The 273470-nt window shown below is 46.3% G+C and overlaps 1 protein-coding gene and 1 non-coding gene across 2 annotated transcripts; one reads left to right on the top strand and one right to left on the bottom strand.

Annotated features, from left to right (window-relative positions):
* Positions 1–52419: 52419 nt before the first annotated feature.
* LOC145407513 (electron transfer flavoprotein beta subunit lysine methyltransferase-like) lies at positions 52420–160852 on the bottom strand. Its single transcript, XM_080278437.1, has 8 exons — positions 160747–160852; positions 157794–157898; positions 152658–152869; positions 134547–134722; positions 123803–123933; positions 111143–111323; positions 64691–64843; positions 52420–52480 (listed from the first exon to the last, which is right to left on the bottom strand). The coding sequence occupies exons 1-8, from the start codon at positions 160850–160852 to the stop codon at positions 52462–52464; spliced, it is 1083 nt and encodes a 360-aa protein (XP_080134563.1). The 3' UTR covers positions 52420–52461.
* LOC145407620 (5S ribosomal RNA) lies at positions 59634–59752 on the top strand. The gene has a single exon (XR_013898770.1). It is a non-coding gene; the product is annotated as a 5S ribosomal RNA (ribosomal RNA).
* Positions 160853–273470: the final 112618 nt, after the last annotated feature.

Below are 273470 nucleotides of genomic sequence, written 5' to 3'. Positions count from 1 at the left end.
AATACCCCCGCTAATTCCAATACACCAGTCCTGTATGAGAGCCCTAGCATGTATTCAATATGGCCGGTGGGTGTTAGCGCCGAGGTGGTGACATGTAGAGGTGTATGATATGTAGGAGGACTATTGGGCCTTGGAAGCAGGCTGTGAAGCCTATGCCCAGATCGAGCACTTAAAAAAAAAATACTCAGGTTTATTTCATTCTTGCTATACTGATCATACTCTAACCTGGCCTAAATTTATCATCCCTCCACCTTGAATGCTGAGTTGTAACAACAGATTAATGGCAGAATAGGATGCTAGTCAAGAAGAAGAGCTATGAGGAGTATGGACAGTGGCATTTTTTCCCCTTCCAATAAGGTACAATTGCAGACAAAAATACTGATCCACTCTATAACGAGAAACTGTGAACGATGGCCTTTGGAACACAGTAAGGTGATCTTCGAAGCCCAGTATATTTTTCAGAATATCACGTATGAGTTTTAAAATTATTAGACTAAAAAGTGGAAAGATATTTTTGTCCGCGACTGTACGTGAAATAAGCTGCACCAGGACGAAAATCTACGCCAGGTTAACGTGAAAGGAGTATAGCAACACATGCTTTATTGAGGAAAACACTACCAAAGGAAGGAAATTACATTGCTGACATTAAAATACGATGGCTGTTTTTCAATCTATTTCTCGCTGCCAACAAGCTATTTTATTTAACCCTGGAAAGGAGAGAGAGAGAGAGAGAGAGAGAGAGAGAGAGAGAGAGAGAGAGAGAGAGAGAGAGAGAGAGGAGAATTTTGGGCAAGAGGGAATTTTGGGCAAGAAGGAATTTTAGGCAAGAGGGAATTTTAGGCAAGGGGTAATTTTGGGCAAGGGGTAATTTTGGTCAAGAGTGAATTTTAGGCAAAAAGGAATTTTGGGCAAGAGGGAATTTTAGGCAAGAGGGAATTTTGGGCAAGAGGGAATTTTAGGAAAGGGGGAGTTTTAGGCAAGAGTGAATTTTGGGCAAGAGTGAATTTTGGGCAAGGGGGAATTTTAGGCAAGGGGGAATTTTGGGCAAGAGGGAATTTTGGGCAAGAGGGAATTTTAGGCAAGAGAGAAATTTAGGCAAGGGGGAATTTTGGGCAAGGGGGAATTTTAGGCAAGGGGGAATTTTAGGCAAGGGGGAATTTTAGGCAAGGGGGAATTTTGGGGAAGGGGGAATTTTAGGCAAGGGGGAATTTTAGGCAAGGGGGAATTTTGGGCAAGAGGGAATTTTGGGCAAAATGGAATTTTGGGCAAGGAGGAATTTTAGGCAAGAGGGAATTTTGTGCAAGGGGGAATATTGGTCAAGGGGGAATATTGGTCAAGGGGGAATTTTAGGCAAGAGGGAATTTTGGGCAACTGAGAACAAGAATATCGACACTGACAAAATATCGTAGTCTCAACAAAAATCACAATTCTGTCAGTCTATCTATAACCAGACGCCTTAATCCTGTAAGGGGTGGCCACAAACAAATCGCCTCCATGTCGCCCTGTCCTCTGTCATTTCCCTGCTCTCCCCCTACCTTACACATCCCCTCTCTCATATACCTCTATACTCTATCCCTCCATTTCATCCTCGGTCCCCCCCCTCCCTCTCCCCCAACCATCTCGTCCTTGGTATCCCTCTCCCTCTCCCCCTCCATCTTATCTTCGGTATCCCCCTCCCTCTCCCCCTCCATCTCATCCTCGGTCTCCCCCTCCCTCTCCCCCTTCCACCTCACCTCCACCGCATTTAAAGCACAGAATAAACTCTCATGACAACAACATAAGACATAACATCAAATACTGAACAACATTAAGATTAAATTTGGCGTGTATAAGGAAAGTAAGTTGTGACAGAAAGCGTTAGGAGAATACACTGGTGTGGTTTGGCCATGTGGAGAGGATGGAGAACGAGAGACTAACTAGGAGTGCATGTGAGGTAGAGGGGGGAGAGGGAGGGGTAGACCGAGAATGAGCTGAAGGGATGGAAAGGTATATGAGAGAGGGGGGGACTATGTTGGGGGAAGGCAGCGAAATAGTAGGGGACAGGGCGACGTGGAGGCGATCTGTTTGTGGCCACCCCTTTCGGGATTACGACGTCTGGCTGTATATAGACGAAATCCAAAACCGTCCATCTTTTCACAGTGTTTGAGAAATTGGATATATTTTTCCTTACGGCTAAATTGGACAGCATAGTAGGCCTATTGTTCTTCAAGTAACGGGGTCCGTATTCTCGTAGGGTAAGGAGGCTCCCTAACACCTCTTCCTCAGCGATTTATTTTCCAGACTAAACATTAATCTCTCTCTCTCTCTCTCTCTCTCTCTCTCTCTCTCTCTTGTTATATCATTTTAATGTCGACACATATTGCATGAATAACATACAAGAATATAGTAATGGAGCAGAATCAGAAATAAATCAGTAAGGAAGAGGTGTTAATAATGCATGAATAACACACAAGAATATAGCAACGAAGCAGAATCAGAATAAATCGGTAAGGAAGAGTTGTTAGTAATGCTTGAATAACACAAACATAGAAACGAACAGAATCAGAAATAAATCGGTAACGAAGAGATGTTAGTCATGCATGAATAACACACAAGAATACAGTAATGGAGCAGAATCTGAAATAAATCGGTAAGGAAGAGGTGTAAGTAATGCCCGAATAACACAAATATAGTAACGGAGAAGAATCAGAAATAAATCGGTAAGGAACAGGTATTAGTAATGCATGAATAACACAAACAAATATAGTAACAGAGCAGGATCAGAAATAAATCGGTAAGGAAGAGGTGTTAATAAACGCTTCCTAACCGCAGCAGAATACCTTCCTTTACATACCATCAAAGCAATTTTCACACGACAGTTCTGTTTTCAAAGCGGTTTATGCTGGTACTACAAAAATTACCAGTGTCGATATTTCCAGCTTCCTCGTGGCGTAAAACTCACGCGGTCATTTCCGGGGATAAGATGTAGCCTTATTTAACCCGTCCACTGGCAGATATTTCCCTCAGCTGCATAAAATCACCCCGTAGCAGCATGACGTCACCCGGGATCCTTCAATCCATGGTGGTAGGTGGTGGCGATCGTCATCCACTCACTTGATGTAGCGCTGCTTACTTCTTTATTCTCCTTAATCATTTTTTTTTTTTTTTGTCTGCTCTCTTGTCTTTCTGTTTCTTCCATCCTTCCTGTCAAATTTTTATTACTTTCCACTTCATGCGGCTCTCCACTGAGTGACCAGCTTAAAGTTTTCCTGTAACCCAGGAACCATTTGCAACGCTGGGTGGTAACCATATAACCAAATAACGTGGTGCTGTGGAGCATAGTGTGGTGCTCCTGTTAACTGGGCGCAGACAAAATGCGGCGTCCATCCAGGAACCAAACCTCTGCTCTTCCCAGTACCTCGATGTGGTGAGGCGTTGTCAACCTCATGAGAACATGGATTCACTGCACAGGACGGCCCTGCAGGAGTGATTCCTTGCCAGCGGGCGATGGGTCTGCTCGGCCACACAGACCAGGGTTACACAAAAACAGGGTGGTCCCTAAACAACAGTGTGGTCCACATAACCAAACTCGCCCAATACAGATGCATAGGACCGTAGGCTTGTCGGGTAAGAAGGTTCCTAAGCACTTCTTCCTTAGCGATTTATTTTGGATCTGGCTGGTATTGGTTAATATCCTTTTGTACGTTATTTATGCAGAGTATGACAGTAAGAAGTATTAAGCACAATAAATCGCTAAAGAAGGGGTGTTAAGGAGCCTGCTAATACAGACAGACTGATAATCTACGTTAAGCTATTGTTTAAGGGCAACGCTGCTTTGATACACTCTTTTTACTTTAACTTGGTCTAGATTTTCGTGTTTTCGCGGCTTTCACGCGGCTCCCTTATTATGTTTGTATTTTTTTCTTGGAGGGAACAACCTTGAGGATTTCTGGCCTTTGGTTCCTTTTTCCTTGTTTTAAAAAAAAAAACAATAGCAAAAAGACAATGATACAACACTCCATCCTTTCCATGTCACTTCTTCCTGACTGGCATAATATTCTAGTGCTAATCCATTGTTAAAACTCTCCTTTCAAGATGGAGATGGCATTTTTAGGTCAAGGCAGAGTATATATATATATATATATATATATATATATATATATATAAAAGAGGTGTAGCATAAATTATATACGGTTAATCTGAGAAAGTTAATTTAGTATAGATGACTATCTTCATCTACCTGGATCACTCGCAAAACTCAAATACTAAGTTGTGGGCCTGGAAACTTACTGAGCCCTGGTTGCAAGGATAGGAATGAATCTCCTTGGTTACTAGTCAAATTTATCCTGCAATCTGACTACACTTGGTCATAAACTTATCTGAAAAGGTTAGCGGTCTTTGCCAGGTAAGAGTAAACGTGCTATAGCATGGGTCAAGTAGTATTACATAGGGTCAAGTATATAGCGCGCCACTAGAAACTCGATCTCAGTCTGCTGGTGTGGGCATCGTTGTGGCAGCTGGTCAGAAATGTATAAATGAAGCAAGTTAGGCAATGCTATCTCTGACTAAACGGTCCCCACAACCTCACTCACATACTCTTCTAGTCAGTCTCTCATTATCCACCCTCTCCACCCCATCCTTCATCTCCTTCTCAGTCTCCTCTTCCTCTCCACCTCACTCACATACACTCTTCTAGTCAGTCTCTCATTCTCCATACTTCCCACCCTATCTCTCCACTTCATCCTTGGTCTTCACCTCACTCACATGCACTCTTCTAGTCAGTCTCTCAATTCTCCATCCCCCCTACACGGCCACCGTATCTCACAGTATTTCTCCTAACACTTTCAACAACATTCACATCAGTCCTTCAACGCAAAATATACTCGTTTCAAAAGAAGGGAAATTAAGTCATTGTTCTGTTTTCACTCTAACTTGGCCTACGCTTGCCATCTCTCCATCTTGGATGCTAAGCTGAAGAGATAAGCACTAGAATATGATGCTAGTCACGAAGAAGTGCCTTGGAGAGACTAGAGAACTGTACTATCGTCTTTTTGTGCCACTGAGCTACGTGAAATAAGTGGACGAAAATTTGGACCAGGTTAAGGTGAAAAGGGTATAGCATCACAGGACATTTACCTAACAGATCCATAACGATTTTGGCTCAGCTGATGGCCAGGTGTAGTCAGAATGGAGGACAGATTTAACTAGTAACCAATGAGACTCGTGCCTGTTTCATAACCAAGGCTCATAGAACTTCACACAAACTTAGTATTCAAGGTATAGGAGTGGCCTAGTTCCCTCGGATGAAAAAAAAAGAGGGCCACAGCCAACCTTATCTGTTGTTGGTAAGGTCATCTTGTTTATTTCCACACCATCCCTACGCAGCTGTAACGGGTTGTGTACAGTAAGCGTTTCCTGTCTCATCCTTTCTCACCAGGCACCCTTATTTCTTTCTTCTTGTTTTTGATCTTGTTGTTGTTGTTGTTGTTGTTGTTGTTGTTCTTCTTCTTCTTCTTCTTCTTCTTCTGCTGCTGCTGCTGCTGCTGCTGCTGCTGCTCCTCCTCCTCCTCTTCCATACGTTTTTCCTTTTCTTTTTCAACTCCATGTTTTTTTTCTTTTTCTTCTTCCCCTCCTTCTCATATTTTCCTTCTCTTCTCCTCCTCCTCCATGCTTTTTTCCCTTTCTTCTTCCCCTCCTCCTCCTCCTCCTCCATGTTTTTTCCTTTTTTCTCCTTCTCCACGCTTTTTTTTCTGTCTGTCTTCCTCCTCGTTCTTGTTCTTAGTCTTCTTCTTATATTGATCTTGTTTTTGTCTAGTAAGTGCTTATCTCCTTAACCCCATCATCATGACGCTCACAGTTGGAATAAAAAGTTAGCTAAACATTTCCCTTCTCCTACTTGTCACTTTCCTCCACTCCCTAATATAGTTGGGTCAAGAGTTTGTTAAATACTGAACCTCTTCCGCTTGTCATTTTCCTCTACTGGTCAATATTCCTAAGCTGAGAGAGGCTTGTTATGTTTACCTGCCTATTATTTCACCTCTTTTACTTGTCATTTTCTTCAACTGCCAAATATTCCTGAGATGAGAGAGGCTTGGTATGTTTCCCTGCCTTACATTTCACCTCTTTCACCTCTTCTACTTGTCACTTTCCTCTGCTGTCAAATATGAGAGGGGCTTGGTATGATTCAGTGCCAAATATTTCACATTCTCTACTTGTCATCTTCCTCTACTGGCCAATATTCCTAAGCTGATAGAAATTTTGGTATGTTTCTCGGCCTAATATTTCACATCTTTTAGGTGTCACTTTCCTCTAGTGATTAATATTAGTTAGGTGTAGGTGTTTCTCAGCCTAATATTACACAACTTCTACTTGTAATTTTCCTCTGCTGTCTAATATTCCTAAGCTGAGAGAGGCTTGGTATGTTTCTCTGCCCATATATGATTCTCTTTGATATGATGCGTCAAAGAGGGAAGTGATGGATGTGCCTTAAGTGTGCAGTAGACGCAGTGGAATAGTAAGCTATCTTTTTTTCCCTGACTGTAACAGCAGGCGTAAATGTTAGCTGACAATTCCCTGCCAGCATTGTGAACTGCTCTCTCTCTCTCTCTCTCTCTCTCTCTCTCCTGCCTTCCATATTTCTCATTTCTTCCCGGACGTTATGGTATCCTTCCTTTTCACATTCTTTCGTTCGATGCTCTCTCTCTCTCTCTCTCTCTCTCTCTCTCTCTCTCTCTCTCCAGGCACAAATCACCAAATCGCCCCCATATCACCCTTTCCACTCCATCAGTCATCCCTCTCTCCAACTCACACCCCCTCTCTTATTTACCTTTCCATCTCATCCTCTCACCCACTCCTCCTCTTCTCTCACACGCACTCTCCTAGTCAGTCTCTCAGTCCCCATTCTTACGGGGGTATTTACTGCAGTAGACAGATTTCATTACACACGGTATCCATATATAAAGCTACTCTTCCATTCTTCAAAGCGATTTCTTGTGTTTTGTGGGGACGGCCCAGTTAACGTTATCAATGTCTATCCTGCCTCATTTATTCCTATCCTCACTGCCACAACCATGCCCACACCAGCAGACAGTGTTACCAGTGTCTAGTCTGTACTCATTTCCTACTCCCATTGCCACACCCACGCCCACACCAGCAGACACCGTTATCAATGTCTAGCCTGCTTCATTTCCTACTTCCACACCCACGCCCACACCACCAGACAGCGCTATCAATGTCTATCCTCTATTCATTTCCTGCTCCCACTGCCACATCCACGCCCACACCAGCAGACAGCCTTATCAGTGTCTATCCTGCATCATTTATTCATTTTCTACTCACACTGCCACACCCACGCCCACACTAGCAGACAGCGTTGTCAATGTCTATCCTGTATTCATTTCCTACTCACACTGCCACACCCACGCCCACACCAGCAGACAGCGCTATCAATGTTTATCGTGCATCATTAATTCATTTCCTACTCCCACTGCCACATCCATGCCCACTCCAGCAGACAGCGCTATCAATGTGTATCCTGCATCAATAACTCATTTCCTACTCGTCCTGCCACGCCCACACCAGCGGACTGAGCCACCCCCGCAACGCCTAAGAGACAAACCAGGTGAGTTTCTAGTGCCGCGGTATTTACGAACCACCTTGTATTTCTATCAAATAATATCATCACCATTCATGACACACTGCGATAAGCCTCTGATATTAAAACTACGCAATTAAGTACAACTGATAACGTTATGACAATATAAGAACTTGATTTATTTGGGGGAAATTCTCATGCGGTTGGGACGCTAAATTTCGACTACTAACCAAGGAGACTTATACTTGCTTCATAACAAAGGCTAGTCGAATATCCTGCAGTCGTGGAATCTCTCTCTCTCTCTCTCTCTGACAAAGACCTGTGTGGCCTACTTCTTTGACTAGTAACCAAGGAGACTTATACCTACGTCATAACACTAGCTCGGATCTTACAACCACAAAATTTACTATAGTCAGTTTATTTTCATTTGTCAAAGACCCGTGTATGCAGGCTGGGGGATAAATTTGACTAGTAACCAAGGAGACTTTACGTACTACACTGGGGCCTTGTTGAATACCTTACAACCACCACACTATAGTCCAGTTCTCTACACCTGGCAAAAACAATAACCTTTTTAGCTCAGTTGATGGCCAGGTGTACTCACATTGGCTGATAACTTTGACTAGTAACCAAGGAGACGACTTAGTATTCAGAGCAGACCAGTTCAGATTAAAAAAAAAAAAAACATCAATTAAAACACGGCAGGGAGGACCGACACGTTCATGTATAGTCAAAGGGATCGATGCAACTAGTAACCAAGGAGACTCAATCCTGATCGAATCTCACGCAACCACGACACAGTGAAGATGTGGCAGTCGGTCAGTTTGAAGCGCACACACACACACACACACACACACACACACACACACGCACAACCTGGCCCAGATTTTCGTTCTTTTGCAGCTTATTTCACGTAGCTCAGTGGCAGAATAAGGTAATACTGTGCCTCTGCAGTATTTTCATAGCACTTCTTCGTGACTAGCATCTTAATCTACGGCTCTACGATCTTTTCATAGCACTTCCTCGTGACTAGCATCTTTATATATGGCTCTACAATCTTTTCATAGCACTTCTTCGTGACCAGCATCTTGATCTACGGCTCTTCGATCTTTTCATAGCACTTCCTCGTGACTAGCATCTTCATCTATGGCTCTACAATCTCTTCATAGAACTTATTTGTGACCAGCATCTTAAACTATGGTTCTACAATCTTTTCATAGCACTTCTTCGTGACTAGCATCTATGGCTCTACAGTCTTTCCAAAGCCCTTCTTCGTGACTAGCATCTTATCATATGGCTCTAAAATCTTTTCATAGCACCTTCTTCGTGACTAGCATCTTAATCTACGGCTCTAAGATCTTTTCATAGCACTTCCTCGTGACTAGCATCTTCATCTATGGCTCTACAATCTTTTCATAGCACTTCCTCGTGACTAGCATCTATGGCTCTACAATCTTTTCATAGCACTTCTTCGTGACCAGCATCTTCATCTATGGCTCTACAATCTTTTCATAGCACTTCTTCGTGACCAGCATCTTCATCTATGGCTCTACAATCTTTTCATAGCACTTCTTCGTGACTTGCATCTTAAACTATGGTTCTACAACCTTTTCATAGCACTTCCTGGTGACTAGCATCTTAAACTATGGTTCTACAATCTAATAGCACTTCTTCGTGACTAGCATCTATGGTTCTACAGTCTTTCCAAAGCACTTTTTCGTGACTAGCACCAATGGCTCTACAATCTTTTCACAGCACTTCTTCGTGGCTAGCATATTAATCTAGTGTTAATTTGCTCTTACAAGTCAGTATTCAAGATGGAGAGAGAGCAATTACAGGCCAAGCTGGAGTAAAAGGGCAATACTGTGGCTCTATAATCTTTGTACAGCACTTCTTCGTGACTAGCATCTATAGAAGGCCAAACACATTCTTTTCATCTATGGTTCTACAAAATGACTATCATATTTTTTTTCTACATGTTTACTCTCATAGTTTAAAGAATATGGTGGAATGAATTGGGAATATTAGCTGTAGTAGTAGTAGTTGTTGTTGTTGCTCTTGTTATTGTAGTAGTAGTAGTAGTAGTAGTACTAGCAGTAGTAGTAGTAGTAGTAGCAGTAGCAATAGTAGTAGTTGTAGTAGTAGTAGCAGTAGTAGTGGTGGTGGTGGTAGTAGTAATTAATAATAATAATAATAATAATAATAATCTATCTATCTATCTATTGCCAGACGCCTCAATCCCGTTTGGGGTGGCCACAAACAAATCGCCTCCAAGTCGCCCTGTCCCCCGCCATTTCACTGCCCTACTCCCAGCTCACACACCCCTCTCTCACATACCTCTCCACCCCATCCCTCCATCTCATCCTCGGCCTCTCCCTCCCTCTTCCCCCCTCCACCTCAGTCACATACACTCTCTTCGTCAGTCTTTCACCCTCCATCCTCTCCACATAATAATAATAATAACAGTGAATGAATGAAATTTGGGGTTAAACACGAATTTCGGGTAGGGCTCAAGCTGCTGGTGTGGGCGTGGGTGTGGCAGGGGAAGAAGGAAATGAGTGAATGATCCAGAATTGACACTGATAACGCTAGAGCCGTCCCCGCAACACCCAAGAGGCTTAGCACCTTTCCCTCAGCGATTTATTCTGCCTATTATACACTTTCCCACGTGATTCATTCTCACGTGGATTCGTTTCTGTAGCATACGAGAATTCCTAGCACCCGTCCCTTAGCGATTTATTTTGCACTTTTCATTTTTCTCACGTGATTCATTCTCACGTGGTGTCATTTCTGGGCCATAGGAAGCTTCGTAACACCTCTGCCTTGGCGATTTATTTTGCCCATTACACCTTTCCCACGTGATTCATTCTCACATGGGCTCATTTCTGTGGCATAAGAGAATCCTAACACCTGTCCCTTAGCGATTTATTTTGCCTAACTTAACATTAACTCACATGCTGTTTATATATATTTTTAACACCCACACTGCATAAATAACGTACATGGGGATATCGAGCGTCACTGCATAATAAATAAATGTAAAGATAAGTGATGGACAAGGAGACATGCTTTCACCAACGATATTTAATGTATTTCTAAAGAACTTCCTGTGGCAGGTAGGTAGGTAGGTATGTGTGTGTGTGTGTGTGTGTGTGTGTGTGTGTGTGTGTGTGTGTGTGTGTGTGTGTGTGTGTGTGTGTGTGTGTGTGTGTATGTATGTATATATGTATATATGTAAGTATGTATGTAGGTAGGTAGTTAGGTAGGTGGGCTGAGGGAGGGAGGGAGTGAGGGAGGGAGGGAGGTATGTAGGCAGGTAGGCAGCAAGGGGGTAGGTAGGTAGGGAGGGAGGGAGGTATGTAGGCAGGCAGGTAGGCAAGCGGGGAGGAGGTAAGTAGGGAGGGAGGTCGGTTGGTAGCTAGGCAGGTAAACAGGCAGACAGACAACGATATAGAGATACAGACAGAGACAGACAGACAAATGCAGCCAGATAGATGAAGCTTCCATAGGCACAGCGCTTGCCGGCTGGATCCGTTTATGTCTGATGTTAGATACTGCCACCCTGTAAGTGTCTATAAAATGTCATAAAGATCCGATGACAACTAACGGAGACGAATTTGTGAAAATCTGCCCCATGTTAAAGATAGGGTTCCAACCCCTCACCCAGCCCAGGGCCTCGGACCGATTTTGATGAAAAACAGTAGGATTCCAGGGTTTATGGATATCTACCTTCTTGAGTTTTTTTTTTTTTCAGAACTATTGGCGCAAAACTGTGACCTGTAGAGTGAAGACAAACAAACAAACAAACACAAACATATGGAACTGACTAACAAGCTTGCAGAACTGAATGATTCCGGTAAACAATAAAAAGGCTGATAGGCAAATATATATATATATATATATATATATATATATATATATATATATATATATATATATATATATATATATATATATATATATATATATATATATATATATATATATATATATATATATATATATATATATATATATATAGGTAGGTAGATGGGTAGGTAGGCAGGCAGACAAAGGTAAAGAGAAATACAGACAGATATAGACAGCCAGATTGATAAAAAGAAAAAAAAAAAAGGATAGGCGGTTAAATACATAGGAAAGAAGGTATGTAATTAAGCAAGTAGGTAGGGAGAGACAGACAGACGTACGGAGACCGGTATGGATAAAGACAGATACAGACAGCCACACAGATGAACAGGTTGACAGCAAGATAAATATATGGACACAGATATATTGGGAGGTGGGTAGCAAGGTACAGTAGGTAAGCTGGAAAGCAAACAGACAGACAGACAGACAGACAGACAGATAGATAGATAGCCAGAAAGATAGATACAAAGATAAAGAGGTACACTGATACAGAAACATAAGTCAATACACACACACACACACACACACAGAGAAAGAGAGAGAGAGAGAGAGAGAGAGAGAGAGAGAGAGAGAGAGAGAGAGAGAGAGAGAGAGAGAGAGAGAGAAACACCACCCCCACACCTCACTACAAAATGAAATGTTTTATTTTTTTGTCTTTTATCTTATTGTGCGACTGTCCTACCTAGTTGTGCTAATAAAAAAAAAATGTTTATTACATATCTAAATTTGACTAACATAATACTACTGATGATGATGATGATGATGATGATGATGATGATGATGATGATGATAACAATAATAACTAGAACACGGTAAAATTAATTGTCCGAAGACAATTATTTTGAAAAAAAAAAAAAAAAATTCCCCCAGCCATTACCTACTACAAGCCGAACTATAAAGGGACCCTGAGGTCATGGTCACTGAGCTTGTGTGTCACCTTAGGTCACCACAGTCTACAAGTCCACCAAGTTTGGCGGCTCTAGCTTTAATTCTTCATGAGAAATTAGGTGACATTCAAAATATCCAAATGAGTCCCATTTTTAACTCATGCGATCTCAGAGAATAATAATTCCGCCCTTCCAGAATACGTCCGCGTGAAGGCTCTTTTGTAGTAAGTTTCAGCTTCCTAGTTTAGGCAGTTCTTGAGATAGTGAGGCTGACTCACTTTCCTGTGTTTTGGATAATATCCGGAAATTCGGCTGACGGACTGCCACCAACTGTGGCCACATGAATCAGATAGCAGACTAAGTTGGCCAAGTCTGAAGGCTCTAGGCCAAACAGCCTTTGAAATATCGCAATTTTACTATCAGTAATAATAATAATAATAATAATAATAATAATAATAATAATAACAATATTGACAAAAACAAGATAACTTTCCACAGCGATGTGGGAATTTTTAATAATAAAACTGACAAAAAACGAGAAAACTTCCCATAGCGATGGGGGAAGTTTTAATAATAATAATAATAATAATAATAATAATAATAATAATAATAAATAGCTGCGAGAACAGGAATGACAATGATAATTATCAAAATATTGAATGCTGACGATGATAACGATGATGATGATGATATGGAGGAGGAGTGATGTTAGTTTACTTCTCTCTCTCATCGAAGAAAGCGTCCATACTCGCATTCACTACAGTCCCAAACACAAGGGCTGTCTCAGGCGCCTATGACTCACTCTCAGCCTTTAAACCGTGCAGCATTAATTGAAACACAATGCTAACGCTGCCCCGACCATGAGAGGATTAATCATGACGGTAACACTCTCAGTTTCCTATACTGTAAGGCCCGTTTTCCCTTAACACCTTTTCCTAAGCGATTTATTTGGTTTCTTACACCTTACTGTCCTAGTTCGTGTTACATATAAATACTTCAAACATCACCATACTCGCAAAAACGCACATTAGGAAATTACCCAGCTGTGGCCAAATATAAATCGCTAAGGAAAAGGTGCGAAGAGCCTCCTTACCCGATGAGAACACGGGACTTAGGAAGGGAAAAAATCTTTTGGTAATAGGTAGAATAAACTAGAGTTGTTCCGATCATGAGACAATGAAACAGAAGACAGTGGTAGTGGACAGTGGTATAGTGAAGGAGGGTAGATAGATACAAGGAAGACGGTGATAGTGGTAGTAGACAGTGGTATGGTGAAGGACGGTAGATAGATATATAGATAGATACAAAGCACAGCCGGTGAGACACAAGACTATAGTAAGGTACTGATTTGGTTATTAATTTTTTTCGAACTCTGTGGCAGTCAATGGGGCTCGAACCCACTCCACAGCGACCAAGCCATCGTGTCTGCGGATACTACGAGACTGAGGGGGTCATTCTAGGTGGAACAGGAAGCTTCGTTGCACCTTTTCCCTAGCGAATTATTCTGCACATAGCACCTCATTATTTTGTAGGCAGCTATTTGCATCATTTTAATATCCACACAGTTTAAATCAGTGGCATAGTAAACGGGCATTGAGGTTTACTGTGCAGAATAAATCGTGAAGGAAAATATATTATGAAATCTCCAAATCCACTCAAGTCTGACCCGTATTCTCCTCGGGTAAGGACGCTCCCAAGTACATCATCCTTAGTGATTTATTTTTTAATTTGACTGGCTAATATCGTTTTGTACATTATTTTTGCAGGGTATGGCGATGTCTGAAAGATTTATATAACACAGAATAAGACAGTAATGTGTAATAAGCAAAATAAATCGCTAAGGAAATGGTGTTAGCTTCCTTACCCGGCGAGAATACAAGCCTTTGTTTTACAATTACCCAGTGACGTCACTTCCCCGTCACATACACTGGCCTGCCCCGGTCATGTAATCTGCCCCTGACTCAACATACGTACATTGTGCCGCTGACTCAACATACGGTACATTGTGCCGCTGACTCAACATACATTGTGCCTCTGACTCAACATACATTGTGCCCCTGACTCAACATTCATTCTGCCGCTGACTCAACATACATTGTGCCTCTGACTCAACATATATTGTGCCCCTGACTCAACATTAATTCTGCCGCTGACTCAACATACATTCTGCCGCTGACTTAACATACATGCCGCCGCTGACTCAACCTACATTCTGCCGCTGACTCAACTTACATTCTGCCCCTGACTCAACCTACATTCTGCCGCTGACTCAACCTACATTCTGCCGCTGACTCAACATACATTCCGCCACTGACTCAATATGCATTCTGTCGGTGACTCAACATACATTCTGCCGGACTCAACATACATTCTGCCTCTGACTCAACATACATTCCGCCACTGACTCAACATACATTCTGCCGCTGACTCAACATACATTCTGCCTCTGACTCAACATACATTCTGCCGCTGACTCAACATACATTCTGCCGCTGACTCAACATACATTCTGCCGCTGACTCAACATACATTCCGCCACTGACTCAACATACATTCTGCCGCTGACTCAACATACATTCTGCCGCTGACTCAACATACATTCTGCCGGTGAGTCATTCTTGATACCTTTCCTCGTGACTCGTGTGGCCAAAACAACAAAACACTCTCATCATCACTGCATATCACAAGAGGAAAAAAAATGCTGGTGACATAATTTGACTAACTTTCCTTGTGACGTGTTGTTCAAGAGATGGATTTGTATCTATCTACCTGTTTATATATGTCTATATACCTATCTACACCGAGAGAGAGAGTGAGTGCGTGTGTGTGTGTGTGTGTGTGTGTGTGTGTGTGTGTGTGTGTGTGTGTGTGTGTGTGTGTGTGTGTGTGTGTGTGTGTGTGTGTGTGCGCGTGCGTGCGTCCAACACTAACCACGAGACTTCACCCACACACATGCCACTCTCTCACTTCCCAAAATACGGCCATCACTTTACAATGAAATTTCCCCCTTATCCCCAAACACCCTTTCCCACGCGATTCATTCTCACGTGGAGCGGTCACGAGGCACTGAGATGGCGGGAGGTATTCTCGTTTGTTAAGCAAGCTCCCTAACACCTTTTCCTAAGCTAATTATTCTGACTATTACACCTTACTAGCCTATTGTGTGTTATATAGATCCTTCCACTATCGCCATACTTAAATAATATACAAAAGGAAACTCCCTAACACCTTTTCCTAAACTACTTATTTTGACTATTACACCTTACTGGCCTATTCTGTGTTATATAAATCCTTCCAATATCGCCATAATGAAATAATATACAAAAGGAAGCTCCCTAACATCTTTTCCTAAGCTATTTATTTTGCTTATCATACCTTACTGTCCTATTCTGTTACGTAAATCCTTTCAACATCGCCATACTCAACATATATGAATTACAAACGGATATTAAAGAGCCATTATCAGAAATAAATCACTTAGCAAGAGGTGTTAGGGCGTGCTGGCGTCACACTGGGCATCTGTGTCTCCTCTCTTAGTCGTGCTTGTAATCTGAAACCACAATATATATTTTTTTTTTTTATAACATGAACTTTACATACCTTCGTAGTTTTCTCAGTGACTATACTCATTTTACTCTAACTTGGCTCATATTTGCCTTCTCGCCATCTTCAATGCCTAGTTTTAAAAAATTATCTATATAGCGAGACGCTTTAATCCCGTAAAGGGTGGCCACAAACAAATCGCCTCCAAGTCGCCCTGTCCCCTGCCATTTCGCTGCCTTCCCCAAACTTACATCTCCTTCTCATATACCTCTCCACTCCATCTCATCCTCGGTCTCCTCCTCCCTCTCTCCCCCCCTCCACCTAACTTATATACACTCTCCTAGTTAGGCTCTCCATTATAAAGTGCAACGGGGAGAAAGTACAGCCATAGTATTGTCCTATTCTGCCACTGAGCTACGTGAAATAAGCTGGACGAAAATCTAGGCCAAGTTAGAGTGAAAGGAGTATAATACCGTAATCTAGTGGTAATTTATTGTTGCATCTAGGAAATTCACCTCTCCTTGAATGCTGATTTCTAACGGTATATAAACACTAGAATATGGCGATGGTCACAAGGAATTGGTATGGAGGGAATGTTATCTAGGCCAAGTTAGAGTAAAAAGAGTATAGTGCCGTATTCGTGATAATATATTGCCGCATCTCGGAAATCCCTCTCTCCTTGAATTTCTAACACTATAAACACTAGCATATGGCGATGGTCACGAAGAACTGATATGGAAGGGATGAAGAGCCATGACCAGGGCTAGTCTTCTCGTATGCTAAGGAGGCTCCCTGGCATCTCTCCATGAGCGATTTATTTTCGGAACTAATCATTCACATCCTCGTGTCTGCTTATCTTTTCAAAGGCTACATAGATTGGATGAGTAAGAGTGAAGTTGCAGACTCTAACATTTTTTTTTTTTCCCTACTTATACCCCCCTGGGGATAGGGGGGGTTTTCAAGAATACTCCCCCAGTGTCCCTGCTTGTCGTATGAGGCGACTAAAAGGGTTGGCGGAGGGTTAGTGCCCCTTCCCGGAAAACAGCTAACTAAATAGACCAACAAGAAGCCTCGGACAAGGACTGACCAAAAGATGATGACCAAGGACCGGACAAAGGACATGGTTCGGATCGCGACGTGGAATGTAAGCGGTGCGAATGATGAGGTGAGAGAGAGATTGTCCAGGTGCTTGAGGGTGCAAAAGTGGATGCATGTGGAGTAACTGAAACTAAATGGAGAGGAGAGAGTGTGAGAGAATGGGAGTATGGATGGGGTATATGTGCAGGAGTAGGTGAGAATGAGAGGGCAAAAGAAGTGTGTATTGTTGTGAGTAAAAGATGGGAGAAGAACTGTAAGAACATAAGAGAGAATGGATCAGTTGGTTCAAGGACTGTGTGGGTAAGACTGAAAGTTGGAATACAAATATGGGCGATTGTGTGTGAGTATGCGCCAACGCAAGATCGTGCAAGCAGAGTGAGAGAAGAGTTCTGGACAAATGTGGAAGTGTGCATGGAATAGTTTGGAAGGAATGAGAGAGTGTTTTTGATTGGTGATATGAATGGTAAAGTAGGGAACGTGAAGGTGGATGGAATAGTTGGTGAGTTGGGTGTGCTTGCTGTGACAGATGAGAATGGCAGTGCGTTAGTGAACATTTATGCTGGGAGGTGGTTGGTGATAGCCAATACCCTCGTCAGGCACAAAATGATCCACAGGTATACCTGGCGAGTGATGAGAATGGTGGGTGGTGGGCTGAATGAAAGGAAAGCAATGACTGATTATGTGTGTGTGGATGAAAGGATGCAAAGATGTGTAATGGATGCAAGAGCTTATAGAGGTTGGGGGAGCGGACTTTCTGACCACTACTTGGTGGTGGCCAGAATCAAGATCCAAGTAAGATGGAGAAATAGAAAGGAAGGACGGGAGGAAGGAGTAGTTGCAAGGGGAGTGGAAAGGTTACAAGAGGATGAGAAAAAGGCAGAATATAAGAGAGAAGTGGAGGAACGATTGGGTAAATATGAATTAGAGCAGATGGGGGACGTGGAAGGTGTGTGCAAGATATTCACAGAAGAAATATGTGCAGCATGTGATGTGGTGTGTGGGGTGAAGAGAAGACGGAAGGGGGTGCAAGGAACAGCATGATGGAATGAAAAGGTGGGACAGGCTGTGGCACAAAAGAAGCATACAATGAATGGATGAGAAATAGGAAAGTGGAAGAAGCTGAGAGGTGGAAGAGAGAGTTATATGTAGAAAGGAAGAGAGAGGTGAAAAGATTAGTGAGAGAGTAAGATGAGAGTGGATGAGGAATTTGGAAGGAATTTGAGTGTAAAGTGGAGGGACTGTAAGAAAATGTTCTGGAAAGAGGTGAAGAGAGTAAGACAGGGTAGCAGTGAAGTTAGTAGGGGAGTGAGAGATAAAAATGGCAGATTACTAGTGAAAAAGGAAGAATAAGTGAGCAGATGGCGAGAACACTTTAAGGAATTGTTGAACATAGAGAATGGTAGTAATGCGAGTATAAGTGGCTGAGGAATGGCTGGGAGGAGAGAGGTGAGAAGACAGGAAGAAATCAGTAGGATACAAGTTGTGAAAGAAATGAAGAAAGTCAAATTGGGGAAAGCCCAGGAATTGATGCAGTGTGTGGTGAAATGCTGAAGCATGGTGGAGAGATAGTAGTAGAATGGATGTGGATGATGTGCAGATTGGCCTGGGAGGAAGGTAGAGTCCTGGGGATTGGAAGTCAGGCATAATTATTCCCTTGTACAGTACAAAGGAAAAGGGGAAAAAGAAGTGTGTGGCAATCATAGGGGTATTTGTCTTCTTAGTGTAATAGGAAAAGTGTATGGTAGGATACTTATTGACAGAGTTAGGGAAATAACAGAGGAATTAGTTGGAGAAGAACAGAGAGGCTTTAGGAAGAGAAGAGGTTGTGCAGATCATTCATTCTTAGATCTTTAGTGGAAAAGTTTCTAGAGAAGGGAAAGAAGATGTATGCGGGTCTCATGGATTTGGAGAAAGCATATGACAGGATGGATGGACAAGGATTGTGGAAAGTATTAAGAATATATGGAGTAGATGGGAAGTTGCTGAATCCTGTGAAGAGTATGTATGATGGTGCTAAGGCTGCAGTGCGTGTGGATGGTGAACTGAGTGAATTTTTCTCTTTGAAGGTTGGGTTGAAACGGATGTGTCACATCTCCATGGCTGTTCAATCTGTACATAGATGGGGTAATAAAAGAGATACAAGGTAGGGCAGTGGATGTTGGAGTGGCCCTAGTGAGAGAGGGTAGTGTTTGGAAACTCCATGTACTGTTGTTTGCAGATGATACTGTGTTGTTAAGTGAAGACGAAGGGGAGCTGCAAGGCTTAGTGGATGAGTTTGGGAGAGCGTGTAAGAAACAGAATATAAAGGTGAATGTAGGGAAGAGTAAAGTGATGGTCCTTGAGAGAGGCGAAGTCAGTGAATGTGCAGTGAGGTTGGATGGTGGAGAAATGGAAAATGTGAGTACGTTTAAGTATTTGGGGAGTGTGATGAGTAGGGATGGAAGTTTGGGTGATGTGCTTGAAAAGGTACAACATGGAAGAAAGGTTGCTGGTTCTTTGAAAGCAGTGATAAGGAACAGGGAAGTGAGCATGGAAGTGAAAAAGTTACTACCTGACAGAATTGTGATACCAACTCCAATGTATGGAAGTGAAGCTTGGACGTTGTTGGAAGGACACAAGTCAAGAGTGAGAGCAGTTGAAATGAGTTATTTAAGAGGAGCCTGTGGAGTCATATGGAGAGACAGGCTGACAAATGAGGATATAAAGAGGCGTTGTGGTGTGGATGTGGATGCGATAGGAAGCATTAGGAGGAACACACTGAGGTGGTACGGCCATGTGGAGAGGATGGAGGGTGACAGACTGACGAAGAGAGTGTATGTGAGTGAGGTGGAGGGGGGGAGAGGGAGGGGGAGGCCGAGGATGAGATGGAGGGATGGAGTGGAGAGGTATATGAGAGAGTGGGGTGAGTTGGGAGCAGGGCAGTGAAATTGCGGGGGACAGGGCGACGTGGAGGCGATTTGTTTGTGGCCATCTCGTACGGGATTAAGGCGTCTGGCAGTAGATAGATAGATCTTCCTATTCTCGACATAGATTAGAAAAGTAACAGAGGGTGAAGTTGCAGACAAACCCAGATTTTTCAGACAGTCGTTATTTATTGTTGTCTGGCGTCTCTACCTCCTTCCTGAATGCGCAATAAAACGTGACATGCAGGCTAACACAGTGAGGATGAAGATGTGAACAAGCGCTAATCTCCCATTCACTTTAAAAGCACTGAGTATACACCATAAACGGATGCTTCAACGGGCTTCAATGTTCAGGGTGGTCTGTAAATAGTGTTCCACTTGAAACTCACCTGGAGGTCTCTTACGTGTTGCAAGGACGGCTCAGTCTGCTGGTGTGGGCGTAGGTGTGGCAGTGGACGTAGGAAATGATTAAATGATGCAGGAAAGACTCTGAAAACGACTCAGCCTGATGTTGTGGGCGTATGAAATGATTAAATGATGCAGGAAAGACTCTGAAAACGACTCAGCCTGATGTTGTCAGCGTGGGTGCAGGGGATCGGGAAATGATTAAATGATAAGGATAGACACTGATAACGGCTCAGTCTGTTCGTGTAGGCGTGGGTGACTGGCAGTAGACGTAGGAAATGAATAAATTATAAAATATAGATATTGATAATGGCTTAGCCTGATGGTGTGGCCGTGGGTGCGGGAGGGGGAGTAGGAAATGATACAGGATAGATATTCAAAACATTTGTGATATCTTTTCTGTGGTGATGCCTCAGTCTGCTGGTTTGGGCCTGGGTGTAGCAGTGGGAACAGGAAATGAAATGATCTATCTTTCTATCTATCTATCTATTGCCAGACGCCTCAATCCCGTTTGGGGTGGCCACAAACAAATCGCCTCCAAGTCGCCCTGTCCCCCGCCATTTCACTGCCCTGCTCCCAACTCACACCCCCCTCTCTCATATACCTCTCCACCCCATCCCTCCATCTCATCCTCGGCCTCCCCCTCCCTCTTCCCCCCTCCACCTCACTCACATACACTCTCTTCGTCAGTCTTTCACCCTCCATCCTCTCCACATGGCCAAACCACCTCAGTGTGTTTCTCATAACGCTTCCTATCACATCCACATCCACACCACAACACTCCTTTATATCCTCATTCGTCAGCCTGTCTCTCCATGTGACTCCACAGGATCCTCTTAAATAACTAATTTCCACTGCTCTCACTCTTGACTTGTGTCCTTCCAACAACGTCCAAGCTTCACTTCCATACGTTACAGTTGGTATCACAATACTGTCATGTAGTAACTTTTTCACTTCCATGCTCACTTCCCTGTTTCTTATCACTGCTTTCAAAGAACCAGCAACCTTCCCTGCTGTACCCTTTCAAGCACGTCACCCTCCGAACCTCCATCCTTACTCATCACACTACCCAAGTACTTAAACGTACTCACATTTTCCAATTCCTCACCATCCAACCTCGCTGTACATTCACTGACTTCACCTCTCTCAAAGACCATCACTTTACTCTTCCCTACATTCACCTTTAGATTCCGTTTCTTACACACTCTCCCAAACTCATCCACCAAGCCTTGCAGCTCTCCTTCGTCTTCACTCAACAACACAGTATCATCTGCAAACAGTACAGGGAGTTTCCAAACACTATCTTCTCTCACCAGGGCCACTCCAACACCCACTACCCTACCTTGTACCTCTTTTATTACCCCATCCATGTACATATTGAACAACCATGGAGACATGACACATCCCTATTTCAACCCAACTTTCAAAGAGAAAAATTCACTTAGCTCACCATCCACACGCACTGCAGCCTTCGCACCATCGTACATACTCTTCACAGCATTCAACAACGTCCTATCTACTCCATATATTCTTAACACTTTCCACAATCCATGTCTATCCACCCTGTCATATGCTTTCTCCAAATCCATGAAAGCCACATACAACTTCTTTCCCTTCTCTAGAAACTTTTCCACTAAAGATCTAAGAATAAATATCTGATCTACACAAACTCTTCCCTTCCTAAAGCCTCCCTGTTCTCCAACTAATTTCTCTGTTCTTTCTCTAACTTTGTCAATAAGTATCCCACCATACACTTTTCCTATTATACTAAGAAGACAAATGCCCCTGTGATTACCACACACTTCTTTTTCCCCTTTTCCTTTGTACAAGGGAATAATTATACCTGACTTCCAATCCTCCGGGACTCTACCTTCCTCCCAGGCCAATCTGCACATCTTCCACATCCATTCTACTACTATCTCTCCCCCATGCTTCAGCATTTCACCACACACTCCATCAATTCCTGGGGCTTTCCCCGATTTAACTTTCTTCATTGCTTCTACAACTTCTATCCTACTGATTTCTTCCTGTCTTCTCACCTCCCTCCTTCTCCCAGCCATTCCCCAGCCACTTATACTCGCATTACTTCCATCCTCTATGTTCAACAATTCCTTAAAGTGTTCTCTCCATCTGCTCACTTTTTCTCCTTTCTCCACTAGTAATCTACCATTTTTATCTTTTACTCCCCTGCTAACTTCACTTCCACCCCGTCTTACTCTTTTCACCTCTTTCCAGAACATTTACTTACAGTCCCTCCACTTTACACTCAAATTCCTTCCAAATTCCTCATCTACTCTCTTCTTACTCTCTCTTACTAATCTTTTCACCTCTCTCTTTCTTTCTACATATAACTCTCTCTTCCGCCTCTCAACTTCTTCCACGCCCCTATTTCTCATCCATTCATTGTATGCTTTCTTCTTTTGTGCCACAGCCTGTCTCACCTCTTCAGTCCACCACGCTGTTCCTTGCACCCCCCTCCGTCTTCTCTTCCTTCCACACACCACATCACATGCTACACATATTTCTTCTGTAAATATCCGACACACACCTTCCACGTCTCCCATCTGCTCCAATTCATATCTGCCCAATCGTTCCTCCATTCCCTCTTATACTCTACCTTTTTCTCATCCTCTTGTAACCTTTCCACTCTCCTTGCAACTACTCCTTCCTCTCGTCTTTCCCTTCTTCTATTCCTCCATCTTACTTGAATCCTAATTCTGGCCATCACAAAGTAGTGGTCAGAAAGTCCACTCCCCCAACCTCTATAAGCTCTTGCATCTATTACACATCTTCGCATCCTTTCATCCACACACACATAATCAATCATTGCCTTCCTTTCACTCAGTTCACCACCCACCCTTCTCATCACTCGCCATGTATACCTGTGGATCATTTTATGCCTGAAGAGGGTATTGGCTATCACCAACCCCCTCCCAGCACAAATGTCCACTAACGCACTCCCATTCTCATCTATCTCAGCAGGCACACCCCACTCACCAACTATTCCATCCACCTTCACATTCCCAACTTTACCATTCACATCACCGATCAAAAAGACTCTCTCATTCCTTCCAAACTTTTCCATGCACACTTCTACATTTGTCCAGAACTCTTCTCTCACTCTTCTAGCACGATCTTGCGTTGGCGCATAGACACACACAATCGCCCACATTTGTATTCCAACTTTCAACTTTACCCACACCATCCTTGACCCAACTGATTCATACTGTCTTATGCTCTTCTTCCATCTTTTACTCACAACTATACATACTCCTTCCTTTGCCCTCTCATTCTCATCTACTCCTGCACATATACCCCATCCATACTCCCATTCTCTCACACTTTCTCCTCTCCATTTTGTTTCAGTTATTCCACATACATACACTTTCGCACCCTCAAGCACATGGACAATCTCTCTCTCTTTCATCTCATCATTCGCTCCTCTTACATTCCATGTACCCATTACCAAGTCTTTTGTCCGGTCCTGGGTCGTCATTGTTTGGTCAGTCCTTGTCCGAGGCTTCTTGTTTGTTTTTTTAGTTAGTTGTTTTCCGGGGAAGGGCACTAACCCTCCGCCAACCCTTTTAGTCGCCTTGTACGACAAGCAGGGATACTGGGGGAGTATTCTTGAAAAAAAGCCCTACCCCCAGGTGGGTGGTATCTCGTGCATGTGGGCATGGGAGTGGCAGCGGGAGTAGGGAATGACTAAATGATACAGGATAGACACTGATGACGGCTCAGTCTGCTGCATTGGGCGTGGGTATTGCAGTGGAAGCGGGAAATGGAGAAATTGATGCAGGATAGACTCTGATAACGCTGACCCGTCCCCACAACACACGACAAGTTGCCCGGCTGGGTGGACGAGCAGCGTTATATATGGACTAACCTGTATTTATTCACCAAGTTTATACTGATGTTACAAAGGTATATCACACAAGAGCATAGCAAGGTGTTATACGCAGAATAAATCGCTAAGGAAAATGTGCTTTGAGGCAGAAATATCACACACGAGAATGGCAAGGTGTAGTGAGCTGAACAAATCACTAAGGAAAATGTGCATAGATTCCTTAGCTTGGCCCAAATTTCCGTCTTTTTGCAGCTACTTTCACACAGCTGTGGCAGAATGAGAGAATACTACGGTTCTCCATCCTTCGCAAGGCACTTCTTCGTGACTAGCATCATATTCCACTGTTAATAATTTGCTATACCTCAGTGCCATAAAGACAATAGTATATAGTACTACGACTCTGCGTTTTTACCATGGCACTTCTTCATGACTAGTATCATATTCTAGTGTTAATAATTTGTTACAAATCAGTGAGGATCTATCCCATGTCCACCTTCGGTAGGCGTAAAATTGCCATCTCCACCCTCAGTACTAATTTTGGAGCAAGAAACTAACAGTACAACATGATGCTAGTTACGAAGAAGTGCTATGAAAAGGACACAGGGTCGTACTATTACCTAATTCTTCAAAGGGATGAAAATCTCCGCATATACTCTGTCTTGGCCTACAATTTTCACTTGTTCTGAATGCTGATTTTTAACAACAGATTAACACTGGAATATGATGCTAGTCACGAACAGGTGCTAAGGAAAAGATATGTGGAGCCGTAGTATTGTCTTTTCCTGCCACTGCACTACAAGATATAAGATGCAAAACAAAGAACATCTGGGTCAAGTTAAAATGAATGTACTATAGGTCCCAGCACAATATGGATACCTATCTATCTATATCTAACTATCCATCCATTCATCTATCTATCTACTGTATGTCTATCCATCCATCCATTCATCTATCTATCTATCTATCTGTCTGTGTGTATGCGTGTCTGTGTAGAACTAAATGGAATTACATGTCTCTTACATTAATGTTACTTAGTATCTTCGGGTTTATTACCCGTCCCCGTCCCGCAGGGACTCGGGGACGGGTACTGTTTTTACTCGGTTTGTCTGTTTGTCTGTCGGTCGGTCTGCCTGTCTGTTAACAACTTTACGCGAAAACTACTGGTGCAGTTTTGACTAAAATTAAAGAGATGATGGGCTATGACCTTCTGATCACCTGATTAAATTTTGGGCCAAATTGGGCCAAGACCCAGGCTGTAGGCCCCAAAAATGTAAAAAAAAAAAAAGGGGGGGGGGAGGGCGGGATGGGGAAAAATAGTTTTTTCGCCATAACTCCTAGCAAATTCGTCATATCGACATGAAACTAAAACCTATGGGTGCATCTTTCAAATCTGCATCCCATAACATGTTCATTATATCAGGGGGGTTATCCCCCAATTAGCAGCAAGGGGGTCAATGTCAGGTAGGTCGGGCATAAAATTTCAAATGGACATAATATCGTCAATTTTCACCCGAACTTCAAATTTCAAATATGATATGTGACATCTCTGACTAGATATCCTGTTTTGTTTATACGTTAGTACTAAAATAACTGACGGGGACGGGTTGCTGTGCCTTGGCACCGCTTCTTGTGTTGCATATTGTATGTCTGTCTTTCATGCAGTTGCACCCCCGTCCCCCCTCTCACACACACGTCATGCATTAATTTTCATGCTTCGTTCTGTTGTATGCTCCCCCACCCCTCTTCCCTCCCAAGTTATGGTCATGGTTTCGCTCAGCTGTTTCCCCCCCCCCTTCTCTCTAATATCGTGTAGTATCCATTATTTTGTTCTGTTGTATCCCCCTTCTCTCTTTATCTCTAATATTATGTTGTATCCAGTACTTCTCTGTCTGTCTCTCGGCGGAAAATTCCGGAAATCCATACATACTAGTAATCCTCTCCACAATGCAAATGCCACAGAATTCCTTGAACAGAGTGACGCCTTTCCTGCTCTGGAGAAAGATGCCTTCATGTGGTGGCATCGAAACTGGGTGGTGGCGCTGCCCGGTTATACAAATATCCCTCAACTCCCTCCCCCTCCCCCCAAAAGAGGTGGTGGACTGCAAGAGAAGGGAAACTCCAGCCTGTAGTCCACCAAGTACACATTATGATGAGCCTGGGGTTCCAACTACTACTACTACTACTGCTACCACTACTACTACCAGAACAAGAACAAATACAATATCAACAACAATTCCTACAACTACTACTACTCCTACTGCTGCTACTACTACAACCTTATTTAATCAACTCAGGTGAGAATTTCCGAACTGGAGGCGATAGATAAGAGTACAAGATGAATCTTTTTAACATGAAAAAATCGTCTGGAGATAGCAAGAAAGCTATTAAAATGAGATAGGTGAATATTTGAGAAGAAATGAGTGTTACTTGCCCATGTTCCGATTCGTCTTCTTATATGTAACAGGAGGACGTGTATTTGCATGTATTTGTGACCCATTAAAAAATCACAGAACAAACAGGCCAAAGGGTACGTTCGAATCAAACTCGCCCAGTCTGAAGCCGAACAGAACATGGGATGGTTGCTTTGATGTCGGTTGGTTCTGCATTCGTCTTTTGGCAGCTACGAGCTCCTTTTAATAATGCTTTCAAGGCTATGAAATAATTTTAATGGAGAGCCTAACATGAAAAACCTCAGCGTGTTTCGAGTTACCACGCCCAGGTAATTGCACGATAATATGCAGGTGAATTATTGCACAAACTTGTATAAACTCGTGATGCAGTGGCAACATGAGCTGGTAAGAAGACCAAGATAAACATACTCAGAGAAAAAAAATACTGTAATCTCTCTCTCTCAAGCTAATGGACCCCCCCCCCTCCAGAACGTTACCCAACCGGAAAAAACACCGTTCGATGCATTTCCTTTCCCAGAAACTATAGTATAAAAACAGGCTCCTTCAATAACAGGAAAGCTTTGTAAATCTTAGTTAAGACCTGTTCCCTACGTGTCAACAAATGGGTTGGCGGAGAGTTAGTGCCCCTCCCCGTAAAACCACTAACTCAAAGACAAACGGCCACCCCATACGGGATTATATATAGCGTCTGGCTATAGACAGATATATGGATCTTTTGGCTAAGTTGAGTTTGTACTGTATGTTTCAGATGAGCCTGGGGCCACAACAACAACATTATAGCAGCAGTAGTAGAGGTGGTGGTGGTAGTAGTAGTGGTGGTGGTGGTGGTGGTTGTAGTGGTAGTAGTTGTAGTGGCAGTAGTAGTTGTAGTAGGAGTAGTAAATAATAATAATAATGAAAAATAATAATGTAAATAATAATGTAAATAGTAATTAGTAATAATTAAAAAAATAATAATAATGTAATAATAATAATAATAATAATAATAATAATAATAATAAATATTCCTAGTGGCATGGAAGGCTTGGTAACATCCCTTCCTGGGCGATTCATTCTGTACATTACACTTACATTTTCTTGCATGTAATTTCTATCTTTTCTAATAGCAACACAGTCTGCATCAGTAACCTACATGAGGATACTGAGGTATAATATGCAGAATAAATCAACAAAGCAGAGGTATTACGAAATCTCCAAAGCCACTAGGAATAAGATACGACCTGTCACACCTCCATCATTCTCTCTCTCAAACTATACACAATCTTGAATTTTTACTACTATACTACCCTTTCCACCCAATTTGGCTTTAAATTGTTCTCTCTCTCCATCTTGACTGCTATAGCAACTGATTATCATTAGAATATGATGCAAGTCACAAAGAAGTGCTTGGGAAAGGATGTAGGGCCATACTGTTGTTTTCTTTTGCAAATTGAATTACATGAAGTAAGCTGCCAAAGGTCAAAAACTAGAATATGATGCAAGCCACGAAGAAGTGCTATGGAAAGGATGTCAAGCCACAGTACTGTTTTCTTTTGCCACTGAACTGCGTGAAACAAGCTGTTTAAAATACACACCTCCGCCGCCTCCGGACCGACCACCCCGCCACCCCCCACCCTACCGCCGAGCCGCAGCCTCACCACTACCCCAGGAGGACACCATGGCAGGCCGGGTCATGGGGAGACTGACCCAGAGCGAGAAGGGCGCCGGGGCTCCGCTGTCTAAGTCCCTCTTCCGCCCAACCGGCCCGACAGCAACCACGAAGGAGGAAGACACGACCCTGGGGGCGGGGCAGCCTTCGCCAGGTTCGGGGTGGGACTGCTCCAGATTCAGTCCCAAACAACACCGTGGTACCGGCCACTGTACGTGTCGGGGAGGGAGCGGCCACTGTACGTCCCTCAGTTGTTTCCCCCTGTAGCGCCGCCACAACGGCCACTGTACGTGTGGGGAAAGGAGCGGCCACTGTATGCCCCTTCAGCTACAGCCACATCTGGAGACGGCCTCGGAGCGTTAGCTATTGAGCGCACTCTGACTGACAAAGGAAGGAGAAGTGGAGCCGCGATAACGGCCACTGTACGTGTCGAGGAGGAAGCAGCCACTGTACGCCCCTCATCCACTTCCCCTTCCTCCTACGGGAGTAACACCGCGGTAACGGCCACTGTATGTGCCGAGGAAGGAGCGGCCACTGTACGCCCTTCAGTTACTTCCCGCTGGGCAGGCAGAGCCATGGTAACGGCCACTGTACGTGCCGGGGAGGGAGCAGCCACTGAACACCCCTCATCTGCCTCTTCCTCCTTTGGGAGCAGCACCGCCACAATGGCCACTGTAAGTGTGGGGGAAGAAGTGGCCACTGTATACCCTTCAGCTGCTGCCCTTAGGAACTGTGGAACCGCCACAATGGCCACTGTACGTGCGGGGGAAGGAGCAGCCACTGTACGTCCTTCATCTGCGATTCCTGGGGTTCTCCCAGAGGAGAAGGTCCCTTGCGCGGCTGGCTCTCCACCTCTTGCCTGCGTGAGACGCCCTTTTCTCTCTCCCTCCAGGTGCGGTTCCCCGGAGGTGCTGCCGTTCCAAGAGTGGTGGCGTGGTCCTGTCCTGGTACTGCAGCCTACCCCTGGACGATCCCGGCCCCTGACGGACGCCCGACAGAGGAGGCGAAGCAGTCTATTCCTGAGGACGCCCCGCCCTGTAGGCAACCGCAGCACCCGGGCTCCCCGGTCCGGCCAGCAGGCCCCGGAGCAGGGCCGCCTGGGACCCACTCCCCCACGGCCCTCTGCCCGGAGTAAGAGGCAGCAGGCCCATCTCCTAAAGTTGTTTGGCCCCAGCCCCGAAGGCCACCTATCAGGTTGAGGCCCCCAGACAGGAGGGCCTCCCTGCACCCCACCGACGAGGGCCCCAGCACGAGGGCCACCTATCAGGTCGAGGCCCCCAAACAGGAGAGCCTCCCTGCACCCCCCTGATGAAGAAGACCCAGGCAACGATGCCCCTGCGGGTGGTTCACTGCCTCTTGCATGAGGGCTCCCCAGTAAGGCCCCCTCCCATGCCCGGGCGCCACCTCTGTTTAGCCCAGGAACCAAGGGCGTAGTAGTGACCTCAACACCTCTCTTATGTCTTAACCACAGAGACGGGAGTGAACAGTGACAGTGAAACAGTGAAGACAATAATAATATGACACACAGTTATATGAATGTCCAGGCAGAAAATAAGAATTAATAAGCACGGGCATAAAGATGATCAGAAACATTGGGTCTATACTAGTGGTGCGGCGAGAATAGACAGAAACCAGTGAAACTGTCGCTGCGGCTGAGTGACAATCCCGAGTGTCGCAACTCGCACCCTGAAAAGTTTATAGTAACATTCACCATCCTGACCCTATGTCCTTTCCATCCCTAGTGCATCCGGTCTAAAATATTAAATGACAATTATGCCCAAACTGTAATACTGGTGTTGTGTATTACTGACTCACAATTTGTGTATGTCTGAATATCACCATGCTCTGCCCTTGATGTATGTGTGTATGTTTGTATCATGAAGTCAACTCTGTTACCCTGTCTAAACCATATCCAGTGTCTCTCTGTTCCTATATTGTAAGGTGTATTGAACTAAGACAATAGATGTGTTAAGGTGTACTGCCGAGTTTTTATGCCCTGTTCCTTTGTGGGTGCTTTACTTACGGTCCGGAAAGAGGACCCCGCTCAGTCGTGGGCGTTTTTAGGATGAGAGGTCGGACTAAAAACACCCCGCATAACACTGGTGGCAAGTGGTGGTTCTGGATCCGAATAAAGCATGAGGGAACTAAAATAGGGAAACTTGCACGATGGCAGCCAAACCTCACATCCAATTGCCAAGGTTCAACCTTAAGCAATAAGACATTGACGTCTACTTGGATATGGTAAAACGTCTCTTAGATATTGGGTTTGACACTGACAGAGAGAAAATAGCAGTCACACTACCCAACCTGGGCAAAATAATTGCCACTGTCGCTACAAAAATCGTCCCAAAAATCATCCCTGAATTGACATGGGACCAATTTTCACACATCGTGAAACAGGCTGTCACGCCTTCCCTGGGCAGAGTTGTTGCCCTCTTACAACTCGACGCCCTCACCTACGACGGTAACCTAGACGACACTTTCGTCCAGGCACGGTGCCTCGTCACCGCTGCCTATCTCGAAGCAACCACAGCCACTCGGGATCAACATACCTTCAACACCCTGCTGAGAATCCTCCCAAGAACAGTTAAGGAGCACTTCATAGATCCCTCAGGCAACATGAATCGTGACTTACAACTCGTCCGATGCCTCCTCGCCGCCCGCCCCATGCCACAGCCTATCCACGCTGTGAGCAAGTTCCCTACAACTAAGGCCCCAACACCCAAGACAAGGACGCCCCCCACAAAACCTACTACGGAGCCATCGAGCACTGTTCCCAGAGCCCACCCCCAGAAAAAATGCCCTAACCCCAGGGACAATTTCAATCTGATTTCAATCAACCCCTGGGAATTTACAGCCTGTAGTTGCACCTGCCTCCTGCACGACATCAAAGAGCAGCTCAAGGCTAATCAACGCAGGTCCCTCACACAAGGGAGCCGAAAGGTATCCTCCCTGGAGGACGACGTCCCACAAGACGACGCTCCACCCCATAATATACCCGGAGCCAGGCGATGAGGAGCCCAGCGAAGAAGACAACACTCAGCAGATGGATTTTTAGGTCCGCCCCCCCACCTCCCCATGGTGGCAGGGGCCACTTCACACAAGTACAGACCCACAGCCTACGACAAAATACGCCTGAACGGGGTCAAGGCAAGGCTACTGGTGGACACGGGAGCTGCCAGGTCATCCCTGTACTCACACTTTTACTCCCGCCACAGTTCCGCCTTTGGCCCCCTGCCTATCCATGGAGAAACACAGGCCCTGCAGACTAAAACCCACCAACAAGCTTCCACTAGACATCCCTTCATCATCTTCGACTCCACCTGCCATGCATACGACAGGTACCTGGGGCTGGACCTCCTACAAAAGCTACACACCACCATCGATTGTTACCAGCGCCGCTTCCACTTCTGTCCATCCCCCAACATCCCCCAAGACAAAAAAAAAAAACTAACTAACCATTCACGCAACACATACACACCACCACGACCTGACAGTCGTCCACCCCAACCCATCTGCACATGCAACCCAACTTCCCTATCACCCAACACCTCGTTTCCTGACCCACACCCCTCATACTCCCCCCCACCTATACCACTTTCCCCTCCAGCCTTCCCCGCCATTATCGCCTCCGCTATCACCATTCCACCCCACCACAAGGCTTGGTTAGAACTAAACAGACCCTCCGGTACCTCCGTCCTCTTCTCCCCAGCCCTACCAACCGCATCCCTGTTGTCATGTTTAGTGACCCCAACTTTCCTCCCTCCCCATACCCGAGCTATCTGTATCGCGAACTCTCGCCGCCACACCACTTACCCTACCACGAGGGTTGATCGTAGGCGACATGGAAGAAGCCGAGCCCTGTGAAACACCACCCTCCAACCATCCCACTCTACCTACTCTACCTTCACACCTATCCACCTCCCAAACTAACAGCCTCCGACAGTTACTCCTGGACTTTCAAGACCTTTTCTCATCTGGCCCAGCAGACATCGGCCACACTACCTACCTCAACCACGAAATCCTCACAACTGGACCACCCATCCGCCAACCATCACGCCGCAAAAACCCCAAACAACGCGCAGAGGAAGACCGGCAGGTCCAGAACATGCTCAATGCCTGAGTTATTTCCAACTCCACCAGCCCGTGGTCCTCCCTCATCGTGCTGATTAGAAAAAAAGACGGCACCATGCGGTTCTGTGTGGATTACTGCAAACTCAACGATGTCACCCCAAGGACGCCACACCTCTACCAAGAATCAACGATTCCCTCGACACTTTACATGGCTCATCATGGTTTTCCACCCTAGACCTACAATCAGGCTACTGGCAAGTCCCCGTTCATCCAGAAGACAAACAAAAGACATATTTCCCAACCCCAAACGGCAAACTCTATGAGTTTAATGTCCTCCCCTTCCGACTCTGCAATGCCCCAGCTACATTCTTCCGTCTCATGGAATCCGTCCTAAGCGGTCTGACCTGGGAAATCTGCCTGGCGTATCTCGACGACGTCATAGTATTCAGCTGTACCTGGGCCGACCACCTCCACCGCCTCAAACAAGTCTTCTTACGCATACGCCAAGCTGGACTTAAACTCAAACCCTCCAAATGCGTCCTAGCTGAGCGATCCGTCTCCTTCTTAGGACATGTGATTGGAGCCGAGGGCATCGCACCTGATCCCGACAAACTCCGCCCCATAGCCGACCTCCCTCTACCCAAGGATGTCCACGAAACTTGTGCCTTCCTAGGCCTAACCTCATACCACCGGCGTTTTGTCAGAGGCTTCGCCGATATCGCCAAACCACTACACGACCTAACAAAGAAGGGCGAACCGTTTGTGTGGACAGAAGCAAGAAAAGCAGCATTCAACAACCTCAAATCAAAGCTCATCTCGACCCCCATTGTAGCCTTCCCAGACTACAACCTCCCTTTCTGTCTTTACACCGACGTCTCCCTTATTGCCACAGGGGCTGTTCTTGCTCAGGTGCAGGATGGGCGTGAACACATCATTGCCTGCGCCAGCCGCATCCTCAATCAAGCTGAACGGAATTACGCTGCCACCAAGCGCGAGTGCCTCGGAATCATCTGGGCACTAGACTATTTCCGTTCATACATCTCTGGCACCCATGTAGTCATCATCAAAGATCACCAATCACTCCAGTGGCTATGCCAATCCAACACCAACAACGCCCAACTCATTCGATGGTGAGAGGCTTTAGACGAATTCGATTTCGAGATATCCTATTGGCCCGGAAAATTACACACCAATGCTGACGCCCTTTCCCGCCTTCCCATCAATGCTATCCGCCCCAAACCTGACCTAATTCAAATGTGGCGGGATAAACAATGCCCCACCTGGATCCTGCCCCACACCTTCGCCAAACTACACCAACAAGGCGATCACCTATTCAACCCAGACGGCCACATCATCCTCGACCCTGCCACCGTACACAATGCCATGTTACACCTTCGCGCTGACAACGGCATCCACCTCGGCACAAAGAAGCTTTTTCAAGTTTTCAGTGACATATATTGAACATCAAACCCCTCCACCTTTGCCAAAAACATCATTCAAGCATGCTGCGCCTGTGCCTTAGGCAAGGACATCACACGCACACCTGGCCCATCAGGGAAACTGGCTGCACAAAAACCATGGCATTTACTCTCGGTTGATGTTGTCGGCCCTCTCACACCTAAAGGGGGATACAAATACATCATCACCTTCGTTGATGTTTCTTCAAAATTCATCATCGCCTGCCTCGCCAAAGACCACAACGCCGTCACATTTGCCGATGCCTCAGCCCGCCACGTTTTCTCCTACTTTGGAATCCTCCAAGCCCTTCATTCAGATAACGCCCCAGAATTTACGGGCAAGATCTGGGAGGAACTCGCAACAATATTTGTTTATCATATTTCCCACTCATCTCCATACTGGCCACAGGGAAATAGTGTCTGCGAGAGAAGTCATAGATCCCTCCTAAACCAGGTAAGAACCAGGATTGTGCAAACGGGGCAACGATGATTGGCCGGCCCACGTCGAAATTGTGCAGTGGGGTCTAAACACATGCCCCAGAGATGACGGCATAACCCCCCATGAGCGAGTTTTCGGGGAAGCCCCACTCCTCCTACCCTCCGCCAACACCTCCAACTCCCCACCCTACCCTCCACCACCAACCCCCTACACCACCTAAAAAGGCATCTCCACCACCTCCAAGCACAACAAGACCTACAACCCGACACAATCCCCTCCAACCCCTACAAGCCAGGAGATTCCATCATCGTGGCACGTCTGCCAACTCTCACTAAAACCTCCCCACGATTTGACGGTCCCTTCACCATCATCAAAGTCCCTAACCCCTATCAGGTCACTATTGATCACCAGGGACAAACACGCACATACCGCAACAGGCATGTGCGTCCCTTCCAACCCTCCAACAATGACCCCACACTCACCCACGCGCCACACACCTCCCGCCGCGTACCTCCCACCTCAGCATCTTCTGAGAATTACCCCGCCCCTATTCCTACGCTTACTCCTTTTCACCCCCCACCTCCACCTCGCCCACAGTCACACCACCAACCCCCATGCCCACCCTTGACCCACCGCCGCCTCTCTTGGATATTTTTTTTTTTTTTTTTTTTAATGCGAGGAAGAAGGAACTAAAGGCCATGAGCCTGCAGTAACAGTTCCCTCCAAGAGAAAAACACAATACAATAGAGAGCCAAATTCAAGATTCGATCATTTTGAGATGCCTGGACACACTGTGTTTGAAAGACTAGAGATCATAGGCAGCAGGAAATATAGACAGAGGGAGACAGTTCCAGAGTTGACCTGTTGCATAAATGAAAGACTGGGAGTAACGGTTAACTCTTGCATTAGAGAGTTGGACAGAAAAGGGATGAGAGTTTGCTGCCAGACGGGTGCTACGCGCCCGTCGTAAAGGTGGAGGAATGCAAGCAGACACTTCAGAGGAGCAGTGACCATTAAAGTAGCGATAGAAAAGTGATAAAGATGCAACAGTGCGGCGAAGAGACAGAGGTTGAAGGGAGTCAGTAAGAGGAGGAGATTTAATGAGACAAAAAGCCTTTGACTCCACCCTTTTGAGAAGAGCTGTATGTGGGGAGCCTCCCCACACATGAGAGTTGTACTCCACACAGGGGCAGATAAAACCCCTGTATAGAGTCAACAATTGTGCAGGGGTAAAGAAAGAGCGGAGTCGGCTTAGCACACCCAATCTCTTGGAAGCAGATTTTACAAGAGATGTAATATGATCTTTCCAAGAGAAGTCCCGAGTAAATGAAACCCCAAGCATGTTCAAGGATGATGCAGGATTAAGCTGAATATTATTAAACATTAGTGGGTATACCTGTGGAAGATTTTGTCGGGTTGATAGGTGTAAGACCTGAGTCTTAGATGCATTAAAAACAACCATATTATTTTTACCCCAGTCAGAGATACGAGCCAAGTCAGACATTAGGTGTGCCATGGCCTCATCCCTCATTTGTTGAAGTAACTGTTGAGATGGGCGTTGCGAGAACCGAATGGAAAGGTGAAGGGTGGAGTCATCAGCGTATGAGTGGATAGGGTTAGATGTACAGCTCAGAAGATCATTGATGAATAAAAGGAAGAGAGTTGGTGATAGGACAGAGCCCTGAGGAACACTACTGTTGATAGATCTAGGAGAAGAACGATGGCCATCTACAACAACGGCTATAGAACGACCAGAAAGGAAGCTAGTGATGAAGGCACAGATAGAAGGATAGAAACTGTAGGAGGGCAGTTTGGAAATTAAAGATTTATGCCAGACTCGATCGAAAGCCTTTGAGATGTCAAGTGCAATGGCAAAGCTTTTGCCAAAGTCCCGAAAGGAGGATGACCAGGAGTCTGAAAGGTAGGTGAGAAGATCGCCAGTGGAACGTCCCTGACGGAACCCGTACTGACGATCGGAAAGAAGGTTGTGATAGGAAAGATGCCTTAAAATTTTTCTATTGAGAATTGACTCGAAAACTTTTGAAATACAGGACGTTAAAGCAATTGGACGATAGTTGGAGGGTTGGGAGTGGTCACCCTTCTTTGGGACTGGCTGAATGAGAGCAAACTTCCAGCAAGAAGGAAAGGTACAAGTTGACAGACAAAGGCGAAAGAGTTTGCCTAGGCAGGGTGTATGCACAGAAGCACAGCTCTTGAGAACAACAGGAGGGACCCCATCAGGCCCATATGCCACCACTGACCATCCATAACTCTCCCACGCTCACCCCACCGTCTCCTCCACACCACTCTCAATCACCACCCGCGGCGCCCACCACCCAACCCAAATCCCATCAGCAGACACAAACCACACCCAACACTGCCGCACCACCACAACCAACCACTCACCCCTCCCACACCCCTCCACGCACCACCCCGCCCACCGCATCACCCACCAGCCCACCACGTGCACCCACTCCACCTGTCGCATGCACCACCCACACACCCACTCCTTACCCCCCCTTACCCACCGATCATTCTCACTACACACGACACACCACATCACCACCCACGACCGCCCCCAACCATAGTAAAACTCCAACACCATCACGTGGCCAACCACCTTCACCACCAACGCCCACCCTCACCACAACTACCACCAGATCAGGATGCCTCTCCTGCCCACCATCTAGATACACCCCCACACCACCCTCTACTCCCCATACTGCCCCCATTCCCCAACACATACCACCCATACCCCCAACACCACCCCCATCACCCTCCCCCTCTATTAAGCAAGGTGGAAAGTTCCCAATTCCCAATTCCCCAAAGGACAACCCTCCTCCCACCAAATCTTCCCCCATAAAAAGCCCAAGATCTCCTCCCTCGCCAGCATACAGCCGCTGCCCCTGCACCAAGCACCACCACCAGAGATGAGGATTTAGCGAGTACTATGGCGCCCCCACGACCGCCCTGCCGTCAGAATACAGGTACAGGCAACCCACCAGCTCCTCCGTCTCCTACGCCACACCACACAACCTTCATTGCTCTGACTCGCCCTCAACCCTCACCAGAAGCCAAACCCCACCACCTACTACTGGACCATCCTCCTCCAACACATCAATCCGGCCCACCAGACGTCCACCACCAGCACATACCACCTCCAGTCACGGGGCCGTGACTTCTCGACGACCGCGGAAGGTGGTAAAATACACACCTCCACCGCTGCCGGACCGACCACACCGCCACCCCCCACCCTACCGCTGAACCGCAGCCTTACCACAACCCCAGGACACCATGACAGGCCAGATCATGGGGAGACTGACCCAGGGCAAGAAGGTCACCAGGGCTCCCCTGTCCTAAGTCCCTCTTCCGCCCAACTGGCCCAGCAGCCAAGCAGGAGGAAGACACGACCCTGGGGGTGGAGCAGACTTCACCAGGTTCGGGGTGGGACTGCTCCAGATTCAGTCCTAAACAACACCGCGGTACCGGCCACTGTACGTGCCAGGGAGGGAGCGGCCACTGTACGTCCCTCAGTTGTTTCCCCATGTAGCGCCGCCACAACGGCCACTGTACGTGTGGGGAAAGGAGCGGCCACTGTATGCCCTTCAGCTACAGCCACATCTGGAGACGGCCTCAGGGCGTTAGCTATTGAGCGCGCTCCGACTGGCAATGGAAGGAGAAGTGGAGCCGCGATAACGGCCACTGTACGTGTTGGGGATGGAGCGGCCACTGTATGCCCCTCATCCACTTCCCCCTCCTCCTACAGAAGTAACACTGCGGTAATGGCCACTGTACGTGCTGGGGAAGAAGCGGCTACTGTACTCCTTCAGTTACTTCCCGCTGGGCAGGCAGGGCCGCAGTAATGGCCACTGTACTTGCTGCGGAGGGAGCAGCCACTGTACGCCCCTCATCTGCCTCTTCCTCCTTTGGGAGCAGCGACGCCACAACGGCCACAGTATGTGTGGGGGAAGAAGCGGCCACTGTACGCCCTTCATCCGCGATTTCTGGGGTTCTCCCGGAGGAGAAGGTCCCTTGCGCGGCCGGCTCTCCACCTCTCGGCTGCGTGGGATGCCCTTTTCTCTCTCCCTCCAGGTGTGGTTCCCTGGAGGTGCTGCCGTTCCAAGAGTGGTGGCGTGGTCCTGTCCCGGCCCTGTAGCCTACCCCTGGACGATCCCGGCCCCTGACGGACACCCGACAGAGGAGGTGCCGCAGTCTACTCCGACGGCGCCCCGCCCTATAGGTGACTGCAGCACCCGGGCTCCCCAGTCCAGCCAGCAGGTCCCAGAGCAGGGCCGCCTGGGACCCACTCCCCCATGGCCCTCTGCCCAGAGTAAGAGGCGGCAGGCCCATCTCTTGGAGTTGTTTGGCCCCAGCCCCGAGGGCCACCTATCATGTCGAGGCCCCCAGACCGGAGGGCCTCCCTGCACCCCACCGAAAAGGTCCCAGCACGAGGGCCATCTATCAGGTCCAGGCCCCCAAATGGGAGAGCCTCCCTGCACCCCCCTGATGAAGAAGACCCGGGCAACGATGCCCCTGCGGGTGGTTCACTGCCTCCTGCAGGAGGGTTCCCCAGTAGGGCCCCCTCCCATGCCCGGGCACCACCTCTGTTTAGCCTAGGAACCAAGGGCGTAGTAGTGAACTCAACACCTCTCTTATGTCTTGACCACAGAGACGGGAGTGAACAGTGACAGTGAAACAATGAAGACAATAATAATATAAGTGACACACAGTTATATGAATGTCCAGGCAGAAAATAAGGATTAATAAGCAAGGGCATAAAAACGATCAGAAACATTGCGTCTATACTAGTGGTGCGGCGAGAATAGACAGAAACCAGTGAAACTGTTGCTGCGGCTAAGTGACAATCCCGAGTGTCGTGACTTGCACCCTGACAAGTTTACAGTAACATTCACCATCCTGACCCTTTGTCCTTTCCACCCCTAGTGCATCCGGTCTAGAATATTAAATGACAATTATGCCCAAACTGTAATACTGGTGTTGTGTATTAGTGACTCACAATCTGTGTATGTCTGAATATCACCATGCTCTGCCCTTGATGTATGTGTGTACATTTGTATTGGGAAGTCAACTCTGTTACCCTGTCTAAACCATATCCAGTGTCTCTCTGTTCCTATATTGTAATGTGTATTGAACTAAGACAATAGATGTGTTAAGATGTACTGCCGAGTTTTTATGCCCTGTTCCTTTGTGGGTGCTTTACTTCCGGTCCGGAAAGAGGACCCCACTCAGTCGTGGGCATTTTTAGGACGAGAGGTCGGACTAAAAACACCCCGCATAACACCGTTAAAGGTCAAGTAAACACTAGAACATGATGCATGTCATGAAGTGCTATGGAATGGATGTATTATGCAAAAAGACAAAAATCTAGGCCAAGTTATTAAGACAGGATATGACTACCTTCAGACGACTTCTTTCAGCTTGGGAGTGGCTTTTCGAACTGGCAGGGTTATACTGTATTTAGCCTTACTAATTTTCTGTATGAAAGATTTGACTATCTCCCTCTCTATTGTGACTGTCAGCACACACACACACACACACACACACAACATGTGTATGTGTACTTATAACAAAAGTTCGAATAATTTCATGAAAACACCAAAAGAAAAATAAGAATGGGGCAAAATTCTTTAGTAACCAAAGGATTATCACAAAAGATTCCCTCAGCTGCTTCTTTCTCTTCACTGAAAGAAGGTAAATGATCAGTGCATTTTTGCTCTAATTTTTCAGAACTGAACAATAGCCAAAGACAGTCCCCAGAATGTGAGATTACATTGTGAAAGATGAATAGAGAATATAATTTTTGGTATCAAGAGAAGGGATATATTATACAGTATACAATTTTTTAAATATGGGAAGAAAGTACAATATATAATAACTATACTTAATACCTTCACCACCAGTGGTCTTACCTAATTCCAATAATACTTATTAGTATTACCCTGACTACTGTATTAAAAAAAAAAAATCATGAAGTTAGCTATCTAGCTACATACCTAAGTCCTGAAGGGGGGTGGCAATGAACAAATCACCAAAAGTTCAACAGGTGGCCTTATGCCACACTCAATCCAGTGGACTGAAGAACATTTACACAACCAGAGTTTGACCTGTGATTCCTAGCCTACACATACCTGCCTTTTATTACAATACTGTATATAAACTGTTAACTGCTGGCCATATCTAGTAAATACAGTACCCTCGCGTCCAACGCATGTTTGCCCAGCATGATTCGCGTCCAGCAGGGAGAGCAAAAAGTTAGTACGATTTAATATGATTTAATTACTGTAACACCGGTGCGTTAGCATAACACGGATGGAGCTCTGAGAAGTGGGCGAAATTCACAGAGTTCGCCTCTAGCACGATTACCCCCGGTCCAACATGGTCATACTGGACGTTCCCGTGACACTGACAGGCAAGCAAAACTTCCGATCAAGTAGCCTCCCCCACCCGCTATCGTGACGTGATCGTGATGTCGCCCAGATAAAAACGCTTCTGCTCTCACGTGATGTTTTGTTTAAATTTCTCCCGCCACAGCGCCATTCAGTCGCATAATCTGCATTGGATGGAGCTTTTTTCTTGCTGCATTTTCTGCCCTTGCTACTGCATTTTACCCTGCTCATGATGCCTAGAAAGCCTCCTAAGAACCCCAAGAAGCACAGCACCTCCCTCAGGCCACCAAGTTAGATATCATTGGGAGGGAGAGAGGGGAGAGGAATTTCAAAGGATTTATGAGGGAGGTTGAGGAGGAGCAGCAGCCACTACCCGCTAGTGACGCCAGCAGCCATCCTCCGGGGACCCAGTAGGACTACCTACAGCCCTGGATACCACCTTCCATTCCCAGCAAACCCACCAACACTATCCTAAAAGGTTAGTTATCATTCATAGTACAGTACCATTTATTATAATTACAGTAGTACCAACTTATGTATAGGTATATGGTAGGTATTTAGGGTGACTTTTCCTAGGGTTGCTGACATAATTCATTTTTCCCCATAAGCTCTGTTGTTTGTCCAACACGTTTTTGGTCCAACACAGGACCCATGCCTGACAATATTACCATGTTGGACGCGAGGGTACTGTACTCAGTGTTCAGGTACAGCACTTAATATGATGTCTAAGGACAGCTTTAATTAAAACAAATGGTCAGTAAAAAGATATCGATAAACAAATACTGCACAAAGTCAGGATGAGGTTATTCAAAGGAGTTGTTTCCATACTTTGTAAATGACAGTCAGTGAAGTTCTGAAAATTTTCATGTAATGAGAAACTCCACTTTCAGATAAGGGAGAGAGAGAGAGAGAGAGAGAGAGAGAGAGAATCAAACCACAAACTGATGTATTTGCAACAAACAAATACAAGTCAATACAAGGGCTCCCACACCATACTGTACGTATTTACATGCACTGTTGTACTGCATGATATGATTTCAGTAAGCTGGTCTATTTACTCTGATCATTAAAACCAATACTCAGACCTCAGATACTCGGTCATACAAGGTGACACATACCGTCCTTTGGCAGCTAAAACGTTCGTTATGTAACATGCGTTAATGAGGGTCCATCACCAATGCTTTCATACAGATATGGTGATTGATTGTAAAATGTGATAACTGGACACTTAATGTGAAGGCCAATATTTTGATCTTTTACATGTTATATTTCAACAATATGGGGGGCAACTTTCAACACAGCTTATTCAAAATCATAAACAAATTCAGCTCTCCAACCTTCATTCTCAGAAAATGACATGCTACCTTAAGATGTATTTAACTCATGGCCAGAACTGATCTAGAGATGTTTTGTTAAATAAGCCGAGAAGCTTGGTTCAGAATTCAGGTTACTTAAAAACGTAGACTTTAGGTAGAGACACACATACATCTGATAGTTACCATGAAAAAAATAATTACAAAGGCTAACCTATAATGTATGAAGATTTCCAGAGTTTACTTGACTTATGACTAAAGTGAAAAGCACAAACATTAAAAGCAAGTCTGAGAATATCACATCACCTAAGGGGTTCAGAGTGGCACTGTTGGTAGTCTGAAGGGCAGCACAGGGGAAGTAGAAAAGACTCTGAGCAGAAGGCGGATGGATGTCTTTTGCCTACAGGAGGTCAGGTCCAGAGGAGGGTCAGCCAGGATGGTTGCAGGAAAGGACTGTAAGTATTAGCTATGTTGGCAAGGAAGTGTGGATGGACAACGTGGTGTGGGAGTGCTGGGTGAGGAGAATGGGTGGATTGTGTAATGTATGTCTATCTATCTATCTATCTATTGCAAGACACCTCAATCCCGTTTGGGGTGGCCACAAACAAATCGCCTCCACGTCACCCTGTCCCCCGCCATTTCACTGCGCTGCTCCCGACTCACACCCCCCTCTCTCATATACATCTTCACCCCATCCCTCCATCTCATCCTCGGCCTCCCCCTCCCTCTTCACCCCCTCCACCTCACTCATATACACTCTCTTCGTCAGTCTTTCACCCTCCATCCTCTCCACATGGCCAAACAACCTCAGTGTGTTCCTCATAACGCTTCCAATCACATCCACATCCACACCACAACGCTCCTTTATATCCTCATTCGTTAGCCTGTCTCTCCATGTGACTCTACAGGCTCCTCTTAAATAACTCATTTCCACTGCTCTCACTCTTGACTTGTGTCCTTCCAACAACGTCCAAGCTTCACTTCCATACGTTAGAGTTGCTATCACAATACTGTCATGTAGTAACTTTTTCACTTCCATGCTCACTTCCCTGTTTCTTATCACTACTTTCAAGGAACCAGCAACGTCTCTTCCCAGCTGTACCCTTTCAAGCACGTCACCCTCCAAACCTCCATCCTTACTCATCACACTACCCAAGTACTTAAACGTACTCACATTTTCCAATTCCTCGCCATCCAACCTCGCTGTACATTCACTGACTTCACCTCTCTCAAAGACCATCACTTTACTCTTCCCTACATTCACCTTTAGATTCCATTTCTTACACACTCTCCCAAACCCATCCACCAAGCCTTGCAGCTCCCCTTCGTCTTCACTCAACAACACAGTATCATCTGCAAACAACAGTACAGGGAGTTTCCAAACACTATCCTCTCTCACCAGGGCCACTCCAACATCCACTACCCTACCTTGTACCTCTTTTATTACCCCATCCATGTACAGACTGAACAACCATGGAGACATAACACATCCCTGTTTCAACCCAACCTTCTAAGAGAAAAATTCACTCAGTTCACCATCCACACGCACTGCAGCCTTCGCACCATCATACATACTCTTCGCAGCATTCAACAACTTCCCATCTACTCCATATATTCTTAATACTTTCCACAATCCTTGTCTATCCACCCTGTCATATGCTTTCTCCAAATCCATGAAAGCCGCATACAACTTCTTTCCCTTCTCTAGAAACTTTTCCACTAAAGATCTAAGACTGAACATCTGATCTACACAACCTCTTCCTTTCCTAAAGCCTCCCTGTTCTTCTCCAACTAATTCCTCTGTTCTTTCCCTAACTCTGTCAATAAGTATCCTACCATACACTTTTCCTATTATACTAAGAAGACAAATGCCCCTATGATAACCACACACTTCTTTTTCCCCTTTTCCTTTGTACAAGGGAATAATTATACCTTCCTCCCAGGCCAATCTGCACATCTTCCACATCCATTCTACTACTATCTCTCCCCCATGTTTCAGCATTTCATCACACACTCCATCGATTCCTGGGGCTTTCCCCAATTTAACTTTCTTCATTGCTTCCACAACTTCTATCCTACTGATTTCTTCCTGCCTTCTCACCTCCCTCCTTCTCCCAGCCATTCCCCAGCCACTTATACTCGCATTACTTCCATCCTCTATGTTCAACAATTCCTTAAAGTGTTCTCTCCATCTGCTCACTTTTTCTCCCTTCTCCACTAGTAATCTACCATTTTTATCTTTCACTCCCCTGCTAACCTCACTTCCACCCTGTCTTGCTCTCTCCACCACTTTCCAGAACATTTTCTTAAAGTCCCTCCACTTTACACTTAAATTCCTTCGAAATTCCTCATCCACTCTCTTCTTACTCTCTCTTACTAATCTTTTCACCTCTCTCTTTCTTTCTATATATAACTCTTACTTCCGCCTCTCACCTTCTTTCACGCCCCTATTTCTCATCCAATCATTGTATACTTTCTTCTTTTATGCCACAGCCTGTCTCACCTCTTCATTCCACCACGCTGTTCCTTGCATCCCCCTCCGTCTTCTCTTCCTCCTACACATCACATCACATGCTGCACATATTTCTTCTGTAAATATCCTGCACACACCTTCGACGTCCCCCATCTGCTCCAATTCATATTTGCCCAATCGTTCCTCCACTTCTCTCTTATACTCTGTCTTTTTCTCATCCTCTTGTAACCTTTCCACTCTCCTTGCAACTACTCCTTCCTCTCGTCTTTCCCTTCTATTTCTCCATCTTACTTGGATCCTAATTCTGGCCACCATGAAGCAGTGGTCAGAAAATCCACTCCCCCAACCTCTGTAAGCTCTTGCATCCATTACACATCTTCGCATCCTTTCATCCACACACACATAATCAATCATTGCCTTCCTTTCATTCAGTTCACCACCCACCCTTCTCATCACTCGCCATGTATACCTGTGGATATTTTTATGCCTGAGGAGGGTATTGGCTATCACCAACCCCCTCCCAGCACAAATGTCCACTAACGCACTGCCATTCACATCTATCTCAGCAGGCACACCCCACTAACCAACTATTCCATCCACCTTCACATTCCCTACTTTACCATTCATATCACCGATCAAAAAGACTCTCTCGTTCCTTCCAAACTTTTCCATGCACACTTCCACATTTGTCCAGAACTCTTCTCTCACTCAGCTAGCACGCTCTTGCGTTGGCGCTTACACACACACAATCGCCCACATTTGTATTCCAACTTTCAACCTTACCCACACAATCCTTGACCCAAGTGATCCATACTGTCTTATGCTCTTCTTCCATCTTTTAATCACAGCTATATATACTCCCTCTTTTGCCCTCTCATTCTCACCGACTCCTGCACATATACCCCATCCATACTCCCATCTGGACAATCTCTTTCTCTTTCACCTCATCATTCCCACCTCTTACATTCCATGTTGTCATGAATGTAATGAGAGTAAATGAAAGGATTATAGCTGTGAAAATATTGTTGGTAAGCACACAATTTCAGTTTCATCAGTATATTGTCCATGGGGTGGCTTGGATGATGAAGAAAAAGACAGATTCTGGGATGACATGACATGTGTGGTTGGTGGTATGGGGGATGATGGGGTTGTAGTTTTAGGTGGGGATTTAAAAGGTTATTTGGATGAAGCAGCTCAAGGGTATGAAGTGATGAAAAGGAATGTGCATATGGTACAAGGAATGTGGAATGGGAGAGGATACTTGAATCTGGGGGGGCAATGAACATGACTGCATGCAACATGCATTCTAGGAAAGAAAAATATGATGATTACATATGAGTGGGTAACAGTAGCCTGAATGACTATTTCCTGGCTGGAAGGGTTGACAGGATGTTGGTGAAGGATGTTAAAGTTAAAAGAGTGAAGTGTGTGCGCAGCAACACAAATTACTGATACATGACATGGAGCTGAAGGAGTGGGTGAAGAAGAGGACCTACTCAAGGAAGTTGAAAAAACAAGCCGTAAGGGATGCCTTCTACAGTGAGATGGGTAGAATGACGGCTGAACAGGGAGCTGTTGACAAAAGTGTTAATGAGCAATACAAAGCTCTCAAGAACAGTCTCTTGAGAGTTACTGATTCGGTGTGTGGATGGAGAAGAGGCCCTCCAAGATACAAGATAACTCGGTGGAACGGGGGATGTTCATCATCCTCACTCGATATAGGGCTGCTCTTGGATGCCTGCCCTTTCCTCTCTTCCTTACTTCTTTCCATCCCTCCTCTTCTGTCATTCTTTCCTTCATTCTTTCCTCTTCTTTCTGTCTATGAGTGACTCTACACTGAGTGACAGGCCAAATGGTTTCCTGTGCACCAGGAAACAATTTACTACACTGGGTGGTAACCATGTACTGTAACCAAATTCTGGAACCTGGTGGTTTAGTGGGCAATTAAGGTGCTCCAATTGGACTGAGCCTGTGCAGGTTTATATCCAAGGGGTGGCTGGGGTTTACTGCTCATGCAATGCCACTCAGGGATGAGTGAGGCTGGTCACTCATATTAAATGTCAGGACCAACTTGCCTGGCCCCAGGCTCCTACGCTCCTCATGGGGCAACACTGGGTTAGGTGATGGATGGATGGATGATGATGAGGGTGTAGATGCCTGTTAAGGAGAAAAGAATTTTCCAGGAATGGAAAAAGGGTGGAAACAAAGAGGAATACTTGGTTGCCAGGCATAGGGCTAGAAAGGTATGAAAGGCAAAATCTGAGTCTCACAGATTTTCACTGGCTAACTTCAACAGTGCTGAAAGGAGGAATGTGGTATTTAAGGTGGCAAATCAGACAGACAGGGTATTCAGGTACAGAACACCACAGGTGAGCAGTGTGATGAATGATGAAGGAAAGATATTGGCAGACAGTGAGGATATTAAAGATGCCTGGAGGAAACATTATAATTGGTTGCTGAATGAGGAGTTTGACTGGAACAGGGAAGGTCTGGAGTCAATGAATTTAGTGTTTGGCCACTGGCCTTTGATTGATATCATTAATGTGAGCAGGGTAATAAGAAGGACTGTAGCTGGGGAAGGTGGCAGGTGTGTCTGGGTTGACTGCTGAAAGGCTGAAGGTCTCAGGAGATATAGGAGTGGGTTTAGTTACCAATTTCATAAATTCAATTATATATTAGTGTGTTGTCCCACACTGACAGATGAAGAAGTGAAGAAGCATTGTGGTGTGGATGTGGATGTGATAGGATGCGTCAAGAGAAATACACTGAGGTGGTTTGGCCATGTGGAGAGAATGGAGAGTGACAGACTGACGAGGAGAGTGTATGTGAGTGAGGTGGAGGGGGGGAGAGGGAGGGGGAGGCCAAGGATGAGATGGAAGGATGGAGTGAAGAGGTATATGAGAGGGGGGTGGGAACTGGGAGCAGGGCAATGAAATGATGAGGGACAGGACGACATGGAGGCCATGTGTTTGTGGCCACCCTTTGTGGCACTGAGGTGTCTGGCAATAGATAGATAGATAGATAGCTAGTGTTGTCCCAAATGATTACTGTAGCTGGAGAATGTAATTGTAAATGTGCATGAGGGGAAAGGTGATGTCCTGGAAATAATTATGAAATTATAGAGGCATAAAATTTGTGGACCAGACAATGAAGGTAGAGAAGAAAGTCATACAAGGTATGAATAAGGAAAAAGAGAATATTGATGAGATGAAGTTTGTGTTTATGAAAGGCAAAGGGACCATTGATGCCATATTCAAGGTTCAACTGTTTCAGGAAAAATATGTAGGAGAGAAACGGTAATCCTACTTTGTGTTTAATGATTTGGAGAAGACCTCTGACAAAGTTTCTTGGGAGATAATGAAGTGGGCAACAAGAATGCTTGGGACTGAGGAGTGGCTGGTTAGAGTGGTTATGGTCATGTATATGGGTATTTGCACCCAGGTGAGAGTGAAAGGAGATTTGAGTGATGAGTTTTCCATGAATGCTGGCGTGCATCAGGGGTCAGTCTTGAACCCCTTATTGTTTGCTATGATGCTTGAAGCTTTCACTTGACTTAAGATTTGGACTCCCATGGAAGATGTATAGTGATCACTTGGTGTTGACTGCAGAGAAGGAAAGGGAGGTGAAGGAAAGATTTAGGAAGTGGAAGGACAACGGGACCCAATGGTTTGAGTGTAAATGCAGATAAAACAAAAGCGGTGATACATAGAGCTGGTGGCGGTATTGTACTGTCAAAGCACAGGGAGTGTGGACATGTGTGGTTTGCTACAAGGGCGTGGGAAGTAACTGTGCATTATGTGTGATAAGTCGGTGCATAAGAGATGTTGTGGTATTAGAGGCAGGCTGCAAAATAATGCTGATTTCATGTGTGCCGTGTGTTTGGGAGGACATGTAGAGATAGTTAGGTGCGAAAAGACTGATTTTGCTAGATTGATTTTGAGTATGTAAAAGATTTTTAAAAATTTGGGGAACATGTTATATGCTGGAGGTGGGTCTAGGGTAAGAAGAGGTTGAAGGAAGTTCAGGGAGCTGTTACCTCTCCTAACAATGAGAGGGCTCCCCTTCCATGCTGCAAGATCTTTGTACGTGGCATGTTAGAAGTGTAATGCTACACGGTAGTCGACTTGGGCAGTAAAGGAAGGGGATATTCACAGAGTCCAACATACAGAAATGACAGTGATCTGATGGATGTGAATTCGAGGCCTAGGGGGTCTAGGATTGTGACTGAAGAGTTGAGAGGAAGGATGGGACCTGAGCATACTGGTGTTGTGATGATGAGGGATATATTGAGATGGTCTGGGTATGCTGACAGGACAGAGGATGACAGCTGTGTGCAGAAGGTGAGAAGTGTGAATGTCTGGGGTTAGGCTGAAAGAGGCAGACCAAAAAAGACCTGGGACAAGGTCACAGACTGTGACCTCAGGGCTAAGGGACTGAATAGGGAGGCTGCCAGAGATATGAGCAGTGTGGAGAGCTGCCATTAGATGACCAAGGATGACACATGCAAGCATGATGGAGCCTTTAAAAGTGACACGATACAAAAGATCAGGTTTGTAGTAGTAGTAATAGCAGTAACAGTTGTAACCCCAAGTCTACCTGAAAGTGAACCCAGTGGACTGGAGGCTGAAGTTGTCCCCCTCCTGCAGTTCACCATACACCTTTTGGAGAGCAGGGAGGGAGCTGAGGGGTGTTTACATCACCAGGGAGAGGTGACGCCTGGCTATGTCAGTGCCCCTGCATGAAGATACCTGTTTCCCGCAACTCTCTTCCATTAGATACCCATACTACCTTTGCTCATTCATTATACAGTATTCTGGTGTTTAGCTTCTAGATCATTCACTGTGAATCTCAGAAATATATGGAAGCTTGTAATATATTTTCTCTCCATCACCACAATACTCAAAGTCACTGAGGGAAAAAACAAAGAAAGAAAGAAGAAAAATATCTACATGTAAAGTGACCCATCTCAACAACCCACAATGACATCTGCGCTTCACAAATCCTACATTTAAGTTATGGTTTGTGGCAATGAAAGTCATTCACTTTCAGTGCCACAATAATTAAAAAGTTCAAAAGAGACTGGACTTATGAAGAGATTTTACCCGACATGCTTACGGCTCTCACAACACCAACTTCAAGCCAAAGTTCGTGATCAAACACTGTTAACACTCAACTGTCAACAGTTCCCCACACCATTCATAACAAAAATGATATTCCCTTTGTTAGCATCAATGGAAAGAGTGTAATTTACAAAACAATTTGGAAATAAGTGTATGAAGTGCTACCGGTATCCATAGGTTTATTTGGTGACACAAGAATCAAATAAGATGCAGACAATCTCAGTTCTGTTCTGATTATAGGGTAATTTTTCCATTCTAATTCTGATACCCATAGTAACAGGATTCTGCCTTCTGAATAACAGTATTAGTTTATGGTTGACTATCATCATCATCATCCAAACCTCCTTTACCACCCTAGGGCAGGAAAGGGAGTAGCACGTCCAGACAGCTTAAGTTTTCCCAGTCCAATGGGCCATGCCTCCATTCACTCATTATTCAAACCCCCGGAATCCTGGCTCTATGTGATACACCAAGAACATTAATCACATTCTGTAGCTTCACACAAACGTATCCGATAGAGTCAATCTATTAAAAAAAAAAAAAAAAAAAAAAAAAATCCTGATACTAAAGGTCCTAAAGAGCAGAAATCCTGGTGAGATCATTTCTTTCATTAAATACATGGGATAGCCAATGAATAAATGAGGCAGCATGATGGCCAACCGATTATGTCACGGGAAGACAAGGCAACACAGAACCTTATACAGCTACGAGCAAAAGTTTGCCAACAGTCCTCCACCGATACTGCTTCCTGACTTTCACATTTCTCACTCCTCCCCAAACAACTGAGTATTCTTGTTTCTCATACTCTTTTGTTGTTTGCTTCATAATCTATCTATCTATCTATAGCCCGACGCCCTAATCCCGCAAAGGGTGGCCGCAGACAAAACGCCTCCAAGTCACTCTGTCACCCACCATTTGACTACCCTCCCCCAAACTCACCCCCCCCTCCCTCATATACCTCTCAACTCCATCCCTCCACCTCATCCTCGGTCTACCCCTCCCTCTCCCTCCCTCTACCTCACCTACATACACCCTCTTAGTCAGTCTTTCATTCTCCATGCTCTCCACATGTCCAAACCACCTCAGTGTATTTCTCCTAATCTTTTCAACCACATCCACATCTACCCCACAACGTTCCTTCACTTCTTCATTCGTCAACCTGTCCCTCCACGTCACTCCACATGCTCCTCTCAAGTAACTCATTTCCACTGCTCTCACTCTTGGCTTGTTCCCCTCTTGCAAGGTCCACGCCTCGCTTCCATACGTCAGGGTAGGGATCACAATACCATCATGCAGTGACTTCTTAACTTCCATACTCACCTCCCTATTTCTCATCATTGCTTTCAGTGTACCAACAACCTTTCTTCCCTGCTATACCCTTTCACGTACTTCATCCCCCAAAGTTCCATCCTTACTCATCACACTACCCAAGTACTTGAATGCACTCACATTCTCCATATCCTCACCATCCAACCTCACTGCACACTCTGTGACTTCATTCCTCTCAAACACCATAACTTTACTTTTGTTTACATTAACTTTCAGCTTCCTCCTCCTACACACTGTCCCAAATTCATTCACCAAACCTTGCAACTCCCATTCATCTTCACTCAACAATACTGTATCATCAGCAAACAGCAACACCGGAAGCTTCCAAATCTCACCCTCATTCATTAGGGCCAGCCCCACATCCACTGCCCTACCTTGCATCTCCTTTACAACCCCATCCATATATATATATTAAACAGCCATGGAGACATCACACACCCCTGTTTCAGTCCCACACTGAGGTCAAAGAACTCACTCAGCTCACCATCCACTCGCACCGTAGCCCTATCTCCCTCGTACATACTCTTCACAGCACTCAACAACTTCCCCTCCACTCCATATATTCTTAATACCTTCCACATACCTTGCCTATCTATTCTGTCATAAGCTTTCTCCAAGTCCATGAAGGCAGCATACACTTTCCTTCCCTTCTCTAGATACTTCTCCACTAAACATCTTAGAACAAATATCTGATCTACACACCCTTTTCCCTTCCTAAATCCCCCTTGTTCTTCTCCAACTAGCTCCTCTGTCATATGCCTAACCCTATCAATGAGTATTCTACCATATATTTTACCAGTCACACTAAGAAGGCAAATACCCCTATGGTTACCACATACTTCTCTCTCTCCTTTTCCTTTGTACAGAGGAACAATTATACCTGATTTCCAGTCCTCTGGAACCCTTCCCTCTTCCCAAGCCAATCTACATAACTTCCATATCCACTCCACAATAATCTCACCCCCATACCTAAGCATTTCACCACACAATCCATCAATTCCTGGGGCCTTTCCCAGCTTAATCTTCTTCATCGCTTCCACTACTTCCGACCTACTGATCTGTTCCTCCCTCCTCTCATCTCTTCTTCTCCCAGCCATTCCCCAACCATTTATACTCACACTGCTCTCACTCTCTACATTCAACAAATCCTCAAAGTGCTCCTTCCATCTCCTCAATTTCTCTCTCTTCTCCATCAACAATCTATTATTCCTATCTTTCACTCCCCTACTATTTCCCCTTTCACACTGCCTTACTTTCTTTACCTCCTTCCAAAACAATTTCTTACTCTCCCTCCATTTCACACTCAGATTCCTCCCAAACTCTTCATCCACTTTCTTCTTACTCTCCTTCATAATGCTTTCACATAAAAATAATTCATGTAACACCTTTCACTGACACAACAAGTGGAGAGCTGCCAGTGAACTTTTGGTCATGGCTCTACTTGAGCCGGTAAATCTGCTACACTGGCATGGAAGAGACTAATGTGTCATGTCTTTGTCTTGCAATGAAAGGACACAAGGTAATGATGATACATAACTGATGCACAATATGGTCCTTACCTCTACACAGAATTCCACAATGAACTTCACTCTATCTCACTGCTGGGCTGGCATGTATATTTTGTGATCTTATGAGAAGTGCAGATACCTACCAGGGGTCCAAAGAAATGAATAATACACATATTACTTATAGGAATGAAAATAAAGAGTTATATAAACCAGAATCATCATCATCATCACCATCCCAACTCTTAACCTCACTTAAAACATGGACTATAATAGGAACCAGAGCAGTGGGGGGGGGGGGAAACAACAACAGTGAAATGATTCTGCTTTTTTGGAATCCACTTCACGAGCATAACCATCTGCATTTATACATTTCACTGTACTGCATTTTTCTTTATCAATGCACTTCATATATACCTGTCAGACAGGAATCATTTCGTTGACTACTGTACTAGGTTAAAAATAGGATAATAATAATAATAATAATAATAATAATAATAATAATAATAATAATAATCTGGCCTTTTGTTTCTCAAAAGCGCTAGTTCTTCCTATTGGGAATTCACTAGCGCTCGACACACATACATTATTTTTACAATTACAAGAATTGTGACATTTCTTGTATATAATACAATCTACATCATATATACATGAAAGTGGCAATAATTAAACCCTATAATCATCCGTCATAGTACCTCTCTCCAGGTCGTAGCATTTTGAAAAAAGAAAGGCTTTCAGCTGTCTCTTAAAGGATTCAACAGTAGAGAGTTGTCTTATGGACAATGGCAATCTGTTATATAATCTAGGGGCTCTATATGCAAAAGAACGATCAGAGAAAGATGACTGGTGAATGGCTCCTGGCTCACATCAAGACGCAAGGAATCATCTTCACTGCGTAACATCACACCCGGGCGTGTCGATGGGAGTTTTAACAATTCAGCAAGATACTTCGGTTCACCAAACTTAAGAACCCTGAATGTAATAAGACACAGTTTAAATTCAGTTCTAGCCTTTACTGGTAACCAATGCAACTCAATCAGAAACGGGGTAGTTGAGGTTCTCAGGGGGAGACCAAAGATAAGCCGTGCCGCCCTGTTCAACACAGACTGAACTTTTGTTAGTATATTATTTGGAAGACCAACCCACAGTGAATTACAATAATCAACACGAGACAAGACCACTGCATGGACCAATGTTAAGAGGCACTGTCTATTCAGGAATCTTCTCACACAGTACAGATTTCTGATATGCAAGTTACACCCTCTTACAACCTGATTAATGTGTTCTTTGTAATTTAACTTAGAATTAAAATAAACACCCAAATTTCGAACAGAACTGACTGGATGCAGCTGTGACATGCCAATGTTCAAAGCCAGGGCATTGTCAGTGTCATCACCCCTTCTGTTTCCTCTGATGATGATGATCTCAGTTTTACCATCATTCAGCTTAAGTTTCCTCTTAGCCATCCAAATCTTAATATCAGACATTAGAGATTCAAACTTTATCTTAGTATCGTTGATATCTGACATCTTAACATAGAGCTGGGTGTCATCAGCATAAAAATGATAGGACACATCATGAGCATCATGTAGAGACGATAAACTACTTGTGTAGATAGTAAATAGAATTGGACCCAAAACTGATCCTTGAGGGACTCCAAATAGAAGAGAAGCAGAATCAGAGCTAGCGTAATCAACAACTACTCTCTGAGATCTGTCCGACAGATACGACTTAAGGAGCAAAAGGGCACTATCACGAACGCCATAAAAATACAGATCATCCAACAATAGTTTATGATCTACTGTATCAAAAGCTGCAGACAGATCCAAAAGAACTAGGAGAGAGGACATCCCACTACAAGTGTTTGCCACCAAATCGCTCTGAATCCTTGTTAGTGCAGTTTCAGTCGAATGGTATTTTCTGTATGCTGATTGAACAACAGGAACAACTCTGTTGTGTTCCAATAGTGGTAAGAGTTGGTCGAGTATGGCCCGCTCAATAATCTTGGATAAAAAAGACAGGTTAGAGACAAGGCGATAATTTGTCAAGCTCTCGACATCAAGGCCAGGTTTCTTAATTAGGGGCCTAAGCAAAGCACGTTTCTCAGACTGCACAAAATTACTTTCTAAGAAGCATCTATTTATTATGTTGCAGATAAAGTCTGCAGCATGCTCATACACATCAGGCAGTTGTGACATGTTACATGGATCGAGTGAGCAGAATGTTTTATTAAGTTCTCTGATGTAACATTTGACTTTGTTTACATCCAGTGGATGAAATGCTGAAAGCAAATGATACCAAGCTTCTGCATCCATTCTGACACCTTATCAATTCCTTAGCTTCATCCATCTCACACCTCACTATCTCACACACTAATTTCTCATACAATATCTATCAAGCATCTTCTTTGCCTAACATGCCTCCTCTCATCTTCAAACACAATCAGATAAACCATCACCATACTATCTGGTGCTAAAGCAGGGCATTTCCATTTAGTGGCACCAGCACAGATGGGCAGCTTGACTGCCAGGATATAAAAACATCCTTTAACTCCCTACACCCTGAAGGGAATATAGCGGACTACAGGAGAAGGGCAACTTGAACCTGCAATCTACCAGGTTTATTTTCAGGTAGGCCTAGGGCAACAACTTTATCAACACATTCTCTCTATATGACCATATGAGGTAAACTTCCTTTCTTCTGTCTTATTAATAGATTCCCTGATTCAACATCTTCCACAGATTGCTACAGTAAATGTATCTTAACATACCTATTCCATGCTACCCATACACACACTACTTAAGTCATATTTCCACAACTCTTTAATTTTTCAAATTTAATGCCATATCAAGCTTCACACAGCACAGTAAAGAGTGAAATAACACCTTCATGCACCCTTGTTGTAGCCTATAACTCAGTCTCCTGTTTTGTATCAGGGCCTAAAACGACTAACCATCTTTCTTCACTGAGTCACTCTGCCCTCCACTTCCTCTATATATTTACCTCTCATCTGTTACAACACAAAGGTACAGCCATTGGCAAAAGTTCACTGACAGTTCTCTGCTGGCACTGTGTCATGTCTTCCATATTTCTCACTTCTCCCCAAACGACAGACAGCATACTTCCTTTTCATACTCCATTTTGTTGTGTACTTCATACTCCTATCGTTTATTGTTTCATTTTTGAAGGCTCCAACATGCTTGCATGCATTGGCTTTGGTGGCCTAATGGTGGCTCTCCATGCTGCTCAATCTCTGGCAGCTTCCCTATTCAGTCCCTTATTCCTGAGGTCACACTCAATGACCTCGTTCCAAGTCTTTTTCAGTCTACCTCACGCAATTCTACCCCTAAAATTAACACTTCTCACTTCCTGCACCCAAGTATCATCCCCCATCCTCTCCACATGCCCAAACCATCTCAATCTACCTCTCCTCATCACAATACCAATACACTCCAGTCCCATCCTACCCCTTTACTCTTCCATCATAAACATAGCCCCCCCCAGGCCTCACTCTCAGGGGGACACTGCACATCCACCCAATCAGTGCCATTTCTGTGGGTTTGAGCCTGCAAATATCCCCTTCCTTTACTACCCATGTCTCATTACCATACAGCATTACACTTCTAACACACGCCGCATACAAAGATCCCATAGCATGGAGGGAGAACCCTCTCAATGTCAGGAGAGGCAATAGCTCCCTGAACTTCTTCCAACCACTCCTCACTCTAGTCATAGAGCTAGCTCCAGCCCCACCTCCAGCACATAACATGTCTCCCAAATAACAGAACTCTTCCACACAACCAAGAGACTTGCCAGCAAGTTCAATCCTTTCATGCCTCACAATCTCCACCTGCTCTCCCAGCAAAACACACACATAAAATCAGCATTATCCCACAGTCTACCTCTAATACCACTACATCTCTTATGCACCCACTATCACAGACACTGCACATGATGGAATTACTTCCCACGCCCTTGTGGCAAATCGCACATGGCCACTCTCCCTCTTCACTGACAGTACTGCCACCAGCCCTAGATACCATCACTTTTGTTTTATCTGCATTTACTCTTATGCCCTTGTGCCCCATACCATCTCTCCACTTCCTAAATCTTTCCTCCACCTCCCTTTCATTCTCTGCAATCAACACCAAATCATCAGCATACAACATCACCCGAGGGAGTCCATTTCCGATGTCACATGAGAGGGCTTCAAGTACCGTGATAAACAACTGGTTCAAAACTGACCCCTGATGCACACCAATATTCATGGAAAACTTATCACTCAAATCTCCATTCACTCTTACCTGCATGCAAGCACCCACATACATGGCCAGCCACTCCTCAATCCAATGCTTTCTCATTGCCCACTTCACCACTTTTCTAGGGACTCTGTCAAAGGCCTTTCCAAATCAACAACCAAAGTACAGTTCCCTTTTCTTTCCTATATATTTTTCCTGAAGCTATTGAATAATGAATATGGCATCAGTGGTCCCTTTGCCTGGCATAAACCCAAACTACATCTCATCAATATTCACTCTTTCTCTAAACATACCTTCTAGAACTCTCTCCAGTAACTTCATTATCATGTCTAAAAGTTTTATGCCTCTATGGTTTCCCCTTTCCAGGGCATCACCCTTCCCCTTGTATACATTTACTATTACATTCTTCAGCAAATCATCTGGGACAAAACACTCATATATAATCATATTTATCACGTCAGCAAATAACCTCACTCCTATGTCTTCTGAGGTTTTCAACATTTCAGCAGTCAATCCAGACACACCTGCTGCCTTCCCCACCTGCATCCAGCCTATTGCACTCCTCACAGTAGCAGCATCAATCAAAGGCCAAGGGCCAAACACTGGATCTGCAGGCTCCAAACCTGCCCTGTCCCAGTCAAATTCCTCATTCAACAACTGGCTGTGATGCTCTCTCCATGCATCTTTAATATCTCCACTGTTCACCACTACCCTTCCTTCATCAGTCTTCACACACTGCACACCTATGATATTTGTATTCCCCCTCTTCATCTGATTTGCCACCTTAAGTATCAAATTCTTGCTTTCCACACAATTTAGGTTATCAAGTAAAAGTCTCTGTGACTCAAGACTGCCCTGTAAATCTCTTTTCTAGCCCTGCACTTGGCAGCCAAGTATTCCTCTCTGTTACCACCTTTCTTCCATTCCCAGAAAAGTCTTCTTTTCTCCTTAATTGCAGCTTCTACACCCTCATCCCACCACCAAGTTACTTTATGTCTTGGTGGGCCTCTTGTCCACCCACATACTTAATCAGTAACTCTGAAGAGGTTGCTTCTGAGGGCTCTGTACTGTTCATTAAAACTTCTGTCAATGTCTCCCTGCTCAGCCACCACTCTCCTCATCTCCCTATAGAAGGGATCCCTTACTGCTTGGTTTTTCAGCTTCCACATCTTCCTCCTAGGTGCATAGGTCTTCTTTTTTTTCATGACCCACTCCTGAAGCACCATGTCACACATCAATAACTTGCGTTGCTGTACACACTCGTCACTCCCTATAACTTCAACATCCCTCACTAACTTCCTTTCAGCCCTCCTGACCAGAAAATAGTCTATTTAACCACATTTCCCCCTGACTCGTATGTAATCAACCTACTCTCTTTTTTCCTAAAATGTATGCTGCACAAAATCATGTTCACTGCCTCCCCAGACTTGAGTGTCCTTTCCCCTTCCTCATTTCTTGTACCATCCGTGAATCCCCCAGGTATTTTCTTCATATCCTTCAGCTGCTTCACCTATGACGATTTAAGTCTCCTCCCAAAACTACAATCACATCATCCCCCATACCACTTACTACACATATTAAGTCACATAAAAAATAGTTCTTGTTATAATTTCCATTGCAACAGCTGGTAGAAATGTGTTGGTGAACTTTTATTCATGGTTATCCATACTCTCTTCAAAAAATTCAAACCCTTTTTTCATTTACCACCACATCACACTGATAGCTCCTCGCTCAAAAAACATAATTGTTCTCTTATCAATACAGGTGGTCCCTGACTTATGACTTGGTTACATTCTGAGAAACTGTTCATAAGTGGAACTTTTCGTAAGTCAAAAATGCATTTAATGCACCTAACCAACAGAACATCATAGCTTAGCCAAGCCTACTATGCCTTTTAAATGTGCTCAGAACACTTACATTAGCCTACAGCTGGGCAAAATCATTAACACTATGCCTATTTTATAATAAAGTGCCGAATATCTCATGTAATTTATTGAATACTGAGAACAAGATGGTACAGTTGAAAATTTGTAAGTACACATAAAACAGGGACTGCCTGTATTTACTTTCAATACCACACACTGAGTTACTTGCAGGGAGCATATGGAGTTACGTGTAGAGAAAGACTGACAAATAAGACTGACAAATGGAGTGATGTGGTGTGGATGTGATATAAAGTGTTAGGAGAAATATACTGAGGTGGTCTGGCCATGTAAAGAGGATGGAGAGTGACAGATGAATGCGAGAGTGTATGTGAGTAAGGTGGTAGGGGGGACCAAGGATGATATGGAGGAATGAAGCGGAGAGGTATAAGAGAAGCGGGGGGTGAGCTGGTGGGAGGGCATCGAAATGGCAGGGGACAGGGTGATATAGAGGCGATTTGTTTGTGGCCACCTCGTACAAGATTACAACATCTGGCTATAGATAGATACAATAGGTATATAAGTATATACAGCATATATATATATATATATATATATATATATATATATATATATATATATATATAATCATCAACCATAACTAGTCCACTGCTGAACAAAGGCCTCCCCCAACCTTTTCCACGAATTCCTTGACTGAGCCAATCTTTGCCACGTTTTCCCTGCAAATTTCTCTATCTCATCTCTCCATCTCCTGTCTGGCCTTTTACTGCTACGCTTACATTCTCTTGGTGTCCAGTCAGTCAGCCTTTTGCTCCATCGGTTATCCTTTATTCTTGCTATATGGCCTGCCCACCTCCATTTCTGTTCATTTATAACTTCTATAAAATCTTTGACTTTAGTCTGCTCTCTCACCCAAGTTGATCTTTTCCTGTCTCTTAAAGATATTCCCAACACTGACCTTTCCATTGCTCTCTAAGAACGGATTAATTTATTTTCCATTGATTTTGTCAGTTTCCTGGTCTCACAACCTTATGTCATAGCTGGAATTATACATTTGTTATATACTTTTCGTTTCATACAAACTGGCAAGCTACTTTTCATAATGTCTCTATGTTTACCGAAACCTTTCCATCCACTTGTAATGCGTCTTTTTATATACGGCCATACCACGTTGAGTACACCGCTTTCCGTCCGATCAGCGAAGTTAAGCAACGTTGGGTCTGGTTAGTACTTGGATGGGTGACCGCCTGGGAACACCAGATGCTGTTGGCATCCCTACGTGTCATGTGGGGTTGGTGGAGGATTAGTGCCCCTCCCTGTAAAACAATTAACTCTAAGCCCTTGGCCACCTTGTCTGGGATACATGGCGTCTGGCAATGAATGAATGAATGAATGATCTTTCGTTAATTTTAGTATTTGTCCCAAGTAGTTGTACTCCTCAACTTCTTCAAGAATTTCATCGCTTATTCTGATGACGCTCTTTGGTGCTTGTGGATTAAACATTACTTTAGTTTTACTTCGGTTCATCTTCAGTCCTACTTTCAGACTTTCTCTGTTCAGGTCATTTAACATTTCTTGCAATGCCTCCGCTGTTTCTGAGATTAGGACAATGTCATCTGCAAATCTTAAATGGTTTAGCTTTTCTCCATCAATGTTCAATCCTTTGTTTTCATAATCTAGCTTTCTGAAAATACTTTCTAGGAATGCTGTAAATAATTTTGGTGGAATTGTATCTCCCTGATGCACGCCATTCTCAATCTTAATTTTTTCTGAGTCCTTATGTAAGTTAACAGTAGCAGTTCCCTCTTTATATGTTTTTGAGCAGGTTTACAATGTTCTCATTCACTCCTTGTTCTCGCAATGAATTTATAATTGCGATGTGCTATACTGAATCGAAAGCCTTTTCGTAATCAACAAAACCTAAGCGCAGTGGTTTATTATATTCTACAGTTTTCTCAATTAGCTGGTTCATTGTATGTTGATGATCAATGGTCAAATACCCGCTTCGGAAAGCTGCCTGTTCACGAGGTTGGTTTTCCTCAAAAATTGTTGTTATTCTGTTCGTAAGGACTTCAGTGAAGAGTTTGTAAATGACTGATAGTAAGCTAATGGGTCGACAATATATATATATATATATATATATATATATATATATATATATATATATACAGTATATATATATATATATATATATATATATACATATAAATATATATATATACATATAAATATATATATATATACATATAAATATATATATATATATACACATATAAATATATATATATATACCTATAAATATATATATATATATATACATATAAATATATAAATATATATATATATATATATATATATATATATATATATATATATATATATATATATATGTGTATAAATATGTATGCACACTAATGCTTTTTATTAGAATATCGACAGCATGCACACAAACAGGAGACATGTACTAAAATTGTATATTGTAAACCAAAATCAAAGTTTATATATATATATATATATATATATATATATATATATATATATATATATATATATATACACATCTATCTATCTATCTATTGCCAGATGCCTGAATCCCATTCGGGTTGGCCACAAACAAATCGCCTCCACGTCACCCTGTCCCCTGCCATTTCACTGCCCCGCTCCCAACTCACCCCCCCCCTCTCATATACCTCTCCACCCCATCCCTCCATCTCATCCTCGGCCTCCCCCTCCCTCTTCCCCCCTCCACCTAACTCACATACACTCTCTTTGTCAGTCTTTCACCCTCCATCCCCTCCACATGGCCAAACCACCTCAGTGTATTCCTCCTAACGCTTCCAATCACATCCATGTCCACACCACAATGCTCCTTTATATTCTCATTTGTCAGCCTGTCTCTCCATGTGACTCCACAGGATCCTCTTAAATAACTCATTTCAACTGCTCTCACTCTTGACTTGTGTCCTTCCAGCAATGCCCAAGCTTCACTTCCATATGTTAGACTTGGTATCACAATACTGTCATGTAGTAACTTTTTCACTTCCATGCTCACTTTCCTGCTTCTTATCACTGCTTTCAAGGAACCAGCAAACTTTCTCCCCTGCTGTACCCTTTCAAGCACTTCACCCTCCAAACCTCCATCCTTACTCATCACACTACCCAAGTACTTAAACGTACTCACATTTTCCAATTCCTCACCATCCAACCTCGCTGTACATTCACTGACTTCACCTCTCTCAAAGACCATCACTTTACTCTTCCCTACATTCACCTTTAGATTCCGTTTCTTACACACTCTCCCAAACTTAAATTAGATAATTAATATGCCTGGAGGTATTTCTGTTTTTCTAACAGCCTCTGCACAGGGTTTTGGAGAGGATGCCAAGAATCAGCATCCAAGTACTCCTACATATAAGGCCCTTAAATCAGAGAGGCAAATCAATCAAATGTGAAATTTGAGATAATTAGGGTTGACATCTGTACTCCTATTCATTTTACCTTGGTAATGAGGCACACGATTCTGAAGTGCAAAGTATAATATTTTGCCTCAAAGTTGATAAAAGTGGTATTGGTAATAGCTGCAGCCCCAGGTTCATCTGAAATGTGGACCTGGAGGACTGCAGGCTGACAATGCCCCATTTCGGTAGTCCACCATCTACCTTTCAGGGAACAGTGAAGGAGATGAGGGACTTATGTATAAATGGTCAGTAGATCTTCCCAGTTGTATCAGTGCAATCATATAAAGGCATCCCTCTTCTGCAGCTCATAATGTTGGAAAATTACTTATATACAAACATACAGCACACACCTGACCAGACTTCTGCAGCTTTGAATTCAAAATCCCAGCGGTTGGTTGGTATGTCATTCTGAATCCTAGGGCCTCTTAGCCCTTTGACTACAGAGTATTTCTATGAACTGTTGCAAAGTGGTATACTTTATGAAGATCTATGGAAGGAGCCTACACATGGTGGCACTATGTACTCCGGGTAAAACAATGCAGCTGTAGCATCCATGCAGAGACCAAACCTCTTACATTTCCTACACCTTATCATGAGGAAAGACCCTGGTCCAGCCCTGGTGAGGTGCTGTCTGTCACATGGGGGTGCCTGTTCCCTACACACTGTATGTACTCATATTGTAATGTACCTGAAGGACACTCCCACAGAAGTTGTGTAACAGTGGTTGATAGGTATGTTCCCAAGACAGACTAGGGTTAAGAAACAACAACAAGAACATTAAGTGTGATGGTTTTTAACATTTTTGGTGCCCTGGGTGTCTTTTATGAAATAATGCCATAACCCATACATATACTATAATGTCTATCTACTGCTTCACCCTCTGTTGCCACATCATGAGTACATGGGTGCAGGATGAATGTCACGAATCAAATTCGTGACATTTTCCTTTTGTGAGAAACCACGAACTATTAGTGGAAAACTCACTGTGTATCGTTCAGTTAACCGTTTCTCTCTCCATTTCGATGGTATATTTTTTTCAAAACATTCGTCACTGTTTCAAAAGTGACCGTTCTAATGCACGTCATTAAGTGCTCTACTGAGCGATATTATTGTTTCTATATTGTTCGCCCCTGCTTGCCTCAACCGTTGGCCACGCCTTCTTCCAGCTGGCCTGTGCATCGTACCACATGCATCGTATTTGAATCAGTCTTTTGTCTGTCGCGACGGAGTGTGGTTCTGTGCTCCAGTAGTGAGAGTGAGAGAGGTCATCTAGCACCCAGACTCCACTAGACTACGGTTCTCCAGGCTCCCACCCTTCCTTGGTGATACGCTACATTGACCAGTATTTCCTTTTCGTATATTCCTAGGTTTAAGAGTTTAGCTTCTGAGTGAGCGAGTGAGTGCGATCTCTTTATTTTGAATTCACTTTGAGTTGTAAAGTTGAATTTGTTCCTTTGTAATTAATAAATTTAACAGTTCTTTTTCTTTGAGCTTAATGTAATGTAAACTCGTGTTTCATTTCTCCATAATTAAGCTTATTTCCCTTACAGCTCCTAGCTTGCATAAACGCTTTGCTATTCATAACTGGTACTTAGGCCAGTCTTGTTGTATTAAGCTTAAAATCCGTTGTGCCTTCTAGGAGTTAACACATCAGCAAGAACCTGATATTATTAATTGTATTAGTTATTTATTGTCAGGGATGAAGTCACTTTCTCCAGAGGCTAACAGTACTAGTAAACAGCAATTGTGAGTAATTGGTCTCTGCTGTGTACTGTTGAGAAAGTTTATAAATTCTCGTTCTAAGAGAATTGGCGAAGCGAGCCGGCATAAAGTAATCATTGTCCCTGCTCTTCAGTATTATTGAGAATTATCTTTTAATATTGTATTTATTTTAAAAACCCCGTGACAATGAAGCTGCTACATCCATACATTTGGAAAATGTGACTTATTGCCTTCTCATGGGACATTAAATGAGCAATAAACCCCAAATCCCCTTGGATTTAAACTCTTGTGGGTCGCATCTGGTTGGAACATCTCAACCCACAACCCAGTCAAGCATCTGCTTGTTAATTAGAGTAGCCCAGTTTTATTTTTTTAATTATTATTATTATTATTTTTTTTGAGACAATGAATAGAGGAAGAAGAATGGAAAAAAAAAATAAAAATAAAGTTACAGCCTTGCAAAGACTGAATCCCCTAGAGGTGACTGGAGACTTTTAGATCACATAATGCCATCATGGGAAGAAGGATACTTTCTACTCTTAACTGTACAGGACTACAGTACAGTACAGCAGTCTAGCTTTGGGCCCCTATATCTGTAAGAGGGCAAAATGGGATTGCATGTTAACAACTTAATTGCTGTTTCTGTGTGAGGGGGTTTGTCTAGCTCAGCAGACCTGTTGACTGTGGGTAAGGATCTGCTTCTGTGGGTCTGTCCTACAAGTATACTGTAGTGCAGTACATACACCATGCAGGGATCCACCACTCCTATGTGGCAGACAGTGTCTCACCCAGGTTGGACCAAGGTTCTTTTCACATCGGGTGCAAAGAAATATGAAGAAGTTTGGCTCTTAAGTGGACATAACAGCCGCTACACCCTGCATGCACAGCACCACCATGTGTGGGCTCCTCATCAGCGCTAAAGGGATACATAAAGCTACAGAGCACAAATCTGGGATTATATACAGCAACCAGAATAAAAAAAATAAGCATTTATTTCCAAACATGTCAACTTTATCTCATAAAAGTTTACCTAAAGGTCCAAACAAATGCCTGAGGGTGTCCATTATTTTCCTGCAGTGTTGATCTTGGCAATTCATACTTTGCAAGACACCTCAGAGAAGCTCTTAAAGGGTGGCTCTCCAAAGCAAACCTCCCAGGGTCACCAATGAGGACTAACACACCACTGAAAGACATAAGGTGGTGTCATTATATAAAATCATCATCATTATCATCATCATCATCATCAACAGATCAATGCACCACTGAGACAGTATAACATGGCTTCATCATCATCATGAATACAGGCAATCACTAATACACCACAGAAAAACTGGATATATTTTCAGTATGTTTCATCATAGACCTATATACCACTGAAGAAATTGGAGATGGCTTCATTTCTACATCGTCATCATCACCTCCATCATCTTGTTTTCTGTTTACAGGTCATTCAGCCTCACATTCCATTTACTGATCATTCACTCTCACAATGCATTCTGTGACTATTCTTCTAAAAACTTCACTATATTCAAGTTTCAACTGCACACACACATTTCAACCCATTCATCAAACAGTGCAACTCCCACTCATCTTCACTTACCATAACACAGCAGGATTATTGCAAACAACTGCATAGGTCAGGCAACTGATTATTATTTTTTTTATTTATTTATTTTTTTTATGTCTCCAACTCTGGGCATAGGCTTCACAGCCTGCTATCAAGGCCCAGCAGTCCTCCTACATACCATACACCTCTACATGTCACCACTTCGGAGCTAACACCCACCGTCTATATTGAATACATGCTAGGGCTGTCTCATACAGGACTGGTGTATTGGTATTAGCGGGGGTATTTTTACGACATGTCGGCAGGTCTTCTGAGAGATCAGTAAAGCCTGATTTAATGACATTCAAATTTTTAAACTGTTCCCTGCCCCAGCTGGGATTTGAATCTGGGTCCGTTAGGACTGCATGTCACTTCTCTACCGATTGAGCCACCGCCCATAGGAAGAAGGAAGAGGAAAGAATGAAGGAAAGAAAAATGGAAGAGGGAGTGCAAAAGTCACCCATTGGCAGAAGGAAGAGGAACGAATGAAGGAAAAAAGACAGATAAGTAAATAACGTGTGAAAATAATTTTGATATGATATCCAGTACTTGTGAAGAATGTTTCATTCATTCATTTATCATCTAATCCTGTGTTGCCCCATGAGAAGCATAGGAGTCCTGGGCTAGGCAAGTTGGTCCTGATATTTAAGATGAGAGTGGATAGCCTCACTCATCCCTGGGTGACATTTAGTGAGCAATAAACCCCAATCACCCCCTGGATATAAACCTCCACAGGCTCAATCCGACTGGAGTGCCTTAATTACCCACTAAACCACCAGGCACCAAAATTTGGTTATATGGTTACCACCCAGCATAATAAATGGTTCCCTGGTGTACAGGAAACCATTGGGCTTGTCACTTAGTGCAGAGCCACCCACAGACAGAATGTTATACTTCAATTTAGCTGTATATAAGAAAAATAAGAGGTAATTTCTAAAAACACCATAAAAAGATGGACAGTCTTGGATATCTATCTATCAATCTATTGCCAGACGCCATAATCCCGTAAAGGGTGGCCATTGACTTTGAGTTATTTGTTTTACAGGGAGGGGCACTAACCCTCCACCAACCCGCTTGTTGACACATAGGATATACCTTCTTTATTTACTGCAAAATGGAAGCATACCATTGTTCAGCAAGTACATTATGGTATCTGATGTTATTTAACTTGCTGTTTTCACACAATATTGCCAGGTATTCTATTTTTGATGCAATTACTATCTAAAATCACTAAATTATGGCAAAACATTTTAGAAACCCTTGGAGGGCCCAATACCAGCCCAAGGCCCCAAACAAATGGGCAAATTCGCATGGCCATGTGGAATGTGAGAGCTGTGAATGAAGAGAGTAAGAGGGTGGAAGTGGTGAATGTGTTCAAGAGTGCGAGATATGCCATGATGGCACTGTGTGAAACTAAGATGAAAGGGTGTAAAGTGGAGGAGTGGGAGGGTGTAAAGTGTGTAAGGTCAGGCATGAATGAGAGAAGCAGATGCAAGGAGGAAGTTGCATTGTTGATGAATGAAGCGACAGAGTGGAATGAGAGATTACAAATGTGTCAGCTCGAGATATATGTATGTCAAATTCAAGTTTGAGAAAGTGAAAGTGGCAGTCATTGTAGCATACGCACCATGTGAAGACAGGAGTGAAACAGAGAAAGACAGGTTTTGGGATGAGCTGGATGAAGTAGTAGGAGAAATGCCCAGGAGATAAATAGTGATTGTAATGGGCAATATGAATGGTAGAGTCGGCACTGGTCCTGTGAATGACATAATGGGTAATAATGGAGTACCAGGGAATGAATGATAATGGGAAGCAACTGAAATACATGTGTCAGGAAAGGAGGTTGTGCATTTGTAATTCTTATTTTAAACACAAAGATGCACATAAATATACATGGTATGGAAGGAATGGGGATCATGCTGAAAGGAGCCTGACTGATTACATGCTCGTAGAGAAATTGATGGCGGGTAGTGTTGCTGATACGAGGGCAGTGAGAGGATGATGTGGAGGTTTGTCAGATCATATGATTGTGGTATGCAAGATCAAGCGGGAGGAGTGAGGTGGACCAAGAGAGAGAGGAACTGTCATGGAGAGAGACTGAATGTTGAGAAGCTGAGGACTGAAGAAATGGCAGATGAATACAGGGCCAAAGTAGGGGACGAGTTACATTTAGTGAATTGGAATAAAATGGATCTGGACAGCTTGTGAAGTGTATAAAGGGACTGCTTAGTTTGGAATGCTAAAGCAGTGTGTGGTGTGGCAAGAATAACAACAAAGAAGAAAGGTACCGCATGTGTGATGAAGGGGTTAAGAGAGCAGTGGAGGAAAAGAGGAAGAAGTGGCTAGAGTGGATACAGGACAGGGGTTCAGTTGAAATAAAAAAATGAATATAATGAGATCAAGAAGGACTAAAAGAGACTAGTGAAGAGGAAAAAGGAGGTAAATGATGATCTATGAAGAAAAATGAATGCAAACTACAGGGTTGGAAAAAAAAATCAAAGATTTTTATTAAAAAATAAAACAAAAATCAATTTTTTAAAATTTATTTATTTATTTTTTTTTTATTTAAATAATTTTTTTTAAAAATCTGTGATTTTTTCTTCCAACTCAGATTGTGCCTTTGGGAATTCTGTCAAAAGAGTACCATACTGGGTCTTTTTTTCTTCCCACTCGCTGCAATGCAGCCATTACGCATGCTTATATATCACGGTTCAAATAAACAGGTTTACAAAATTGAAAATAATAATGTGAATGGGAAGTGGAGGTAAGGCAGTGCACCACAAGGCTAGCACTTCTTGGTATGGGGGAGGTTATTCACATTGTCAGATACTGAAGACAGTTGCCAACTTGTTTTTTATATTTTGTCAAATTAGGATCATAATAATTAAACTGAATCATGTTACTGTGTAGTCAAAGAAGAGTTTAGTTCATATGTTAACAATGAGCATAATTACATTTACTGTTATTATCGAAGGCCTTCTATCCTCTGTTTTTTAATATTTGTCTTCTTTTTCCTTCATTCTTTCCTCTTCCTTCTGCCTATGGGTGACTCTACTGTACACTGAGTGACAAGCCAAATGGTTTCCTGTACACCAGGAAACCATTTACTATGCTGGGTGGTAACCATATAACCAAATTATGGCACCTGGTGGTTTAGTGGTTAATTAAGGCGCTCCAATCGGATTGAGCCTGTGTAGGCTTATATCCAGGGGTGGTTGGGGTTTATTGCTCACATAATGCCACTCAAGGATGAGTGAGGCTGGTCACTCTCATCTTAAATGTCAGGACCAACTTGCCTAGCCCTGGGTTCCTAAGCTCCTTATGGGACATTATAGGATTAGATGATGGATGGATGGATGAACAAAAGGCAATCACTGGTGCCTGACTTCATCAAGATCAGTACAGGAAGAGTACAGGCCAAGCAGACTTGATGCATCTGTACAATGCACATCCATCACATTCTTTGTCTTCTTCATTTTTACTGTATTTGTAAGAAAAAATTTATTTTGATTTAAATCATGAATTTTTCACTGATTTAAATCATTTGATTTAAATCATAACTACCCTGAAACTACCCAGAAAATAGGAAGTTATTCTGGAAAGAGGTGTGGAAATGTAGAAGTGAAAGCAGAAAAAAATGTGAAGGTGTGAAGGATGTTGGTGGTAGATTATTAGACCATGGGGATGAAGCAAGGACCACATGGAAAGAATATTTTGAAAGCCTGACGAACGGGAATTGAGAAAGCAGAGCCACTGTAAACATGATTGGTTTTGGAGGTGTGCACAGAAGGAATGCAGTGCCAGGAAACGTGACCCTCGCACAGGTGAAGAGCGCCATGAAGCAGCTGAGGAATGGGAAAGCTGCTGGGATTGATGAAGTGTGTGCAGAGATGATTAAGTGTAGTGGAGAGAGCGGAATGAAGTGCTTGTTCGAGATATGTAAGAAGGCATGGACGAGTGAAACTGTGCTAGCAGAGTGGAAAAAAAGGCTGTGATTGTACCCCTGTACAGATATACAGGTGAGCGAAGTGAGTGCAAATCATGCCATAAGTTAATTAAGTGAGGCAGGGAAGGTATATGGAAGAATTATTATAAAGTAAGCAACGTTGGGTCTGGTTAGTACTTGGATGGGTGACCGCCTGGGAACACCAGATGCTGTTGGCATCCCTACGTGTCAAGTGGGGTTGGTGGAGGATTAGTGCCCCTCCCTGTAAAACAATTAACTCTAAGCCCTTGGCCACCCCGTCTGGGATACATGGTGTCTGGCAATGAATGATGAATGAATGAAGAGAGATATCAGATGTCCTAATGAGTGATGAAAAAGGTGGCTCTAGGAGTGGCAGAGTATGTGTGGATCAAACATCTGCAGTGAGACAGATAGTGGAGAAGGCTTGTGGGAAGGACTATAAGGTGTTTATGGCATTACTACATCTGGGAAAAGCATATGACAAAGCAGACAGAGAAGAATTGTGGAAGGTTTTGTGCATGTAGGGTGTAGACGATAAGCTGTAGGTGCTGTCAAGAGTTTTTATGATGGTAGTGAAGGATGTGTATGGGTTAATGGGCATCTATGTGAATGGTTCATGATCGGTGTGGGCGTGCGACAAGGTTGTGTGATGTTCCCATGGTTGTGCAATATATATAAGGATCGAGTGATGAGAGAAGTAAAAACAAGAGTAATGGAGAGAGGGATGGCACTGGTAATGAATGGTGATGGATGGAATATCTCAAATTTGTAGTATGCTGATGATGCAATACTACTTGCAAATAACGAGCATGAACTTAGCAGACTAGTATGGAGTTTCGTATATGCCTGTGAGAGTTGTGCCTTGAGAGCAAATGCAGAAAAGAGTAAAGTGATGGTTACTGAGAGAGAAGGTGACTCCCAGTGTATGGCTGCAGTGAATGAAGAGAGACCAGAATTGGTGAGAGAGTTGAAATACCTGGGCACAGTGACAGAAAAGACAGGAAAATGTGCAGAAGAAGTGGAAAGTAGAGTGACACAAGGAAAGAAAGTAGCTGGTGCTATGAAGGCCTTGATAAAAAACAAAGGCATGAGTGTTGCAGCTGCACGAGGCTTACATGAAGAAGTGTTAATGGCAACTTTAACATACAGATGTGAGACTGTGGTGTGGCATAAAAATGGAAAGTCAAGAATAAGAGTGGTGCGGATGGGACTGCCGAGGAATGTATATGGAGTACAAAGAGTGGACAGGATACGGAATAATGTGATTTGTGAAAGATGCAGAGTGAGGAAGTCTGTGGACACCAGAACTGAAGAAAGTGTGCTAAGATGGTCTGGTCATGTGGAAAGAATGGATGATAATAGTGATGAAAAAGGTACAAGTATATCTGAGTGAGCTTGAAGGAGGGAGGAGGCGAGGTAGGCCAAGGAGAAGGCAGAGGGATATGATGGATGAGTGTGTGAGGAAGAAAGGTATGGAAGTCGGTGAGGCAAAGGGACTGACAAGAGACCGAGCTGGCAGGATGATTTTTGTGCAGTGAAGCACATAACCAGGGATTTGGCACCCCTTTTTAAAGTGACAGCATTCCGACTGAGCCTATCAGATAGGTATATGTGATGCTACAGGACATGATGAAATTTTTTTGGCCTTGATGTTGCTAGGATTCGGTGGCCTTGAATGAGTGAATGGAAGCGTGGCCCATTGAACTGGGCAAACTTAGACTGTCTAGACGTTGCTACTCCTCATCCTGCCCTAGGGTGGGAAAGGAGGTCCGGATGATGATGACAATAATCATGATTAATGTCGATATTTTCTACTTCCTTTTAGCCAAAAACTCTCAAGTGGTCAGTTTTATCACCCTACCCTCTCTCACTGCAGATACTCCAGCATCCACAGCCCAACCTTCTATTTCTTTTATTGCACCATCAAGAATCATGGTAGTACATATTATAACACTCTTCTTTCTCTCTGTCAGGTGATTTCGTCTAAGCTGCTGGAAGGCTGTCAACGTTAACAAAGTTCAACCTGTTTCATTATTCTTTCCCTACATCCACTGTGACACCCACTCCCACTGCCATCACCATTCCTACACCAGCAGACTGAGCCAGCCCCACAACACACAAAATACTGTCACATGAGTTTCCAGTGGAGGTCTATTTATGGACCACCCTGCATATACCACACAATCACAGAGACATAACAGATCCATGTTTCAATCCAATATCCTAATCTAACAACTAAGTTCATCTTTCACTCATACTGGATGATAAATGACAGCCCTGCCAAACCCATTACACCAGTCGTGAATAAGTCAGTCCTGGCAAGTGTTCACGATGGACAGTGGGTATTAGCACTGAACAGGTGAGAGTATGAAGGCATGTGCAACTCTTGTATCAGGGAAACACCGATGAATCTTTCACATGACAAACTCATATGAAAAATCCACTGGCTTCTGTCACAGATTAATTTCAAAATCTGTTTATCTCCGCAACTCTGTCAAAATGTGGTCCATTGGTAATGATCACAACCACCTTTACTTACTCAAATTCATATACATACATACATACATGCATCTTGAGTTAATACCAAGCAGTAAGGAATGTCTTCTATGGCAAGATGAGTAGAGTGGTGGCTGAACAGACTGATGACAGAGGTGTTAATGAACAGCACAGAGCTTTTAAGAACAGTCTCTTGAATGTTATCGATTTAGTGTGTGGATGGACAAGGGGCCTTCTGAGACACAAGGCAACGTGGTGGTGTCGTGTGAGGAAAGTGTATAAGCTACAGTTAAGGAGAAAAAGACTTTTCTGGGAATGAAAAAGGGGTGGAAAGACAGGAATACCTGGCTGTCAAGCATAGGACTAGCAAAGGAGGTATATAGGGCAAAATCTGAATCTCCAAGGAGAACCTAAATTGTGCTTAAAGAGGAGGCAAATCATATGAAGAGGGAAAACAAGGATATCATAGGTGACCAATGTGTGACAAATGTTGATGAAAAGGTAGTGGTGGACAGGGAGGATATTAAAGATGCCTGAAGAAAGCATTATAAGTAGTTGCTAAATGAAGAGTTTGATTGGAACAGGGAAGGTTTGGAGTATCCAGTCTTTGATTGATGCTGTTACTGTGAGCAGGGCAATATGCAGGATATAGCTGGGGGAAGGCAGTAGGTGTCTCTGAGATGACTGCTCAAATGTTAAAGGCCTCAGGAGATATATGAGTGGGTTTAGTTACTGACCTGATAAATCAGACTAAACTTTATATTAGTGTGATGACCCAGATGACCGGCTGAAGAGTGTAATGTGAATAAGGGGAAGGGAAATTCCCTGGAAAGATGAAATATTATGGAGGTGTAATACTTTTGGACCAGACAATGAATATGATGGAGACAGTCCTAGAGGTATGGTAGAGGAAAGAGTCAATATTGAGATGCAGTTTGGGTTTATGCCAGGCAAAGGGACCACTGATGCCAAAATTATTGTCTGACAGCTTCAAGAAAAATATACAGAAAAGAAACTGGAGCTCTACTTTGTTTCTGTTGATTTGGAGAAGGTCTTTGACAGAGTCCTAGCTGGGTGGTGAGGTGGTATATGAGAAAGGTTGGGTTTAAGGAGTGGCTGGTTAGAGTAGTTATGGCTATGTATGTGGATGCTCAACCCCCAGATGAGAATGAATGGAGATTTGGGTGATGAGTTTTCCATGAATGTTAGCTCGCATCAGAGGTCAGTCTTGAGTCCTTTGTTTGTCATGGTGCCTGAAGCTTCTCATGTGATTTCAGAATGGAATCCCATGGGAGATGTTGTATGCTGACGACCTGGTGTTGATTGCAGAGAATGAAAGTGTCACGAATCAATTCGCGACATTTCCATTTTGTGAGAAGCCACGAACTATTAGTGGAAAACTCACTGTTTTTCGTTCAGTTAACCGCTCATTCGGACGGAAGCTTTGTCAAATCAGTTTTTCATTGTCATACGTGATCGTCTCTGTGTGAGACATTAGCGCTTCCGATGAGCGATTGTTTTGGGTGCGTTTCGCTTACTCGACCGTTACGGCTTAGTACTCCGCCTTTCTTTCCCACGATTTGAATTCAGTCTTGTGTTTGCTGTGGCGGAGAAAGGTTCTGTGCTCAGAAGTGGAGAGGTCAGCTAGCACCCCAAGCTCCACTAGACAGTTAATCCAGTCCTCCCACCTTAGTGGTGATACATAGCATTCATCGACTGGTATTTCTTTTGTGTATTTTGTAGTTTTAAGAGCTTAGTTAAGGTGTTTTTCCTAGGCGTAAGTATTTAGCTTCTGTGTGAGTGAAGCGAGTGTCTCATTTAATTGATTTGAAATGTAATGTTAAATTTATTTTTGTAATTAATAAATTTAACAGTTCTATTTCTTGAGCTTAATGTAGAGTAAATCTTGTTTCATTTCTCCATAATTAAGCTTATTTTCCATACAGCTCCTAGCTTGCATAAACGTTTACTATTCATAACTGGTACTTAGACCAGTCTTGTTGTATTAACTTAAAATCCGTTGTGCCAGGAGTTAATGCATCAGCAAGAACCTGATGTTATTATTATTAGTATTAGTTATTTATTGTCAGCCCCCCCGTAACTTTCTCCAGAGGCTAACAGTACAGTAATTCAGCAATTGTGAGTAATTAGTCTCTGCTGAGTACTGTTGAGAAAGTTTATAAATTCTCGTTCTTAGAGAATCTTAGCAAGCCAACGTAAAGTAATCGTTGCTTGATGTAGCAAGACAATCATTGTCTCTGCTCTTCAATATTATTGAATATTATTATCAATTTAAATAACATTTAACCATTTATTTCAAAATTACCGTGATATTTTAAAAACCCCGTGACAATTGGCGACCTCATTCCAGGATATTAACTCCTAGCTCTAAAGCTATTCACGAGATAGTGCTCACTCATTCATATTTAGGTATTTATCATTAAAGTTTATAGGCACAAGCTTACTGGTGTTTACCCTTAATTTAGCAAGTGAATTTTGCTTTATTAATCAATAGAATACTTAACTCTAGTTTATTCTTGGTAACGCCAGACGATTTTATTCGCTCCTGGGAAGTCATGCGTACTCCATTGTGTTTATTATTGAGTCTTCCCAGTCATTTACATTTTTTATTTATTCTTTGCCAGTTAACTGGATAAGACTGGTCACCACTAGCTTGTGTCTGTACTCTTTACTTTTGTTTATTAGTATTCGTCGCTAAGCAGTCAGTGCTCAATTTCGGGTTGCTTAATAAATTAGCGCCATGGCTACCGCTGTATTTGTACAGGAAGCCAAAGATATGGGTCTCACAGACCCAGAGAAAATACAGAGTTACGTTCTCTCACGGTTCAATTACGAGCAAGAACGTGAGAAAGATGCTCGCGAAGAGCGTAGGATTCAGCGCGAATACGAGCGAGAACAGCGTGAGGAACGTGAAAGAGAGCGTGCATATGAACAAGAGCAGCGTGAGAAAGAGCTTGAATACGAGCGGGAACAACGAGAACACGAACGTGTCGAGCGAGAAGCACGAGAAAAACATGAACTTGAAGTGCTGAAGCTCAAGAGAGATTCCTTGGCTTCAGACACGTCTGCTGCAGTTGGTCCAAGCTCCACGAGCTTTCTCCCTGCACATGTCCTGGCGACCCCACGCATCAAGCTTCCTTCATACAAGGAAAGCGAGCGAATCGAGCCGTACATAGCTCGTTTTGAGGACATGGCAGACATGTATCAACTGGATGAGGCAGCTAAGCGGATCCAATTTCTTAGTTTATTTGAGGGCCCTGCCCTCGATATTCTCCACAGAATTCGTGGAGACAATCTCACATATGAGATGATGAAAGCTGCACTCATTAAGGCGTATGGTCTCACAGTAGACGACGCCAAAGTTCAGTTCATGCGAGCTCGTCTCCAAGACAAGGAGACAGCTGTTCAGTTCCTTGATCGTCTCACAGCTTATTTAAATGAGTGGATGGAGAAAGATGAAACTCCTTCCACGCGTGAGGGGATAATTGACCTTATGCTGCGTACACAGCTAGAGAGGTCGTGGCCTGCTGAGCTCATAGCACAGCTTAAGATCTGCCAGGTGAAAGATGCCAGCCAAATGGCAGAGAAGGCTGACGCATTCTTTACTGCATACGGGTATCAAGCTCGTAAGCAAAACACCTGGAGCAGAAAAGATACTGCTAAGTCTGGGAAGCCGTCTCAGACTGAATCCCAGCACCAAGGCCGTTCTCAGAATAATGGCCAAGGTCCAAAACCGCAGTGGAAGGACCAGGGGCAAAACACTCAGAAACCTGAGTGGAAGAAGTATAACAAGTACCCTATCCAGCAGCAGTATCAGCCACGCAACCGACCGTTGGGACAAAGTTTTTCACCACCAGCTCAAAAGAGGCAGGAAGCGAATGCAGCCTTCATCCCTCAGCAGCAGCACGGTGGTCACGTCCCTACCAGTGTGGGTATTTCCCCACAGTTCACTAGTCCCACAGTGACAGTGAACCCCCCTCCACAGATGGCCAATGTTCCATCTTCCCAATATAACCCTCAAGGCACAATGTTCGCCGCATCAGTTCAGCAGCCTCATGAGTGGCTAGCTGCTTCCTCCACAGGCCCTCCCACAGGTGACAGTACCTTCCTTGTTCAGCCAGGGTTTGTGGGAGGCATTCCTGTGAAGGTCCTGAGAGACAATGGTTCCTCAGGTTGCTCTGTTAAGCAGAGTTTAGTTCGGCCTGAGCAGTATACAGGTCGACAGATCCATGCAAATCTTATTGATGGATCAGTGAGATTGTTCCCTGAGGCATGTATCCAGGTGGCATCTCCATTTTATACTGGTACGACACTTGCAGTTGTCATGCCAGAGCCTCTATTTGACTGTATAGTAGGCAATATTAATGGAGTCAAGGATAGTTGCTCCGATGATGCTACTCAGACTTCGGCTGCTGTGGTGACACGAGCCATGACTGAGGCTCTAGACTGTGTCACCCCAGTGATCATTGAATCGCCGCAAGATCTGATGTGCAGTCAACTTGTTGTGCAAGAGCAACATTCTGATCCGACACTTGCTGCCGTGCGAAACAAACAAAAGGGTCGAGTGATAAAATATTCACAGGGAGGTCGAGCCAAGTTCCTTCGCAAACAAGGACGGCTCTACCGTGAGTCACGAACACCCGAGGGCGAGGTTCGACTGCAGTTTGTCGTTCCCGCCAAGTACCGCCCAGCAGTGTTACAATGGGGTCATTGTTCAGCCTCAGGAGGTCACCTGGGCAAAAGGAAGACCCAGGGCCGTATCCGAGCTGACTTTTTCTGGCCAGGGATGGGACGGGACATAGATAGTTTTGTCCGTTCCTGTAGTGGGTGCCAAAGTATCACCACTAATCAGGGACATGCCCTTCCTGTGCCATTCATAACCACACCTGTAATCTCTGAGTCAGTTGAGAGACAGGGTAGTGGTGAAGTGGGTGCAGACCTGATGTCTCGCCCATTGGCCCCACAGGACACAGTATGTCCAGGGCCTGTACATGCATATTATGTACCTTAAGTTAAGGGGGAAGTTGAGAGGCGACTTGAGGCTATGGAAGACCCAAGTTTGCATAAGGATTCTCAGCTTCCCGGTACTAATATATGTACCGTAAGTTAAGGGGGAAGTTGAGAGGCGACTTGAGGCTATGGAAGACCCAAGTTTGCATAAGGATTCTCAGCTTCCCGGTACTAATAGAAGTACTGTAGGTTAAGGGGGAAGTTCGAGAGAGAACTCCGCAGTGGCGACTTGAGGCTATGGAAGACCCAAGTTTGCATAAGGATTCTCAGCTTCCCGGTACTAATAAAAGTACTGTAGGTTAAGGGGGAAGTTCGAGAGAGAACTCCGCAGTGGCGACTTGAGGCTATGGAAGACCCAAGTTTGCATAAGGATTCTCAGCTTCCCGGTACTAATAAAAGTATTGTAGGTTAAGGGGGAAGTTCGAGAGAGAACTCCGCAGAGGCGACTTGAGGCTATGGAAGACCCAAGTTTGCACAAGGATTCTCAGCTTCCCGATATTAATATAAGAACTGTAGGTTAAGGCACAGGTTGAGGACCTGTGTGCAGTTCGAGGCTATGGAAGACCCGAGTTTGCACAGGGATTCTCAACTTGCCGACCATAATCGTGTGCTATAATTAATGGCGACCTCGAATGTACGTCGTAGCACTGACTGCTAGGCAGAGAGAGTAATTGTAACTTAATAAGAATTTTGTCTCATTGACACTTTTGATGCTCCACCTCAATTGGCTTTGCAGGTTCAGCAATGGGTGTAGCAGTTTTGCTGTGCGGACCAGCTGATCGTCTGCCGCACGCTGCCGCCTCTTCTCCTCTGCCTTCGTCGTCGTCATATTATTTACTATGTCATTTTACACGTAGGTACAGTTACACTACAACTGTCACACCTACACCGTGTATTACATACACCACGCTACACAACAATTAGTTGTCAGTGTAAATGTAGCGAATTTTCGCTCAGTTTGACCTGAGTACAGGATTTTCACCCGTCGTCCACGGAGTTTTTCCCTCAAGCTTGCTTCTATTAACGTAAATACGAGGTTTTTTCACTCACTGGCGACTGCGATTTTCTCCTGTAGCAGGATAGCACACACACCACAGTGTGAATCTTGTGTGACTGAGTTAGGATTTATATGTATGTATATTGAAATCTTTCTTCTGAAGGAAGAAAGATTTAATTTTCATGGGGCGTAATGTCACGAATCAATTCGCGACATTTCCATTTTGTGAGAAGCCACGAACTATTAGTGGAAAACTCACTGTTTTTCGTTCAGTTAACCGCTCATTCGGACGGAAGCTTTGTCAAATCAGTTTTTCATTGTCATACGTGATCGTCTCTGTGTGAGACATTAGCGCTTCCGATGAGCGATTGTTTTGGGTGCGTTTCGCTTACTCGACCGTTACGGCTTAGTACTCCGCCTTTCTTTCCCACGATTTGAATTCAGTCTTGTGTTTGCTGTGGCGGAGAAAGGTTCTGTGCTCAGAAGTGGAGAGGTCAGCTAGCACCCCAAGCTCCACTAGACAGTTAATCCAGTCCTCCCACCTTAGTGGTGATACATAGCATTCATCGACTGGTATTTCTTTTGTGTATTTTGTAGTTTTAAGAGCTTAGTTAAGGTGTTTTTCCTAGGCGTAAGTATTTAGCTTCTGTGTGAGTGAGCGAGTGCGTCTCATTTAATTGATTTGAAATGTAATGTTAAATTTATTTTTGTAATTAATAAATTTAACAGTTCTATTTCTTGAGCTTAATGTAGAGTAAATCTTGTTTCATTTCTCCATAATTAAGCTTATTTTCCATACAGCTCCTAGCTTGCATAAACGTTTACTATTCATAACTGGTAATTAGACCAGTCTTGTTGTATTAACTTAAAATCCGTTGTGCCAGGAGTTAATGCATCAGCAAGAACCTGATGTTATTATTATTAGTATTAGTTATTTATTGTCAGGGGTGATGTAACTTTCTCCAGAGGCTAACAGTACAGTAATTCAGCAATTGTGAGTAATTAGTCTCTGCTGAGTACTGTTGAGAAAGTTTATAAATTCTCGTTCTTAGAGAATCTTAGCAAGCCAACGTAAAGTAATCGTTGCTTGATGTAGCAAGACAATCATTGTCTCTGCTCTTCAATATTATTGAATATTATTATCAATTTAAATAACATTTAACCATTTATTTCAAAATTACCGTGATATTTTAAAAACCCCGTGACAGAAAGGCAGGGGAAAGATTTAAGAAATGAAGAAACAGAACAGGGCACAAAGGTTCGAGGGTAAATATGGATAAAACAAAGTGATGATATCTAGGGCTGGTAGTGGTACTATCAATGAAGAGGGAGTTTGGCCATGTGCAGTTTCTCACAAAGGAGTGAGAGGTAATTCCAACTTGTGAAGTGTTTGTGATAAATGGGTGCATAACAGATAAGATATAAAAGGCATACTGGAAAATAATGCTGATTTTATGAGTGCAGGGTGCTGGGGAGAGCCTGTAGATATTGTCAGGTGTGAAAGGATTGATTTTGCTGGAGAGTCTTTTGAGTGTGTGGAGGAGTTTTGTTATTTAGGGGACATGTTATGCAGGTGGGGGTGCCCACCATCCACCCACTTAGTGTAGTGGAACTCTGTTTTTACGGTAGCTCTACACTGAGTGGCAAGCCAAATGATTTCCTGTAAACCAGGAAAGCATTTACAACTTTGGGTGGTAACCTTATAACCAAACAACATGTGTTCCCTACGTGACAACAAGTGAGTTGGCAGAGGGTTAGTGCCCCTCCGCGGAAAACAACTAATAAAAATACGAACAAGAAGCCTCGGACCAGGACTGACCAAAAAGTGACAACTATGGACCGAACAAAGGACATGATACGGATGGCAACATTGAATGTAAGGGGTGCAAATGATGTGGTGAAAGAGAGATTGTCCAAGTGCTTGAGGGTGCAAAAGTGGATGTATGTGGATTAACTGAAACTAAATGGAGACGAGAGAGAGCGTGAGAGAACAGGAGTATGGATGGGGGTGGAGGAGTAGGTGAGAATGAGAGGGCAAAAGCAGGAGTGTGTATTGTTGTAACAGATGGATGGAGAATATAAGAAAGTACGGATCAGTTGGCTCAAGGAGTGTGTGGGTAAGACTGAAAGTTGGACTACAAATGTGAGCAATTGTGTGTGTGTATGCGCCAACACAAGATTGTGCAAGAAGAGTAAGAGTTCTGGACAAATGTGGAAAGGTGCATGGAAAAGTTTGAAAGGAATGAGTGTTTCTGACTCGTGATATGAATGGTAAAGTAGGGAATGTGAAGGTAGATGGAGCAGTTGGTGAGTGGGGTGTGCCAGCTGAGACAGATGAGAATGACAGTGCTTTAGTGGACATTTGTGCTGGGAGGGGGTTGGTGATAGCCAACACCCTCTTAAAGGACAAAATGATCCACAGGTATACATGGTGACTGATGAGAAGGGAGGGTGGTGAACTGAATGAAAGGAAGGCAATGATTGAGTATGTGTGTGTGGGTAAAAGCATGCAAAGGTGTGTAATGGATGCAAGAGCATATAGAGGTTGGGGAAGTGAACTTTCTGACCACCACTTGGTGGTGGTAGGAATCAAGGTTCAAATAAAATGGAGAAACAGAAGAAGGGAAGGACGGGAGAAAGGAGTAGATGCAAGGAGAGTGGAAAGGTTGCAAGAGCATGAGAAAAAGGCAGAATATAAGAGAGAAGTGGAGGAGCGACTGGGTAAATATGGATTGGAGCAGATGTGGGATGTGGAAGCTGTGTGCAAGATATTCATAGAAGAAATATGTGCAGCATGTGTGGTAGTGCGTGGGGTGAAGAGAAAACAGAAGGGGGTGCAAGGAACAGCATGGTGGAATGAAGAGGTGAAACAGGCTGTGGTACAAAAGAAGAAAGCATATAAGGAGTGGATGAGAAGCAGGGGTGTTGAAGAAGTTGAGAGACAGAAGAGAGAGTTATATGTAGAGAGGAAGAAAAAGGTGAAAAGGTTAGTGACAGTAAGAAGACAGTGGATGAAAAATTTGGAAGGAATTTGAGTGTAAAGTGGAGGGACTGTAAGAAAATGTTCTGGAAAGAGATAAAGAGAGTTAGACAGGGTGGCAATGAAGTTAGTCGGGAAGTGAAAAGATAAAAATGGTAGATTACTAGTGGAGAACAAACTGTATCAATAAGTAAACTGGTGAGGTCTTTCACAAACAAGTATCTTCAGGCCATAGTTCTATCTGCCCTAAGTTTACCGGCCCTAGTTACTCCGGCCTCTAGTTTTATTTAGGCTATTTTTATTAGGTTAGGTTAGTTAATAATAATAATTAGGTGAGTTACTAATAACAAATAATATTTGGGCATAAACACAAAAGATCCAAAATCTAAGTCAGGAAAGGCGGGCCAATGTGACTAGGGTGGGAGGCCGGAGTGACTTGAAATCGGTCTTTTTGCTGCTTATACTGAGATGTACATTTGCCTAAAGCAACCCTTGTCGTTCTCCCTATGCGTCAAGTGGGGTTGGTGGAGGATTAGTGCCCCTCCCTGTAAAACAATTAACTCTAAGCCCTTGGCCACTCCGTTTGGGATACATGGCGTCTGGCAATGAATGAATGAAACTAGTGGAGAAGGGAGAAAAAATGAGCAGATGGAGAGAATACTTTAAGGAATTGGTAAACATCATTTTGTTTCGTTTTTAAAGGCTCCAACATGCTTGCATGCATCGGCCTTGGTCACCTAATGGCGGCTCTCCATGCTGCACGATCTATGGCAGCCTCCCTGTTCAGTCCCTTAACCCTGAGGTCACATTTAATGACCTCATCCAGTCTTTCTTGGTCTACCCCTCATAACCCCACCCTCAATATTAACACTTCTCACCTTCCTCACCCAATAATCATCCCCTATCCTCTCCACATGCCCAAACCATCTCAATCTACCTCTCCTCATCACAACTCCAATACACTCCAGTCCCATCCTACTTCTCAACTCTTCCATTGTAAACCTGGCCACCCCAGACCTTGGACGCAGGGACACACTACACATCCACCTAATCATTGTCATTTCTGTACGTCTGAGCCTGCGAATATCCTCCTCCTTTACTGCTCAGGTCTCACTACCATACAGCATTACACTCCTAACACATGCTGCATACAAAGACCCCTTAGCACACAGGGAGAGTCCTCTCAATGTCAGGAGAGGCAAGACCTTCCTGAACTTCTTTCAACCACTTCTCATCCTAGCCACAGAGCTAGCTCCAGCCCCACCTCCAGCACACATGTCTCCCAAATAACAAAACTCTTCCACACACTCAAGAGATTCACCAGCAAGTTCAATCCTTTCATGCCTGACAATCTCCACCTGCTCTCCCTGACATGCCGCACACATAAAATCAGCATTATCTTGCAGTCTACCTCTGATACCACTACATGTCTTCTGCACCCATTTATCACAAACACCACACAAGATGGAATTACTTCCCACGCCCTAGTGGCAAACTGCACATGGCTACTCTCCTTCGTCTCTGACAGTACCCCCACCAACCCTAGATATCATCACTTTTGTTTTATCTGCATTTACCCTTAAGCCCTTGTGCCCCATACCATCTCTCCACTTCCTAAACCTTTCCTCCGCCTCTCTTTCATTCTCTGCAATCAACACCAAGTCATCAGCATACAACATCTCTCACGGGAGTCCGTTTCTGAAGTCATGTGAGAGGGCTTCAAGTACCATATTAACAACATGGGACTCAAAACTGACCCCTGATGCACACCAACGTTCACAGAAAACTTATCACTCAAATCTCCATTCACTCTTACCTGGGTGCGAGCACCAACATACATAGCCATAACCACCCTAACCAGCCACTCCTCTAAGCCAAGCTTTCTCATTGCCCACTTCACCACCTCTCTAGGGACTCTGTCAAAGGCCTTTTCCAAATCAACAAAAACAAAGTACAGATTCCTTTTCTTACCAATATATTTTTCCTGAAGCTGTCAAACAATGAATATGGCATCAGTGGTCCCCCTACCTGGCATAAACCCAAACTGCATCTCAATTATATTCACTTTTTCTCAGGGTTGGGGGGGGGGGGGAAATCATTTAAATTGGATTTTTTTTTAATATAAATCAGAATTTTTTAAATCTGTGATTTTTTTTCTTTCGCAACCTTGTTTGTACCTTTGGGAATTCTGTCAGAGGAGTACCATACTTGATCTTTTTTTCCCTCCCACTTGCTGCAATGCATCCATTATGCATGATTATATATCACTGTTCAAATAAACAGACTTACAAAATTGAAAATAATAAATGGGAATGGGAAAAGGGAGTAGGGCAGTGCACCACAGGCTAGCACTTCTTGGTATGGGGAAGGTAACTCACACTCAGGGTTGGAAAAAATGGCATATCTATCTATCTATCTATTGCCAGACGTCTCAATCCCGTTTGGGGTGGCCATAAACAAATCGCCTCCAAGTCGCCCTGTCCCCCGCCATTTCACTGCCCTGCTCCCAACTCACACCACCCTCTCTCATATACCTCTCCACCCCATCCCTCCATCTCATCCTCGGCCTCCCCCTCCCTCTTCCCCCCTCCACCTCACTCACATACACTCTCTTCGTCAGTCTTTCACCCTCAATCCTCTCCACATGGCCAAACCACCTCAGTGTGTTCCTCAACGCTTCCTATCACATCCACATCCACACCACAACGTTCCTTTATATCCTCATTCATCAGAATGTCTCTCCATGTGACTCCACATGCTCCTCTTAAATAACTCATTTCCACTGCTCTCACTCTTGACTTGTGTCCTTCCAACAATGTCCAAGCTTCACTTCCATACGTTAAAGTTGGTATCACAATACTGTCATGTAGTAACTTTTTCACTTCCATGCTCACTTCCCTGTTTCTTATCACTGCTTTCAAAGAACCAGCAACCTTTCTTCCCTGCTGTACCCTTTCAAGCACTTCACCCTCCAAACCTCCATCCTTACTCATCACACTACCCAAGTACTTAAACATACTCACATTTTCCAATTCCTCACCATCCAACCTCGCTGTACATTCACTGACTTCACCTCTCTCAAAGACCATCATTTTACTCTTCCCTACATTCATCATTAGATTCCGTTTCTTACACACTCTCCCAAACTCATCCACCAAGCCTTGCAGCTCCCCTTCGTCTTCACTCAACAACACAGTGTCATCTGCAAACAACAGTACAGGGAGTTTCCAAACACAATCCTCTCTCACCAGGGCCACTCCAACATCCACTACCCAACCTTGTACCTCTTTTATTACCCCATCCATGTACAGATTGACCAACCATGGAGACATGACACATCCCTGTTTCAACCCAACTTTCAAGGAGAAAAATTCACTTAGTTCACCATCCACACGCACTGCAGCCTTCGCACCATTGTACATACTCTTCACAGCATTCAACAACTTCCCATCTACTCCATATATTCTTAACACTTTCCACAATCCTTGTCTATCCACCCTGTCATATGCTTTCTCCAAATCCATGAAAGCCGCATACAACTTCTTTCCCTTCTCTAGAAACTTTTCTACTAAAGATCTAAGAATGAATATCTGATCTACATAACCTCTTCCCTTCCTAAAGCCTCCCTGTTCTTCTCCAACTAATTTCTCTGTTCTTTCTCTAACTATGTCAATAAGTATCCAAGCATACACTTTTCCTATTATACTAAGAAGACAAATGCCCCTATAATTACCACACACTTCTTTTTCCCCTTTTCCTTTATATATATATATATATATATATATATATATATATATATATATATATATATATATATATATATATATATATATACATATATAAATATATACATATATATATAAATATATATATGTATATATATATATATATATATATATATATATATATATATATATATTTTAATCTGTAATATTTTACTTAAATCAGATTTTTAAATTTAAATTGATTGTTTTACTTCATTGGATTTTTTATTGATTTATATTTTTTCACTTTTATGATTTTTTTTTTTTTTTTTTTTTTTTTTTTGTAATAAGCCTTTATCAATGTTAAATGAAATCATATTTTGGTATCATACATTTATTACCCAAAAGTTGCTATGCAAGTTGAAAAGACGTGATGCATTAGAGGCTTTCCTACCCGGAGCACTTATTATTATCAAAGAGCCTTCTTTCCTCTGTTTTTTAATATTTGCCTTGTAACAAAAGGCAATCACTTGTGCCTCACTTGATCAAGATCAGTACAGAAAGAGTACAGGCCAAGAAGACTTGATGCATCTGTACAATACACATCCATCACATTCTGTCTTTTTCATTTTTACTGTGTTTATATTAAAAAAATCAATTTTGATTTAAATCATGATTTTTTCACTGATTTAAATCAATTTAAATCACATGATTTAAGTCATTTGATTTAAATCATAACAACCCTGCTCTTTCTCTAATCATACCTTTTAAAACTCTCTCCATTACCTTCATTATCTAATCTAAAAGCTTTATACCCCTATAATAATGCTGGTGATAGGGAGAGCTGGAGCTCATGTTTCACTAGCTATCTAACCATCCCCCTTTGCTGACCTTTTCAGTGTGACAGTAACATGGAGAGTAGACCAGCATACTCTCCCAAACATTTCCTCTAACTATCTATGCACTACACCACATGCACTTTACATTTCACACAACGTATCCCACTACGTTACAGGGGTTGGCGCCAGCAAGGGCATGCGGCCAGAAAACTTTGCCCCCGCTACCTAGTGGCGGACTTCTGGGGGGAGGCGTGGCAGGGGTTCCGCCGGCATAGATCATGGGTCCAGGGCGAGATGGGGCTCGGGCCTGTGCTAGAGGGTACAGGGCATTGCGGTTCCCAGGCTGCCGCTTCCGCCCAATAGAGAGGGGCCCGAACCTGGGAGTAGCGTCCCAGGAGGCTGCCCTATCAGTGGGTGTATAATGGCGGGATAGTTGCAGTGCCAAGACGCGCTTGGAGGGTGTCCCTGCAGCTGTCCTGGCAGGGTGCCCCGAGGCCACTACCACAGCCACTGGTAAGCTGGTGGGCTAGGGGTCCCAGATCCATTGCCTGGACCTGGGATTGTGCGGTGAGTGGGACCTGTGCTGTGTCTGTCCCCCTTTATTAATACTGAAGATGACAAAACAAAAAAGGTTTCAAAGCAAGCCTGAGGACAGTAAATCACCCATGGGGATGAGGGTGGGTTCATGGAATGTGGGAAGTTTGAGGGGAAGAGCGGGGGAAGTCGTTGAGGCATTCAGTAGGAGGTGGGTGGACGTGGCATGTTTGCAGGAAGTCCGGTACAGGGGTGGATCAGCCAGAAAGATTGTTGGGAAGGACTGTTGCTATAAGTTGTTTTGGCAGGGGAGGACAGACGGATATGGAGGTGTTGGTGTGATGGTTGCGGAGAAATGGGTGGAATGTGTTATGAATGTTTTGAGAGTAAGCGATAGGATATTGGTTGTGAAAATTCTGTTGGGAAGAATGATAGCTGTGATTATATCGGCATATGCTCCACAGGCAGGATTGGATGAATCAGAGAAAGATAGATTTTGGGATGATTTAATACGTGTAGTGGGTGGTATGCGGGATGATGAGATAGTGATTTTGGGAGGGGACTTAAATGGTCATGTAGGTGAAGCAGCACAAGGTTATGAAGGAGTGCATGGGGGATGTGCATATGGTCTAAGGAATGCAGAAGGGGAAAGGATACTCGAGTTTGGGGAGGCAATGGACATGATTGTGTGCAACACATATTTTAGGAAAAGAGACAGTAGGTTAATTACGTATGAGTCTGGGGGAAATAGCAGTCAGATAGATTATTTTCTGGTTAGGAGGGCCGATAGGAGGTTAGTGAGGGATGTTAAAGTTATAGGAAGTGAGGAGTGTGTGCAGCAGCACAAACTATTGATTTGTGATATGGTGCTTAAAGAACAAGTGATGAAAAAGAGGACTTATGTACCTAGGAGGAAAATATGGAAGCTGAAAAACCAAGTAGTAAGGGATGCCTTCTATAGCGAGTTGAGGAGAGTGGTGGCTGAACAGGGAGCTGTAGACAGAGGCGTTAATGAACAGTACAGAGCCCTCAAGAACAATTTCTTGAGAGTTACTGATGTAACATGCGGCTGGACAAGAGGACCACCAAGACATAAAGTAACTTGGTGGTGGGATGAGGGTGTAGAAGCTGCAATTAAGGAGAAAAGAAGGCTTTTCCGGGAATGGAAGAAGGGTGGTAGCAAAGAGGAATATTTGGCTGCCAAGCGTAGGGCTAGGAGAGAGGTATACAGGGCAAAGTCTGAGTCACAGAGACAATTACTTGATAACCTAAATCATGGGGAAAGGAAAAATATATTTAGGGTGGCAGGTCAGGTGAAGAGGGATAATCGGGATATCATAGGTGAGCAGTGTGTGAAGAATGATGAAGGAAGGGTAGTGGTGAACAGTGAGGATATTAAAGATGCATGGAGAGAGCATTATAACCGGTTGTTGAATGAGGAGTTTGACTGGGACAGGGAAGGTTTGGAGCCAGCAGATCCAGTGTCTGGCCCTTGGCCTTTGATTGATACTGCTGCTGTGAGTGAGGCAATAGGCAGGATGAGGGTGGGGAAGGCAGTAGGTGTGTCTGGGTTGACTGCCGAAATGTTGAAGGCCTCAGGCGATATAGGGGTGAGTTTAGTCACTGACCTGATAAATAGGATTATTTATGAGTGTGTTGTCCCAGATGATTGGCTGAAGAGTGTAATTGTAAATGTGTATAAAGGGAAGGGTGATGCCCTGGAAAGAGGGAATAATAGAGGTATAAAGCTTTTAGATCAGATAATGAAGGTAATGGAGAGAGTTTTAGAAGGTATGATTAGAGAAAGAGTGAATATTGATGAGATGCAGTTTGGGTTTATGCCAGGTAGGGGGACCACTGATGCCATATTCATTGTTCGACAGCTTCAGGAAAAATATATTGGTAGGAGAAGGGATCTTTATTTTGTTTTTGTTGATTTGGAAAAGGCCTTTGACAGAGTCCCTAGAGAGGTGGTGAAGTGGGCAATGAGAAAGCTTGGCTTGGAGGAGTGGCTGGTTAGGGTGGTTATGGCCATGTATGTGGCTGCTCACACCCAGGTGGGAGTGAATGGAGATTTGAGTGATGAGTTTTCCGTGAATGTTGGTGTGCATCAGGGGTCAGTCTTGAGTCCCATGTTGTTTATCATGGTACTTGAAGCCCTTTCACGTGACTTTAGAAACGGACTCCCGTGGGAGTTGTTGTATGCTGATGATTTGGTGTTGATTGCAGAGAATGAAAGGGAGGCGGAGGAAAGGTTTAGGAAGTGGAGAGATGGTATGGGGCAAAAGGGTTTAAGGGTAAATGCAGATAAAACAAAAGTGATGATATCTAGGGTTGGTGGCGGTACTGTCAAAGACGAGGGAGAGTGGCCATGTGCAGTTTGCCACAAGGGCGTGGGAAGTAATTCCATCTTGTGCGGTGTGTGTGATAAATGGGTGCATAAGAGATGTAGTGGTATCAGAGGTAGACTGCGAGATAATGCTGATTTTATGTGTACGGCGTGCTGGGGTGAGCAGGTGGAGATTGTCAGACGTGAAAGGATTGAACTTGCTGGTGAATCTCTTGAGTGTGTGGAAGAGTTTTGTTATTTAGGAGACATGTTGTGTGCTGGAGGTGGGGCTGGAGCTAGCTCTGTGGCTAGGGTGAGAAGTGGTTGGAAGAAGTTCAGGGAGCTCTTGCCTCTCCTGACATTGAGGGGGCTCTCCCTACGTGCTAAGGGGTCTTTGTATGCAGCGTGTGTTAGGAGTGTAATGCTGTATGGCAGTGAGACCTGGGCAGTGAAGGAGGAAGACATTCGCCGGCTCAGACGTACAGAAATGACAATGATTAGGTGGATGTGCAGTGCATCCCTGCGTCCAAGGCCTGGAGGGGCTGGGTTTACAATGGAAGAGTTGAGAGGTAGGATGGGACTGGAGTGTATTGGTGTTGTGATGAGGAGAGGTAGATTGAGGTGGTTTGGACATGTGGAGAGGATGGGGGATGATAACTGGGTGAGGAAGGTGAGAAGTGTTAATATTGGGGGTGGGGTTATGAGGGGTAGACTGAGAAAGACATGGGACGAGGTCATTAACCCCTTAACCGCGGGTGTCATTCCAGAATGACGGCGACAAAACTGGACCAAACCGCGGGTGGCATTCTGGAATGATCGTGAATATTTTGAACACCGCGCGTTTTCCCGGCGCGCAAATATTCTCACGCAAGAGTAGCTGTCGAGTTCTTTCACGCCAGCCATCCCACACCTCCCTCCTCCAACCCCGAGGGGACCCCCCCCACCCCTGCCCTGACCCGCGTCAGTCAGTATCTGTCCAGCTCTGCGTGATAATGGCGCTCCGTCCCGACTCATCGTCGCTCGCTTCCTCCTCTACAATGTTTAGTGCTAGTGTTCCCTCTACCTCTACACCGGTAAAGGAACTGCCGACGGCGAGGCAGAAGGGGTTGAGCACTCCTGAAATTAGAACTGAGCTGGACAAAACAGTAAGTACTACTCTTGATTGTGGCAGTGAAAGTGACACACTCACAGCAAGCAGTGATGATTTGGCAGTAATTGGTGGTGAACCATTTTCCATTGATAGTGACAGTGATGAAAGTGATCGTGTTGATTCCCCCCCCCCACCCCCCACATACACTGGGAAAGGAAAGGCTCCGATGGGGCAATAAGGTATTTCACCGGGGGAGGGAGTGAAGCGCAGGCTCACGTCTCCCACACCAGGCCCTAGTACGCATTTCCCATCAATTTCCCGTTCCCCTAGCCCAATTGCCCTCACATCATCATCATCATCATCTGTCGTGCCCTCTCCTCAGTCTACATCATCTGAGGAGTACGAATTACCAAAGCCTGCAAAGCGAGGGAAGGCAGGCCGTGCAGGCCGTGCAGGCAGGCCTAGAACAAAGGGGATGCGTGGCAGTTGGAGGGCAAAGCTGGGCGATAAGCGAGGCGATAAGCGAGGTGATAAGCGGGGTAGAAAGGGTCAAGTTTCACCACGCACCAGGTCAGAAACCCCCCCGCCTGCCCCACGCTCAGTTCCCTCACCCGCGCCACCCCCCACTCACCGCCCCGCACTCACCCCCCTCCCCGTTGCCTCCTGCCTCACCCACCTCCCGCTTGCCTCCTGCCTCACCTCCTGCCTCACCCATTGCCTCTACATCAGCTCCTTCTCACGGGGAAACGAGTGAAATGCAACATGCCCCTGCCACTGAACCACGCACAGGGCAAGTTGATGCATTTGTTTGGACTGACGGTGGAGATTTCCAGCCACACAATCCACCGTTTGATATGACAAATGCTGGAATACAGCCTGCCTTCCCATGCAACGCAGGTGATGAGTTTGTTGATTACTTCCTGGCCTTCCTTGATGATGAAATTGTGCAGCATGTCAGCGATGAGACCAATAGGTATGCAACTCAGTGTGCAGCACAAGGGCTGGGACCTATTGGCTCGCCAAAGCAAGTGTCGTGGTTGCCTGTCGGGATCAGAGAGCTGTATGTTTTTTTTGCACTCATGTTTTTGATGGCCCATATAAAGAGACATGAGTTGGAGGAGTACTGGCTCGTGGATGACATAACTACTATCCCCATATTCGGAAGTATATGTCACGGGATCGGTTCCGACAGCTGCTTGGATACCTGCACTTCGCTGATAATGACAACCCGTCCCAAACTGACCCTTTGTGGAAAGTGAGGGATTTCCTCAACAAGATTAGGGATCGATTTATGCGATTTTTCAGGCCTATGCAGAAAGTCGTCATAGACGAGTCCCTGGTATTGTTCAGAGGACGTCTCAAATTCAGGCAGTACATCCCCAGCAAACGCCACCGCTTTGGGATAAAGTTCTTTGTGCTGTGTGACTGTGAGACGGGGTATATAATGGATTTTGTCATTTACTCGGCTAGCACAATGGATGTGAACAGGAAAGACCCCCTTGGCTTCTCTGGCTCCGTTGTAAAAGTGCTGATGGAGAGGTATTTTGGTGGTAATCATGTGCTGTACACAGACAATTATTACACAGCACCGAAACTCTCCAAATACCTTGCTGAACACGGCATTGGCACTGTTGGCACTGTACGGAGCTATAGGAAAGAGTGGCCTAGTTTCCCCGAAGCATCATCATCATCCAGGGGAGATGTTCACCTGAAGAAGTCAGAAAAGCTTCTTGCGATCAGGTGGCATGACAAGAAGGTTGTCAATATGATCAGCACCATCCACAAGGGGGAAATGAAGAGAACTGGGAAGGTCAGCTACAGGACGGGAGAGCCAATCATGAAGCCTGATGCCGTCATTGATTATAATGTAAATATGGAGACTCGTTGATAAGTCTGATATGATGATTGGCGAAATAGACTGTCTCAGGAGAAACACCCGATGGTACAGGAAGGCTTGCCTGCACATGCTCGATATGTGCATGCTCAATGCCTTCATTCTTTACAAGACACAAGTCGGGGGCATAAGGCAACCATCACTGAGACAGTTTTCCAAGACTGTCGTTCAGCAGCTACTTGAACGATTTGGTCAGGTGACGGCATTGATCCCGAGGCGACACTCTGACACACAACCTGACCGTCTTGAGTGCCGCAATTACATGAGCGGCACCAGCTTGTGAAATTGCCTCCTAAAGCAGGCGGCAGGTTGTCACAGGGCCGCTGCAGAGTATGTTCAACCACCACACGAAGGCCCTACGACGAGAAAAATGAGCACACACCAGTGCCTTGAATGCCAAGTCGCTCTATGTGTAACTCCGTGCTTTGCCGAGTACCACTCTCTGAGTAAATACTGAAAGTGACAGTGATATATAGTGATGCGACAGTGACGTGCTTTGCCAATAATTGTATAATGGATAATGTAGTAATAAGGATATTTTGCCTAGAAAATAAAGGAAATATTGGCCAGTATAATAAGTGATATTGTAATAAGAGAATCTGCGGCACTTGTGGAATTCTGCGGCACTTATGTAATTCTGTGATGCGCCAGTGACGCAATATAGTAATAAGTGCATTGTAAATATAATGTACATTGCCCATATTATATGTAAAATAATATTAGAAGTTAGAAATAATGAAAAGATCGCAGGAAACGTCAGTGAGCGGGTGCCGCCGCAGTGAAGTGAGGCGCAGCCGCAGTGAAGAGCGAGCGCAGCCGCAGGGAAGTGCCTTTTACCTACCTCAGTGAACACAGAGTGGGTGTTTATCGTATGTACAGTGTTCATATATGTTTATATTACTATTATGAGAGAGTGGTTGGCATTTGGTACTGGTGTGTGGGGCGTAAAATAGTTATTTCACACCCCTCACTTCTAACGGCTCTCCCCGTCCTGTGAAAGTCAACGAAGTCATGAAACCTACATCAATGGAAAGCTGAAGGTTTGTACTTTCTAATGGTACCTTATTTTTTTCTCTAGCTTTATTCTGTGCAGAGTTATTAAGGTTTAAAGGTTTGTTTACATTTGGCTGAAACCCCCGCGGGAGAGGACAGTCAGACCAAAACAATACCCGCGGTTAAGGGGTTAAGTGTGACCTTAGGGTTAAGGGACTGAACAGGGAGGCTGCAATGGATCGTGCAGCGTGGAGAGCCGCCATTAGGTGACCAAGGCCGACACATGCAAGCATGTTGGAGCCTTTAAAAACGAAAATGAAAACGAAAACGAATTACCTCTTTCCAGGGCATCATCCTTCCCTTTATACACATTTACAATTACACTCTTCAGCCAATCATCTGGGACAACACACTCATAAATAATCATATTTATCAGGTCAGTGACTAACCTCACCCCTATATCTCCTGAGGCCTTCAACATTCCAGCAGTCAACCCAGATACACCTGCTGCCTTCCCCACCTTCATCCTGCCTATTGCCTCACTCACAGTAGCAGCATCAATCAAAGGTCAAGGGCCAAACACTGGATCTGCTGGCTCCAAACCTTCCCTGTCCCAGTCAAACCGGCAATAATGCTCTCCCCATGTATCTTTAATATCCTCACTGTTCACCACTACCCTTCCCTCATCATTCTTCACACACTGCTCACCTATAATATACCGATTATCCCTCTTCATCTAATTTGTCACCTTAAATATCATATTTTTCCTTTCCTCATGATTTAGGTTATCAAGTAAAAGTCTCTGTGACTCAGACTTTGCCCTGTATACCTCTCTTCTAGCCCTACGCTTGGCAGCCAGGTATTCCTCCTTGCTACCACCCTTCTTCCATTCCCAGAGAAGCCTTCTTTTCTCCTTAACTGGAACTTCTACACCCTCATCCCACCACCAAATTACTTTATGTCTTGGTGGTCCTCTTGTCCAGCCACATATTACATCAGTAACTCTCAAGAGATTGTTCTTGAGGGGTCTGTACTGTTCATTAACGCCTCTGTCTATGGCTTCCTGTTCAGCCACTGCTCTCCTCATCTCACTATAGAAGGCATCCCTTACTACTTGGTTTTCCAGCTTCCATATTTTCCTCCTAGGTACATAAGTCCTCTTTTTCATCACTTGTTCTTTAAGCACCATATCATAGATCAATACAGTGAGTCCTCGAAATACGAAAACCCGAAGTACGAATTTTCGATGGTACGAAATCGATTAATATAGGACAAATTCTACAGTATGAAAATATCTGTCTTGATACGAAAATTGATACTCGATACGAAAAATATTGCAGAGATAGCCCGATTACCCAGACTATATGATGTGAAGAAGTGCCTGAATAGTCTGAAATCACGATTAATCTGGCAGAAACAAAACACAAGTACTGTTAGAATGATTTATTTACTGGTAAATGTACAATGAAAGACACAACTATCTTCCCAGTTCAGTCTGAAGAAAATTTACACCAGGCGAAATACAATGAAAACCCTGTTTCTACTAGTGCGTGTTTCAAATGGTTCAATTTTTCCACGCTATATTCTGTCAGACTTTGGAAAGATACTTGTGTCTTTCATTGTATACGTGAAGCAGCAGAAAGACCTTACCAATTCAACTCTTAATCCTCCAGCTTGATTCTGTAATTTTCTGACAACTTTCAGTTTGGCAAATTACTTTTTCTTACTGAAAAATTTCCTCCCCATTATTATCGTCACTTTCCCCTACGATCGTTTCCAGCGCAGTCGAAGAAACTCAACATGCTCAAAGGTGGATATCGTTTCCCAATTTCCCAACTAGAGGTTAGGTTAGGTTAAAATTATTAGGTACAGATAAGCTCGGTTAGGCCAGGTTTAGTTAAACACTTAGGGAAGAACAGTCCTTTCCGCCATTATGTTAACGAAATAAACAAGAGTTGTCACACCAGAACAGCTAAAAATGACGGGGAAACAGATTTAATATGAAACGTTTACTGTATTTACCACCCCAGAAATAATCTGAAAAATATAACATACTATCAGGAAGAACTGATTTGGTAAGGTGCTTTTATTGCTTAAAGTAAAACGTATGTTTAGCCCTCTCAATGGCTGTTGGTTCAGATATTTGCATGATCCCGTGGTCAGCCTTGGAACCATTTTTTCAAAGTTCTAAAATCAATTTCTTTTTCTTACATATGTGAAAAGACACGTCTGGCACACTTGGCTTTTTTTTTTTTTTTAAATTATTTTTTCCCCTAAACCCATCCTGTGATTTGCTATGATTCATGTAAGAATTAATAAAATGAGTTACTTGAGAGGAGCATGTGGAGTGACGTGGAGGGACAGGTTGACGAATGAAGAAGTGAAGGAACGCTGTGGGGTGGATGTGGATGTGGTTGAGAAGATTAGGAGAAATACACTGAGGTGGTTTGGACATGTGAAGAGAATGGAGAATGAAAGACTGACTAAGAGGGTTTATGTAGGTGAGGTGGAGGGAGGGAGAGGGAGAGGTAGACCGAGGATGAGGTGGAGAGATGGAGTTGAGAGGTATATGAGGGAGAGGGGGGTGAGTTGGGGGGAGGGTAGTCAAATGGTGGGTGACAGAGCGACTTGGAGGCGTTTTGTCTGCGGCCACCCTTTGCGGGATTAGGGCGGCGTCAGGCTATAGATAGATAGATAGATAGTGTTACATCAGCATGTATACATCGGCCAAAAACATCTGGGATGAAATGAACTGTGAACACCAGGCTGCTTGAGGTGGTAGAGTAGGGTCGTGTAAACACACCAGTGACCCTCATTCCCTTGCCACAATTGCTCGCAGTTTTTTATAGCTCACCCTAACTCAACGTCACTGACACCAGTACATTAAGGCGTTGTTCAGGGCCAGCAGCTATGAAAGCGATAATGGAATACATTATTGTTTGTATCAGTCCTATCTCTTTCACACATACACACCGAGGCACCGAGAGAGAACGGCCGCACGTCGACACCGCTCCATACCTGGCCAACTTGGCCAGCGGCATTACCTAAATAAGTATCTTTATATGAGTCAAGCTCTGTACAAGGTTAGACTAAATGGTGTTCTAATATAAAAAAGAAGTTTTAAGTAATACTTGGTCAAACAGAACAGTAAACAAGCAGCCCAAGAATGCGCACAATCAGCTGATCGTTGTTTAGTCTACAATTTGCCCCAGGGAATGTAAGTACTATATGCGCTTTTAGTACTGCAAAATGACCACATACTTTAGTAAAGCAAATTTGGAAAAGAAAAGGGATAAAGGTAGAAAGCAGGATGATGATTTCTACCAAGAACTGGTTGAAAGGGAGACTCACAACAAACTGGTTGAACGTGTACACAGGTTAGAGATGGCTTTTCAAAATGAGATTGATGAAATTAAGAAACAGATGCACTTGCAAAAGGAAGAAATAGAAAAATTAGGAAGGGAAGTCAACAAGAAAGACACAACCATAAATGAGCTAACAGTTGAAGTGGGTACACTTAGGAGGAAAATTAGTGAAATGGCAAGTACAGTAGTCAACCACGAGAGTATTATGGAAGAGTTAAAAAATGATACAGAGACAATTAGGCAAGTAAGCAGCCTGATAGATCAGAGCAGTGATATTGAGGATAAGATAACACAGGTGAATGAAGCTGTGCAAAGCTACAAAAATGATGTGGAAACCACTTATGCTGAAATGGTGAAAGTAAAGAAAGACTTGGAAACAAGAGTGGAAGAAAAACGCATTAAAAAGGAAGTGAAAAGAATAATCCAAAACAATCCTAAGTTAGTCAGAGATTCAGTAGATATTAACAAATCTATAATAATCACTGGTATAGAAGAGGAAGAAGTAAAAAACAAGATCTCAAGAGACAAAAAGGAGATGGCAAATGTAATGGGCATATTGAAAGAAGTATCAGAGGAAATCTGTATAAAGACATGGAGGAACACAAAACGTTAGGGAAATATGAGAAAAGCAAGTCAAGACCCCTAAAGGTAACCTTCCAGCGTGTAAACGCCGTGGAGGAGATACTAAAAATGCAAAGAATCTTATGGAAAAAGAGGAGTTCAAAAATGTATGGATAAAAAGATGCCTAACACAAGAGGAACTGGAATTACTGAAAGAGAAAAGGGAGGAAGCAAAAACAAAAAATGAGGGAAGATCAGAGGAGGAGAAGAATACATTTTTTCACAAAGTAATTGGATTGCAGGTACGAAAGTGGTACATAAACAGGAGGGAATAAAAAGGAGGAAGGTAGTAGAACCAAATCATGGCACGTATATAAACAAGATGATTATGTTGATGTATTCAAATGTGGATGGAATGGTATCTAAATTATTAGAGATGAATGATTATGTCAGAGAAAATGAACCACATATAATATGCCTGACTGAAACAAAATTAACACCAAGGATATCGAATGACATCCTAAACTTAGAGGAATATAATATATGGAGAAGAGATAGGAACTTAAAAAAAGGAGGAGGAATTATAATATTAACTAAGAAAAATCTAAAAGTCAAAGAAATAGAATTAGATATACCCTCACAAGTAGAACTGATCGCAGTAGAGATAAATACATCTGATGGGAAAGTAATTGCAGCCAATTTGTACATGCCACCCAGATCAAACACATGGGAAAGAGACGAATATGAGGACCTGGCGGAGAGTACAATTCAGAGTTTAAGAGCAATACTATATAAATTGGAAGAGAAATAGAAAAGAATTATACTAACTGGAGATTTTTATACAAATATAAATTGGAATACTCTAGATATAATAAGCCAAGAAAGCTGCTGGGACCAAAAACTCCTGGATCTTGTGCAAGAGTTTTTCCTAAAGCAACATGTAAGGGAAAGCACCAGAAAAAGAGGACTCGATGTACCCTCAATGCTAGATCTCATATTTACTAGGCAAGAAAACAATATTGACAATTTAATATATCACCCTCAATTCGGCAAAAGTGACCACGTAGTACTAAATTGCAACTTCAGGATAGCATATGACATAGGTAACAGCAATGAAAGTTACAAAAAGAGCCTGAACTATAAAAAGGGAAAGTATCATGATCTAAATAAGTACTCCTTAGAAATTGCTTGGGAAAAGGAGCTTAGAGGACAAGATTTAAATGCTATACTGTATATGAAAAATTCTGTGAACTTTATGAAATAGGAGTCCAGAAGTACATCCCACAGCACAAAGAAGCAGAAAAAAAAATAAATAAATGGTTCAATACAGAATGTAAAAATCAAAAGAAAAAAGAGATTTGCTGTGGAATAGATACAGAAGACACAATAGTGAAAGGGCATATAATAATTACAAACAGGCAAGAAACGATTATACAAGAATAAGGAGGGAAGCCTAAAAACAGTTTGAGGAGGATATCATAAATAAAAGTAGTGATCAACCAAAGCTATTTTACAGCTACATCATTAGCAAAACCAAAGTAAAAGATAAAATACAATCCATTACGGGCAATGAAATCACCTATACACAAGAGAAGGATATTTGTGAAGCACTAAACAAGAATTTCCAATCAGTTTTTACAAAGGAAAAAAATTTTGAGAGGGATTACTGTATGTGGAACATGCATGTCCACACATACTACCAGATATACAAACATCAGAAAAAGAAATACAAGAGGAGCTAAGTAAATTAGACAAAGGAAAAGCAAATGGTCCTGATGAAAATTCATGTTGGGTGCTACATGAATGTGCAAAGGAGTTAGGTAAACCATTATTTTTAATTTTCATTAATCCTTAAGTCAAGGTAAACTACCTGATATTTGGAAGAAAGCAAACATTGTTCCCTTATTCAAGAAAGGGAATAGACAAAATCCACTTAACTACTGACAAGTATCACTAACCAGTGTTGTAAGCAAGGTATTAGAAAAGCTTATAAGAAAAGCTTGGGTAAATTACCTAGAACACAGTATGATAACAGAAAGACAGTTTGGTTTCAGAAAAGGAAAATCATGTGTTACTAATCTGTTGAGCAACTATGACAGAGTAACAGACACATTACTGGAAAGAGAAGGATGAGTGGATAGTATCTATTTAAATTTCAAGAAAGCATTTGACACAGTACCACACCAAAGACTTTTATGGAAACTGTACCATCAAGGAGGAATTCGAGGCAAACTGTATTGTTGGATGCAAGATTTTCTCATGAAAAGAAAAATGAGAACAGTACTAAGGGGAATTTACTCATCATGGAAAGAAGTGACTAGTGGAGTACCACAGGGCTCAGTGCTGGCACCAATCATGTTTTTAGTGTATATAAATGATATAGACAGTAACACTGGAAATGAAAGCTATCTAAATATGTTTGCAGATGATGCAAAAATACAAAGAAGAATTGCTAACACAGACTCTAGTAAAGAGCTACAAGAAGAATTAAATAAACTTCATGAATGGAGTAATACATGGCAAATGGAATTCAATGTGGACAAGTGTCATGTAATCAAGTTTGGTAAAACTGGAAAAATACCTGATTGGGATTATCTATCTATCTATCTATTGCCAGACGCCATAAGCCCGTACGGGGTGGCCATTTGACTTTGAGTTACTTGTTTTACAGGAAGGGGCACTAACCCTCCACAAACCCACTTGACACGTAGGGAGCACGTATGGTTTGGTTATATGGTTACCACCCAGAGTTGTAAATGGTTTCTTGGCTTACAGGAAACCATTTGGCTTGTCACTCAATGTAATGCCACCTGTAATGGAAAGAAAAGCATGAAGCAGTGACAGGAAAGATGGGACAAACAGGAAGAGAGGAGGGCAGGCACAGAAAAAGAATGATAAAGGCTAAGGAAGAAGTAGGCAGCACTACACCAAGTGAGTGGATGATGGTCGCCACCACCTACCACTACATTGGGATTATACATTAGGAAATAAAACCCTACACACATCAGAAAGAGAGAAGGACCTAGGTGTGATTGTCAATAACAGACCATCTCTGGCTGACTACATCAGTGAGAAGGTACGGAACATGTGTACACTGCTTGCCAATATGAGAATAGCGTTTACATACATAAATGAAGACATGCTAAGAAAGATAATAACATCATTCATTAGACCAACCCTGGAGTAGTCTGGAGTCCTCATCTCAAAAAACACATAGACAAGATTGAAAAAGTTCAAAGGGCCACTATAAGATGGGTACCAAGCTTAAGGGATCTAAGCTATGAAGAAAGACTAAATATACTGAATCTACCAACACTGCAGGAGAGAAGGAAAAGAGGTGACAGGATTATGCTATATAAATGCAAATCAGGGAAGGAGAAAATAGACATAAATGATTACTTAACGTATGGGGAAGCATCGGCAAGAGGACACTGGAAAAAACTACATAAAAAGAGAGGTGATAAAGACGTAAGGAAATTTAATTTCCCAAAGAGAGCAACTGATCAGTGGAATGCACTACCGAATGAAATAGTGTGTGCCAAAACAATTCACAAATTTAATGGATATGTATGATAAATATAGTTTAAGACACGGGACAGTGCGAGCTTGGCTCATTCCTGTAAAGATACAATTAGGTAAGAACATAAGAACAAACAAAAGAATGAGCAATAAATGTACACTAACTCTAAGGAGCAGAAATAACTGTGCTCAGTCGGTCCGAAATATATTGGGAAGAGTGATACCAAACGAAGAATGTGGAACTGAATGCTAACCTATGAGAACATGTGGGACGAAAGAGTAATTTTTTTCTGATTAGCAAACATTATTGTTCCATATCGTCTCTTAAAATTGTAAAACCTATAATCTTTCGTGTAAGCATACAGCCTAAAGACCTTACCAATTCAGTTCATATTCCTCTAGTTTGTCTTCTATATTTTTCTGACTATTTTGAGGGTGGTAAATTATGTTCTCTTGCTGAAAGAAACTTACTCAAAATTAGGGTGCATGTAACATAAGCATGTAAACGTCAGCGAATACATCTGGAATGAAGAGAACACCTGACTGATGGGATGGTACAGTAGGGTCATGTATACACACCACTGACCTTCGTTCCCTTCCCATAATTGTTTGCAGTTTTTTATAATGCCCTAACTCAAAGTCATTGACACCGAAACAGTGAACTGTTGTTCAAGGCCGGCAGCTATGAAGGGGTTAATGGAATACTGTATGAAAAATTCAAAATGGACGCAGTGCATAGTGCCGCACTCGCTTGCCAAGAGAAAACGAACTAACCCCTCTCTGGTAAACAAATTTCCGTGTGCTTCTCAGTTGAGTCCACGTCCCTCCTCTCCTCACAGCCTTGCAGCACGTGAGGATATTTTCACAGCCCTTCACCTTTTCGTATTGTTTCGCCATGTCTCCCAAGCACCCTGCATCATCTCCAGCATTGGGGGAGCCTGCTGCAAAGAAGCAGCAGCACCGTACTCTAATTCTGGAAAGGAAACTGGAAATTATAGGACCCCATGAGGAGAGGCAGGGAGTCTCAGAGATTGGGTGTGGTTTAGGCCTTGCTGTTTCCACCATTGGGATTGTGAAGAAGAAAAAGATGTACAAGAATATGGCCACCTCCTTCTCTACAATCGTATACAGGTATTGCTTACTTCTTAATAGGGGGGGTGAAGTTTAGGTGGGGGTCCGAGGGGGTCCTGGGATGAATCCCCCCTTTTATATTTCAATGGGGAAAATCGTTCCGATATACGAAATTTCGAATTACGAATTTTTTTTTTTGGTCCCTATTCCTTTCGTATATCAAGGACTCACTGTACAGTAATCCCGCATATTTCGCGGTAGTTACGTTCTTGTAACCCCCGCGAAAAGTCAATTCCGCGAATACTCTATTAACAATTGAAAACTTGCACTTGTGTCCACCATGCTGCCCATCACACAGTCCATGTCCATACTGATTGCGAGACAATTCGCCGTCAGACAATTCCCCGTCAAAACATGGACGATTCCCCTTCAGAACAATTCGCACCCTGGACAGTTCCCCGCCATTCTATAAATATACTAATCAATACTTTCATCAATATACTTATTATTAATTAATCAATATTTTAATAACTATATTTCAGGGGGATCCAGCAGTCTATGTTCAGTAGCATAGGTTCTGGACATTATTTATTAGTTGCACCTTTAGTCAATAATTAACTTGTTTCTTCCTCGCTGTAGTCGCATTTGAATTATATTCTAGCGTCACCCATAGCTATCTTCATTAATGAAGGCGAATTGTTTTGTGTTTGTTGTGACTGCGAATTGTCCCGAAACCTCCATACTCATCCCGAAATACCTTCTTACAAGATTGAAAGCACATACTCCATTATGAAGGAAAAACGTAAACACCGTACTGTAATACACAATTATCTACACATTTATTAACAAAACAGTACAAAATAAAAAGATGCGTTAACTGGTGATAGCAAACTCGCACGGTCGTTTCTTAGCTTGTCCAGTAACACAATTTTCTCTGCTAAGGTCATAACTTGATCGTTTTGTCACTTTGGAGTTCTTACTAATTGTATTATTAGCCTTTGGTGAGGCTGGCTTACGTCCTGGGGCCATGTGGAAAGCAAGTGGGAGGCAAGAGGCTCATATCATAGTGTGGTTACAACCACAACACCCACTTAAGGCAGTCAGGCGTGGACTGAAGAATGCGGGACAGAGAGCAGTGTTGCCATATCCAAACAACGAAATTATGCTAGGGTAATGAAAAAATTATGCTAGATTGAGCATATTTGTTCCAAGTAAAAAATGAATTATGCTAACTTGAAGCTAAATAATAAAATTCTATACATATTCGTGCAACATATTAATTATGTATTGTTTACTATGAAAATATTAAAATGAACCTACATACAGTAAGAGGATAAATATCGGTATCTACCCATACTGCTTTTTCCCACGAAACTTACGTTTTTCTGATGGATTTTGATGTGATTCGTTCGATTTTGAGCATCATTTCCGTCGGAAATAACCAGATTTTGAGATATGACCCCCCCCATCCCCCTGAAATAATGAGGGATCTTTGGGGAATCGGGGGTTATAGGGAGGGGGGAAAACACAGAAAATGGTCATTTCCGACTGAAATGAAGCTGAAAATCGAATGAATCATACCAAAATCCATCGGAAAAACCTAGGTTTCATGGGTAAAGTACAAAGCTCAAACTTATCCTAACCTAACCGAACCTAACCTAAAACCTAACCTAACCTAACCTAATCCAACCTAACCTAACCTAACCTAATCCAACCCAACCAAGCCCAAACTGAAAGTAACCAATTATTCAAACATCTTACCTTATTCGTCTCTCTCTCTCTCTCTCTCTCTCTCATTTGTAGCTTTTATAAAATTATTCTAAAAATATTCTATTCCATTCTAAATTATGCTAGAATGATTCTAAAACTTCTAATATGCTAAAAAATATTCCAGACTCGAAAATTTGATCAAAATTATGCTAAAAGAATAAAATTATGCTAGATATGGTAACACTGGCAGAGGGGCCACGGGAAAGGGACAGAGGGTGGCGTGAGTTTACCGCGCTACAATTGGAAGCTGCGGGAATTTCAATTTTTTTTTTTTTCTGTATATTCAAGGATATTTTTGTTGAACTTATTAATGCTAAGAAAATCCGCGAGAGGGCAAAACCGTAGACAAAAAATCCGCAAAAAATGCGGGATTACTGTAGTTTGTGCTGCTGCACACACTCCTCACTTCCTATAACTTTAACATCCCTCGCTAATCTCCTATCAGCCCTTCTAACCAGAATATAATCTATCTGACTGCTATTGCCCTCAGACTCATACATAATTAACCTACTCTCTCTTTTCCTAAAATATGTGTTACACACAATCATGTCCGTTGCCTCCCCAAACTCGAGTATCCTTTCCCCTTCTGCATTCCATATACCATATGCACATCCCCCATGTACTCCTTCATAACCTTGTGCCGCTTCACCTACATGACCATTTAAGTCCCCTCCTAAAACCACTATCTCATCATCCTGCATACCACCTACTACATGTATTAAATCATCCCCAAATCTATCTTTCTCTACTTCATCCAATCCTGCTTGTGGAGCATATGCCAATATAATTGCAGTTATCTTTCTGCCGAACAGAATTTGCACTACCAATATCCTATCGCTTACTCTCATAACATTCATAACACATTCCATCCATTTCTCTGCAACCATCACACCAACACCCCCATATCCGTCTGTCCACCCCCTGCCAAAACAACTTATAGTAACAGTCCTTTCCAACAATCTTCCTGGCTGATCCATCCCTGTACCGGACTTCCTGCAAACACGCCACATCCACCCACCTCCTACTGAATGCCACAACGACTTCCCCCACTCTTCCCCTCAAACTTCCCACATTCCATGAACCCACCCTCACCCCCCTGGGTAATTTACTGTCCTCAGGCTTGCTCTGAAACTTACCCTTGTATTTTGTCATGGTCAGTATTAACCCGTCACGTCCCAAGCTATTTTGCACCTCCGACACCCCCCAATCCCAAGGTATTTTCGAAAATTTTTTTTTTGGCTAAAACCTCCACTTTTGGTGAGAAACATCAAAAATTCATAGAGAAATCGCTCACCTGAGGTTTAAAATACTCGATCCAGGTAGAAGTACCTCCTTACCTTATTGGGTTTTCTAACAGGCTGGCACCAAAGAAAACGAGTTCTATGGGAGGGTAACTATTTCACACCACTCATAAACGGTATTTATTTATTTACTTGGTATGAATTTATATGTAGTACGAGAGTATATTGGTTTTCAAACAGTTATATAGGCATTATAAGCATTGTTTCACTCACTAACTCATCACTATACCTGACCTTTTTTTGCCACATTACCTGATCATCATTTCTGACTGTTTCTTCTTCTAATGCTATGTAAACTTTGTCCTCCACATTGTCATCGATTGGGGAATCACTCTGGCCATGAATGTCTTTATTGGCCAGGTCACTGGTAACAGGTGAATTGCCGAGACAATGGCATGCAGGGGGAGGGGGGAGGTTATGCGGTGTAAGGCATGGTCCCTGCTTGGCATCTTGTAGAGGAATAGAGGAAGGTGTCCCGTGTATGCATACGAAAAATCACGCGCGAAAATTGAAAATTGAGCAAATTATGAACCTTACAATTGCACAACGTACCAGTACGTCGTCGGGACTGGCAAATGCAAAATGTTGCAACATATCCAAACGTCGACAGGACGTCTCAGGTTAATGAAGGGGGACAGACACACCACAGGCCCCACTCACTGCACAGTCCCAGGTCCAGACAATGGATCCGGGACCCCTAGCCCACCAGCTTACCAGTGGCTGTGGTAGTGGCCTCGGGGCACCCTGCCAGGACAGCTGCAGGGATACCGTCCAAGCGCGCCTTGGCCCTGCAACTGTCCCGCCATTATACACCCACTGATAGGGTAGCCTCCTGGGGCGCTACTCCCAGGTTTGGGCCCCTCTCTATTGGGTGGAAGCGGCAGCCTGGGAACCGCAATGCCCTGTACCCTCTATCACAGGCCCGAGCCCCATCTCACCCTGGAACCATGATCTATGCCGGCGGAACACCCATCATGCCTCCCCACAGAAGTCCGCCACTAGGAGACTGAAAGTAATGCGAGTATAATTGGCTGGGGAATGGCTGGGAGAAGGAGGGATGTGAGAAGAGAGGAAGAACTCAGTAGGATGGAAGTTGTGTAAGCAATGAAGAAGGTCAAAATGGGGAAAGCCCCAGGAATTCATGGAGTGTGTGGTGAAATGCTGAAGCATGGGGGACAGACTGTAGTGGAATGGATGTGGAAGATGTGCAGATTGGCCTGGGAAGAAGGTAGAGTCCCAGAGGATTGGAAGTCAGGTATAATTATTCCCTTGTACAAAGGAAAAGGGGAAAAAGAAGTGTGTGGTAATCATAGCGGCATCTGTCTTCCTAGTGTAATAGGAAAATTTTGTGGTAGGATACTTACTGACAGAGTCAGGGAAATAAGAGGAATTAGTTGGAGAAGAACAGGGAGATTTTAGGAAGGAAAGAGGTTGTGTAGATTAGGTATTCATTCTTAGATCTTTAGTGGAAAAGTTTCTAGAGAAGGGAAAGAAGTTGTATGCAACCTTCATGGATTTGGAGAAAGCATATGACAGGGTGGATAGACAGCATTAAGAATATATGGAGTAGATGGGAAGTTGTTGAATGCTGTGAAGAGTATGTATGAGGGTGCTAAGGCTGCAGTGCATTTTGACAGTGAACTGAGTGAATTTTTCTATTTGAAGGTTGGATTGAAACAGGGATGTGCCACGTCTCCATGGTTATTCAATCTGCACACGGATGGGGTTATAAAAGAGTTACAAGGTAGGGCAGTGGATGTTGGAGTGGCCCTTATGAGAGGGGGAAGTGTTGGGAAACTACCTGTACTGTTGTTTGCAGATGATACTGTGTTGTTAAGTGAAGACGAAGGGGAGCTGCAAGGCTTGGTGGATGAGTCTGGGAGGGTGTGTAAGAAACGGAAACTAAAGGTGAATGTAGGTAAGATTAAAGTTATGGTCTTCAAGAGAAGTGAAGTCACTGAATCTACAGTGAGGCTGGATGAGGAGGAAATAGAAAATGTGAGTACGTTTAAGTACTTGGGTAGTGTGATGAGTAAGGATGGAAGTTTGGAGGTTGATGTGCTTGAAAGGGTACAACAAGGAAGAAAGGTTGCTGGTTCCTTGAAAGCAGTGATAAGGGAAGTGAGCATGGCAGTGAGAAAGTTACTACGTGACAGTATTGTGATACCAACTCTAACGTATGGAGGTGAAGCTTGGACCTTGCTGGTGGGGCACAAGTCAAGAGTGAGAGCAGTGGAAATGAGTTATTTGAAAGGAGCATGTGAAGTCACATGGAGAGACAGGCTGACAAATGAGGATGTGAAGGAGCATTGTGGTGTGCATGTGGATGTGATAGGAAGTGTTAGGGGAAACATACTGAGGTGGTTTGTCCATGTGGAGAGGATGAAGAGTGAGAGACTGATGAGAAGAGTGTATGTCAGTGAGGTGGAGGGGGAGGCCAAGGATGAGATGAAGGGATGGAGTGGTGAGGTGTACGAGAAAGGGGGCTGTGAACTGGGAGCAGGGCAGTGAAATGGTGGGAGACAGGGTGACATGGAGGCAATTTGTTTGTGGCCACCCCGTATGGGATTAATGCGTCTGGCAAAAGATAGATAGATAGTTATGTGCCAGAGGTGGGGCTGGAGTAAGGAGTGGATGGAGGAAGTTCAGGGAGCTGTTGCCTCTCCTAACACTGAGAGGGCTCTCCCTCTGGGCTAAGGGATCTTTGTATGTGACATGTGTTAGGAGCGTAATGCTGTATGATACTGAAGACCTGGGGAGTGATGGAAGAGGATGTTCACGGGCTAAAATGTACAGAAATGACTATGATAAGATGGATGTGTAATGCATCCTTGAATTTGAGGCCTAGGGGGCTGTGACTGTGACTGAAGAGTTGAGAGGAAGGATGGGACTGGAACATATTTGTGTCATGATGAAGAGGGGTAGATTGTGATGGTCTGGGCACATTGAGGGGATGGAGGATGACAAGTGGGTGTGGATGGTAAGAAGTGTGAACAATGGGGGTGGGGTTGTAAAGGCCAGACTGAAAAGAACTAGGACAAGGTCATACAGTGTGACATCATGAATATGGGACTGAATACGGAGGCTGCCACAGATCCAGAAGCCTGGAGAACCACCATTAGATGATCAAGGCCAATTTGTGGAAACATGTCTGATCTTCTGTAAATATGACATGATGAAACCCACTTCTGTAATTCATCAAATTACTCCCTCTTTACTCCTTCCATAGGTTCTCTTATCTGACCCTACATGTCACTGCTTCTCATTCATCCATTTCAATCCCTTTCAGTTTATCTATCTATCTATTGCCAGACGCCTCAATCCCGTTTGGGGTGGCCACAAACAAATCGCCTCCAAGTCGCCCTGTCCCCCGCCATTTCACTGCCCTGCTCCCAACTCACACCACCCTCTCTCATATACCTCTCCACCCCATCCTTCCATCTCATCCTCGGCCTCCTCCTCCCTCTTCCCCCCTCCACCTCACTCACATACACTCTCTTCATCAGTCTTTCACCCTCCATCCTCTCCACATGGCCAAACCACCTCAGTGTGTTCCTCATAACGCTTCCTATCACATCCAGATCCACACCACAACGCTCCTTTATATCCTCATTAGTCAGCCTGTCTCTCCATGTGACTCCACAGGCTCCTCTTAAATAACTCATTTCCACTGCTCTCACTCTTGACTTGTGTCCTTCCAACAATGTCCAAGCTTCACTTCCGTACGTTAGAGTTGGTATCACAATACTGTCATGTAGTAACTTTTTCACTTCCATGCTCACTTCCCTGTTTCTTATCACTGCTTTCAAAGAACCAGCAACCTTTCTTCCCTGCTGTACCCTTTCAAGCACGTCACCCTCCAAACCTCCATCCTTACTTATCACACTACCCCAAGTACTTAAACGTACTCACATTTTCCAATTCCTCACCATCCAACCTCGCTGTACATTCACTGACTTCACCTCTCTCAAAGACCATCACTTTACTCTTCCCTACATTCACCTTTAGATTCCATTTCTTACACACTCTCCCAAACTCATCCACCAAGCCTTGCAGCTCCCCTTCGTCTTCACTCAACAACACAGTATCATCTGCAAACAACAGTACAGGGAGTTTCCAAACACTATCCTCTCTCACCAGGGCCACTCCAACATCCACTACCCTACCTTGTACCTCTTTTATTACCCCATCCATGTACAGATTGACCAACCATGGAGACATGACACATCCCTATTTCAACCCAACTTTCAAAGAGAAAAATTCACTTAGTTCACCATCCACATGCACTGCAGCCTTCGCACCATCGTACATACTCTTCACAGCATTCAACAACTTCCCATCTACTCCATATATTCTTAACACTTTCCACAATCCTTGTCCATCCACCCTGTCATATGCTTTCTCCAAATCAATGAAAGCCACATACAACTTCTTTCCCTTCTCTAGAAACTTTTCCACTAAAGATCTAAGAATGAATATCTGATCTACACAACCTCTTCCCTTCCTAAAGCCTCCCTGTTCTTCTCCAACTAATTTCTCTGTTCTTTCTCTAACTCTGTCAATAAGTATCCTACCATACACTTTTCCTATTATACTAAGAAGACAAATGCCCCTATGATTACCACACACTTCTTTTTCCCCCTTTTCCTTTGTACAAGGGAATAATTATACCTGACTTCCAATCCTCCGGGACTCTACCTTCCTCCCAGGCCAATCTGCACATCTTCCACATCCATTCTACAACTATCTCTCCCCCATACTTCAGCATTTCACCACACACTCCATCAATTCCTGGGGCTTTCCCCGAGTTAACTTTCTTCATTGCTTCCACAACTTCTATCCTACTGATTTCTTCCTGTCTTCTCACCTCCCTCCTTCTCCCAGCCATTCCCCAGCCACTTATACTCGCATTACTTCCATCCTCTATGTTCAACAATTCCTTAAAGTGTTCTCTCCATCTGCTCACTTTTTCTCCCTTCTCCACTAGTAATCTACCATTTTTATCTTTCACTCCCCTGCTAACTTCACTTCCACCCTGTCTTACTCTTTTCACCTCTTTCCAGAACATTTTCTTACAGTCTCTCCACTTTACACTCAAATTCCTTCGAAATTCCTCATCCACTCTCTTCTTACTCTCTCTTACTAATCTTTTCACCTCTCTCTTTCCTTCTGGATATAACTCTCTCTTCCGCCTCTCAACTTCTTCCACGCCCCTATTTCTCATCCATTCATTGTATGCTTTCTTCTTTTGTGCCACAGCCTGTTTCACCTCTTCAGTCCACCACGCTGTTCCTTGCACCCCCCTCCGTCTTCTCTTCCTTCCACACACCACATCACATGTTGCACATATTTCTTCTGTAAATATCCGACACATACCTTCCACGTCTCTCATCTGCTTCAATTCATGTTTGCCCAATCGTTCCTCCACTTCTCTCTTATACTCTGCCTTTTTCTCATCCTCTTGTAACCTTTCCACTCTCCTTGCAACTACTCCTTCCTCTCGTCTTTCCCTTCTTCTATTCCTCCATCTTACTTGAATTTTAATTCTGGCCACCACCAAGTAGTGGTCAGAAAGTCCACTCCCCCAACCTCTATAAACTCTTGCATCCATTACACATCTTCGCATCCTTTCATCCACACACACATAATCAATCATTGCCTTCCTTTCATTCAGTTCACCACCCACCCTTCTCATCACTCGCCATGTATACCTGTGGATCATTTTATGCCTGAAGAGAGTATTGGCTATTACCAACCCCCTCCCAGCACAAATGTCCACTAACGCACTCCCATTCTCATCTATCTCAGCAGGCACACCCCACTCACCAACTATTCCATCCACCTTCACATTCCCAACTTTACCATTCATATTACCAATCAAAAACACTCTCTCATTCCTTCCAAACTTTTCCATGCACACTTCTACATTTGTCCAGAACTCTTCTCTCACTCTTCTAGCACGATCTTGCGTTGGCGCATACACACACACAATCGCCCACATTTGTATTCCAACTTTCAACTTTACCCACACAATCCTTGACCAAACTGATCCATACTGTCTTATGCTCCTCTTCCATCTTTTACTCACAACTATACATACTCATTCCTTTGCCCTCTCATTCTCACCTACTCCTGCACATATACCCCATCCATACTCCCATTCTCTCACACTTTCTCCTCTCCATTTTGTTTCAGTTATTCCACATACATCCACTTTCGCACCCTCAAGCACATGGACAATCTCTCTCTCTTTCACCTTATCATTCGCTCCCCTTACATTCCATGTTCCGATAACCATGTCCTTTGTCCGGTCCTTGGTCGTCATCGTTTGGTCAGTCCTTGTCTGAGGCTTCTTGTTTGTTTTTTTAGTTAGTTGTTTTCCGGGAAGGGGCACTAACCCTCCGCCAACCCTTTAAGTTGCCTTTTATGACAAGCAGGGATACTGGGGGAGTATTCTTGAAAAGAGAAATTTATAATGGGGTACTGACCACTGGTTGTTGGAGCAGAGCTTATTGTAGGCGATGAATGCCTTCTCATGTGGTGCTGTTCACTGGACTGTGCATTTGAACTATGTTAGTTCATATAATGGTCTGATTACTGTGTTAAACCTAGGTATTAACATCAGTAATGTGATGTATGCCCATAAAGGCCTGTACCTGTGTTGCTGTCTGTGAGCTGAAAAGTTTGGATGTCCTTTACTTTCTGGGGGTCTGCCTGAATATCTTTGTTGGATAATGTAAGTCTGATGTATGGTAAGTTGCCAACTGGGATGCACTTCCAGTACATGGCTTGAACTTTAGTTCTGCATCAGGAATATGGTGAAATGCTGGGGCTAGGCATTGTAAGTATGAACTTTACTTCACCATACATATATTATCCTGGCACTCAAGGTAAGTTTTCTATTTTAGCCATCACAGTACCATCACATTATGCCTTCTTCCATGGTACTGATGAGGAGCCTACACAAGTGCTAAAGTGGAGCCTACATCATACGTGTGGTAGTACTGTGTATTATAGCTGGAGTAAAGCCAATGCAATATGCACCCATGAGCCAAGCATCATATTTCTCTGCACCTTGCCAGGAGGAAGATCCTGGTCCAACCCTGGTGAGAAGCTGTCTACCACAAGGGGATGTTGGTTCCTTACACTGTGTTTGTACTGTACTGTACCTATAGGATGGCCGCACTTAGGCAGCTGCTTACCCATGGTCAACGGATCTGCTCAGTCAGACAGATTGGGATTATGCAACAACAACTACTTCCAATTTCTATCAGTGTTCATTCAAACCTCTAACATTTCACTCAGCCATAAGAGCCTGCCTAGTTTTACTGGGCTTTGGGTCCAGATTTGAGGTTTATGTTACTTTTCTTTGGGATGATTTGGAGGGTTGAGGATTCCAACAACAGAGACAACAAAGTACTGTACATATAATTACCTCTCATGAAGACTCTTTAACCAGTGAAGAACTTGATCAGCAAACTCAGTATCATAGAGCATGTCCCCAACCAGCACCACATCAAAATGCTGAGTAGCAGAACCAATCAGGTTTATGCAGGACACTTCATCCACGACTACGTTGTTCTTTTCGGCATTGAGCAGGACAGCTTCCAATGCAACTGGCAGAGGAAGAAGCAACACCATGAGCTTTATTTTTTCACTTCTTAAGGCCCAGAAGTCCTCCTACATGTCATGCACTTTCACAAGTCACCAATTTGGCACTAATATCTACCATCTACAACGAATACATGCTATGTGTGTCTCATTCAAGAATGGTGTAATGATATAAGGTGTTATTATGACATAAGTGGCCCTTGTCAATGATCAATAAAGAATGTTTTAACAATATCAAAATCCACAAACTGTTCCCTACCCATCTGGGATCAATCCCATACCCTTTTGGACTAAAGTGCACAGCAGCACTTTATCCAATTAATCACTGCCTGAGAGGGAAAGAAACACTATCATGACCTTGGGATGAGAGAGAGAGAGAGAGAGAGAGAGAGAGAGAGAGAGAGAGGGGGGGGGGGTTTACTAACTTTCAACAAGACTCACCGATGTGTTGTTCAACAAAATTAATGCTCATGAGCAAAAACATACAGTAACACCCCACTATATGATCCCCCTCTAAGTGATACTCTGCCTTTGAGGTTAAAAAAAATTAGCATCCTTCCCTGCTTCTCGATGGCCAGCCACTGGTTATCTGATGGGTGCTTTATTTTAACCATGTGCTAGGTGGGCATCTGTGCCCAGCAAGATGGCGGACATTGTTTACATACATGGAACTGAACATGCACCACTGCAGTGGTGCAACCATTTCTCTTTCGTAGCGGGCTCCCGCGCTCCAGACCATCCTTCTCCCTGCATCAGTGGCTGAGTGAACCCTCCCTTCTGCTTGACTGTGCTACATTGTGTTATATCATCTACATCTTTCAACGTATCATTGTTGATCAAAACTGTGTTCCTGCAGTGCTAGTGGTCAGCTGAGTGTGATTTACTGTAATTCTGAGTGATTTATTGTCTTATTTATGGGGCAAATAAGGTGATCACGTCTGGCAAGGGTGCTGCACGTGGCGGTGCTAATGATGATAGCAGTGCTCAAGGAGTGCCTCTGAAGGTGCTGGTGGTGATGGGAAGGCTAATTGGCCATGTAAAAGCGTATCCATGGATGTGTAGCTGGATATTCTGAAGCGTCTTGATAAAGGCCAGGGTGTGTGTGCTATCGCCTCTGCTCTCTACCCGCCGCAGTTGATGGTGTCCATCATCCTGAAGAGGGGTGCTATTCTGGTGTCGGACATCATTTCCATGATGAGTTGTAGTCTCACACTATTTTTACATATTACATACAAAGTGTTTAAACATAATTAACAAGTGTGTAATATAGTGTGATGATAATCAACCAAGCATCATCTTACTATAAGTGTGGCATGGGAAGGATGAGCGATCAGACTTTCAGAGCCCAGCATTTTCTATCAAAAACAACGAGGGTAAAGGGAAGGTGATAGAGAAATATGAAATGTATATATGTTTAAAGTCTTGGGGGAAATATTTACCCTGTTGATATACTTTAATGTAATTAGTACTACTTTACTGAGGAGTATAATGTGTATGGGAAAGTTGTGATGCTTCTATTCATGTATAAATCCCAGCTGTCTGTGGGGTTTGGCACCTCTGTATATGCTGACCTCAGCGCTACTCCCAGAGGGGACGCCGGCCAGCTAGGGCAGAATGCACTTATCATTCAAACGAGAGGGATGTATTTATTCTGAGCTCTCTCTGTGTTGCAGTTGTATCTTTCTGTGGCCAATAAAGTGAGATAAATCTACTCAGTTTTCAGTTTACCAGCACACTCTATCTCTACAATTCTTTCCACAGGATCTACACCGATTCCAACCATCTCCAGTGTGGATGAAGTCATTTGGTAGAGTGTCAGCTGGAAGTGACTTCAACCAGGCAGTACGTTATATCTTGATAACCTTGCTTGGAACAGTGCAGCCACGTCTAAGCTGATATATATATATTGGTGATTAGCTGTGGGGTTTCCAGTAAGCTGATAATTAGTGACTAGTTGAGGAATTACTACAAGCCGACACGTAATACTGGCATTCAGTGCTGGGATACGAAAAGGTGCTAAAGGGATTTCTGCAGTGAAAACCCCTTGCAACTGCTCATGATCCTGCAGTTGAAATAGAAAATCTTACTCTCCTGTTGCAAAAGGGACTAATTGCGAAGCGAGTAAGTGGAGCAGATATATCAGAGTACAGTACAATCCCAGCAATCCGGTATCCAGACAAACGGAATACCCAGAACAACGGGAAAATTCAAGGGCTGGTAAAAATGTCAGTAAGTTATAACTGTGCGCCAATTTGAATGGACCGCCAAACCGCCGTTTGATTGTGTCACACGAGGCTGGGGGAAGTCAGACAAAACGAGGTGAAGGCATTTCCGGCTGATGTAAATCCCTAGCAAATCCTCTTAACCACCCCTCCTCTCCCCCTCTTTCTCCTACTTGAATTCAGTCATCCTCCACACCTTCCAAAAATCACCAGTCTGCGTTTTGCCACCAGACAGTAAACAAGGTCTCTTGCTATTGTGTTCCTCTGATAGACGGTAATTTGTACACTGCAAAATGCCTAAAGTGCAAACTAAACATAAGCGTATCGTTTTTACCTTGAAACAGAAGCTGGACATATGCAACAGACTTGAAAAAGGCGAACATTATAAAACACTAATGGCTGAATAAAAATGTTAATAGGAATAAAAGTTTACTTTGTTGGAAGAAAAATAAATAAATAATATGCCTGCATTTCATACGTACATCATTTATTTTATTTTCTGCAAAACAGCTGAGTGGCGGGTGAGGGGTGGAGTGATGGAGGTCAGGTAGGGAAGAAGAAGAACAGGCGGAAACGTAAACAAACTCACGTGGGGGCACAGGTGTTGTGATAATTCTACAGTGCAGTCTTAACACATCATCAGTTCACTAATAAATGTTCAAGCTTTTATTTCTATATTTTATTTTTCAATTTTTATGAGTACAGTACATATAATGAATACAGTAATTCGGTAAACAATGGACTGGTGTAATTTGCAGTACTGCTAGTTGCTAGACATTGCACGCACGTGCGTTATGACCATGGTGTGTGTTTACAAGGCAGTTTTTCAGGTGGAATCTCTTAGTGTAACCCCTAATGTGACTGGTGAGTACCTGAACTGTATTTACTGCTGTGATAGCCTTTGTATAGATTTGACTTGAAAATCAGAAATACGGGAAAAATCTGTAACCGGGAAGGTAAATTCCCCAAGCCACCCGGTTAACTGGGATTGTACTGTATTTAATCTCTTTCTCTCTCCATCTCTGCCTGAGCGAGATATCTCTACCTTCAAGCGCGAACTGGCAATTATCTCGCTCTCGCGACCGAGGCCAGTGCGGTGAAGGGTGGTATTGTCAAGACACATCTGGCAACTCTGGCAGCGGAGGCTGGAGTGAGGCAGGGCGAGTGTCTGGTTGTGGGCTGTGTGGCTATATGTGTGCGGTGTCTCGCAGTCACCTGAGGACCAGCGTGGGGACAGGATCATCGTGTGGTTGGAAAAGAAACCTGGCGGAGTGTGTGGACTTGCAGTACTAATCTACCAGGAACTTCAGCATCATCTGACACCCATGTAGTGTACATGCACAGAGAACCTTCAGACACACTTTTTAAGCAGCACATGTTCGGTAATGTGTGTAAAAATAAAGGTTTCTCAGTTTCCCCTAAATAGATACATTTTCTGTACATATTGTCTGTGTCCCATTCCTATTGCAAAAAGCCATAACTAATCTATCTGTGTCAGTTTAATTTTTCCTGTGACTGGGAAGGGAATAAATTCTGACAAGGTTCGATGGATACAGCGAAGAAGTGGGGATGAAAATTAAGGGGAGATTCAAACAAACCAACCACAACGGAAAGTGAATCAGACTCAGAATTGTGTGAGTGGACTGAAACTCTGGACAAGGACATCCAAACTTTACGTAGTGAGGGACATATTGGGACTGGAGATAGTCAGGACACTTCTGAGGAACTGGACAGTGGGGACTTGAATGCTTTACATTTGCGTTCTGGTTGTTCTTGTTCTACAGTTCCTGAAAGTTCAGTTAGGTCCAAAATGGCCACTAGTCTTGCTAATGAGGGTACTCCTAGTGGAGAGACTGGGGACGTTGAACAGGCTACAACAGCACCCGCGGTCACTCAGGATACTCAAGGTCCAATAATCTCTGTTAGCTATGCAACTACTCACACACCCACTTACACCTCAGACATGTTCAGTACACCATTAACCTTTGGACAGCAAGGACAAAACCATTTATTTGTTAATGTTCCTTATGCTAAACCATGGGGCATGGATACTAACAGAACTGGCATGCAAACCCAGGATCCTTCTGCTAATCCATGGGGTATGAATACTAACAGTATTGGCATGGAAACCCAGGATCCTTCTGCTAATCCGTGGGGCAAGAATTCCAACAGTATTGGCATGCAAACTCAGGTGAATTTTTCTTCTGCATGGCATGAACCTATTATGGCAACCACTTATCTTAACCAGACCAAGGCTAAAAAGCCAAAGGTACAACGATGGTGTGATATCCATGGGCAGTGTCCTCATTCTACGGACTATTGCCCAACTGTTCTTGCCAATCGGGAAAAACTGGGTAACCAAGTTAATTCGGGGAAAGCTCAGGGCCGCACGCAAAAGTAAATAAAATCGTACACACGTATGAAGCCTCAAGAGCAGAGATGATGGCAAAACAACACAAAGGTAGTCAAGAAAAGATGTTGGAGATAGGCCAGAAAGTTATGATCAACTTCATTGTTCGAAAGCTTCAGGAAAAATATATTGGTAGGAGAAGGGTTCTGTATTTTGTTTTTCCTGATTTGGAAAAGGCCTTTGACAGAGTCCCTAGAGAGGTGGTGAAGTGGGCAATGAGAAAGCTTGGCTTGGAGGAGTGGCTGGTTAGGGTGGTTATGTATGTGGGTGCTCACACCCAGGTAAGAGTGAATGGAGATTTGAGTGATGAGTTTTCTGTGAATGTTGGTGTGCATCAAGGGTCAGTTTTGAGTCCCATGTTGTTTATCATGGTACTTGAAGCCCTTTCACGTGACTTTAGAAATGGACTCCCGTGGGAGTTGTTGTATGCTGATGATTTGGTGTTGATTGCAGAGAACGAAAGGGAGGCGGAGGAAAGGTTTAGGAAGTGAAGAGAGGGTATGGGGCACAAGGGTTTAAGGGTAAATGCAGATAAAACAAAAGTGATGACATCTAGGGTTGGTGGCGGTACTGTCAAAGACGAGGGAGAGTGGCATGTGCAGTTTGCCACGAGGGCGTGGGAAGTAATTCCATCTTGTGCGGTGTTTGTGATAAATGGGTGCACAAGAGATATAGTGGTATCAGAGGTAGACTGCGAGATAATGCTGATTTTATGTGTACGGCGTGTCAGAGAGCAGGTGGAGATTGTCAGACATGAAAGGATTGAACTTGCTGGTGAATCTCTTGAGTGTGTGGAAGAGTTTTGTTATTTGGGAGACATGTTGTGTGCTGGAGGTGGGGCTGGAGCTAGCTCTGTGGCTAGGGTGAGAAGTGGTTGGAAGAAGTTCAGGGAGCTCTTGCCTCTCCTGACATTGAGAGGACTCTCTCTACATGCTAAGGGGTCTTTGTATGCAGCATATGTTAGGAGTGTAATGCTGTATGGTAATGAGACCTGGGCAGTGAAGGAGGAGGATATTCGCCAGTTCAGACATACAGAAATGACAATGATTAGGTGGATGTGTAGTGCTTCCCTGCGTCCAAGGTCTGGGGGGGGCTGGGTTTACGTTGGAAGAGTTGAGAGGTTGGATGGACTGGAGTGTATTGGTGTTGTGATGAAGAGAGGTAGATTGAGATGGTTTGGACATGTGGAGAGGATGGGGGATGATAATTGGGTGAGGAAGGTGAGAAGTTTTAATATTGGGGGTGGGGTTATGAGGGGTAGACCGAAAAAGACATGGGACGAGGTCATTAAGTGTGACCTCAGGGTTAAGGGACTGAACAGGGAGGCTGCAATGGATCGTGCAGCATGGAGAGCCGCCATTAGGTGACCAAGGCCGACGCATGCAAGCATGTTGGAGCCTTTGAAAACGAAAACATCAAGTTACAACAACCCCGAGAGACCTTCCAAGCTCAAACCTAAGTTCTGCGGACAATATACCATTGTGGAACACGTGTGTGGACATACTTATTGAATAAGGGATGATGCTAATGGAACTCAGGAGGTAGTACATGCCGACAGGATCAAACCAGTAAGTCAAGAGCTAGGTCTAACTAACCAATTGTCTGATGTGTTGTCCCGTCTTCGTTGCAGTCTACGTCATAGTCTGTACCTGTCCCTAACCAAGAGTAACGCAGCAAGCTTCGATCCCACAGCAAGAGCGATTAAGGGAGTATCTTCTCTTGCAGAAAATGTGGCTTGCACTTATACTCCTCTTGCATTGCTTGGAGTGGACCTATGGAATGACGTCGGACACAGAAACGACTGTGTTGATGCCAGGAGCACTGAAGAGCCCACTTGGAGAGGTAATGGTAACAGAGGATGCAGTATGCATCTCTATCCAATGGAAGGATATCTCCAAGCTCCAGATACTGTTAAAGAGGTCTCTAAGGGATTGTTTCACCTCAGACAGCACCTGTTGGAAGTCAGCAAGTCATTTAACCGATACCCACAGTTGACGACCTCAGACAGTGAAGCTCTGTTACAAACCTTGCATGGTATAACCGAGATTCACACTGGACATATAGACAGGCTCACAGGCAGGCTCACTAAATTACATGTCGCTTTACCTAATGCAAATTCTGATCTTACCAAGCACGTCCAAGCATGTACTAAGAGAGGACTTGTGGATCTCCTAGGTATCCTGTCTCAAAAGCTCTTTGGTACAGTGCTAGACAAGGATGTAGTGCAATTGGGTAGACAGATGCATGATTTGTCATTGGCAGCTAAGGCAAACAACAGGCTAATCGTACACACGTATGAACAGTTAGGTGAGTTCACAAACAATGTTAACGAGATAATTAAGACTACCAACCATCTCGTAGGAGTTGTGAACAACATCCAAATCAACTTACCAACCCAGGCTAACTTAGTGTTAATCACTGAGTACTGTACTTACATGCTTTCGATGAGTCAACCACTGGTTTGGAGTCGCACGCAGCTAATATGGTGGACGGCTTAATCGATGCAAGATTGAATAGGGTTAATGCTTTATTGATTCCTACTCACATTTTGATCAATGCTCTTGACGTAGCTATGGTGAAGCATGGATTTACGCCACTTTTTGGTATGAGTCAACTGGAATATTATTACCCATTGTTAGAGGCCCAGTTGACCCATGATGGCATCCTGATACTAGTACCTATGAGGAATGCTGTAACATAACATGCATGGCGGTTCATTCCTTTCCCTTTTGCTACTACTAACAATACACTTGTCAATCTGAATGAGGGACCAGAGGTGCTAGTTGTGTCAGATGACAAAGGGTATATAGCAGAAATGACTGTGGATGAATTTGAGAAGTGTAAGGCCTCATTTCTTGATTTCCATGTATGTCCTGCTTTCCATTTTGTCTTCATTCCATCAGGGGTAGAGAAGTGTAATATGACCTTGTTGGACATATACACTTCTGCACTGCAACATTGCACTTTCCAACCCATTCATCTGAAGTCAGTTTTCCATGCTCATGTACATGTGAAACAATACTTCTTCATTCCTGAGACAGAGGACATAACACTCACATGTGCCTCACAAAACCAGTTCCTTACGGTAAAGGGTTACTATGTTGCACCCGATTATTGTGAGTTGCACAGTAAAGAAATAGCAGTTCTACCTAACAAGCACCATCTAGTCTTGTCGTTGAACTTCTCATCCCAGTTACGACCATTTTTATCTTCATTCAATGTTTCTACCTTGAATATGAACAGGCTGTCTCATGTGCTCAAAGAGATACAGTTCCTCTCCCACCTGAACAAGACTGATTTAGAACCATATGTACTGTCCTATCTCCCTTCATACCTTTCTCCTTCCTATTTTGGTCCTGGCATTGGTCTTCTACTTATTGTGGTCTTGTCCTGTGTTTGTTTGGGGCTAATATCTACGAGGCCGAATGAGAAACCCACCAAAACCACAGATTCATACTCACGGATCGCAAATGGACTTGCCTGAATAGTTAGCTACCCTACACGCTGGTTAGGCTACATGGTAGTTAGGACAACAATGTCAACGGGGACGTCAAAAAGGTGTGGCCGAGCAATGTTCTGGTGCCGGACATCGTTTCCGTGATAAGTTGTAATCTCACACTATTTTTACATATTACATACAAAGTGTTTAAACATAATTAGCGAGTGTATAATACAGTGTGATGATAATCAACCAAACATCATCTTACTGTAAGTGTGGCATGAAAAGGATGAGCGATCAGACTCTCAAAGCCCAACATTTTCTATCAAAAACAACGAGGGTAAAGGGAAGGTGATAAAGAAATATGAAATGTTTATATGTTTAAAGTCTTGGGGGAAATATTTATCCTGTTGATATACTTTAATGTAATCAGTACTACTTTATTGAGGAGTATAATGTGCATGGGAAAGTTGTGATGCTTCTATTCATGTATAAATCCCAGCTGTCTGTGGGGTTTGGCACCTCTGTATATGCTGACCTCAGCGCCACTCCCAGAGGGGACGCCGGCCAGCTAGGGCAGAGCACACTTATCATTCAAACGAGAGGGACGTATTTACTCTGAGCTCTCTCTGTGTTGCAGTTGTAACTTTCTGTGGCCAATAAAGAGAGATAAATCTGCTGTTTTCATTTCACCAGCACACTCTACCTCTACAATTCCTTCCACAGGATCTACACCAATTCCCACCATCTCCAGTGTGGATGAAGTCATTTGGTAGAGTGTCAGCCGGAAGTGACTTCAACCAGGCAGAACGTTATATCTTGATAACCTTGCTTGGAACAGTGGAGTCACGTCTAAGCTGATATATAAATTGGTGATTAGCTGTGGGGTTTCCAATAAACTGATAATTAGTGACTAGTTGAGGAATTACTGCAAGCCGACACAGTGCTGCCATCAAGGTGCTGCAGGTGAAGTGGCCACTCTGATGGTGTCTCCCCTCACCAGGACCCAGGGACCATCGATGGATGAGATGGAGACCTGGGAAGAGGACGAGAACTGGAGGAAGGTGCTCCTTGGTATGTCTGTCATCTGCACCATGGTGCTCTCTCTGTGGAAAGAGGTGATGGCAAAGCGCGGCTTGGAGGAAAAGAAAGCGTTTAAAGCCAGCAATGGCTGGTTTGACCGGTTTATGAAGCGCAATGGCTTGTATCACATGAGTATGTCTAGGAAGGTGGCAAGTGCTGACCAGGAAGCCATAGCGGCATTCCCTGCTACGCTGAAAGCGCATATTGAGGAAGAAGGCTACAGCGCGAAGCAGGTGTTGAACTTCCATGAGACGGGCCTCTTTTGGAAGAGGATGTCTTCCAAGGCATTCCCTACAAAAGAGGAAACATCTGTGTCGGGGTTCAAGGCTGCCAAGGACTGGCTCACGCTTGTCCTGAGGGGCAATGCAGAGGGCGACTTGAAGCTGAAGCCGCTCCTTGTCTACCACTCCAAGAAGCTGAGTGCACTGTCTGGCTACACCAAGGAGGACTTAGGAGTGATCTGGAAGTTAAACACAAAGGCCTGCTGGCCTCTGCCATCTCCTCATCCTACTTTCACTCCTGCCATCTCCTCATCCTACTTTCACTCTTGCCTCTTGCCAGCCCTGCAGAAGTATGCCGCCAAGAATAGCCTGGCCAACTGGTTTCTCTGTGGTAGACAATGCTCCAAGCCATCCACCTGCAACCAATGATTGGGCCACTAACAATGAGGTGGTCTTCCTGCCCCCCAACACCATAGCACTGCTGCAACCTTTGGACCAGGGCGTCATCGCTATATTAAAGGCATACCACCTCTGCCATACAACGCAGCAACTGGTCCAGACATGCAATGCAGACAACCGGGCATCTGTGAAGATGTTCTGGCACGGCTACAACATCAGGAACGCCACAGAGAATGTCACACTTGGCTGGACGAAGATTAAGCAGCTCATGATGAACGGTGTGTGGCACAAGCTCTGGCCCGAGAGGGTGCACTCGTTCACTGGTTTCACGGGGGAAGTGAGAGTTCAATATGTGCAGCAGGTGCAACAGGACATCAACGAGCTTTTCAATAAGGCTGGCTTCCGTGACACTGATATGTAGGACCTGGAAGTGGTGTTGGAAAGCCACAAAGAGGGGATCTGTAATGAGGAGCTCATAAACATGGAGTTGCTTTGTGCCTACCAGGAGTCAGAGGATGAAGCCATGCAAGAGTTGCCAGTAATGGATCTGAAGACCCTGAAGGAGATGGTCTCCCTTAGCGACCTAGCAGTCACCATCATGTGGGATAAGGACCCTTTCCCAGGGATGAGTAGAGGTGCTGTGCAACACATCAAGGAGGGCATGCGGATATACAGGGAGCTATTGGATGCGAAGAAGGCAGCCAGGCAGACTACCGTCACCACTTCCTTCAAGCGTGTCCCTTCCTCAATGTCCACCTCTTCAGATGAGCCCAGGCCATCCACCTGACAAGCATCTCTGCAGCCCTCCACCAGCTGAGGAAAACGTGCTGTGCAACTGGTGATAGATGTCCCATCAAGCAGTTCCACGTCTCCATCCTCCTTGCCTCCTTCATCTCCGCTTTCTCACTCTCTCACCACCTCGCTCTCCTGCTACCTCCACATCACATCAGCCATCGTATCAGTCTCCTGCTACCTCCACACCATGTCAGCCTTTGCATCAGTCTCCAGCTGCCTCCACACCACGTCAGCCATTGCACCAGTTTCCCACTGCCTCCACACGTCAGCCTTCGCACCAGTTTCCCACTGCCTCCACACCACGTCAGCCATCACACCAGTTTCCCACTGCCTCCACACCATGTCAGCCATCACACCAGTTTCCCACTGCCTCCACACCATGTCAGCCATCGCATCAGTCTCCCGATACTCTCACACCGCCTTGCCCGCCATCCCCCCCCACACGCTCTCCCTCGCCCGATGTAAATGGGTTTGGGAGGTTTGAGGACAAATGAGTGCCCAGGGGCACCACAAGTCCCCTAGTCTCAGGGGGAATGCTGTGCCCAGGAAGATGACCAGGACCAGACGAGGAACTGAGTATATGATGAGAGCTGTTTGTTGATTTTAACTAATTTTGATTTTTATCAGATTCTGGTGATATTTTAGACTTAATTTTTGTGTTCAGGTTGACTTATAAACCGTTTTTAGACTTAGAACAATGTGTTTTAGTCATAGGTGGGGTGAACATTCTCATTTTTGGGTATAAAGTAGTGTAGTTTACAATGTTTCATTTTTTCCAGACTTGTTTTTGATGATTTCCAGATTTTTTTTTTTTTTTTAGTCTAGGTGAGTTACAAACTGCTTTTAGGCTTAGTTTAGCTTGTTTTAAAGCTATCTGGGGTTTAGGTGAGCTAGAAACTTGTTTTTGGACTCATCTGGGTGGGTTTTGGACTTCGTTGGGGGAGGGGGGGATCCCTAGGCTCCCTATACTTTCTACAATATCCCCAGTAACTGTTATCCCAGCTCAGTGATGGGTTTTCCCAAATGCATCTCATCATCATAACAGGGACGGCCTGAACTATGATAACATTGTACTCCTATGATGCCACAGTTAATTGAAAGCACACTAAAGAATATGCTGAATATACACTAAATAGGAGTGAGCTTAATATAACTAAAGAGAAAGCTTAATATACACTAAGAATAAGCTGAATATACAGTAAATAAGAGTAAGTTTAATATACAGTAAATAACTCTAAGTTTAATATACACTAAATATTAGTAAGCTTAGTATATACTAGATTAAGCCTAATACATCCATCCATCCATCATCCAATTGTACATTGCCCCATGAGGAGTGTAGGAGCCTGGGGCTAGGCAGTTGGTCCTGACATTTAAGATGAGAGTGACCAGCCTCACTCATCCCTGAGTGGCATTACATGAGCAATCAACCCCAACCACCCCTTGGATATAAACCTTCACCGGCTCAATCCAACTGGAGCGCAATAATTACCCACTAAACTACCAGGCGCCAAAATTTGATTATATGGTTACCACCCAGCATAGTAAATGGTTTCCTGGTGTACAGGAAACCATTTGGGTTGTCATTCAGTGTAGAGTCACCCACAGGCAGAAGGAAGAGGAAAGAATGAAGGAAAGAAAGACAGAAGAGGGAGTGTAAAGTCACCCATAAGCAGAAGGACAAGGAAAGAATGAAGGAAAGAAAGACAGAAGAGGATGGAAGGAAAGAAGGATGGAGGAGAGGAAAGGGCAGACACCCGAGAGCAGCACTACATCGAGTGAATGGATGGTGATTGCCCCCACCTACCAAATAAGCTTAATACACTAAAGATAAACTTAATATACTGGTATACTAAATAAGAGTGAGCTTAACATACACTAAATGACAATGAAATGCACCGATAAATCTACATACCCTCATCAATGTCATTGAAAGTTACATGCTTGGCACTGGCTTTCTTTGCTAACAGTCCACCTGCTCCACATCCACAGCCAAAATCAAGTACCTTCTTCTTTCTTACTAAGTGGGAGTTGTCAAGAATGAACCTGCATGAGAAAAGTACAAAATATATAAAAAACTTCTGCACAGGTAAGTAAAAATCCATCATAGTTTTGCTGCCTTATTTATTCCCTAAATTATAAACAACCCCTTCAATCATGGTAATTTTAATTTTACTCTTGCTAGCTCCTAACAAACTTATTAAGCCACTTTTGAACTGCAGAGGTTTGATACAGTCTTCACTCACCCCTCCACGACAAGTTTATCCAACCCTGAATAAAAGCATCTGGAGGTAGCTACAATATCTATCTATCTATTGCCAGATGCCACAATCCCGTAAGGGGTGGCAATTCGACTTTGAGTTATTTGTTTTATGGGGAGGGGCACTAACCCTCCGCCAACCCACTTGTTGACATGTAAGGAGCATGTGTGGTTTGGTTATATGGTTACCACCCAGCGTTGTAAATGGTTTCTTGGCTTACAGGAAACCATTTGGCTTGTCACTCAATGTAAAGCCACCTGTAAAGGAAAGAAAAGCAATAAGAACTGACAGGTAAGATGGGAGACATCGGAAGAGAGGAGGGCAGGCACAGAAAAAGAATGATAAAGGCTAAGGAAGACGTAGGCAGCACTACATCAAGTGAGTGGACGATGGTTGCCACCACCTACAATAAAAGAATTAAAATACATCACTGGACTTTATGGGTGGTGGTAGGTGGAGACGCCCAACATCAACTCACTTGATGCAGTGCTCTCTCTCTCTCTCTTTCTAGGTGACTAAACTGAGGCCTGTATTCTAGTCAGGTATGGAAGCTCCCTAGCACCTCTTCCTCAATGATTTATTATCCAAATTACCCAACCTCTTGTTTGCTTTTATACTTTACTATGATAGCATAACCATCAAACAAGAATATACTAATGGAGCAGAATAAAAAATAAACCAGTAAGGAGGAAGTGTTGTGAGCTTCCCAACTGCACAAGAATACCACCCTGAGTGACTAAGCCAAATCGTTTCTTGAATCCCAGGAAACCATTCCCTACACTAGATGGTAACTATCTATCTATCTATCTATTGCCAGACGCCTCAATCCCGTTCGGGGTGGCCACAAACAAATCGCCTCCACGTCGCCCTGTCCCCTGCCATTTCACTGCCCTGCTCCCAACTCACCCCCCCCCTCTCTCATACCTCTCCACCCCATCCCTCCATCTCATCTTCGGCCTCCCCCTCCCTCTTCCCCCCTCCACCTCACTCACATACACTCTCTTCGTCAGTCTTTCACCCTCCATCCTCTTCACATGGCCAAACCACCTCAGTGTATTCCTCATAACGCTTCCTATCACATCCAGATCCACACCACAAAGCTCCTTTATATTCTCATTTGTCAGCCTGTCTCTCCATGTGACTCCACAGGCTCCTCTTAAATAACTCATTTCCACTGCTCTCACTCTTGACTTGTGTCCTTCCAACAACGTCCAAGCTTCACTTCCACACGTTAGAGTTGGTATCACAATACTGTCATGTGGTAACTTTTCACTTCCATGCTCACTTCCCTGTTTCTTATCACTGCTTTCAAGGAACCAGCAACCTTTCTTCCCTGCTGTACCCTATCAAGTACTTCACCCTCCAAACCTCCATCCTTACTCATCACACTACCCAAGTACTTAAACGTACTCACATTTTCCAATTCCTCACCATCCAACCTCGCTGTACATTCACTGACTTCACCTCTCTCAAAGACCATCACTTTACTCTTCCCTACATTCACCTTTAGATTCCGTTTCTCATGCACTCTCCCAAACTCATCCAACAAGCCTTGCAGTTCTCCTTCGTCTTCACTCAACAACACAGTATCATCTGCAAACAACAGTACAGGAAGTTTCCAAACACTACCCTCTCTCACCAGGGCCTCTCCAACATCCACTACCCTACCTTGTACCCCTTTTATTACTCCATCCATGTACAGATTGAACAACCATGGAGACATGACACATCCCTGTTTCAACACAACCTTCAAAGAGAAAAATTCACTCAGTTCACCATCCACATGCACTGCAGCCTTAGCACCATCATACATACTCTTCACAGCATTCAACAACTTCCCATCTACTCCATATATTCTTAACACTTTCCACAATCCTTGTCTATCCACCCTGTCATATGCTTTCTCCAAATCCATGAAAGCCGCATACAACTTCTTTCCCTTCTCTAGAAACTTTTCCACTAAAGATCTAAGAATGAATATCTGATCTACACAACCTCTTCCCTTCCTAAATCCTCCCTGTTCTTCTCCAACTAATTCCTCTGTTCTTTCTCTAACTCTGTCAATAAGTATCCTATCATACACTTTTCCTATTATACTAAGAAGACAAATGCCCCTATGATTACCACACACTTCTTTTTCCCCTTTTCTTTTGTACAAGGGAATAATTATACCCGACTTCCAATCCTCCGGGACTCTACCTTCCTCCCTGGCCAATCTGCACATTTTCCACATCCATTCTACCACTATCTCTCCCCCATGCTTCAGCATTTCACCACACACTCCATCAATTCCTGGGGCTTTCCCCAATTTAACTTTCTTCATTGCTTCCACAACTTCTATCCTACTGATTTCTTCCTGTCTTCTCACCTCCCTCCTCCCAGCCATTCCCCAGCCACTTATACTCGCATTACTTCCATCCTCTATGTTCAACAATTCCTTAAAGTGTTCTCCCCATCTGCTCACTTTTTCTCCCTTCTCCACTAGTAATCTACCATTTTTAACTTTCACTCCCCTGCTAACTTCACTTCCACCCTGTCTTACTCTTTTCACCTCTTTCCAGATCATTTTCTTACAGTTCCTCCACTTTACACTCAAGTTCCTTCCAAATCCTTCATCCACTCTCTTCTTACTCTCTCTTACTAATCTTTTCACCTCTCTCTTTCTTTCTACATATTACTCTCTCTTCCGCCTCTCAACTTCTTCCACGCCCCTATTTCTCATCCATTCATTGTATGCTTTCTTCTTTTGTGCCACAGCCTGTCTCACCTCTTCATTCCACCACGCTGTTCCTTGCACACTCCTCCGTCTTCTCTTCATCCCACACACCACATCACATGCTGCACATATTTCTTCTGTAAATATCCTGCACACATCTTCCATGTCCCCCATCTGCTCCAGTTCATATTTGCCCAATCGTTCCTCCACGTCTCTCTTATACTCAGTCTTTTTTTCATCCTCTTGTAACCTTTCCACTCTCCTTACAAATACTCCTTCTTCCCGTCCCTCCCTTCTTCTATTTCTCCATCCTAATTGGACCTTGATTCTGGCCACCACCAAGTAGTGGTCAGAAAGTCCACTCCCCCAACCTCTATAAGCTCTTGCATCCATTACACATTTTTGCATCCTTTCATCTACACACACATAATCAATTATTGCCTTCCTTTCATTCAGTTCACCACCCACCCTTCTCATCACTCGCCATGTATAACTGTGGATCATCTTGTGCCTGAGGAGGGTACTGGCTATCACCAACCCCCTCCCAGCACAAATGTCCACTAACGCAATCCCATTCTCATCTACCTCAGCAGGTACACCCCACTCACCAACTATTCCATCCACCTTCACATTCCCTACTTCACCATTCATATCACCGAGCAAAAACACTCTCTCATTCCTTCCAAACTTTTCCATGCACACTTCCACATTTGTCCAGAACTCTTCCCTCACTCTGCTTGCACGATCTTGCATTGGCGCATACACACACACAATCGCCCACATTTGTATTCCAACTTTCAATCTTACCCACACAATCCTTGACCCAAGTGATCCATACTGTCTTATGCTCTTCTTCCATTTTTTACTCACAACTATACATACTCCTTCTTTTGCCCTCTCATTCTCACCTACTCCTGCACATATACCCCATCCATACTCCCATTCTCTCACCTCTCCATTTCGTTTCAGTTATTCCACATACATCAACTTTCGCACCCTCAAGCACCTGGACAATCTCTCTCACACACACGAACAGCCGGAGAGAGAGGACATCCCAGGCATCGCTCCTAACCTTGAGTAGGTTCAGGAATTTTGTCTGTCCTGTCTCCTAGGGTCTTTCTTTAAATTTAAAATAATGAAAGTTGGTAGACTACCAAAAATGTAAAGATTTGTTGGCAATAGTATACATGAATGTTTGTGGCTTATTCGGTAACAGCTGTTTAGGTACTTTACCGGTACGTTAAACATGGCTGAAAATGTAAACAATGAGGGAATGGAATTTCAAGGATTTGATGCTAATACTAATGTCATGGACCTGGTGAAAACATTAATTATGAGGATTAGTGAACTCGAAAAAAAAATTGAGAATCTAGTGATAAAGGATGTGTCAGGAAATACGGAAACCACCATACAGAGTCTAATCCAGTCCAACGAAACAGCCAATGAAGAGATTAAGAATTTGAAGAGGGAAAATGTTGAACTGAGGAGGAAACTTGAAGAGAGTACTAATAAAACGGAGAAGGTGAGTAATGTATTAGAAGAACACAAGGCAAAGTGGGCACACGTAGAAGAAGAACAGAAAGAAGTGGTCAGCTTAAGAGAGATCATCCAGGAAGAAAGGGAAATGAACAAGAAAGAAATGGAAGAAAATGTAGTGAAAATACTGAAGAAAAAAGAGAAAATAGTGAGAGAAACTGTAGAAAGGAACAGATGTGTGGTAGTATTTGGAAACAGGGAAGAGGAAGAAAAGGTTAGGTTCGCAAGACTCGAGAGAGACACGAACATGGTGAGAGGAATATTAGGCAAGATTGACCCCGAAGGAGACAAGTGGGTAAAAGAAATTGAGGAAGTAAGGAGGATAGGGCCTTATAAGAAAGGGGAAACAAGACCAATGAGAGTCAAGTTTACATCAGAAAGTGTAATAAATGAGATACTTAAAGTGACCTGGAAATTAAGCAAAGAGGCGGGGATGGAAATATTATAATAAGAAAAGATCTGAATGAAGAAGAAAGAGAAGTTTTAAAATCATTAAAGGAAGAAGTAAAGGAAAAAAATGATAAGAGGACAGAGGAAGAACGTAATACTTTTTTTTTGGAGAGTATTGGATATGAAAGTAAGGAAATGGTATTTAAGGAAATAGAAGTGAAGGAAACTAGGGGGGATGGTTGTGAAAGATCAGAAGTTGAGGAAGTGGTACGGACAGAGAGTAGGAGAGAAGAGGGTATTAATAATGTCAAAAATAATTTGAAGGTGATATATACTAATGTTGATGGTTTCATATCGACAAGGATCAAAATTAATGATTTCTTGAGAGAACATGAACCTGATGTCATGTGCTTTGTAGAGACCAAATTAAGAGAAGATATTGATGTTCATTGGGAGATGGTAAATACAAACTGTGGAGAAAAGACAGAAAAGAAAAAAAGGGAGGAGTGATGATAGCAGTGAAGAACAACATAAATGTAGATACCGTGGAAATGGGAGAAGGCAGGGCTGAAGTGATATATATGAAATTAGAAACTGGAGAGAATGTTAAGAGAGATATGGCGGTAGTGTATGTTCCCCCAAAGACGAGAGCATGGAAGGATGATGAATACCACGAGATGTTGTCAGATATGGCTAGCTACTTGCAAAAAATAATTGAGAAAAGCAATAATATAATTTTGGTGGGTGACTTTAATTGTACAGAGGTGAACTGGGAGGAATGGTACTCGGGAGGCGGCGAGGATTCGTGGGGTACTATGTTATTAAATATAATAATGAATAATGTGATGACGCAGTGGGTCAAAGAAGAGACACGGTTTCGAGGTGAGGACACACCAGCAAGGTTAGCTTTACTGTTCACCAAAGAACCCGATGTAATAGAATCATTGGAATATCTCTGTCCTTTGGGAAAAAGTGATCACGTGGTCACTGAGTTCCAGATGTTAATAGGAAACGTCGAGCCAAGAGACGAGCTTCATAGACAGGGAAGATACAACTTTGGCAAAGCAAATTTTACAGGATTGAGAAACTTTTTTGAAAATGCGGATTGGAGAAAATTCAGAGAAACAAGAGAGATACAGAGGAAGTGGGATATCTTTCTAGACCTCTATAATTTGGGAGTGGAAAAATTTGTACCAAGAGTATGAGGGAAAGAAAACAGGAAAAAGGAGTGGTTTAATAGAAGGTGTATGATAGCCAAAAAAGAGAGAGATAAGGCGTGGAACAATTGGAGAAAGAGAGGTAACGACAGAACAAAGGAAGAATATAAAAGAACAAGAAACGAATACACAAGAATACGTAGGGAAGAAGAAAGGAATATTGAAAAAGGTATAATTGACAAATGCAAGGATGAACCCAAACTGTTTTATAGATTTGTTAATGGCAAACTGAAACAAAAGGAAGGAATCACCAAGCTGAAAGTAGATGGAGAGGTCTTTAAGGATGCGGCAATGCAAGCAGAAATAATGAACAAACGTTTCCAGTCAGTTTTCACTAAAGAAAAGGAGCTTGTGGAAGGGGAGGGAGTGATTAGAAATGTTCCGGTGATGGAAGATATAAAAGTGGAGGTGCAGGAAGTGTATAAATTACTGGAAACTCAAGATGTAAGGAAAGCCCCAGGACCTGATGGAATTTCCAATTGGGTACTGAAGGAATGCAGAGAACAACTGGCGGATAAAATTCACAGCTTAATTGTATGCTCACTGGAAGAGGGGAAAGTGCCAAAAGAATGGAAGAGGGCAAATGTGGTACCAATTTACAAGGGAGGACACAGGGAAGAACCCCTGAATTATAGACCAGTGTCTCTAACCAGCATGGTCGCAAAATTGTGTGAGAGAATCCTGAAAGACAGATGGATAAAATATCTGGAAGAGATGAATATTTTGGCTGAATGTCAGTTTGGATTCAGAAGTGGAAGGTCATGTGTTTCAAACTTGTTGAGCTTTTACTCAAGAGTGATTGATGTGGTACAGGAGAGAGATGGTTGGTGGATTGTGTGTACTTAGACTTAGAGAAGGCCTTTGACAAGGTACCTCATAAGAGACTAATGTGGAAACTAGAATATATAGGAGGACTAAAGTGGAAACTTCTGGAATGGATGAGAGACTTTTTGAGAGACAGACAAATGAGGACAGTAATAAAGGAAAAGATGTCTGGATGGAGGGAAGTAACAAGTGGAGTCCCTCAAGGCTCAGTGTTGGCGCCAGTAATGTTCCTGATTTACGTAAATGATATGGTAGATGGAGTGAACAGTTATGTGAGTCTGTTTGCTGATGATGTAAAGCTCTTGAGGAAGATAGAGGTTGAGGAGGATTGTAAAATACTGCAGGAGGATTTGGATAGGATACACAATTGGAGCCGGACGTGGGAAATGAAATTTAATGTAAAGAAATGTAACATATTGGAAATGGGTAAAAGTACCAGGAGACCATCACTGAATTATTTTTTGGGTAATGAATTAATCACAAAAAGGAGAGAAGAGAAAGATTTGGGAGTGCTGGTCCAAGATAGTTTGTCACCAGAAAAGCACATTAACAAGATAGTTGGAGAGACTTATAAGCTCTTGACTAACATAAGAGTAGCATTTCATTATATGGATGAGGAAATGATGAAAAAATTGATAGTGGCCATGATCCGCCCCAGATTAGAATATGCAGCGGTAGTGTGGTCCCCACACAAAAAGAAAGATATAAACAAGATTGTGAGAATACAAAGAACAGCAACCAAGATGGTCCCCAGTCTGACAGATCTGTCATACAGAGAGAGGCTGGAAAAACTGGATTTGCCTTCGTTAGAGGAAAGGAGAAAGAGGGGAGACATGATTGCGGTGTTCAGGACCATGGTGGGAGTAGATAAAATTGACAAAGAAGATCTGTTTGTATGGGATAAGAGAGCAACAAGAGGACATGGAATGAAATTGAAAAAGTCAAGCTGCTTGAAGAATATCAAGAAATATAGCTTTCCTTACAGAAGTATAGACTTATGGAATAGCCTGGACAAAGAGATCGTCCAGTCTAAAAACTTAAATGAGTTTAAAGTTAAATTCGACTTATTGAGAAACAGCGACGGAAACCCACGAGCATAGTACATTCCGTGTATATCACAATTAGGTATATTCTTAAATATTTGGAACGACTTAGACAAAGAGGTGGTGCATGAGAAAAACATTCATGTGTGTAAAGGTAGACTTGATAAATGTGGATATGGAGACAGGACAACACGAGCATTGCTCAATTCCTGTATACTACAAATAGGTAAATACATTTGTATTCCAACTTTCAATCTTACCCACACAATCCTTGACCCAAGTGATCCATACTGTCTTAAGCTCTTCTTCCATTTTTTACTCACAACTATACATACTCCTTCTTTTGCCCTCTCATTCTCACCTACTCCTGCACATATACCCCATCCATACTCCCATTCTCTCACACTCTCACCTCTCCATTTCGTTTAAGTTATTCCACATACATCAACTTTCGCACCCTCAAGCACCTGGACAATCTCTCTCTCTTTCACCTAATCATGTCCTCCCCTTACTTTCCAAGTTCCGATAACCAGGTCCTTTGTCTGGTCCTTGGTTTATTGGGTTAAGGTGCTCCAACTAGGTGAAGCCTGTATGGTTACATCTGAGGCGTGGTTTGGGGTTATCACTCGTGTCATGCCACTTGGGCCAGTGAGGATGGTCAATACTGCCTTAAATGTCAGGACTGAGCAGCCTAGCCCCAGGCCCCTGTGCTCTTGTTTATATGGGGCAAAATAGGATGGACGATGATGGTGATGATGATGACTGAATTGGTCATGCCCACACCATATTATGGAAAAGTTGCTCTATACAGCTCCACTAAACAATGTCCACTGTAACTAGACATATATTTGCCATTTCTCCAAATTGTATGAGGAATTAAAGCAACAGAGTAACAACAGAACATGGTGATAGTGTGCTATGGGACGAATGTAGTACAGTATTGTCTTATTCTGCCACTGGCTACAGGAAATGGGATGCAAGTACAAAACTCTCCACCTAGTTAAAAAGTTAAAATGAATGAACTGTAGCATTCTTATGTCTAATTTGCCTGACTCCCCCAGTCTACAGCAGCAGTTCTATGAAAAGAGTTGTAATATTATTAAAAACATTCCTGATAAACTGAAAATTTACAGAACTATGGTACTAAGTACTGTATATACAATATAGTTACCACACATTAAATCCACAAGGCAAATTAGTTACAATCCTGGTCTGGTAAATGATGGCTGAGTATGCAATCAACTGAAAGAATGATTATCGTAAATTTATACATACCCAGTTTCAGGTTAATGTTAGTGAAAATTACTTATACGATTTTTTTGATGCCTGACAATGAAGACCCTGTGCAGATACGTGCCACTTGTGCAAGCTGACTGTCATATACTAGAGACAACATGGCAACCCAGTGTTTGGGCAAGCATTGAAACACCACTGCTAGTTCAAAATAATAGTGCAATGCATTAAAAATAGTGCAGTGGAGATATTATGTGGAGATAACTTTTTGGGAGTAAATTACTGAAATCTGTGAATTGGAAAACATCCCATCATTCTCCCCCAGCCTTACGGGGACCCTTGGTGACGACTCAATCTGGCCTAGGACATGCTTCAGGTAGATGGAATAAAATTTTTTGAGATTTTAGGTTGCTTGGCCCTTTACTCCCTCCCTATCCCAACTGAGCCCATACTTAATTGACCTCAGTATGATATTTCTTGGTCAGCAATCTATTTTCACTTCATGTAACCCCACTGCAAACCGTGATATGACTGTATAGTAAAAGAGTTTTCATGTACTGACACAAAAACCCCACAAGAGAATACACAGTTGATCAAAAACTACTAGTGTACACTTGGTGGGAAACATACGAAATTAGAGGCCATGGCTAATGGAAAATGCCCAATGATTTGTCTCCCCACGCAAGTAAACCTACTGTTTCAACAATGCTATACAATGCTTGTTTGTAACAATTTCTAGTCAGTATTGTTATAATATGCATATTCAGATGTTAAGAAACTACTCTCTTGGGGCTTCACAACATCTATCTATCTATCTATTGCCAGACGCCTCAATCCTGTTTGGGGTGGCCACAAACAAATCGCCTCCAAGTCGCCCTGTCCCCCGCCATTTCACTGCCCTGCTCCCAACTCACACCCCCCTCTCTCATATACCTCTCCACCCCATCCCTCCATTTCATCCTCGGCCTCCCCCTTCCTCTTCCCCCCTCCACCTCACTCACATACACTCTCTTCATCAGTCTTTCACCCTCCATGCTCTCCACATGGCCAAACCACCTCAGTGTGTTCCTCATAACGCTCCCTATCACATCCACATCAACACCACATCATTATCATTATACCCCACTTGTGTGATACTTTCTTGACTAATTGTACATATACATTATGTTATTTAAAGTCAGGGATGTTTTCTAAAACATGATAATTTTTTCACACACCTGGTACTATAAACCCTTGGAAAACTACAGTCAGCTCTGTAGGTAGCAATGATATTTTATAAAGCAATATTTCTGTATGTTACCCTGGACTCATTAACAAAAAAGAATATCCTAGAAACCTAATACTGTATACTGTAATTTTATGAAGCCAAGTGAGTCATGGGAGCTTCAGTGTTAATAGTGGAAATAAAGTATGAATGATGAATAACATGCCTACCCACCTTGACACAGCTTGCCCTCCAGGCCAGTAGAAACCCCAGTATGGATCAAGGAAAGGTGTGTGTGGGGGAGGTGAGGTCCAGAGGCGGCAAGTGTGTGTGATGAGATGTAACCCTAATTCTGGGGTCAGGTGGTCTCGGCTCAACTCAGTTTCTCGGATAATTTCATTTCTCAGCACCTGAAAAAAAAGTTAAACTCAGTATACAGTAGCTGTTCTTTAAAAATGTACTGCATACTGCAGTTCCCTCAGAATGGCAAGGGTTGTAATCTTGGAATGACACTGATGTTGATTCAACAAATAAATGGACCATTAGCCTATGGAAACTAGTGGGAATGGCAAGCTGACCAATATAAATGCACTGTACTTAATACAGGAACTAAATGGGCCATGACAGAACTAATCACAGGCTTCCTGCTCTTGTTGTGACTCAAGGCTCATTTAAACTTGAACCTAGTGGACTACTGGCAGAAGATTCCTGTTTCTTACAGATCATTATCTACTTTTCAGGGGATATGGAGGGTGCTGAGAGATGTTTGTGTAACTGCGCAATAGAGCTGTCTAGTTCTACCCAGACGGTTCTACCACATGAGGGCATCCCTCTTCAGCACCAACCCTTAGCTACTCTATCTTGACAAACTTCTCACTCTCCTCCTCCTCCTCTTTCTTCTATCTCTCCCACAATACAGCTGGCTCTTGTTATATGTCAGGGATATCTTGCAAAATAACACAAATTTTTCCATATGGCTGGTGCTCTATAGTGGGAGAAAAACAGAAAATAGTATATAAACTTTACCAGCATCAATGTAACTCTAAATGGGAACATTTTTATAATTTACTGAAGAAATAGCAGGCTCCCTCCCCCCAAAAAAAACATTAAGTACCATACTGTAAATACAAAGGGCGAGGAAACTGGCTTCAAGTCAGTGCAGTAACATTGAAGCACTGACGGCTTGCAGACTAATCCCCCTTGATAAGAATCCTGGATGCAGGCCCATCGGGGTGGGTGAAGTCTTAAGACGGATTATAGGAAAATGCATCATGGAGGTGGTGAAAGATGATGTGAAGCAGGCAGTTGGCAACCTCCAGGAGTGTGCAGGCCAGCCGGCAGGAGGTGAGGCAGCAGTTCACTCCATGAGGAAAATATTTGAGGAAGAGGACTGTGAGGCAGTATTCTTAGTTGATGCCTCAAATGCATTTAATTCCATCAACCGGGAGGCAATGCTGCATAATATCAAGGTTAAATGCCCAGCATTTGCCCAATATGTGGAAAACACCTACAAAGAACCAGCAGACCTCTACATTGTGGGTAAGACAGCGGCTCATGACGTCGGTGTAATCCAGTCCACAGAAGGAACTACCCAGGGGGACCCCGTTGCCATGGCTATGTACGCCCTGGCGATGACAGTGCTGCAACAACAGATCAAATACGAGGCCACCAATGTAAAACAGGTAGCCTATGCAGATGATCTCATGGGTGCTGGCAAGGTTGAGGATGTGAGGAAATGGTGGAACCTCGTAACATCTCATGGCCCTGAAATAGGTTACTACCCTAATGCCAGTAAGTCCGTCTTGATCGTGAAACCAGCTTACTATCAAGATGCACAAGAAGCATTTAGAGGCACAAACTTGATAGTGACTAAGGAAGGTCAGAAGCATCTAGGGGCTGTGATTGGAACCAAGGAATTCAAAGACAAATATGTGAGTGACAAGGTAAAGACATGGGTAGAAGAAATTCATACACTATCCAGCCACATAAAAACAGAACCCCATGCAGCATACAGTGCATTTACCTATGGTGTAAAGCACAAGTGGACCTTTGTGATGAGGACCATACCAGACATCGAGTTGCTGCTACAACCACTGGAGGATGCAATCAGGGATTCATTCCTCCCATCTCTAACCAATGGCCACATCCCCACACCAGAAGAGAGGGACCTTCTAGCACTACCACCCAGGATGGGAGGCCTTGGCATTAAAAATCCAGTAGCCGTGGCAAGCTATGAACACAGAAATTCACTCAGGCTCACCGAATCCTTGTCACAGTAAATCTGCGCCCAGGTTGAGACGAGTGAAATCGACCACCAAAGGCAGAAAGACATAAAGACACAGATAAGCAAGGAGCGTGAAGCAAGACAAAAAGACCAACTGCAGCACATAATCGAACATCTAACACCGGACCAGTGCAGAAGAGTTGAAATTGCACAGGAGGTTGGGGCATCGAACTGGCTCACAACCCTGCCTCTCAAGGCAAAGGGCTTCCACTTCAACAAACAAGAATTTATTGATGCCATAGCCTTGAGATATGGGTGGCCAATAGAGAACCTACCTCAACACTGTGCTTGTGGCACTGCCTTTGATGCAAACCATGCAATGGTATGCAAGAAGGGAGGCTTTGTTTGCATCCGACACGATGAAGTACGTGACCTCACTGCCAAAATGCTGCAGGAAATATGCCATGATGTCATGATTGAGCCAGCTCTACTACCCCTGGACGGCGAGCACTTCACCCACAGAACAGCAAACACATCAAATGATGCAAGAGTGGATGTCAGTGCTCGAGGTTTCTGGACACGTGGGCAGAGGGCGTTCTTCGACATCAGGATATTTGATCCCATGGATGCATGTCATCGTGAACTGTCTCTCGAAGCTACACACAAGAGGAATGAGCAAGAAAAAAATAGAAATTATCAAGAAAGGATCCAACATGTGGGCCATGGTCGATTCACTCCCCTTGTGTTCACGACATCAGGTGGGATGGGTCCAGAGGCAGTGAGATTCTATTCGAGACTGGCAGAGGTCCTTTCTGAGAAGAAACGTCAACCGCAGAGTTCTGTTATGGCCTGGATGAGATGTCGACTCTCATTCTCCCTCGTGAGGTCTGCTCTGCTATGTCTCAGGGGCACAAGATCATCAGCCCTCAGGACTGTCTCTCTGGCGGGCATGGATTACGAAGCTACAGTGGTCGAGAGTCGCATAGACCAGCGACTCCAATAGTTTAATGTCTTTATTTACACTGTAATATTAATAAATAAAAAATAAAATAATAATAGTAATAGTAGATGGTTGGTAACCACAGCCGTTGGCGTGCTTGGGGCCAATGGATTGTAATATGAGGGTTAGTGTTAACCTTCACATTACAACTCCAAATGGTGAACTGTATTAGGAAGGTTGGTTTTGATCTTCACAATATCATTCACCAATGGATGGAGGTGATTTTTATTATTAAAAAAAAAAAGTAGTAGTAGTAGTACTAGTTGTAGTAGTAGCAGTAGTAGTAGTGGCAGTAGTACTAGTAGTAGTACTAGTACTACCAGTAGTACTAGTAGTAGTACTAGTACCAATAGTAGTAGTACTAGTACTACTAGTAGTAGCAGTACTAGTACTAGTAGGAGTACTAGTACTAATAGGAGTAGTAGTACTAGTAGTAGTACTAGGAGTAGTAGTACTAGTAGTAGTACTAGTACTAGTAGTAGCAGTAGCACTAGTACTAGTAGTAGTACAATCAGGGATTCCTTCCTTCCATCTCTAACCAACGGCCACATCCCCACACCAGAAGAGAGGGACCTTCTAGCACTACCACCCAGGATGGGAGGCCTTGGCATTATAAATCCAGTAGTCGTGGCAAGCTATGAACACAGAAATTCACTCAGGCTCACCGAATCCTTGTCACAGTAGATCTGCGCCCAGGTTGAGACGAGTGAAATTGACCACCAAAGGCAGAAAGACATAAAGACACAGATAAGCAAGGAGCGTGAAGCAAGACAAAAAGACCAGCTGCAGCACATAATCGAACATCTAACAACAGACCAGTGCAGAAGAGTTGAAATTGCACAGGAGGCTGGGGCATCGAACTGGCTCACAACCCTGCCTCTCAAGGCAAAAGGCTTCCACTTCAACAAACAAGAATTTATTGATGCCATAGCCTTGAGATATGGGTGGCCAATAGAGAACCTACCTCAACACTGTGCCTGTGGCACTGCCTTTGATGCAGATCATGCAATGGTATGCAAGAAGGGAGGCTTTGTTTGCATCCGACTTGATGAAGTATGCGACCTCACTGCCAAAATGCTGCAGGAAATATGCCATGATGTCACGATTGAGCCAGCTCTGCTACCCCTGGACGGCGAGCACTTCACCCACAGAACAGCAAACACATCAAATGATGCAAGAGTGGATGTCAGTGCTCGAGGTTTCTGGACACGTGGGCAGAGGGCGTTCTTCGACATCAGGATATACGATCCCATGGCAGGAAGTCATCGTGAACTGTCTCTCGAAGCTGCACACAAGAGGAATGAACAAGAAAAAAATAGAAATTATCAAGAAAGGATCCAACATGTGGACCATGGTCGATTCACTCCCCTTGTGTTCACGACATCAGGTGGGATGGGTCCAGAGGCAGTGAGATTCTATTCGAGACTGACAGAGGTCCTTTCTGAGAAGAAACGTCAACCGCAGAGTTCTGTTATGGCCTGGATGAGATGTTGACTCTCACCCTCCCTCGTGAGGTCTGCTCTGCTATGTCTCAGGGGCACAAGATCATCAGCCCTCAGGACTGTCTCTCTGGCGGGTATGGATTATGAAGCTACAGTGGTCGAGAGTCGGATAGACCAGCGACTCCAATAGTTTAATGTCTTTATTTACACTATAATATCAATAAATAAAAAATAAAATAATAATAGTAATAGTAGATGGTTAGTAACCACAGCCATTGGCGTGCTTGGGGCCAACGGATTGTAATATGAGGGTTAGTGTTAACCTTCACATTACAACTCCAAATGGTGAACTGTATTAGGAAGGTTGGTTTTGATCTTCACAATATAATTCACCAATGGATGGAGGTGACTTCTAGTACTAGTAGTACTAGTAGTAGTACTAGTACTAGCAGTAATACTAGTCCTAGCAGTAGTACTAGTAGTAGTACTAGTACTAGCAGTAGTACTAGTCCTAGCAGTAGTACTAGTCCTAGCAGTAGTACTAGTACTAGCAGCAGTACTAGTACTAGTACAAGGAGAGGTTGAAGCCCCAGGTTCATCTGAAATATGAACCAAATGGACCGTGGACTGAAGTTGTCCTCCTCCTACAGTCCATCATCCTCATCCTAGGGGATGGGGAGGGAAATGAAGGATTTTCATAGAATTAGGTAGTTGTTGTTGTTGACCAACCCCTTTCTGTCTGGCTAAGCAGACTCATCAAATGCAGGCAAGCAATGGCCCTTGCAAGGTCATCCTGTACAGCAAACCAATGTCCCTTTGTGGCTGACAGCACCCTGCAACAGCAAGGTGTGGGGAACAATATGGTTGTATGGTTCCTGAATGGACACTGCATTTGTCTCTCCATCTAGTTAGCAAGGGCACCAAAGCAGGTTCCACATTGCCCCTTTAACTGGATATATGGTTACCACCCAGCAGTGTAAATAATTCCCTGGGTTGCAGGAAAACATTAACCTTGTTACTGCAGAGCCACCTGTAATGGATACAGAATGATAGAGGTAAAGGACGAAATAGGCAGACCTACATGAAGTGAGTGGATGATGGTCGCCACCACCTACCAACAGTTCCATGTAGTACCCTACAATAATCAGGTAGAGCAGCCACCCAGTTATAACAGTACCACCATGTGAAGGTATCCCCTTCCACCACTAGGTGACATGTACCAAAGATAGCTACAGTAATCCCCCAATTATCTGTCATAATTCAGCTGGTCATGTTGGCTAATGCATTTTTTGGATAATGCCCTACTACCCTCTCCCAACCCCTCTATGAGGGGCATAACCACTACAAAAATCCTATACTGGATTGTAAAACTATGTAAATGTAGAAAATATAAATACTGATAAAGAGTTGAGTATTTACAGTGAAATATACAGCTACTGTATCCTGTAATAACTATACTGTAATCTAATCTACTTATCTATCTATAGCCAGACACTACAATCCTGTGAGGGGTGGCCATTTGTCTTTGAGTTACAGTAGGATCTCACTATAATGGACTAATTGGGGCCCAAAAAAAAAAAAAAAAAAAAAGCGAAATTCTGATAAAAGCAACATTCAGATTTCCCCCTGCTAACCCAGACTTTTTCCGATATAACAGACATTAGTCCGGATCACATCAATGGTTTCTGAAGTGCTTTCACTACCATTCAAGTACTGTACTATATTATACCAACACTATAATAATCAAATGATATAATACATATAACAATACAGTACTGCACTGTACACTGATAGACATGTCTTTTATTTACCTTTACTTGGTGAACACAGCTGAAGTGGTCATGCAGTCCGGACTGCTATTGGCTTTATCGGACTTTTTTCGATATATAGGAATTTAGTCCAGTGGCTCCTCGATTCCGATAAAAGTGAATTCTAGTCCACTGAAATCCGTTATATCAGGGTTTTACTGTACTTGTTTTACAGGAAGAGGCGCTAACCCTTCATCAACCCACCTGACAACATGTAGGGAACACATATGGGTTAGTTATATAGTTACCACCCTGCAATGTAAATAGTTTCCTGGCTTTCAGGAAACTATTTGGCTTGTCACTCAGTGTAAAGCTACTTGAAAAGGAAAGAAGAGTAAAAAAAAAAGTGACAGGAAAGATGGGACAAATAGGAGGAGGAGGGCAGACACATAAAAAGAATGATAAATGTAAGGAAGAAGTAGGCAACACTACATCAAGAGTGGATGATGGTCACCACCTACCACCATACTGCAGTACTGTACAGTAAAAGATTTATATTGATTATTCCTGTGTGATTAGTTCCTCTTCCTTCAGTCTATGGGTGACTCTACACTGCGTGACAGGCCAAATGGTTTTCTATACACCAGGAAACCATTTACTATGCTGGGTGGTAACCATATAGCCAAATTGTGATGCTTGGTGGTTTGGAGGGTAATTAAGGAGCTCCAATCAGATTGAGCCTGGACAGGTTTGTGTCCAGGGGGTGGTTGGGATTTACTGCTCACATAATGCCACTCAGGGATGAGTGAAGCTGGTCACTCTCATTCCAAATGTCAGGACCAACTTGCTTAGCCCTGGGCTCCTATGTTCCTCATGGGGCAACACATGATTAGATGATGATGATGATGATGATAAGACCTGATGGTGCACTGTCTATTAATGTAACAAAATATGAAATATTCCTTTCAATCTGCCGCATTTCTGCTTGCCATATATTGACATTTGTTGGGTGACGTGGCATAGGATAATCGAGGCATTACTGTAAGCTGTATAAGGTAGTTTGTCAGTTGGCACAGTTCTTCTATTCCGTAATCACTATACCTTACTAAAATCACTTACATCTTTCTTTTTGTTTACTTCTGTGCAGTATGTACCAGTGGGTGTAAAAAACCTGAGATGAGTTGCCCCTCTGCCTCCATACCACTGTGCTACATGTCTTCTGCTTCCTGACAGCTGATGCCACAACCTCACAAAGCCACAACAATGCATTCCTGGAAGAGTAATTAACAGTTTTTAGGGATTTTTATAGCACTTTCATATTTTCACTCAGAAGCCTAGCCTAAAGAGACAAAGATATAATAAGGCAGCTTATGGCCCACTCAAGACTGTTACAGGGCGCCGCAGTTGTTGATTACCTTGCGCTGTATTCTCGTCCGCCAAGGAGGCTCCCCAATACCTCTACCCTAACAATTTATTTAATGTATTACAGCATACCATTTACTTGCATGTTATTTATGGTGCTTGAGAGGGACACCTTCAAGTGGTGACACTGATATAACCAGGTGGCTCCACTGCCTAGTTATACAAACATGCCTATCTCTTCTTGAGAGAAGAATGGTGGACCGCACAATGGCAACTGAAGCCTGCAGTCCATCAGGTTCACATTCAGATGAGCCTGGAATTGAAACTACTTCTAATATAATCATGCAATCTAAACCTTTTAAATACCAAGAGAAACTGTACAAATAACAAAGAAATACAAGAGACGGCCCATATATAATGCTCCTCTTCCACTCCATCAAAGATTTCTTGTGTCTTGTGGGGACGGTTCAGTCAGCTATATCAGTGTCTACTTTACAATATATACGGTACTCATTTCCTACTCTCACTGCCACACCCACACCAACACCAGCAGACTGAGCCATCTCCGCAACACAAGATGCAGCCGGGTGATTCTTTGGTAGACTGCTATTTATGGACGACCCTGTATATTAATGGGCTACTTACAGAACTAAATGGGTAAGGAAGAGTTGCAATGAAGCCTCCTAAGCCATTGAGAATATGGACTTTTGATATCAGTGAGATGCTTTTTAGTTACTCTTGCTAAACAAATGTATTTAATTCAGTAAAAGCCTCTTGTACTGAAAGTTCTTTATAACACTGTATCTAACCTATTCAGTTCAAAGTACAGTAAAACCTCGATATAATGGACTTCAATATGCTGGAATTCGCTTTTATTGGACTTGAGGAGCTGACTGGACTAAATTCTTATATGTTGGGAAAGTTTGATAACGCCAGAAGCGGTCCGGACTACCTGACCATTTCAGCTATGTTCACCATAATAAAGTAAACAAGAGACATGTTTATCAGCATAAAGTACAGTATTATTATATATATTATACCATTTGACTATTGTGGTGAATGTATAATACAGAACAGTACTGCAAACGTAGTGAAAACAGTTTAAAAACCACTGGTGAAATCCAGACTGATGTCTGATATATTGGAAAAAGTCCAGGTTAACAGGGGGAAGTCTCAATCATTTTGTTTTGTTTCGTTTTTAAAGGCTCCAACATGCTTTCATGCGTTGGCCTTGGTCACCTAATGGCAGCTCTCCATGCTGCACGATCCATTGCAGCCTCCCTGTTCAGTCCCTTAACCCTGAGGTCACACTTAATGACCTCGTCCCATGTCTTTCTCGGTCTACCCCTCATGACCCCACCCCCAATATTAACATTTCTCACATTCCTCACCCAACTATCATCCCCCATCCTCTCCACATGTCCAAACCATCTCAATCTACCTCTCCTCATTACAACACCAATACACTCCAGTCCCATCCTATCTCTCAACTCTTCCATCGTAAACCCAGTCCCCCAGACCTTGCACGCAGGGACGCACTACACATCCACCTAATCATTGTCATTTCTGTACGTCTGAGCCGGCGAATATCCTCCTCCTTTACTGCCCAGGTCTCACTACCATACAATATTACACTCCTAACACATGCTGCATACAAAGATATCACTTTTATTGGAATTTTGTTTTTTTTGGAATGGTTTGGGTCCCAATTACAGTAGTGTGTCATAGTAGGGTTTTACTGTATCTATATACTGTATATAAGCATAATGAATATGACATCCCCAGCCTAATGGGTGAAGATACAAGTGGGTACCTCTATAATGCCTGGTTACATTTTCAGTTTACCTACCATCTGAACTGATCTTATGTTCAGGCATTCAGGGAGTAATATCTGATGATATACAACAAAAGTAATTAAAAAAGTTAAAGTAACTATGAGGATTTGCACTAGTAAAAGCTGAATCAATGTAACACAGAAAAGTATCAGTACTATACCTAATTCTACCATCAGAATAAGCTATGCAAAGTTAGATTAGTCTGATAGGAGATTTGAATGGGGTTGGTTATTTATATCAGAGCCAGCGCTGTGCACCACAGATGAAAATTCACTTCCGCAATCTCAAACCATTACCTTCCGCAAGTGCAAATTCGCAAACTTCTTGATATTTGCGGTTCCGCAAATGCAAACTAGAGGTATTTGTATCCCTTTCAGTACCATGGGATCAGTTTCATTTTATTCTGGATACCATTAGGGGATTTTATTAAGTTTAGGATGATATTTTCATAATCAAGGGGTTATAAATCATCTCTAGTTACTCATCCACTACAAATACCGGTATATCTCTATTTTCTCTATTCTGACTGACAATAAGTGACTATGAAGTTTAGAAATTGTCTGCAGCACTGAATGGGGTATAAAATTACATTTATAGTAAAACTAAAATATATGTTTTAAATATTATCATATTAGTATAACAGACTGTTTTTATTGCAAAACAAGGGTAAATCACTCAATGCTGGGATGCTGTATGGTCTCTCCACCGAGTGGCATGCCAAATGGTTTCTTGCACCCAGGAAACCATTTACTACACTGGGTGGTAACCATATAAGCAGGGTTTTTGGCTGGGTAAAGTGTCCCCCAGATTCCCCTATCTAAAATCACTGAATCATGACAAATGATTCAGAGAGATTTGGAGGGCCCAATACCTGCCCAGGGCCCCATCAAATGGGCAGATTCATATGGCCATGTGGAACGTGAGAGGTATGAATGAGGAGAGCAAGAGGGTGGAAGTGGTGAATGTGTTCAAGAGTGCGAGATATGCTGTGATGGCACTGTGTGAAACAAAGACTAAAGGGTGTGAAGTGGAGGAGTGGGAGGGTGTGAAATGTGAAATTTGTAATATTTGGCATGAATGGGCACGGAAAACGCAGGGAAGTTGCTTTGTTGATGAATGAGGTGCAGCAGAGTGAAATGAGAGATTACAAATGTGTCTGCTCAAGATGTATGTATGTCAAGTTCAAGTTTGAGAAGTTGAAAGTGGCTGTGACTGTAGTGTATGCACCATGTGAGGAGTGATTGTAGTGTATGCACCGTGTGAGGACAGGAGTGAGAGAAAGAAATACAGGTTTGGGGACGAGTTGGTTGAAGCAGTGGGAGAAGTACCTAGGAGCTATAAAGTAATCGTAATAGGTGATATGAATGGAAGAGTAGGCACTGGCCCTGATGATGACATAATGGGTTGTAATGGAGTACCAGGAAAAATGATAATGGGAACCAACTGAAGGATATGTGTCAGGAATGGAGGTTGTGCATTTGTAATTCTTATTTCAAACATAAAGATGCACATAAATATACACGGTACAGAGGGAACAGGGAACTTGTTGAAAAGAGCCTGGTTGATTACGTGCTTGTAGAAAGGTCGATGATGGGAATGGTTGCTGATATGAGGGCTGTGAGAGGACAATGTGGAGGTTTGTCAGATCATATGATTGTGGTATGCAAGATCTAGTGGGAGGAGTGAGGTGGACCAGGAGGGAGAGAGGAGCAGTCAGGGAGAAAGACTGAAAGTCGAGAAGCTGAGGATCAAAGAAATGGCAGATGAATACAGGACCAGAGTTGGGAAGGAGTTAGAATCAGTGAACTGGAATGAAATGGATCTGGACAGCCTGTGGAGTGCACATAGGGATTCCTTGGTTAGGAATGCTAACGCAATGTGTGGTGTGTGAAGCGTAACAGCAAAGAAGAAGGGTACGGCATGGTGGGATGAAGAGGTAAAGGGAGCAGTGGAAGAAAAGAGGAAGAAGTGGCTAGAGTGGTTACAGGAGAGGGGTTCAACTGAAATAAGAAATGAATATATTGAGAGCAAGAAGCACATAAAGAGACTAGTGAGGAGGAAAAAGAAAGAGGTAAATGATGATCTAGGAAGAAAAATGAATGCAAATTACTCTGGAAATAGTAAGTTATTCCGGAAAGAGACACGGAAATGTAGAAATGACGGTGGAAAGAAATGTGAAAGTGCGAAGAATGTACCAGGTAAGTGGTAGATTATTAACCCATGGGGATGAGGTAAGGACCAGATGGAAGGACTATTTTGAAAGCCTCATGAATGGGAACAGAGAGAGCAGAGTGGCTGTAAATATGATTGGTTTGGGGGGTATGCAGAGAAGGAATGCAGTGCCAGGAAATGTGACACTCACAGAGGTGAAGAACGCTGTGAATCGGCTGAAAAATAGAAAAGCAGCTGGGGTTCATGAGGTGTAAGCAGAGATGATTATGGCTTGTGGAGGGAAAGGAGCAAAGTGCTTGTTGGAGATATGTAAAAAGGCCTGGATGTGTGAAACTGTAGCAGCAGAGTGGAAAAAAGCTGTGATTGTACCCCTGTACAAAAATAAAAGTGAGTGAAGAGAGTGCAAGAATTATTGTGACATAAGTTTGATGAGTGTGGTAAGGAAGGTATGTGGAAAAATTATTATACAGAAAGTAAGAAAGAGATCAGAAGTCCTAGTGAGTGATGAACACAGTGACTTATGGAGTGGTAGAGGATGTGTGGATCAAATATTTGCGATAAGACAGTGGAGAAAGCTTGTGATAAAGATCATAAGGTGTTTATGACATTCATGGATCTGGAAAATGCATATGGCAAAGTGGACAGAGAAGGATTGTGGAAGATTCTGCGTATGTACGGTTTAGATGGTAAGCTGCTAGGTGTTGTCAAGAGTTTTTATAATGGTAGTGAAGCATGTGTAAGGGTAAATGGGCACCTAAGTGAATGGTTCACGATCGGTGTGGGAGTGCGACAAGGCTGTGTGATGTCCCCATGGCTGTTCAATATATATATATATATACTGTATATGGATGGGATGATGAGAGAAGTAAAAACATGAGTAATGGAGAGAGGGATGGCACTAGTAATGAATGGTGATGGATGGAATATCTAAAATTTGCTGTATGCTGATGATGCAGTACTACTTGCAAATACCGCACATGAACTCAGTAGACTAATGCAGTTTTGCTAATGTCTGTGAGTGTCGTGCCTTGAGAGTAAATGCAGAAAAGAGTAAAATGATGGTTACTGAGAGAGAAGGTGAATCCCAGTGTGATGTTACTGGGTACAGTGATAGAAAAGAGAGAAAAATGTGCAAAAGAAGTGGAAAGTAGAGTGACACAAGGATGGAAAGTAGCTGGTGCTATGAAGGCCTTGATAAGAAACAAAGTCTTGAGAGTTGCAGCTGCACTAGGCTTACATGAAGGAATGTTAGTGCCAGCTTTAACATATGGACGTGAGACTATGGTGTGGCATGAAAATGAAAAGTCAAGAGAAAGAGCAGTGGAGATGGAACTGCTGAGGACTATGTGGAGTACAGAGAGTGGATAGGATACAAAATACGTAATGTGATTCGTGAAGGATGTGGATGAGGAAGTCTGTGGACACCAGAAGTGAAGAGAATGTACTGACATGGTATAGTCATGTGGAGAGAATGGATAACAACAGAGTGGTGAAAAAGGTATATCTGAGCAAATCTGAAGGAGGACAGAGGCAAGGTAGCCCAAGGAGAAGGTGGACAGATATGGTGGAAGAGTATGTGAGGAAGAGTGGTATGGAAGTCAATGAGGCTAGGAGACTGACAAGAGATCAAGCTGGCTGGATGAATGTTGTGAGAAGTACCTGATCAGGGATCTGACTCCCCTTTTCAATGTGACAGCGTCCAGACTGACTCTATCGAATAAGTGTATGTGAGGCTACAGAATGTGGTGAATGTTTCTGAGGTAGCCTATCAGATAGAGCCAGGATTCTGGGGGCTTGAATGATGAGTGAATGGAAGAGTGGCCCACTGGATTGGGCAAACTTAGGCTGTCTGGACGTGCTACTCCTCACCCAGCTCTAGGGATGATGATGATTACACTTCACAGCTCACACTTTACAGGTTGACACACCATTCCACCTCTATTCCTCAGTTCTAAACTCCTCAGTCCTCACTCATCAGTCATAGTCTGACAGTTCCAACAACTGAGACAACTCCATCTTAAGCAGGTCCATGTTGCCCTTCATAACAACAAACCACTCAAAGTTCTCGGAGGTCAGGCTGGTTTGTGGGCAGGTTTGCGTTTGCGGAAGTACTTTCATCCATCCATCATCCAATCCTACTTTGCCCCATGACGAGCGTAGGAGCCAGGGGCCAGGCAGTTGGTCCTGACATTTAAGATGAGAGTGACCAGCCTCACTCATCCCTGAGTAGCATTACGTGAGCAATCAACCCCAACCACCCCTTGGATATAAACCTTCACTGGCTTAATCTGACTGGAGCGCAATAATTACCCACTAAACCACCAGGTGCCAAAATTTGGTTATATGGTTACCACCCAGCATAGTAAATGGTTTCCTGGTGTTCAGGAAACCATTCGGCTTGTCACTCAGTGTAGAGTCACCCTTAGGCAGATGGAATAGGAAAGAATGAAGGAAAGACGGAAGAGGGAGCGTAAAGTCACCCGTAGGCAGAAGGATGAAGAAAGACTGAGGGAAAAAAAAAAAAAAAAAAACAAAAAAAAAAACAGAAGAGGATGGAAGGAAAGCAGGATGAAGGAGAGGAAAGGGCAGACACCCGAGAGCAGCACTACATCGAGTGAGTGGATGGTGAGCGCCCCCACCACAAACGCAAAATGACAAATTTGCGTAAAATTTATCACAAACGCAAATCCGCAAATGAAATCACACTTCCGCAATTGCGGAATTCACGGTTTGCAGAAGTGATTGAAGAAGTGCCCAGCTCTGATCCGAGCAACGGAAAAAGTACTGGAGGTGTTAATATGGTAAAAATCTAGAATTTGCTTATGATACAAAATTTTCTTTCTTTACAAAATATAATCTGATTATCAAAGTAAGAGGTCCAAAGAGATATGGAAATATATAATTCTGAAGTTTTAAATTACGGTATAGAGTAAACTTTTGAATTACATGCAGTCAATGGACACAGAAATTAATATGGTTAAAATTTTTTAAGCTAATCAACTGTCTTTTCTACAAACATGTCATGTTTTTTTTAGTAAAGACCTCACTATAATGGACTAATTGGGGCTCAATCTATTCCGAAAAATGCGAAATTCTGATAAAAGCAACATCCAAACTTCCCCCTGCTTAACCGGACTTTATCCAATACATCAGACATTAGTCTGGATTGAACGAACGGTTTTTAAACTGTTTTCACTACCATTGCAGTACTGTACTGTGTTATAACTTCACTACATTAATCAAATGGTATAATATATATAATAAGCAACGTTGGGTCTGGTTAGTACTTGGATGGGTGACCACCTGGGAACACCAGATGCTGTTGGCATCCCTACGTGTCAAGTGGGGTTGGTGAAGGATTAGTGCCCCTCCCTGTAAAACAATTAACTCTAAGCCGTTGGCCACCCCGTTTGGGATACATGGCGTCTGGCAATGAATGAAAATGAAACCTGGTACCATACTGTACACTGATAAACGTGTCTTTTACAGTATTTACCTTATTGAGGTTAGCATAGCTGAAGTGGTTAGGCAGTCCAGACTGCTTCTGGCTTTATCAGACTTTTTCCGATATATAAGAATTTAGTCCGGTAGCTCCTCGATTCCGATAAAAGCGAATTCCGGTCTACTGAAGTCTGTGATATTGAGGTTTTACGGAGAAGGGAGATTTGCCAACACCTAGTGTTACCTTTGTCCATTTTCACATCCGTGTCTTAATGTGCAACCTACCCAAATCCAACTCAACTTAGTGGAAGCTATCAGTGGATGGGATACTCAAATATACTTACGAGTGTTTCACTGACATAGGCATACCCATGATTTGTATGTTGTAGGAAGGACAAGAAAAGGGGAATGCTGAGAAATCCCATTTCCTGTTTCACAAATCATGAGTTACAAGAAGAAAGTTCCATACACTACAGTATATTTTATGCTTCTTTTGGAAAAAAAAAAAAAAATCCTTTCTGCATGAACACATCTAAATTGCGACAGGGAAGCGATCATGATTTCATTTAAGTATCTTGCCGCTGGTTATTAAGTAGCTGCAACAACAAATGAAGCTAGGAGCTGGACAGTTCCCACACTCTTTTCTTACTAAGGCAGGGGTTCCCAACCTTTTAAGCACTGCACCCCCCTTTGGTCAGGACTGCATTCATGATGCCCCCCACCCGGGCCACCCCTCTGACGCCTAAACAACGATGCTTTTATCTGTTCCATATGGATGCTTAAGACGCTAGATGGCAACACCACATGTGGTTGCTTGAAATGACGATTGTGAAGTTTTCCTATCAAAGTTTCTTATTCATACATATCTTTGGGAATACCCTGTATGCATTTGAATGGCCTAGCTCTATGTTGAACTCTGATTACCCCACGCCCCCCCTAGCAATCTCAAATGCCACCCCAAGGGGGGCGCGCCCCCCAGGTTGGGAAACGCTGTACTAAGGAGTATCTATCTACCTATGAGGTGCTATCCAAAATTTTCCGAACTGGGATGGTAACGCCTAAATGGGATGTAGCAGTGTGATGCAGCTCTAAGTGGCAAGACTAATATGCATTGTGAGTCAGCGTGCCACGCGGTGCGGGGCTAGCTGGACATGGGGATTAGTGCTATTCATTTGTTTACTGTCAAGCACATGTCGTCAGGCAATTTTCAAGACAGATATAAAAAAAGGAAGAGTGAATTTGCATCAAATTTTGTGCGATTCTCAGGAAAAATCCAACAGAGACCTTGGCAATGAATAAACAAGTGTTTGGTGAGCAATCTCTTCGTCTGACACATGTGTTTCAGTGGCATGCGCAGTTTAAGGTTGGTTGAACATCAGCTGACGATGACCACACAGGAAGGCCCTCAACCAGCACAACTCCTCAAAATGAAGCAAAAAATTCAGCAGCTTCTCTATGAAGACTGACGTTGAATCATTCATGATGTTTGTGGGGAGGTGGGAATTGGTTATGGGACTTTCTTTTCTTTTTTTTGAGACAATGAATGGAGGAAAAACAAAGGAAAAAAAAAAATCCATGTGCCTAAAGGCATCCTCCAATCATAAAATATTTATAACAACCGGATTTAAATAAGAATGGATTAAACGTTTGTGGGAAGCAACTTCCAGGAAGTGAATTCCAGAGAGTAGTAGTTCTGGGGATAAATAAATTTTGATAAGCTGGGGTTCTGCACTGCAGGGGAGAGAGTGTAAGTTCATTTTTTTTTTTTTTTTTTATGTGGGGAAGAAGGAACCAAAGGCAATGAGCCCGCAAAACTGTTCCTTCCAAGAGAAAAACAAAATACAAGAGAGAGCCAAATTCAAGATCCATTCATTTCAAGATGCCTTGACACACTGCGTTTGAAAGACTGGAGATCATAGGCAGCAGGAAATACAGACAGAGGGAGACAGTTCCAGAGTTGACCTGTTGCATAAATGAAGGACTGGGAGTAACGGTTAACTCTTGCATTAGAGAGCTGGACAGAAAAGGGGTGAGAGTTTGCTGCTAGACGGGTGCTACGTGCCCACTGTAGAAGTGGAGGAATGCATGCAGACAGTTCAGAGGAACAGTGACTATTGAAGTAGCAATAGAAAAAAGATGCAACATTGCGGTGAAGAGACAGAGGTTGAAGGGAGTCAGTAAGAGGGGGAGAGTTAATGAGACGAATAGCCTTTGACTCCACTCTATTGAGAAGAGCTGTATGTGGGGAGCCTCCCCACACATGAGAGTTGTACTCCACACAGGGGCAGATAAAACCCCTGTATAGAGTCAACAATTGTGCAGGGGCAAAGAAGGAACGGAGTTGGCTTAGCTGCCCAAGTATTTCGGGAGAAAATGTGAAGGGTTGGCACAATTGAAGCAAGTTCGTCATAGCACTTACGGCAAAAATATCGGTAAAATAATGCTAAGGAAGCAACATCTCTACGTACCGATATTGGTAAAATAATGCTAAAGAAGCAATATCTCTATGTACTGATAATGGAGGAAGGTCCTGCTTAACAGCAGGATTATTGATTAATCTAATGGCTTTATTTTGAATTTTGTCCAACTGCCTCAATGCAACTGCTCCACATCCACTCCACAGTGGCGAACAGTATTCAATTTGAGAACGCACATGACTTTTGTATATTGTGGCCAACTGCTTGTCAGTGAAGAATTCACGAACTCTGTACAGAAGGCCAAATTTTTTAGAAGCATTTTCATAAGCAACGTTGGGTCTGGTTAGTACTTGGATGGGTGACCACCTGGGAACACCAGATGCTGTTGGCATCCCTACGTGTCAAGTGGGGTTGGTGGAGGATTACCGGTAGTGCCCCTCCCTGTAAAACAATTAACTCAAAGCCCTTGGCCACCCTGTTTGGGATGCATGGCGTCTGGCAATGGATGGATGGATGGATGGATTTTCAGCAAGGGATTTAACATAAGCTATCCAGCTTAGGTTGGTGTTTAGTGTGAAGTGTCAGAGGATTCTCACTGAAGAATTGGGCATATGCTACACTGCAGCCAAATTTGTCCCCAGGCTCCTGACGGCTGACCAAATGCAGCAACACTTCGATATCTGCACTGAGCTTCTTGGACTCACCTCAGAAGATGAAACCTTGTCGAGACCCCCTGTGACTTCTTTCTGTTCCCCAAAATGAAGATCACGCTGAAAGGGTGTCATTTTGATATCACTGAGGACATCCAGAAGGAACTGCAGGTGGTGCTCAACACTCTTGTTGAAAAGGACTTCCAAAGAGCGTTTCAGCAATGGAGGAAGTGTTGGGACCAGTGTATCAATGCCCAAAGGAATTACTTCAAGAGTTATGGCGACCAATAGGAGCTATGGTGAGTTATAATTTTTATAAAGCATTAGTCTGGAAAATTTTCGATAGCATCTCTTATCACTAGACACAACAATCCTGTAAGGGGTAGTCGTTTGTCTTTGAGTTAGTCGTTTTACGGGCAGGGGCACTAACCCACTTGTTGACACATAGGGAACAGGTATGGACTGCTTACAGTATGTGGTTACCACCTAGCATTGTAAATGGTTTCCAGGCTTGTTACTCAATGTACAGCCACCTGAAAGGGAAAGAATAATATTAAAAAGCGACAAGAAAGATGGGAGATACAAGCAGCAGCTAAAATTAAGCAATTGTAAAGGATGCTTACTTAAGGCAAATGGCTTAATACTGAGTGAATTAACTGGCAAGCATTATAATTTCAGTTAGGCTGATTCTGAAATACAGTAATACCAAACCCACACCTTGATTTACACATGGATACTACTAATCAGGTGCTTAAATTTGCTAATGACACCACAATTTTTGGTATGACATCGACATTACAGGAAATTTGTTCTATGCAGGATGACTTGGATAAAATGTACCAATGGTCTAAAGAATGGCAGATGTTGTTCAATGTGGATAAATGTAAATGTTTACACATTGGACATGGGAATATAAATCATACTTATATACTAGGAGGACAGGAAATTGCAAGTAAGGATTATGAGCAAGACCTAGGAGTGACAGTTCATAGATCACTGAGTCAGAGTACCCAGGTAGCCAAGATAGTGGCCGAGGCTAACCAAATTATGGAAATATCAAGAGAACAATAGACAACAGGAATATAACCAATATTGTACGCTTATATAAGTCTCTGGTAAGGCCACATTTAGAGTACGGTACTATCAGCAGGCTTGGAGACCTTACAACCAGAAAGATGTAGATAACATAGAAAAGGTGCAAAGAAGAATGACAAGAATGACAGACAGTATAAAGGAGCATCCCTATGAGATTAGACTGGAGAAGACTGGACTGATATCATTGGAGATGAGGAGACTATGAAGTGACCTAATTGAAGTTTTTAAGATAATAAAAGGTTTAGAAGGATTAAAGAAAGAAGACTTCATTATGGACCATGAAATATCAAGAGGGAACCTGCTCAAGATTTTCAAACAAAGACCACGACTTAATGTGAGGAAATTCTGCTTTTCAAGCGAGTGGTGGAAGAGTGGAATAATCTGACAAGCGAAATGGCCAATACAATGAACAGTTTTAAGGCCAAAATTGACCCACTACTTAGGCAAGTAGAGGGGCTATATATGAGCCAGCGCAGGCTTACTGCCCCAATCCTGACCCGACCACCTCATCGAGACTAACTTTGGGGTGGCCTTGGTAAGCTAACCATAACACATCTTTTGGTCCTAACATTGTCATTACATTAGTTATTTTTAGATCATGAATGAATCTTGCAAAACTTTACCAAACAGGCACATCAATTTCACCTGTCTTCTTACATTTTCACGTTCTTAACGAAAGTACCGGTAATTTTAGTACCGTACAATACACAACACATATAACTGTCTCTTGATTTTAGATTACAAAATGTATATAGCACAAACTTTACCTACTTTGTACATAAGGAAGCTGCCTGGGCACCCATGGCAGCTTGTTTATTGATGATCCTGCCAAACTAACCTAACTGGAGATCTTTGCCCCTTAGACCCTTTTTTAAGACTGCTGGATAATATTTACAAAACCACAACATCAAATTCCTAAGGCATAATGGCATCAATCAATTCATTGCAGTTCTAAATCAACTTTCTTCTCCAAATTAAAATTACAGTAAGATACTGTGGGGTCTTGAATATGCAGCTACACTGGCAGTTTGCTTACATTTCATCCATTAAAAGTCTATCTATCTATCTATTGCCAGATGCCTCAATCCCATTTGGGGTGGCCACAAGCAAATCGCCTCCAAGTCACCCTGTCCCCCGCCATTTCACTGCCCTGCTCCCAACTCACACCCACCTCTCTCATATATCTCTCCACCCCAACCCTCCATCTCATCTTCGGCCTCCCCCTCCCTCTTGCCCCCTCCACCTCACTCACATACACTCTCTTCATCAGTCTTTCACCCTCCATCCTCTCCACATGGCCAAACCACCTCAGTGTGTTCCTCCTAACGCTTCCTATCACATCCACATCCACACCACAACGCTCCTTTATCTCCTCATTCGTCAGCCTCTCTCCATGTGACTCCACAGGCTCCTCTTAAATAACTCATTAAAAGTGATGCTTTTTTTTTTTCTTGGTGGTATACAGTATTATGGTAATAAGCAGGATGCTTTTGTTTTTGCTGGTACATTATGGTTCTGATGCAGCAAATCAGAGGGCTGGAAGTGGGTCTGTCATGTGTTCTCAAATCTGAAATTAGTCAGGACAGACTCCACCAACAATTTGGGCAACATTGGAAATTGGTATGTTAGGTTCGAATAACACAGATCTATGTTAGGTTCATGCCTAAAATGAGTAGCTAGTTTTTGGAAGGTTAATGCCTAAAATGAGTAGGTTTGGGTAGCTTCATGCCTATTACGGTAAATTTTTAGAAGTAACCAACGTTTTCTTTTATTATTTTTAATGGTTTCCAATGCAAAATACTGTGCTTTAATTAGTTTTGGCCCTCATTTTGGGGAGAAAATCCCCCTTTTGGAATTTTGAGTAAGATTTCCAAAAGTGGGTTTATCCCACAAAATCAAGATCAATTAAAAACACACTATTTTGCATTAAACTAACCTAACCTAACCTAACCTAGGCTTAATCTAGGGCCTGACAGACCAAATGCACACACCTGCACCAGCCAATATAGCGCAACATTCATCCGTTACTGAGCGACAGCCTAACCTAAGCCACTATATGACTACCCCCAACAAAATTTGCTCCCCCAACTCAAACTAGGCTTAAAAGATAAGTCTTAGTTAGAATAGTTCAGGGACGTAATATAACGAAAATTGGTAACGTTGGTTACTTCTAAGGTTATACCCCTACTATGGCTTGTAATTCACTGTTTGCTTATTTTCACAAAGACACAAAATGTAGGCTGGGGTTAATGTTTCTAAAAGCTTAACACTACTGTACATTAGAGACCCCACAATATCTGGGTTATTTTGTATCTGTGGAAGAACTGTCACAAAAGAAAGTTGACTAAGAAATGTTCAACAAACTGATTCAGGTTATTTCTTAAGAATCTGCTTATTGTTTTGTAATTATTTACCCAAATTTTACCTACTTTAGAGTATTTTAGGAAGCTGCCTGGATGCTCACGGCAGCTTGTTCAATGACAATCCCACCAATCTAACCACTGGGGGCTGCAGCCGCTGCACACACCCAGACCACTTGCGATTTTAACCACCTAGGATTCTCAGTACACCTGAAGTTGGAAGCCCCTAATTTCTATTAGACCAAACCCTCTACCCTAACCTACCCTAATCAACGTAAGACTCATTTGAATAAGAAAATTTGGAAGATCTGCGCCCGTGTGGTAAAGTACGGTATTACCAAGAAGTTTACATCTGTGAATGAGAGCTTTCCTTAATTTTGTTCATTGATTCAGCAATATTCTCCACACACTGTAATACTACATACACAATTAACACAACACTAGCGCTGGAAGTTAAAATTTCTATCAAATCCACGGTAATGCGACAAAACTCCCCTTGGCAACTTATAATCCTACACATGACATTTAAATCAACTCCACTCTTGATAGTTTTAACCTGAAGGAGTTATGCATTTAATATACTATTCTGATATGGAAAGTAGACTAAGCTTTAATATTAAAAAAAAAAAAAAAAAAAAAAAAAAAAACCTTTACATTTCTCTGTCTACCCGAAATGTGTAAGACGATTAACACTGGAACGAATGCTCCAAAAATCTGAGTAACAACGTAAACAAATGGAGGAGGGAAATTCAAAAGGCTGGAGAGGATATGATGAACTCAAAAAATGAAGTGTAGTCCCAATATTATTAAGTACTTAAATTTAGTGACATTTTTAGTTTATTCTTGCAATTTAGTGAAGTATTTTTACCCTATTCTTGTCATCTCAAGATGATTTTATTTGCATGCTTATCGTGGATAAGTTTGTAGAGAAATAGCTCAGCGCTAACGTCGTTTGGCTCTTCGTCAGCGTATTATTCGCAAAGGCAGCAAACTGAATGAGCTCTTCAGGAAATGAAGTCTTCAGATCGTTGGGATAGACATCCAGTAATTTCTTAGCTGCTCTAGACAGCTCTTCAGAGGATAGCTTTGTCAGTCATCCGAAGCAGCCAAAGCTACCTGACATCAGTTCATACGCATGCAGCCGTTGGTTAAGAGAAGCTATGAACTGATCGATGACAAGAATGAAATTTAAAATGCCCGCCGCCGGACCCCCCACCCCGCCACCCCCCACCCCACCACCGGGCCACCACCACACCACCACCCCAGGAGGACACAACGGGGGGGGGGCTAGTGACCCAGGTCAAGAGGGTCACCCGTCCACTACTGACCTGAGCCCCTCTTCCCCGCAACTGCCTCGACACCAGGTGACCAAAGAACGGCAACGACCTTGCAGGCGGGACAACCATCGTCAGCAGTGGGGTGGGACTGAACAGGCTTCAGTCCCAAGTAACGTCTTGGCGACGGCCATAGTCGCACCCTCAAGGGCAGGAGGCCCAAGGCTACGGCCTACAGTGAGCACCAGGGCGTCAGTACCCTCAGCCACTTCAAGGGCAGGAGGCCCTAATGTGAGCACCAGGGCGTCAGTACCCTCAGCCACTTCAAGGGCAGGAGGCCCTAGCGTGAGCACCGGGGTGTCAGTACCCTCAGCCACTTCAAGGGCAGGAGGCCCTAATGTGAGCACCGGGGCGTCAGTGCCCTCAGCCACTTCCAGGGCAGGAGGCCCTAATGTGTGTACCGGGGTGGGGTGTCAGTGCCCTCAGCCACTTCCACGGCAGGAGGCCCTCACGTGAGCACCAGGGAGTCAGTAGCCTACCCTCAGCCACTTCAAGGGCAGGAGGCCCTAATGTGAGCACCGGGGCGTTAGTGCCTTTAGCCACTCCAGGGGCAGGAGGCCCTAGCAGACAGCTAGAAGTGGGTCCCAGGGCGAGAAGACCTGGAGCCACGGCTGTAACAGACCCAGGAGAGAGAGTCGCCTCTGTGCTTCCCTCCCTGTGTATAGGAGAGGACACGGTCTCCGTGGACACTGCCTCTCTCGTTCCCCTGTGGGAATTGTTCGTCACCACCCGGGAGTGTTGCTCCGGAGGTGTCGCCAGAGTGGTGGCAAAGTCCGAGACCGGACCTGCCTCCCACACCTGGGAAATCTCTGTCCTTTACAGGCACCAGACGGAGACGAGGCCGCAGTCCAACCCTGACGGCGTGTCTCCCAGCAGACGATTGCACCCCCAGGACCCCCAGGCAAGACCAGCAGACTACAGGCGAGGGCGACCCTGTCTCCCTCACCCCGCGGAGCCGCAGACGCCATGCCCGCCTCCTCCAGCTGTTTGGCCCCAGTCCCGAGGGCCACCTCTCAGGTCGAGGCCCCCAGACAGGAGGGCCTCCCTGCACCCCACCAACGAGGCCCCGAGGTAAGGGCCTCCCCTCAGGTCGAGGCCCCCAGACAGAAGGGCCTCTCTGCACCTCACCGACGACCAGGACTCGGGTAGTGACTCCCCTGCGGGTAGTGTGTTGCCCATTGCAGGCAGAGTCCCTCAAAGGCCCTCTCCTCACGCCCAACGACAGAGTGTATCAAATCCAGGAAACACGGGTAAATAAGTGACGCCCCTTATACCGAGAATAAGCCAGGGGAAAAGAACAGTGAACAGTGACAGTGAGACTAATGTAAAACCAGTGACAATTGTTATTAATTCAAAAGAATTCCATACCCAGCAGAACAGAAAAGTACTTAGACCGCCAATCATAGAAAGTAGAGTAATTACACCTGCCCCAGAATAAAAGAACTTTCCGTAATTGTGAATGAAGACCAGGGTGCGCAGGAGATTCAAAAGTCTGTGTATAGTGCCGCCGCGACCAGGTGACTGTGTCGAGTGTCGCGATCCGCACCCTGTGTTCTCTATAGTAGTATTTCCCTCACGGACTCTTAACCTTGTTTATTCCCCTTGTTATCAAGTGCATATATGTTTTGGTTTTAAATGAAATACGGGTATCTCCATATATATAACTAAAGACATTGGTATACATGTATCACACCGTGTGTTAAGTGCAACTGTATTTTGTGATATCAAAGTCTAACTCTGTGTCCCTGTATCCTGTATCTTAAATATCACTCTGTGTTATATTGTAACGGTTTAGAATTAAGGCAATAGATGTGTTAAGGTATACTGCCTAGTTTTTATGTCCTGTTCCTTTGTTGGTGCTTTGCTTCCGGTCTAGAAAGAGGATCCCGCTCAGTCGCTAGTGTTTTTAGGACGAGGAGTCGGCCTAAAAACACTCAGCATAACAAAATCCTCTGACAGTGACATTAAGTGATCAAATATGAACGCTTGTTGGCGGCTGGCACCGGCTCCAGGGCTGCCAGATTTCAACGGGGGTATATAACCAAATTCTTTAATTTTCATTCCCAGATTCAGTTTTTCATTAATAATAATAATAATAATAATAGTAACAATAATTTTTTTGTTTTTGTTTCTCAAAAGCGCCAGTTCTTCCATAGGGAATTCATAAGCACTCGACAGACATATACATTATTTTTAGTTACAAGAATTGTGACAGCTTTCATATACAATACATACTTCATCAGTAAAATATATATATATATATATATATATATATATATATATATATATATATATATATATATATATATATATATATATGACAATAATTAAACCCTATAATCATCCGTCATAGTACCTCTCTCCAGGTCATAGCATTTTGAAAAAAGAAAGGCTTTCAGCTGTCTCTTGAAGGATTCAGCAGAAAAGAGTTGTCTCATGGACAATGGCAATCTGTTGTATAATCTAGGGGCTCTATAGCCTACACAAAAGAACGATCAGAGAAGGATGACTGGTGAATGGTTCCTGGCTCGTCAAGACACAAGGAATCATCTTCACTACGTAACATCACACCCGGACGTGCCAATGGGAGTTTTAGCAATTCAGCAAGATCTTCGGTTCACCAAACTTAAGAACCTTGAGTGTAATAAGACACAGTTTAAATTCTAGTCTTTACTGGTAACCAATGCAGTTTGGTTAGGCACGGGGTTGTCGAGGTTTTCGGGGGGGGGGGAGCCCAAAGAGAGGCCGTGCTGCCCTGTTCAACACAGACTGAACTTTTTAAAATGCTCGCCGCCGGACCCCCCACCCCGCCACCCCCCACCCCACCACCGGGCCGCTACCACACCACCACCCCAGGAGGACACAACGGTGGGGCTAGTGACCCAGGTCAAGAGGGTCACCGGGACACTACTGTCCTGAGTCCCTTTTCCCCGCAACTACCCCGACACCAGGTGACCGGAAAAAGCCAGCGACCTTGCGGGCGGGACAACCATCGCCAGAATTGGGGTGGGACTGAACAAGCTTCAGTCCCAAGTATCGCCTTGGCGACGGCCATTCTTACAACCTCAAGGGCAGGAGGCCCAAGGCAACGGCCAGAAGTGTGCACCAGGGCGAGGGGGCCCTTATCCACTCCAAGGGCATGAAGCCCAAGGCTACGGCCAGAAGTGTGCACCAGGGTGAGGGGGCCCTTATCCACTCCAAGGGCAGGAAGCCCAAGGCTACGGCCAGAAGTGTGCACCAGGGCGAGGGGGCCCTTATCCACTCCAAGGGCAGGAAGCCAAAGGCTACGGCCAGAAGTGTGCACCAGGGTGAGGGGGCCCTTAGCCACTCCAAGGGCAGGAAGCCCAAAGCTACAGCCAGAAGTGTGCACCAGGGCGAGGAGGTCCTTAGCCTCTCCAAGGGCAGGAATCCCAAGACTACAGCCAGAAGTGTGCACCAGGGTGAGAGGACCCTTAGCCATGGCTTTAGTATACACCGGAGAGAGAGTTGCCTCTGTGCTTCCCTCTCCACGTACCGGAGAGGACACGGACTCCATGAATCCTTCTCCTACCTTTTCCCCCTGTGGGAGCCCTTTGTCACTGAAATGCGTGGCTTTGGCGGACACACATACGGTACTCCGGAATATTCCGGAGAATACCATAGTATCCCCGACAACGAGGCGAACCAGAAACAACGGAGTTCGCCCACAAGAATGCCGACACCCCCACTCGGACCCCACGGGGTAGCCGCCACCAGCCACCACCACACCGGGCAACAACAACGTATGTCAGCCCGGGCCATGCGCCCCTGTGACATTCAACCACCACGCCGCCGCCACCGTAGGCAAAAGACACTACCTTCGCGTGGCGGAATCACCGAGTTAGCTAGGGGTGGAGTCAGAAACAATACTCCAGGCAGCGCCCCTCAGGTAGAGACGATCTATGGTCGCTCCCACAGTGAACAGGCAGAGATGATCTATGGTCGCTCCCATAAAACCCTGGTAGAGACGATCTATGGTCGCTCCCATAAAACCCCGGTAGAGACAATCTATGGCCGCTCCCATAAAACCCCGGTAGAGACGATCTATGGTCGCTCCCATAAAATCCCGGTAGAGACGATCAATGGTCGCTCCCATAACACCCAGGTAGAGATGATCAATGGTCGCTCCCACCATGCTCAGGTAGAGACGATCAACGGTCGCTCCCACCGTGCTCGGGTAGAGACGATCAATGGTCGCTCCCCCAAAATCCGGGTAGAGACGATCAATGGTCGCTCCCCCAAAATCCAGGTAGAGACGATCAATGGTCGCTCCCCCAAAGCTCAGGTAGAGACGATCAATGGTCGCTCCCTTAGCCCTCCGGTCGAGACGATCAATGGTCGCTCCCTTAGCCCTCCGGTCGAGACGATCAATGGTCGCTCCCCCAAAACTCGGGTAGAGACGATCAACGGTCGCTCCCCCAAAGCCCAGGTAGAGACGATCAATGGTCACTCCCTTGGCCCCCCGGTAGAGACGATCAATGGTCGCTCCCCAAAAATCCAGGTAGAGACGATCAATGGTCGCTTCCTCAAAATCCAGGTAGAGACGATCAATGGTCGCTCTCCCAAAGCTCAGGTAGAGACGATCAACGGTCGCTCCCTCAGCACTCCGGTAGAGACGATCAATGGTCGCTCCCCCAATGTCCAGGTGGAGACGATCGATGGTCGCTCCCAGGGTATAGTGAGGAGAGGAACGTCTCCACAACCGGAGGTTGAACTCCAGGGGTCTCGCTCCAGAATATCTCAGAAAGACCTCCCTGTTTCTCCCGGCCTCTGTTCCTTACGCGTGGCCTTCGAGCAGACACACCTGTCAGGCCCCCGTGACAGCCGCTGCCGCAGTCCTCCCCTGACGGCGCCCCTGGTCGTGGGAGACCGCGGTCTGTCGCCTCTTCCGGCCCGCCCTAGGACACCCGGGCGAGACCTCACCACGCCCCCGCGACGCCGGGACCTGGCCCAGAGGTTCCTAGACCTCTTCGGCCCCAGTCCTACGGGCCTTACGCCGGAGCCCAGTCCGGAAACCCCCGGACACGAGAGGACGCCCTCACGAGTCGCCCCGTGCCCTCTCGGCTCGCCCCGCCCTGACGATGCCCTCAGTCCGACCGGATCGCCGATGACGTGTCCTTGTTTCTCTCCATGAGGAAATACGAGTGACCCTGTAACAATCGTGAAGTAGGTTAAGTGTGACTCCCTTTCTCTTAGAATAAGTATTGTGCAGTAACTTTATGTAATCTCCATTGGGGTAAATCAGAACACAATACCCAGTTGAAGGACGAGAATGTGGGTTGAGACCTAAAGTGAAAATACGTGCGAGTGTCACCTCGAATCTTTCTAAAGACATATCTCTAGAACCCGAGGAAAGACTAAAATATTATTGGAGTTCTATTGGCTAGTATCTAAGTAATATGGTGGAATAGTATTTACGAGTATTCCGACTTTGTTACGCGTTGTGAAGCGAGAGTCTACATATCATACCTAGGAGATGTGTAGTGAATAAGTTTGTGCCTACAGAAACCTATTTCCACCAAAATATCAAGGAAGGCGAGTATTAACGATATTCCCCTCCTCCGCACGCTATTCCTAAAAACTCTCTCCATTCCTCGCTCCCGCTCTTAAAGCCAAAGTAAGAATCAGAGTTATTTGTCAAAGAATCTTCGCCAACAGAAAACACCTAAACTCCCTTGCTAATGTCGGGCATCCTTCAATATTACCATAACTGTCTCCTCGCCGTTTTAAGTCACTCTCCGTGTCTCCCCTACCTCCTCCTGGTGGATCACAAACCCCCCCCTCCCTCCTCACGCGCTCCGCACGCACCTGTATTTACTGCACTCCTAGTACTAAGATTTGTTGTATTGTCATTAGTATCTAGAAAGCTAGTATCCTGCGAGATACACAATATTTTAGATAAGGTTTTTGTATTGCTCTATATTGTGATGTAATGTCTGCTGAAGTGTCCTGTGTCTGACTGTAGTAATATACGTGTATGGTGTTGCCGAAGGTTTTTATGTCCTACCTCTCTTTATTGCACTAGCTCCGGTCTCGAAAGAGGACCCCGCTCCACGTTGGGTGAAATAGGTACGAGAAGTCGAGCCTAATTCAACCCAGCATTACACTGGTGGCCAGCGGTGGTTCTAGATCCGAGCGTAGAAGAGAGGTAAATAGGAAATATTTGGAAAAATGGCAACTAAACCGCACGTTCAGTTACCCAAGTTTGACCCTGACCAGTATGACATACACACATATCTTGCAATAGTTAAACCCTTACTAGATATTGGCTTCGATAATGACCAACAAAAAATTGCAGTCACGCTACCACTACTGGGTAAAGCCGCAGCGAATATTGCGCCAAAAATTGTCCCAGAACTCACCTGGCAGAACTTTACCAAGTTCGCCGTCCAAGCCATCACCCCATCACTAGGGAAAGTGGTGGCTCTATCCAAATTGGATAGCTTTACTTATGACGGGGATTTAGATAATACCCTGTTACAGGCAAGACGCCTGGTTACTGCTGCCTACCCGGAGGCAGATGAAGAAACCCGGGATCAGCATACATTTAATACTCTGCTCAGAGTACTCCCAAGTGTTGTAAGACAACACTTCACTATCCATGATCCAACAGGAGACATGGATAGAGATATCAGTTTAATGAGGCGCCTTTTAGCCGTCCATGCCACCCCTCAACGCATCGGCGAAATAAATCAATTCCCCGTTGACCTCATCACCATCAACCCGTGGGAATTTTCTCCGTGCTACCACGGATGTCCGATCCACGACATCCGTGAGCAGCTAGAAGCTGCCCAGTGCAGCCAAATGACACGAGGGCGCTTACAAACCCCCCCACCATACGCAAATTCCCCTAAGCCCCAGGGGAAGAAAAAACAAAAAGGGAAAAACAAAAAGCGCCCCCCTGCCCCCGCATTCCACCGTAATGGCGGGGGCCACCTCACCTCTCCCCCAGTCTACGACAGGGGAGAACGTTATCTTTCCTTTTCCCCCCCTCTCACTATCTCTTCTGTTCTACCTTCCCCTAGTCCTGCCCCTAGTTCTAACCTTCCCACCCCACACAGCACTATACTCCCGCAACACAAAACCGGCCTCCCTCTTCACAGGCCTCCTAGGACCCTCTCCACATGTTCCCCTAACCTACCTCCTAAAACCACCTCCCCCCGTCTACTGCCTTCCACCTCCCACCCCGCGCCACCCACCGCCATCACTTCACCACCGTTCACTTTCCCCGCCCACAAGGTTAACTCATTCACCTTCCCTATCACACCCTCCTCCTCATCCCCAAGCATTCAAACAACCCCGCGAAACCGCATCTCCCCACCACCACCGTCTCTCTCCCCCTACACTTCACCCCACCTTTCCTCGGCTCCGACGGCACACACCACCTGCCAGATCCCACTCCACAGCCCCTGCCAGGCCACCACGGGTTCAGCACCGCACACCATCCGCCATCGCCCCCACACCCGCACCATCCACTAGCTTCGTACCCACCGCCCACCCCACACCACTAGCACAGAGCCCTGCTACCGCCCAGACCACTCCACCACCAAACACCGGGATGGCACCACAAGATCGCACTCCCTCCTCGCCACCTACCCTCCAAGCCAGCTCTCCTGCCACCTCACCGCCACTACCGACCTCACAACCCCAACCTCCCCCTGCTCCCGCACCGCCTGACACTTCCACATACGAGTGCGATAGTTCCTCCTCTCCATTCCCCTCCACCTCCCCTACCACCTCAGCCTCCACCGCCTCCACCACCCCCTGCACCACACCTGACATCTCACCCACCACGCCTTGCTCACCCTCACCCCTTCCCTCCGCCGCCTCACCCTTTCCACCCAAGCCCACGTGCCCCGCCCACCCTGCCACCCCCGCAGGACAACCCACTACCACCGCCCTCTCCCCTCCACACCTACGCACGCCCACTCCGACGTTCTCACCTTCTTCCGCGTCCCCAACGCGCGTGACGGCCCGCGCTAACCGACCCCGCCCACCCCGCACGCCTGCTTCCCCACCCACACCCACCCTCAGAACCACCCCCACCACCCCCACCGGCCGACTCTTATGCCCACCCACCCGATACACACACACCGTCAAGCTACATCGGGCCCAAATCCCTCTACCTGTACTCCCCAGAGACTCAATGCCGCATTACTGCCACACAAAACCCGGCCTTCGCCAACTCTATCCAGCATTCAACCTCCAACCACACCGACAACCACACCAAGCAACATGAGGATTAAGCGGGCTTTACCAAGAACCACTGGCTCCGCGGGCCACACCACCTGTTAAATATCCTCCAGCACACCACCACCCCCTCCGCCCTCTTCCTCACCTATGACCAAACACAAGAGAAAAATTCTTACACTGTCGCCTGGCAGAACACACTCCGACACCTCCAGCCCGTTTACACCACCCTCAACACTCTAGCGTTCCACCTCCAGCCACAGGGACGTGACTTTTTTCAAGAACACGGTGGTGAAATGCGTGGCTTTGACGGACACACATACGGTACTCCGGAATATTCCGGAGAATACCATAGTATCCCCGACAACGAGGCGAACCAGAAACAACGGAGTTCGCCCACAAGAATGCCGACACCTCCACTCGGACCCCACGGGGTAGCCGCCACCAGCCACCACCACACCGGGCAACAACGACGTATGTCAGCCCGGGCCGTGCGCCCTGTGACATTCAACCACCACGCCGCCGCCACCGTAGGCGAAAGACACTACCTTCGCGTGGCGGAATCACCGAGTTAGCTAGGGTGGAGTCAGAAACAATACTCCAGGCAGCGCCCCTCAGGTAGAGACGATCTATGGTCGCTCCCACAGTGAACAGGTAGAGACGATCTATGGTCGCTCCCATAAAACCCCGGTAGAGACGATCTATGGTCGCTCCCATAAAACCCCGGTAGAGACGATCTATGGTCGCTCCCATAAAACCCCGGTAGAGACGATCTATGGTCGCTCCCATAAAATCCCGGTAGAGACGATCAATGGTCGCTCCCATAACACCCAGTTAGAGACGATCAATGGTCGCTCCCACCGTGCTCAGGTAGAGACGATCAACAGTCGCTCCCACCGTGCTCGGGTAGAGACGATCAATGGTCGTTCCCCAAAAATCTGGGTAGAGACGATCAATGGTCGCTCCCCAAAAACCAGGTAGAGACGATCAATGGTCGCTCCCCCAAAGCTCAGGTAGAGACGATCAATGGTCACTCCCTTAGCCCTCCGGTCGAGACGATCAATGGTCGCTCCCCCAAAACTCGGGTAGAGACGATCAACGGTCGCTCCCCCAAAGCCCAGGTAGAGACGATCAATGGTCGCTCCCTTGGCCCCCCGGTAGAGACGATCAATGGTCGCTCCCCCAAAATCCAGGTAGAGACGATCAATGGTCGCTCTCCCAAAGCTCAGGTAGAGACGATCAACGGTCGCTCCCTCAGCACTCCGGTAGAGACGATCAATGGTCGCTCCCCCAATGTCCAGGTGGAGACGATCGATGGTCGCTCCCAGGGTATAGTGAGGAGAGGAACGTCTCCACAACCGGAGGTTGAACTCCAGGGGTCTCGCTCCAGAATATCTCAGAGAGACCTCCCTGTTTCCCCCGGCCTCTGTTCCTTACGCGTGGCCTTCGAGCAGACACACCTGTCGGGCCCCCGTGACAGCTGCTGCCGCAGTCCTCCCCTGACGGCACCCCTGGTCGTGGGAGACCGCAGTCTGTCGCCTCTTCCGGCCCGCCCTAGGACACCCGGGCGAGACCTCACCACGCCCCCGCGACGCTGGAACCTGGCCCAGAGGTTCCTAGACCTCTTCGACCCCAGTCCTACGGGCCTTACGCCAGAGCCCAGTCCGGAAACCCCCGGACGCGAGAGGACGCCCTCATGAGTCGCCCCGTGCCCTCTCGGCTCGCCCCGCCCTGACGATGCCCTCAGTCCGACCGGATCGCCGATGACGTGTCCTTGTTTCTCTCCATGAGGAAATACGAGTGACCCTGTAACAATCGTGAAGTAGGTTAAGTGTGACTCCCTTTCTCTTAGAATAAGTATTGTGCAGTAACTTTATGTAATCTCCATTGGGGTAAATCAGAACACAATACCCAGTTGAAGGACGAGAATGTGGGTTGAGACCTAAAGTGAAAATACGTGCGAGTGTCACCCCGAATCTTTCTAAAGACATATCTCTAGAACCCGAAGAAAGACTAAAATATTATTGGAGTTCTATTGGCTAGTCTCTAAGTAATATGGTGGAATAGTATTTACGAGTATTCCGACTTTGTTACGCGTTGTGAAGCGAGAGTCTACATATCATACCTAGGAGATGTGTAGTGAATAAGTTTGTGCCTACAGAAACCTATTTCCACCAAAATATCAAGGAAGGCGAGTTTTAACGATATTCCCCTCCTCCGCACGCTATTCCTAAAAACTCTCTCCATTCCTCGCTCCCGCTCTTAAAGCCAAAGTAAGAATCAGAGTTATTTGTCAAAGAATCTTCGCCAACAGAAAACACCTAAACTCCCTTGCTAATATCGGGCATCCTTCAATATTACCATAACTGTCTCCTCGCCGTTTTAAGTCACTCTCCGTGTCTCCCCTACCTCCTCCTGGTGGATCACAAACCCCCCCCCTCCTTACGCGCTCCGCGCGCACCTGTATTTACTGCACTCCTAGTACTAAGATTTGTTGTATTGTCATTAGTATCTAGAAAGCTAGTATCCTGCGAGATACACAATATTTTAGATAAGGTTTTTGTATTGCTCTATATTGTGATGTAATGTCTGCTGAAGTGTCCTGTGTCTGACTGTAGTAATATACGTGTATGGTGTTGCCGAAGGTTTTTATGTCCTACCTCTCTTTATTGCACTAGCTCCGGTCTCGAAAGAGGACCCCGCTCCACGTTGGGTGAAATAGGTACGAGAAGTCGAGCCTAATTCAACCCAGCATTACACTGGTGGCCAGCGGTGGTTCTAGATCCGAGCGTAGAAGAGAGGTAAATAGGAAATATTTGGAAAAATGGCAACTAAACCGCACGTTCAGTTACCCAAGTTTGACCCTGACCAGTATGACATACACACATATCTTGCAATAGTTAAACCCTTACTAGATATTGGCTTCGATAATGACCAACAAAAAATTGCAGTCACGCTACCACTACTGGGTAAAGCCGCAGCGAATATTGCGCCAAAAATTGTCCCAGAACTCACCTGGCAGAACTTTACCAAGTTCGCCGTCCAAGCCATCACCCCATCACTAGGGAAAGTGGTGGCTCTATCCAAATTGGATAGCTTTACTTATGACGGGGATTTAGATAATACCCTGTTACAGGCAAGACGCCTGGTTACTGCTGCCTACCCGGAGGCAGATGAAGAAACCCGGGATCAGCATACATTTAATACTCTGCTCCGAGTACTCCCAAGTGTTGTAAGACAACACTTCACTATCCATGATCCAACAGGAGACATGGATAGAGATATCAGTTTAATGAGGCGCCTTTTAGCCGTCCATGCCACCCCTCAACGCATCGGCGAAATAAATCAATTCCCCGTTGACCTCATCACCATCAACCCGTGGGAATTTTCTCCGTGCTACCACGGATGTCCGATCCACGACATCCGTGAGCAGCTAGAAGCTGCCCAGTGCAGCCAAATGACACGAGGGCGCTTACAAACCCCCCTACCATACGCAAATTCCCCTAAGCCCCAGGGGAAGAAAAAACAAAAAGGGAAAAACAAAAAGCGCCCCCCTGCCCCCGCATTCCACCGTAATGGCGGGGGCCACCTCACCTCTCCCCCAGTCTACGACAGGGGAGAACGTTATCTTTCCTTTTCCCCCCCTCTCACTATCTCTTCTGTTCTACCTTCCCCTAGTCCTGCCCCTAGTTCTAACCTTCCCACCCCACACAGCACTATACTCCCGCAACACAAAACCGGCCTCCCTCTTCACAGGCCTCCTAGGACCCTCTCCACATGTTCCCCTAACCTACCTCCTAAAACCACCTCCCCCCGTCTACTGCCTTCCACCTCCCACCCCGCGCCACCCACCGCCATCACTTCACCACCGTTCACTTTCCCCGCCCACAAGGTTAACTCATTCACCTTCCCTATCACACCCTCCTCCTCATCCCCAAGCATTCAAACAACCCCGCGAAACCGCATCTCCCCACCACCACCGTCTCTCTCTCCCCCTACACTTCACCCCACCTTTCCTCGGCTCCGACGGCACACACCACCTGCCAGATCCCACTCCACAGCCCCTGCCAGGCCACCACGGGTTCAGCACCGCACACCATCCGCCATCGCCCCCACACCCGCACCATCCACTAGCTTCGTACCCACCGCCCACCCCACACCACTAGCACAGAGCCCTGCTACCGCCCAGACCACTCCACCACCAAACACCGGGATGGCACCACAAGATCGCACTCCCTCCTCGCCACCTACCCTCCAAGCCAGCTCTCCTGCCACCTCACCGCCACTACCGACCTCACAACCCCAACCTCCCCCTGCTCCCGCACCGCCTGACACTTCCACATACGAGTGCGATGGTTCCTCTTCTCCATCCCCCTCCACCTCCCCTACCACCTCAGCCTCCACCGCCTCCACCACCCCCTGCACCACACCTGACATCTCACCCGCCACGCCTCGCTCACCCTCACCCCTTCCCTCCGCCGCCTCACCCTTTCCACCCAAGCCCACGTGCCCCGCCCACCCTGCCACCCCCGCAGGACAACCCACTACCACCGCCCTCTCCCCTCCACACCTACGCACGCCCACTCCGACGTTCTCACCTTCTTCCGCGTCCCCAACGCGCGCGACGGCCCGCGCTAACCGACCCCGCCCACCCCGCACGCCTGCTTCCCCACCCACACCCACCCCCAGAACCACCACCACCACCCCCTCCGGCCGACTCTTATGCCCACCCACCCGATACACACACACCGTCAAGCTACATCGGGCCCAAATCCCTCCTACCTGTACTCCCCAGAGACTCAATGCCGCATTACTGCCACACAAAACCCGGCCTTCGCCAACTCTATCCAGCATTCAACCTCCAACCACACCGACAACCACACCAAGCAACATGAGGATTAAGCGGGCTTTACCAAGAACCACTGGCTCCGCGGGCCACACCACCTGTTAAATATCCTCCAGCACACCACCACCCCCTCCGCCCTCTTCCTCACCTATGACCAAACACAAGAGAAAAATTCTTACACTGTCGCCTGGCAGAACACACTCCGACACCTCCAGCCCGTTTACACCACCCTCAACACTCTAGCGTTCCACCTCCAGCCACAGGGACGTGACTTTTTTCAAGAACACGGTGGTGAAATGCGTGGCTTTGACGGACACACATACGGTACTCCGGAATATTCCGGAGAATACCATAGTATCCCCGACAACGAGGCGAACCAGAAACAACGGAGTTCGCCCACAAGAATGCCGACACCTCCACTCGGACCCCACGGGGTAGCCGCCACCAGCCACCACCACACCGGGCAACAACGACGTATGTCAGCCCGGGCCGTGCGCCCCTGTGACATTCAACCACCACGCCGCCGCCACCGTAGGCGAAAGACACTACCTTCGCGTGGCGGAATCACCGAGTTAGCTAGGGGTGGAGTCAGAAACAATACTCCAGGCAGCGCCCCTCAGGTAGAGACGATCTATGGTCGCTCCCACAGTGAACAGGTAGAGACGATCTATGGTCGCTCCCATAAAACCCCGGTAGAGACGATCTATGGTCGCTCCCATAAAACCCCGGTAGAGACGATCTATGGTCGCTCCCATAAAACCCCGGTAGAGACGATCTATGGTCGCTCCCATAAAATCCCGGTAGAGACGATCAATGGTCGCTCCCATAACACCCAGTTAGAGACGATCAATGGTCGCTCCCACCGTGCTCAGGTAGAGACGATCAACAGTCGCTCCCACCGTGCTCGGGTAGAGACGATCAATGGTCGTTCCCCCAAAATCTGGGTAGAGACGATCAATGGTCGCTCCCCCAAAATCCAGGTAGAGACGATCAATGGTCGCTCCCCCAAAGCTCAGGTAGAGACGATCAATGGTCACTCCCTTAGCCCTCCGGTCGAGACGATCAATGGTCGCTCCCCCAAAACTCGGGTAGAGACGATCAACGGTCGCTCCCCCAAAGCCCAGGTAGAGACGATCAATGGTCGCTCCCTTGGCCCCCCGGTAGAGACGATCAATGGTCGCTCCCCCAAAATCCAGGTAGAGACGATCAATGGTCGCTCTCCCAAAGCTCAGGTAGAGACGATCAACGGTCGCTCCCTCAGCACTCCGGTAGAGACGATCAATGGTCGCTCCCCCAATGTCCAGGTGGAGACGATCGATGGTCGCTCCCAGGGTATAGTGAGGAGAGGAACGTCTCCACAACCGGAGGTTGAACTCCAGGGGTCTCGCTCCAGAATATCTCAGAGAGACCTCCCTGTTTCCCCCGGCCTCTGTTCCTTACGCGTGGCCTTCGAGCAGACACACCTGTCGGGCCCCCGTGACAGCCGCTGCCGCAGTCCTCCCCTGACGGCACCCCTGGTCGTGGGAGACCGCAGTCTGTCGCCTCTTCCGGCCCGCCCTAGGACACCCGGGCGAGACCTCACCACGCCCCCGCGACGCTGGAACCTGGCCCAGAGGTTCCTAGACCTCTTCGACCCCAGTCCTACGGGCCTTACGCCGGAGCCCAGTCCGGAAACCCCCGGACGCGAGAGGACGCCCTCATGAGTCGCCCCGTGCCCTCTCGGCTCGCCCCGCCCTGACGATGCCCTCAGTCCGACCGGATCGCCGATGACGTGTCCTTGTTTCTCTCCATGAGGAAATACGAGTGACCCTGTAACAATCGTGAAGTAGGTTAAGTGTGACTCCCTTTCTCTTAGAATAAGTATTGTGCAGTAACTTTATGTAATCTCCATTGGGGTAAATCAGAACACAATACCCAGTTGAAGGACGAGAATGTGGGTTGAGACCTAAAGTGAAAATACGTGCGAGTGTCACCCCGAATCTTTCTAAAGACATATCTCTAGAACCCGAAGAAAGACTAAAATATTATTGGAGTTCTATTGGCTAGTCTCTAAGTAATATGGTGGAATAGTATTTACGAGTATTCCGACTTTGTTACGCGTTGTGAAGCGAGAGTCTACATATCATACCTAGGAGATGTGTAGTGAATAAGTTTGTGCCTACAGAAACCTATTTCCACCAAAATATCAAGGAAGGCGAGTTTTAACGATATTCCCCTCCTCCGCACGCTATTCCTAAAAACTCTCTCCATTCCTCGCTCCCGCTCTTAAAGCCAAAGTAAGAATCAGAGTTATTTGTCAAAGAATCTTCGCCAACAGAAAACACCTAAACTCCCTTGCTAATATCGGGCATCCTTCAATATTACCATAACTGTCTCCTCGCCGTTTTAAGTCACTCTCTGTGTCTCCCCTACCTCCTCCTGGTGGATCACAAACCCCCCCCCTCCCTCCTTACGCGCTCCGCGCGCACCTGTATTTACTGCACTCCTAGTACTAAGATTTGTTGTATTGTCATTAGTATCTAGAAAGCTAGTATCCTGCGAGATACACAATATTTTAGATAAGGTTTTTGTATTGCTCTATATTGTGATGTAATGTCTGCTGAAGTGTCCTGTGTCTGACTGTAGTAATATACGTGTATGGTGTTGCCGAAGGTTTTTATGTCCTACCTCTCTTTATTGCACTAGCTCCGGTCTCGAAAGAGGACCCCGCTCCACGTTGGGTGAAATAGGTACGAGAAGTCGAGCCTAATTCAACCCAGCATTACAGTCGCCATCCGGGAGTGTTGCCCCGGAGGTGTCGCCAGAGTGGTGGCAAGGCCCGAAACCGGACCTACCTCCCACGCCTGGGAAATCTCTGTTCCTTCCAGACACCAGACGGAGACGGTGCTGCAGCCCAACCCTGTCGGCGCCTCTCCCAACAGGCGACCACAACCCCAGGACCCCCAGGCGTGACCAGCAGACTCCAGACGAGGGTAACCCAGGCTCCCTCACCCCACGGAGCTGTAGACGACAGGCCCGCCTCCTCCAGCTGTTTGGGCCCAGTCCCGAGGGCCACCTCTCAGGTTGAGGCCCCCAGACAGAAGGGCCTCCCTGCACCCCACCAACGAGGCTCCAATACGAGGGCCTCCTCTCAGGTCGAGGCCCCCAGACAGGAGGGCCTCCCTGCACCTCACCGACGGCCAGGACCCGGGCAGTGACTCCCCTGCGGGGAGTGTGTTGCCCCTTGCAGGCAGAGTTCCCCTAGGGACCTCTCCTCACGCCCATATGACAGAGTGCATTCCAACCAGGAAACACGGGTAAATAAATGACGCCCCTTGTACCGAGAACAAACCAGGGGAAATAACAGTGAACAGTGACCGAGTGAAGACCAGTGTAAAACCAGTGACAGTTACTATTAGTCTAAAAGAACTCGATACCCGGCAGAACAGATTATGACTTAAACCCCCAGTAAGAGAACTTAGGAGTAATTGTGTGAGTCTCCAAGTAAAAGAACTTTCAGTGACTGAATGGAGACTAGGGTGCGCGGATGAATGAAAAGCTTGTAAGTGCCGCCGTGACTAAGTGACTGCGTCAAGTGTCGCGATCAGCACCCTGTCTTATTTATAGTAGTATTTCCCCCACGGACTCTTAATCTTGTTTATTCCCCTTGTTTTGAACTAAGTATATATTCTGCCTTAAAGTGAAATACGGATATCCACATATATAGTTCAGGACATTAGTGTACATGCATTATATCGTGTATTAAGTGTAACTGTACCTTGTGGTGTCAAAGTCTAACTCTGTGTCCCTGTCTCCTGTATCTCAAATATCACTGTGTTATATTGTAACGGTGTAGAATTAAGGCAATAGATGTGTTAAGGTATACTGCCTGGTTTTTATGTCCTGTTCCTTTGTGGGTGCTTTACTCCCGGTCCGGAAAGAAGACCCCGCTCAGTCGCTAGTGCTTTTAGGAAGAGAAGTCGACCTAAAAACATACAGCATAACACTTTTGGACATGTGGAGAGAATGGAGAATGAAAGACTGACTAAGAGGGTGTAAGTAGGTGAGGTGGAGGGAGGGAGAGGGAGGGGTAGACCGAGGATGAGGTGGAGGGATGGAGTTGAGAGGTATATGAGGGAGGGGGGGGGTGAACTGGGGGGAGGGTAGTCAAATGGTGGGTGACAGAGCGACTTGGAGGCATTTTGTCTGCGGCCACCCTTTGCGGGATTAGGGCGTCGGGCTGTAGATAGAGTAGATAGATAACACTTTTGTTAGTATATTATTTGGAAGACCAATCCACAGTGAATTACAATAATCAACACGAGACAAGACCACTGCATGGACCAGTGTTAGGAGACACCGTCTATTCAGGAATTTTCTCACAGAGTACAGATTTCTGATATGCAAGTTGCACCCACTGACAACTTGATTAATATGTTCCTTGTATTTTAACTCTGAATTAATATGAATACCCAAATTTCGAACAGAACAGACTGGATGAAGCTGTGACACACCGTCAGAGCCAGGGCATTATCAGTGTCATTACCAAATTTCTTAAAGAAAGAATATTCATGTATTTAACCCTTGCCAATATAGGTACACTCGCACCAAAAAGTATCGGTGCGAATATGTGTTAAATATTATGACACACGGAACAAAGGGAACAGGAAATTGCAGCTCTGTCCTCCCACACGCAGGCATCCAGACGGTAGATGACAGCTATATCAGATATAACTCTTGTGTTCTTCATAATGTGTAGGAAATGGCCGTAAATGTTATAATATATACAGGTGTTAACGGGCTGTCAATGCTGCTTGGTCGATTAATTCCGGATGGCATCGGACCCACAGTGCATAGATACACTCTGGTGCGGTTGTACGTGTATAAGGGAAGACAGACTGAAAAGACTGTCTGCATTCGCTAGAGAGGCGTAGAGTAAGGGGAGACTTAATTAAGGTGTTTAAGTGGATGAAGGGGATAAATAAGGGAGATATTAGCAAGGTACTTACAGTGAGCAAACAGGATAGAACTAGAAATAATGGTTTCAGACTAGAAAAATTCCGTTTCAGTAAGGAAATAGGTAGAAATTGGTTTGGTAATAGAGTAGTAAACGAATGGAATAAGCTACCTAGTAAAGTAGTTGCTGCCTCTTCCATTGTGAGTTTCAAGCATAGGCTAGATAAGCATATGACTAATAAGGGGTGGATATAGAAAAAAGAAAATCTTATAACCAATACTAATTCATAATTTTTCCTTTTCAGGTTACACTATGATAGTCTCTAGTCTCCTTTCACACTTTCCTGTAAAATGTCCACGCCAGTTTTTATATACGGCGTGGTGTTCTTTCTGACTTTTTCCTGCCGGCTTCGGCTGGAGGGTTTGGAGGGCGGGGGAGAGCCTTCTTCTTTACTATCCTTATCTCATTCTAGTAGTTCAGTTACTCTTCTAGGAGCTGCCTAGCATGGGCCAACCGGCCTACTGCAGTTATCCTCTCTTCTTATGTTCTTATGTTTGAAAATTAATGGCATATGTTCTGTATTTTCATGTTCTAAAAGCTAACAAATTAATTGAGTACATCATCCAATCAAGTTCATTACCATCTCCAAATCCAGTACCAAATCATGCTTATTCATCATCTGACGGATTTTTCATTACCAAGTCGGTCCTGTTTTGGTAATGAAAAATACCAAATGTCAAGTTGCCCAACGTTTACTGGGAGGCCCCTTCTGGTGGGAGGCCTGGGGCCCAGGCCACGTGGGCCTACCCCTGAGTCCGGCCATGCCTGCGTATCGTCCCGTGCCCTCTCGGCACGACCTCCCCTAGCGGTGCCCCAGTCCCGGCAGCATTGTCGCCGGCGTGTGTCCCCGCTGCCCCCCACCGTGACTCATGATATTGTGATTGCGCCCTGAAGTTTAGTGTAACTAAAATGCCCGCCGCTGGACCCCCCACCCCGCCACCCCCCACCCCACCACCGGGCAATCACCACCCCACCACCCTAGGAAGGGACAACGGGGGGGCTAATGACCCAGGGCAAGAGGGTCACCCGCCCACTACTGACCTGTGCCCCTTTTCCCCGCAACTGCCCCAACACCAGGTGAACCAGGATTGGAAACAACCTCGCAGGCGGGACAACCATCGCCAGCAGTGGGGTGGGACTGAACAAGATTCAGTCCCTAGTAACGTTTTGGCGATGGCCATAGTTACCCCCCTCAAGGGCAGGAGGCCCTTCAGTGTGGCACGAGGTGTCCCTACCTGCACCACGTCCAGGGCAAGAGGCCCTTCAGTGAGCCACGAGGTGCCAATACCCTCCACCACAGCTAGGGCAGGAGGCCCTTCAGTGCGCCACGAGGCTCCAGCACTCTCCGCCACGTCTAGGGCAAGAAGCCCTTTAGTGTGCCACGAGGTGTCCGTGCCCTCTGCCACATCTAGGGCAAGAGGCCCTTCAGTGCGGCACGAGGTTCCAGTATCCTCTGCCACGTCTAGGGCAAGAAGCCCTTTGGTGCGCCACGAGGGGTCAATACCCTCCACCTCATCCAGGGCAGGAGGCCCTACAGTGTGCCACGAAGGGTCAATACCCTCTGCCACATCCAGAGCAGGAGGCCCTACAGTGCACCACGACGGGCCAGTACCCTCTGCCACATCCAGGGCAGGAGGCCCTACAGTGCACCACGAGGGGTCAATACCCTACGCCACACCCAGGGCAGGGGGCCCTTCAGTGCACCACGAGGTTCCAGTACCCTCCGCCACTCCAAGGGCAGGAGGCCCTAGTAGAAAGCGAAAAGTGGGTCCCAGGGTAAAGAAACCTGGAGCCACAGCTGTGACAGACCCAGGAAAGAGAGTCGCCTCTGTGCTTCCCTCCCTGTATGTAGGAGAGGACACGGTCTCCGTGTACACTCCACCTACCGCGTTCCCCTGTGGGAACTGCTTGACACCACCCGGGATAGTTGCCCTGAAGGTGTCACCAGAGTGGAGGCAAAGTCTGAGACCGGACCTGCCTCCCACTCCCGGGAGATCTCTGTCTTCCTCAGGCACCAGCAGGAGACGAGGCCGCAGTCCAACCCTGACGGCGCGTCCCCTGGCAGACAACCGCAGCCCCAGGACCCCCAGGCGAGCCCAGCAGACTACAGGCAAGGGTAATCCTGACCCCCTCACTCCGCGGAGCCACCGACGCCAGACCCACCTCCTCCAACTGTTTGGCCCCAGCCCCGAGGGCCACCTCCCAGGTCGAGGCCCCCAGACAGGAGGGCCTCCCTGCAACTCACCGACGGACTGGACCGGACCTGGGCAGTGACTTCCCTGCGGGTAGTGTGTTGCCCGTCAAAGGCAGAGTCCCCCTGAGGTCCTCCCCCTCGAACAGTGACAGAGTGAATTAACCCAGGAAACACGGGTAAATCAGTGACGCCCCTTAGACCTAATGCTGTATTTTGGCGGACCAAGCGGCGGATCGGATTCGAAGCTGGTGGTGAAACCAAGCTACCCCGTTTTGGCGGACCAAAGGATACGAAGCTCGGCCCAATCCAAGACCATAGAAACCAAGCGCGTCTTCGTATCTCACCGAAGCGTGATTGGGAGCAGTCTTGATGGACAAACAAGAAGGAGAAGGCTCTGGTGTAGCAATTCACAACGGCCAGCAATGACAAGTAAATATATCATGAAATTATCCGTACTTACATCTGGTTGCTGGTGACAAATACCAACGACATAATCATATAGAGGTTCAGTTGATATAATTAAAAGGGCAGACTGTGAATTGTGAATTAATATCACATCAAGCAGGTTAATTCTCGAGATATTTCCACTCTTGCAGGGGAATGAAAAACAATTTTGATTTGTAGAAACTCTCTGTGATGGTCTTGCCTAATGCAGATCTGCTGTAATCTCTAGAATGAAAGTACAGGTAAGAATAGGCGAAACATTGTTATGGCTGGGTGGACGTCTAATGAAAACACCAAAAGTTTGGTAGATATAAAAAAGGACAGGAAGGGGAATTCACTCCAATTATTAACATGGTAAAAGAGAAAAACCTGGGTAAAGCATCAGGTAATGGTTTAGTTCAAAACAGTTGTGTATTTTTTTCTTTCTTTTGAAAATTTTAAGTGAGGCGGGTTTTCATTTTAACACTGTTTGGTTGCAAATGCACATTTATGGGTAAATTTATAGTTTCAACCATCCCTATTTTACAACTTTTAACTATAATTTTCCACTATTTCCGATCATTCCAAGGCACTTTTCTTCTCTGGCATTTCCGTCGCAAATTATTTTTATTTTACTCTTGAAAACAACCAACCAATCTTAACCTAACCTGGAGAAGTTCAGTAAAAAAAAAATTGCAACAGAAATGTTATAGAGAACCCCCCCCACCCCCAATTTTGGTAGCTTAGGCCAAAAAGTAGCGTGGAAAAACCTAGAAGGCCGGCTGGTTGAAAGTAAAGATTCCCATTTATGGTGGTAAAATTGTTATGCTGAGTGTTTTTAGGCCGACTCCTCGTACTAAAAACACTAGCTACTGAGCGGGGTCCTCTTTCCGGACCGGAAGTAATGCACTAACAAAGGAACAGGACATAAAAACTAGGCAGTCCACCTTTAACACATCTATTACCTTAATTCTAACACCTTGACAATATTACATAGAATGATATGGGCAGAGGATACAGATATACAAAGTTTCGTTAGTACAACACGGGATGTTCACACACACTATAATTATACTTTACAATAGGTTAAGGGTCCATAAGTGAATGAGACTAACTTGCATTAAAGTCCAAAAGGTCTTAGTGTACTGGGGCAATCGAGATGTCTGGGCTTGATGAGCCGGGGAGGGATTATTACTGTAAAAGAACAAGGGGAGCAAATCACTATAATTCACTGTTTGGTCTCGGCGCGGCAACTCTCGCCCGCGCGTACACTGACAAGGGGGAGGGGACTCCTCTAGACTGGACTTGGGAATAGCACTAGTTGTACGAGCCCAGAACTTATAGTCATTTCCAAGGGAAGGTATTTACGGACACTTTTTGGTGTAATCCCGCTGGTTCACTTTGTCACTGGATCACTATCTCTGTCTCACTATAGGAAAGGAAAAGTCACTATTCTTGCCCGAGTTTCTGGGGCGATATCACTCTGTCACTATAAGGGGACCTCCGGGGGCTCTACCCGTGGCGGGAATCACCGTACCCGCTGGGGGGAGACTCGACCCGGGTCCGATGTTGCAGGGAGACCCTCTTGCCTGGGGTCTCGACCTGTTGTAGGTCCTCACTCTGGTCACGGTGCAGGGGGACCCTCTTGCCTGGGGTCTCAACCTGTTGTAGGCCCTCCTCTGGTCACGGTGAAGGGAGGCCTGTCTATGTTGGCCCTAGGGACTGGGGCCAAACAGGTGTAGCAGACGGGTCTGCGGCAGGGGGAGGTCGGCATCGACGGGCTGCTGGGCTCGCCTGGGGGTCCGAGGGCTGCGGAGGTCTGCCGGGGTACGCGCCGTCAGGTGTGGGCTGCGGCCTCGTCTCCTGCTGGTACCTGGGGAAGACAAGAATTTCCCAGGGGTGGGAGGTAGGTCCCGACTGGGACTGGGCCTCTGTTCGGGTGACACTTTCGGGGCAACTCTCCCGGGTGGTGTCCAGCTACTCCTGCAGGAGTTAGCTGACTTTAGAGGACACACGGAGGCCGTGGTCTCTCTTGCACTTAGGGAGGGTAGCACAGAGGCGACTCTCTCTCTTGTCTTCACAACTGCCGTGGCACCAGGTTGATCGGTCCTGGGACCCACTTGTGGCTTTGTGTGAGGGTCTCTTACCCTTGGTGTGGCTAGGGGTGTGGGCCCCGTACAGTCCACTATTGGGCCTCCTGCCCTGTTTGTTATGGAGGGTTTTTCTCCCTCGTCAAAGGACCTCCTGTCCTGGTTGTGGCAGAGGGTATTACGCCCTCGTGGCTCACGGTGGCAGAGGATACTAAAGTAGCCGCAGCGAGAAATGAACGCTGTGGTGGGGCAGGCGGGATGACCTGGGATTCCCCCATTGTTGCCATATCCACATGTCACCGACCATAGAGGTAGGATGTCACCGACCATCGGCCACCGCTGCAGCCCCGCTCCATGATCCTTACCCTGTGTCTCTGGCTTTCTCTTTCTCTCTCGGTTTCTATATAAACTGGTGTATTTCCGAAACTAATTATGAAATTATTATGACTTTTGTTCCACACCACCAATGAGGTAAAAATCAAGGAGAGTTTTCTGTATAAAGGTTTCCCCCCCCCTCCTAAATGTGGCATATGAGCGGGGGAGTGCGGCCTTGCCGATACCTCCGCCTGACCTATAATTATACACTCGCCAGAACTGACCTGCCCTCAGACAAGGGGGGGGAAACCTTTATACAGAAAACTCTCCTTGATTTTTACCTCAGTGGTGGTGTGGAACAAAAGTCATAATGATTTCATAATTAGTTTCGGAAATACACCAGTTTATATAGAAACCGAGAGAGAAAGAGAAAGCCAGAGACACAGGGTAAGGATCATGGAGCGGGGCTGCAGCGGTGGCCGATGGTCGGTGACATCCTACCTCTATGGTCGGTGACATGTGGATATGGCAGCAATGGGGGAATCCCAGGTCATCCCGCCTGCCCCACCACAGCGTTCATTTCTCGCTGCGGCTACTATAGCCCCTCGTGGCTCACCAGGGTTGTTGCGGCAGAGGATGGTACTTCCCCGTGGCTCGCGGTGACAGTAGGTGTAAACACCTCGTGGCTCACCTAGGGACCTCCTGTCCCGTTGGGGTGAAGCTGTGGTCGTCACCACAAAACTACGAGGGACTGATGTTGTATCAGTCCCACCCCACTGCTGTCGATGGTCAACCCGCCGTTGAAGTTGTTGCGGATCTAGGCTCACCTGGCGTTGGGGCAGTTGCGGGGAGAAGGGGCACAGGTCAGTGGTGGTTGGGTGACCCTTTTGCCCTGGGTCATTAACCTCCCCGTTATCTCTTCCTCGGGTGGTGGGGTGGTGGTGGCCCGGTGGTGGAGTGGGGGGTGGCGGGGCGGAAGGCCCGGCGGCGGGCATTTTAAAAATACTTGTCCTGTGTTGAAGATCCATGCTTAAAGTAAGGAAAAAAAAATTGTAAAGCAACAGGTAATTGTTAAGTTCAACATATTTGTGTACTTTTTTCCTCAACCTTTTATAAGCTTTTAAGTGAGCGGGATTTTCATCATAGGTTTTTCGATCTAAATGCACATTTATGGTGGTAAAATACTTGTCCTGTGCTCTATGGAAAATGACCAGTTCATGTTAAGAAGAGATCGTGGTCTGTTTACACTGCAATCGGCAAGTGTAATTTTTCGGCTTTCTGTTTTGGCGGACAGAAACCAAGCGCCCCTACACGAGCTTCAAATCCGAAAGCTGTAGCTTGGGCCGCCAAAATGCGGCTTAAGTAAACCCGAGGAAGAGGAACAGTGAACAGTGACAGAGTATGATCCATATGAAACCAGTGGCTAATGTTACTTAACCCAACAGACTTACATGTCCCATAAAGTTAAAATATTCAATAATAATAAGTAAAGTACTATCACCCTCCCCGAATTAAAGAACTTCCCGTTAGAGAGAACCAAAAATCTATACGGTGTCGCTGCTGTCGCCGAGACTAATTAACCGAGTCGAGTGTCGTGATCCGCACCCTGACTTCATTATAGTAATATCCCCCCCTTAGACTTTTAATCTTGTGTATTTCCTTTGTTATTGTGAGTATATATATTTTGGGTTTAAATGAAAGACAGTCATCTACACTTATAGAACTAAAGACATTGGTATACGTGCATCATATCGTATGTTGAGTACAGTTGTATCTTGTGTCATCCAAACCTAACTCTGTGTCCCTGTATCCTGTATCCCAAATATCACTCTGTATCATATTGTAACGGTTTTAGAATTAAGGCAATAGATGTGTTAAGGTATACTGCCTAGTTTTTATGTCCTGTTCCTTTGTTGGTGCTTTACTTCCGGCCCGGAAAGAGGACCTCGCTCAGTCGCTAGTGTTTTTAGGGTGAGGAGTCGACCTAAAAACACTCAGCATAACAGTAACAGTGACGAGGCGATAAAGTGCACCCCTAGCACCAGGTCAAGTGTTTTCGTGAAGTTGGACTAATAATCTAATATATACTACGGGACGGAATAGTAAATAACAAGTGCAGGATAAGTGTTGGTGAACCAGACTCATAGTGTGACAACCTTCGTATTATAATCAGTGAAACACCCAAGCCGTGGAATTCATATTAGTAAATTACCCAAATATTACTTGCTATCAGAAAACGGCAAATCGAACGAGCTATCAATAACCTCCACCTCATATTACCATAAATATAACTAAAACCCAGTGCCTTACACTCTCCCTTAGTGAGCCTCTCCTTTAACTTCCCCACGTGCGCAGAAACCTTGATTCGTGTTATGATAAATTACCAAAACCCCCTTGCTCTCAGAAAATAATAAGTTGAACGCACTAACAATAACCTCCGCTTCATATTGCTATAAATATAATTAGACCTCCAGTGTTTCACCCCCTCCCTAGTGAGACCCACCTCCAACTTCCCCATGTGCACGGAGACCCTGGACTATATTAATCCTGTACACTACACCTTGAGTGCTCTCACAAGTGCATATTGAACTAGTATCCTGCGAGATACTGATTATCTAGGTGTAAGAGTTATAACTGACCAAATACTGTGTTGTGCTATCTGCTGTTTGTCTTGTGTCTGACTAAGTAATACACGTATAAAGGTTATTGCCTAGAGTTTTGTGTCCTGCCTCTCTCCTATTTGTATAAGCCCCGGTCTCGAAAGAGGACCCCGCTACGCGTTAGGTGTTCTAGGACCGAGGAGTCGGGCCTTAAGCACCTATTATTACATTATGCGTCATGCTTCTAAAAGGCAAACGGTGTTTGATAAACAGCACGAGAAAAGTGCGATAAGAACATCTACTCTATGGTGTGTAGCCTAGTCCTGTCGGTTAGGCCCATCTTGCTGTTAGCACAGCTTAACTTTGCATGTCTATTTAGATTTTTACAAAACACAGTATATTTCTTCCCAATTACCAACAAATCTTAAGTATTAGCAGGATTTAAGCAATGTTACCTTAGTTCTTAACGATTTACCAACACGGTAACGTTTTTGGCGACATTTTAACACTAAGGGTAAGCTCAGAGGGTATTTGGCAACTACAAGGCCGCTACTCCCGCCTTTCGCTTGCTCTTCGCCCTCGGTCGTATCCATAAACTTTTTTGATCGTAAGGTTTATATTTCTATCTTCACTTATACAAATGCCATACACATCACAACCAAGGATGAGTGATAGTGAAAAATACAGTCAATGATTCCTGGTAATAAGTAAGCGTTATGGAAGTATGTTTGCTGTACTGAGGAAACTGGCATGATAATGTACGAATAGACCTACCAGACTCTCTCTCTCTCTCTCTCTCTCTCTCTCTCTCTCAAAATGTATATTGTACACGAAATGTAGATCAAATGTTTCAGGTTAGCTTGTACGTTTAATAGGCTATATCGTTTCTTACACGAGAAAAAGAAACATGGATTTACAGCACTATTGCTACAAACTTAACCTTTCCTGAGACGGTCGTAAATATAATCATTTTTCCTACTTAATATCTTTATGATTATTTTAAATCAGTACAACTTATATCGGAAATAAGAAAGTTAAACGACTACTGTGGTAGGTTTTATTTTATCCGCTAAAGTCCGATAACGTATTTGAGTTTTTCTTTCTCCCACCTTGATTTTATTCAGCTCAAGGGGAGAATTTTCGGGCTGGGGTTCTCCAATGCTGAATGAAATAGTCCGGAAACAGAATTAGCGAAATCGTCTGAAAGGAGCAGGAATAATATATAAAATACATCACCACTGTTAACCCGCACAAGCAGATTATGTCTTCCTCCAGTTTATTCTATCTACAGACGATTTTATTCAGCTTGGGAGACCGTGCTGGGGGGTTAGATACAGCCATAAACAACCCCCTGACCATTACAAACTTTTCCTAAATAGAATAAAACCGTCTGGTGGTGGTAGGATTATCCTCCTCACTCTGATGCTGTATTTTTCATTTAGTTCTTGGTATGCCCAGGCGACTTGACTCAGCACAGGAGAGCCCCATGAAAGAGAAATGAACAGTGTAGTATACCACTCCAGATCGAAAAATAATCCCCTAAGCTGGTTAAAAATCCGAGAGAGAGAGAGAGAGAGAGAGAGAGAGAGAGAGAGAGTACACAGGACTGGGAGGGTTTAATAAAATTACTACAGTCGTTAACTCAACACTATAGACTTACATGTAAATCCAAAAATACAAGTACACCCTTATGTACAACATTGTACTACGAAGTTGCCTTTCACTCATTGTTTGCTTTACGTGAAGAGTGAATGAATCGATGTGGAAGCATACTCAGGGCAAAAGGGATGTATCTTCCAAGTTAGGCAACGGTGCGTTGAAATACCAAATCGGCCATTTTAGTAAGATTTATTTTTTTCACCATACAGGTTGATATACACCCAATTATCTGATATCCGGCAAAAAAAAAAAAAAAAAAAAAATAGTGTTTAGGCTAGTGTAGCTATTAATAAAAAATTATGATTTTGGGCGAAAACGTCCTCAGCTATAAATCCTAATTGTTTATTAATAGCTGCACTAGCCTAAACACTATTTTTTTTGGCCGGATATCAGATAATTGGGGGTATATGTACGGTGAAAAAAAAATATAGTATGTCACCGCACCGTTGCCTAATTTGGTAGATACATCCCTTTTGCCCTGAGTATGCTTCCACCTCTATCCATTCACTCTTTACGGAAAACGAACAAGGAGTGAAAGGCAACATGGTAGTACGTACATAAGGATGTACTCATATTTTTGGATTTACATGTACGTCTATAGTGTTGAGCTAACGACTGTAGTAATTTTTCTTAAACCCTTTCAGTCCAGTACGTGTACCCTCTCTCTCTCTCTCTCTCTCTCTCTCAGATTTTTAACCAGCTTAGGGGATTATTTTTCGATCTGGAGTGGTATACTACACTGTTAAGTAATTTCTCTTCCATGGGGCTCTCCTGTGCTGAGTCAAGTCGCCTGGGCATACCAAGAACTAAATGAAAAATACAGCATCAGAGTGAGGAGGATAATCCTACCACCACCAGACGGTTTTATTCTATTTAGGAGAAGTCTTTAATGGTCAGGGGCTTGTTCATGCCTGTATCTAACCCCCAAGCACGGTCTCCCAAGCTGAATAAAATCGTCTGTAGATAGAATAAACTGGAGGAAGACATAATCTGCTTGAGCGGGTTAACAGTGGTGATGTATTTTATATATTATTCCTGCTCCTTTCAGACGATTTCGCTAATTCTGTTTCCGGATTATTTCATTCAGCATTGGAGAGCCCCAGCCCGAAAATTCTCCCCTTGAGCTGAATAAAATCAAGGTGGGAGAAAGAAAAACTCAAATACGTTATCGGACTTAAGCGGATAAAACAAAACCTACCACAGTAGTCGTTTAACTTTCTTCTTTTCGATATAAATTGTATTGATTTAAAATAATCATAAAGATATTAAGTAGGAAAAATGAATACTGTAAATCTAGGTGTAAATAGGCTCAACTTCTCGTTCCTAATACACCTAACGTGGAACGGGGTCCTCTTTCGAGACCGGAGCTTAGTGCAATTGTTATGCTGAGTGTTTTTAGGCCGACTCCTCGTACTAAAGACACTAGCTACTGAGCGGGGTCCTTTTTCCGGACCGGAAGTAATGCACTAACAAGGGAACAGGACATAAAAACTAGGCAGTCCACCTTTAACACATCTATTACCTTAATTACAACACCTTAACAATATAACATAAGATGGTATCATAAACAGAGGATACAGATATACAGAGTTACGTTAGTGTAATATGGGATATTCACACACTCCTTAATTATGCTTTATAATAGGTTAAGAGTCGTAAGTGGATGGGATTCACTTGTATCAAAGTCCAAAAGGTCTTAGCGTGTCGGGGCAATAGAGATGTCTGGGCTTAATGAGCCGAGGAGGGATTATTACTATAAATTAACAAGGGAGGTAGAGCACTAGAGTTCACTGTTTAGGCTCGGCGCGGCAACTCTCGCCCACGCGTACACTGACAAGAGGGGAAACTACTCTAGATTGGACTTTGGGATAGCACTGCTCGGATGAACCAGGAACTTATAGTCTTTGTTAGGGGAAGGTATTTACGGACACTTTTTGGTGTAATCCCGCTGGTTCACTCTGTCACTGGATCACTACAGGAAAGGGAAAGTCACTATTCTTGCCCGAGTTTCTGGGGCGATATCACTTTGTCACTGTAAGGTGTAGGTCCTCACTCTGGTCACGGTGCAGGGAGACCCTCTTGCCTGGGGTCTCGACCTGTTGTAGGCCCTCCTCTGGTCACGGTGCAGGGAGACCCTCTTGCCTGGGGTCTCGACCTGTTGTAGGTCTTCCTCTGGTCACGGTGCAGGGAGACCCTCTTGCCTGGGGTCTCGACCTGTTGTAGGCCCTCCTCTGGTCACTATGAAGGGAGGCCTGTCTGTGTTGGCCCTAGGGACTGGGGCCAAACAGGTGTAGCAGACGGGCCTGACGTAGTAGGGTCTGTGGCAGGGGGAGGTCGGCGTCGACGGGTTGCCGGGCTCGCCTAGGGGTCCGAGGACTGCAGAAGTCTACTGGGGGACGTGCCGTCAGGTGTGGGCTGCGGCCTCGTCTCCCGCTGGTACCTGGGGAAGACAAGAATTTCCCGGGGGTAGGAGGTAGGTCCCGACTGGGACCAGGCCTCTGTTCAGGTGACACTTTAGGGGTAACTCCCCCGGGTGGTGTCCGGCTACTCCTGCAGGAGTTAGCTGGCTCCAGAGGACACACGGAGGCCGTGGTCTCTCTTGCACTTATGGAGGGTAGCACAGAGGCGACTCTCTCTCTTGTCTTTACAATTGCCGTGGCACCAGGTTGATCGGTCCTGGGACCCACTTGTGACGGTGTGTGAGGGTCTCTTACCCTTAGAGTGGCTAGGGGCGTGAGCCCCGTACAATCCACTATTGGGCCTCCTGCCCTATTTGTTATGGAGGGCTCTCTTCCCTCGTCAAAGGACCTCCTGTCCTGATTGTGGCAGAGGGTATTACGCCCTCGTGGCTCACTGTGGCAGAGGATACAAGCCCCTTGTGGCTCACCTGGGTTACTGCGGCAGAGGAAGGTACTTCCCCGTGGCTCGCGGTGGCAGTAGGTGTAAACACCCCGTGGCTCACCTAGGGACCTCCTATCCAGTTGGGGTGAAGTTGTGGTTGTCACCACAAGACTACGAGGGACTGACGTATCAGTCCCATCCCACTGCTGTCGAGGGTTAACCCGCCATGTAACTTGTTGCGGGTCTGGGCTCACCTGGTGTTGAGGTAGTTGCGGGGAGAAGGGGCCCAGGTCAGTGGTGGTCGGATGACCCTCTTGTCCTGGGTCACTAACCTGACCGTTATCTCCTCCTCGGGTGGTGGGGTGGTGGTGGCCCGGTGGTGGTGTGAGGGGGTGGCGGGGCGGAAGGTCCGGTCGCGGGCATTTTACCACCGTCGTTCGTGAGAAAGTCACGACCCCCTGACTGCAGGTGGTAGGTGATGGTGGTTGGTGTCATGTTGACTGGGGTGAGGTGATGCAGGAGGTTGGTCCAGTGATTGGTCATTCTGGTTGGTTCGTGGGCTGGGTTGATGAACAGCCTGATGGAGGATGGGTGGTTCGTGTGGCGTAGATGGCGAAGAAGCTGGGGCATCTGTCGGATTCTGATGGGCGGCTGGCCGTGAGATAGCCACTGGACGCGGGTGATTTTCATGCTGGTGGTTGCTGCTTGGTGGGGCGGCTGTAGCTGAATGCTCTCTAGGGTTGGCGGATTGGTGCTTATATGGGGGATGGGTCGGTGGGTAGGGGATTTGACTTTGGGGAATTGGGACTTGGGGTTTTTCCATCGTGCTTGGTGGAGAGGGAGAGTGATGGGGGAGGTGTTTGGGGTAGGGGGTCTTTGTGGTGGGGTATGGTGGGTTGGCTGGTTACCGTGGGGTGGTGTAGGTGTATATCTGGGTGGTGGGCGTGAAAGGCGGCCTGATCTAGTAGTGGTGGTGGTAAGGGTGGGTGTGGGTGGTGAGGGTGGTTGAGCACGTGGTGGTGGTGAGGATGTATGGGTGGTGGGAGGTGAGGTGGGTGGCCTGGTTGTGTGGCGGGTATTGTGAGCATGGTTGCTGGGTAGGGCAGGCACGTTTGCTTGGGTGGTTCTGGGCGTGGTGCGGGCGCAGGTGGACGAAGGTGGAGGAGTATGGTTTGAGGAGGCAGTGGTTTGGGTTGATGGAGAGGTAGGGGATGGAGGAGGTGTGGTGTGAGGGGTGGTGTGTGAATGGGTGGGGGAGTGTGGTGTGGGCGTTGTTGAGTATGTGGTGGTGGTGGGTGGCGGTGGTGGTGTAGGCGGCGGCTGAGGTGAGGCAGGATCCGGGGTGGTGGGGGGTGGTGTGATTGTAGGTGAGGTGCTGGGTGGGGGTGGTGGTGAGGGCGGCGGTTGAGTCGGGTCAAGGTCTGGGGTGGTGGAGGGTGGTGAGGTGGTAGGTGAGGTACTGGGTGGGGGTGAGAAGTAGTAGGCGTGGTAATTTCCGGAAGTGTCGTCATGGCCAGGTGGTCTGGTAGAGGTGCTGGGCGTGTGGTTATTGTTGGGTGGGTAGAAGGGTCGCACGTGGCGGTTGCGATACGTGCGCTGCTGGCCGTGTTGATTGATGATGACTTGATACGGGTTGGGGACTTGAGTTATGGTGAAGGGTCCGATGAATCGTGGTGCAATTTTGTTAGGAGTAGGTAGTTGGGCGACGACGACAGATTGTCCTGTTTTGTAGGGGTTGGTGTGGTTGGTATCGGGTGTCAGGTCTTGTTGTGCTTGTAGGTGGTGGAGGCGGCGTTTGAGATGGTGGAGGGGGTCTGTGGGGGAAGGTGGGGAGGGTGGCTGGAGGTGGTGGCGGAGCGGGAGGAGGAGCGGGGTTTCCCCGAATATTCGCTCGTGTGGTGTTATGCCGTCTTCTCACGGGCATGTGTTCAAGCCCCATTGAACTATTTTGACGTGGGCAGGCCAGTCTTCATTTCCTGTTTGTGTGATGTGAGTGCGGACTTGATTTAGGAGGGAGCGATGGCTTCTTTCACAGATGCTGTTGCCTTGTGGCCAGTAGGGGGATGAGTGGGAGATGTGGAATCCGAATAATTTAGCTAATTCCTGCCAAACTTTTCCGGTGAATTCTGGTGCACTGTCGGAATGCAATGCCTGGGGAATGCCAAAATATGGGAACACGTGGCGAGTCAAAGCATCAGCGACAGATACTGCACTGTGATCTTTAGCAGGACAAGCTATGATGAATTTTGAGTAGACGTCCACGAAGGTGATAATATATTTATATCCTGCCTTGGGGGTGAGTGGTCCGACGACGTCAAGGGATAGCAGCTGCCAAGGTTTAGTGGCCGTAAGTTTTCCGGATGGGCCTGGTGTGCGGGTGATATCTTTTCCTAGCGCACAGGCTCGGCAGGATTGCACGATGGTTTTGGCGATGGTGGTGGGGTTTGGTGTCCAGTATATGTCGTTGAACACTTGGGTGAGTTTCTTGGTGCCCAAATGGATTCCGTTGTCGGCATGGAGGTGGAGCATGGTGTCATGGGCGGCTGTGGGGCTTAGGACTATGTGGCCGTTAGGGTCAAACAAGTGTTTGCCATGCAGGTGGAGCTTGCTGAAAATATTAGGCGGAATCCAGGTAGGCCTTTGGTTGTCTTGCCACATCTTAATCAGGTCGGGTTCTGGTGTGATGGCATTAATGGGTAGTCTTGATAGGGCGTCGGCGTTCGTGTGGAGCTTGCCTGGACGATACGATATTTCAAAATCGTATTCTTCTAAGGTTTCGCGCCACCTAGTGAGCTGGGCGTTCGTGGTGTTGGACTGGCGCAACCATTGTAGGGATTGGTGGTCCGTGATGATGATAACATGGGTGCCTGATATGTATGAGCGGAAGTACTCCAGTGACCATATTATCCCTAGGCATTCACGTTTGGTGGCCGCGTAATTTTTTTCTGCCGAGTTGAGGGTGCAGCTGGCACAGGCGATGATGTGTTCGCGGCCGTCCTGTACTTGTGCAAGAACTGCCCCTATTGCGTGGAGAGAGACGTCCGTGTACAGGCGGAATGGTAGGTTGTAGTCCGGAAAGGCGACGACTGGGGCGGAGGTGAGTTTGGCTTTGAGAGTGGTGAATGCGATGTGTCGGGGTTCAGTCCAGGCGAAAGGTTCTCCCTTTTTTGTCAGATTGTGCAAGGGTTTTGCAATGTTCGCGAAGCCTTTCACGAAGCGCCGATAATAGGAGGTTAGTCCTAGGAAGGCCCTGGTTTCGTGCACGTCACGGGGTGGTGGAATGTTGGCGATTGCACGCAGCTTGTCGGGGTCGGGGGAGATGCCTTCTGCGTTGATCAGGTGTCCTTGAAAGGAGACTGATCTTTCAGCTAGCACACATTTGGTTGGTTTTAGCTTCAATCCGGCCTGTCGTATGCGGTGGAATTCCTGTTTGAGGCGGTGGAGATGGTCGGCCCAGGTATGGCTGAAGACAATTACGTCATCCAGGTAGGCTAAACAGGTTTCCCAGGTGAGTCCGCTCAGCACAAATTCCATCAGGCGGGAGAAGGTCGCAGGGGCGTTGCAGAGTCCGAAGGGAAGGACGTTGAATTCGTAGTGCTTCCCGTTTGATGTAGAAAAAGCGGTTTTGTGTTTGTCGTCGTGGTGAACTGGAACCTGCCAATAGCCTGATTGGAGGTCTAAGGTAGAGAACCAGGTGGATCCATGTAGTGAATCTAGGGAGTCGTCGATCCTGGGTAGTAGCGTAGCGTCTTTGATGGTAACGTCATTTAATTTTCGGTAATCGACGCAAAACCGCATGGTTCCGTCTTTTTTCCGCACGAGTACTGCAGGTGATGACCATGGGCTGGTGGAGTTTGATATGACACCGGCATCTAGCATTTCTTGAACCTGCCGGTCTTCTTCAGCCCGTTGTTTAGGATTTTTTCTGCGAGAAGGTTGGCGAATGGGAGGTCCTGTAGTGTGAATTTCGTGGCTGAGGTAGGTGGTATGGCCGAGATCAGTGGGGCCGATGGAGAATAAGTCCTGGAAGTCCAGGAGTAGTTGGTGGAGGCTGTTTGACTGGGCAGGGGAGAGATGTGGTGGTATGTTGGGGAGGGTGGGGTGATTGGGGGGTGGTGTTGGACATGGTTCTGCCTCTTCTGTGTCGCCGATGATGAGGCCTCGGGGCAGGGTTAAAGGTGTTGTGGCGAGATTAGCAATACGTATCTGGTGGGCGTTGGGAGGGAGGAAAGTGGGGGAGACTAGGCAGGATGCTAAGGGCCCGTTGGGGATGGATGGTGAAAAAAGGACTGATGTACTTGAGGGTCTGGTGAGCGTCACCCATGCTTCGTGGTGGGGTGGAATGGTAATGGTGGAGGCAATAGTGGCAGGGAATGAGGGGGTTGGTGATGGCAAGGGTGGAGTGGGGGGTGGTGGTGGGAGGGAAGTTACTGAGGTCCTTGGGGATTGTAGGCTTGGGTTACAGGAACAGGTGGGTTGGAGGTGGAGCGTGTGGTGGTGTGTTGTGTGGGTGGGTGGTGTGGGGGTGGTGTCGTTTTTTTTTTTTCTTTTTTCTTTCCTTGTCGGTGAATGCTTGGTTGGGTTGGGCTGGACCGAAGTGGAGGCGACGTTGATAGCAATCAATGGTCGCGTGGAGTTTCTGCAGCAGGTCCAGGCCAAGGTAACCATCATATTGGCTACAGGAGTCAAAAATGATGAATTGGTGGTCGGTGGAGACTCGTTGGTGGGTGGTAGTCTGTAAGGCCCTGGTTTCCCCACGGATGGGTAGGGGGCCATCCCCGGCGTCTACTAGGTTGGCTGAAGTGGGGAGAAGTGGGCCGAATGCTGAGATGTGGCGGGAGTAGAAGTGGGAATAGAGACAAGACCTGGCTGCTCCCGTGTCCACCAATAATCTTGTCTTGACCCCATTCAGCCATATCTTGTTGTAAACTGGGGGTTTGTAGGTATTTGAGGTGGCCCCCGCCACCGTGGGGAGGTGCGGGGGCGGGCCTAAAAATCCATCTGCTGAGGATGAGGATAGTCGTCGTGCTCGTCTTCTTCCGGTCCTTGGTAGAGCAGTGGTGGTACGTCGTCCTCTTGGGCGTCGTCTTCAAGGGAGGAAACTTTTCTACGGCTTTGTTGGGTGTTCTTTCGCCGATTCGCCTTGAGTTGTTCCCTTATGTCATGAAGGGGGCAGGTGCGGCTGCAAGCCGTGAACTCCCAAGGGTTTATACTGATTAAGTTCCCTTGTTCCCTGGGGTTGTGGCGCTTCCTGTGCGGGTAAGCCCGGGGTACTGTGGGGGGCAGGTCTGCAGGCGTCTGGTGGGGCGTCGGCTTGGCTTTTGGTGGGAGGTTGTGGTTTGTGGGGAACTTTGTCACTGCGTGAAGCGGTTGTGGTGTGGGATGGGCGGCGAGAAGGCGCCTGACGAGCTGCAGGTCTTGGTCCATATTTCCTGAGGGATCATATATGGAGAAATGTTCCTTGACTATGCTCGGGAGGATCCTCAGCAGGGCGTTGAAGGTATGAGTGTCCCGAGTATTTACCTCAGCTTCGGGATAAGCGGCGGTGATGAGGCGCCGAGCCTGGGTGAAAGTATCATCCAGGTTACCGTCATAGGTGAGGGCGTCGAGTTGTGAGAGTGCGACAACTCTGCCCATGGAAGGCATAAAAGCCTGTTTCACTATCTGAGTGAACTGGTCCCATGACAGTTCTGGGACTATTTTGGGTGCGACATTTGTGATGATTTTTCCCAGATTCGGTAGTGTGACTGCAATTTTCTCCTTATCTGATTCAAATCCTATGTCTAAAAGGGGTTTGATCATGTCCAAATAAACATCCATGTCACATTGGCCCGGGTTGAATTTTGGTAATTGAATGTGCGGTTTAGCTGCCATTGTGCAAGGTTTCCTTTAACGTTCCCCCATGCGTTACTCGGATCCAGAACCACCGCTTGCCACCAGTGTTATGCTGAGTGTTTTTAGGCCGACTCCTCGTACTAAAGACACTAGCTACTGAGCGGGGTCCTTTTTCCGGACCGGAAGTAATGCACTAACAAGGGAACAGGACATAAAAACTAGGCAGTCCACCTTTAACACATCTATTACCTTAATTACAACACCTTAACAATATCACATAGGATGGTATCATAAACAGAGGATACAGATATACAGAGTTACGTTAGTGTAATATGGGATATTCACACACTCCTTAATTATGCTTTATAATAGGTTAAGAGTCCGTAAGTGGATGGGATTCACTTGTATCAAAGTCCAAAAGGTCTTAGCGTGTCGGGGCAATAGAGATGTCTGGGCTTAATGAGCCGAGGAGGGATTATTACTATAAATTAACAAGGGAGGTAGAGCACTAGAGTTCACTGTTTAGGCTCGGTGCGGCAACTCTCGCCCGCGCGTACACTGACAAGGGGGGAAACTACTCTAGATTGGACTTTGGGATAGCACTGCTCGGATGAACCGGGAACTTATAGTCTTTGTTAGGGGAAGGTATTTACGGACACTTTTTGGTGTAATCCCGCTGGTTCACTCTGTCACTGGATCACTACAGGAAAGGGAAAGTCACTATTCTTGCCCGAGTTTCTGGGGCGATATCACTTTGTCACTGTAAGGTGTAGGTCCTCACTCTGGTCACGGTGCAGGGAGACCCTCTTGCCTGGGGTCTCGACCTGTTGTAGGCCCTCCTCTGGTCATGGTGCAGGGAGACCCTCTTGCCTGGGGTCTCGACCTGTTGTAGGTCTTCCTCTGGTCACGGTGCAGGGAGACCCTCTTGCCTGGGGTCTCGACCTGTTGTAGGCCCTCCTCTGGTCACTATGAAGGGAGGCCTGTCTGTGTTGGCCCTAGGGACTGGGGCCAAACAGGTGTAGCAGACGGGCCTGACGTAGTAGGGTCTGTGGCAGGGGGAGGTCGGCGTCGACGGGTTGCCGGGCTCGCCTAGGGGTCCGAGGACTGCGGAAGTCTACTGGGGGACGCGCCGTCAGGTGTGGGCTGCGGCCTCGTCTCCCGCTGGTACCTGGGGAAGACAAGAATTTCCCGGGGGTAGGAGGTAGGTCCTGACTGGGACCAGGCCTCTGTTCAGGTGACACTTTAGGGGTAACTCCCCCGGGTGGTGTCCGGCTACTCCTGCAGGAGTTAGCTGGCTCCAGAGGACACACGGAGGCCGTGGTCTCTCTTGCACTTATGGAGGGTAGCACAGAGGCGACTCTCTCTCTTGTCTTTACAATTGCCGTGGCACCAGGTTGATCGGTCCTGGGACCCACTTGTGGCGGTGTGTGAGGGTCTCTTACCCTTAGAGTGGCTAGGGGCGTGAGCCCCGTACAATCCACTATTGGGCCTCCTGCCCTATTTGTTATAGAGGGCTCTCTTCCCTCGTCAAAGGACCTCCTGTCCTGATTGTGGCAGAGGGTATTACGCCCTCGTGGCTCACTGTGGCAGAGGATACAAGCCCCTCGTGGCTCACCTGGGTTACTGCGGCAGAGGAAGGTACTTCCCCGTGGCTCGCGGTGGCAGTAGGTGTAAACACCCCGTGGCTCACCTAGTGACCTCCTGTCCAGTTGGGGTGAAGTTGTGGTCGTCACCACAAGACTACGAGGGACTGACGTATCAGTCCCACCCCACTGCTGTCGAGGGTTAACCCGCCGTGTAACTTGTTGCGGGTCTGGGCTCACCTGGTGTTGAGGTAGTTGCGGGGAGAAGGGGCCCAGGTCAGTGGTGGTCGGATGACCCTCTTGTCCTGGGTCACTAACCTGACCGTTATCTCCTCCTCGGGTGGTGGGGTGGTGGTGGCCCGGTGGTGGTGTGGGGGGTGGCGGGGCGGAAGGTCCAGTCGCGGGCATTTTAGCAATAAAGAGAGGCAGGACACAAAAACTCTAGGCAATAACCTTTACACGTATATTACCACAATCAGACACAGGACAAATCAGCAGATATTACAACATAACATATAGCAATATAAAACCTTATCTAGGACATGTGTATCTCGCAGGATACTTGCTTATCTGATATTAATGCCAACACAATCAATCCTAGTGTATTCAGGGTACAGTGAATATAGGCGCGCGCGGGAGGCGCGGAGAGTGAGTCTCACCAGGGGGGGTAGAAAGGGGGGAGGGTGCGGAGAGTGACTTGTGACGGCTAGGAGGGAGTTATGGTAATACTGGAGAGAGGCAAGTAGTAACAATGAGGATTACACGTTTTCCAATAGCAAAGGGACTTTGGTAATTGATTTTATTTTTGATTTACACTTACACTAGATACTGGGACGAGAGAGTGTCGTACAAGATTTACGGGCAGCGTAAGTGGGGGAATATCACTAATACTTTCTCGTATTACTTCTTTAGAGCTCACAGCAGGAGGGGTGTATCACTATGGAGGAATTTCCAGGCGGCACAGTCTTACTAATTGTATATAAGGGACGTCACTCATAAATCTAGTTCATTAGATCTTGGTTCACACACTCGTCCTTTATTCTCTCACTGTGGTCTTACTTGCCCTGATATTCACTATATTAAGTCACTGTACGATACTACACTAGGTGAAATCACACTTAAGTAGACTGTAGCACCAGTCGAGCAGGGCAGTACTCCCGAGGTGGATGGAAAGCTGATGACAGGGAGTGCTGGAGCTCCCGTTTCATCAGCCCTCAGGACTAGTTCCTGACCATCCCCCTTTGCTGAACTTTTTCAGTGTCTCAGTTACACAGAGAGTAGGCCAGCATGCTCTCCAGTACAAATTTCTCTATCTATCTTCACCAAACTACATGCACAGTACACACTACACTTCCTATTCAAAATTCACCAAAATGGCGTCAATTCACCCAGCCTCGGAGTCCCCGGGGGGGGGGGACCATAAATGCCCCCGCCATCTGCCCCTCTCCCGGTGACGACACGAGGTGCCTGGAACCACTGTCTGACTCTCTTCTTCTTCATTTCTGCAACATTCGCGGCCTTTCATCTAACTTTCGCTCTGTTGAGCACCACCTCTCCTCCTCTAAACCTCACCTTCTTTTTCTAACGGAGACTCAGCTGTCTGAGGCAACTGACAGCAAACCCTTTTCTGTATCCTCCTACTTTCTCTATACTCATTTCAAAGCCAAAGGTGGCTGTTGTGTATACATACGCAACGACTTATCTTGCTCTCGTGTTCCTGAACTTGATTCTTCTTAATTCTCCACTCTCTGGCTTCGGCTTTCCTGTCATTCTCTGACTAAATATATCTGTGCTGTTTACTTATCCCCTAATTCTACTATCAAAAATTCTTCGACTATCTTACTTCTACGATGGAATACATTCTGTCCATTTCTCCTTTCTCTGAAATCTCCATTCTTGGAGATTTCAATGTTCACCACCACCTTTGGCTCTCCTCTCCTTTCACGGATCCACCTGGTGAACAAGCCTACATCTTTTCTATCCTTAATGACCTAGAGCAGCTTGTACAGCACCCTACCCGTATCCCTGACCGCCTTGGAGAGAGCTCCAACATACTTGACCTCTTCCTCACAACTAATCCTTCTGCTTACTCTGTTAATCTTTTCTCTCCGTTGGGCTACTCCGATCACAACCTTATTACCTTAACCTGTCCTATCGCTCCAGTACGGCCTGCGGACCCTCCAGGGAAACGTCGTCTCTGGCATTTTGGAGCCGCGGACTGGGAGGCCCTCAGGCAGTACTTCTTTGATTTTCCCTGGAATGATTATTGCTTCCATGGCCGTGAGCCATCTGAGTGTGCCTTGCGCATTACAGAGTTTATTCTCTCGGGCATGGAAGCATACATTCCTTTCTCATATCCTTTGACTAACGCAAGAAAGCCTTGGTTTAATCACACTTATTCTAATGCTGTCCGCAACAAGGAGAAGGCCTACAAAAGGTACCGGAGCCAACCCACCCCTGAATCACATAATCTTTACGTTTCTGCCCGGAATCGTGCTAAGTCTGTTCTTCGCTCTACTAAAAATAATTTCATCCATACTAAATGCTCTCAACTCTCCAACTCGAATTCTTCCCGCTCCTTCTGGCACCTTGCCAAAAATCTTTCTAACAACTTTACCTCATCATCCTTCCCTCCTCTTTTCTACTCTGATGGTTCTGTAGCTATTTCTTCTACTGATAAAGCAGATCTCTTCGCACAGACTTTCTCCTCCAATTCCACCTTAGACGATTCCGGTGCTGTTCCTCCATCACTTCCCCCCTCTGACTTCCTCATGGCTGACATTATTTCTTCAGTTGATGTATTTTCTGCCATTACTGGCCTCAGTACTAACAAGGCATATGGGCCTGATGGGGTCCCTCCTGTTGTTCTCAAAAACTGTGCTTCTGTGCTTACACCCTGCCTAGGCAAACTATTTCGCCTTTGTCTGTCAACTTGTACCTTTCGTTCTTGCTGGAAGTTTGCTCTCATTCAGCCAGTCCCAAAGAAGGGTGACCACTCCCAACCCTCCAACTATCGTCCAATTGCTTTAACGTCTTGTATTTCAAAAGTTTTCGAGTCAATTCTTAATAGAAAAATTTTAAGGCATCTTTCCTATCACAACCTTCTTTCCGATCGTCAGTATGGGTTCCGTCAGGGACGCTCCACTGGCGATCTTCTCACCTACCTTTCAGACTCCTGGTCATCCTCCTTTCGGGACTTTGGCGAAAGCTTTGCCATTGCACTTGACATCTCAAAGGCTTTCGATCGAATCTGGCATAAATCTTTAATTTCCAAACTGCCCTCCTACGGTTTCTATCCTTCTATCTGTGCCTTCATCGCTAGCTTCCTTTCTGGTCGTTCTATAGCCGCTGTCGTAGACGGCCATCGTTCTTCTCCTAGATCTATCAACAGTGGTGATCCTCAGGGCTCTGTCCTATCACCAATTCTCTTCCTTTTATTCATCAATGATCTTCTAAGCTGTACATCTAACCCTATCCACTCATACGCTGATGACTCCACCCTTCACCTTTCCATTCGGTTCCCGCAACGCCCATCTCAACAGTTACTTCAAGAAACAAGGGATGAGGCTATGGCACACCTAATGTCTGACTTGGCTCATATCTCTGACTGGGGTAAAAATAATATGGTTGTCTTTAATGCATCTAAGACTCAGTTCTTACACCTATCAACCCGACAAAATCTTCCACAGGTGTACCCACTAATGTTTAATAATATTCAGATTAATCCTGCATCATCCTTGAACATGCTTGGGGTTTCATTTACTCGGGACTTATCTTGGAAAGATCATATTACATCTCTTGTAAAATCTGCTTCCAAGAGATTGGGTGTGCTAAGCCAACTCCGCTCTTTCTTTACCCCTGCACAATTGTTGACTCTATACAGGGGTTTTATCCGCCCCTGTGTGGAGTACAACTCTCATGTGTGGGGAGGCTCCCCACATACAGCTCTTCTCAATAGGGTGGAGTCAAAGGCTTTTCGTCTCATTAACTCTCCTCCTCTTACTGACTCCCTTCAACCTCTGTCTCTTCGCCGCACTGTTGCATCTTTATCTCTTTTCTATCGCTACTTTAATGGTCACTGGTCCTCTGAACTGTCTGCTTGCATTCCTCCACCTCTACGACGGGCGCGTAGCACCCGTCTGGCAGGAAACTGTCATCCCTTTTTTGTCCAACTCTCTAATGCAAGAGTTAACCGTTACTCCCAGTCTTTCATTTATGCAACAGGTCAGCTCTGGAACTGTCTCCCTCTGTCTGTATTTCCTTCTGCCTATGATCTCCAGTCTTTCAAACGTAGTGTGTCCAGGCATCTCAAAATGATCGGATCTTGAATTTGGCTCTCTATTGTATTTTGTTTTTCTCTTGGAGGGAACTGTTACTGCGGGCTCATGGCCTTTGGTTCCTTCTTCCTCGCATAAAAAAAAAAAAAACTTGCACTGTTTCTGGGTAGCATCACGCGTATTCATCGTGGGGATAGGCGGGAACACGCCGTCGGCAATCCTGCCGGGCTAAGGCACCGCCAAGGGGAGGCGTACCAATAGGGCATGGGACAACTCGTAAGGGTGTCCTCTTGCGTCCTGGGCTACCCGTGGCTTCTGGACTGGGCTCAGGAGTATGGCCCTCGGGACTGGGGCCGAATAGCTCCAGGAACCTCTGGTGTAAGTCTCGGCCAGAGTTTTTTTTTTTTTTTTTTTTATGTGACCGACTCTGGGCAAAGGCTTCACAGCCTGCTTTCAAGGCCCAGTAGTCCTCCTACGTACCGCACACCTCTACATGTCACCACTTGGAGCCTTACGTCGTCGTAGGGGCGTATGGAGATCGTGCCCGGGTGTCCTGGGGAGAATCGGGAGAAACTGCGGACTGCGGTCTCCAGCGTCTAGGGGCGCCGACAGGGGAGGGCTGCGGCATCGACTTACGCTGGGGCCCGTCAGGTGTGTCTGTTCTAGAGCCAGATGTAGGGAGCGGAGGCCAGGGGAGGCTGTGAGGCCTGTCTGGGCCACTCTGGTATGGGAGGCCTGGGCTCTTGTCTCCTGCCAGGGTGACGTCTCGCTCCTTGCCTCCTTCTGTGCACCTTCGGAGCGACAGTGGGCCGTCTCACGAGGGCGGGAGCGACAATAGGCCGTCTCTACCAGGGCACCTTCGGAGCGACAATAGGTCATCTCACGAGAAGGGGAGCGACAATAGGCCGTCTCTACCAGGACACTTTCAGAGCGACAATAGGCCATCTCACGAGGAGGGGAGCGACAACAGACCGTCTCTACCAGGACACTTTCGGTGTGACAATAGGCCGTCTCTACCGGAACACTTTCGGAGCAACAATAGGCCATCTCGCGAGGGCGGGAGTGACAATAGGTCGTCTCTACCAGGACACTTTCGGAGCGACAATAGGCCATCTCATGAGGAGGGGAGCGACAATAGGCCGTCTCTACCAGAACACTTTCGGAGCGACAATAGGCCGTCTCTACCAGAACACTTTCGGAGCGACAATAGGCCGTCTCACGAGGGCGGGAGTGACAATAGGTCGTCTCTACCGGGACACTTTCTGAGCGACAATAGGCCATCTCATGAGGAGGGGAGCGACAATAGGCCGTCTCTACCAGAACACTTTCGGAGCGACAATAGGCCGTCTCACGAGGGTGGGAGCGACAATAGGTCATCTCTACCGGAACACTTTCGGAGCGATAATAGGCCGTCTCACGAGGAGGGGCGCCATCTGGAGTGTCTAGAACAACTCCACCCCTAGCTGGTTCAACAATCCCGCTCCGTGAAGGTAGTGTCCGTCTTCTACGACGGCGACGGCGTGGTGGCTGTGTGACATAAGGGTGCACGGCCCGGGCTGATGTATGTCGTTGTTGCCGGGGGTTGTTCCGACTGGTGGTGGCTACCCCATGGGGTCCATGTGGGGGTGTCGGCACGTTCCCGGGCATACTGGGCTGTATCTTGCTTGCCCCATTGTCGGGGGCACTATGGTATATTTTGGGGGCACTGTTCTGTAAGTCACGCATTTTACCACTCTCCCCCTGTAAAAAGTCACGTCCTTGTGGCTGGAGGTGGAATGCTTGCGTGTTGGAGATGGTGTACATGGGCTGGAGGTGTTGCAGCACAGTTTGCCAAGTGACTATGTAGGAATTTTCCTCCTGCTCCGGGTCGCAGGTGAGGAAGAGTGTGGAGGCGGTGGTGGTAGACTGGAGGAGGGTTGGCAGGTGGTGTGGCCCGTGGAGTCTGTGGTTCCTGCCAAGGGTAGGTGCTCATACGGCCCGCTTCACTCTCATCTTGCTTGGTGTGGCTGTTGGTGTGGCCGGAAGCTGAATGCTGGATACCGAGGGTAAGGGCCTGGTTTTGTGCCATGGTAATGTGGCGTTGAGTCTCTGGGTAGTACAGGTAGAGGGGATTTGGGCCTGATGTAGCTTGATGGTGTGAAGTCGTGGGGAGGTGGGTGGTGTAGGGGTGTGTGTGTGTATTGGGCAGGCGGGCGTGAGAGGCGGCCCGAGCGGGTGGTGGTGGTCTTGAGGGTCGGGGTGGGAGGGGAAGTGGGTGTATGGGGTGGGCGGGTTGTTTTGCATGTTGTGGGCGCGGTGGGGCGTGGTGTTGATGGAGTGGGTGTACGCATGGTGGGTGGGGGAGGGGTGGTGGCAGTGGGTTGTGGTGAGGGTGTAGTGGCGTGGGCGGAAGAGGTGGGAGTGGGCGTTGAGGGGGGGGCAATGGAGGGAAGGGGTGAGGGTTAGGGAGGGGTGGCGGGGGAGGCGTCAGGTGAGGTGCTGGGGGTGGTGGCAGCCGGGGAGACGGAGGTGGTAGGGGGGGTGGAGTGGGAGGGTGAGGAGGAAACGTAGCACTCATATGTGAATGTAGAGGGTGGTGCGGGGGCTGGAGGGGGCTGGGGGTGTAGGGCTGGGGCTGGAGGGGGCTGGGGGTGTAGGGCCGGGGCGGGGGAGGTGGGCTTGAGGAAAGGCCGCACGTGGCGGTTGCGGAGGGTACGGGGAGTGCTGTGGTAGTCTATGACCATCTGGTATGAGTTGGGGACGTGGGTGATTGTGTGGGGCCCCGTGAAGCGGGGGGCGAGCTTGTGGGGAGTGGGGAGTTGGGCGATGACGACTGTGTCACCCGGGTTGAAGGGGTTGGAGGCTGTGTCGGGTCCAAGGTCCAGATTATTTTGCAGGTGGTGTATCCGCCCTTTTAGCAGGTGTAGCGGGTCTGTAGTGGGAGCGGAAGTTGGCAGGTGGTGGCATAGGAGTAGTAGGAGGGGAGTTTCCCCAAAGATTCTTTCGTGGGGGGAAACTCTGTCTTCTCGGGGGCATGAATTCATGCCCCACTGGACAATTTTCACATGCGCCGGCCAGTCGTCGTTCTTTGTAGCCTCGATTCGGGTGCGTAGCTGATTGATAAGGGTACGATGGCTACATTCACATACGGCGTTCCCTTGAGGCCAGTATGGTGAGGAGTGGGAGATCTTATATCCGAAAATTCTGGCTAACTCCTCCCAGACTTTTCCAGAGAACTCGGGGGCATTATCGGAATGGATGGCTTGTGGGATGCCAAAGTAAGGGAACACATGTCGGAGAAGGGCATCGGCGACAGCAACGGCATGATGCTCCTTAGCCGGGCAGGCTACTACAAATTTTGAATACATGTCTACAAAAGTGATCACGTATTTATATCCAGATTTGGGGGGAAGAGGGCCTGCTACGTCGATCGCCAGGAGTTGCCAGGGCTTGTGGGCGGTGATATGGCCCGATGGTCCGGCGGTCCGGGTGATATCTTTCCCAAGCGCGCAGGCGCGGCAAGTCTGGATAATTTCCTTGGCGAGGGTGGAGGGATTTGGGGCCCAGTAAATGTCGTTGAACACCTGTAATAATTTTTTGGTCCCAACTGGATGCCGTTGTGGGCATGGAGGTGGCGCAGGGTGTCACGTGCCGCATCGGGGGCCAAGAGGATATGCCCGGACGGGGTTAGGAGGTGGTCGCCCTGTCGGCATAGCTTAGGGAATAGGTGGGCAGGGATCCAGGGGGGCCGTTCCTTGTGGTGCCAGAGTTGTAGGAGGTCCGGGTCTGGCTGTACCGCATGGATGGGGAGGCAGGAGAGGGCATCTGCATTGGTGTGAAGCTTTCCGGGCCTGTATGAAATTTCGTACTGAAACTCCTCTAGGGTGTTGCGCCACCTGACGATTTGGGTGTTATGGGAGTCCGACTGGCGTAACCACTGGAGTGATTGGTGGTCAGTGATTATCGTGACTTGGGTCCCGGAAAGATAAGCCCTAAAATATTGGAGGGCCCAGATTATGCTGAGGCATTCTCACTTGGTGGCGGCATAATTCTTTTCAGCCGGATTCAGAGTGCGACTGGCGCAGGCAATGATGTGTTCTCTGCCGACCTGTACCTGGGCTAGGACGGCACCTATCGCGGTAAGGGACACATCGGTGTAGAGGTGAAAAGGGAGGGCATAGTCGGGGAAGGCTACGATGGGGGCAAAGACGAGCTTGTCTTTTAGCTGTTGAATGGCAGCTCGCCGGTCCTCGGTCCAGAGAAAAGGTTCCCCTTTCCGTGTCAAATCGTGAAGAGGCTTGGCAATCTGTGTGAATCCCTTCACAAAGTGACGGTAATAGGACGTGAGTCCCAGGAAGGCGCGGATGCTGTGGACATCCTGCGGCAGCGGTATGTCCGCTATGGCACTGAGCTTGTCAGGATCTGGGGAAATTCCTGCTTGGGAAATAGTATGTCCCAGGAACGAGACAGTTTTAGTGGCTAGGACACATTTAGAAGGATGTAGCTTGAGGCCTGCCTGGCGAATTCTGGTGAAAACTCGATGGAGGCGCTGCAAGTGGTCGACCCAGGTCTGGCTAAATACAGTGACGTCGTCAAGATAAGCTAAACATATTTCCCAAATGAGGCCACTCAAGACAGATTCCATTAGTCTGGAGAAAGTGGCAGGGGCGTTGCAGAGGCCGAATGGCAGAACATTAAATTCGTAATGTTTGCCATTACTGGTGGAAAAGGCCATCTTGCCGCAATGGTCCGGATGGACGGGGACCTGCCAGTATCCAGACTGGAGGTCGAGGGTAGAAAACCAAGACGCCCCGTAGAGGGAGTCTAGGGAATCATTAATGCGGGGGAGGGGAGGTGGCATCTTTAATGGTGACATCGTTCACATGGTGGTAGTCGATGCAAAATCGCATCATGCCGTCTTTCTTTTTTACTGGAACGACGGGGGAGGACCATGGGCTGGTGGAGGAGGAAATAACACGTGCCTGTACCATTTCACGCACCTGGTGGTCCTCCTCTTCTCTCTGTCGGGGGTTCTTACGTCGGGATGGTTGTCGTATAGGTGGGCCTGTCGTATGAATCTCATGCGACAGGTACGTGGTATGCCCTATATCTGCTGGTCCTGTCGCAAACAAATCCTGGAAATCCAGGAGGAGGCGGCGTAGGATGTCTGACTGCTGGTCAGAGAGATGGTCGGGGATGGGGGGTAGAGGGGTGGGGAGGTGGGAGGAGGATGGGGCACAGGGCTCGGCTTCCTCCATCTCTCCGATGATAAGCCCCTTGGGGAGGGTGAGAGGGGACGGGGTGAGATTGGCGATGCGGATGGCGGCGTGGTGGGGTGGGAGGACGGTGGGGGACACAAGGCAGGCAGAAAGGGCTCTGGAGGGGAGGAGGGGGGAGAACAAAACGGATGGACCTGAGGGCCTGTTAAGGGGCACCCAAGCCTCATGGTGGGAGGGGATGGTAACAGCGGTGGAGACGGTGGCGGGGAAAGAAGGAGCAGGAGTGGGGTGGAAAGGCATGGGAGGGGGGGAGGGGGTGGGGGAAGGGGGGGAAGGGGGGCACTGGGGGGAGGAAGGGGGAGAATCCTCCGGCCGGGGCCGCGGCATGCATGTGCAAACGGCTGGGGTGGAACGGGGATGGGGGCGGAACTGAAGTTGTCGGTGGCGACAGTCGATCGTGGCTCCGAGTTTTTGGAGCAAGTCCAGTCCTAAATACCCGTCATAACTCCGGCAGGAGGAATAAAAAATGATGAATGGATGTTGGGTGGACACCGGCTGGTGGGTGTCGACCCGTAGGGCCCGAGTTTCCCCACAGATGGGCAGGGGGCCATCCCCCGCGTCCACAAGGTGAGTGGTAGTAGGGCGGAGTGGGCCAAACCGTAATTTGTAGCGGGAGAAATAGTGGCTGTAAAAGCAGGACCTGGCCGCTCCCGTATCGACTAGCAGTCTGGCCTTCACGCCATTTATTTTCATCTTGTGGTATACTGGGGGGCGATATTTAGGGGTAATAGCCCCCGCCACCGTGGGTTGGTGCGGAGGCGGGCCTAAAAATCCAGCTGGCTAGGGCTTTCATTCTCCTGTTCCTGCTCCAATTCTCCTAAATGGGGCTCGTCCATGGGCATCAGCTCGTCCTCTGGGGCCTCGCCTTCTAAGGTGGACACTACGCAAACCTGGGGCTGTGATTCTGTGGTGAGCAGCTTTAAGCTTGTCCCGTATGTCATGAAGGGGGCAGCGGGAGTTGCAGGCTGTGAATTCCCACGGGTTGACAAGAATTAGGTTCGGGTTTTCTCACGGGGCGGGGCGCCGACGGGAGGGGTGTGCCCTGGGCGGGCTAGGCTCCGGGGTCGGGCTGGTGTGAGGCAAAGGTGGACGTGGTGTGGCTGGGGGAGCCGGGGGTCGGGTGGGGAATTTCTTAACAACATTGATTTGCTGTGGAGAAGGGCAGGCAGTCAGGAGGCGCCGTATCAGCTGTATATTTCTATCCATGTCTCCTGTTGGGTCATGGATAGTGAAGTGTTGCTTAACAACACTCGGGAGCACTCTGAGCAGAGTGTTCAATGTATGCTGATCCCGGGTTTCCTCATCTGCCTCCGGGTAGGCAGCAGTAACCAGGCGTCTTGCCTGTATCAGGGTATTATCTAAATCCCCGTCGAATGCAAAACTATCCAATTGGGATAGAGCCACCACTTTCCCTAATGATGGGGTGATGGCTTGTACAGTGAACTTTGTAAAGTTCTGCCAGGTGAGTTCTGGGACGATTTTCGGTGCTATGTTCACCGCCGCTTTACCCAGTAGTGGTAGTGTGACTGCAATTTTCTGTTGGTCATTTTCAAAGCCAATATCCAGTAAGGGTTTAATTATTGCCAGATATGTGTGTATATCATACTGGCCAGGGTCAAATTTGGGTAACTGAACGTGCGGTTTAGTTGCCATTTTGCCAAATATTCCTGATTACCTCTCTTTTACGCCCGGGTCTAGAACACCGCTGGTCACCAGTGTAATGCTAGGTGTAAATAGGCTCGACTTCTCGTTCCTAATACACCTAACGTGGAGCAGGGTCCTATTTCGAGACCGGAGCTTAGTGCAATAAAGAGAGGCAGGACACAAAAACTCTAAACAATAACCTTTACACGTATATTACCACAATCAGACACAGGACAAATCAGCAGATATTACAACATAACATATAGCAATATAAAACCTTATCTAGGACATGTGTATCTCGCAGGATACTTGCTTATCTGATATTAATGCCAACACAATCAATCCTAGTGTATTCAGGGTACAGTGAATATAGGCGCGCGCGGGAGGCGCGGAGAGTGAGTCTCACAAGGGGGGGGATAAAAGGGGGAGGGTGCGGAGAATGACTTGTGACGGCTAGGAGGGAGTTATGGTAATACTGGAGAGAGGCAAGTATTAACAATGAGGATTACACACTTTCCAATAGCAAAGGGACTTTGGTAATTGATTTTATTTTTGATTTACACTTACACTAGATACTGGGACGAGAGAGTGTCGTACAAAATTTACGGGCAGCGTGAATAGGGGAATATCACTAATACTTTCTCGTATTACTTCTTTAGAGCTCACAGCAGTAGGGGCGTATCACTATGGAGGAATTTCCAGGCGGCACAGTCTTACTAATTGTATATAAGGGACGTCACTCATAAATCTAGTTCATCAGATCTTGGTTCACACACTCGTCCTTTATTCTCTCACTGTGGTCTTACTTGCCCCGATATTCACTATATTAAGTCACTGTACGATACTACACTAGGCGAAATCACACTTAACCTAAATCAATTGCACTGTTTCTGGGTAGCATCACGCGTATTCATCGTGGAGATAGGCGGGAACACGCCGTCGGCAATCCTGCCGGGCTAGGGGCACCGCCAAGGGGAGGCGTACCAATAGGGCACGAGACAACCCGTAAGGGCGTCCTCTCGCGTCCTGGGCTACCCGTGGCTTCCGGACTGGGCTCAGGAGTATGGCCCTCGGGACTGGGGCCGAGTAGCTCCAGGAACCTCTGGTGTAAGTCTCGGCCGGAGGTGGGAGCCTTACGTCGTCGTACGAGCGTATGGAGATCGCGCCCAGGTGTCCTAGGGCGAATCGGGAGAGACTGCGGACTGCGGTCTCCAGCGTCTAGGGGTGCCGACAGGGGAGGGCTGCGGCATCGACTTACGCTGGGGCCCGTCAGGTGTGTCTGTTCTAGAGCCAGACATAGGGAGCGGAGGCCAGGGGAGGCTGTGAGGCCTGTCTGGGCCACTCTGGTATGGAAGGCCTGGACTCTTGTCTCCTGCCAGGGTGACGTCTCGCTCCTTGCCTCCTTCTGTGCACCTCCGGAACGACAGTGGGCCGTCTCACGAGGGCGGGAGCGACAATAGCCCGTCTCTACCAGGGCACCTTCGGAGCGACAATAGGTTGTCTCACGAGGAGGGGAGCGACAACAGGAAGTCTCTATCAGGACACTATCGGAGCGACAATAGGCCGTCTCTACTAGGACACTTTTGGAGTGACAATAGGCCGTCTCACGAGGAGGGGAGCGACAATGGACCGTCTCTACCAGGACACTTTCGGAGTGACAATAGGCCGTCTCTACCGGAACACTTTCGGAGCGACAATAGGTCGTCTCTACCGGGACACTTTCGGAGTGACAATAGGCCGTCTCACGAGGAGGGGAGCGACAATAGGCCGTCTCTACAGGAACACTTTCAGCGTGACAATAGGCCGTCTCACGAGGGCGGGAGCGACAATAGGCCATCTCTACCGGAACACTTTCAGAGCGACAATAGGCTGTCTCATGAGGAGGGGCGCCGTCTGGAGTGTCTAGAACAACTCCACCCCTAGCTGGTTCAACAAACCCGCTCCGTGAAGGTAGTGTCCTTCTCCTACGACGGCGACGGCGTGGTGGCTGCGTGACATAGGGGCACACGGCCCAGGCTGACATATGTTGTTGTTGCCGGAGGTTGTTCCGATTGGTGGTGGCTACCCCGTGGGGTCCATGTGGGGGTGTAGGCACGTTCCCGGGCATACTGGGCTGTATCTTGCTTGCCCCGTTGTCGGGGGTACTAGTCTGTAGCACCAGTCGAGCAGGGCAGTACTCCCGAGGTGGATGGAAAGCTGATGACAGGGAGTGCTGGAGCTCCCGTTTCATCAGCTCTCAGGACCAGTTCCTGACCATCCCCCTTTGCTGAACTTTTTCAGTGTCTCAGTTACACAGAGAGTAGGCCAGCATGCTCTCCAGTACAAATTTCTCTATCTATCTTCACCAAACTACATGCACAGTACACACTACACTTCCTATTCAAAATTTACCAAAATGGCGTCAATTCACCCAGCCTCGGAGTCCCCAGGGGGGGGGACCATAAATGCCCCCGCCATCTGCCCCTCTCCCGGTGACGACTCGAGGTGCCTGGAACCACTGTCTGACTCTCTTCCTCTTCATTTCTGCAACATTCGCGGCCTTTCATCTAACTTTCGCTCTGTTGAGCACCACCTCTCCTCCTCTAAACCTCACCTTCTTTTTCTAACGGAGACTCAGCTGTCTGAGGCAACTGACAGCAAACCCTTTTCTGTATCCTCCTACTTTCTCTATACTCATTTCAAAGCCAAAGGTGGCTGTTGTGTATACATACGCAACGACTTATCTTGCTCTCGTGTTCCTGAACTTGATTCTTCTTAATTCTCCACTCTCTGGCTTCGGCTTTCCTGTCATTCTCTGACTAAATATATCTGTGCTGTTTACTTATCCCCTAATTCTACTGACTATCAAAAATTCTTTGACTATCTTACTTCTACGATGGAACACATTCTGTCCATTTCTCCTTTCTCTGAAATCTCCATTCTTGGAGATTTCAATGTTCACCACCACCTTTGGCTCTCCTCTCCTTTCACGGATCCACCTGGTGAACAAGCCTACATCTTTTCTATCCTTAATGACCTAGAGCAGCTTGTACAGCACCCTACCCGTATCCCTGACCGCCTTGGAGAGAGCTCCAACATACTTGACCTCTTCCTCACAACTAATCCTTCTGCTTACTCTGTTAATCTTTTCTCTCGTTGGGCTCCTCCGATCACAACCTTATTACCTTAACCTGTCCTATCGCTCCAGTACGGCCTGCGGACCCTCCAGGGAAACGTCGTCTCTCTGGCATTTTGGAGCTGCGGACTGGGAGGCCCTCAGGCAGTACTTCTTTGATTTTCCCTGGAATGATTATTGCTTCCATGGCCGTGAGCCATCTGAGTGTGCCTTGCGCATTACGGAGGTTATTCTCTCGGGCATGGAAGCATACATTCCTTTCTCATATCCTTTGACTAACGCAAGAAAGCCTTGGTTTAATCACGCTTGTTCTAATGCTGTCCCCAACAAGGAGAAGGCCTACAAAAGGTACCGAGACCAACCCACCCCTGAATCACATAATGTTTACGTTTCTGCCCGGAATCGTGCTAAGTCTGTTCTTCGCTCTACTAAAAATAATTTCATCCATACTAAATGCTCTCAACTCTCCAACTCGAATTCTTCCCGCTCCTTCTGGCACCTTGCCAAAAATCTTTCTAACAACTTTACCTCATCATCCTTCCCTCCTCTTTCTACTCTGATGGTTCTGTAGCTATTTCTTCTACTGATAAAGCAGATCTCTTCGCACAGAACTTTCTCCTCCAATTCCACCTTAGACGATTCCGGTGCTGTTCCTCCATCCTTCCCCCTCTGACTTCCTCATGGCTGACATTAAAATTTCTTCAGTTGATGTATTTTCTGCCATTACTGGCCTCAGTACTAACAAGGCATATGGGCCTGATGGGGTCCCTCCTGTTGTTCTCAAAAACTGTGCTTCTGTGCTTACACCCTGCCTAGGCAAACTATTTCGCCTTTGTCTGTCAACTTGTACCTTTCCTTGTTGCTGGAAGTTTGCTCTCATTCAGCCAGTCCCAAAGAAGGGTGACCACTCCCAACCCTCCAACTATTGTCCAATTGCTTTAACGTCCTGTATTTCAAAAGTTTTCGAGTCAATTCTTAATAAAAAAATTTTAAGGCATCTTTCCCTATCACAACCTTCTTTCCGATCGTCAGTATGGGTTCCGTCAGGGACGCTCCACTGGCGATCTTCTCCTACCTTTCAGATTCCTGGTCATCCTCCTTTCGGGACTTTGGCGAAAGCTTTGCCATTGCACTTGACATCTCAAAGGCTTTCGATCGAGTCTGGCATAAATCTTTAATTTCCAAACTGCCCTCCTACGGTTTCTATCCTTCTATCTGTACCTTCATCGCTAGCTTTCTTTCTGGTCGTTCTATAGCTGCTGTCGTAGACGGCCATCGTTCTTCTCCTAGATCTATCAACAGTGGTGTTCCTCAGGGCTCTGTCCTATCACCAACTCTCTTCCTTTTATTCATCAATGATCTTCTAAGCTGTACATCTAACCCTATCCACTCATACGCTGATGACTCCACCCTTCACCTTTCCATTCGGTTCCCGCAACGCCCATCTCAGCAGTTACATCAAGAAACAAGGGATGAGGCTATGGCACACCTAATGTCTGACTTGGCTCATATCTCTGACTGGGGTAAAAATAATATGGTTGTCTTTAATGCTTCTAAGACTCAGTTCTTACACCTATCAACCCGACAAAATCTTCCACAGGTATACCCACTAATGTTTAATAATATTCAGATTAATCCTGCATCATCCTTGAACATGCTTGGGGTTTCATTTACTCGGGACTTATCTTGGAAAGATCATATTACATCTCTTGTAAAATCTGCTTCCAAGAGATTGGGTGTGCTAAGCCGACTCCGCTCTTTCTTTACCCCTGCACAATTGTTGACTCTATACAGGGGTTTTATCCGCCCCTGTGTGGAGTACAACTCTCATGTGTGGGGAGGCTCCCAACATACAGCTCTTCTCAATAGGGTGGAGTCAAAGGCTTTTCGTCTCATTAACTCTCCTCCTCTTACTGACTCCCTTCAACCTCTGTCTCTTCGCCGCACTGTTGCATCTTTATCTCTTTTCTATCGCTACTTTAATGGTCACTGCTCCTCTGAACTGTCTGCTTGCATTCCTCCACCTCTACGACGGGCGCGTAGCACCCGTCTGGCAGCAAACTCTCATCCCTTTTCTGTCCAACTCTCTAATGCAAGAGTTAACCGTTACTCCCAGTCTTTCATTCATGCAACAGGTCAGCTCTGGAACTGTCTCCCTCTGTCTGTATTTCCTCCTGCCTATGATCTCCAGTCTTTCAAACGCAGTGTGTCCAGGCATCTCAAAATGATCGGATCTTGAATTTGGCTCTCTATTGTATTTTGTTTTTCTCTTGGAGGGAACTATTACTGCGGGCTCATGGCCTTTGGTTCCTTCTTCCTCGCATAAAAAAAAAAAAAAAGTCACGCATTTTAAATGTATTTACGCCTGTCTCAGGAAAAGTTAAGTTTGTGGCAATAGTTCTGTAAATCCATCCCTTTTACATCGCAAAGACGCCTTGATAGACTTCTGATTTCCTTAAACACTGATTTAGTGCAGATAAATGTATGCATATAGTACATCAGTTGTAATGCTAGGTGTTCAGGGGTTGGCTTCCCGTCCCTCTAACGCCTAGTGTGTAGCTGGATTCTCTTTCTAGACCGGAGCTTAGACAAATAGGAGAGAGGCAGGACACAAAAGCTCAAGGCAACAACCTTTCATATGTATTACTAAATTCTACAGTGGAACGGGTAGATGCCATGAATACTGTTACGCTGGATGTTTTTAGACCGACTTCTCGCTCTAAAGACACCAGCGACCGAGCGGGGTCCTCTTTCTAGACCAGAAGTTGAACACTTACAAAGGAACGGGGCAGGACACCTTAGCACATCTATTGTCTCAGTTGAATTCCCTTTCAATATACATACCGGTACAAAGATACACTTAATATGGATGGGGTAAAGTGACAGGGTGATAATGCTAGCATAACATATCACATGGGCACGGTATTGATGCATGACTCCGTGTACAATTTCCTTTTAATACACATATATAACTTATCACATGGGCACGGTATTGACGCCTGAGTCAGTGCACAATTTCCTTTCAATACCCACATCAAGATACACTGAACACGAATAGGGTAAAGGGACAAGTTAATTAATACTAGTATAACATATCACATGGGCATGGTATTTATGCCTGAGTCAGTGCAAATATCACATAGCCGTGGCGACACTGTTCACACACTCTGTCTTTTGGACTGCACTTGGTAGGTTAGTCTCTTGGCCACGCACTAGTACAGTACCCTGGTTCCGGAGAGTTTAGGCATAAACACAGTACTTAGAGTAGAGACTTTTGTGTATTGTTTCTGTCTCACTCTTTGTATCACTTATAGTCACTTTTACTGTTTAAGTATTTAGCACGACTCTGGGAGTTGTAGGCGTCGTCACTGGGCTACTGAGGCCTGGGTTTAACTCAGGTGGTGTCCGGGAGTAAGAGGGGGCCCTTCTGGGGAGCCCTCCTGCAGAAGGCACGGGACAGCTCTCGGGGGCGTTGCGGCCCAGGCGCGTCTGGTCTGGGGTGCAGGGAGGCCCTTTCCTGTGTGGGCCTCGGCCTGGTAAGGGGCCCTCGGGACTGGGAGCAAACAGTGTCAGGAGTCAGGCCTGCTGCTTCTTATTCCTGGCGGTGGGCTGATAGAGAGTGGGACTGGAGTGGTCCCACCTTGAGGTCCGTGGGCTGGCCCTGGGAGGCCTGGAGCTGTGGTTGCCTCTAGGTTGGGGTGCCGTCAGGGGTTGACTGCAGCACCTCTCCTGCAGGGCGTCCATCAGGATCTGGTGTCTTCCAGGGGCAGACTGTAGGGCGTGAACCCTGCCTTCAGCGATAGGACCTCGCCACCACTCCTGGAATGGCAGCACCTCTGGGGAACCACACCTGGAGGGAGAGGGAGAAGGGCGTCCCACGCAGCCGAGGGGTAGTGAGCAGGCTGCGCAAGGGACCTTCCCCTCCGGAAGAACCCTCGAGACTGTGGATGAAGGGTGTACAGTGGCCGTACCTTCCCCCATGCTTACAATGGCCATCATCATGGTTCCATAGCCCCTTGGGGTAGCAGAAGGACATACAGTGGCCGTTCCTTCCTCGGTAAGTACAGTGGCCGTTACCATGGTGCTGCTCCCAAAGGAGGAAGAGGCAGATGAGGGATGTACAGTGGCCGTTCCCTCCTCGTCATGTACAGTGGCCGTTACCACGGGGCTACTCCAGTAGGAGTTTGAGGAAGTGGATGAGGGGCAGTGGCCGTTCCCTTCCCGACGAGTACTTTAGCCGTCGTCGCGGTTCCACTCCTCCCGCCTTTACGTGTGCTCAATAGCTAGCACACCGAGGCGGTCTCCAGATGTGGCTGCAGCAGAAGGACATACAGTGGCCCTTCCTTCCCCGACGCGTACAGTGGGTGTCATCGTGGGGCTGCAGGGGGAAACAGCTGAGAGACATACAGTGGCTGTTCCCTCCCTGGTATGTACAGTGGCCGTTACTGCGGTGCTGCCTGGGACTGTATCTGGAGTAGTCCCACCCCAATCCTGCCGAGGGCTGGTCCGGTCGAGAAGTAGTGTCGCATTCCTGCAACGGCACAGTTGGGTAGGTTGACAGGAAGAGGGATACAAGGTCGGGGCGCCCCGGTGCCTGTCTTGCTCTGGGCCAGTCCCGCACTCACCTGGCCCGCCGTGGTGTCCTCCTTGGGTGGGGGTAAGGCTGCAGCTCTGTAGCGGGGTGGGGCGTCCGGTGGTAGAGGCGCGCATATTACCACTGTCTGTGGTAAAGAAGTCACGGCCCCGTGACTGGAAGTGGTATGTACCTGTTGTGAAGATCTGGTAGGTAGATGTGATGTGTTGGAGGAGGGCGGTCCTGTGATGTGTTGTGTGGTTGGGTTCTTGGTAGGGATTGAGTGTGAGGAGGAGTGTGGAAGTGTGTGAGGTGTGACGAAGGCTGCGGAGGGGCTGGTGTGTCCCTCATACTCTCTGGTCTGGTCCGTGTGGGGTTGCCAAACTATTCTCTGGATCATCTAGGGTAGTGGTGCTTGGTGCAGGGTTGGTGGCTGTATGCTGGCTAAGGGTGAGGTCCTTGGCTTCTATGGGGGAGGTTAGGGTAGGAACGGCAGCTCCCTCTGGGGAATTGGGTTGGTGGAAATTTCCACCTTACTTGATGTAGGCTGAGTGTGATGGGGCTGGTATTGGGGGTGTGTGTTGCGTGTGGGGGTGAGTGTGGTTAAGTTGTTGAGGTAGAGGTGGGCGTAGGAGTGTGTCTGGTTGGTGGGCATGAGAGGCGTCCAGATCTGGTGGTGGTGGTAGTGAGGGCGGGTGTTGAAGATGAAGCTGTGGAGGCACGTGGTGGTGTGGGCATCCTGTTTTGGTAGTGGGCAGTTGTGGATGGTGGTGTGGGGTGGCGTGTGTAGTGGGTGGGATTGGTGGGTAAAGGGTGGACAGGTATGAATGAGTGAAGTGGGTGGTGGGTGGTGCTGATGCACGTGAGGAGTTTGCGGATGAGGTGGTGAGGGGGGTGGTGATGGGGGGAGTGAGGGTGGGGGAGGGTGTGTCGTGGTGGTAAGGTGCAAGTGGTTGTTTCCACGATGGTCATGGCGGGGCTTGTCACGGAGTGGCGTGGTGGTGATGTGTTGGTAGGGGTATGGGTCGGTGATTGGAAGTGGTGGGTTGGAGGAGGTGAGGTGGGCATGTGGGGTGTGATAGGAGAGGAGGTTGGTGAGGTTGCGGCCTCAGAGGAACTCGGTGGTGGGCCATGTAAGGGTGCAGTGGGAGGAGGTGTTGTGGCAGGTAAGGTGAGGAGGGGGAGGGCGAGAAGGAGTAGGAGTATGAATCAGGCGGATGATTCTTGGAAGGAGGGGAGGTGAGCGGTGCACGGCGGGAGGTGTGTGCCGTTGTTTGGCGGAATGTTATTGTGGGTGGGTTGGAAGGGGCGCATGTGGCGGTTACGGTATGTGTGTATATGCCCATGCTGTCAGATAGTGACTTGGTAAGGGTTGGGGACTTTGATGATGGCGAAGGGGCCTTCAAATCAAGGAGAAATTTTGTCTGGGGTAGGTAGGTGTGCTACGATGACAGAGTCTCCCAGTTTGTTGGGGTTGGAGGTGCTTGTGTCTGGCTGTAAATCTTGTTGTTGTTGAAGGTGGTGGAGGCACCTCTTGAGGTGGTGTAGGGGGTCAGTGGTGGTGGGCAGAGGAGGGGGTTGGAGGTGTTGGTGGGGGGGCAAAAGAAGCAGGGCTTCCCGAAGACTCGCTCGTGGGGGGTGATACCATCATCCCTGTCACGGGGTTTTTAAGATAAATGCAATATTAAAGGATAATGTTCAGTAACACTGAAGAGCAGGGACAATGAATTGTCTTGCTAAAAATCAAGCAATGATTACTTTATGCTGGCTTGCTCCGCCGATTCTCTAAGAACGAGAATTTATAACTTTCTCAACAGTACACAGCAGAGACTAATTCCTCACAACTGCTGTTTGTTGGTACTGTTAACCTCTGGAGAAAGTGACTTCACCTCTGACAGTCAATAACTAATGCTATTAATGATAGCAGATTCTTGCTGATGCATTAACTCCTAGATGGCACAATGGATTTTAAGCTTAATACGAAAGGACTGGCCTAAATACCAGTTATGAATAGCAAAGCGTTTATGCAAGCTAGGAGGTGCAACTAGAATAAGCTTATTAGGGAAAATAAAACACAAGTTTACATTACATTAAGCTCGAGAAAAAGAACTATTAAATTTATTGATTACAAAGAAATAAATTTACGTTCATTTCAAAATGAATTCAAAATAAAGAGATTGCACTCACTCGCTCACTCAAAAGCTAAACTCTTAACCTAGGAAAAAAACAAAAAGAACTACTGGTCAAAGAGTGGACTAAGCAGATGACTGGGCATCGTTACTGGAAGGACACTGGACTTGCTAAGTCTCTCGCCAATCACAGCTAAGTGGGAATATGGCGGCGGTGGGAACTAGGTGTCGTTGAGGAAGGACACTGCCACACACACTACATGCTTCCGTGGTGTACAAATCTTGACTAACTCCAAATCGTGGGAAAGAGGCGAGCGTCCAACCGCATTACCAACGGCTAGAATGAGCGAAACACGCCCACAACAAAGCGCTCAGCGGAAGCGCTATGTCTCGCACAAAGACGATCATACATGACACATTGAAAAATTGCCTGAAAAAACACTCCCGACCAGGTAAATATGCAGCAATTAAACTGAACGATAAACACTGGGATTCCATTGGAGTTCGCAGTTTCCCACTAACTTTAATGTCACGAACCGACTCGTGACATTACGCCCCATCAGAAGTTGAATTTTTTTTTCCAGGAAAAATAATTTCAATATACATATAATTCTTAACTCAGTCACACAAGATTCACACTGTGGTGTGTGTGTGCTATCCTGTTACAGGAGAAAGTCACAGTCGCCAGTGAGCGAAAAAACCTCATATTTACGTTAATAGAAGCAAGCTTGAGGGAAAGACTCCGTGACGATGGTGAAAAATCCTGTACTCTGGTCAAACTGAGCGAAAAGTTCGCTACATTTACAGTAACAACTAATTGTTATGTAGCGTAATGTATGTAATACATGGTGTAGGTGTGACAGTTGTGGTGTAACTGTACCTACGTGTAAAATCATGTAATACAAATTTATAGTAAATAATGACGACGAGGCAGAAGAGAAGGGGCGGCAGCATGCGACAGGGACGACCAGCTGATCTGCACGGCAATGCTGCACCCACCAGCTGCACCTGCGAAAGGAATCAAGGTGGAGCATCAAAAATGTCATTTCTCTCTGCCTAGCAATCAGTACTTATGTCAGTATTAACCAGGAAACGTAATTCTTGAATTCACAAATTGCTTAGAACCCTTATAGTTTACTGGTTAATGCTTATTAACTAGGAAACGTGCCAGTTCTTGAATTGCTAAAATCTCTTAGAACGGGCAGTTTACTAGTTAACCTAACATTATTAACCAGGAAACGTGCCAGTTCTTGAATTGCTCAAATCTCTTAGAACAGGCAGTTTACTGGTTAACCTGACTCTACACTTACAACTAATAACAGGAAGCTGAGAATCCCTACACAATCTTGGGCAGGTCACGTTTTAACACCCACCGTGGATGTGAACACTCATGTAGATAATGTGCATTCTCCAGGAATCCTCAGAGAGGCCCACAGCTTGAGACGTTCCACAAGGTAATTCATACACAGCCTCAGACTGTCTCTGCGGGGTTCTCAAACTTCCCCCCTTAACCTACCATACATAGGTATGTACAGGCCCTGGACATACTGTGTCCTGTGGGGCCAACAGGTGAGACGTCAGGTCTACACTTTTAACTGGGAACCAGGCTGGTCCTTGGATTACTCAAATCTCTGAGAACGCCTATCTTATGGAACCCAGTGTACAACAGTTGCCCGTATTAGTCATCAGTTAGTACTGTAGGTGAGACATCAGGTCTGCACCCACATTACCACTGCCCTGTCTCTCAACTGCTTCAGAGATTATGGGTGTGAGTTCACACGGCGCAGGAAGGACATGTCCCTGATTCATGGTACGTGGACACACATTGCAGGAACACACAAAACTATCTATGTCTCGTCCCATCCCTGGCCAGAAAAAGTCAGCTCGGATATGGCCCTGGGTTTTCCTTTTGCCCATGTGACCTCCTGAGGCTGAACAATGACCCCATTCTAACACTGCTTGGCGGTACTTAGCAGGAAGGACAAACTGCAGTCGAACCTCGCCCTCGGGTGTTCGTGACTCACGGTAGAGCCGTCCTTGTTTACGAAGGAACTTGGCTTGACCTCCCCGTGAATACTTTATCACTCTACCCCTTTGTTTCTTTTGCACGGCAGCAAGTGTTGGGTCAGAATGTTATTCTTGAACAACAAGTTGGCTACACATCAGATCTTGCGGCGATTCAATGGTCGCTGGGGTGACACAGGTCGGAGCCTCAGCCATGGCTCGTGTTTCTGCAGCCGAAGTCTGAGTAACGTCATCTTTGGTGCAACTATACTTGGCACCGGGAATATTGCCTATGATCAGGTCAAATAAAGGTTCTGGCATGACAACTGTGACTGTCATACCAGTGTAAAATGGAGATGCCACCTGGATACGTGCCTCAGGGAACAATCTCACTGATCCATCTATAAGGTTAGCTTGGATCTGTCGACCTGTGTACTGCTCAGGCCGAACTAGACTCTGCCTAACAGAGCAACCTGAGGATCCATTATCTCTCAGGACCTTCACAGGAATGCCTCCCACAAACCATGGCTGAACAAGGAAGGCACTGTCACCTGTGGGAGGGCCTGTGGAGGAAGCAGCTAGCCACTGATTAGGCTGCTGAATAAATGATGTGGCAAACATGGTGCCCTGTGAACTAGATACTTGAGGGGACGTACTCACTGCCTGTGGAGATGGAGCATTGGCCATCTGTGGAGGGGGGTTCACTGTCACTGTGGGACTAGAGAACTGTGGGGGAGTACCCGTACTGGTAGGGACGTGACCACCGTGCTACTGCTGAGGAATGAAGGCTGCGTTTGTCTCCTGCCTCCTAGTCACTTGAGCTGGTGGTGAAAAGGACAGTCCCGACGGTTGGTTGCGTGGCTGATACTGCTGCTGATTAGGGAACTTGTTGTACCTCTTCCACTCAGGTTTCCGAGTGTTTTGCCCCTGGTCCTTGCTCTGCGGTTTTGGACCTTGGCCATTATTCTGAGAATGGCCTTGTTGCTGGGGTTCAGTCTGAGATGGTTTCCCAGATTTATCAGTTTTCCTGTTCTAGGTATGCTGCTTGCGAGTTTGATATCCATATGCAGTAAAATATGCATCAGCCTTCTTCACCATTTGGCTGGCATCTCTTAAGTTGAGCCATAAGTTCAGTAGGCCACGACTTTTCTAGCCGAGTGCGCAGCATAAGGTCAATTATCGCCTCACGCGTGGAAGGAGTTTCATCTCTCTCCATCCACTCAGCTAAGTAAGCAGTAAGCCGGTCAAGAAACTGAACGGCAGTCTCTTTATCCTGTAAACGCGCCCTCATGAACTGACTCTTGGCGTCGTCAACTGTGAGACCATACGCTTTGACGAGTATGGCCTTCATCATCTCATACGTGAGATTGTCTCCACGAATTCTGTGGAGAATATCGAGGGCAGGGCCCTCAAACAGGCTAAGAAACTGAAGCCGCTTAGCTGCATCATCCAGCTGGTAAAGTTGAGCCATGTCTTCAAAACGAGCTATGTATGGCTCGATTCGCTCACCATCTTTGTATGGGGGAAGCTTGATGTGTGGGGTCGCCATAACACGTGCAGGGAGAACGCTCGTGGAGCTTGGGCCAGCTGCACCAGATGTGTCTGAAGCCAAGGAATCTCGCTTGAGCTTCAACATTTCAAATTCGTGTTTTTCGCGTGCTTCTCACTCGGCACGTTCATGTTCTCGTTGTTCACGCTTGTATTCACGTTCTCTCTCACGTTGTTCTAACTCGTGTTGACGTTCTCGCGTTGTTGTAACTCGTGTTGACGTTCTCTCTCTCGTTCCTCACGCTGTTCTCGCTCATGTTCTAGCTCGAGTTCGCGTTGTTTTTGTTCGTGTTCGCGCTGTTCTCGCTCATGTTCGCGTTGGAGTCTACGCTCTTCACGAGCATCTTTCTCACGTTCTTGCTCGTAATTAAACCGTGAGAGGACGTAGCTTTGGATTTTTTCTGGGTCAGTAAGGCCCATATCTTTAGCTTCCTGTACATAGACGTTGGCTGCCATGATGCTAGCTCAATCTAAATAACTAGCGACTCAGTACTGACTGCGATTTTTTCAGAGAAAGATGTCAATAATCAAGACTAAAGAATATAGGCACAGGTTAGTGGTGACCAGTTTTTATCTAATTAAACTGGTAAAGAAAGAAAATTAACAAACAACTGACTGTGAAAACTATTATGTAAATTAATAAAAATGAATCAATAATCACCAGTAAGGTAGTGCCTATAGACTTTAATGATAAATACCTAAGTATGAACGAGTGAGTATTATCTCGTGAATAGCTTTAGAGCTAGGAGTTAATATCCTGGAATGAGGTCGCCAATTGTCACGGGATTTCCAAGATAAATGCAATATTAAAGGATAATGTTCAGTAATACTGAAGAGCAGGGACAATGAATGTCTTGCTAAAAATCAAGCAATGATTACTTTATTCTGGCTTGCTTCGCCGATTCTCTAAGAACGAGAATTTATAAACTTTCTCAACAGTACACAGCAGAGACTAATTCCTCACAATTGCTGTTTGTTAGTACTGTTAACCTCTGGAGAAAGTGACTTCACCCCTGACAATCAATAACTAATGCTATTAATGATAACAGATTCTTGCTGATGCATTAACTCCTAGATGGCACAATGGATTTTAAGCTTAATATGAAAGGACTGGCCTAAATACCAGTTATGAGCAGCAAAGCGTTTATGCAAGCTAGGAGGTGCAACTAGAATATCCTTAATATGGAAAATAAAACACGAGTTTACATTACATTAAGCTCGAGAAAAAGAACTGTTAAATTTATTGATTACAAAGAAATAAATTTACGTTACATTTCAAAATGAATTCAAAATAAAGAGATCGCACTCACTCGCTCACTCAAAAGCTAAACTCTTAACCTAGGAAAAAAACAAAAAGAAATACTGGTCAAAGAGTGGACTAAGCGGATGACTGGGCATCGTTACTGGAAGGACACTGCACTTGCTAAGTCTCTCGCCAATCACAGCTAAGTGGGAATATGGCGGCGGTGGGAACTAGGTGTCATTGAGGAAGGACTGCCACACACACTACCTGCTTCCGCGGCGTACAAATCTTGACTAACTCCAAATCGTGGGAAAGAGGTGAGCATCCAACCGCATTACCAATGGCTAGAATGAGCGAAACACGTCCACAACAAAGCGCTCAGTGGAAGCGCTAATGTCTCGCACAAAGACGATCATACATGACACATTGAAAAATCGCCTGAAAAAACACTCCCGACCGGGTAAATACGCAGCAATTAAACTGAACAATAAACACTGGGATTCCACTAGAGTTCGTAGTTTCCCACTAAATTTAATGTCACGAGCCGACTCGTGACAATCCCTAGGGCATGTGTTCAGGCCCCACTGAACAATTTTTATGTGGGCTGGCCTGTCATCATTGCCTGTTTGTATAATTCGGGTCCGGACCTGGTTAAGGAGAGAACAATAACTTCTCTCGCACACTATTTCCCTGGGGCCAGTACGGTGAGGAGTGTGATATTTGGTAGCCGAATAGATTGGCCAGTTCCTCCCAGACTTTGCCTGTGAATTCTGGGGCATTATCAGAATGTAGGGCCTGGGGGATCCCAAAATAAGGCAAGACGTGGCGGACCAGTGTATTCGCTACTGTCACTGTGTTGTGTTCTTTTGCAGGGCAGGCAATGAGGAATTTGGAGTATACATCAACGAAGGTAATGTCGTATTTGTAGCCTGCCTTGGGCGTTAGGGGCCTGACCATGTCAACCGACAGTAATTGCCATGGTTTGTGTGCAGTGATTTCTCCCACCAGTCCAGCTGTGCACATAATGTCTTTACCCAAGGAGTAGGCTCTGCAGGTTTGGATGATGTTTTTGGCAAAGGTGGAGGGGTTTGGCATCCAATAAATGTCATTGAAGACTTGTAGTAACTTCTTTGTGCCGAGGTGGATGCCGCTGTCTACGTGGAGGTGAAGCATGGCATCGTGTGCAGTGTTGGGATCTAGGACAATGTGGCCATCTTGGTTAAACAGGTGTTCGCCATGTTGATGTAATTTGGCGAAGGTGTGAAGTGGTATCCAGGGGGGGCATTGCTTGGCCTGCCACATTTGGATGAGGTTTATGTTGGTGCGGATTGACTTGATGGGTAGGCGGGAGAGGGCGTCGGCGTTTGTGTGCAGCTTCCTGGGTCGGTATGATATTTCAAAATCAAATTCCACCAGCGCTTCTCTCCATCGAACTAATTGAGCGCTGGTGGTGTTGGATTGTCCCAGCCACTGGAGAGATTGATGGTCAGTAATGATGACTACATAGGTGCCTGAAATATAGGATTGGAAGTAATCCAAAGCCCAAATAATGCCCAGGCACTCACGTTTAGTAGCAGCATAACTTCTCTCAGCCTTGTTGAGGGTGTGGCTGGCACAGGCGATGATGTGCTCCCATCCGCCCTGCACCTGGGCGAGTACTGCACCGATGGCAATCAGGGAAACGTCGGTGTATTGACAGAAGGGTAGGTTGTAGTCAGGGAAAGCAACAATCGGGGCTGAGACGAGTTTGTTTTTGAGGGTGTAAAAGGCTGCAATTCGTGTATCTGCCTAGACGATAGGCTCGCCTTTCCTTGTGAGATCGTGTAAGGGTTTGGCAATGTCGACAATGCCTCTGACAAAACGCCGGTGGTAAGAGGTAAGTCCGAGGAAGGCATGAGTATCATGGACGTCCTTAGGTAGAGGGAGGTCAGCAATGGTTAGCAATTTGTCGGGATTGGGAGAGATGCCCTCGGCTCTGATCACATGTCCCAGGAAGGAGACGGATCTTTCTGTTAGGACACACTTAGGTTTGAATTTGAGTTCGGCCTGGCCTATTTGCATAAAAACCTGTTTGAGGCGGTGGAGATAGTCGGCCCAGGTTCGGCTGAACACGATGACATCGTCTAGATGTGCCATGCAGATTTCCTAGGTCAGGCCGCTCAGGACCGACTCCATGAGGCAGGAGAACGTGGCTGGGGAATTGCAAAGTCCGAAAGGGAGGACGTTAAATTCATAAAGTTTGCCGTTGCTGGTGGAGAAGGCTATTTTTTGTTTGTCCTCTGGGTGGACGGGGACTTGCCAGTACCCCGACTGCAGGTTGAGGGTGGAAAACCAGGAAGAGCCATGTAGTGAGTCGAGGGAATCATCTATTCTGGGTAGGGGAGTGGCGTCCTTGGTGGTGGCATCATTGAGTTTATGGTAGTCAACACAGAACAGCATGGTGCCATCCTTTTTTCTAACGAGTATGACGGGAGAGGACCAGGCGCTGATGGAGTGGTAACGCCGGCATTGAGCATGTCCTGGACCAGCCAGTCTTCATCTGCCCGTTGCTTCAGGTTCTTGCGTCGTGAGGGTTGGAGGAAGGGTGGTCCCATGGTGTGGATTTTGTGGTTGAGGTAGGTAGTGTGCCTGATGTTTGCTGGGTCAGATGAAAAAAGGTCTTGGAAGTCCAGGAGGAGTTGTTGGAGGCTGTTTGCTTGGTCGGTGGGGAGGTGGTCAGGTAGGGTAGGTAGAGTGGTGGGTGAGGGGGAGGGGGTCTCACAAGGCTCGGCCTCTTCCATGTCGCCTACTATTAACCTTCGAGGGAGGATAAGTGGTGTGGCGGCGAGATTGGCGATTCGCACTGTTTGGACATGGGGGGGAAGGAATGTGGAAGAGTAAACATGATGAAAGGGGCCCGGATGGTAAGCTGGGTGAAAATAGTATGGAGGTACTGCTGGGCCTGTTTAACTGTAACCAAGCCTTGTGGTGTGGGGGAACGGTAACGGTGGAAGCAATGGTGGCAGGAAAAGTTGGAGGGGGAGGTGAGGTAGGAGAGGAAGAAGAAGAAGAATGGGGGTGAGAAGGTATAGTGGTGGGTGATGGAAGGGGTGAGGGTGGAGGTGAGATGCACGTGCAGAGTGGTTGAGGGTGATAAGGAATGGGGTGTGTGTGGGGTGGGGGTGTGCACATGCTGCTTGGGTGGTTAAGGGGGGAAGGCGGGACGAAAGTGAAGGCGGGACGAAAGTGAAGGCGGGGCTTGTGGCAGTTGATGCTTGCGTGAAGCTTTTGTAGGAGGTCCAGCCCCAGGTAGCCATCATATGCACGGCAGGTGGAATCGATGACGATGAAGGGGTGTTTTGCAGTGATTTGTTGGTGGGTTTCAGTCTGCAAGCCCTGGGTTTCCCCACGGATAGGCAGGGGGCTGTCCCCCGCGTCTACAAGGTTGGCTGAGGTGGAGAGAAGGGGGCCGAAGGCGGAGCTGTGGTGGGAATAAAAATGTGAGTAGAGGCAAGATCTGGCTACTCCCGTGTCAACCAATAATCTTGCCTTGATGCCATTCAGCCTCATTTTGTCGTAGACTGGGGGTCTGTATTCATGTGAAATGGCCCCTGCCACCATGGGGAGATGTGGGGGCGGACCTTAAAAATCCATCTGTTGTACGGTGCCTTCTTCTTCAGGCTCCACTTCCCCTGGGTCTGTATAAGTTAGGGGTGGAGCATTGTCTTGTGGTACGTCGTCTTCCAAGGATGACACCTTCTGACGCCCTTGTGGGGCCGTCCTGGGTCGAGTGGCTTTCAGTTGCACGCGTATGTCATGCAGAGGGCAGCTGCGACTGCAGGTGGTAAATTCCCACGGGTTAATGGATATCAAGTTGGAGTTTTCTCTGGGGTTAGGGCGTTTCTTCGAAGGGTGAGCCCTGGGTATGACAGGTGATGGCTCTGTAGTGGGTTGTGATGGGGGCCTCCGCTGCTTTTGGAGTGCCGTCTTGGTTGTGGGAGACTTACTGACAGCACGTATGGGTTGGGGTGTAGGGCGGGTGGTGAGGAGGCATCGTATGAGCTGCAGGTCTTGGTCCATGTCTCCCGATGGATCATAAATTGTAAAGTATTCCCTGACTGCTCAGGAGGATCCTCAGTAGAGTATTGAATGTATGTTGATCCCGAGTGGATGTGCTTGCTTTGGGATAGGCGGCGGTGACAAGTCGCTGTGCCAGGATGAACGTGTAATCAAGGCTACCATCGTATGTGAGGGCATCAAGTTGTGAAAGAGCGACAACTCTGCCCATGGAAGGCATAACTGCTTGTTTCACGATATGTGTGAATTGGTCCCATTTTAAACGGGGAATGATTTTTGTGGAATTCTGCCCAGGTTAGGTAGTGTGACGGCAATTTTCTCCCCGTCATTATCAAACCCTATGTCTAATAAGGGTTTAACCTTAACCAGGTTTACATCGATGTCGTATTATTCGGCGTTGAACCTTGGCAACTGAATGTGCGGTTTGGCCGCCATTGTAAGATTTCCCCATTTGTTCCTTCGTGTTCTAATCGGATCCAGAACCACCGCTTGCCACCAGTGTTATGCTGGATGTTTTTAGACCAGCTTCTCGCTCTAAAGACACCAGCGACTGAGTGGGGTCCTCGTTCTAGACCGGAAGTAGAACACTTACAAAGGAACAGGGCATAAAAACTCGGCAGGACACCTTAACACATCTATTGTCTCAGTTCAATTCCCTTTCAATATACATACAAAGGTACACTAATTATGTATGGGGTAAAGTGACAGGGTGATAATGCTAGCATAACATATCACATCGGCACGGTATTGATGCCTGACTCCGTGTACAATTTCCTTTCCATACACATATATAACATATCACATGGGCACGGTATTGATGCCTGAATCAGTGCACAATTTCCTTTCAATACCCATATCAAGATACACTGAACACGAATAGGGTAAAGGGACAAGTTAATTAATACTAGCATAACATATCACATGGGCACAGTATTTATGCCTGAGTCAATGCACGAGAGAATATCACATAGCCGTGGCGACACTGTTCACACACACTGTCTTTTGGACTGCACTTGGTAGGTTAGTCTCTTGGCCACGCACTAGTACATTACCCTGGTTCCGGAGAGCTTAAGCATAAACACAGTACTTAGAGTAGAGACCTTTGTGTATTGTTTCTGTCTCACTCTGTGTATCACTTATAGTCACTTTTACTGTTTAAGTCTTTAGCATGACTCTGGGAGTTGGAGGCGTCGTCACTGGGCTACTGAGGCCTGAACTTAACTCAGGTGGTGCCCGGGAGTGGGAGGGGACCCTTCTGGGGAACCCTCCTGTAGAAGGCAAGGGACAGCTCTCGGGGGCGTTGCGGCCCAGGCGTGTGTCTCGTCTGGGGTGCAGGGAGGCCCTTTCCTGTGTGGGCCTCGACCTGGTAAGGGGCCCTCGGGACTGGGGCCAAACAGTATCAGGAGTCGGGCCTGCCGCTTCTTACTCCTGAAGGAGGGCTGACGCAGAGGCCGGAGTGGTTCCGCCTTGGGGTCCGCGGGCTGACCCTGGGAGGCCTGGAGCTGCGGTTGCCTCTAGGTTGGGGCACCATCGGGTTGACTGCGGCACCTCTCCCCCGGGGTGTCCGTCAGGATCTGGTGTCATCCAGGGGCAGACTGTAGGCCGTGAACCCTGTCTTCAGTGACAGGACCTCGCCATCACTCCTGGAATGGCAGCACCTCCGGGGAACCACACCTGGAGGGAGAGAGAGGTCATCCCATGCAGCAGAGGGATAGTGAGCAGGCCGTGCAAGGGGTCTTCCCCTCTGGAAGAACTCTCGAGACTGGATGAAGGGTGTACAGTGGCTGTCCCTTCCCCGATGCATACAGTGGCCGTCCCTTCCCCAATGCATACAGTGGCTGTCATTGCAGTTCCACAGGCCCTTGGGGTAGCAGCAGAAGGACGTACAGTGGCCATTCCTTCCTCGGTATGTACAGTGGCCGTTACCGCAGTGCACCGCAGTGCTGCTCCCGAAGGAGGAAGAGGCAGATGAGGGACGTACAGTAGCCGTTCCCTCCCTGGTACGTTCAATGGCCGTTCCCACGGGTGTGCCTGCCCAACGGGAAGTAGCTGAGGGACATACAGTAGCTGTTCCCTCCCCAGTACGTACAGTGGCCGTTACTGCGGGGCCACTCCCGTAGGAGAAGTGGATGAGGGACGTACAGTGGCTGTTCCCTCCCCGACGCATTCAGTGGCCATCATCGCGGTTCCACTCCTGCCTTTGCCTGTCGGTGCGTGCTCAATAGCTAGCACACCGAGGCGGTCTCCAGATGTGGCTGCAGCAGAAGGACATACAGTGGCCGTTCCTTCCCCGGTGCGTACAGTGGCCGTCGTCGTGGGGCTGCAGAGGGAAACAGCTGAAGGAAGTATAGTGGCTGTTCCCTCCCCGGTGTGTACAGTGGCCGTTACTGCGGTGCTGTCTGGGACTGTATCTGGAGCAGTCCGACCCTGATCCTGCCGAGGGCTGGTCCAGCAGAGTAGTGTTGCATTCCTGCGACGTCGCAGTTGGGTAGGTTGAGGGGAAGAGGGACACAAGATTGGGGTGCCCCGGCGCCCATCTTGCTCTGGGCCAGTCATGCACTTACCTGGCCCGCCATGGTGTCCTCCTGGGGTGGGGGTAAGGCTGTGGCTCTGTAGTGGGGTGGGGGGTCCGGCAGCGGAGGCACGCATATTAAATACAGAGATCTGGAGAATTATAATTCTTAGGCCTAGATATGGGTTGCTAGTATCGTGCAGGATACTACTCAGGTCAAGGTCGGGTAAGGTGAATAGCACTTAGGGCAGACGGGTTATGTACTATTATTGCAGGAAGTCTATGTTTTCTATATTGGTGGAATTGATGGTACTATTTAACTGTGGGCAATTTCTACTTTAACACTAAGGCCTGTGTATGATCTTAGTGTTGTGTGGCGTTATTGTTTGGCAGCATGTTCACTGTGATCGTCCCGTATTTCATTGTCTTGCCGTGTTCACTGTTTCACTGTTACCTTACTTGTTCCACCACTCTTTTATATTGTCACTAATTGCTCACCGACTTCCATTCTACCGTTAATGCACTGTTCTGCCTTTACTGCACTGCCACTGATACTATACTTTCACTGTCACTCCTTTCGTGTTTGGGCTTCATGGCGGTCAGGTACAAGGGCAGCGGAGGTGACTCAGCCTCACTATTGACGGGGCTGGGTTCCGCCGTGGGCCTCTGTGTTCAGGGGCCATGGGATCACGCATAGGGGAGTCTTCTCTCATCTGGAGCTGCAGGTGGCAAAGGGTCCCGCGTCTTCGAGGCTAGGGGCGGGAGTCTGGCCCTTGGGGTTGGGGCCTGAACTTCTCGCTCAGGTGCCTGATGAAGGACGAAGATCTCTGGTGTCTGGGTTTAGGGAGGTCCCACCTGAGGGTCCTGGAGGCGATCTGGAGGTCCCAAGGGCTGCTGTCCCCGGCGTTTGGAGACGCCATCAGGAGGGGGCTGCAGCATCAGCCTACATCGGGGTCCATCAGGCGAGTCCTCTCCTGATCCGGCTGTAAGGAGAAGAGCCCGGTGGTAGTGACGGGGCCTCTCCAGTACTCCTCCAGGCAGGGGGTTCCCTCTGGGTCGTAGATTGGTGAACAGGAGTCAGCACCTGACGAAGGAGCGGCTACCGGCCATCTCCTACTGTAGGGCCCGGCTACTGGCTGTGGTCTTCTGGGTGCGCGGCTGCATGCCGTCGCTAAGGCCCGGCTACTGGCCGTGGCCTGGGAGAGGGAGCAGCTACTGGCCAACTCAGGGGCATCTTCAGAGCAGCTACAGGCCTTCTCCTGATTCCCTCTGGAGCAGCTGCAGGCCGCCTCCTGTAGGAGGGCTGAGCAGCTACAGGCCATCTCTCAAGGGGCACCTTCATAGCGGCTACAGGCCGTCTCCTGTTTGCCTCCGGAGCGGCTGCAGGCCGTCTCCTGCAGGAGGGTCGAGCGGCTGCAGGCAGTCTCATTAGGGGCACCTTCAGAGCGGCTACAGGCCGTCTCCTGCAGAATTGTCGAGCGGCTACAAGCTGTCTCTTTAGGGGCACCTTCAGAGCGGCCGCAGGCCATCTCCTGTAGCAGGGTTGAGCGACTACCGGCCATCTCAGGGTTGCTGACTGGAGCTGGAGTAACAGCTCCACACCGTCATTGGTGGTGGTCGGCTCGCCCGGAACGTAGTCTCGTATTCCTGCTGTGGTGGCGGCAGGTGATTTCCGGGTCATAGGGACGGGCAGCCCGGTCGGACTTATGTCGTTGTCGCCCTGAGGTCCGGTGCGCTGTATATGCTCCTTGGTGGGCTCCTTCTGTGGGTGTCAGGCCGCCCTCCGTTACATTATACTGCATTTTATCAATATTTATACAAAGTACAAGACTGACAAACCGTGTTGTTGAGGGAAAGTCAAAACAGCAAGTTTTTGCTCTGAATCCTACTATTTATTAACAGCCAAACACAAAATTTTGACCAGATTTCAGATAATTATAGTTGTGTATTAACTTGTGTGGTGATAAAAGTTATATTTTCCAAATAAAAGTGTCAATTTGGTGCTGATTCAGTAAATGACCACCGATTATGTATTTCGTTGCACTAGTGGATGAGATAAAGCCCATATTCCACAATAAAATGCAGTATAGTGCCCCTGGAGGCACCCAGACACCCCCACAAGGAGGCCACAGAGGAGCAACGACAGCACGGTGGGACTTGGAGCGACAATGGCATAAGTATGCCTGGGCCGTGTGCACCATTGACCCGGAACTCGCCCGCCGCCACCATAGCAGGAATACTAGACTACCTTCCGGGCGAGCCTTCCCCAACCAGCTTCGGGGTGGAGCTGTTTCTCCAGCTCAAGCACCCCTGAGATAGCCTGTAGCCGCTCACCCCTCACTAAGAAGACGGCCTGTAGCCACTCTGAGAGCAATAAGGAGAAGGCCTGTAGCCACTCTGAGAGCAATAAGGAGACGGCCTGTAGCCACTCTGAGAGCAATAAGGAGACGGCCTGTAGCTGCTCTGAAGGTGCCTTTCTTGAGATGGCCTGTGGCCGCTCACCCCTCACTAAGGAGACGGCCTGTAGCCCCTCTGGGGGCAATAAGGAGACAGCCTGTAGCCACTCTGAGGGTAATAAGGAGACGGCCTTTAGCCACTCCCGCCTTCGTCAGGAGATGGCCTGTAGCCGCACTGAAGGTGTTCTTCTTGAGACGGCCGGTACCTGCTCAACCCTCCTGAAGGAGACGGCCTGTAGCCATTCCCGCCCCAGTCAAGAGACAGCCTGTAGCCGCTACGAAGGTACTCTTCTTGAGTAGCACTGAGCCGCTCAACCCTCCTGAAGGAGACGGCCTGTATCCGCTCTGAGGGGAACCAAGAGACGGCCTGTAGCCACTCCTAAGGTGCTTTTGGGTCTGCTGGTAGCTGCTCACTCCCCCAGGCCACGGCCAATAGCCAGGCCTTGGCGACAGCAGGTAGCTGCGCCCCCAGAAGGCCACAGTCAGTAGCTAGGACCTACGGCAGGAGACGGCCTGTAGCCGCTCCTCCATCTGATGCTGGCGACTGTTCCCAACCCACGACCCAGAGGGAGTCTCGGGCCTAGAGGAGTACTGGAGAGGCCCCTTGGTCTCCCCCAGCCACTGCTCCCTACAACAGGATCTGGAGGAGGCCCACCTGACAGACCCCGACGCAGACCGGTGCCGCAGCCCCTTCCTGATGGCACCGCCAAGCCCGGGGGACCCCAGCCCTCGTGAACCCCAGACCACCCCCAGGACTCCTGGGGGGGAACTCCCCACACCCTGACACCAGAGATCTTCATCCTCCATCAGGAGCCTGAACGAAAGGTTCAGGCAGTTATTTGGCCCCAGCCCTGAGGGCCATACGCCCGCCCCCAGCCCCGAGATGAGGGACCCTTCGTCACCCACAGCCCTGGACAAGAACGGATGCCCCTGCGCGTGATCCCGTGGCCTCTGGATATAGAGGCCCCCGGTGGAACCCAGCCCCGTCAGTAATGGAGCTGTGACACCTCCACCACCCTTGTACCTGACCGCCTCGACACCCGGATTCGAAAGGAGTGACAGTGATAGTACAGTGATTGCGACCTAGTAATATAAAGGCAGAACAGTGAACTAACCCTCTAATGGAAGTCAGTGATGATACCAAAGTGGTGGAGTGAGTAACAGTGACAGTGTAACCACAAATGCGGCCACCCAGTGAGAGTCGGGTCTATTAGGGTGAATACGCTACCACCAGAAAATACTTCCTGATACTAAGACCATATCCAGACCCCAGTGCCAAAGAAACACTTACCAGCAAGTAACAATATTAGCGACTCCACAAATATAGAAAACCCAGACTTCCCTTAATTAATAATACTCTGCCTCGTGCTATTAATTGTGATCAGAGCAGTATCCTGCGCAATACTGATAACCTATATCTAGACGTAAGAGTTGTAACTGTCCAGTGTATCTGTATCAGTGACATCTACTCGTTCCCCTGTCCAGCTTAGTAATACACGTGTAAGGTTGTCGCCTTGAGTTTTTGTGTCCTACCTCTCTGCTATTTGTCTAAGCTCCGGTCTAGAAAGAGAGCCCCGCTACACACTAGGCGTTTACGGGACGGGAAGCCGGACCTAAAACACCTATCATTACACTGGTGAACAGCTGTGGTTCTTGACCCAGGCATACGAGAGAGGTAATCAGGAAATACTGGAAAAATGGTAACCAAACCGCATGTGCAATTACCTAAGTTCGACCCCGAACAGTATAATGTTCATACATACCTGGCAATTTTTAACCCGTACCATCCCAGGCATTTTCGCAAGTTTATACCTACCCAATCCCGGACGAAAAACGGAAAATTTTTGTTGCATAAAACAATCCAAAAGGACATATAAATCAACGAAAAGCAAAAAAAAAAAAAAAAAAAACTCCTTATAGGAGAAATAAGTGCAGGATGGCCATCCATTGTGTTTCTAGCCCAGTTTACCAAGCCGTGAGCTACGTTTTCCCACCTAGCTTGGTGGGATGAGAGAGAACGGAGGAGGAGAATGGGGGAATCTCTGTTCTAAATTTCCTTCTCCACTGGCTCATATTCCTCCCCAGAAGAGTCATCCAGGTCTTTCTCTTTTATAGAATCACCAAATGAAGGGACAGAGGGCCCATGTGACAGTTTCAACAGCCTCCTCCAGTCCAATGAGGCGGAAAAATGGCGTGACTTCCGCGACATGCTAACACTGTGAGGGATAGTGGAACACTGATGTTACCCAGCCATGCAAACCAAACTCAGTGCTACATGTGCTTGTACACAATGTTGCCAATACATTAAGCTACTCCTCAGCAAAAAAATAGCTAGATTGAAGCAGTTAGAGATGAGCTACAGCACTCGAATTTTGCTGTCGGCACCATGACGTCGCTGGGATTACTCAAGACGTTTTGTACTGTCGGCACCATGTCGACGGCGGGATTGTACATGTTAAACCTTTGCTAGATATCGGTTTCGAGGATGATAAGCAGAAAATTGCAGTCACATTCCCACTGCTGGGCAAAGCGGCAGCTAATATAGCACCCAAGATCGTCATGGGGCTCAACTGGCAGAATTTCACAAAACTAGTGATCCAACCCATCACCCCATTACTAGGTAAAGCGGTGGCACTATCCCAGCTGGATAGTTTAACTTTTGATGGCAACTTAGACAATACTTTAATCCAGGCGAGACGCCTGGTCACTGCTGCCTACCCGGAGGCAGATGATAAAACCCGGGAGCATCACACCTTTAATACTCTTCTGAGAGTGCTCCCCAGCATAGTCAAAGAGCACTTTACGATCCATGACCCGACTGGAGACATGGATAGGGATGTTCAACTGATACGACGCCTCCTGACCTCCCGCCCTGCACCCCAACAAATCAACGTGGTAAGGAAGGTTCCCACAAAGATTCCGGCTCCTCCAGTCAAGCCACGTCTGCCTATGCCCTATACCAGTCCGACCCCAGCACCCAGCCCGCTTAGGGCACACCCCACCCACTGGTGCCTCAGCCACAAGGAGAACCCCAACCTCATCTTAGTGAATCCCTGGGAATTCTCTGTGTGCAGCTCCAGGTGCCCACTGCACAATATCAGAGATCAATTAAAAGCTGCACGACGGAAAACTACCACCCCAGGCCAACGCAAAGTTTCCTGTCTACAGGATGAGGTAACAGAGGACGAACCCGCACCCGTGGAGGAGACTGACCCTGGGGAACAGGAGCTGGAGCAAGAAGGAGGAGGCCCAGACAGTTGGATTGTTAGGACCATCCCCGCACCTTCCCACGCTGGCGGGGGCCATTTCCCCCAAATACCACCCCCCAGTTTACCACAAGAAGCTGAACGGGGTGAAAGCCAGACTTCTGGTCGACACATGAGCGGCCAGATCCTGCCTATATAGCCACTACTTCTCTCGTCACAAATCGACCTTTGGCCCACTACACCCAATGGCTACTCACCTTGTGGATGCGGGGCATGGTCCCCTGCCTATCCATGGGGAAACATGGGCCCTGAGAGTCGACACCCATCAACCAGTGTCAACCCAACACCAGTTCATAATATTTTACTCTTCCTGCCATAATTATGATGGATACCTAGGGTTGGACCTGTTGCAGAAGTTAGGAGCCACCATCGATTGCTGCAACAGACAGCTCCAGTTCCGTAAATCATCCGACCCCCCCCCTCGGGCCATCTGCACCTGCAGGCCCCGGCCCCAGCCGGAAGACTCTGTCCCCACCTTTCCTCCTCCCCTCCTTCTCTCCTCCCCTCCCCCCTTGCTTTTCCTATCACCATTTCCTCTGCCATCACCATTCCCCCCCCCAACTATGAAGCCTGGGTGCCCCTCAACTGGCCCTCCAGCACCTCTATTCTGTTCTCCCCACTCCTGCAGCCCAGAACCCTCTCGGCCTGCCTTCTGCCCTCAGCTCTCCTTCCCCTGCATCACACAGCAGTCTAAATTGCCAACCTCGCCCCCTCACCCTCCCTAAAGGGCTATAATCAGAGAGATGGAGGAAGCTCCCCTGCCCCCTATCTCCGGCCATCTCTCCGCTCACGAATCAGACACCCTCCACCGCCTACTCCTGGATTTCCAGGATCTGTTCGCAGCAGGACCAGCCGACATCAGACACACCACCTACCTGGCTCACGAAATTCATACGACGGGCCTGCTGATTTGACAGCCATCCCAGCAGAAGAACCCCAAAAAGCAGGAAGAAGAAGACCGCCAGGTACAGGAGATGATCGAAGCCGAAGTTATCTCCCCCTTCACCAGCCCCTGGTCCCCCCTCATCGCCCTCGTGAAGAAAAAGGATGGCACGATGCGGTTCTGCATCGACTACCGTCGGCTTAATGACGTAACCACCAAGGACGTCATTCCACTCCCGTGTATAGACGATTCCATGGATTCCCTACATGGTGCCTCCTGGTTCTCTACCCTTGACCTCCAGTCAGGGTATTGGCAGGTCCCTGTGCACCAGGAGGACAGAGGCAAAACCGCTTTCTCGACCAGCAACAGGAAACATTATGAGCTTAATGTTTCCCTTTCGGCCTCCAATGCTCACGCCACCTTCTTCAGGTTAATAGAATCCGTCCTCAGCAGTCTCACGTGGGAGATCTGTCTCGCATACTTGGACGACGTCATCGTTTTCAGCTAGACCTGGTCCGACCACCTGCAGCACCTCCACCGGGTTTTCACTAGGATCTGACAGGCAGGCCTCAAACTCCAGCCCACCAAGTGCGTCCTGGCCACCAGAACCGTCTCATTCCTGGGGCACATCATTTCCCAGGCGGGCATATCTCCAGACCCAGACAAACTCCGCGCCATCGCAGACATACCCCCACCACAAGACATTCATGGGATCCGGGCCTTCTTCGGCTTGACATCCTACTACCACCATTGTGTGAAGGGTTTGCCCACATTGCCAAACTGCTCCACGATCTGACCCGTAAGGGGGAACCATTCCTCTGGATGGACAAGAGACGAGCCACCTTCCAACAGCTTGTTTCCACCCCCATCGTGGCTTTCCTGACTATGCCCTCCCGTTCCGGCTCTATACCGACATCCCTCTATTTGCCATTGGCGCTGTGCTAGCGCAAGTCCAAGAGGGCCATGAGCACATCATCGCCTGCGCCAGCTGTAACCTAAATCAGTTGGAGAAGAATTATGCCACCACCAAGAGAGCGAGTGCCTAGGCATCATCTGGGCACTTGAGCACTTCCAGGCATACCTCTCCGGGACCCAAGTCACTATCATTACCGACCACCAGTCCCTCCAGTGGTTGTGGCAGTCTGACACCCACAATGCCCAGCTATTCCGATGGCGTGAAACCCTGGAGGAATTCAACTATGAAATCTCGTACCGCCCCAGCAAACTCCATACCAACACGGACGTCCTCTCTCGGCTCCCCATCCACGCCGCCCAGCCGGAGCCAGACCTCCTCCAGCAGTGGCATTGCAAGATCAACCCCCTTGGATCCCCCAGCACCTTTCAAGTAACTGTATTACCATGGTGACCAGCTACTTACCCCATCAAGCCATATCCTCCTAGCCCCTGACACCGCCCTCGACGTCCTATGACACTTGCACACCCACAACGGCATTCACCTGGGTACGAAAAAACTACTGCAGGTCATCATGACACCTACTGGGCGCCAAATCTTTCTGCCTTTGCCAAGGAAATTATCCAAACCTGCCGCACCTGTGCCCTCGGTAACGACATCACTCGTGCCGCAGGTCCATCGGGCCACATTACCACCCACAAGCCTTTGCAGCTGTTGGCAATCGATGTGGTGGGACCCTTACCTCCAAAATCAGGCTATAAGTATGTGACCACTTTCAATGACACGTACTCCAAATTCGTCGTGGCCTGTCCAGCGAAGAAACACCACGCCGTTGCAGTGGCAGACACCCTCCTTCAGCATGTGTTCCCCTACTTTGGCATACCGCAAGCGATCCACTCAGATAATGCATCCGAATTCACCAGTAAGATCTGGGAAGAGCTGGCTCATATCTTCGGTTACATTTCCCACTCATCCCATTACTGGCCACAAGGAAATGCCATATGCGAGCACAGCCACTGCAGACTGATGAATCAGCTCCACACCTGGATAAAAGCCACCAAAAACGATGACTGGCCCACCCATGTGAAAATCGTGCAATGGGGCATCAACTCCTGCCCCCGAGAGGATGGAATTTCACCATATGAGTGAGTGTTCAGGGAAACACCCCTCCTCCTGCCCCTTCGGCAGCATTTGCAACCCCCCACCTCCACCCGCACAACAGACCCATTACACCACCTGAAACACTGCCTGACCCACCTCCAACACAACCTGGACCTCAGCCCTGACACTGCCTCCAACCCCTATAAGCCGGGTGACATGGTTATGATGACCCAGCTCCCCACCCCCCAGAAGCTCGTGCCGTATTTCACAGGACCCCACACCATCATCCGCGTCCCTAACCCTTATCAGGTAACCGTTGAGTTCCATGGCACTCACCGCACCCTCCGAAACCGGCCTGTTCACTCCTGTCCCCACCCCCCCGGCCCCGCATCCCGTCCCACCCTCTACCCCCATGCCGTCTCCTCCTACCATCTATGACTGCTGCATCTCCACCCCCCCTCTCTCTCTCCTTGCCCCGCCACTTCTACCTCGCCAAGGTCATGCCGCATAACGCCTCACATGACAACCCACCGACACCACCAACACCCCGCCACTCCCCCACCTCCTCACTACCCGTCACCCTCTCTCCCACGACCAGCACCATGTGTCCCACCCCCACCCCCACACCCCCGCTCCAGCCGCCACCCACCACCGCCCCCGCAACTCCCAGCCCACTGCCCGCACGTGCCCCCACCTCCACCTGCACCGCCCATACCCCCACGACACCACCACCCACTCACCCTACACCCCACTCCCCACGCCATGCCGTCCACACCCCTGCCACCCCACAGCTGCCTTTGTGCGCCCCACGCACCTCACACAAACGTCAACCCCGCACACCCACTTCACCACCCACACCCACCCTAAAAACAACTGTCACACTCCAGGCACCTCTCCCGCCCACCCGCCCGATACACCCTCTCTCCCACCCCACCTGCCTTGCCACAAAATCACACCCCTACCCCTGCCCTAAATCATCTCACACTCATGATACACCAAGCACAAATCCTGGCCACCTACACTCTTCAGAGATGCTACGCTGCATTACCCCGGCATAAAACCCCACACTCACCATCCATCTCTCACATTCAACACAGCCCTGCACCATGGACAACAATCAGCGCCATGAAGATTCGACGGGCTGTATGGGCACTGTCCTCTAGATGGAACCAGCGGGTCCGAGGACCTCACCACCTCCTGCAACTCATCCACCCTGTTCCTCACCTGCGATGAGCAACAAGACAAAAACTTCGCCACCACAGCCTGGCGCGACCTACTCCAACACCTACAGCCAGTCTACACCACCTGCAACACCAAAGGTTACCACCTCCAGTCACAGGGACGTGACTTTCTCCCAGCAGACAGTGGTAAAATGCAGTATAGTGCCCCCGGAGGTGCCCACACACCCCCACAAGGAGCCCACAGAGGAGCAACGACAGCACAGCACGATTCGGAGCGACAATGGCATAAGTCCGCCTGGGCCGCACGCCCCTATGACCCGGAACTCACCCGCCGCCACCATAAGAGGATACTAGACTACCTTCCGAGCGAGCCTTCCCCAACCAGCTTCAGGGTGGAGCTGATTCTCCAGCTTCTGGCAGCACCCCTGAGACGGCCTGTGGCCGCTCACCTCTCACTAAGGAGACGGCCTGTAGCCGCTCACCCCTCACTAAGGAGACGGCCTGTAGCCGCTCACCCCTCACTAAGGAGATGGCCTGTAGCCACTCACCCCTCACTAAGGAGACGGCCTGTAGCTGCTCTGAGGGCAATAACGAGATGGCCTGTAGCCACTCCCACCTTCGTCAGGAGACGGCCTGTAGCCGCTTTTAAGGTGTCTTTTGAGACGGCCTGTAGCCGCTCACCCCTCACTATGGAGACGGCCTGTAGCCGCTCACCCCTCACTAAGGAGACGGCCTGTAGCCGCTCACCCCTCACTAAGGAGACAGCCTGTAGCCGCTCTGTCACGAATCAATTCGCGACATTTCCCTTTTGGGAGAAGCCACGAACTATTAGTGGAAAACTCACTGTGTATCGCTCAGTTAACCGTTTCTCTCTCCGTTCTCGGAGTATACTTTTCAAAACATTCGTCACTTTCAAAAGTGACCGATTTAATGCACGTCACTAAGTGCTCTACTGAGCGATACAATTGTTTCTTTATTGTTCGCCTCTGCTTGCCTCAACCGTTAGCCACGCCTTCTTCCGGTGGCTTGTGCGTCCTGCCTATACATCATTTGAATTGAGTCTAGTTGTTGCTTTGACGGAGAGAGGTCCTGTGCTCCAGAAGTGCGAGAGAAGAGGTCGCTAGCACCCAGACTCCACTGAGACAGTTATCCAGTACTTCCATCCTTAGTTCAGCTTCGGGTGATACAAAGCATTCATCGACTATAGTATTTCCTTTTTGTATTTTGTAGTCTTAAGAGTTTAGTTAAGGTGTTTTTTTTTCTAGGCGTAAGTATTTAGCTTTTGTGTGGGTGAGTGAGTGCGGTCTCATTGATTTGATTTGAAATGTAACATTAAATTTATTTTTTGTAATCAATAAATTTAACAGTTCTTTTTCTTGAGCTTATGTAAAGTAAAATCTTGTTTCATTTCTCCAAATTAAGCTTATTTTCCATATAGCTCCTAGCTTGCATAAACGTTTGCTTTCATAACTGGTACTTAGACCAGTCTTGTTGTATTAACTTAATATCCTTTGTGCCACCTAGGAGTTTAAGCATCGGCAAGAACCTGATGTTAGTATTAGTTATTTATTGTCAGGGGTGAAGTAACTTTCTCCAGAGGCTAACAGTACTAATTCAGCATTTGTGAGTAATTAGTCTCTGCTGTGTACTGTTGAGAAAGTTTTTAAATTCTCATTCTCAGAGAATTGTGCACAAGCCAGCGTAAAGTAATCGTTGCTTGATGTAGCAAGACAATCATTGTCTCTGCTCTTCAATATTATTGAATATTAATATCAATTAAATAATACTTAACATTTATTTATAAAAACACCGTGACAATTGGCGACCTCATTCCAGGATATTAACTCCTAGCTCTAAAGCTATTCACGAGATAGTGCTCACTCATTCATATTTAGGTATTTATAATTAAAGTTTATAGGCACAAGTTTACTGGCGTTTACCGTTAATTTAGCAAGTGAATTTTTGCTTTATTAATCCGTAGAGTACTTAACTCTATTTAGTACTTTATTTTTGGTAACGCCAGACGATTTTATTCGCTCCTGGGTAGTCGCTGTACCCATTGTGTTAATTATTGAGTTCTCAGTTATTTGCATTTTTGTTTTAATCTTTGCCAGTTAACTAGATAAGACTGGTCACCACTAGCTTGTGTCTGTATTCTTTACTTGTGTTTATTAGTATTCGTCGCTAAGCAGTCAGTACTCAGTTTCGGTTACTTAGTAAATTGAGCTAGCATCATGGCAGCCAGTGCTTATGTACAGGAAGCCAAAGATATGGGTCTCACAGACCTAGAGAAAATACAGAGTTACGTTCTCTCACGGTTCAATTACGAGCAAGAACGTGAGAAAGATGCTCGTGAAGAGCTAGGATTCAGCGCGAATACGAGCGAGAACAACGCGAACACGAGCGAGAACAGCGCGAATACGAGTGAGAACAGCGTGAGGAACGCGAAAAGGAGCGCGAACACGAGCAGAAACAACGCGAGCTCGAGTTAGAGAAAGAGCGACAACAGCGCGAACACGGGCAAAAACAGCGCGAACTCGACTTGGAACATGAGCGAGAACAGCGTGAGGAACGAGAGAGAGAACGAGAACACGAACGTGCCGAGCGAGAAGCACGCGAAAAACATGAACTTGAAATGATGAAGCTCAAGCGAGATTCCTTGGCTTCAGACACGTCTGGTGCAGTTGGTCCAAGCTCCACGAGCGTCCTCCCTGCACATGTCCTGGCGACCCCACGCATCAAGCTTCCTTCATACAAGGAAAGCGAGCGAATCGAGCCGTACATAGCTCGTTTTGAGGACATGGCAGACATATATCAACTGGATGAGGCAGCTAAGCGGCTTCAGTTTCTTAGCCTATTTGAGGGCCCTGCCCTCGATATTCTCCACAGAATTCGTGGAGACAATCTCACATATGAGATGATGAAAGCTGCACTCATTAAGGCGTATGGTCTCACAGTAGACGACGCCAAAGTTCAGTTCAGGCGAGCTCGTCTCCAAGACAAGGAGACAGCTGTTCAGTTCCTTGATCGTCTCACAGCTTACTTAAATGAGTGGATGGAGAAAGATGAAACTCCTTCCACGCGTGAGGGGATAATTGACCTTATGCTGCGTACACAGCTAGAGAGGTCGTGGCCTGCTGAGCTCATAGCACAGCTTAAGATCTGCCAGGTGAAAGATGTCAGCCAAATGGCAGAGAAGGCTGACGCATTCTTTACTGCATACGGGTATCAAACTCGTAAGCAAAACACCTGAAGCAGAAAAGATACTGCCAAGTCTGGGAAACCGTCTCAGACTGAATCCCAGCACCAAGGCCATTCTCAGAGTAATGGCCAAGGTCCAAAACCGCAGTGGAAGGACCAGGGGCAAAACACTCAGAAACCTGAGTGGAAGAGGTACAACAAGTACCCTAACCAGCAGCAGTATCAGCCACGCAACCGACCGTCGGGACAAACTTTTTCACCACCAGCTCAAAAGAGGCAGGAAGCGAATGCAGCCTTCATTCCTCAGCAGCAGCATGGTGGTCACGTCCCTACCAGTGTGGGTACTTCCCCACAGTTCACTAGTCCCACAGTGACAGTGAACCCCCTTTCACAGATGGCCAATGTTCCATCTTCCCAATATAACCCTCAAGGCACAATGTTTGCCGCATCAATTCAGCAGCCTCATGAGTGGCTAGCTTCTTCCTCCACAGGCCCTCCCACAGGTGACAGTACCTTCCTTGTTCAGCCAGGGTTTGTGGGAGGCATTCCTGTGAAGGTCCTGAGAGACAATGGTTCCTCAGGTTGCTCTGTTAAGCAGAGTTTAGTTCGGCCTGAGCAGTATACAGGTCGACAGATCCATGCAAACCTTATTGATGGATCAGTGAGATTGTTCCCTGAGGCATGTATCCAGGTGGCATCTCCATTTTACACTGGTACGACACTTGCAGTTGTCATGCCAGAGCCTCTATTTGACCTTATAGTAGGCAATATTCAAGGAGCCAAGGATAGTTGCTCCGATGATGACGCTACTCAGACTTCGGCTGCTGCGGTAACACGAGCCGTGGCTGAGGCTCCAGACTGTGTCACCCCAGTGATCATTGAATCGCCGCAAGATCTGATGTGTAGCCAACTTGTGCAAGAACAACATTCTGACCCGACACTTGCTGCCGTGCGGAACAAACAAAAGGGTCGAGTGATAAAGTATTCACGGGGAGGTCGAGCCAAGTTCCTTCGCAAACAAGGACGGCTCTACCGTGAGTCACGAACACCCGAGGGCGAGGTTCGACTGCAGTTTGTCGTTCCCGCCAAGTACCGCCTAGCAGTGTTACAATGGGGTCATTGTTCAGCCTCAGGAGGTCACATGGGCAAAAGGAAGACCCAGGGTCGTATCCAAGCTGACTTTTTCTGGCCAGGGATGGGATGAGACATAGATAGTTTTGTCCGTTCCTGCAGTGTGTGCCAAAGTATCACCACTAATCAGGGACATGCCCTTCCTGTGCCATTTGTAACCACACCCGTAATCTCTGAGACAGTTGAGAGACAGGGTAGTGGTGAAGTGGGTGCAGACCTGACGTCTCGCCCATTGGCCCCACAGGACACATTATGTCCAGGGCCTGTACATACATATTATGTACCGTAAGTTAAGGGGGAAGTTGAGAGGCGACTTGAGGCTATGGAAGACCCAAGTTTGCATAAGGATTCTCAGCTTCCCGGTACTAATAGAAGTACTGTAGGTTAAGGGGAAAGTTAGAGAGAGAACTCCGCAGAGGCGACTCGAGGCTATGGAAGACCCGAGTTTGCACAAGGATTCTCAGCTCCCCGATACTAATATAAGTACTGTAGGTTAAGGGGGAAGTTCGAGAGAGAACTCCGCAGAGGCGACTCGAGGCTATGGAAGACCCGAGTTTGCACAAGGATTCTCAGCTTCCCGATATTAATATAAGTACTGTAGGTTAAGGCACAGTTGAGGACCCGTGTGCGGTTCGAGGCTATGGAAGACCCGAGTTTGCACAAGGATTCTCAACTTGCCGACACTAATCGTGTGCTATAATTAATGGCGACCTCGAATGTACGAAGCTTAGGCTGTCACTTGTATTTTTCGGCCAGAGCATATTTTTCGTAGCATGTACTGATTGCTAGGCAGAGAGAGTAATTGTAACTTAATAAGAATTTTGTCTCACTGACACTTTTGATGCTCCACCTTAATTGGTTTTGCAGGTACAGCAATGGGCGTAGCAGTTTTGCTGTGCGGCCAGCTGATCGTCTTCCACACGCTGCCGCCTCTTCTCTGCCTTCGTCGTCGCCATATTATTATTTACTATGTCATTTTACACGTAGGTACAGTTACACTACAACTGTCACACCTACACCGTGTATTACATACACCACGCTACACAACAATTAGTTGTCAGTGTAAATGTAGTGACTTTTTGCTCAGTTTGACCTGAGTACAGGATTTTCACCGTCGTCACGGAGTTTTTCCCTCAAGCTTGCTTCTATTAACGTAAATACGAGTTTTTTTTTCGTTCACTGGCGACTGCGACTTTCTCCTGTAGCAGGATAGCACACACACCACAGTGTGAATCTTGTGTGAATGACTTAGGATGTGTACATATATATATATATATATCCACAAATTTTTTCCCATAAGGAAAAAATTTAATTTTGTAGGGGCGTAATGTCACGAATCAATTCGCGACATTTCCCTTTTGTGAGAAGCCACGAACTATTAGTGGAAAACTCACTGTGTATCGCTCAGTTAACCGTTTCTCTCTCCGTTCTCGGAGTATACTTTTCAAAACATTCATCACTTTCAAAAGTGACCGATTTAATGCACGTCACTAAGTGCTCTACTGAGCGATACAATTGTTTCTTTATTGTTCGCCTCTGCTTGCCTCAACCGTTAGCCACGCCTTCCGGTGGCTTGTGCGTCCTGCCTATACATCATTTGAATTGAGTCTAGTTGTTGCTTTGACGGAGAGAGGTCCTGTGCTCCAGAAGTGCGAGAGAAGAGGTCGCTAGCACCCAGACTCCACTGAGACAGTTATCCAGTACTTCCATCCTTAGTTCAGCTTCGGGTGATACAAAGCATTCATCGACTATAGTATTTCCTTTTTGTATTTTGTAGTCTTAAGAGTTTAGTTAAGGTGTTTTTTTTTTCTAGGCGTAAGTATTTAGCTTTTGTGTGAGTGAGTGAGTGCAGTCTCATTGATTTGATTTGAAATGTAACGTTAAATTTATTTTTTGTAATCAATAAATTTAAGTTCTTTTTCTTGAGCTTAATGTAAAGTAAAATCTTGTTTCATTTCTCCAAATTAAGCTTATTTTCCATATAGCTCCTAGCTTGCATAAATGTTTGCTTTCATAACTGGTACTTAGACCAGTCTTGTTGTATTAACTTAATATCCGTTGTGCCACCTAGGAGTTTAAGCATCGGCAAGAACCTGATGTTAGCATTAGTTATTTATTGTCAGGGGTGAAGTAACTTTCTCCAGAGGCTAACAGTACTAATTCAGCATTTGTGAGTAATTAGTCTCTGCTGTGTACTGTTGAGAAAGTTTTTAAATTCTCGTTTTCAGAGAATTGTGCACAAGCCAGCGTAAAGTAATCGTTGCTTGATGTAGCAAGACAATCATTGTCTCTGCTCTTCAATATTATTGAATATTAATATCAATTAAATAATATTTAAGCATATATTTCAAAAACACTTTGATATTATAAAAACCCCGTGACACGCTCACCCCTCACTAAGGAGACGGCCTGTAGCCATTCACCCCTCACTAAGGAGACGGCCTGTAGCCACTGACCCCTCACTAAGGAGATGGCTTGTAGCTGCTCTGAGGGCAATAAGGAGATGGCCTGTAGCCGCTCCCACCTTCGTCAGGAGATGGCCTGTAGCCACTTTGAAGGTGTCTTTCTTGAGACAGCCTGTAGCCACTCACCCCCCCTGAAGGAGACAGCCTGTAGCCACTCTGAGGGCGATAAGGAGACGGCCTGTAGCCGCTCTGAGGATAATAAGGAGACGACCTGTGGCCGCTCTGAAGGTGTCTTCCTCGAGACAGGCTGTAGCCGCTCTGAAGGCGTCTTCCTCGAGACGGCCTGTAGCCGCTCTGAAGGTGTCTTCCTCGAGATGGCCTGTAGCTGCTCTGAAGGTGTCTTCCTCGAGACGGCCTGTAGCCGCTCACCCCTCCAGAAGGAGACGGCCTGGAGCCGCTCTGAGGGCAATCAGGAGATAGCCTGTAGCCGCTCCTGCCTTCGTCAGGAGACGGCTGGTAGCTGCTCAACCCTCCTGAAGGAGACGGCCTGTAGCCGCTCTGAGGAGAATCAGGAGATGGCCTGTAGCCGCTCTGAGAAGAATCAGGAGATGGCCTGTAGCCGCTACGAAGGTCTATCTATCTATCTATTGCCAGACGCCACAATCTCGTACAGGCTGGCCATTTGTCTCTGAGTTATTTGTTTTACAGGGAGGAGCACTAACCCTCCACCAACCCACTTGACAAGTAGGGAGCACGTATGGTTTGGTTATATGGTTACCATCCAGCATTGTAAATGGTTTCTTGGCTTACAGGAAACCATTTGGCTTGTCACTCAATGTAAAGCCACCTCTTCTAGTGAAGGGTGTGTATCACTGGTTCTTAAACATTGGCTTGTCATGGCCTTCCATCGTCTGTCACTTTGAAACGTCTTCATTGACTGCCAGGAAAGCCTGCATCAGCCGTTGCACTCTCCAAGGATGCAGAATTTAAGAAAATCATAGAAATAACAGGCGCAAGGCAGTTCCACCCGCCACTTCAATCTCTTCCTTTTCTCGACACTGCGGTTGGGACGAAGGTGCTCTTCTCAAAACGGCCTGTAGCCGCTCAACCCTCCTGAAGGAGATGGCCTGTAACGGCTCTGAGGGGAACAAGGAGACGGCCTGTAGCCACTCTTGCCTTCATCAGGAGACGGCCTGTAGCTGCTCCGAAGGTGCATTTGGGTCTGCAGGTAGCTGCTCACTCCCCCAGGCCACGGCCAGCAGACAGGCCTTGGTGACAGCCATTAGTTGCACCCCCACAAGGCCACGGCCAGTATCCGAGCCCTACGGAAGGAGACGGCCTGTAGCCACTGCTCCGTCTGAAGCCGATGCCTGTTCCCTGACCCAGAGGGAGTCTTGGGCCTAGAGGAGTACTGGAGAGGCCGCTTGGTCTCCCCGAGCCTCTGCTCCCTACAACTGGATCTGGAGGAGACCCACCTGTTGGACTCCGATGCAGACTGGTGCCACAGCCCCTTCCTGACGGCGCCACCAAGCCCTGGGGACCGCAGCCTCGGGAACCCCAGACTGCCCCGGGGACTCCCGGGAGGGAACTCCCCACACCTTGATGCCGGAGATCTTCGTCCTCCATCAGGAGCCTGAAAGAAAGGTTCAAGCAGTTATTTGGCCCCAGCCCTGAGGGCCATACTCCCGCCCCCAGCCCCGAGAGTGCGGGACCCTTCGCCACCCACAGCCCTGGACGAGAAGGGACAACCCTGTGCATGATCTGTGGCCTCTGGATATAAAGGCCCCCGGCAGAACCCAGCCCTGTCAGTAGCGGAGCTGTGACACCTCCACCACCCTTGTACCTGACCGCCTTGACACCCGGATCCAGAAGGAGTGACAATGATAGTACAGTGATTGTGACCTAGTAATATAGAGGCAGAACAGTGAACTAACCCTCTAATGGAAATCAGTGATGTTACCAAAGTGGTGGAGTGAGTAACAGTGACAGTGTAACCACAAATACGGCCACCCAGTGAGAGTTGGGTCTATCAGAGTGAATATGTTACCACCAGAAAATACCTCCTGATATTAAGACCATATCCAGACCCCAGTGCCAAAGAAACACTTACCAGCAAGAAACAATATTAGCAACTTCACAAATATAGAAACCCCAAACTTCCCATAATTATTAATACTCCGTCTCAAGTGCTATTCACTGTGATCCTAGCTGTATCCTGCGCGATACTGATAACCCATATGTAGACGTAAGAGTTGTAATTGTCCAGTGTATCTGTATCAGTGACATCTACTCGTTCCCCTGTCCAACTTAGTAATACACATGTAAGGTTGTTGCCTTGAGTTTTTGTATCCTACTTATCTCCTATTTGTCTAAGCTCCGGTCTAGAAAGGGAGCCCCGCTACACACTAGGCGTTTACGGGACAGGAAGCCAGACCTAAAACACCTAGTATTACACACAAGAATCGTGCAAATGGTGATGCAAGCATGAAAATCAGTATGAACATCCTCTGGACATAACTAATTGAATGTACCCGATCGACCACTTGAAATCTGAAGATGGTGGTCATTTTTCTTGATGGCTGCTGAAACTGATATTTCGTTATTTTTCTGAAGTATTTGCCTGCTTTTAGGTGTGTTTGTGTTAATATGCAGTTTTGGAGATGGAAAAATTGAATATTCCACTTACAGCCGTGGAAGGTATAAATTTCTATATAAACAACTTTATGAAGCCGGTAAGATATTTTTAACGATTTTTTTATAATTGCTCTACATTCAAACAGCACTGAAATTGACGACATAAGACATTTAAATTAATACTTTAAATTAAATATATAGAAGTTTGTAATGCTAGGTGTTTTAGGTTCGGCTTCCTGGCCCTTAAACGCCTAGCATATAGCGGGGCTCTCTTTTGAGACCGGGGCTTAGACAAATAAGAGAGAGGCAGGACACAAAAACTCCAGGCAAAAACCTTACACGTCTATTACATAGTTTTGCAGGGGAATGAGTAGATGTTACAGGCACAAGTACATTGGGCAATTACAAACCCTTATGTCCAAATATGGTTAGCAGTATCACGCAGGATACTGTTTGGGTCACAGTGAACAGCACTTGAGGCAGAGTGTCCTTAATTAGGGGAAGTCCAGGTTTTCTATACTCGTGGAGTTACTAAGGTTATTCCTCACTGGGGAATGTTGCTTCTGGCACTGGGGTCTGATTATGGTCATAGTATCATGAGATATTTTCTGATGGTAGCGTATTTACCCCGTCAGACTCGACTCGCACTGGGTGGCTGTATTTGTGTTTGACCTGTTACTGTCACTCAGTCCACCACTTTGGTATTATCATTGACTCTTATCGGAGGGGTAGCTCATTGCTCCGTCTTTTATACCCCTTGGTCACATACACTTGTTCACTGTAGTTATTATTCACTCCACCACTTGGGTATTATTACTGACTTCCATTAGAGGGTTAGTTCACTATTCTGCCTTTTCATCATTTGATCACTGACAATGCACTATTACTGTCACTCCTGTCGAATCTGGAGTCGTGGAGGTCAGGTGCACGGACGGAGGTGCGTCACAGCTCCGCTACTGACGGGGCTGGGCGCCACTGGGGGCCTCTGTATCTAGAGGCCACGGGATCACGTGCAGGGGCGTCCGTTCTCGTCCAGGGCTGTGAGTGGCAAAGGGTCCCAATTTGTCAGGGCTGGGGACAGGAGTGCGGCCCCAGGGCTGGGGCCGAATAATTACCTGAATCCATCGCTCAGGCTCCTAAAGGAGGATGAGGATCTCCGACGTCGAGGTGTGGGAACACTGAAGGAAAGGTTGGCAGATACAAGCAAGCAACCAAGCAACAGACAGACCGTTTTGAAGGTAAAGCTCTGCTGGCTTCAAGCCTTTTCGGCAACTAAGGGAATCGGACACAACTTATATTACCAAAATTACCTCTGAGGTACAATTACTGCCCTGCAAATCGTATTCCACATCATTTGAAAAGTAATACCACATTCCGATCCAAACATTACTCAGACAAATATTGCACAAGTACTAAAAATCACTTTTCTGAGCCGAAATACACTTCCTTGTTTGCACATTTATTATCAGTTACTTGCGTCAAAATATCCTAACGCATAACTAATCAAAACTGAGCTTTGCCTTTATAATCAGTAATAAAAATTGAACTAAAATATTGGAAGGGCAGGGTTTTCTCAGCTTCTATGACTGGCGGTGGAGCTCGGGTATTTTCTGCACAAGCCGACAGAATAAGTTGTGAAATACTAAGAGTTCTTTGGTTGCGGGAACACTTCTCTGGCAAAAGAGAAATTGAACCGGGCACTCCACAAGGTGGTGTACTAAGTCCGATGTTCTTCAATATATTAATGGACAAACTGCAGGCCACACCTTCCCTTCAGGTACGGAGGTACTGCAATTATCTATGCTGACGATATTACTGTTGGAGAGTGCGATGCTGTTTAGTGTTTTGTAGAGTTTATTGGTGTTTGTTTTGTGATTAAGTGTTTGGAGATAATTATTCCAATGTAGGGTTTGCTGTTCTGAGATTTTATTGTTTATTTCAGTGTTGAGTTCTTGTATTTGTTGCACGGTGTCTTGTGTATGGGGTGTTGGGGAGTGTCGTAGTGTGTCCCGTTGACTGATGAGGCCTTGAATTTCTGGTGTGAAGTTGGGGTTGTCTTTCTTTCTGTTGCGTCTGGGGATGTGTCTTGTCTGCATTTTGAATAATTGTATTGAAAGTGTGCACAGCGGTGTTGATGTTTGTGATGGATGTACTGTTTAATGTTTCAAAGTGTTGTTCTGTTTCAGGTGTGAAGGCCTCCCTGTTAGCTCTCTTATAATTAGTGTGTGTGTGTGTCGCCAGCTGGGGTGATTCTGATTTTGGTGGTGACGATGATTGGGAGGTGGTCAGAGCCACAGGTTTTGACCATTCTCCAGGATGTTGTGGGGGCGAGGTTTGGGGAGCAAAAGGTGATGTCTGGGGATTATGGAAGGAAGAGGGCTTGGTGTGGGATATGAGTATGTTGATGGAGATGACAGTATGAAAAGATTATCTGTCTGCGATTGTAGTACCAAGCCTGTCTGTGTCAGGGTTGTTTACATGCCAGGCCGAAGCCTTGGCGTTGAAATCACCACCCAGGATAATGTTGGGTATGTTAGTGAAGAGGTATATTTGGGTAGAGTAATTGTGTGATACTGTGGGGGACGATTGGAGGGGAATGTATGTATTGGCGATTGTTATGTGTGATTTGTTACCAGTGCATATTTTAATTTACTGTATTTCTGTTGTGGAGTCATATGGGGGGAAAAGTGAATTTGTGTGTGCACTAATATCTGAAAACTTGAGGGATTTGTGTACCAAGATGATGGGTCCACCGCCACCGCCGTCAGCCCAGTCTTGTCTAATGGTGGTGAAATTCTGAAATGTAGGTGTTTTTTGTGTGCTTGGTGGTTGATGGTGGTTGTTACATGGTGGCTGATGGACGTAGTTGCGTGATGGATGTTGTTGCATGGTGGTTGATGGATGTTGTTGCATGGTGGCTGAAGCATGTGTTTGCATGGTGGTTGATGGATGTTGTTGCATGGTGGCTGATGGATGTTGTTGCATGGTGGTTGATGGATGTTGTTGCATGGTGGTTGATAGACGTAGTTGCATGGTGGTTGATAGACGTAGTTGCATGGTGGTTGATGGATGTTGTTGCATGATGGTTGATGGATGTTGTTGCATGGTGGTTGATTTACGTAGTTGCATGGTGGTTGATGGATGTTGTTGCATGATGGCTGATGGATATTGTTGCATGGTGGATGATGGATGTTGTTGCATGGTGGATGATGGATGTTGTTGCATGGTGGATGATGGACGTAGTTCCATGGTGGTTGATGAATGTTGTTGCATGGTGGATGACGGATGTTGCAGCATGGTGGTTGATGGATGTTGCAGCATGGTGGTTGATGGATGTTGCAGCATGGTGGTTGATGGATGTTGCAGCATGGTGGTTGATGGATGTTGCAGCATGGTGGTTGATGGATGTTGTTGCATGGTGGTTGATGGATGTTGCAGCATGGTGGTTGATGGATGTTGTTGCATGGTGGTTGATGGATGTTGCAGCATGGTGGTTGATGGATGTTGCAGCATGGTGGTTGATGGATGTTCTTGCATGGTGTTTGTGTAGGAATAATCCTATAAGTAAGGTATGTAACTATACTGTATAGCTATAGGTAACAATATGTAAAATAGGTAATTATGTCTGAGTTCTCCAGGAAGAGACAACTACACATCCCCTTGCCTAGATTAATGAAGAATGCCAAACACCCCAGATCATGTGCCAGAAACATGACCGACCCACACGCACGCTCTCAAACTTTAGCCGGAAACCAGAGGGGGATATAAGTCCAATATCACATGTAGGAAAGTTAGAGAACAAGAGAAAAAGCAGGAGAGAGAAGGGGTTGGAAAGAAGGTCCGATAACACGAGGGTCAGCTAGGAGGCTTTGCTGTCATGCTACTTTACTCTGAAACTCACCATTCGATATAACGATACAATAAACTCCATAACCCAAAAGTCCTCTAACTCACCTCGCTGATACCCCACAGGAGGAAAGTGAGAAAGAGAGATAGAGACAGAATGGGACCTACCTATTCACCCTAGCCGACAACACACTATGTAAGCAGCGACAAGTTTTGAGCCATACTACGTCTCATGACTTTAATCTGGCAGTGCTCTGACGATCTACAACCGACCTCCCTACAAGTACCAACGACCATGTTATCGAGATTGGTGGCAGCAGTGCGATGGGTTGATGTTGTTGCTTGGTGGTTGATGGATGTTGTTGCATGGTGGTTGATGGATGTTGTTGCATGGTGGTTGATGGATGCTGTTGCATGGTGGTTGATGGATGCTGTTGCATGGTGGTTGGTGGATGCTGTTGCATGGTGGTTGGTGGATGCTGTTGCATGGTGGTTGATGGATGTTATTGCATGGTGGTTGATGGATGTTGTTGCATGGTGGTTGGTGGATATTGTTGCATGGTGGTTGATGGATGCTGTTGCATGGTGGTTGATGGATGTTGTTGCATGGTGGTTGATGGATGTTGTTGCATGGTGGTTGATGGATGTTGTTGCATGGTGGTTGATGGATGTTGTTGCATGGTGGTTGATGGATGTTGTTGCATGGTGGTTGATGGATGCTGTTGCATGGTGGTTGATGGATGCTGTTGCATGGTGGTTGATGGATGTTGTTGCATGGTGGTTGATGAATGTTGTTGCATGGTGGTTGATAGATGTTATTGCATGGTGGTTGATGGATGCAGTTGCATGGTGGTTGATGGATGTTGTTGCATGGTGGTTGTCTGTTGCATTGGTGATTGATGGTTGTTGTCTGCTTGATGTATGGTTTATGAATATTGCTGCTTCATGGGTGTAATTGGTGGATGTTGTTGGATGGTGGTTGACTGTTCTATTTGTGGATCTGTAGCGGTAGGCTCGGTGGGATTTGCCCCACTCATAGCAGTAGAACATCTCCATGTAATTGCAGGAAGTGTTCGGGGGCAGGGGGGGGATCAGCATCGCTGGCTGTGGAAGTGGTGGGGAACTACTGATGTTGGCTGTGTTTTTATGTTTCGACAGGACTTTTGAAACTGACTGTAGGTAGCTGAAATGCACTTTGCTTAGATAAGGTAGTAAAGGGATCGAAGTGCTTTATTCTGGATGGCAAGAAGTGTGTTAGTGGACATTTGTGCTGGGAGGGGGTTGGTGATAGCCAATACCCTCTTCAGGCATAAAATGATACACAGGTATACATGGCAAGTGATGAGAAGGGTGGGAGGTGAACAGAATGAAAGGAAGGCAATGATTGATTATGTGTGTGTGGATGAAGGGATGCGAAGATGTGTTATGGATGCAAGAGCTTATAGAGGTCGGGGGAGTGGACTTTCTGACCACTACTTGGTGGTGGCCAGAATTAGGATTCAAGTAAGATGGAGGAATAGAAGGGAAAGACGAGAGGAAGGAGTAGTTGCAAGGAGAGTGGAAAGGTTACAAGAGGATGAGAAAAAGGCAGAGTATAAGAGAGAAGTGGAGGAACGATTGGGCAAATATGAATTGGAGCAGATGGGAGACATGGATGGTGTGTGTAGGATATTTACAGAAGAAATATGTGCAGCATGTGATGTGGTGTGCGGAAGGAAGAGAAGACGGAGGGGGGTGCAAGGAACAGCGTGGTGGACTGAAGAGGTGAGACAGGCTGTGGCACAAAAGAAGAAAGCATACAATGAATGGATGAGAAATAGGGGCGTGGAAGAAGTTGAGAGGTGGAAGAAAGAGTTATATGTAGAAAGAAAGAGGTGAAAAGATTAGTAAGAGAGAGTAAGAAGAGAGTGGATGAGGAATTTGGAAGGAATTTGAGTGTAAATTGGAGGGACTGTAAGAAAATGTTCTGGAAAGAGGTGAAAAGAGTAAGACAGGGTGGAAGTGAAGTTAGCAGGGGAGTGAAAGATAAAAATGGTAGATTACTAGTGGAGAAGGGAGAAAAAGTGAGCAGATGGAGAGAACACTTTAAGGAATTGTTGAACATAGAGGATGGAAGTAATGCGAGTATAAGTGGCTGGGGAGTGGCTAGGAGGAGGAGGGAGGTGAGAAGACAGGAAGAAATCAGTAGGACAGAAGTTGTGGAAGCAATGAAGAAAGTTAAATCGGGGAAAGCCCCAGGAATTCATGGAGTGTGTGGTGAAATGCTGAAGGATGGGGGAGAGATAATAGTAGAATGGATGTGGAAGATGTGCAGATTGGCCTGGGAGGAAGGTAGAGTCCCGGAGGATTGGAAGTCAGGTATAATTATTCCCTTGTACAAAGGAAAAGGGGAAAAAGAAGTGTGTGGTAATCATAGGGGCATTTGTCTTCTTAGTATACTAGGAAAAGTGTATGGTAGGATACTTATTGACAGAGTTAGAGAAAGAACAGAGAAATTAGTTGGAGAAGAACAGGGAGGTTTTAGGAAGGGGAGAGGTTGTGTAGATCAGATATTCATTCTTAGATCTTTAGTGGAAAAGTTTCTAGAGAAGGGAAAGAAGTTGTATGCGGCTTTCATGGATTTGGAGAAAGCATATGAAAGGGTGGATAGACAAGGATTGTGGAAAGTGTTAAGAATATATGGAGTAGATGGGAAGTTGTTGAATGCTGTGAAGAGTATGTACGATGGTGAGAAGCCTGCAGTGCGTGTGGATGGTGAACTAAGTGAATTTTTCTCTTTGAAAGTTGGGTTGAAACAGGGATGTGTCGTGTCTCCATGGTTGTTCAATCTGTACATGGATGGGGTAATAAAAGAGGTACAAGGTAGGGTAGTGGATGTTGGAGTGGCCCTGGTGAGAGAGGATAGTGTTTGGAAACTCCCTGTACTGTTGTTTGCAGATGATACTGTGTTGTTGAGTGAAGACGAAGGGGAGCTGCAAGGCTTAGTGGATGAGTTTGGGAGAGTGTGTAAGAAACGGAATCTAAAGGTGAATGTAGGGAAGAGAAAAGTGATGGTCTTTGAGAGAGGTGAAGTCAGTGAATGTACAGCGAGGTTGGATGGTGAGGAATTGGAAAATGTGAGTACGTTTAAGTACTTGGGTAGTGTGATGAGTAAGGATGGAGGTTTGGAGGGTGAAGTGCTTGAAAGGGTACAGCAGGGAAGAAAGGTTGCTGGTTCTTTGAAAGCAGTGATAAGAAACAGGGAAGTGAGCATGGAAGTGAAAAAGTTACTACATGGCAGTATTGTGATACCAACTCTAACGTATGGACGTGAAGCTTGGACGCTGTTGGAAGGACACAAGTCAAGAGTGACAGCAGTGGAAAGACAGTATTGTGATACCAACTCTAACGTATGGACGTGAAGCTTGGACGTTGTTGGAAGGACACAAGTCAAGAGTGACAGCAGTGGTAATGAGTTATTTAAGAGGAGCCTGGGGAGTCACATGGAGAGACAGGCTGACAAATGAGGATATAAAGGAGCGTTGTGGTGTGGATGTGGATGTGATAGGAAGCATTATGAGGAACACACTGAGGTGGTTTGGCCATGTGGAGAGGATGGAGGGTGAAAGACTGACGAAGAGAGTGTATGTGAGTGAGGTGGAGGGGGGAAAAGGGAGGGGGAGGCCGAGGATGAGATGGAGGGATGGGGTAGAGAGGTATATGAGAGAGGGGGGTGTGAGTTGGGAGCAGGGCAGTGAAATTGCGGGGAAGAGGGCGACTTGGAGGCGATTTGTTTGTGGCCACCCCAAACGGGATTGAGGCGTCTGGCAATAGATAGATAGATAGATAGAAGAAGGCTGCACAGCACCTCTCCCTGTGCGATTTACTTGTACATGCAGGAGTAGGTGAGAATGAAAGAACAAAAGAAGGAGTGTTTATTGTTGTAACAGATGAAAGGAGAAGATAAGAGAGTATGGATCAGTTGGCTCAAGGATTGTGTGGATAAGATTGAAAGTTGGACTAAAGATGTGGGCGATTGTGTGCGTGTATGCGCCAATGCAAGATCGTGCAAGCAAAGTGACAGAAGAGTTCTGGACAAATGTGGAAGCGTGCATGGAAAAGTTTGAAGGGAATGGGAGAGTGTTTTAGAATGGAGATATGCATGGAAAAGTAGCGAATGTGAAGGTGGATGGAGTAGTTGGTGAGAGGGGTGTGCCTGCAGAGATGGATGAGAATGTCCTGAACTCTTCTTTCACTCTGATTGCACGATCCTGCGTTGGCGCATACAAGTACACAATCGCCCACAATTGTAGTCTACTTTCAGTATTACCCACACAGCCCTTGAGCCAAATGATCCATACTCTCTTATATTCTCCTTCCATCTGTTACTCACAACAATACGCACTCCTTCTCTTGCCCTTTCATTTTCACCTACTGCCGCGTATACTTAACTGAATATGCAAAGTAAATCGCACAGTAAGAGGTGCTACGGAGCCTTCTTGCCACCCAGAATCGAGTACTTCGATCCCTTTACTACCTTGTCTAAGCAAAGTGCATTTCAGCTACCTATAGTCAGTTTCAAACGTCCTGTCGAACACAAAAACAGCCAACATCAGTAGTTCAACACCACTTCCACATCCAGCGATGTTTATCCCCCCCCTCCCCCCGAACACTTCCTGCAATTACATGGAGATGTTCTACTGCTATGAGTGGGGCAAATCCCACCGAGCCCACCGCTACAGATGCACAAATGCAACAGTCAACCACCATGCAACAACATCCACCAATTACACCCATGAAGCAGCAATATTCATAAACCATACATCAAGCAGACAACAACCATCAATCACCAATGCAACAGACAACCACCATGCAACAACATCCATCAACCACCATGCAACAACATCCATCAACCACCATGCAACAACATCCACCAACCACCATGCAACAACATCCACCAACCACCATGCAACAACATCCATCAACCACCATGCAACAATATGAGATGTGGGTTGGGTAGAAACAAGCAACATCACCGGCAGGCTTCCTCTACCACTGATGCAGTGGGGGGTGCTTGGTTCGTAAAGCACAAAGATGCTGAACCTTACCCAGGAAATCATGCCTATAAGGTAAGTGGCAGTGCCAGCCCCACTTCAAGCCCCACTACCGTATCTTTAGGTGATCGTCCTCAGCAGGGAAGTACTGTACAAGAAAATGGACGATGAAAGCTTGGTGATTTAAGGAAAATTAGTATCGTTCCTCCATTTATTCCTCAACTAAATGGTCGTACAGCTAAAGAAAAGTTTTATAAATAAAAAATGTTATGAGTCATGCTCCTAAAAGGCAAACGATATTTGATAAACTGCACGAGAAAAGTGCGATAAGAACATCTACTCTATGGTGTGTAGCCTAGTCCTGTCGGTTAGGCCCATCTTGCTGTTAGCACAGCTTAACTTTGCATGTCCATTTAGATTTTTACAAACCACAGTATATTTCTTCCCAATTACCAACAAATCTTAAGTATTAGCTGGATTCAAGCAATTTTACCTTAGTTCTTAACGATTTACCAACACGGTAGCGTTTTTGGCGACATTTTAACACTAAGGGTAAGCTCAGAGGGTATTTAGCAACTACAAGGCTGCTACTCCCGCTTTTCGCTTCGTCTTCGCCCTCGGTCGTATCCATAAACTTTTTTGATCGTAAGGTTTGTATAAGGTTGGTAGTTAAAATGCCCGCCGCCGGACCATCCACCCCGCCACCCCCCACCCCACCACCGGGTCACCACCACCCCACCACCCGAGGAAGAGATAACGGGGAGGTTAATGACCCAGGGCAAAAGGGTCACCCAACCACCACTGACCTGTGCCCCTTCTCCCCGCAACTGCCCCAACGCCAGGTGAGCCTAGATCCGCAACAACTTCAACGGCGGGTTGACCATCGACAGCAGTGGGGTGGGACTGATCTAATATCAGTCCCTAGTAGTTTTGTGGTGACGACCACAGCTTCACCCCAACAGGGCAGGAGGTCCCTTGGTGAGCCACGAGGTGTTCGCACCTGCTGCCACAGCGAGCCATGAGGAAATACCATCCTCTGCCGCTACTCTGGTGAGCCACGAGGGTCTAGTACCCTCTGCCACAGTGAGCCACGAGGGAGAAATACCCTCTGCCACTACCAGGACAGGAGGTCCTTTAACGAGGGAGAAATACCCTCTATCACAAACAGGGCAGGAGGCCCAATAGTGGACTACACGGGGCAACACCCCTAGCCACCCCAAGGGTAAGAGCCCCTTGTATAAAGCCACAAGTGGGTCCCTGGCGCCACGGCTGTATCGGAGACAAGAAAGTCGCCTCTGTGCTACCCTCCCTGTGTAAGAGAGAGATCACGGCCTCCGTGTGTCCTCTAAATTCAGTCAACTCCTGCAGGAGTAGCTGGACACCACCCGGGAGAATTGCCCCGAAAGTGTCACCCGAGCAGAGACCCGGTCCCAGTCGGGACCTACCTCCCACACCCGGGAAATTCTTGTCTTCCCCAGGTACCAGCAGGAGACGAGGCCGCAGCCCACACCTGACGGCGCGTCCCCTGACAGACCTCCACAGCCCTCGAACCCCCAGGCGAGCCCAGCAGCCTACCAACGCTGACCTCCCCCTGCCGCAGACCCCCCGACGCCAGACACGACTGCTTCACCTGTTTGGCCCCAGTCCTGAGGGCCAACACAACAGGTCGAGGCCCCACATAGACGGGCCTCCCTGTACCACGACGACGGGACCCTGAGAAGGAGGTCTACAACAAGTCGAGACCCCAGGCAAGAGGGTCTCCCTGCACCGTGACGACGGGACCAGAGAGAGGGTCTACAACAGGTCGAGACCCCAGGCAAGAGGGTCTCCCTGCAACGCCTCAGTGGGTCGGACCCGGGTCGAGTCTCCCCCCAGCGGGTACGGTGATTCCCGCCATGGGTAGAGCCCCCGGAGGTCCCCTTAAAGTGACAGAGTGATATCGCCCCAGAAAATCGGGCAAGAAAAGTGACTTTCCCTCCTACAGTGAGACAGGGACAGTGATACAATGACAAAGTGAATAAGAGGGATCCCACCTATAAGTGTCCGTGATTACTTTCCCTTGATAAAGATTATAAGTTCTGGGCCCGTGAAACTAGTGTTATTCCCCAGCCCAGAATAGAGGAGTTCCCCCTTATCAGTGCAAGCGAGGGCGAGAGTCGCCTCGCCGAGCCCAGCCAGTAAATTATAGTGATCTGCTCCCACTGTTCTTTTATATTAGTAATCCTCCCCTGGCTCATCAAGCCCATACATCTCTATTGTACCAGTGCACTAAGACCTTTTGGACATTAATGAAAGTTAGTCACATTCACTTATGGACCCTTAACCCATTGTAAAGTATAATTATAGTGTGTGTGAATATCCCGTGTTGTATTAACGTAACTTTGTATATCTGTATCCCCTGTCCAGAATATCATTCTATGTAATATTGTCACGGTGTTAGAATTAAGGTAATAGATGTGTTAAAGGTGGACTGCCTAGTTTTTATGTCTTTCTTGGTGCTTTACTTCCGGTCCGGAAAGAGGACCCCGCTCAGTAGCTAGTGTTTTTAGTACGAGGAGTCGGCCTAAAAACACTCAGCCTAACAGTAGTTTATACAGTATTTCCGTCTTCACTTATACAGATGCCATACACATCACAACCAAGGATAAGTAATAGTGAAAAATACAGTCAATGATTCCTGGTAATAAGTAAGCGTTATGGAAGTATGCTGTACTGAGGAAACTGGCATGATAATGTACGAATAGACCTACCAGAATCTCTCTCTCTCTCTCTCTCTCTCTCTCTCTCTCAAAATGTATATTGTACACGAAATGTAGAGCAAATGTTTCAGGTTAGCTCGTACGTTTAATAAGCTATATCGTTTCTTACACGAGAAAAAGAAACATGGATTTACAGCACTATTGCTACAAACTTAACCTTTCCTGAGACGGTCGTAAATATAATAATTTTTCCTACTTAATATCTTTATGATTATTTTAAATTAGTACAGCTTATATCGTAAAGAATAAAGTTAAACGACTACTGTGGTAGGTTTTATTTTATCCGCTAAAGGCCGATAACGTATTTGAGTTTTTCTTTCTCCCATCTTGATTTTATTCAGCTCAAGGGGAAAATTTTCGGGCTGGGGTTCTCCAATGCTGAATGAAATAGTCCGGAAACAGAATTAGCGAAATCGTCTGAAAGGAGCAGGAATAATATATAAAATACATCACCACTGTTAACCCGCACAAGCAGATTATGTCTTCCTCCAGTTTATTCTATCTACAGACGATTTTATTCAGCTTGGGAGACCGTGCTGGGGGGTTAGATACAGCCATAAACAAGCCCCTGACCATTAAAAACTTTTCCTAAATAGAATAAAACCGTCTGGTGGTGGTAGGATTATCCTCCTCACTCTGATGCTGTATTTTTCATTTAGTTCTTGGTATGCCCAGGCGACTTGACTCAGCACAGGAGAGCCCCATGGAAGAGAAATTAACAGTGTAGTATACCACTCCAGATCGAGAAATAATCCCCTAAGCTGGTTAAAAATCTTAGAGAGAGAGAGAGAGAGAGAGAGAGAGAGACAGACAGACAGAGTACACAGGACCGAAAGGGTTTAATAAAATTACTACAGTCGTTAGCTCATCACTATACACTTACATATAAATCCAAAAATACGAGTACACCCTTATGTACTGCATTGTACTACTAAGTTCCCTTTCACTCCTTGTTCGCTTTACGTGAAGAGTGAATGGATCGATGTGGAAGCATACTCAGGGCAAAAGGGATGTATTTTCCAAGTTAGGCAACGGTGCGGTGACATACCGAATCGGCCATTTTAACAAGAAAAAATATTTTCTTTTTTCACCGTACAGGTTCATATACACCTAATTATCTGATATCCGGTGTTTAGGCTAGTGCAGCTATTAATAAACAATTAGGATTTATAGCTGAGGACGTTTTCGCCCAAAATCCTAATTTTTTATTAATACGTACACTAGGCTAAAGACTATTTTTTTTTTTTTTTTGGCCGGATATCAGATAATTGGGTGTATATGAACCTGTATGGTGAAAGCAAAAAATTCTTATTAAAACGGCCGATTTGATATTTCAACGCACCGTTGTCTAACTTGGAAGATACATCCCTTTTGCCCTGAGTATGCTTCCACATCGATCCATTCACTCTTCACGTAAAACGAACAAGGAGTGAAAGGCAACTTTATGTATCGTGGTTTTAATCACATGGTTATATATTCGTATTTTTGGAATTACATATAGGTCTATAGTGTTGAGCTAACGACTGTAGTAATTTTTCTTCAACTCTTTCAGTCCAGTGTACTCTCTCTCTCTCTCTCTCTAGGATTTTTAACCAGCTTAGGGGATTATTTTTCGATCTGGAGTGGTATACTACACTGTTAATTTCTCTTCCATGGGGCTCTCCTGTGCTGAGTCAAGTCGCCTGGGCATACCAAGAACTAAATGAAAAATACAGCATCAGAGTGAGGAGGATAATCCTACCACCACCAGACGGTTTTATTCTATTTAGGAAAAGTTTTTAATGGTCAGGGGATTGTTTATGGCTGTATCTAACCCCCCAGCACGGTCTCCCAAGCCGAATAAAATCGTCTGTAGATAGAATAAACTGGAGGAAGACAATCTGCTTGTGGGGGTTAACAGTGGTGACGTATTTTATATATTATTCCTGCTCCTTTCAGACGATTTCGCTAATTCTATTTCCGGACTATCTCATTCAGCATTGGAGAACCCCAGCCCGAAAATTTTCCCCTTGAGCTGAATAAAATCAAGGTGGGAGAAAGAAAAACTCAAATACGTTATCGGACTTTAGCGGATAAAATAAAATCTACGACAGTAGTCGTTTAACTTTCTTCTTTTCGATATAAATTGTATTGATTTAAAATAATCATAAAGATATTAAGTAGGAAAAGTTAAGTTTGTGGCAATAGTTCTGTACATCCATCCCTTTTACATCGCAAACACGCCTTGATAGACTTCCGACTTCCTTAAACACTGATTTAGTGCAGATAAATGTATGCATATAGTATATCAATTGTAATGCTAGGTGTTCAGAGGTCGGCTTTCCGTCCCTCTAACGCCTAGTGTGTAGCTGTGTTCTCTTTCTAGACCGGAGCTTAGACAAATAGGAGAGAGGCAGGACACAAGAACTCAAGGCAACAACCTTATACGTGTATTACTAAATTCTACAGTGGAACGGGTAGATGCCATGAATACTGTTATGCTGGATGTTTTTAGACCGACTTCTCGCTCTAAAGACACCAGCGACTGAGCGGGGTCCTCTTTCTAGACCGGAAGTAGAACACTTAAAAAGAAACGTGGCAGGACACCTTAACACATCTATTGTCTCAGTTCAATTCCCTTTCAATATACATACAAAGATACACTGAATATGGATGGGGTAAAGTGACAGAGTGACTAATGCTAGCATAACATATCACATGGGCACGGTATTGACGCCAGGGTCCGTGCACAATTTCCTTTCAATACCCACATCAAGATACACTGAACCGAAAAGGGTAAAGGGACAAGTTAATTAATAATAGTATAAATATGACATGGGCACGGTATTTATGCCTGAGTCAATGCACGAGAGAATATCACATAGCCGTGGCGACACTGTTCACACACACTGTCTTTTGGACTGCACTTGGTAGGTTAGTGTCTTGGCCACGCACTAGTACATTACCCTGGTTCCGGAGAGTTTAGGCATAAACACAGTACTTAGAGTAGAGACCTTTGTGTATTGTTTCTGTCTCACTCTTTGTATCACTTAGAGTCACTTTTACTGTTTAAGTATTTAGCACGACTCTGGGAGTTGGAGGCGTCGTCACTGGGCTACTGAGGCCTGGGTTTAACTCAGGTGGTGCCCGGGAGTGGGAGGGGGCCCTTCTGGGGCGCCCTCCTGCTGAAGGCACGGGACAGCTCTCGGGGGCGTTGCGGCCCAGGCATGTCTGGTCTGCGGTGCAGGGAGGCTATTTCCTGTGTGGGCCTCGACCTGGTAAGGGGCGCTCGGGACTGGGGCCAAACAGTGTCAGGAGTCGGGCCCGCCGCATCTTACTCCTGACGGAGGGCTGACGCAGAGGCTGGAGCGATCTTGCCTTGGGGTCCGCGGGCTGACCCTGGGAGGCCTGGAACTGCAGTTGCCTCCACGTTGGGGCGCCGTCAGGGGTTGACTGCAGCACCTCTCCCGCGGGGCGTCTGTCAGGATCCGGTGTTGTCCAGGGGCAGACCGTAGGCCGTGAACCCTGTCTTCAGTGACAGGACCTCGCAATCACTCCTGGAATGGCAGCACCTTCAAAGAACCACACCTGGAGGGAGAGAGAGGTCATCCCACGCAGCTGAGGGGTAGTGAGCAGGCCGTGCAAGGGGCCTTCCCCTCTGGAAGAACCCTCAAGACTGGATGAAGGGTGTACAGTGGCTGTCCCTTCCCTGACGCGTACAGTGGCTGTCCCTTCCCCGATGCATACAGTGGCCGTTGTTGCAGTTCCACAGCCCCTTGGGGTAGCAGTAGAAGGACGTACAGTGGCCATTCCTTCCTCGGTACGTACAGTGGCCATTCCTTCCTCGGTACGTACAGTGGCTGTTACCACAGTGCTGCTCCCGAAGGACGAAGACGCAGATGAGGGACATACAGTAGCCGTTCCCTTACCGGTATGTTCAATGACCGTTCCCGCTGGTCTGCCTGCCCAACAGGAAGTAGCTGATGGACATACAGTAGCTGTTCCCTCCCCAGTACGTACAGTGGCCATTACCGCGGGGCTACTCCCATATGAGAAGTGGATAAGGGACGTACAGTGGCTGTTCCCTCCCCGACACGTTCAATGGCCGTCATCGCGGTTCCACTCCTTCTGCCTTTGCCTGTCGGTGTGTCCTCAATAGCTAGCACACCGAGGCAGTCTCCAGATGTGGCTGCAGCAGAAGGACATACAGTGGCCGTTCCTTCCCCGACGCGTACAGTGGCCGTCGTCGCCGGGCTGCAGAGGGAAACAGCTGAGGGACGTACAGTGGCTGTTCCCTCCCCGGTATGTATAGTGGCTGTTACTGCGGTGCTGCCTGGGACTGTATCTGGAGCAGTCCCACCCCGATCCTGCCGAGGGCTGGTCCAGCCGAGTAGTGTCACATTCCTGCGACATTGCAATTGGGTAGGTTGAGGGGAAGAGGGACACAAGATCGGGGCACCCCGGCGCCCATCTTGCTCTGGGCCAGTCACGCACTCACCTGGCCTGCTGCGGTGTCCTCCTGAGGTGGAGGTAAGGCTGTGGCTCCGTAGCGGGGTGGGGGGACCGGCAGTGGAGGCGCACATATTATATACAGAGATCTGGACAATTATAATTCTTAGGCCTAGATATGGGTTGCTAGTATCGTGCAGGATACTACTCAGGTCAAGGTCAGGTAAGGTAAATAGCACTTAGGGCAGAGGAGTTATGCACTATTATTGCAGGAAGTCTACATTTTATATATTGGTGGAATTGATGGTACTATTTCACTGTGGGCAATTTCTATTTTAACACTAGGGCCTGTGTATGATCTTAGTGTTGTGCAGCGTTATTGTTTGGTAGCGTGTTCACTGTGATGGTCCCGTATTTCATTGTCTTGCCGTGTACACTGTTTCCTTACTTATTCCACAACTCTTTTATATTGTCACTAATTGCTCACCGACATCCTTTCTACCGATAATGTACTGTTCTGCCTTTACTGCACTGTCACTGATACCATACTTCCACTGTCACTCCTTTTGTGTTTGGGCTTTGTGGCGGTCAGGTACAAGGACGGCGGAGGTGACTCAGCCTCACTAATGACGGGGCTGGGTTCCGCCGGGGGCCTCTGTGTTCAGGGGCAATGGGATCACGTATAGGGGAGTCTTCTCTCATCCGGGGCTGCAGGTGGCGAAGGGTCCCGTGCCTTCGAGGCTAGGGGCAGGAGTCTGGCCCTTGGGGCTGGGGCCAAATGGCTGCCTGAACATCTCGCTCAGGTGTCTGATGAAGGACGAAGATTTCTGGTGTCTGGATGTAGGGAGGTCCTGCCTGGGGGTCCTGGAGGCAGTCTGGAGGTCCCAAGGGCTGCTGTCCCCGGTGTTCAGAGATGCCATCAGGAGGGGGCAGCAGCGTCAGCCTACGTCGGGGTCCGTCAGGCGAGTCCTCTCCAGATCCGGCTGTAAGAAGAGCCCGGTGGTAGTCACGGGACCTCTCCAGTACTCCTCCAGGCAGGGGGCTCCCTCTGGGTCATAGATTGGTGAACAGGGGGACAGCACCTGGCGGAGGAGCAGCTACCGGCCGTTTCCTACTGTAGGGCACGGCTACTGGCTGCGGCCTTCTGGGTGCGCGGCTACATGCCGTTGCTAAGGCCCGGCTACTGGCCGTGGCCTGGGAGAGGGAGCAGCTACTGGCCAACTCAGGGGCATCTTCAGAGCAGCTACAGGTCTTCTCCTGATTCCCTCTGGAGCAGCTGCAGGCTACCTCCTGTAGGAGGGCTGAGCAGCTACAGGCCGTCTCTTGAGGAGCACCTTCAGAGCGGCTACAGGCCATCTCCTGTTTGCCTCCAGAGCGGCTGCAGGCCGTCTCCTGCAGAAGGGTCAAGCGGCTGCAGGCAGTCTCTTTAGGGGCACCTTCAGAGCGACCGCAGGCCGTCTCCTGTAGCAGGTTTGAGTGGCTACCAGCCATCTCAGGGTTGCTGACTGGAGCTGGAGTAACAGCTCCACACCGTCATTGGTGGTGGTCGGCTCTCCCGGAAGGTAGTCTCGTATTCCTGCTGTGCTGGTGGCAGGTGAGTTCCGGGTCATAGGGACACGCAGCCCGGTCAGACTTATGTCATTGTCGCCCGTCCCGGCGCGCTGTATATGCTCCTTGGTGGGCTCCTTCTGGGGGTGTCAGGCCGCCCGCTGTGACATTATACTGGATTTTATCAATATTTATACAAAGTACAAGTCTGACAAACCGTGTTGTTGACCGAAAGTCAAAACAGCAAGTTTTTGCTCTGAATCCAACTATTTATTAACAGCCAAACACAAAATTTTGACTAGAATTCAGATAAATATAGTTGTGTATTGTGTTGTGATAAAATTTATATTTTCCAAATATAAGTGTCAATTTGGTGCTGATTCAGTAAATGACCACCGATTATATATTTCACTGCATGAGTGGATGAGATAAAGCCCATGTTCCACAATAAAATGCAGCATAGTGCCCCTGGAGGCACCCAGACACCCCCACAAGGAGCCCACAGAGGAGCAATGACAGCGTGGCGGGATTCGGAGCGACAATGGCATAAGTACGCCTGGGCCGCATGCCCCTATGACCTGGAATTCGCCCGCCGCCACCATAGCAGGAATACTAGACTACCTTCCGGGCGAGCCTTCCCCAAGCAGCTTTGGGGCGGAGATGTTTCTCCAGCTTCAGCACCCCTGAGATGGCCTGTAGCCGCTCTGAGAGCAATAAGGAGACAGCCTGTAGCCGCTCTGAGAGCAATAAGGAGACAGCCTGTAGCCGCTCTGAGAGCAATAAGGAGACAGCCTGTAGCCGCTCTGACAGCAATAAGGAGACAGCCTGTAGCCGCTCTGAGAGCAATAAGGAGACAGCCTGTAGCGGCCTGTAGCTGCTTCTGCCTTCGTCAGGAGACAGCCTGTAGCTGCTTCGAAGGTGTTCTTCTCGAGATGGCTGGTAGCCGCTCAACTCTCCTGAAGGAGACGGCCTGTGTCCACTCTGAGGGAAATCAGGAGATGGCCTGTAGCCACTCCTGCCTTCGTCAGGAGAAGGCCTCTAGCTGCTCCGAAGGTGTTCTTCTCGAGACGGCTGGTAGCCGCTCAATTCTCCTGAAGGAGACAGCCTGTAGCCGCTCTGAGGGGAACCAGGAGACGGCCTGTAGCCGCTCCTAAGGTGCCTTTGAGTCTGCTGGTAGCTGCTCACTCCCCCAGGCCACGGCCAATAGCCGGGCCTTGGCGACAGCTGGTAGCTGCGCCTCCAGAAGGCCACGGCCAGTAGCCAGGCCCTACGGCAGGAGACGGCCTGTAGCCGCTCCTCCATCTGAAGCTGATCACTGTTCCCAACCCACGACTCAGAGGGAGTCTTGGGCCTAAAGGAGTACTGGAGAGGCCCCTTGGTCTCCCCCAGCCACTGCTCCCTACAACCGGATCTGCAGGAGGTCCACCTGACGGACCCTGACGCAGACCGGTGCCGCAGCCCCTTCCTGATGGCACCGCCAAGCCCTAGGGACCCCAGCCCTCGTGAACCCCAGACCACCCCCAGGACTCCCGGGCTGGAACTCCCCACACCTTGACACAGGAGATCTTCGTCCTCCATGAGGAGCCTGAACGAAAGGTTCAGGCAGTTATTTGGCCCCAGCCCTGAGGGCCATACTCCCGCCCCCAGCCCCGAGATGAGGGACCCTTCGCCACCCACAGCCCTGGACGAGAACGGACTCCCCAGCGAGTGATCTCGTGGCCTCTGGATATAGAGGCCCCCAGCGGAACCCAGCCCCATCAGTAATGGAGCTGTGACACCTCCACCGCCCTTGTACCTGACCGCCTCGACACCCGGAACAAAAAGGAGTGACAGTGATAGTACAGTGATTCTGACCTAGTAATATAGAGGCAGAACAGTGAACTAACCCTCTAATGGAAATCAGTGATGATACCAAAGTGGTGGAGTGAGTAACAGTGACAGTGTAACCACAAATACAGCCACCCAGTGAAAGTTGGGTCTATCAGAGTGAATATGCTACCACCAGAAAATACCACCTGATACTAAGACCATATCCAGACCCAAGTGCCAAAGAAACACTTACCAGCAAGAAACAATGTTAGCAACTCCACAAATATAGAAACCCCAGACTTCCCATAATCAATAATACTCTGCCTCGTGCTATTAATTGTGATGCGAGCAGTATCCTGTGCGATACTGATAACCTATATCTAGACGTAAGAGTTGTAATTGTCCAGTGTATCTGTATCAGTGACATCTACTCGTTCCCCTGTCCAGCTTAGTAATACACGTGTAAGGTTGTCACCTTGAGTTTTTGCGTCCTACCTATCTCCTGTTTGTCTAAGCTCCCGTCTACAAAGAGAGCCCCGCCACACACTAGGCGTTTACGGGACGGGAAACCAGACCTAAAACACCTAGCATTACACACAAGAATCGTGCAAATGGTGATGCAAGCGTGAAAATCAGTATGAACATCCTCTGGACATAATTAATCAAATGTACCCGGTCGACCATTTGAAATCTGAAGATGGTGGTCATTTTTCAAGATGGCTGCTGAAACTGATATTTCGTTAGTTTTTTTTAAAGTATTTGTCTGCTTTTAGGTGTGTTTGTGCTACTATGCATGTTTTGGAGATGGAAAAATTGAATATTCCACTTACAGCCGTGGAAGGCATAAATTTCTACATAAATTAAACAACTTTATGAAGCCGGTATTATTTTTTTAACGATTTTTTTATAATTGCTCCACATTCAAACAGGACTGAAATTGATGACATAAGACATTTAAATTAATACTTTATTTTAAATTAAATATATAGAAGTTTGTAATGCTAGGTGTTTTAGGCTCGGATTCCCGGTTCGTAAACGCCTAACATATTGCGGGGCTCTCTTTTGAGACCGGGGCTTAGACAAATAAGAGAGAGGCAGGACACAAAAACTCCAGACAACAACTTTACACGTGTACCTATTACATAGTTTTGCAGGGGAATGAGTAGATGTTACAGGCACAAGTACATTGGGCAATTACAAACCCTTATGTCCAAATATGGTTAGCAGTATCACGCAGGATACTGTTTGGGTCACAGTGAATAGCACTTGAGGCAGACTGTCCTTAATTAGGGGAAGTCCAGGTTTTCTATACTCGTGGAGTTACTAAGGTTATTCCTCACTGGGGAATGTTGCTTCTGGCACTGGGGTCTGATTATGGTCATAGTATCATGAGATATTTTCTGATGGTAGCGTATTTACCCCGTCAGACTCGACTCGCACTGGGTGGCTGTATTTGTGTTTGACCTGTTACTGTCACTCAGTCCACCACTTTGGTATTATCACTGACTCTTATCGGAGGGGTAGCTCATTGCTCCGTCTTTTATACCCCTTGGTCACATACACTTGTTCACTGTAGTTATTATTCACTCCACCACTTGGGTATTATTACTGACTTCCATTAGAGGGTTAGTTCACTATTCTGCCTTTTCATCATTTGATCACTGACAATGCACTATTACTGTCACTCCTGTCGGATCTGGCGTCATGGCGGTCAGGTGCACGGACGGAGGTGCGTCACAGCTCCGCTACTGACGGAGCTGGGCACCACTGGGGGCCTCTGTATCTAGAGGCCACGGTATCACGTGCGGGGGCGTCCGTTCTCGTCCAGGGCTGTGGGTGGCGAAGGGTCCCGCGCTCTCAGGGCTGGGGACAGGAGTGCGGCCTCCAGAGCTGGGGCCGAACAATTGCCTGAATCCATTGCTCAGGCTCCTAACGGAGGATGAGGATCTCCGACGTCGAGGTGTGGGGACACTGAAGGAAAGGTTGGCAGATACAAGCAAGCAACCAAGCAACAGACAGACCGTTTTGAAGGTAAAGCTCTGCTGGCTTCAAGCCTTTTCGGCAAATAAGCGAATCGGACATAACTTATATAACCAAAATTACCTCTGAGGTACAATTACTGCCCTGCAAATCATATTCCACATCGTTTGAAAAATAATACCACCTTCCGATCCAAACATTACTCAGACAAATATTGCACAAGTACTAAAAATCACTTTTCTGAGCCGAAATACACTTCCTTGTTTGCACATTTTATTATCAGTTACTTGCGTCAAAATATTAACGCATAACTAATCAAAACTGAGCTTTGCCTTTATAATCAGTAATAAAAATTGAACTAAAATATTGGAAGGGCAGGGTTTTCTCAGCTTCTACGACTGGCAGTGGAGCTGGGGTATTTTCTGCACAAAACGACAAAATAAGTGTTGAAATATTAAGAGTTCTTTGGTTGCAGGAATAGTTTTCTGGCGAAAGAGAAATTGAACTGATCACTCCACAAGATGGTGTACTAAGTCCGATGCTCTTCAATATATTAATGGACACTCTGCAGGCCACACCTTCCCTTCAGGTACGGAGGTACTGCAATTATCTATGCTGACGATATTACTGTTGGAGAGTGTGATGCTGTTTAGTGTTTTGTAGAGTTTGCTGGTGTTTATTTTGTGATCAAGTGTTTGGAGATATTTATTCCAATGGAGTGTTTGATGTTCTGAGATTTTATTGTTTATTTCAGTGTTGAGTTCTTATATTTGTTGCACGGTGTCTTGTCAATGGGGTGTTGGGGAGTGTCGTAGTGTGTCCCGTTGACTGATGAGGCCTTGAATTTCTGGTGTGAAGTTGGGGTTGTCTTTCTGTTGCCTCTGGGGATGTGTCTTTTGTCTGCATTTTGAATAATTGTATTGAAAGTGTGCACAGCGGTGTTGATGTTTGTGATGGATGTACTGTTTAATGTTTCAAAGTGTTGTTCTGTTTCAGGTGTGAAGGCCTCCCTGTTAGCTCTCTTATAATTAGTGTGTGTGTGTTTGTCGCAAGCTGGGGTGATTCTGATTTTGGTGGTGACGATGATTGGGAGGTGGTCAGAGCCACAGGTTTTGACCATTCTCCAGGATGTTGTGGGGGCGAGGTTTGGGGAGCAAGAGGTGATGTCCGGGGATTATGGAAGGAAGAGGGCTCGGTGTGGGATATGAGTATGTTGATGGAGATGACTGAGTATGAAAAGATTATCTGTCTGGGATTGTAGTACCAGGCCTGTCTGTGTCAGGGTTGTTTACATGCCAGGCCGAAGCCTTGGCGTTGAAATCACCACCCAGGATAATGTTGGGTATGTTAGTGAAGAGGTATATTTAGGAAGAGTAACTGTGTGGTACTGTGGGGGACGATTGGGGGGGAATGTATGTATTGGCGATTGTTGTGTGATTTGTTACCAGTGCATATTTTAATTTACTGAATTTCTGTTGTGGCGTCATATGGGGGGAAAAGTGACTGTGTGTGTGCACTAATATCTGAAAACTTGAGGGATTTGTGTACCAAGATGATGGGTCCACCGCCACCGCCGTCAGCCCAGTCTTGTCTAATGGTGGTGAAATTCTGAAATGTAGGTGTTTTTTGTGTGCTTGGTGGTTGATGGTGGTTGTTACATGGTGGCTGACGGACGTAGTTGCATGGTGGATGTTGTTGCATGGTAGTTGATGAATGTTGTTGCATGGTGGATGATGGATGTTGTTGCATGGTGGTTGATGGATGTTGTTGCATGGTGTTTGTGTAGGAATAATCCTATAAGTAAGGTATGTAACTATACTGTATAGCTATAGGTAACAATATGTAAAATAGGTAATTATGTCTGAGTTCTCCAGGAAGATACAACTACACATCCCCTTGCCTAGATTAATGAAGAATGCCAAACACCCCAGATCATGTGCCAGAAACATGACCGACCCAAAAGCACGCCCTCAAACTTTAGCCGGAAACCAGAGGGGGATATAAGTCCAATATCACATGTAGGAAAGTTGGAGAACAAGAGAAAAAGCAGGAGAGTGAAGGGGTTGGAAAGAAGGTCCGATAACACGAGGGTCAGCTAGGAGGCTTTGCTGTCATGCTACTTTACTCTGAAACTCACCATTCGATATAACGGTACAATAAACTCCATAACCCAAAAGTGCTCTAACTCACCTCGCTGATACCACACAGGAGGAAAGTGAGAAAGAGAGATAGAGACAGAATGGGACCTACCTATTCACCCTAGCCGACAACACACTATGTAAGCAGCGACAAGTTTTGAGCCATACTACGTCTCATGACTTTATTCTGGCAGTGCTCTGACGATCTACAACCGACCTCCTTACAAGTACCAACGACCAAGTTATCGAGATTGGTGGCAGCAGTGCGTTGGGTTGATGCTGTTGCATGGTGGTTGATGGATGCTGTTGCATGATGGTTGATGGATGCTGTTGCATGGTGGTTGATGGATGCAGTTGCATGGTGGTTGATGGATGCAGTTGCATGGTGGTTGATGGATGCAGTTGCATGGTGGTTGATGGATGCAGTTGCATGGTGGTTGATGGATATTGTTGCATGGTGGTTGATGGATGCAGTTGCATGGTGGTTGATGGATGTTCTTGCATAGTGGTTGATGGATGTTGTTGCATGGTGGTTGTCTGTTGCATTGGTGATTGATGGTTGTTGTCTGCTTGATGTATGGTTTCTGAATATTGCTGCTTCATGGGTGTAATTGGTGGATGTTGTTGCATGGTGGTTGACTGTTCTATTTGTGGATCTGTAGCGGTAGGCTCGGTGGGATTTGCCCCACTCATAGCAGTAGAACATTTTCATGTAATTGCAGGAAGTGTTCGGGGGGGGGGGGGGATCAGCATCGCTGGATGTGGAAGTGGTGGGGAACTACTGACGTTGGCTTTGTTTTTATGTTTCGACAGGACTTTTGAAACTGACTGTAGGTAGCTGAAATGCACTTTGCTTAGACAAGATAGTAAAGGGATCGAAGTGCTTTATTCTGGATGGCAAGAAGTGCGTTAGTGGACATTTGTGCTGGGACGGGGTTGGTGATAGCCAATACCCTCTTCAGGCATAAAATGATCTACAGGTATACATGGCGAGTGATGAGAAGGATGGGAGGTGAACTGAATGAAAGGAAGGCAATGATTGATTATGTGTGTGTGGATGAATGGATGCGAAGATGTGTTATGGATGCAAGAGCTTATAGAGGTTGGGGGAGTGGACTTTCTGACCACTACTTGGTGGTGGCCAGAATTAAGATTCAAGTAAGATGGAGGAATAGAAGAAGGGAAAGACGAGAGGAAGGAGTAGTTGCAAGGAGAGTGGAAAGGTTACAAGAGTATGAGAAAAAGGCAGAGTATAAGAGAGAAGTGAAGGAACGATTGGGCAAATATGAATTGGAGCAGATGGGAGACGTGGATGGTGTGTGTAGGATATTTACAGAAGAAATATGTGCAGCATGTGATGTGGTGTATGGAAGGAATAGAAGACGGAGGGGGGTGCAAGGAACAGGGTGGTGGACTGAAGAGGTGAGACAGGCTGTGGCACAAAAGAAGAAAGCATACAATGAATGGATGAGAAATAGGGGCGTGGAAGAAGTTGAGAGGCGGAAGAGAGAGTTATATGTAGAAAGAGAGAGGTGAAAAGATTAGTATGAGACAGTAAGAAGAGAATGGATGAGGAATTTGGAAGGAATTTGAGTGTAAAGTGGAGGGACTGAAAGAAAATGTTCTGGAAAGAGGTGAAAAGAGTAAGACAGGGGTGGAAGTGAAGTTAGCAGGGGAGTGAAAGATAAAAATGGTAGATTACTAGTGGAGAAGGGAGAAAAAGTGTGCAGATGGAGAGAACACTTTAAGGAATTGTTGAACATAGAGGATGGAAGTAATGTGAGTATAAGTGGCTGAGGAATGGCTGGGAGAAGGAGGGAGGTGAGAAGACAGGAAGAAATCAGTAGGATAGAAGTTGTGGAAGCAATGAAGAAAGTTAAATCGGGGAAAGCCCCAGGAATTGATGGAGTGTGTGGTGAAATGCTGAAGCATGGGGGAGAGATAGTAGTAGAATGGATGTGGAAGATGTGCAGATTGGCCTGGGAAGAAGGTAGTGTCTCGCAGGATTGGAAGTCAGGTATAATTATTCCCTTGTAGAAAGGAATAGGTGAAAAAGAAGTGTGTGGTTATCATAGGGGCATTTGTCTTCTTAGTATAATGCATGGTAGGATACTTATTGACAGAGTTAGAGAAAGAACAGAGAAATTAGTTGGAGAAGAACAGGGAGGTTTTAGGAAGGGAAGAGGTTGTGTAGATCAGATATTCATTCTTAGATCTTTAGTGGAAAAGGTTCTAGAGAAGGGAAAGAAGTTGTATGCGGTTTTCATGTACTTGGAGAAAGCATATGACAGGCTGGATAGACAAGGATTGTGGAAAGTGTTAAGAATATATGGAGTAGATGGCAAGTTGATGAATGCTGTGAAGAGTATGTACGATGGTGCGAAGGCTGCAGTGCGTGTGGATGGTGAACTAAGTGAATTTTTCTCTTTGAAAGTTGGGTTGAAATAGGGATGTGTCATGTCTCCATGGTTGTTCAATCTGTACATGGATGGGGTAATAAAAGAGGTACAAGGTAGGGTAGTGGATGTTGGAGTGGCCCTGGTGAGAGAGGATAGTGTTTGGAAACTCCCTGTACTGTTGTTTGCAGATGATAATGTGTTGTTGAGTGAAGACGAAGGGGAGCTGCAAGGCTTGGTGGATGAGTTTGGGAGAGTGTGTAAGAAACGGAATCTAAAGATGAATGTAGGGAAGAGTAAAGGGATGGTCTTTGAGAGAAGTGAAGTCAGTGAATGTACAGCGAGGTTGGATGGTGAGGAATTGGAAAATGTGAGTACGTTTAAGTACTTGGGTAGTGTGATGAGTAAGGATGGAGGTTTGGAGGGTGAAGTGCTTGAAAGGGTACAGCAGGGAAGAAAGGTTGCTGGTTCTTTGAAAGCAGTGATAAGAAACAGGGAAGTGAGCATGGAAGTGAAAAAGTTACTACATGACAGTATTGTGATACCAACTCTAACGTATGGAAGTGAAGCTTGGACGTTGTTGGAAGGACACAAGTCAAGAGTGAGAGCAGTGGAAATGAGTTATTTAAGAGGAGCCTGTGGAGTCACATGGAGAGAGAGGCTGACAAATGAGGATATAAAGGAGCGTTGTAGTGTGGATGTAATAGGAAGCTTTATGAGGAACACACTGAGGTGGTTTGGCCATGTGGAGAGGATGGAGGGTGAAAGACTGTCGAAGAGAGTGTATGTGAGTGAAGTGGAGGGGGGAAGAGGGAGGGGGAGGCCGAGGATGCGATGGAGGGATGAGGTGGAGAGGTATATGAGAGAGGGGGGTGTGAGTTGGGAGCAGGGTAGTGAAATGGCAGGGGACAGGGCGACTTGGAGGCGATTTGTTTGTGGCCACCCCAAACGGAATTTAGGTGTCTGGCAATAGATAGATAGAAGATAGATAGAAGGCTGCATAGCACCTCTCCCTGTGCGA

The sequence above is a fragment of the Coenobita brevimanus genome, chromosome 73 (genome assembly GCF_032717465.1).
Source record: "Coenobita brevimanus isolate Jiangsu-jjx chromosome 73, ASM3271746v2, whole genome shotgun sequence".
Classification (NCBI taxonomy): Eukaryota; Metazoa; Arthropoda; class Malacostraca; order Decapoda; family Coenobitidae; genus Coenobita; species Coenobita brevimanus.
The sequence above is the reverse complement of the archived record's forward strand: the minus strand, read 5'-3'. Positions and strand labels throughout refer to the sequence as shown.

What these genes read in the sequence shown, in the direction of transcription:
- LOC145407513 (XM_080278437.1), bottom strand. Translation starts at nt 160,852, where the DNA reads ATGGCTAAGGGTCCTCTCACCCTGGTGCACACTTCTGGCTGTAGTCTT. An exon ending in CCTGGTGCACACTTCTGGCT is followed by an intron (nt 157,899 to 160,746) that starts GTAGCTTTGGGC and finishes TGCTCACATTAG; the next exon opens with GGCCTCCTGCCCTTGAAGTG. An exon ending in TTTCAATGACATTGATGAGG is followed by an intron (nt 111,324 to 123,802) that starts GTATGTAGATTT and finishes TTCCTCTGCCAG; the next exon opens with TTGCATTGGAAGCTGTCCTG.